At 45.7% G+C, this 243793-nt stretch overlaps 25 protein-coding genes across 25 annotated transcripts; 13 read left to right on the top strand and 12 right to left on the bottom strand.

Annotated features, from left to right (window-relative positions):
- Positions 1-15127: 15127 nt before the first annotated feature.
- Positions 15128-18156, top strand: PtA15_4A764 (uncharacterized protein; the record flags this gene model as incomplete). The annotated part of the gene is made up of 2 exons (XM_053168681.1): positions 15128-15168; positions 17982-18156. 2 exons carry the CDS (start codon positions 15128-15130, stop codon positions 18154-18156), a joined length of 216 nt encoding a protein of 71 aa, XP_053019866.1.
- An 8009-nt stretch (positions 18157-26165) lies between these two features.
- PtA15_4A765 (uncharacterized protein) lies at positions 26166-28212 on the bottom strand (the record flags this gene model as incomplete). Its single annotated transcript, XM_053168682.1, has 13 exons — positions 26166-26324; positions 26408-26521; positions 26600-26905; positions 26983-27035; positions 27124-27201; positions 27267-27297; positions 27365-27422; positions 27538-27589; positions 27683-27748; positions 27830-27865; positions 27955-27995; positions 28072-28131; positions 28205-28212. The coding sequence occupies 13 exons, from the start codon at positions 28210-28212 to the stop codon at positions 26166-26168; spliced, it is 1062 nt and encodes a 353-aa protein (XP_053019867.1).
- A 15718-nt stretch (positions 28213-43930) lies between these two features.
- Positions 43931-48353, bottom strand: PtA15_4A766 (uncharacterized protein; the record flags this gene model as incomplete). The annotated part of the gene is made up of 18 exons (XM_053168683.1): positions 43931-44012; positions 44090-44117; positions 44217-44244; positions 44356-45379; positions 45450-45661; positions 46015-46142; positions 46229-46351; positions 46432-46584; positions 46674-46742; positions 46832-46984; positions 47059-47124; positions 47232-47291; positions 47352-47417; positions 47493-47579; positions 47657-47704; positions 47777-47935; positions 48001-48060; positions 48128-48353. The coding sequence occupies 18 exons, from the start codon at positions 48351-48353 to the stop codon at positions 43931-43933; spliced, it is 2772 nt and encodes a 923-aa protein (XP_053019868.1).
- Positions 48354-50729: 2376 nt separating this feature from the next.
- Positions 50730-50930, bottom strand: PtA15_4A767 (uncharacterized protein; the record flags this gene model as incomplete). The annotated part of the gene is made up of 1 exon (XM_053168684.1): positions 50730-50930. One exon carries the CDS (start codon positions 50928-50930, stop codon positions 50730-50732), a length of 201 nt encoding a protein of 66 aa, XP_053019869.1.
- A 3648-nt stretch (positions 50931-54578) lies between these two features.
- PtA15_4A768 (uncharacterized protein) lies at positions 54579-79751 on the bottom strand (the record flags this gene model as incomplete). Its single annotated transcript, XM_053168685.1, has 7 exons — positions 54579-54706; positions 54812-55072; positions 70240-70450; positions 78531-78877; positions 78971-79009; positions 79093-79473; positions 79595-79751. The coding sequence occupies 7 exons, from the start codon at positions 79749-79751 to the stop codon at positions 54579-54581; spliced, it is 1524 nt and encodes a 507-aa protein (XP_053019870.1).
- Positions 79752-88122: 8371 nt separating this feature from the next.
- Positions 88123-88860, bottom strand: PtA15_4A769 (uncharacterized protein; the record flags this gene model as incomplete). The annotated part of the gene is made up of 1 exon (XM_053168686.1): positions 88123-88860. One exon carries the CDS (start codon positions 88858-88860, stop codon positions 88123-88125), a length of 738 nt encoding a protein of 245 aa, XP_053019871.1.
- A 35496-nt stretch (positions 88861-124356) lies between these two features.
- Positions 124357-125575, top strand: PtA15_4A770 (uncharacterized protein; the record flags this gene model as incomplete). Its single annotated transcript, XM_053168688.1, has 4 exons — positions 124357-124557; positions 124674-124867; positions 124947-125251; positions 125343-125575. The coding sequence occupies 4 exons, from the start codon at positions 124357-124359 to the stop codon at positions 125573-125575; spliced, it is 933 nt and encodes a 310-aa protein (XP_053019872.1).
- A 1212-nt stretch (positions 125576-126787) lies between these two features.
- On the top strand, positions 126788-127313 carry PtA15_4A771 (uncharacterized protein; the record flags this gene model as incomplete). The annotated part of the gene is made up of 3 exons (XM_053168689.1): positions 126788-126883; positions 126972-127202; positions 127272-127313. The coding sequence occupies 3 exons, from the start codon at positions 126788-126790 to the stop codon at positions 127311-127313; spliced, it is 369 nt and encodes a 122-aa protein (XP_053019873.1).
- A 746-nt stretch (positions 127314-128059) lies between these two features.
- On the top strand, positions 128060-129562 carry PtA15_4A772 (uncharacterized protein; the record flags this gene model as incomplete). Its single annotated transcript, XM_053168690.1, has 4 exons — positions 128060-128108; positions 128184-128249; positions 129155-129277; positions 129363-129562. The coding sequence occupies 4 exons, from the start codon at positions 128060-128062 to the stop codon at positions 129560-129562; spliced, it is 438 nt and encodes a 145-aa protein (XP_053019874.1).
- Positions 129563-131128: 1566 nt separating this feature from the next.
- PtA15_4A773 (uncharacterized protein) lies at positions 131129-131582 on the top strand (the record flags this gene model as incomplete). The annotated part of the gene is made up of 3 exons (XM_053168691.1): positions 131129-131230; positions 131315-131493; positions 131570-131582. 3 exons carry the CDS (start codon positions 131129-131131, stop codon positions 131580-131582), a joined length of 294 nt encoding a protein of 97 aa, XP_053019875.1.
- A 39-nt stretch (positions 131583-131621) lies between these two features.
- PtA15_4A774 (uncharacterized protein) lies at positions 131622-132116 on the top strand (the record flags this gene model as incomplete). The annotated part of the gene is made up of 2 exons (XM_053168692.1): positions 131622-131726; positions 131802-132116. 2 exons carry the CDS (start codon positions 131622-131624, stop codon positions 132114-132116), a joined length of 420 nt encoding a protein of 139 aa, XP_053019876.1.
- Positions 132117-154522: 22406 nt separating this feature from the next.
- Positions 154523-154723, top strand: PtA15_4A775 (uncharacterized protein; the record flags this gene model as incomplete). Its single annotated transcript, XM_053168693.1, has 1 exon — positions 154523-154723. One exon carries the CDS (start codon positions 154523-154525, stop codon positions 154721-154723), a length of 201 nt encoding a protein of 66 aa, XP_053019877.1.
- A 2478-nt stretch (positions 154724-157201) lies between these two features.
- On the top strand, positions 157202-159510 carry PtA15_4A776 (uncharacterized protein; the record flags this gene model as incomplete). Its single annotated transcript, XM_053168694.1, has 13 exons — positions 157202-157325; positions 157393-157452; positions 157518-157676; positions 157749-157796; positions 157874-157960; positions 158036-158101; positions 158162-158257; positions 158329-158394; positions 158469-158621; positions 158711-158779; positions 158869-159021; positions 159102-159224; positions 159311-159510. The coding sequence occupies 13 exons, from the start codon at positions 157202-157204 to the stop codon at positions 159508-159510; spliced, it is 1404 nt and encodes a 467-aa protein (XP_053019878.1).
- Positions 159511-159816: 306 nt separating this feature from the next.
- On the top strand, positions 159817-160197 carry PtA15_4A777 (uncharacterized protein; the record flags this gene model as incomplete). The annotated part of the gene is made up of 3 exons (XM_053168695.1): positions 159817-159896; positions 159965-160013; positions 160111-160197. 3 exons carry the CDS (start codon positions 159817-159819, stop codon positions 160195-160197), a joined length of 216 nt encoding a protein of 71 aa, XP_053019879.1.
- A 977-nt stretch (positions 160198-161174) lies between these two features.
- Positions 161175-162998, bottom strand: PtA15_4A778 (uncharacterized protein; the record flags this gene model as incomplete). Its single annotated transcript, XM_053168696.1, has 3 exons — positions 161175-161192; positions 161584-162755; positions 162872-162998. The coding sequence occupies 3 exons, from the start codon at positions 162996-162998 to the stop codon at positions 161175-161177; spliced, it is 1317 nt and encodes a 438-aa protein (XP_053019880.1).
- Positions 162999-164253: 1255 nt separating this feature from the next.
- PtA15_4A779 (uncharacterized protein) lies at positions 164254-164979 on the top strand (the record flags this gene model as incomplete). The annotated part of the gene is made up of 1 exon (XM_053168697.1): positions 164254-164979. One exon carries the CDS (start codon positions 164254-164256, stop codon positions 164977-164979), a length of 726 nt encoding a protein of 241 aa, XP_053019881.1.
- A 2618-nt stretch (positions 164980-167597) lies between these two features.
- PtA15_4A780 (uncharacterized protein) lies at positions 167598-168593 on the bottom strand (the record flags this gene model as incomplete). Its single annotated transcript, XM_053168699.1, has 4 exons — positions 167598-167657; positions 167732-167838; positions 167929-168130; positions 168267-168593. 4 exons carry the CDS (start codon positions 168591-168593, stop codon positions 167598-167600), a joined length of 696 nt encoding a protein of 231 aa, XP_053019882.1.
- A 3253-nt stretch (positions 168594-171846) lies between these two features.
- Positions 171847-172609, bottom strand: PtA15_4A781 (uncharacterized protein; the record flags this gene model as incomplete). The annotated part of the gene is made up of 3 exons (XM_053168700.1): positions 171847-171944; positions 172054-172135; positions 172298-172609. 3 exons carry the CDS (start codon positions 172607-172609, stop codon positions 171847-171849), a joined length of 492 nt encoding a protein of 163 aa, XP_053019883.1.
- Positions 172610-179417: 6808 nt separating this feature from the next.
- On the bottom strand, positions 179418-181414 carry PtA15_4A782 (uncharacterized protein; the record flags this gene model as incomplete). The annotated part of the gene is made up of 8 exons (XM_053168701.1): positions 179418-179671; positions 179768-179895; positions 179977-180209; positions 180308-180429; positions 180519-180619; positions 180707-180924; positions 181007-181071; positions 181150-181414. 8 exons carry the CDS (start codon positions 181412-181414, stop codon positions 179418-179420), a joined length of 1386 nt encoding a protein of 461 aa, XP_053019884.1.
- A 4286-nt stretch (positions 181415-185700) lies between these two features.
- PtA15_4A783 (uncharacterized protein) lies at positions 185701-186439 on the top strand (the record flags this gene model as incomplete). The annotated part of the gene is made up of 4 exons (XM_053168702.1): positions 185701-185718; positions 185799-185899; positions 185974-186132; positions 186274-186439. 4 exons carry the CDS (start codon positions 185701-185703, stop codon positions 186437-186439), a joined length of 444 nt encoding a protein of 147 aa, XP_053019885.1.
- Positions 186440-202514: 16075 nt separating this feature from the next.
- PtA15_4A784 (uncharacterized protein) lies at positions 202515-203456 on the top strand (the record flags this gene model as incomplete). The annotated part of the gene is made up of 2 exons (XM_053168703.1): positions 202515-202980; positions 203086-203456. 2 exons carry the CDS (start codon positions 202515-202517, stop codon positions 203454-203456), a joined length of 837 nt encoding a protein of 278 aa, XP_053019886.1.
- A 1743-nt stretch (positions 203457-205199) lies between these two features.
- Positions 205200-205391, bottom strand: PtA15_4A785 (uncharacterized protein; the record flags this gene model as incomplete). Its single annotated transcript, XM_053168704.1, has 1 exon — positions 205200-205391. One exon carries the CDS (start codon positions 205389-205391, stop codon positions 205200-205202), a length of 192 nt encoding a protein of 63 aa, XP_053019887.1.
- An 8412-nt stretch (positions 205392-213803) lies between these two features.
- Positions 213804-214034, bottom strand: PtA15_4A786 (uncharacterized protein; the record flags this gene model as incomplete). Its single annotated transcript, XM_053168705.1, has 1 exon — positions 213804-214034. One exon carries the CDS (start codon positions 214032-214034, stop codon positions 213804-213806), a length of 231 nt encoding a protein of 76 aa, XP_053019888.1.
- An 8936-nt stretch (positions 214035-222970) lies between these two features.
- On the top strand, positions 222971-226503 carry PtA15_4A787 (uncharacterized protein; the record flags this gene model as incomplete). The annotated part of the gene is made up of 8 exons (XM_053168706.1): positions 222971-223006; positions 223490-223798; positions 223877-224018; positions 224092-224207; positions 225664-225719; positions 225792-226134; positions 226202-226354; positions 226420-226503. 8 exons carry the CDS (start codon positions 222971-222973, stop codon positions 226501-226503), a joined length of 1239 nt encoding a protein of 412 aa, XP_053019889.1.
- Positions 226504-242712: 16209 nt separating this feature from the next.
- Positions 242713-243014, bottom strand: PtA15_4A788 (uncharacterized protein; the record flags this gene model as incomplete). The annotated part of the gene is made up of 2 exons (XM_053168707.1): positions 242713-242921; positions 243005-243014. The coding sequence occupies 2 exons, from the start codon at positions 243012-243014 to the stop codon at positions 242713-242715; spliced, it is 219 nt and encodes a 72-aa protein (XP_053019890.1).
- Between the last annotated feature and the right edge of the window lie 779 nt (positions 243015-243793).

Below are 243793 nucleotides of genomic sequence, written 5' to 3' on the forward strand. Positions count from 1 at the left end.
GCACCACGCAAAACTAACAACTTCGTCTTTTCAATGAGAAATACTTTTGAAAGGATCGGGGAGCAGTTTAATTCCGAGAAGCAGAAGATTTTATGGACTTCTGGATACTTTTGTGGTGGCCCGGGACGACCGGATGGGGAAGTGCCTTCGTATACTTGGTGGCGCGGACTGCTTTCTAAAAACGCCGAGGTTCTTCACTTGCCGACTCTTAGGGCGTCTGCGAAGATGGATTATGTTATAGCTGAGCTGCAAGACATTGACTCTTTCATCAAAGCTATAGAGCGTACCTTTGTTAATCATCACGAATTAGAAGAAGCAGAAGCGGCCTTTTATTCTGCTCGGCAAGGAAATAAGACGATCGAAGAGTTTAACATTCTATTTAACTCTTTGCTTCACCCTTTGAAGCTCGACGATCGCTCTCAGTGCAAGGCTTACGACAAGGTGATCGATGCGAACCTCGTCAGGTTGGCTCTTATCAGAGGACCTTGGACGGATGTGGAAGATTTGTCGATGAAGCAAGAAATCACAGTTTCGGTTTCCAGGAATTTGGCGGGAGTCAGCAGGATATTGGATCCAAAGCCTCAATCTCGTGTCATTAATCATCCTCCGGTTCGACTTCCACAACCACCACCTCAACACCAGCGGGGAAAAGGTCCAGATGATGATGCTATGGATTTGGACGAGGTTTCGGCGGCCATGAAGGATGCCGGCTTTTTGTATGCGGATTTTTGACAGCAGTGTGTGGACCGCAACATCTGCATTTGATGCGGCGGTTCTTTCGATGATGCCCACTACCAGAAGCGAGGTTGTACGCTGGGGAGGGATATGAAGATGGACATGTCTGAAATGTTGGAATTGTGGAAGGAATGGGGCGGTTCTGTTTGGCATAAAAAGGCGGGCGTGAGGCGTAGTGATTCAAAATGGGCTCCTGAAAACTTGTCCTAACAAGGAACGGGGTTTTCTTCTAATCGATCGGTCCCAAAATCTTCGGTCCCTCAATCTCGACGCGACAATAGTGAATCGGTTTCTCCTGCTCCTCGTCCAGACAAGGGGAAGAAGCGTCAGTCTCTCGCCGAAGTCGACGGATTGCCATTCAAGAAGCAGGCGGCGGAGTTTCAAGGCCGGTCCGATGATGCGGGATTATCAGCCGATGCGATAAATATGGAGGATATGTCGGCTGGGGAGGTGTTCTTTAACACGTGTATGGCGGAAAAGATGAATTCTGCCGACTGTAAGCAATCTCATTTCGTTAAGCTTTCTCCTCGGTCAGACGGTCGACCTTTCTTTCGGGGTAGTTTGCTCGCGGGAAACAATCGTAAGACTAACGTCTATGTTTTGGTTGATTCTGGTGCATCCGCCTCATTTATTGATATTGACTTTGCTAAGAAAAATGAACTTCAGATTCTTCCGATGGCGGTCGGCTTGCAGGTGAAATCGTTTGACGGCTCTTGCGCGACTTCGGGTCAAATTGTTTCTTACACAAAAGGGGATGTATTAATTCCCACAAGCTGTAGTTCTTATCTTCGTTCCCACATGAATTTGCATTTAACCAAGTTAGCGTCTGCGGACATTATTTTAGGTAGTTCGTGGTTAAAGGAGTCTGGTTCTTTTGTAGGAGGGAAGAATAGTGATGTACTAATGTATGAATGTATCCAAGAAATATGTCAATTTGATAGTATTGAAACTAAGTCGCTTACAGAAAAGTTTTGCGACGTTTTTGTCACAGATTCTTTAGCTGTTCTTCCTCCTCATCGAGGACAGTTTGATTGTGAGGTTAATTTAAAGTCAGGGGCCGAGCCTCCTTTTGGTAAAATGTATAATTTAAGTAAACCAGAGCGAGACGAATTGAAGGCCTATGTTGACGAGAATCTTTCTAAGGGTTTTATCAGGTTGTCCTCCTCTTCAGCGGCGGCTCCGATTTTTTATGTGAAAGTGGCAGGTAAAGCAAATCGGCCTTGTGTCAATTATCGCATTCTGAATAATATGACAATAAGGGACTCGTACCCTTTGCCGGTTATTGCTCACTTACTAAATAATTTACAGGGGTGCAAGTTTCTTTCCAAGATCGATCTCAAGGCGGCTTTCAATCTTCTGCGGGTTGCAGAAGGCCACGAGTGGAAAACAGCTTTTTGTACGCCATGGGGCTTGTACAAATACCAGGTTATGCCTTTCGGATTGGCGAATGCACCGGCTACCTTTCAGCGGTTTATTCAGCACGTTTTACGGGAGTTTTTGGACGTTTGCTGCTTTGTTTACATTGATGATATTTTAATATATTCTAAAACTCACGATCAACATTTGGCTGATCTTAATTCTATTTTGCAGAAGCTCCGAGAGTATTCTTTAAAAGCTTCTTTGAAAAAGTGTCAATTTTTTTGCTCAAAGGTAACCTTCCTCGGCTTTGACATTACAGACGAGGGTTTGCAGATGAATAGGGACAAGCTGAAGACTATTGGAGATTGGCCTTTCCCGGTTACGGTTCGCGGCCTTCGAAAATTCTTGGGTTTTACAAATTTTTATCAAAGGTTTATTCCGCGTTTCTCTTTGGTAGCGGGCCCGTTGACAACTCAAACTCAGGAGAAGTACAGCGATGCGGCTCTTTTAGATTCTGCTGCAACAAGAGAAGCTTTTGACGCCTTGAAAAGGTTGTTTATTAATGAACCTTTATTATTGCATTTTGATTTCGAAAAGGATAGGATTGTCCATGTCGATAGTTCTGGGTATGCAATAGCGGCAGTTCTGAGCCAGCCAAATTCTAACGGAGACTATTTGCCGGTTAGTTATTTTTCTCGAAAGCTATCGGACCGCGAGCGATCTTGGAAGATTTTCGATTTAGAATTGCTGGCGATTGTCTCGGCTTGCGAAGAGTGGAGGGCGTGGTTGATGGGGACTGCCAACCCGGTAGTTATGTACTCTGATCATTCCAACTTATTATACTTTAAAACAGCTAAGTATCTTTCACCAAAGCAGGCGCGATGGGCGTTGTTTTTAGATGATTTCAACATGATGATTTATCACATTGTAGGTTTGAAGAATCCGGCGGATGGGCCCAGTCGCAGAGATGATTATTTTGATGGAAGAAAGCGGAATACCGATGTAGATCTGATCACCAAGCGAATGGTAAACTGCGAGGCGGGGGAGATCAATGGTAATGAAGATACTTTGCCTTTTTCTACTCATGATCTTTTTTTTCAACGACCAACGAGTGAACTATTGACTTATTTTATGAATCATTATACGGAAGGAGAAAGGTCGTCGAAAGGGGTGGTTTTCACTGATGGCGTTTATTGGCATCATCACAGAGTCCTGGTTCCGGCTGCTTTGCGCGCGAGGATAATCATGATGTATCACGACGCTCCTGCGGCGGGGCATCCGGGTATAGCTCGGACGTTGTCTAGCCTGTCCCGGACCTTTTCGTGGCCGGGGATTAAGGCTTCGGTGATCAAGTATGTGACTAGTTGCGATTCATGCCAGCGGGTAAAGGCTAGGCGCCGTTGTCCTGATGGGAAACTTGTGCCTATTGTCGCGGATCCCAAGCCCTGGAGTGTGATAGGGATGGACATGATAGTTAAGCTCCCGCCCGCGGGGGGATTTGACTCTATTCTGGTGATTATTGACTTGTTGAGTAAGCTAACTCACTTTATTCCTTGTAAGGAAGCTTCCTCGTCGGCTGTCTTGGCGGGTTTGTTCTGCAAACACATTTTCCGGTTACATGGCTTGCCTGATAAAATAGTCTCGGACAGGGGGAGTACTTTTGTTAGCGAGTTTTGGAAAGCCCTTATGAAATCTTTGAGTATCAGGTCGGCCCTCTCGACGGCTTACCATCCGCAGACCGACGGCCAGACGGAGCGAATGAACCAATTCGTGGAAGATTATTTGCGTCACTTTTGCTCCTATTACCAGGACAATTGGGACAAATGTTTGGAGATGGCTGAGTTTTCTATTAACAATTCCGATTCGTCTAGTTTGAAGATTTCTCCGTTTTTCTTTACTTACAGCTTCCACCCGCGGTTTAACGTTTTAACGGAGAATACGGGGCGCAAGAGTTTGGACGAATTTCTGGTTGATTTACAGGTGTCTCAGGAGACCGCGATGGAGTGTCTGCGACAGGCTCGGATAAAGCAAGCATTTTATTACAATAAAGGAAAAAGGTCTAGCCCGGTTTATCATGAAGGCGACGAAGTACTCTTGCTAAGAAAGTTTATTCAGTTTCGAAGGTTGAACTCCAAGCTGGATTACCGGTACATAGGTCCATTCAAAGTGATCAAAATGGTGGGACCAAATGCGGTGATGTTGGATTTGGTTTCGGATTATCCTAAGCTACATCCGGTTTTTAACGTCTCTTTACTGACGCGTTATGTACGCCCTGATTCAATTGAAGAGCGCGGAACTGAATTGGGATTGAAAGAAAAATATTACACGAATGAACAGGTAGTGGATTGGACAAGAATTAAGGCCGTTCTGGATGTGAGGACCGTGAAGAAAGGTTTGTTTGATTACTTAATTTCGTGGTAGAACTCCACTCCGGGTGAGGAGACTTGGGTATCGCAAAACCACATTCCGGTAGGTGCAAGCAAATATTTAGAAGATTTCCGTCGACATGCGGAGGCCCGCAAGAAAAAGGTTAAAAAAGTGGCTATTGTTAAAGGCAACAATATGGTTCCTGGGTAGTAGCCGAGTCTCATTTTGTAACGACTCCTCTGGGTTTCTACTGAAGGTTTACAGATATTTATGAATATTCTTTAAGTCTTTCTTTAGTTCGATCGACGATCGGGGTTCCGGAGCGGTGTCGCTCTTCACCTTTGGTGCATGTAATGGTGATGACGTATTTTCATTGTGACGTCAGCGAGGTTTTTCCGATGATGGTTATCTACTCTCTTTCCTTGTACCTCTTTCCTCCTCTCTTTCTTTCCTTTTCTCATTGAGATATTATTTGTCATTATAGTTGTAACTTTACTCATCATTATCTATCCGAGCAAAATCTTATATCTCGGAAAGCATACAACCAAAAAGCTTATAGATACAAACTTCGACTTGAAATCTTAACTTATTACTTAAGCACACAGCGAACTATCCTCTCGGATAAGTTTCATAGCTACATAGCGAACTAAGTAATAGGCCAGACTTCACACGGATGACTTAGCGTAAGAAACTAATCCGCACTGGACAGACTGCCGTGTGTTTGAGAACCAATCGATCTTTGCAATACGTGTTACATCGCCGTCTGGGCCGGGAGCGGGAAGGTTTCGTCAGCAGGTCTTCTTGAATTTCGGGATCTGAAACATTGTAATTACCAACCTGAAACATCTAGCTTATAACCTGCTGTTAAGCTGAAAGATCTATAAGCCTGTACCGTAGGCCCGATGATTCAGGGCAACGCTGGGCCGGTACGGTACTGTACGGTAACCGGCCATTTTGCGTACTGTACAGGAGTTCCTGCCCGTCTGCTTTACGGTAGCGGTACTAGTACCGCGCTATTCTGGGTCGGGGCCGTACCGTAATGGTTGCTTTTTTTTTATTGCCCTGATTACTGTTATTGTAACGCGTTTCACCTCTGGTTGCCGCGGTACCAGGGGTGAAAAACCCCAATCGGATGAGAAATTTTTTCTAGGAGTATCAGATCATTCCTATCCCCCTTCCCACCTAGCCTAACACAATCCCCTCGTTCCAGGGGCCGGGGGACCGGCGCGCCGGGGGCGCCTCGCGAAGCGAGCCTCTGGAAGAGGAGAGGCTCGCTCCGCGAGAGGCGCCCGGCGGTGTTTCACCCGCCTCCCTCTGAAACGAGGGGCTTGTGTTAAGCTAGCCTTCCCACGCACTCGCAACCCCATCAGAGCCTCTTCAATCCACCACAACCAAAAATGGTCTCGCAAGGGCCACAGGCAAATCCAAACAACCCATCCGGCGCCGATAATAACCCCGGGTATGAAACTGACCAGTCTCTTGGTCAGCCTCCACGACGACGCTCTTCACGAGCATCTTCGATTGTTAACACACCAAACATGGTGCCCACATCAAACGACTCACGCGTTAAATTAACCCGCCCAGCTGCTCAGAAACGGGCCGCAGTCGCAGAGTCCTCAGGCTCAGATCATGGCCGCCCCGATGAGGATGATTCAGAGTCTGCGGAAGGATCAACAGCGCCTCAAGGGAAATCTAAGCCCAAAAAGAAGAAACAACGCCGTCAAAAAAAAAAGAAAGGGAATTCCAGTGTTGGCGCGTCGCTGGTATGTCAATCAAGTGCCTACCCTTGATCTGTAGAGTTTTGATTGGTTTATTCAGCTGACTATTTGGGCTTGGTTTTTTTTTCTATCCTCCAAGGCAACGGGTAAAGACCCTGCCTTGAATTATGATCAGGATTCCGACGAAGGATCGATAGTCATCAAGCCCCGGGGGATGAAGAAACAGAAGAATGATGAGTTTGACAAGATCGAGGAATTCTACCACCCGCCAACCTATAAGCAAGGCGACCCGGAAGGAGTTCTTCTGAACTTCAAATGCAAGTGGTGCAGCATGATCTATTGTCGCTGCCCTGATAGCAATGGAAACCTTGTCAGCCATCGAGACGGCTTTACACAGATGGGAAGAAACGACCGTGGCTGTGTCAACCGCGCTAATGCCATCAAGGCAGGTGCAAAACTTCCTCTTTCTGTCGCCAAACGGAGGAAACTGGATGGCAGTGGCAACGTGAAGCAGACTGGAATAGCTCAATTCCTGAAAGCCCAACCCCAGTTTGTCAATCAAGTCTTGAATCAGATCATCATGATCTGGCAGATTCGCCAAGCCCTGCCCTGGTCGCGCATCGAGGATCCAATCCTTCGCGCTGCTTTTCAGTACGCAAACAGCAAAGCAGTCCTTTATGGGAGGAAATGGTCGGCAAATGAGGCAAGGTATCTGCACTCAATGCTCAAGTCGCAGGTTTTCAAGGATTTGAATGTTCGTAATTTTATTTGTACATGCTTTTTTTGTGTGAAAGTTAATTTCATTTCCACACTCAAAGAATCTGGACACCAAGTTCTCCCTTATCCACGACGTCTGGACAACCAAGGGGAACCGACTTGCGTTCATTGGCGCGGCCGTGGCTTATGTGGATTCTGATTGGAAATATGTAGTCCGTCATTTAACATTGAAGATGATTCCCTGGAGGCACTTGGGACACCTTCTAGCTCGTCCGATTGCTTGCGTTCTTAGAAAAGGCAAGCTGTATCGTAAGATAAGTCTCCGGGTCACTTTTTTTAGTTGTTCCCAAGCCTGTGCTAATCCTTCCGGTCTGTCTTACATGCTGGCTCAGACCACCGACTCCGGATCCAACAATAACACCATGGCAAATGCCATGTACGAGCTCTTTTACAATGACCCCAGAACCCAAGTTACGACTGAATATGGCGAGGATCTTTCCCAGCCCAATTGGGATCCAGAAACAATGCATGTCCGTTGTTTCTGCCACAAGCTTGCCCTGATTGTAAACGCCGGACTCCAGGCGCTGTCCTTGAAGACCCTCCCGCCATCAAAGACAAAGGAATCCGTTCTCGGATTTTTCCCAGTCTTGGGAAGAGTTGTCGAGGAATTGGAACCTGAATCTCCCTCTGAAGAAACAGCAGCACTTGAGAAGACAGCGGCCGCACCAGCGATTGAAGACTACAATGCGGGCTCTGAAAGTGACTATGGTAATGCTGATGAGGAATTGTTGTGCGAGGCGGAGAAGACAAACCCCGCGGGGTCGGAAACCCATGCAAAGTCTACAAAACTGCTCGAACTAACCGAGAAGGTCAGTTATCATTTTTCGGTGTTGAGGATTGGGCTCACATCTGACCCCTCCAATTTTTTCGTAGCTTGATATTGTGATCAAGCAGATCACCCGCTCAGCTGCACAGCGGGCAAATTTTCTGCAAACCGCCGAAGATCTCAAGATAAAAGTTACTCCTTTGATAGCTGGTTATGGTATTTGATGGAATATCAAATACCAAAGTTACCAGAAAGCGATTGATGCCCGCGATGTCATAGACCACATACTCAAGCAGGATCAGGCGCAAAAAGATGGTGGAATATTTTCAGATATCTATTTCTTGCCTCGCGACTGGAAGCAGATTGACAATCTGAATTCGGAGCTTGAGGTTTGCTACTTTCACTGCGGTCTTTGCTTCTGAAGGGTACTGATACACCACCATTGCTTCATTTACAGGTTTTTGTCAAGTTAACATCCGAGATGGAGGGAGATTCGGCGACCAGTGCTCATGTTATCCCGAAATATCTGGAGCTCAAGGAGAGTCTCACAGAAAAGATTGAACTTGCCGCGGAGAGCGACGCTCTGTACCCGATGTACCAAGCTATGTACAAGCGAGTGGAAAAGTATCTAGACAAAGCCATGCAATGCAAGACGCTTATCATTGCTACAATGATGCATCCTTGCTTCAGGATGCACCTCTTCGAGCTTGCCTTTGGCTCCGATAGCCAAGAAGTTACAGATAGCCTCAGTCTAATACAGCGGGAATTCAAGAAAACAAAAGCTCAGCAGGACCAACTTGCCAAAGAAAAGGCACCTATTGATCCCGAGATATCTATCATTGAAAAACCAGTGAAGAAACCGCCGGCTGGAAACTCCTTGATGTCACGTCTCGCCTCACGTATGGCCGTCCAACCAACAGCTCAGGCAAATGAGATTGAATCTTACTTGTCTGCCGAACTATCATTCAAAGAAGGTGCGATAGGAGACAAAAATTATCCGCTGACTTGGTGGAAGGTAAGTTTAGTCCTATACTCTTTTCCAACATGATCTTGGCTGACACACATGTGGTTTGTGACTCGTCAATAGGATCACCACCAAACCTACCCAACCCTTGCGGTAATGGCTCGTGCGTATCTTGGGACCCCGGCTAGCTCTTGCGCAGTTGAGAGGCTTTTCTCTGCGGCCTCTGATGTATGCAGCTCCAATCGCGGTGCTTTGTTGCCATCAACAATGTCGCGATCTGTGAGCAGCCTGATGTGGCTTCGCAAAGATGTCCCCCTGACAGGGGAGTTCAGCGAGGCTGGGAAGGCTTTGAATGTTCTGCTTCCCAAAAGCAAAAAATGAATGTCTTTTCTCCTTCCTCCCATCTGCCAATGGCAAAAGCTTTACTAGTTCCGGTATCACCGGTAACAAGCCGAATCTGCTGTTACCGCTTTTTTAATTTTGATATTCCTCATTCGGGCATACCGTAACGCACCCTCAAAAAAACATGTAAGAAAAAAGCGTACTGTAACAAAACAAACGGTATGAGAATTACAAAAAAAAGTACCGTAAAGTACCAAAAAAATCTACGGTACCTGTACGTTACCCGGTAACCGTAATGTACAGGTCCAGCGTTGTTCAGGGTGACTTCTCAATCCGGATTGAACAGGCACCCGTGCCTTCCGGAATCAATGAGCCATCGTTGTACGTATTGCATCGCCGTCTGGATTGGGATCAGGAAGGTTTTGTCAGCAGGTATCCATAAGCTGAAGCATCTATGTAGCCTTGATACCGTTCGGCCGACGCGAGACATGCACACCCGGGGAGTCCCTGAACGCGTGGGCCCACCCCAAACCACGTGGATCCTGTAAAAACCCCGGGGAAGGAAGAAAAGGTACCACCCGACTACACGATTGTAGCGGGCATCAACTCTCCCCCGGAGAGGTATACACCAGGCCATAACAGATCCCACGGTGAACGGGTGCGCGAGGTCGAACCAGCGGCATTTGGTCCACACCGAACTTAACTCAAGAAGTCCCTCCCTCGCTCCCTGTCGCTTGAGGGAGGGACTTGTGCCTAATGTCCGATATTTGGCCTGAGGCTGCCTATAAAGGCTCGGAAACTGCACGGTACAGTCCGGCGGCGGTCAGCTCTCCACGTGTCGATCCCGGGTGTCCAATCTTGGTGAGGAAAGAGAGAGGATCCCGGGCGTGCAAGAGCTTGACTGTACGTGCCCGGCAGTGACAGGGTTAGGGTTTAGACCTGTCACTGACAGAGGTTAATAGCTATGTGCATAGATAGAGACTAAAGCTTGCATAAGTGTATACCAGCTCTAACTCTGCCCAGCCAAACATCTAAAAATTGCATCTAACCCCCATATCACCGTATACCCATTGGATTTCTTCACAGCCTCTGGCACCATTAGAATCAGCTTTTCTTTCTACATATTCTGATGTGTTTAACACAACACCTATGTACCCCCATCCCTTGAAAAAAAAGTTGTTGTAAAAGTGTGGCTTGCAAGGCCTTGCAAGGCTGAAACCATAAGAAAGTGTCTGAACTTGACCTGCAAATGGCCCAGCGGGTCTGTCATATTTCTCATAAAATGCCCTTACAAGAATGGCTTGTCAGCCTCCGTGATGCCAAGGACTACTCCTTCTAGCTACACGTGGTGCAAAACTAGTATAAAAGAGTATAAAACTCTGGGACAAAATTCAAGGGATAATTCCAATGATGTATTGGTAATTATGGCGTAAGAATATGGGCAAAAATAGAGTAATTATATAAATAAAATTAATATAATTAAATTTAAGAGGGGCCTGATAAATCAGGGGTGTTTAATCCCTCAAAGGCATCATGCAAAAGCAGAGGATTTAGGTACCTGAAACACACTGGGGCCTGTGAACAGGGGTGGTTTAAATCCCAGCAAAGAATGGCGTAGAATCTCAAGAGAAGGGGCTTAAACTTACTAGTAAAAGGGTCTTGAGGTTCTACAGGATAGAAACTGGGCAGTTGGAAGCGCTTGAAGAAGGTGATTCTGAAGGCTGGATGGAAACTGGGCAGTTTCTGGCGAAAAAATGAGGCTAAAAATAACTACTAAGGGTCTTACCAGGCTGGAAACAGGCTATTGAGCACATGTTGAAGGCAGGTAAAATATAATAGTGTAAATAAGCATGTAGAATCCCCTTTTGGGCGGAGAAAGAGCCCTTTTTATAGCCTAGGCAGGCCTCCAGGGGCGCCCAGGGGACATGGGGACACTTGTGGGCGCATTCTGAGGCAATTTGGTTGCGCTAGAAGGCGCTGTTGGTCGTGGAACCTTGGGGCTTGAATAAAAGGGTTGCCAAGGACCATTTACAGAGGTTCTGCGTGTTTTTACACATGCCTTACACGTCATAGGGGCTGGTTTGGGGGTTCTGTGACGCTCATTTCCGTGGAAATGTGCCACAGAAGGTACTAGAACTAGCTTCTGTGCACTTGTACACGTGCAAGCAGTGCTTTATACATGTTCTGGAGGCGCTCATTAAATGCTCCAGTTCATTTGACCCCTTCTACATATTTACTGCAGTTGTAATTTACGTGTAGTGAGGCTTGGGAGAAGCTGGGGCGCTTTCTAGTCTCTCCTGTGCATGCTGCAAGAGTCCTCTTTAGTCTAGAATGTTTTTATATTGAATTACGTGGTAATTACATCTTGTTTGGTGATTAATTACATGTGTACAAGACATATAACACATGTAATATTGCTATTGGGGTGTACTCTGGCCCATTCTCACTTACTGGTAGCCTGAGTGCTTTGGTTGCGGGCTAGTTTATGCATTATGCATATATGTACACCATGCGCGCGGGCTTGAGCTCTAGGCAACAGAGCACGCGGGCTTGGGTGCGCCACGCAACAAATAAAGCCATCTTTTAAACTATACACAACACCTCAGTTACATCACTGAAACTGGGTGTATACATATGTACTTAGATATATATGCATACAAGTGCATTCACGTGGGGCGTGATGCACTTGCTTAAACTTTGAAGTTAGTTTACACAAGGAAGGGATAATAATTAAGGGTATGTGTAAGTGAGGTACCCTGGGTTATTTTACCCGTAGAATCAGAATCTTCTATAATATTTTACTTATTAATCACACAAAGCTAATTAATTAATTATTTATATATGTATTTAAAATTTTTGCGTAGTTTTACATATGTAAGAGTGATAATGTCTCTTTCATATGTAACACTACTTTTTATGTTTTTATTTGTATTATTTTTATGTCACAGTGGCTCTGCCATAGTAGCCAGCTGACATGGCTGCTGAGCCGCCAGTTCTTGATGAATTTACTTGAAAAAACATGTACAAGACAGGTGAGATCAAGGGCTAGACATTGTTAGCTGGGATTTGGATTATGAGGTGATACCAAGTTGTAGGAGAGTTGTAAACACAAAATTACAGATTTTCATTGAAAACCCCTGTCAGCCTCAGGCCAAGTATGGGACATTAGTCCTAAGCCTCTCCTTTGGAGACGCTTTGCGCCTCCTTGGAGAGGCTTAGTTAAGCTCAGTCCACACGCCCTCTGGGCATCACCAGCCCCATCACAAGGGCACAGCTCACAAAAACCACCCAATCTGTGGAATCCCCGTGGCTCCTGGATTCCACCAGGATTAGGTGATCCATCACATCCACCCTTGGGGTGCTGCGGCTTGGGCAGCCTTCTACTGAACGGATTAATTCTGCTGGGTATACATACTGTGTTTTTCAGAATGCTTGGAATTGGATCATTCTCCAAAATTTCTGGTTTCGTTGACTGGGGGCAATCACATACTTTCTATATCTTTTCCGCATGGTGCACCTGACAGATGTCAGATGAGGCCCAAGGCCAAATCCACCCCTGGAGCCAACGCCCTCTGGTATATTGTCATGGAGTTGGGTTAGAGATAAACCAAGTTCATATTCAGAACCGGAGTGCCTTCTTTACCCCACCCTTCACTGCCCATGGTCATTGGCCGCTTCCCTCTGCCCGTACAGAGGCAGGGAGGGGCTGACCAAGCACTGGGTTGTTACAGAAGGATATCCTAGGTGGGAGTCAAGCTGAAGATTGGGTTTAAAGTTAGGTGTGGAATTTTGTCTGCATGTTCTTAAAAAACCTTGAATCCAAGGTTGGCCTCACCAGGAAAAAAAAGTAGTCAGTTGATGACAACTGACATAACACAGCTCTGGTTTCAGCTCCAAAGCTACTCCATCTGCTAGTTCAGGGCTGGCTGGCACACAGCTCAGTGCCCATTTTGGCACAGCTGAAGCCTCTAGCTTGCAATTTTCACAAGCTGCTCCTCAGCTTTGTCCCAGGCAAAGCTGCTGCTCAGCCTTGGCCCAGGCCCAGCTGCCCCTCAGTCTTGGCACAGGACAAGCCACTGCTCAGCCTTTGCCTGAGCAAGAACGGGTGTTGATAGACACACACCCGTCCCCCGGAGGCAAGCCCTCGCCCACGCCCTTTGAAAAGGGCGTGTGGGACCGCACACCCTTGATAAAGGGCGAAAGGGCATGCACACCCCTGTATGGGCGTGCGAGGGCGTGCACGCCCCCACATGGGCGTTCACGGGCGTGCACCATGGCTCGTCGGGAGCTCCTCGGCGGGCAGATGCAAGTATACCTGCTCGCCGAGAGCCCCTCGGCGGGCAGTTACAGATACCACCTCGCCGAGAGCCTCTCGGAGAGCAGGTATACATGCACCTGCTCGCCGAGAGCCTTGCCTGCTCGCCGAGAAGGATAACTCTCGGCGAGCAGGTATACAAACACCTACCCGCCGAGCCTGCTCACCGAGAGCCCCTCGGCGGGCAGGTGCATGTATACCTGCTCGCGCAGAGAAATCCTCGGCGAGCAGGCATACAGATCCCACCTCGCCGAGAGCCTCTCGGCGAGCAGGTATACATACACCTGCCCACCGAGCCTGCTCACCGAGAGCCCCTCGGCGGGCAGGTGCATTTATACCTGCTCGCCGAGAGAAATCCTCGGCGAGCAGGCATACATATCCCACCTCGCCAAGAGCCTCTCGGCGAGCAGGTATACTTGCACCTGCCCGCGGAGAGGCTCTTGGTGAGTAGGCTCGGCGGGCAGGTGCATGTATACCTGCTCGCCGAGAGAAATCCTCGGCGAGCAGGCATACACCTCTCGGCGAGCAGGCATACATATCCCCGCTCGCCGAGAGCCTTGCCTGCTCGCCGAGAAGGATAACTCTCGGCGAGCAGGTATACAAACACCTGCCCGCCGAGCCTGCTCGCCAAGAGCCCCTCGGCGGGCAGGTTCAAGTATACCTTCTCGCCAAGAGCCCCTCGGCGGGCAGGTTCAACTATACCTGCTCGCCGAGAGGCTCTTGGCGAGGTGGGATATGTATGCCTGCTCGCCGAGGATTTCTCTCGGCGAGCAGGTATAAATGCACCTGCCCGCCGAGGGGCTCTTGGTGAGCAGGCTTGGTGGGCAGGTATATGTATACCTGCTCGCCGAGAGGCTCTCGGCGAGGTGGGATCTGTATGCCTGCTCGCCGAGGATTTCTCTCGGCGAGCAGGTATAGATGCACCTGCCCGCCGAGGGGCTCTCCGTGAGCAGGCTCGGCGGGCAGGTGTTTGTATACCTGCTCGCCGAGAGTTATCCTTGTCGGCGAGCAGGGATACATACACCATACCCGCCGAGGGGCTCTCGGCGAGCAGGTATATGTACTTGCGCCTGCCCACCGAGGGGCTCTCGGCGAGCAGGCACGGTGCACGCTTGTGCACGCCTATGTGGGGGCGTGCACGCCCTTGATAAAGGGTGCGCGGTCCCACACGCCCTGTTCGAAGGGCGTGGTCGTGGGCGTGCCCCCGGAGGACAGGTGTGCATTTATCAATGCCCGTTCTTGCTCAGGCAAAGGCTGAGCAGTGGCTTGTCCTGTGCCAAGACTGGAGGCAGCTGTGCCTGGGACAAAGCTGAGGATCAGCTCGTGAAAATTGCACTAGAGGCTGGATAGCCAGCTGGAGCAGGTGTCATGTCAGTTGTCATCTAGTGACTACTGATTTTTCCTGGTGCCTAAGGTTTGGTGTGAAGGTTAATTAAAGTTAAGTGCATAGTAAAACCAGAAAATTTGAGAAAATCTGCAAAACACAGTATCAATAAAGATGACATGTCAGAGCATCTGCATTGGTTGCAGATTAAGGACTGATTAGCATAACAAATCCCCCTTGGCAACCACATAGGGTCCAATTAAGTTGGACTAGACTCCTCCCGGGAGTACAATTTGGAGTAATCGGGAGTAAATTTAATCCTGAATAATACTAGGAGTAAAAAAAATTGAATATTCAAAAGATCACTGGATCAAGCTGAAGAGTAACTCTAGAGCCATCTTGACAGCCGTCATCTTCACCACGGACACAGCCACTTTAGCCTACCATCTATGCATTCCCAATGCAACTGCTCCAAACGCTTCATCCCCACCCCCAGGGCCAGTACCTGCCCCTCCCACCACTCCTGCAGGCACAACTAATCCAAGTTTAACAAAGCCTCTGAATCACAAAACAAAAATTCAAGGGTTTTCCCTACAAATATCCAAAAATTACAAAAGAAAATCAGGGGGTTCCCCTCTACAACTTCCAGAAAAAAAACATGAAGGTTTTTCTCTCTACAAATGCCAAAATCAACAAAAAAACATCATCTTACAGCCAAAAAAAATACAACCATAACCTGCAAGCAGCCACCTAACATCAGCAAGCTGATTGTAAACCCCCCTCCTCCCTTGGGGTTTACAAGGAGTCACAAGTGACTCCCACATGTCACATACTCAGTTATAGCTCAACCCACCTTCCTCCCTGGTTCAATAGAGAACTGACTAGCAGTCTCTCTGAGCCAGGTAAGCCCTTTTCTCTTTCCTCTCTTGTTTTTTCCTTCTTCTCATCCTTCTAGGAGAGAACTGACTAGCAGTCTCTCTGAACCAGCAATCCAAGCCCCCCCCTTTGGTTGGTCCTAGAAACCTCCCCTCGTGCCCCTTTGAGCCTGTTTCCCAGTTCATCTTGTCCTGTCCAGTGAAGGGGATTCCCACCCCTTACACTTTTTGTTTCTTACACCCAACCACCAAAACAACTCTGTTCTGTTCTGTTCTGCTCCGAATCCGTTCCGTCCGATCCAATCCAATTTTCCTGCCCGAATATCCTCCCAATCCGTTCCATTACGTCCAACCCAAATCCAATTGGTTTTCTCAATTCGGTTCTATGAATTATCCAAATCAAACTGGTCCCGCACCATCACCATTGCTGCATCTCCACCATCAACATCGTGATACTCTGAAGATGGGCTCCAAACACCCCTTTTATTGGCCAAATAGTGGATATCCAGAGCGCATCCAACATCTGGAACATCTTGTACAAATCCTACTGGCTAGAACCAAGCCAGCTCAGCCCCTCTATCTCTCCGCGTCTGTACCTCAGCTTGTCTTCTGTGCTCCCCCGACTGGCTCCTTTCAATATTCAATCAAGCGGGGCCTCGAACCTCTGGTATCTGATGCAACAGCACATTCTCTGCAGCTCTCAGTGTACTACTTGTTGGCGTGTCTATCTACATCACCCTCTGCCTCGCCAGCGGTATTCTCTATCTCGCCAAGGTCATCGAGTAAAACACGCAGACCCCCAAGGGCTTCGACAAGCAGTTCAGCCAGATCCTCCTCTCCCAGTACCCTCGCGTCGCTCCTCATCCTTGCCGCCGCCATCCACTCTGTGCCCCTCCTCCGCCTGCCCACCTCACTTGAGCTCATCACACGCCAGATTAGCCATCTGCGCACATACTCCCACTTCTCCGTCCCCGGCACTGCCCTCCTCAACATCCTCATTGGCGCCATCTTCCCCATCTGGATCGCCGCCCCGCTCAGCTTTCTGCTCACCGCCCTTGGCTCCACCGCCACCTACCTCCTTGTCCACACCGCTCGCCCCCTCTTTGTCAGGCTCATTCCCCGCCCCCTCATCCTCATCCAGCGCGCCATTGACCCCTTCAGACTCAAAGGCTCCCCCAAACTCGCCTCCTACCTCCTCATTGCCGGCCCCCTGCCCATCTTCCCCTACGCCGCACTCAACCTTGCATCCGGCGTCCTCAAACACCCCCTCCTGTCCTTCTTCTGGACCATTCTCATTGGATCCCTGCCCTACAACCTACTCACCACCCAACCCGGTGACATCCTCCGCTCCGCCGCCAAATCCACCTCTCCAGAGGACCACTTTCCACCCTGCACCCTCCATTATCCCCAAATCTCCCTACCGTCCCTTATGACCAATCAACGGCAAACAATTGCCATGAGCGGTGTGGTAACCCTGTTCCTGTTCATACTATCACCCTCATATCACTTAAACCCTTACCCTTCATTATTACTTCATATTCATATTCTACACCCCATTTTGCCCCTAGTCACCCACTCATTTCACCTAGGATTTCCAAATGGATCAGCAGTTATTGACATGTATAGTTTTGGCAGGTATTTTCTTCATACATATCCTTAGCATTATTACATACATCATTCATTAGTATCATAGCTACATAGGACTGCAGATTATACATAACTTCATTACTCATTTTTCCCTTCATGTGAATCATCAGTACATTCCTTCATAGCTCTTGTAGCTATTATCAAATTCTCATCTTCATTATGTACATTCTTAGTTCTTCTCATCATTACTTCATATTCTACATAGCTACCTTTCATGTACACTCCTTGGACATTGCACCTTCATCATTACTGCTCATCTTCAGATATTGTTACTATGTGCTCATCATGTATCACCCCCCTGTAGTACTTCTCACATATATAAACACCCCTCTAGATGTTGTATCCTCATCATGCACTTTCACCCACTACAATTTGTATGCACCTCTCCCCCCCATACTCTTTGTAGCACCTTTACACACCACACTTAGATAACATTTCACCCCTCAGATATATATCCCCCAGTATATATCTCATTACACATCTCAGAGTGACTCCCCAAGAGCTTCTGCTTTTCTCCCCATCTCACTTCTCCTCACTCACTCAGTAGGATTGATACACCTCAAACTCATAAAGTGTTAAATTAAAGTCATCTAAGTCAAAGAGAATCATCAGCCACACCCTTTTCTTTTTCTTAGTGTAAACCTCTCTCCATCAGCATTAGTCAAGAGGGCAGCCTCACCAGCACCTGTAGCCTCTTCTACATTATTAGTAGTGTAGTTGACTATTTCCCCTCACAGCTCTTTCCTGATCTTTTAGGAGTTCCACAGCGGCCCCACTGATGACATCTTGCAGGCCACAGACGCCAAGACTCCACCAACGACCCCCTTTGGATCCCCTCTCCTCCTACGACCTCCTATCAACTCAGGAGGCCGCCAGACAACCCCCAAACACGCCATGCCCACACCCTCCGCCCCCAGTACCCTCTCCCCTCAGTCCAGCCCACCCTTCCCTTGCTCCCCGGCCGTGACATCCATCACAAACCCAGCAGACTCCTCCTTTGTTGATGACAAATACCGCATGGCCATGGCTGAAGCTCTTGACGCCTTTAACAACAAACAAGAACAACTATGCAGCTTACGGCGCCCTGACACGCTGGAAGTACAGTGGCAGAGGACGCCCTGGGGATTATCCAAACCCAAGGGCACCTCTTTTTATACATGTTCCAGTTCCCCCAGCAAGCTTGCATTGGCTTCCTTGACTTGGCCCTGCATGCTATGTACATATCCTTGGCAACAATGCCACCGGCACACCACTGATGCATCTTTGACCTGCGCGGCACTGACTTCATATGGATGTAACCTACACACCCGGACAAATCATGCAAAGCTGCGACGCAATGAGGGCGCCGGGGCTGTACAGGCGCCAGCTGGGCGTTGCATGACGCCAGCTTGACCCAGAGTCCAGCTTGGCGTCATGGTGATAGGGGGCGGGGCACCCAAGGCCAGGTGGCATCAGGAAACACATCAGGTTGTTGTAAGCCACGCTGGGCGCCTTCCGGTCGCCTGTCCCGCAGGCTAACCTGTCATGATGGTCGGGCAGGCGCCAATCCCTTGCGCTGCGGTGGCGCTGCCAATATGGTTGGTCCACATCAGGGGGTTGCCCCCAGGCCGCCAACCTGCCCCGGTTGCTGGAGTGGCGACACAGTGAGGCGTCTGGCCCCACAGCGCGGGCAAGCCGGCCGGTCGGCTACCTGATGACGCTGGCCATTGACCTCGCATGCCCGCCGTTTAAGGCCGGCGACCGCTATGTACATGGGACAAAAAATCCAAGGAACAGGTGGCTTGGATCAAAAATGCTTGTCATCTGCGACGCTGAGGAGCATGACATGAGGCCGGCGGCGCTCTCAATGGGGTCCCTATCATGGGCACGCCGGAGGACTTTCTGGCGCTTTGAGCACACAACCAGCAACCAGCACGTTGGCATCGACAAAAAACTCAACGGCAAACCACTCAATGACTCTGTTTGATTCCTTAGCTCAGGATTGCAATTGTCCTTCATGATCCAGCCGCCCAATCCACTCCTCCAACTTTGCTGATCAATTTTTACAGCTATAATTTCATATATCTCTCATTCCAAATTGTTACTACCCATTCAAATGAAGACCTTGTCTTATTCATGATTGATTATTGCTGATTGAACTATACAGCTTATCAATTTAAAAGAAAATCATAAACAGCTTAAAATTTTTGTGACAGGTATTTAGTTCTTCAATGAGATAAATGTCATAGGAGTTTCTGAGCTAGGTACATGATTTTATACAAAGTGATAAAATCATCTTTAATTTGAGCTACATCCTCAAGAACATGGGTACTAAAGTTTTTCAAATTCCAATTGTCAAACCCTGGAAAGACAAATGATGCTTGTCAATTGTGGATAATGCAAGTAATAGTCAAACCTATGAAACCCCATTCTTGTATAAGGGTGTAACTTTCCAAACCCCACACTCATTTGGGTCCACCAAAATTTAATTTTGGTGTGTAGCTAACTCTTGAAACCACATAAACTGCCTAACCACATAGCAAATTCTGTCTACAAAGGGGTTTGGGGTTTCAAGTGTTTGACTTTATTCATGGTTAAGGCATAGTTTTTGGCACCAAAGACAGATCAAACTGGATGAAAAATATCTCAAAACCCTCTGTAAAGTCATAATTCAAAAACATGGACACATGAACTACTGCCACAGAGTAAACAGATGAGCTGGGCACCTGAAGAGGTGCTCCTTGTTGGTCGTGGGCTTGCAGAGTGGCAAGAGGCTGGGCAGCAAGCTGTATGTGAGCCTGAGTCTCTATAGTGACAGCAGGACCCAAGAAAAAAGAGGGGAATATTTGGATTTCTTTGGATAAAGACAATACAAATATAAGAGAGAGAGAGAAAGAGAGAGAGAAACTGAGAAGGATCAAGATAAGCAGATATTCAAGGTTTATTCTGGTGGGAATGCACGTCCACTGGCAATGCTACCTCTTCAGAAGAGTGCTGCCAAGCTGTGCTAGAGATTGCTACAGCCTCCTCTCACCAAAGAAACGTGGAGGGCTTCTGGATTAGACAAGTTTAATCCAGCCACAATTTTTTGGCTTCCTTCTGGATAGTCAAGGTTCTTTAGAGGGAAACCTATGTGGTTTTTTTCTTGCAAAAACCACAGAAAAAGAATGATGTTAAGCAGGGACAGCCCTGTGATCAAGAATGAGGCAAGGGCCAGCAAAGAAGAGCAGATCAAGCAAGACACAGAGTTGTACCTCTGAGATAAGCAATGTTCAGTGAAAGAGGTTACTTACTGTCAATATCCTAGGCGCCTGTGACGGTAGGTATACTGGGAGTGTTGTAAACTCTTTGGTGGTGATCCTGGGGTTATCTGGGGTGTGGTTCTGGTGTGCTGAAGTCTGTAGATCCACCTCAGGCAAGGGGGATCCTGACTACAAAAATTTTCACAGTTTGCTTATGTAATTTACATATGTACATGTGGTTTGGTGCGCCTGGTAGCGCTGACACGTCACAACTGCGCATGCGCGCCACAACTCAATAACTCAGGGAAGGAGTGTAGTTACAAGAAATTGATAAGTTGTAACTAGGGTTGAAATTGCATGAGGAAACAGAATATGAATTCAAAACAATGTTATCTCTAAAGATGAAAAAGATATGAAGTAATTCATATGTAAAAAGTAGAAAAAGGCAGACTTTAGGTCAGCTGAGTTGACTCTAAGGCTGACAGCAATAGGCTTGCCTGAGGCGTTTCAAGAGGGACTCAAGACTGGTGTCTTCCCTTGGACCGCCAGAACTTCGCAACTCTGCCCATGGGCTACACCAGGATGGCACACCCGCACCTGCCCCTCCTTCTGATATGATTTCAGCCTTCCTTGGGCCGCCACACTTTCTTCTCTTTTCCGAAAACATTCATCTATGGTGTTCAAAGTTGGTTTGCATAATTCTATGCAAGCATAAATCATAAAATCATAAAAATATTGTGGTGAGGAAATTTTGTATTACAGAACACTACAAACATTTATTATTTTGCCCAAAAAATAAATAAAAGTCAACATGAAAAAAATAACGGACCTACTTTGCGCAGCAGCGGAAAACTCTTTGCGCACAGAATCAACCGTCCCCCAACGTTGAGCCTGCTGTGCGCACAAGGAGTAGAGTTACAAAGAATTGGCAAGTTGTAACTAGGGTTAAAATTGCATGAGGAAACAGAATATGAAGTCAAAACAATTTTATCTCTAAAGATGAAAAGGATATGAAGTAATTCATATGTAGAAAGTAGAAAAAGGCAGACTTTAGGTCAGCTGAGTTGACTCTAAGGCTGACACCGTATTTGTGGAGGTCAAACTGGGGGTTGTTTGGGTCCAGTGACAATTAGTGCATTGAGTGGGGCAAGGCATGCCACTTGAGGAGCACTAGGATCCTACGCCGGTCCTTGTTGATGTAAGAGCTTGCTGGGAGCTCTTCACTGGGCTGTTGGGCGGAGACTCTTGGGGGGAATGGAGCTCAAAGCTTGGGCGGTTCTAGTACCATGGTTGGGGTTTTGTTGCTAGCCCAGTCAGAGATGGAGGTTGGGGGTCAGATCTCTCATTAGTCTATGTACACAGAGTCTCCCAAGAGGGGATGGAAGGAGACGGAGTCTTGAGCAAAAGAGAGGAAGAATTGGCTTACCTAGCCTGGTCAGAGATGGAGGTTGGGGGTTGGATCTCTGCCGGACTAGGTGGGTGGGGAACGGCTTTTGACTAGAGTCCCCCTCACATCACATGGCCCGTGTGGCCTTGTGAACCCTGTGGGCCGCCCGGGGCTTCACAGGTGATCTCTACCATCTCTAGCCGCAGTGTACTAATGCCAAGTGGTAGATGGTCTTGATCCGGGTGTGGGAAAGGCGGTAGCGGAAGCAAAAGGTAGTTATGTTATGCTGCTTTATCCAGGCAATTTGGGTAACATTTTACCGTTATTAACTGGGGTTCCCTGTTACTTTACTAATAATGGGGTCACATCAAGCCCATTTCAAAATTTCCTTTTTTCACATATGTACACTCACAAATCACTCAATATGGTGACATCACTGGATTCTACGGCCAAAACTACACAGGACACCATGGACAACACACCCTAAACACCTCTGGATCACAAGTTACAACCCCTTCAAGACACCATCATTCAGTTACATACACACAAAACAACATACTCAGGTCATGTAATCTGTTACATGAACCACACTTACCCAGGACATGTAATCCGTTACATGGACCACCCTGACTGCTTGTCTACCCTTTGCATATACTTTACCTCATCAGCCGCACTCATTACATTGTGTTATGCACATGTCATGCAGTGTTATGCAGTGTTATGCACACTTGATGCAGGCTTATGCAGTCTTATGCAGGTCCATGCAGACTAGTGTAATAGGGGCTGAAGTCTGACAGTTGACAGATGACATCATGCAGGTGTCAAGATAGCAAAAACCCCTTATGCAGCTTGCAGATGACATCAGTTGACAGGCCAGGCCAGCTAAAACATCTCACCTCCTATTTCTCACTAGCTAAATTCCCTCATATGACATCATGACCTCATGTGACCTGTCAACCACCAGCCAAAATACCTCATTGTAGTCTTCAGGGCAGCTAAAACCCCTCATTCTCTTGTTCCCCTGGAGCTAAAATGTCACACTCTTTTCTATTTAAGGAGGCTCTCCTCCCCCCAGTTGTAATTTCTCTCAACAAACTACTTGCACTCAGCTTACCCCATAACAGTACAATACTTGCTCACTCTACAGTATTAGCCCCACTCTATATTGTGGTTTTAAACCCTTAAAATTCCAACCTTATTACAACACTTACACATCAGCTACATCACCATAACCCTTAAGCCACCTGCTCAAAGTAGGATATCTTTTGATACACCTCCACTATCACTACATAAACCTTCCAATTGTAGATTGGGGGGCTTGTTTTATTGTCTAGTGACCCAGGAAAGGCAGAGGTAACCTCATTCATCCCTTTCTGTTTTCAGCAAAAGGTTCTCAGGAACACTTTTGAGCTTTACAACGGAAAATCTGCAATCTTGAGGGTTTTTGATGACTCATTGCTGGACATGGCCAACATAGATTACATTGAGAAAACACATCAGGAGACACCTCCAAGATCCCAGGAATATCACCGAGCATCAGAAAAAAATTTGAAAGAAGAAAACTGATCATGATGAGGGTGAATTAAAACCCTGCTTTAATACTACTACAGGCAATCATAATTTGTTGAGACATGCTTCACTGCTTATAATTAAAATTCATTTCCATTTATAAATGTTGTGAGGCCAATGATTGATAATGATGATACACATAGCTGAAATGCAGGAGAATATGAATTAACAAAATTGCTTGTGAAATGGATGATCTGATTAATGGATAAGATGAAAAACAGATTCATAAACTTAATTTTTTGATTGGGTGAGTTTTTCAACAATCTCTTTTGATTCAAATCAATTTGGTTAACAGGCTGGTCTCCACCATACAAAAAAAAGGGGAAAGGAGGCAATGACACATAATAGAATGTCATCTACACTGCAAAAGTGGGATAAAGACACAATCTTTAACATTATCATACATTGAAGACCCAACATTTATGGTGTTCAAAGTTGATTTATGCATGCATAAATCATAAATTCATAAATCATTTTCAGGGGGATTACATAATCAAACCCGCGTGATCCCCTGCAAAGCACAATTTATGAATTTATGATTTATGCATGCATAAATGAACTTTGAAAACCATAATTGTAGAATTTGGAAACCACAGCATGATCCTCTTTAGAGGGCTTATTATGAGCAGAGCTGGCGTGCGCAGCAGAATTCTTAGCAGGCAATAGAAATTCAGTAGCAGTGCCAGTTGCCAAGGAAGTGAGATTACTTGGCAAATATTCATCTACCAAATGGAGGTATTTCAGCAAAAACACCAAGGGCTCAAATCTTTGATTGAAGGGTGGGAGGAATGCTGACAGTGGGCAAAGAACTGCAGAAAAAGCCCCGCCTTTATTAATTGAGACAAAAAACAAAAAAGGACAGGAGATTTGATGCAAAGGCTCACCTGTTGCTTTGATGATCAGTATTGAGTCAATTACAAGTGCCCTGCTGTCAACCTCAAAGCTGCAAATGGTAAAATACCAGCCCGGCAAGGGCAAAAAATGAGCCCAGGAAGACCAACTGACAACAAGGTTGCCCCCCGTTGGGGGCCGTAAGTGAGCAAGGAGAGGAAGAAAAGGGTGGGCAGTGGCCTGGGCGGCATTGCTCAACAGGGGAGGGCCCTTCACAACAGATGAAGCAACTAGAAGTTAAGTCAGTCAGTTGTGAGTTTCAGCAAACGATTGGTGCACTACTATGTACATATCTCAATTTGGAAAACCCTACCTGTAGATATCTCAGAAGGGAACCTGAAACTTGAGGGGCAATACAGAGGCCAAAAGGAACGTACTGATGCCAAAATAGTTTACTTCCCAAAACAATTTTCTCAGGTGAATGGGTAGGGACAAGCGGCGGCAACCTTCACAAAGATATATTGAGTGCCTTGGCCAATCTTTCTCCGTTGACGGCTCAAGCTTCCCTGTTGAAATTGCACAATGTGAGCAGACCTTGTTCAATCTCCCTTGCCATTGCATTTGTGATAGGCCCCATGGGCTATCATATTCATCCTTGGAGTTTGGTTTGGTGCTAGGAGCTTTTTTTGGCATTCAAGGCGTGTACAAATGAACTGATATTTTGGCATGAAACCTGTAACTTGAGGGGATAATACAGAGTCCAAAGCAAATGTACTCATCCCAAAAGAGTTTACTTCCCAAAACAATTTTCTTGAGCCAGTGGGTAAGGACAAGCGGCAGCGACCCTGACAAACATATTTTGGGTGCCTTTGCCAATCCTTTCCCATCAACGGCTCAAGCTCCCCTGTTGCATTTGCACAGTTTGAGCAGACCTTGTCCAATCCCCCTCCGCCATTGCATTTGCAATAAGCCCAAGGGGGCAAACACTTTTACTCCCCTGTTGCATTTGCGCAGGTTGGGCGGCCAGACGTTAACACCCCTCTGTTACTTTGCAATTGCAAGTGGCCCAAGGAAAATTCCTCAATTGCGCGTTCAGCATTTTTTTGCCCCCCTCCTGCCCTTGCAATTGCAACAGGCACAAGAGGGTTGAACCCTGCCCCTTTTCATGCCTGCTTCAGGCATTGGGGGGCAAGTCCAAGGCATTTATGTTTGGGGACTTGAAATTAATTTTCTTGCGGTATTTAGGCATAAAATCATAAAATTCTAAGCTGAAAAAAATATGTTCCACCCAAGCACTCAGAGTAGAGCAATATTTCTAGAATGGTACATATGGAATCATTACTTGAAAGTTTTATGATTGTATGATTTTATGTTTTGAAAATTTTATGATTTCAACTTTGAACACCATAATTAAGTGTGATATGTTGATACCTGAGAAAATTGGAGGTTGGACAGGAGTTCCAATTTTCTATTTGTGGGTGGGGGGCTAATTTGTAGCCCCTTTTCAGAAAAATGCAGGGGAAACCCTTGATCCCAATTTCCACAAAAGTGTGGATTTAATATACTTAGATATGATTTCAACTTTGAACACCCCTAATATGTATTTTGAGTATATCAAGATATAAATCCTTGCAATCCCTCTCCAGATGTTTGGCAGAGACAACTGTATAGATACATGTACATTTCATGTATGCATGATAGATAATAAAAAAAGACAGCTCCTTTCTCAATGGCGAGTTTCATTTTTTGAGTTTCTTTTGGAGTTCTTCCCCAATAAAAGATGAAGAAAGGAAAGAAAGAAAGAAAGGAAAAGGAAAAGTAATGTATCGAATAATACAGGGAAAACAAGAATGAAGTAATTCTCGAGCCCATAAAAAAGAGAAAGGGATGGGGAGGGGGTGTTGCTACAATAAAGAAAGAGGAGAGGAGAAAAAAAAAGAGCAGAAAACGAAGAAAGAGGAAATAGGATTATTTGCGCCACTGTTGTTTGCCGGCGCTAATCTTAGACGGGGACGAGCAGACGGGCAAGTAATGGAGGCCTTTGCCGATCACGTAATCCGAGGACCTATTAGGAGTCAAGGTATGTTGAAAGAACTCGTCAATGATCGGGAATTGCAGCACGTTCATCTACCGATCCAAACCCGGCCCGCACAAGATCAGCTTTTCTCTGAAACAAATGATATCAGGTCGATCGGAAACAATGGACGGACTTTCGGGGTGATGATGATGACCGTTTGGCACGGAATCTCGAGCCAATCGGTTTTTTCAAACGTCAAAGGTTCGGACGCAATCAGCACGATCCTCTCTCTCTTGTCGCACTTTTTCTATAAGGAAAACGACCAGAGCAGAGTAAGAAGAGTGAGAGGAATGCAATGAGATGAGCGAGAGAGAGGGAGACGGACCATTCGGTATTGAGCGGCTTCGAGAGGGCCCTGGCATTCATCGGAGTTGACGCGAGGACTGCCGTCGAGAGCAGTAGCGGCCTCGAAGGAAGTGCCGGTGGAGAAATAGAGGCTTGCGGCTTCGTCGGTCGAGCTGTTGACGTATCGTGTCGCGACCACGCTATGGCCATCGGTGACCGCAAAGTTCAAGAGCGACGGCTCAGTGATCCCCGCTTGGATACAAAGCTCCCGGATCCGCTTGATCGTCTGGAGCATCGTCTCTTTTAGTAATGTGTACGGAAACGAAACCGATTTCGGATCGGCTACCTGCCCATCCATCCAGTCCACAATTCCATCATTTTCTGTGACTTTTAGCTCAGTAGGTCAGCGGAAATATTACTGACCTTGCTCAATTCATTCAAGAATAAAGCAAATGCCCATTCCGAATCGGTGTTGCCTAGACAAACAATTCCCAAGCATTATTAGAATCAAATTGGTGTTGTTTCTTTCAATGAACCGAGATCTGTTCTTGGGGGGTTGCTGACCCTGAGGAAAGTGGAAGAATTCATCGGACAATCCGCTCTGCAGTTCCCGCTTGAAGTTCTTGAAGCTAGCGATATGACCTGGAACATAACAATCACTTTCAATAGAACTCAGCGGAGTCAATTTGGGTTAGCTTGGTACTCACCATTGTGCATCCATAGTAATGAGCCATATATCTGTATAAACAATAAATACCAACAGTTAGCGATAAGGTTGATTGGATTAAATTTCTTGATTGCTTACCCATGGATGACAGTTCTCTTCACTCAGCGCTCCTGAAGTACTAGCTCTGACATGAGCACTTGATGAAACATCGTCCCCATGATAAAAACAGCCCGATGAAACAGAAGTATTTAAATGAATGTGCCTATCAGAAGAAATCAGAGAATCGAAAGATTAGGAATAAATGAGCTTACAAGACCAGGGGAGAACAGATCTTTTCAGCCAAACGATGCAGATTTCGATTCGCTATATAGTGAAGAAGAAGATCGATGAATGTGTGATGAGCATTATACAATAATGAATTGAGAGTCAAGGGGGAGAGAGAGAGAAATGACTGACACCAGGCGGGAGTAATAGCTTGAAAGACGCAAGGGGTTGAGTTTTCGACATCAGGATCGTACCAGCCTAGTAGATAATTGAATTTTGCCAACAGTTTGAGTGCCAATAGATATCCGTGTTACAAGATCATCCCAGAGCTTTGCTTACCTACTCCGAATCCATCGGCATTAACTGGTCTGGCATCTAGGTTTCGGCAAGAAAAATTCAGCGACAAGATGCTTGAGAGCCTATGGTTTCTGTGATGAAGATCCATAAGGATGGTGGATATTGACCTAATCGTAATCTGCTGTCAAAGGCCTGGTTGATGATAGAGCTAGAGTTAAATTTGGCGGAAGAGTTAGTCACTGGATAGGATTTTGATAAATCTGAAGCAGGAGGGTCTGCTCAACTGGGATGGCTTCGTGATCAGATGGGCAAGAACGATAGGCTCGCCCTTGAAGATAAGAAGCCTGATAGACACAACAAATGTCAGCATGGAATGAGTGAGTCAATGAGTGTGGTATGCGGTTGGATGCTGCTGACCTGCACATGAACGAGCCGGAGATAGTTGTCTGGGGATGTTATGTCTTGATATCCTGCGCTTCGAAGTTGTTGATGGTATGATGACCGTGGTTTGTGATTATGTCGTTGATGCTCCGGCTGGCCCGCATAGACTCCGATCACGCCTGCCATCCCCCGGGGGTCACCGGGAGATCGGCTGACATCCGGCTGGGCTGAGTGGGGAGCAGAGAGGACCCTGGAGAGGGGCTTCTTCCTTCTTATTATATGTCACCACCCTATTCTCACTCGTCCAAACACATTATCCTAAAAATTACCCACAACACTCAGCACTCCTCCACCTCCAAACCACTTCCCACCACTCCGTCTGCAATTCAATAGAGCACTAGCCCCGCTCTCCTCCCTTCCCCTTCCATCAACCCACAGCGTTCATCAGTCTCTCCAACCCATGCCAACCCCCCTGCTCCCGCAGGGCGGAGGCCCCACGACTAGCAACGACATGTCCGTTATGGACATGTACGTTGCTGAGGGCTCCCTGCCTGTCGTCGAAAGCCATCTAGAGGAAAAGTTAACAAAACTGGTTGACACGTTGATCCCTAGACTGGAAAGTCTCGAGAAGGCTGTTTCTGGTCAGGTTACCAAACCAGCCGGAGCAGCCCGAGCGGACACCTTCAACACCCTCCTAGTGAGGATCGAAGAGATAGCGGCAAATTTGACCAGATTAGAGAAGAAGGTAGAGACTTTGTCTCTACCTCACTCTCCTAGCGTGATGGCTCATGCAGCTGCTAAGCCGAGCAACTTGCCTCCTAGACCAGCCCCTCTCTACTCGGAGAAGGCGGCCGGGACCTCCGGGCCCGGGGTGGCTAAGACATTACCGCCGGTTCCCCCCTCATCGTACATAAACAGGTTTAAGTTAGGGCAGGTTGTGATCAGGAAGAAATTTGATCAACCCAAACCCTTCGAAGGCCTGACAGCGGCAGTCATATGCCAAAAAATTAATGAAGCGTTGGCTTTTGCTAAAGCGACCGTCGATAATGAAGCTATCAAGGTAAAAGCTGTGGCACAGTTCCCCAATGGGGATGTCAAAATCTTTACTAAAGACCGTCGAGCGGCCAAATGGCTACTAGATAATAAGCACCTATGGACCGAGAAGGCTGATCCGGTTTTTATCACATCCCAAGTAGCTCACCCGGTCCTCCTCCACTCCTGCCCCACCAGCTTTGAAGTTGACAACAAAGCGCACGTCGAGCTACTATGCAAACAAAATGACATTGATCCGAAGGAAATTCAAAAAATTCGCTGGCTCCTCAGCCCCAAAGGAACGGGTAAGGCCTCCAGCACACTCCTGATTTACTTCTTAGACAGACGATTAGCTCTTGAAATCGAAAGAGCAGGGCTATGCTACAATAGTTTGCACCTCAAAGGGCAACACTATCTTCAGGGCCCTAAGCAATGCTATAATTGCCTGGCTGTGGGCCATCTAGCCCACTCCTGTAAGGAGAAGCCGCTCTGCTCGAGATGCGGGGCGGGACACAACTCAGCATCCTGCGAGGAAATGGAAGACTCCTGCAGAAGCTGTCAACGCTGTCTCCGAGTTGACCGTAAATCCTCCTCCACCATTGACTTATCTGACCCTAAATACGATCACTCCCCCTTCAGCAATGCTTGCCCAATCAGAGCTAAAGAAGTTGAGAAATTATCAAAAGATAAAAATTTTAACCCTTGTCAATGATAGGTACAACTCCTGCAACCCCCACCCATGAACTTCCTTCCGAAAACCTCAACACCATACACTCTTTACCTTCCAATTTCACCAGAACCTTTAATCCACACTCTACCGAGCAATCCCCTTTTTCCTTCTCCCTCCTCCAACTCAATTGCCATAATAGAAAAGACACCACGCTTAGTGTCCTACAATGTGAATCTTCCTCCCTTGCTCTCCTACTTCAAGAACCCTGGACTAACCCCATCGACCATCCTCCACCTACTCATCCTAATTGGTACCGCGTTTCACCCATTGATCAGCCCAGCTCCAGAGAAGACAGACCTAGATGCTGCATATACATCAATAAATCTTTACCCAGCCATCATTTCCATAGACTGCCAGACAATTCTAAATTTCTCACGGCGGTATCCATCACTGTCCACACCAATAACCCCCTCCACTCTGAAGATTTCCACATACTCTCACTCTATAATCCCCCATCTACTTTCTGTGCTATTCCCACGCTAAGAGATTGGCTGAACACAAACAATTGCCGCCATACCCCCTCCATTCTTATGATGGACTCAAATCTCCATAACCCTTGTTGGAATCCCCCCAACTACCGTCACACACACTCGACCTCCAAAGATCTAATCAAGCTTTGCGGACAAAAGGGTTTCTTTCTGGCCTCGCCAGCTGGCATACCCACTTTCCTGAGCCCAAAAGGGGCTCAAACCACTATAGATTTATGTTGGATTAACACCCGATGCCGGCAGCGTGTGCAACATTGTAGAGTTGCGCTAGACAATCACGCATCTGATCACCAACCGATCCTCCTCTCTGTCTTGCTAGACGGGAAAATACATCAGCCCCAGGCTAAAAGAGGCATCGAGCCTGAGAAGCTCGACAAAGCACAATTCAGAGCAGATCTGAAAGAAGCTATCCAATCCATCCCCCTCCCACATTCCTCCGATCCTGTCTCATCCATAGACAAAGCGGTGTCCCGTTTGACATCCGGTATCCAGGACTGCCACTTGAAACAGGGTGCATCCCCTTGGAGAGGCCAAGTCAGGGCAAAATCGTGGTGGGTGCCCCACATTCTGGGGCCGCTAGTCGCCAATCGAAACAAAGCTCGCAGGTGGATGATCTTATCCAACTCAGCCGAAGCACGGGAATGCTATTATGCCTGGCAACTCGCCTTCAAACAGAAGGTGGAAGAGTTGAAGCTACTCCACTGGCGAAGATTCCTAGCTAGAACAGGAGATGCCTCGGCGTTTCAGGCATATAAATTCACAAAAGCAAAACAGTCCAGTACGGTTGAACCACTCTACCGAGCCGACAAAACGCTAAGCACTGATGTAGCCGAACAGGCTGAATTACTGTTCAAAGGCACATCGGTCATTGATTCAATCTGCGATCTTGCAGACATTCCTCCAAGGGAATTGGAAACTCCTCTCAGGAGCTTCCCACCAATTACTCTTGCAGAGGTGAACCGCTCCATAGACTCTCTCCCTACAAAGAAAGCGGTGGGCCCGGACACCATCCCTAACGAGCTCCTTCAGATGGGAAAAGACCAGCTTTCCCCTTTTCTCACGCCCCTGTTTAACGCTTGCTTAAGGCAAGGCCACTTCCCCAAGGGATGGAGGTCTGCTGTGACGGCTATCATTCAAAAAGCCGGGAAGTCCGATTACAGCGACCCCAATGCCTATCGCCCCATCGCGCTCTTGTGCACCTTGGGTAAACTCTTTGAAAAGATTCTTAACGAACGCCTAATCCACTGGATTGAAACCAAAGAGGTCCTCCCCCAAGGTCATATGGGCGGAAGGCGGGGCCGTAACCTAATAGATGCTCTGGTGGTTTTCACCTCGTGGGTGAAACACCAATGGCGAAGAGGTAAAATAGTTGCCGGTTTATTCTTAGATGTAAAGTCCGCCTACCCGTCGGTATATGTGACCCGTCTAATAGACCGCCTCCACCAACTCCCTTGCCCTGAATACTTGATACCGGTGATCTCCTCCTTCCTTACTGAAAGATCTACCTCCATTCGGATGGGGGACTATGTATCATCCCCTTTCTCAGTAAGGGAAGGCCTCCCACAAGGCTCCCCTCTATCTGTCACCCTGTACATCTTGTACAATAGTGGATTACTACTCCACAGCAAATGCTCTCTGGAAGAATCCAGGATCTCCATAGGCTATGTAGATGACATTGTCCATCTAGCAGCCGCTGACTCCATGGAAAAAGCGGTGACAATGCTCCAGGAAGACGCCTCTCGCTCCCTGGAATGGGGCAGGAAGTTCGGAGCCATCTTTGATCCCAAAAAAGCTGTACTGATGTTATTCTCTTGTAAGCCGCTTTCGCCCCCATCCTTTGACTTTGATGGCCACACCCACACTTTCCAGAAAACGACCAGATGGTTAGGCATCATTCTTGACCAAAGGCTCACTTTCTCTGAACACCTGAAGAAGGTCAAATCAACAGGCGACCTCACCATCATGCAGCTCAGCCGAGTCATAAAATCAACTTACGGTTTGAACACAGGACTGGCGAGGAGATTGGTTGTGTCAGTGTTGTACTCAAGGATACTTTTTGGCAGTATCATATGGTACAACAAAAAGAACGCCAAGTCGGTGGCTCAAACTCTTGAAGGCCTGTATCACCAGGCTTGCCGACTAATCACAGGCCTGTTCAGACAAACTCCCCTGCCTTTTGTCAGGAAAAGCAGCGGGCTGAAGTCTCCACTCGAAGTCCATCTTCGCAACTCTCACTTCTATATGCTCCGCGCGTTGACATATCCCCCCCCTCATCCTGTACTCCACATCTTACAAAAGGAACTGACAGAAGAGCCACCTTCTTTCCCGAGCCCCGTCCATCTAATCCTGACACCAAACAGTCTTTACAGTTTCCCAGTAAACCAGATGGAAACCATTTGCCCGGTTCCGGTCCCAGCTTGGATTGAACCAATTGCAGTGATCCATAACTTGAGGGATAAACGAGCCGATGTGATACAGCGCATTCCACAGCAGATACGCCAAGAGATGCAAGACGGGGCCCTAGTCATCTTTACGGACGGCTCTTGGATACACGACAAGGGAGCGGGGGTGGCAGCAGTGGCCCACCCTTCCGAGAAAAGCAAGGCGGCCTCTATCGTCCCAGCGGACTTCATTTCTAATTTCGAGGCTGAGCTCATAGGAATCAGACTTGCCGTAAATCTAGCACAAGAAACCCTTGAGGCTGACCATTCGCAGGACATAACGGCGGTAGCCATCTTCTGCGATAACCAGGGAGCCCTAATGCTCTCTGCAGACCCGCGGTCCCAATCACCAGGACAACACCTTTACACTGACAACTTCTTTCGTATGAAGCTTTTAGGACTCCCGGTCAGGCTCTACTGGTGCCCCGGTCACGAGGGCATTGTGGCTAACAAAAAAGCAGATACCCTTGCAAAAGAGGCAGCTACAAGAGTATCCACCTTGCAGGACGATGCTAATTTTTTGGTGTTGGTACCAAAGAGCCTAGCCAAGTTACGACAATACACCCGGACTCAAATACAGCTTTCCGAAGACGGGTTGTTGGACAAATCCCAACGCTTTCCCTACTCTAAAGACTGCACAAAACTAGTACAAGCCTTAGACCAACAGGAAAAGGGATTGGCAGCAACAATCTTTCAGCTCAGGGCGGATCATGCTCCCCTGAATAATTTTCTGTTTAAAATAAAAAACATTTTAGATCCACGATGTACTAACTGCTTTGTCCAAGAGAATGCAGCACACTTCCTTATGTTTTGCAACAGGTATAAGAAAGCCCGAGCGGTTCTCAAACAATCCCTACGGCGATCAAAGTGTGGAGCAAACCTGGACTCTTTCCGGTCAATCATGGACAATCCCAAAGCAATGGTTGCAGTGTCCGAGTATATCTTGGCAACTAATCGGTTCCCAAACATCCGGAAATACATCTTGGCGGCGTAAACCATAGGACCTTTCTCCTCTTTCTCATGTGCTCTGTTACACTCCATATTTCTATTTAAAATATCCCTGATTCTTTTTTCTTTTTCTTTAGCGACCATCTTAAATTCCATTTTTCAACAAGGTTGTATGTGCTAGCGATGGACTAGGGAGCCTATCCCTGACTCCCTGAAGACCGATGGACCTCGGGTTATTGGGGGATAATCCGAGGATCCGCTTTTCAGTAGCAGCGACAGGTTGTGGGGGCCTCGACGCACTCTGAACACTCAATCTTCTGGTGGGATGGGACGATGGGCTGGGCTTTCCGAACTCCAAAGCATCTAAATCCCCTTCCCTTTCTCTTACTATGTTTTTTTGTTGTTTCCCGCTCTCTTCCCACTCAGTTTATTTTATTAAATTTGCAGAGTCTTTAGTTTTATTTCCTCTTCCTTTACTTCCGTTACCTTCACATTCTCTTCTTTTCATCCTTTTTCTATACACAATAGCTTCACACATTATTGGCCGCCTCATCATTTAGTTTCCTGGCGTTCATATGAATACTTTAGAAGATACTATTTGTATATACATAACCCATAGCAGATAAATAGTGCGGCATGTGAAATCAATAGCACTTAAAAAAAAAAAAAAAAAAAAAAAAAGAGGACCCTGGAAACTAGGGATGAAACCGGGTCGGGTTCGGGTCGGAAAACAGTGCCCAAACCCGACCCGGATATAATTGCGGGTCGGGGCGGGTCGGGTTGGATTCAGGTTAGCACTGCCCAAACCCGACCCTGCTTTTGATGAAGTCGGGTCCGGGTTGGGGCAGGTCGGGTCGCGGGTCAGGAATCGGGTCAAGCCATATTTATGGCTGAAAGACATGCCAACAGCTCATGGAAATCATTTAATCAATCTCATTCTTATTTATTCAATCTAATTCTGTATATATAACATGATATCCATATTTTTTCAATGAATGTAAAAGAGTTTGAATAAAAAAACATAAGGACTTATACTATATCAGTCGGAGTCAAGCTCAGATTCTTCAGGCTGTTGGTCAGAGAGGCCCTCCTTGGTTCTAATCCAATCTTGCCCGCAGACAAGGGCTTCGAGTGTTTCGGGATTCAGCCGATTTCTAGACGGGCTGAGCACTCCGCCCCCAGTTGAGAAGGCTGACTCGGATGCTATTGATGTCATTGGTGCTATTAAGAAGTACCTTGCCAGTTTTGAAAGGGTTGGGAATCGGACTGCGTTGGTTTTCCACCAATTGAGGATATCGAACGACGGAGTATTGACGGCAACTGTGCCTTCTTGCAAATAGAGATCAAGTTCTGCTGTAGTCGTGACCATTGGTACAGTCTTTGTCATCTTGCTTGCAAGGTACTCCTTGAAGCAACTTTCCTTGATGTCTTCAAACGTATTTTTAGAATCTAAAGCCGTAGTTGTACTATTGTTGATTGATTGAAAGCCTTGAGAGGCATTCAAAGTGTTTGTTTAGGGTTTTGCGTTGGAGGCGAGCTCGTTGAACAAGTTGTAGAGTCTTTTTGTTATGCCATCAATTTTTTTTGGAACTTCACATTTGTCTGTGTCCGAATCACAGTTTTTGAGGAGCAGAAACTCAATGAGCGAAAGCTTGTATCGCGGGTCAAAGACAAGGAAGATTGCGGCTGACTCTTCAGGGTTTTTCCAATATTTGTTGTACTTTTCTTGCATTGGTTCCACTAGATCACAAATTTCAGTTGGTCCGGATTGAAGAACATCGTTCAGCTTCTTTTTGATTCTAACTATGTTCACGTAAAGCATGTGGGCTGTTGGACAATGAGTCATGCACAGCTTCATTGTTGCTGCGGGTTTGAGAATAAACAATTGAAAATGAGTACATGATTCAAATGGATAGAGTAAATAAAATGAATGTATCTACTAACCAGTGTTGAATATAGAAAGAAAATCTTTCATTGCTGAGATCTCCTCCCACTCTTTGGCAGCAGGACAGTTGTTATAGTTTGCATCTTGCAGGGCTAGATTCTCAAAGGCCTCTTGGTAGGGTATAGACAAATTGAGCATATGAAATGTTGAGTTCCAGCGCGTTGGCACATCAAGTACTGGCTGGGCTAGATTTCCACCTCTTTGAATTGTCGCTTTCAGGAGGGGGTACTTCTGATATATTGGACAGATTCTCAAATCTTGCTGATGGCGGGAGAGAGTTGATGCAAACCATCTTTGACAATCAAGTTGATGATGTGTGCAGCGCATCGCACATGGAAGAAATTCCCTTCCATTATTGGTGGGGATTGACTTTTGTCTTGAAGTAACTGTTTGACTCAAGCCACGGCGACATTGTTTGCAGCGGCGTTATCGACAGTAATGAAAGAGACTTTATCGATAGCTTTCCATTCAAAAATCGCTGAGAAGAGCTGCTCAGCAATTAGCAATCCAGTGTGAGGTGGCGGAAGTTCTTTGAACAAGATGAGTTGCTTTTTAAGAGTCCAGTCGGACGAGAGGAAATGCGCTGAGATCACCATGTAGGGGGTTTGATTTGAAGCCGTCCAGAGGTCAGTTGTTAAGGCAATTTGATTTGCTTCGACAATCTCAAGGGCAATATCTGCTTTGGTTGAGTGATACATCTCCAAGATGTCTTTCTTGACGGTTATTCGACTATAGAGTTTGAACTGAGGTTGTAAGCTTGCCACAAATTCCCTGAACAGCTTACTCTCAACCGACTTGAACAAACATTTGTCAGTAACAACCATCTTTGCAGGAAGATTGCGGGACTTCTGCTGAGAAAACACCCAATTGGCTGGTGTCGAATTCTTTGAGATTTGCAGCATAGTCTGCCTGCTTTGTGATCAATAAGAGGTGCATTGTTCGAGGTGTCGCCAAAGGTGTTTCGTTCTGCACGAGCTTTTGGCAGATAACTTTTGTTGGCAGTACCAACATTGTCCTCTTTTCTCTTCACCTGTTTCAACATTCAAACAAAATAAAAAGAACAAACATTAGACTTCTTTTGATTCAGACAAGATAGAAAGTAACAACCAACCTGCCCCACTGGGTTTGAAGTGGTTCCATATCTCGCTCGTGGTTTTACGCGGTTTTTGGCCTTGAGACAAACTTTTTTCTCCGGTTTGGGAAGCTTTGTCTGTCAAGCGGGGAGCTTTTTCTTGGGATTCACGGGGCTGACTGGGGTCCAGGACCTGGATGTTGTCTTTGGCCTCACTTTCAGTAGTTGCAGGTGGCTGGTGGTCTTGATCAATAGAGCCCTTGGCGTCGTTAGTTGCCCCGGTATCGTCTTTGGTTGAGGAGGGGATGTGCTTCTTGCGCTTGAGGGGGCGTACTTGTTGAGAGCGGGTCCTGGCCATGGTGAAGTCGTGTGGTAACGGGCCGGTAGCTGAGAGCGGCAGCCTGAGTATATGTACATATATTCAGTGCTGATGGGCCACGGCCCCGCAAACTATGATTGGTGGCCCAGTGGGAGCGCCGGCCGCGCAATTGATGTAGCCTGGGAGCGCGGGGCCACGTGTTTTACATGGGTACCTGCCTGCGGCGCGGGTCTGTAAACGTGTCAGCCTTAGAGATACATTAAGTATCCAAAAGACTGCAATAACTTAGTAAATAATAATAATTATTAAATTATTATTGCAGAATCAGATTCCTCATCAGAAATTAAGGGGGGCCACCCACTTAAAGTACCCCCTTATTCCTATTCCTTCATGTAATAATTGTATAAATAAGAATTGGCCCCAGAAAGCGCCCAAAAATAGTATTACATACATAAATTTAGTAAAACAAACAATGTACCTAAAATTAAACTGTTGTACATTAATGAGTAATATTACTTGTGTAAAAATACCCTGTGAAAGTATTATGTAGACTTCTACTGAAGCTCTTTCACATGACAATTGGTTATAAACATGTCATGTGACAGAGTCAGGGAAATTAGTCTATTACAATACAATTAAATTGCCCACAGCCAAGCCCTTTTCACGGCTACACCTCTGGATACTCACATAGGGAGAAAAGGACTCAGTGATTACGCCCACTGAAGTCTCCTCTATAAATAGAGGCCTATTTGGCCCTCAGGAAAAGATCCCCCAGACCATTCACCGCCCATAAACTGTAAGTTTGCCGTGAATATTCTCCCCTGCTACTATTGTAGCCCCTTTTCCCTTTAAAACCATCCCCTGCACGTAAAATCCACTGGATTAAACCTTTAAATATCAAAAATCCCTTATTAGTATATTTACAAGCTTTATCCTTATAAGTAGTTGCCGTAAGACCCCTGCCTCTGACAAGTAGCCAATCAGTTTAAGCGCTTACCACCTACTTTTTACGCCAATTTTATTCCCTTTAATTAATAATTAATAATTATATATTATTAATTACATAATAAATCCTCCTCTTTTTAAAAGGTGTGTTTAAAACCCTTGTAGTGGCCTTATTTACCACGTAACAAGTTTATTAATTTACATTACTAGTGTTTAAATCAGCACAGTTATAGTGCTAGGGCCCAAAACCCTTAATTTTGACGGGTTTTTGCCCTAAGCTTCATAAACAGAGCTGTCAAAACGGGTCGGCGGGTCCACCCAACAGCCAAAATGGCTGCCTGAACCCGACCCAAAAATCTGGCAGGTCTGAGGCGGGTCGGGTCAAAAATGGGTTTTTGTGACAAAGGTCAACCCAAACCCGGCCCCATACCCGACACAGGCCGGGTACCCGCCGGGTTGACCCAACCCACTTTCATCCCTACTGGAAACCCCTTATAAATGTGGGTAATAAAATCCAGAATCTTGGCTAAATTCATACATTTTTGCAGTCCATTCATACACGTTCCATGCCTATGCTCAGAGAATTTCCAAATTTTTCATACATTTTTTATGCCTAACATTTTTTCCCTTGGAAGGCAGAAAGATTTTTTGTGAAGCTAGCCACTTTGGGCCTAAACAGTTTTTCCCTTGGAAGGCAGAAAGTCTAATTTTTTGTGCAACTAGCCACTTTTGATGGATTCAGCGGCACTGGGCCTGGAACTAGCTGTATTGACAGGATGTTTGGGCTCCCCTAGGAGGCTGATTAGAGGCTAAGCCCTTCTAGAACTCAGCCTCTGAACAATGTACAGCTACGGCACGTCCTCCATGGATCATTGGGTAATAAAAAATTCTTCCTCTTTTGGCCCTGGGCAGCATTGAAAAACCCAGTGGGAAAAAGCTTGCCCTCTCACTTTCTTCTCCGCGTCCTCTGATGCCTGGCTGCGACCTCCGGAAACTTCAAGTTGAACTCTGCCAATAGGTCTCTGCTGCTCTTCAGGTTTGCCTCCGGTTCCCATGAATTTGCCGCCGGTGTGGAACTCCTAAAAAATCATGAAAGAGCTGTGAGGGGAAATAGTCAACTACACTACTAATAATGTAGAAGAGGCTACAGGTGCTGGTGAGGCTGCCCTCTTGACTAATGCTGATGGAGAGAGGGTTACACTAAGAAAAGGATTAAAAGGGTGTGGCTGATGATTCTCTTTGACTTAGATGACTTTAACAATTTATGAGTTTGAGGTGTATCAATCCTACTGAGTGAGAGAGGAGAAGTGAGATGGGGGAAAAGGAAGAAGCTCTTTGAGACACTGGGAGATGGGTCAAGGCACTGAGGTAAAAGGTAAAGAGATATATGCAGGGAAATATATTTCTAGAGTGATGGAAGTTTATCTAAGTGTGATGTGAAAAGGTGCTACAGAGGGGATGTAGTAGAAAGTGCATGATGGGGATACAACATCCAGAGGGGTATTTATATATGTGAGAAGTACTAAAGGGGGGGTAATTAGAGATCAGCCATGGGTACCCGGTATCCGTGGGCGGGTACCCGCCTGCGGGTGCCGGGTGCGGGTCCGGGTATGTAAATTTTGGATGGCGGGTACCCGTCCAGGTACCCGCTGCAAAAGGTCTGGAGACAAGCAGTTGCGGACGACCTTTTGCAGCGTGATCATGGCCCCCGCTAACCTAACCCTCTTGGTTTCCAGCACATGCTGGACACCAAGAGGGCATACACCCTTGATTTCCGGCACAGAGCGGACATTGGGAGGGTGTATGTATGCCCTCTTGATGTCCGGTATGTGCTGGACACCAAGAGGGCATACACTCTCAATGTCCGGCCCAGACCGGACATCAAGAATTCACACGCAGACGTACCCTCTTGATATCCGGCCCAGACCGGGCACCAAGAGGGTGAATACACCCTCAATGACGGTCTATGCCAGCTTCAAGGGTGGTGTAAACTCTTGATGACCGGCACAGACCCAAAATTGGGAGGGTATACACACACCCTCTCAATGTCGGGTCTGTGCCGGTCATCAAGACTGTATGCCCTCTTGGTGTCCAGCACATACCAGACATCAAGAGGGCATATATACACCCTCCCAATGTCCGCTCTGCCGGAAATCAAGAGTGTATGCCCCCTCGGTGTCCAGCACATACCGGACATCAAGAGGGCATACATACACCCTCCCAATGTCCGCTCTGTGCCTGAAATCAAGAGTGTATGCCCGCTTGGCGTCCAGCATGTGCTGGACACCAATATGCCCTCTCGGCGTCCAGCATGTGCTGGACACCAATATGCCCTCTCGGTGTCCAGCACAGGCCGGACATCAAGAGGGTATACATACACCCTCTCAATACCCGGCCCAGGTCAGGCATTGAGAGGGTATATACACCCTTGATGACTGGTCTTGTAAGAGCCGAAGCTCTTCACTGAGCTATGGCGTTGGCACAGGGGAGACATCGTTCTCCTAAGTTTCTGATACCAACGTCGGGCTTGATTGCAAATAGGGACTAGCTCAGAGAGACAAACAGTCGGGGGTCGGGTCTCTGCTATGTACAATTGATCTCAAGGGAAAGGAAGAGGAGAATGGAAACAAGAGAAACTTACCTATCTCAGAGAGACAGTCAGTCGGGGGTTGGGTCTCTGCTGAGCTAGGAGGGGTGGTGACAGCAAGACTATAAGAGGCTGTTGTTGTGCTGGTGACATGTTTGTGAACTCCATAGCGTCCGCGGCGCGGGGGGTTTACAGGTCTGTGTTGGTCATCAAGAGGTTACACCACCCTTGAAGCCGGCATAGACTGGCTAGAGGGTTGAATTGTAGGTGGTACCCGTGAGTGATACCCGCCACGGGTACCGCTGGTGCCGGGTCCAAGTCCGGGTATCTAAATATGCCCAAAATGACTGCAGGTACCCACACTCGCCACGGGACCCGGGTCCACTTGGCAATCTCTAGGGGTAATACATGATGAGCACATAGTAACAATATCTGAAGATGAGCAGTAATGATGAAGGTGCAATGACCAAGGAGTTTGTATTAAATGTAACATGTAAAAGATGAAGTAATGATGAGCAGAAGTAAGAGTTTACATAATGAAGATGAGCATTTCGTAATAGCTACAACAACTATGAAGGAATGTACTGCTGATATCATATGAAGGGAAAATGTGTAATGAAGTTATGTAAGATCTGCAGTCCTATGTAGCTATGATATCAATGAATGATGTATGTAATAAAGCTAAGGATATTTATCAACAATGGGAAGTTACGTTATCCAGTTTGCCTAGATGTCATTCAGTTATCCAGTCCTACGTGGTGTAAAATACAACATAAATTGAATCTGTGGGTGTCAAGAGAAAGGTATAATGTTGTTTAACAATATGGGCCCCAATTTATTCCAAGGAAATCCTCTTTTTGATGTTAAAATAATGCTTTTGTGACCAAATATCAGTTATCTGGTCTAAGTTACCCAGATAACTGATTTTTGGTCACAAAAGTGATATTTCAACATCCAAAATAGGGGTATATTCAAAAAAAAGTGGGACCATACTGTTAATCAACATTCAGCCTTTCTTTTGACACCCACACAATTTATGTTGGATTTCACACCCCAGAGGACTGGATAACTAAATCACACCGAGGCGAACTGGATAACATAACTTCCCATTGTTGTATTTATGAAGAAAATACCTGCCAAAACTATGAATGCCAATAACTTCTGATCCATTTGGAAATCCTAGGTGAAATGAGTGGGTGACTAGGGGTAAAATGGGGTGTAGAATCTGAATATGAAATGATGATGAGGTATTTTGGAAGGGTTTATGAGATATGGAAGTGGTGGTATGAACAGGAACAGGGTTACCACACTGGTCCAAATCTGCGCCAGCTGAAGAGGTATTGAGTTGTCCGCCCTCTCTGCCAACTGTCCAGTATGCCGTCAACCTCCCACTCGTCTCCGCCAAGAAAAATCTTGTGCAATGCTCCACACCATAAATTTCAGTGCAATAATCAGGGAAATTATTTTGCAGCAAAAGCAACATTCCATCATTCCAAATGCATGGAGGAGCCACACGCTGGGAAAGGATTGAAGAGCCAAATGCCAAAAGATATGTTGTGGGTAGTGACAGGGGCAAACACTTCCCGAGAAAATCTTTTGAGCAAGATCTTCTGTATCCTTGAATGCAAAGAAATTCTTGAGATGCTCTAGAGAGATCAATTCGTACTGGTAAAGGAACTTGACAATTCCGAACACCAATTGCTGGAGAAAAGGCTTCCACAGTTTTTCTATCATGCGCTCCATAATAGGGGGGTTCACGTTGCAAAAAAAGCAATGCTGATTTTGTCTGCTCATGCACCTGTGAGTAAGGTTTATGCCTTGCAGATTGCTTCCAAAGGGGAGCTGCCCAGCCAAACCTTTTTGCTTTCTCACAATTTTCAAAAGTTGCATCTGCTGGTTTTGGTTGCTGATTTTCAAAATCAGCCTTACGTGAACCCCCCTAATACTGGTACTCGTTGTACACCTCTTCAATCGGCATGATTTCATGCCACAGATCAGTTAACCTTTTGAGCCATCCCCATGTAACCTTATCCATGACCACATCCAGAACATCCCTGTAAGTTTTCCTGGCTCAGGAGCAGTCCTTTTGAGAACTTTTTTCCAAAAACGTGGAAATGTTGAATAAAGAGTGATGCCATGAAATTGAATATTTTGATTCCATGCCGGAGAGATTGCAACTCCCATCTCTGACAGATTTTCATCACAAGCAATCACTCTCTTGCTTTTAAGCACAGGTTACTGCGCGGTGAGACATGTTATGTACTGAAGTTTGTGGGCGCCTGGAAGCGCGGCTGGTGGGGGATCTATAACTTTCGGTACTTTGGACCACATCCACACAAACCTCGAGCGGCATTGCCTTTCGATATCACCTAGAAGAGAAGCTAGGAAAGAAGTGGGTTCCGTATTTCGACACCATCAGTGAATCACATGTTTTGCGTATATCAAATGTATCATGGAAAAGAAGAGGAAACGGAGGAAAATACCTATTTCGCCTTGAAGGCTTGGCTATGTAGTGTGCTACTTGAGAGCAGCACAAAATAATAGAGGCTAGTCGTTGGCGCTTCGAAAGCATGGCGTGCATTGAACGGGAGGCAAAGAAAGCGTTCAGGCAGGTTCAGGCTCAGCGTATTGCCCGGAGCAGCACAAGAGTTAAACAAAGCGGACTCAGCATAAGTCCCATTTGAGGCTCTCTCAAGCCGAAGAGTCAAGCTGTCAAACTTTCTTCTCTCTTGTGGATTTTGTCCAAGATACATTGACAAGAGACTCGACCAGCAAATAAAGCAATACTACCAAACTTTCATACATTTTGAGGTTCTCCCTGGTTCTCCTTTTCCAACGCCCTTGTCCACATGCACAAAATTACAAAAAGCAAATGGAAACTAAGAAGAGTACATAATTACACAACCGTGACAACGCAGAAAAGTGCTGAGAGAGATAAAAAACACTGCGAGTGTGTATATACAACAATAACAACAACACACATATATGCTGATACATCTATTAAGAAAAAAAATGTTTATACGACCTTGAACATTATACAATCCTTCAAAGCAGAAAAATAATGAAGATTTTATGAAAGAAAAGAGTTATATTTAAGAGGAAAGACAAATCCAAATATATCTATTGTGATGATAGAGGAGAGATGTGAATGTCTTCAAAAGTGTTTTGAGGGAAACCTAATGAGAATGATGATTAAATGTTGATCAGGAAACACGGAAGTTGCGACTGAGGATTTTGTGGGATGGTCGTAGTTTCTCAAGTCTTGTAATACAAGTTGCGATTGCGGATCCAATCACAGCCGACCCATTCGTCTTTGGACCCAGAAACAAGTCGTTTACTGATCATTAGAGGCCATGAAATGTCAGTTTAGTACTTACGTTGGTTTTCTACTTGAAAAAAGAGAAAAAAACATACAGGTAAAATAATAGCATGTCTCCGAAAACTACATTGATACAGCCAAAATACACGTGGATGAATGATGTTAAGTAGAGGTCAGCACTACGTTAGCCTGAATAACTGTGGTTGGAAAGAAATACTCAACTGTACTGGGCAGAGCCAATCCCGTAATGCTGAATAATGGTTATTTCCCCCAAATAAGTAAGAAAAAAAAACGAGTTATTTTGATTGTGAAGTAAGAGTGAGTACAAAGTGTGAAGTAAGAGTGAGTACAAAGGACTGACGATGGAAGGGTCATCCAGTTGGCTATCCAAACCGATGGTCATTTTACCCCATTCGATGACTTTGATGTTGAATTCTTTAAGGACGAGTCGGTTAGATTCTTCGAGTTGATGGATTCTTTCGGCAGCAAACGCGTTGGTGAGACTAGCATTACCCAACTGCATTGAGCGATACATAATTTCGATTGGTCGGTCGAGATAGTTTGAGTTTTGGGAAGGACCATAGATTGCTTTTAAGGAGTCAATCAACATCTTCAAGAAGCTTCGAAGTCTGACTCTATGGTAGGCCAACTCGGTCAATGATAACGGATTGCCATCGCCCAAATTGATGATTTTCAAGCCTGTAGGGCCCTCTTTGGCCCTTGGTTGGACATCCGGCAAATTGTATTGGGCCGTCCGAGTTCTAGCTAGATATTCTAGATCCCAAAAGCCAGTGTTGAAGACGATGAGATCGGGCTTGGCGATCAGATTAGCTCGCAGGAGTGGTAGGAAGAAGGTCTCCATTTTGCTCTCAAACTCTTGAGGCAAGTCTTCGCGAGCATGGAAGAACGGGACCTCCTTCTTTACGCCGAGACCCATGAGGAACCAGTTGTAGAGGGTGAAGTTGAGCTCGGGCAGATAGGCCATTCCGATCCTGTGGGACTCGAGTTTAGGGATAGCAATGTGAGCCTGGTCAGGGGCTTCGAAGAACTTGTGGTGGCCTTTCGTGCCGGCCAAGCCCCGCCTACCGAAATGCGTGACAAGGTTCCGGTCAATCGAGTCTCCGATCATGATCACCGATCGGTTCCTCAAGAAGTCTAATTCAAGGAACTTGTGCTCGTGGATCGTCGCGGTTAAAGATGGAACAACCCAGTCCTGATCTGGAGCATCCAGCGCGGGCTGCTTGTGGTCGTTGTAGATGATATATCTCGAATCGTGTAGGTTGTCTGCCGTGAAGAGATGTCCGAGTTCAGCGTATGGGTCACAATCGGGCGGCACTTTGAATCGATTGGTCGGGTTCTGTGCCAACCAGCTCGACACATGCCAGCTGTAGATCCGAAGAGAAGAGAGTTCAGTTCCTCGTACGATATACCCATAGAAACTGGTGTTCACTCAACTCAGATGGAGATTTGCTATCGCCAGTCGACCTTCTCAGCAGGTATACGAGACAGAGCAGCAGTGCCAAAGCTTGCAGGAACCTGACCAGCGGATTCGTCCTCGTCATTGTCGTGTATGTCTGTGCTCGTCCGTGCCGTCGTTCTGGGTTTGCAGGATGGTTGGAGGCTGGCTGTGGCTCCTGTTGACCATCGAAGTCGACTGACGACTGTCCCTGGGATTACATAATCGCCACCGATGAAGGCGCAGCACCCCGCAGCACCCCGCAAGAAATTAGTGACTAACTTTTTGACGCGTTGAGAACAAGCGCGTGGTGACGGGGCCACTTCTGCCATATTGGAGCGTAGTATTAATGTGTTATGTGAATCAAGATCCAATTGTCCTGCTGGTATATTACACTTATGTACATATTACAAGAGGAGATAACGACCAATTACAACTAAAGTGGCATTAAAACACAAGCAGGCCGGAAAAATGGGGGAAAAAAGAACAAGATCAAGAGATTCAGTTGTATGACTGGCTGGAGGGGCCAGGGACCGGATCATGCTGCCCGTGGGAAGCAGGCACCATTTCGCGCTTGCAGGGTGCCTCTAGCACTTGAATCACGTTGTGTTTTTTCTTCAAGTGGTCGATATATGGCTGGCTCTCCAGGCATGCGAAGTCCGTCTTACACTGCTCGAAGTATTTGCATTTTTCTTGAAAATCATCGAATGAAGTAATTTAACAATGATCAGTAAAAAAAGTAAGGAATCCAGAGGGGTTTGGAGTAAGAGGAACATACCCCTCTTCGTTGAAGCCTTCTGCTTTGTCTTCCGTTGCTTTGGTGCTGGCCCGTTGTGTTTTTTCCACATGTGCTTCGCCAGCTCATTGGGATTCTTGTAGTCAGCATTGCAAACTTTACAAACTGGTACAAGTCAAAAACAAAACAAAAATTATGAGTGCTGTTTTTTTTGCCTGCAGAAATGAATGCAAGATAAAACTAACACAAGGGCTTCGGATCGTGTCCGTGCTTTGTCCTAAGGTGATTCCTCAGGTTCCACAAATCTTTCCTCTCATACAGTTTCCCACAGCCTTCTTCCCCACATTGCAATATGTCATTAGGTAACCTGTTCACATATTTGTCAACAATATCTTCGCCTGAATGCAAAACAAGAGTTAGTTCAAGTTTCTCCTATCTAAGTTTGTGATCGCGTTTCTGAGAACTTGGAGCAAAATGGGTGACTCACCTAGTCTGAGGGGTTTCTTTCTGGTTGATTGTTGGGGTGTCTGATCATTAGATTCTAGAGCTTCACCGGCTGAAGGAGAAATCAGGGTTAGTTGTAGTTACTTTTATCTGGTTTTACAATCAAGATTCTGAGAGCATGGCATGAAATGAATAATTCACCTCGTTTCTTGCCTTTCGCCCCCGCCGTCCTCGCTGGGTGGCCAACTTCGGCAGTATTTCGGGAAGGAAGGGTGTCCTGATGGCTCGGCAGGTAGGAGGGACCGGATTGAACGATCCTGGTGCTGCCATTCGCGCGGCTCGGCGGTTGAGACACTAGAGTTGAAAGTTTCGACAGAATTCTTTGAGCAACGATGTACATATTTCTATAGAATGAAGTCAAGAATTACCACGTGAGGGCAGCGATGCGATGGGTCTTTCCACGAGATAATAGGCACTGGCCCTGGGGCTATGATCTGAGGAGGAAAGTAGAGAGACAGTATCAACAGCAATCCAATAGGTGGTCATGAGAAGAATGTGCGCCCACCAATTGGCGGCTGGGCGGGAAACAAAAAATCGTCACGGGCATTTTGCCCCCACGCCATCGGTGCCAGTGATCCAGGTTGGTTCGCTGGTGTTGATGCTGTTGTCACAGAGTTGTATCAGCCATAATACGTAAGTCTTAATAAATGTGAAAGCTCACGGTCTGAAGGTAGTGATGGGGAGAGTCCATAGGAGTCGTGTCCTAGGCTGGGTGTGAAATAATTGGCTGGAGTAAAGATTAGGTCAGTCACTGAAATCTAACAATAACGATGTGGTCATCATGAAAACATGTTCGACTCACCGCCTGATCTTTGCAATGCGTCGAAGTTCGTGAAGTCCTGCGGTCCCATCGCCGCCATGTATCCAACCTCGCTTGCTGGCACCGATGCTAACAAGAAGTGTTTCCACAGAGACTCGAGTATTGTCAGTCATAATGCATACATCTAGATTGATATAAATGCTCACGGTATGGGGCCAGCGACAAGGGCGCGACTTCATCACCCGGAAAGGGGTCTGTAGTAAAGATTATAGCCACATCAATTCGTCAACAAAAATGTGGAAATAGTAGGAACATTGGCGCCTCACCATTTAACAAAGCTTGTGCAAGGATGTTAATCTGCTCGGGTGAAAGCGTTTCCAGAAGCTTTGAAAACTGCTCAGATGAAAGTGGAATCGCGCAGTTGTCTGTCTCTGTAATTGAACATGTCTGGGGCCCCATCGGCGCCATTGCTCTAGGCACGTTTGCTGGTGCCGAGGGTATGAATCGTGTCAGTAATAATGTGTAAAGCTGGACGAATGTAAACGCTCACGATGTGGCGCTATCAAGGAGGGGTGGATTCCATTGACCCCATGAGATGTGAAAGAGGGGGCTGAAGTAAAGATTCGAGTCAGCAAATCAGCAAAGATATGGAAGTCATGATAGCACTAAGGACTTACCATTTTCAGGCGGAATGTCAGAATTATACAAACGAGCATTTGTCCCCGGTGCCATCGGCGGGATCAGTTCAGCTGGGTTTGCCGGTGCTGGTACGGTGAAATACGCAGGGAGTCGCTGGTTTATTGGCTGAGAAGGGCCCTCAAACTGACCGTCCTCTGCGGATATAGATGTGGACCCGTCTGAGGGATTACAGTGGTAGTGTTCAACATAGCCAGAGTGGTTCATTTAGTCTCAGTGATTAAGTGTAGGATTGATTGGATTTATGGGGGTTATATCTGAGGGTAAGGAGGATGTGGCTTTCAGCGACTGTGGAAGAGGTGGGTGGGGAGAATCAGATTGCCAGCGGATCTGTGCCTTTTTTTATAGACGAAGACCAGATATCCATCTCCCCTGAGCCTTTGCTTCTCCCAGTTTCGCAGTAGAGTTGCCTCTTTCTTTGGCCGCGGGGAGATAGATGTTAGGACCTGAGCCTAGAGAAGAACCCTCGGGCGGTGACCATCAGCGCCTTTGTGCCGGAGAGAATCGTCAAATTGTTTTTTTTAGGAGAACAGAAGTCGCCGGCTCTAACTCCAAACAAAATGCTCATTTTTGTTCAGTGAAATACACAAAGAGATAGATACTGGCTGTTGAACATCTACCGACCGCCGTAGGGAAAAAAAGAGGGCAGTGCAATCTTATTCGGTGACTCGCTCTACTTTTTGTGGGTCCGGCCTGAGGGGATCTGCAATACAATACTTGGAGGGCGTCTTGTATGTTCGCTGAATGGTCCATCATTACTCGGGAAAGGCGTGCAAAGATTGTCCCCTGGTTGCGCCTAGTCCTGATGTTGCTGCTGCTGAGGAGAGAAAATTTCCAGCCATTTGGGAAGCTAGCTATCCAGTCATGGGTTATGTGCTTTGACTCCCCTTAGCTGGTGTAGAGCTCAGCGTCAAATGAGGGCTGCAATAGGCTTCAATAAACCTGGCGGAGGGAGCTGAGGAGGAAGGTTTTGGCCGTGCCATGTAAGCAGTATGTTTTGGGAAGCGATACTTTCTGGCCACTGTTTGTTGAATTTCCATCAAAACAGTACAGGCCTAAACTTTATTTAACATCAGAAATACATACCAACTCAGCCGCTGGCTAGCCAACATCTAACCACCACCAATACAGAGAACCAAGGAGGCAGGGTACTCGGATCATGTTACTATGGATGTTTATTTTTGGTCGCGGGAAGCACTGCACTGCATGCTTTTTTTGTGTTTGTTTGTATTCTTTACGAGGTGAGTTCAGCGGCTGCAGCCGGTACGAAAGAAGAAATTTTGTTGGATATCGTATTGGGCATGTTTACAAACTTTCTAGGTGAAGTATTTACAAAGAGTCAGTGATGCAAAAAAATTGATTGAAAGTACAAAGGGCTTGATGAAAAGTTAACTCCCTGCACAAGTCCATGCAATATGCTGTCCGATTGTGGATCATGATTTTAATGATAACAGTTTACATGTGGTGTTGTGTCCTTGCGCATTTGATACAGTGTGTTGTGGAGCAGCGCTGGTCATGATGCGCGCGTTAAGTAGGCCCGGTGAAGCAGTCACTTCCCATTCACCTAAATTTGCGGTCTGGGGGTCAAGAATCTGTTGAGGTGTAGAAAGCCAGCAGTTAGTCCGAAATGTGGCTTGGGACGTGGTGAAGCCACATTGACGCACGATCACAGACATGAACCATCCGAGTGTGCCGCAATGCACAAGTCTTGCATTTTCATTCAGACATTGATTGTTCATTGGCCTGATGCTGGTGTTTTCGCACCTGCGATACGAACGTCCTAACCCTTTCATGTAAAAGCTGAGGGCTTGAAGTGATCTAGCGGGTTGTAGGAAGTCAGTCCATGGCGCGGTTAACATACATTCTTATAAGATCACATACGTGCGCGAACCGAGGTTCCACCACGACCAACTTCCACAACCACAGTCATTTTCATTCCCCTTTGCCCGGTAGGAATCTTCCTGCGCCTGCGCATCCATCCAGCCAACGGTTTCATTGATGCTGGTGATTCCTTCGCTAGCCAAGCTCTCACGAAGGTACAGAAAGACACTTACTGATGTGTGACTGGCTCAGCGGCCGGTCATTCATCGACACTGGAAGTCAAGAACGAACAAGATTACTCGACTGTTCCTATCTTCTTCAACGCGGCTTTGCTGAAAATCAAGATTTCTCAGCTGCTGGCTTGATGTTTGACGCACTGTTCCTCGGGCGCTAGTCTGAAATCACATGTCCTTTGGCTGTGACCTTCCGTGATCCGAAAACGCAAAGTATCGATTTCTATATCGAATGGCCGGATTAGTTTAACATTGAGGTCCTGATTTACAACCCACTTGTTCTAGATGTTCTGGGCTTGATTGTCATATCGCAGGTTCGATTCTTGATTGGCCGGACTGGTGGCAGTGATTATCGTACCTTCAAGCCTTTCTTTCAACCCAAGGAGACCAAGCTTGGAGTCGGAGGCTTCAAACCTCTTCGTGTCTTACCTCGAGCACGGCAGGGATCCCTTACTGCGATTCGGAAATCAAATCAAAAGCAAGAACACTGAGCTTACTGTTTTGGTTTCTCCGCGCTAGGTTTGACATCTCAGAATCTGTTTTCGGGCGGTAGAGTGACGTTGTAGGCATCTTCATAACATCCGGTCATTCGAGAACGCCAATTATCCAGCGTTTCCTTCAACTCCCGGATCATATCGACATTGGGGTGATGTATCACTGCCTCGTTCTTGTCGGCACATCGTAATGCTGAGGTGAAATGATTGGCTTCGGGAAGACCACGCACCTTCATGTTTCCCAACGCGATTTTGATTATCTACTGAGTTTGTAGAACAGGCAGGCTTGATTTGAGTGATTTGAGACCCACCGACAAGAGGAAGACAAGGCTCGTGTCTCTATGCTCCGGACCTTCACGTCAGGCAGACTTTCTCACAACAGATCCAAATTGAAAGAAAGCATACTGAACTTCAACGAAGTACACTCCGAAGGGAAATCAAATCAACTTGCGAAAGATCCTTAGACGCGAAACATTAAAATCTCTTACTAAGTGGCCGAATTGAATGAAAACATACCAATCTTCAATAACACTCTATGGGGAGATTGGGTCCACTCCCGACAGGTCCTTGGACGCAAAACATTGAGGCAGTTAATTCTTATAATGTTTTTTCATTGCCATGATTTCATTTGAGATTTTTTCACACCCTACATGATGAGAGCTGAAATTATTTATCCTCTTTTTCGCGACTCCATTGATCCTTTGCTGACACTCCTGCATAGCACTCCAGGGACGAGTGTGGCATGCGATAATAACCCAGGGCCTATAAATTTCCCCAATTTCTGGCATTCGTGACCCGTAGTATAATCAACATCCATGCAAGATACGCAAGCTCGAGAGCGTGTTTACAGAATCAACAATCACTTTTTGGCCGTCTGAGTGAATTGACGTGGACGTGTGGGCAGACTTTTATCTAGAAAACAAACAAAAAAAAACCAGGTTAGTGACCAGTTTCCTAATGCACTTTTTGAGGTCCCTATATGATCAACTGAGGCAGTTCGACTTTGCGGGGTTGTACCAACATTTTTCCCGTCAACCGCTTGAAGGAAGAAAACAACTCCACGGAGGTCAAGCGACATTTCACTCGCCTCGAAGGACGCGCCAGCCCGGCAGACTAGTCATAGATTTAGCGGCAGAGAGACCATGGGCGCTTATCCGATGAGCGGCCGATTGGTGAACCTGATAGACAACAGGAAAAGCAAAGTATGTCAGAATCCATAAGAAAAACTCTACAGGGTGGCATAACTTGGCATATGCGCTATCAAGCTGGCTGAACTGGGCAATCATAAAAGGTGGGCACAGGGTCGTCAACCACACCCTTAGCCGTGTATTTTTCCTCGATTGGATTTCAACTGTGAGTTTTGACAAATCTGCAGGAGCGTACCAAATCTCAGGACACCGTGCTCCGTGTACCACATGACTCCGCTGGCCGGTGGGGGTCGAACGGGGGTATCGGTACTACAAAATGGCGAAGAAACACAGGATGATCAGTTCAGGACCTTTTGAGCTGGGGAATGCAGCACGCAGGAAGATCTTGGCTGAAGAATCCCAAGGTACTTGCGTTGGGACATACCCTGACTTATTCATAAGTGCATACATACAAGGGTCCATCCCCTCAATTTTTCCACCTCCTCCCTGCCAGCAGAGGTTTTTTTGTGCATCGCCCAAATTACACTACTCCCCGGTTCAGTGCTTCGAGTACCCGAGGCAGAGGCTGGGCCCCGCGAGGTACTCAGTTAACCCAAGTCCTCTGGTGGGCGCTGTGGCTGGTGGCGAAGACGCCCCTCCCGCAGAGAGGGACTTACCGAGCTTAACTAGGCCTCAGCGGGAGCGGGAGCGAGGAGCTGTCCACGCCAGTGGAGCAGGCAACTCCCGCGTGATGAGTTTTCCGATTTGGCCTGAAAACCCTCTTTTTTTGCTTTATCCTCCTGTAGCCACTTCCCTTTTCACTCCCACCCAATTTCATTCTCAGAAAATGAAGGCCTGCTTCTTGTCTTTCTTTTGGTGTTATGTATCCTGTTGTACTGGTCCTCACTGATTTTATAATTATTTTTGAAAACTGTCTGTTTTCATCTCGAGTTACCGTTTCTACATTAGCTGGCCCCGCATTAGCCCGGTTCACGTTGGTGACTTTGAATCTATTTTTATCTGATTTTATCATAAAATTTCAACAAATTTTTCAATCATCAGGAAAAGTGGTTTCAGAAGAATCTGACCAACTTGAAAAAAATGATAAATTATAATGATAAAATGGATAAAAATGGCCTGAAAAATCCAATGTGAACCGGGCTATTGTACCTCTTTGATTTTTGATTAATAAGCCAATAAAAAAATCATATATAGGGTATTATAGCGTATAACATGATGGCTTGCCTTTGAAAACCTAAATGAGGTCATTGGAGAGTCCTCTTGAATCATATCCTTCCCTTTGAACTATAGAAATGGCCCCAGAGCCTGAGGAATCAAGCTTGGTATAGAGCATCCACCCTTGTCTCTGTAAACCCGTAGCTTAACAAAGTCACCCAAACAGAGGTCTGGGGGACCCGCGCGGAGCGCTCTCCATAGGAGAGGCTTACTCACTATCCCACATGTTTGGCGGGAGCAGAAGTGATATTCAGTGCAAAAAATACAAAAACAGCCCTATAGAGTGTAATAAAAATAACAACAGAAAAATGAATAGACAGTCTTGTAGCCTTGATAAATGCGCAAATGGTGACACCAGTTCCAGCCTCTCAATCCAAAGACTGAAATCCCTAGTGGAAAAAGCGTCCAGGAACCTAGGTTGGGGTTGCAAAACAAAATTCCAAACCATCTCTTGAGTTTGGAAGATCCATGTGTGGATCCACATTTGGCCAGAGGGAAGCACGGTGGTGATCTTAGCTTATGTATATACAATGTGTCAAGAATTTACATACAACCTAGAAAGCATGCAGATTTGTTTGTCCACAGGATCTAAAAGCAATACAGCCTCATGAATCCTTGTGCAGATCCATTTCTCGAGAAGTCACTTTTGAAAATTTATGAAAAATACATTGATGGTGATACAAAAATTCTGAGGACACAGAATTGTAGAAAAGATGTCAAAGGGTCAGAAAGCTGTGGCTCAGACCTTTGGAGGTGCTGGGGGTGCAGCTATTAAAAAGCTAAAATACCTTACAGCCATTTGGTACTTTCTGCTCCCCTATGAAATTGGGGGATAACTAGAGATCAAGGCGGCTACGCCGCTGCATTTTCATGGGCATACATATACCTCATACCACTTAAACACAGCTGCCCTGGTCTATCCAGTTGAAACTTGATGGTTTTGTCCAGAGGAAAATTGCAATTCATTATATCCTCACAATCAGCCCAAGGGACAATTTTCCATCAGTGTGGCACCAAGTGTAAGTGTAAGATAAAATTAGAAGGGAACCCACTAAACTGTGAAATGTCAGCAGATGCCATCACTACACTAACAGTTACTAATTTTCCAAAAATATTTGAGGACACATTTGGCAGAAATTTACTCTAGATTCTTGTGAAATCTGATATTTTTGGTGGACCTCATCAGATGTTAAGCAATTAGCATCATCAATAAGCTATATCCGCATCAGTCACTAAGTTACCTGGATTAGGGCACTTGTTTCAACCCTACAACCACATCAGATCATGTTTTGTGGGGATTCACTTCACCCAGAGCTCCATTTGGAGCTCGTGGGCTCTAAATCTTGCCTCCACTAATCCTGAGACTAATATCAAAATTGATATGCATCATGCACAAATGCATGAATTTCATGCATTTAGTTCACTCAACACACCCAAACCCAAACCATACTATGATACAGCTCATTCAGCCAAACCATACTATGATACACCTCATTCAGCCAAACCATACTATGATACACCTCATTTGATGATTTTCATGCCATATACCTGGTTGGCATGGCTGTTGCCCATAGCCCTGTGGTAGCAGACTATGATCACCTCCCCGGTGCATTGCCTTCCAAGCACGCGCATGCTGCTGAAGTTGTTGACTGTCATGTTTTGCCGTTAGCGTTGCGGGACGGGGCTTTTTTTACCTGGGGGCAATGTGGGATAGATGGAAGAGAGGGGGGGGGGGATGGGAATGACAGTGGGACCTTTGGCAAGGTTTTGAGGGATGACAATAGCCCAGGCTGAGGCCGGTGGATTGTTGAGCAACACGGATGCGGGGGCGAGCATGGGGGGCGCGGAGGCATTGAATGGGTGGGAAACTTTGTGCAGGACGGCCTCCTCATTGTTGTTGCCAAAGGTGCCGGTGAGCTTGTTGATGGCCTCGGCTTCTGCCACGCTCAGACCGAGTTCCTCCCCCAACAACTTGCGGGTTTGGATGCTGGAGAACGCCTCAGCGGGGTGGGCTCCTGCAGCGGCATCGCAAGAGAGAGTCCGCCACAGCGGGCTCGGGAGGGATGGCCGTCTATGTAAGGACTCCAGTTGGGAGTCCTTCACTGTCCGTCGAGTAGGGCACAGAGGGGGGAGACCTCAAGACAAGATCTAGTTCACGGGGCTGTGAATTGCAGATGGGGGACAATCTAGCCGGGAGAGATGGAGGAAGGCGGATCTCTCAGTATGTACAACTAGGGTTTTTTACAAGAGAAGAAGGAAAAGGAAGGAGGAAAAGGGAGAGGCTTACCTAGCCGGGAGAGATGGAGGAAGGCGGATCTCTGCCGGCTAGGACGTGGAAGGAAGTGCATACTACATATCTATCTGTGACATGTCTTTCGTGACAGGTTTTGTAAGGACCCTGAGAGGGGGCTTACAGTCTATAGGGCGGTGGTGTGCATGGATACATAGTATTGGCGGTTTTGTAGGCCGAGCTTGGAGAGATGCGGGGCTCGTGGGGCGACACCCAATCAGCCGGGGTAGCCGTGAGCTGAGAATTGTTGGAGAGGAGCGGGCAGACGTTGGGACGTGAGTTTTGCGTCTCGTTGGTGTAACTGGGGGAGGTGGAGGAAGCACCACCAGGGGCTGGTCAGAGGTGAGCACCCCGGGCAAATTGGGGTCATGAGAAGCATACAGGTTACGTGGTCCTGTACGCCTGTCAGGTCATGGAAGTCCTGTCAAGTCATGGAAGTCCTGTCAGGTGTACATGACAAGCTGTCCGGATCCTGACGTGCAGTTTACACTTTCAACATGTCACATGCACAGTGACTGTGCAGAGGGTTTCACAGACCTGTCCACCTCACCTTACATAAATGAAAGCCAGTCATGTAAATGGTGTGTGAAAAAGGGTGCGGGAATTTTTTATGTAACATGCAGGACCATGCAACCTGTATGGCTGTCATGACCCCAATTTGCCGGGGGTGGAGGGGGTGGCCGGGCTCAATGGTGTGTCTGGCAACAGAGTTTGCCCAATATGCAGCGCTGTTGAAGTGGGGATGGACAAGCGAGCTGCTGAGGGAACATATGCCAGCTCCATCATCCCATTTCCCGGTCCAATCAGCACATGTGGTGGCTGTCGTGGGATACATAAGCCGAGCGTGTCTAGGGGCCACATTGCCTGTTGTCGCCACCTCAAAAAACAGCCACCTGTGAAGTCTGAGGCGCAGCAAGGTCAGCTCTGGGTATTATGTGGATGGATGAGAGTGTGAAAGACCTTGGCATATCTTGGCCAGCATGAGCGCTTGGCCGGGGACACAATCCTCTTACTCAGGAACCGACCCGTCTGGGGCAAGTTTATGAGTGGCGTTATTCCAGTCAGCCAAGACGTGGTGCTGAGTTTAAGTGAGTTGACCGCAAGTGAGAGTTGAGGATGGTGTTGCTGAGTCTGTGTTTGATTTTTTGCTTGGCGGCTGTTGCGAGTTGAGGTGTATTTTGCAGGCCACCATAAGATATTACTGAAATATATCCATACATAGCAACATTGGCGTCAAAGGGACATGGCGGTGGCGCCGCAATGCTCCCGACAGGGCAAATTCTAAGGTCAATTTCAGCTTCCAGTAGCGCACATTGGATTTCAACCAGAATGGCCATAAGATCCAAGCCGTAGCTAATGCCTTGTGGGTGAAAAATACATACATAGGTGGCATGCCCCGTGGCAGTGGCGTTGCCGTGAACATGCAAGTGGAGTCCAGGCTAGTCCAGGGCAAGGTTTGAGGAGAGCTTGCTGGTCCATGGCGTATAAAAGGGGGGAGGATCTTGTGTAAGGCTGTAACCCGGGGTTCGGGTCGGGGCATGAGGCTCAGCCCGCACCCTGAACCCCGAATTTCCCAAAGTATGCCCCGAGCCCCGAGGCATACCAGTCCGGGCCACTTTCTGCAGAACCGCCGCCGATTTCGAGAAGAACCTTCCATCTTCAACTCCCCCGGGTCCCGAACCTATGCCGTTGACCTCAACAAAGAAGAAAAGCTTTTTTGGTGCATCACTATGCGACAGAACCAGCCCGTTAAATGGAATTCAAGCCGAGATATCTCGCTATTTGAATGAAGATCCTGAACCCAAAGGAATCAAGAATCAAGATACTCGACTACTGGCGTACACGACAAAAAACTTACCCCCAGTTGGCGTTGATGGCGCAACACTTCCTCGCTATTCCTGCGACAAGCTGCTCCTCCGAGCGCGTGTTTTCAAAAGGCCGACACGTTGTTTCTTGGCAGCAATCTGCCTTGGCACCAAGCAGCATCAAGCAGCTTTTGTGCATCAAGGACTGGTATCAGGCCTTTGGTGGGCCTTTATAGCCACTTTTATCGCTCATCTTGTCTCCTTTTCACTTATATAAACACAAACTACATTGTATATAGACACCCGATGGCCAATACTCTGCATACACGACTACAAGCAGCCCAATAAAAACTTAAAAACCACAATCATGTGTCATTTCCACATGCTCCCCCCCCCCCCCCCCTCCAGCATATTCATCATGCCCCGGGGTTTGGGGCATGGCCAGAGTCCATCCCGAACCCTGGACCCCGGGGCATGGGTTCGGGTTACAGCCTTAATCTTCTGTTTGGCTAATCCCCCAGGGCGTCCTCTACTGCTGTACTTCCAGCGTGCGGTTCGTCCTCACCCCCTCCGCTGTTGCACTTGCGCAGTTTGAGGGGCTAAACTGGTTGGCCCCCCTTTGCATAATGCCTTCAATTCGGCGCGCTGGGGGTCATCCTCTCACTGTTTTTTAACCCTGCTAGACAGGGATGGACAGTGGGCCATGGTGCATCAGCTTGCTCATGTTAGGTGGCTGGTTGCAGGTTGTTTTCAAATTGTGCTTTTTTGTTAATTTTGGCATTTGTAGAGGGAAAACCCTTAATTTTTTTCTGGAAGTTGTAGAGGGGAAACCCTTGATTTTTTTGTGATTTTTGGAGATTTTTAGGGGAAATGCTTGAAGTTTTTTTTTGTGATTCAGAGAATTTAATAAACTTGGATAAAAAAAAAAAAAGAATTGAAGTGGCTGCTTTTCAATTACAAGCAGCCCCAAAGACAAGAATCACTTTGCCCCAAAGTATCCTGAAGCTCAACCATGAAGACCTCAAAGAGAATATTTAAGTGGAGTCCAGAAAACTCTACAGAGATGAGCCCAAGGATGAATAAGTCAAAGCCGTAGCCACCTTAGTCCATGACCAGCACACATTTGCTCTTGCGGGCATTGGTTTTGGAAAGACTTGCATAGCAGAGATGTATCATAATCTATTCCAGCCCTATCAAAAGTAAATTGTGCTCAACGGTGGGCCAGCTACGCTAACCGTAGCGTAGCGGAATTCTGCTAAATTTTAGCGTAGCGTTAGCGGAATTGCGCCTTCTCTGCGCTAACGCTACGCGCAAAGGGTGCGCAGCTTATTTAGTTGTTAGCGTAGCGTTAGCGCAGATGCGCGCAATTGCGCTAACGCTACACACGCAGGGCGCAAAAGAGCGCGCGCTACGGTGCGCCACAGTGCTTTTAGCTGAAAAAAGGCCTTTTTTTCCGCTAAAAGCGCTGTAGCGCAGCGTAGCGTAGTGACTGTAGCGGCGCGCTAACACTAACAAAAAATTGGCGCGCTGTTAGCGCCGCTGAAATGTAGCTCAGCGTAGCGGCGCTAACAGCGCGCTAACGCTACTCAAAATGGGCAGGCGCTTTTTGCCGCTACGCTAACGCTAAGTGGCCCTGTAGCGTAGTTTAGCGTAGCGGCCCACCGTTTTTGTGCTGTTCTTGAATCCTTTGGATTCACTTGGAGACAATAAGATTTGTATTTCTTACAAATTCAGCATCATTAATTCATAGCACTATTTTTACATTGTTTTCTTTGTTCATCATCTGGCCAGGTTGAAGAAAAAAAAACAGTCAGAGTTGACGGTATATAGACATATCACAGAGGTCAAATTGACAAGGAACCAAAAGTGGCTCAGCTACGCTAACCATAGCTGTTAGCGTAGCGTAGCACAGCGCAAATAATTCCCCTGGTGGGCGCTGTGGCTGGCGGCAAAGCCTCCCCTCCCCCAGGGAGGGACTTGCATATTATTGCAAATTTTACGCAGGAGCAGAAAGTCCATTTGGCTGGGAGGTTTTGAAATTTTTTATAGCTCCTCCCCCAGCTGCATCTCCATAGGTTTGCGCTGTTTGTACATTATACTAAATTACTGTGCCTCCAATTTGGCATTCTCAGACTTTCTCAATAACTATCCGTTAGACTTGAATGATCTTTTGGAAAGTTGAAGAATGTGCAAGTTTTGAAAATGAGGGTCCGCTGGTTAGGGGACTCCAGGAAACAGTTTTCTGCCTAAAAGAAAGCTGAGTGGCTCAAATCCTTCCCAAGGACAGAACTTACAATTCTGTCTATTCATCTTCTTGCCTTAAAATTCCCCAAAAACAACAGAAGGATTATTTAACCAATGTGCAACAGTAATTGAAACCATTATCTTCCTAGAACAGCTTTTAATGACCTACAATTCACAGTGAATTTTCTTGATCACTATAAATTTTAAAACAGTTCAAAACTTTGTGGCTGCTAGGAACTTGGAACGCTCAGCACAAAGTCAAACTCTCAAATACCCACAAAAACAAGTTTTTTTGACCAACACCCCCATGGCTAAAAAACGGCTGAACCTAACAAACAGACCTCAAAATCTCAACCCTCTGTTCAGGGATCACTTAATAACACTACAACTTAACCCTTCACACCACAAAAAACACTCCCCTAACATAACAAAGACACACCACCTGTGTTGATCCAATTCTTCGGCTTTAAACCAAAGATAAATTCGCTATTATCTTTGGTTTGGAACTGATGGGAGGGCGGAGCTGGATAGAGCTGGCCTGGGTAATATATTCTCCCAAACAGCCCTATGCAGAACTTTTTCATAGCCTAGAGGTTTGCAGCTCTGCTGCAAACCAGGTAATAGGCAGTTTGCTGGTTCGATCCCCCCTGTCCCCATCCCCCATTTGGGGGATAGGGGGCAGGTAGGCAGCAGGTAGGGGGCAGGTTTTAGGGGTTAGGGGTTCGGGGTTATGGGTTAGGGGTTAGGGATTAGGGGGGATATGAAAAAAAAACTTGAGCAATACTGGTCAGAAGCGTGTGGTAACCTTTTTTTCCACGGTTCTGACACAGCTCCTCCCAGCTCCATCCAGCTCCGCCCTCCCATTGGTTCCAAACCAAAGATAATAGCCAATTTATCTTTGGTTTAGAAGCGATGGATTGAATAGCCATGTCTCAGACACACAGGCTTCACCATTGTCACCCCTCCCATCACCCGCCCTCAACTACTGCCGCCATCTTCCTAACTATTGCAGCAACCCCTTCATGGCAGACAGGCCCCTCTTGCAATGCTCCAATCCAATTTTTACCCACACTTGTGTTACCGCGCCACCCCCCCTTCCCCCCCTCCCACCCCCACATCCTCAACTATCTTTGTCACAAAATTTACTAATTGAACCGGTAACATCCGCGGGTTTGGCACTAGGCCTGATAGGGATAGGGAAATTGTGAGCCTGTTTCTCTTATGTGACAGCAGGAAACAAGAAAAGAGGGGGGAAATAGTTTGGATTTCTTGGGATAAAGAAATACAAACTGAGAGAGAGGAGGAGAAAGAGAGAGAAAAGAGAAGATCAGGCCTAGACTTGAAGTCTTTATTAATTGATCTGGGCTATTCTCAACCTGGAAAAGTTGGATGCCAGCTGTGCCAGGCCAAAAAGAGTGCAACAGCCTCCACTCACAACAAGGAAATGTTGGTGGGATTCAGAAGTAGGGTTACTACTCTGCTCTGGTTTTATAGGTCTTAAGCAGAGATAACCTTTTGATCTTTTTTGATTGAAAGAGTTGAGGAAATGAAGAAACAATCAAGAGCAACATAGTTTCACTCTGGATAAACAAGGTTCAGTGAAAGAGTTTACTTACTGTCAATATCCTAGGCGCCTGTGACGGTTGGTATACTGGGAGCGTGGTAATCTCTTTGGTGGTGATCCTGGGTTATCTGGGGTGTGGTTCTGGTGTGCTGAAGTCTGTAGATCCTCCTCAGGCAAGGGGGATCCTGACTACGAAAATTTTCACAGTTTGCTTATGTAATTACATATGTGCATGTGGTTTGGCGCGCCTGGTAGCACTGACACGTCACAACTGCGCATGCGCGCCACAACTCAAGAACTCAGGGAAGGAGTATAGTTATAAAGAATTGGTAAGTTGTAAATAGGGTTAAAATTGCACGAGGAAACAGAATATGAAGTCAAAACAATGATATCTCTTAAGATGAAAAAGATATGAAGTAATTTCATATATAATAAGTAGAGAAGAGGCAGACTTTAGGTCAGCTGTGTTGACTCTAAGGCTGACAGAAATGGGTCTGAAACCCTTGCCAAAACACGCCTTGTTGTGCTGCTCCGAAGAGGAGGGTCCCTCTGACCTCTCTCCTCCTCCTCCACCTTTACACCTTGTCCCCAAACCGCTTTCCATGTTGACACCAGTGAGGGTTCCTTGAATCCTGACACTGTGAGGCCTGAAAAAAGGACCATTGAAGAAATTCTTAGGCTGTGTTTGGCAGAATCATATTATGCAGTGTATTGTTTAAACCATGTGTAAGGGGTGAGAATCCCCTTCACTGGACGGGACAAGATGAACCGGGAAACGGGCTTGAAGGGGCACGAGGGGATGTTTCTAGGACCAACCAAAAGGGGGGGGCTTGGATTGCTGGTTCAGAGAGACTGCTAGTCAGTTTTCTCCTAGAAGGATGAGAAGATAGAAAACACAAGAGAAGAAAGAAAGAGGCTTACCTGGTTCAGAGAGACTGCTAGTCAGTTCTCTGCTGAACCTGGGAAGGAAGTGAACCGGTGTAGGACTCCAGGGATGGATGGGTAATCGAAGTTCCTTTGAGGGGGAAATAAATTGTATGATAGGTTGAAAGGCTATTACAATCTACGGGTGATTTGAAAGACCTGCCCCTCTAATAGTACTATGCAAATAACCAAGAGTCTTGTAATCAATATTTAAGAAAATGTGGCAGATTCCAAGATAGCTCTTACTTTTATATAGTAATCTCTATCAGAACTAAATTTCTAATTCAATGTCTTTTTTAGACCGGTTATAACTATGGATAACGTGGTTTGTTATGGTGAAGTTCCTCTAATGTTGTTGATGTTATAATTTGTGCTACTACTTCTACTTCTACTACTACTACTAATATGCTAATAAGGAGAATGGGTGGTTGGTTGTTGGTTGGTTGTTGGTTTGTTGTTGGTTTGTTGTTTGTTGGTTTGTTGTTGGTTGGTTGGTTGTTTGTTGATTGTGGGTTCTACTACTGCACTAACACTCTACTGACTGACTGACTCTACACTACTCAAGACTACTACTGCTAAACTACCATATGTGACCAGACCTCTATAGGTTGATGGTGAAAAAGAGAAATTATGGGGGGGAGAAGAGCTTCTTTTATATTGAAGAGTGAGGGATTTTAGCTCCAGGGGGATGTGTTTGAGGGAATTTAGCTGCAGTGGATCTCAGTTGCACAGCATATGTACACCTGTACTGCACAGCCACACAAACAATGAGGGAATTATGCTGCAGTGACACTATTTTTACACCTTATCTGCCTGCATATATTGCACTGCCTGATGTCATGCGTTGCTATGTACCCAAGCCACCTTCCATATCCTTCAGAATGTGTTGCTATGTAACCAAGCCACCTTCCATGCACTCTGAACCCAACTAGAATACTCCTCCTTTCCAGGATTTGGGGGTCAAAGCCTCTCTCTGGTCCTCCTTCCTTCCTCCTCCCTTGTCCTTGTATCTACGTTGTGTATTCTTCTGTCCAATCCGCCGTGGCTACCAAAGGGTGTATGTGTGTAAATGTTGTAACTGTTGTGTAATATTATCTCCTCCTCTTGTAATGGGTTCCACCTGTATGTAACTGTACTATCATAATACCTTTTCATATTTCCTTTTGGCATTGCAACAGGCACAGCACACCACACCGGGCTATATCTGACTATGTGAAATGTGGGAGTCATCTGTGACTCCTTGTGAACCCCAAGGGAGGAGGGGGGTTTACAACATACTACACTTAAATATCTTAAAACACATGTTTTAGGATAATCTTTTCTAATTAGGGTGTTCAAAATTGATTTTTGAATATAATTTTACTAAGATTAATCAAAGTTTTGAGAGGTGCTTGAAATGAAGAGAACCCTCAACTTCCACCCCATCAAAAGTTTGGACATGTAGATCTTATGATTTTATGCAGAAAGCGGTTTGAAAATCAATTTTGAACACCACAAATAAAGCTTGAAAGTTCACTCCCAAATTATCCGGCCAAAAATTGTGTTTTACATAATGTAGAGAGGCATGCGGTGATTATTTATTTCTTAATAATCACATTGCCAAACAAGGCCTTACTGTCCAAAAAAGGTTTTACCTATGATACCTAAAACTCAAAGTCAAAGAATGCAGTTAGACTCATTGGCTTTCATCACTGGTCAGGCTCCCCAAAATCTGCAATAGAATTATTAAGCAAACAATTAAAAGCATGTTCATCCAAAATGAGGGAATGAGTGTTGAGCTTATAAATTATTGGGGTTCTGGATCTGATCATTTTGCTTGCAGGAAGTTTGATTATACAGGATTTTTTTATTTAGGTGGTGGAGATGGAATTCAACATGGGGCTCATGCAGAAGGGTTTAATAATTTCGGGATTGCTTGTTGATATCTGCAAGGTAACTGGGAGTGTGAGCTTCTTTGTTGCATCTTGGGGAATGTTGAATTTTGAGGAGGCTGAGGTAGTGTGAAAAACATTGAACTGGTCAAAGATTAGAAAGGAATGTGATGGATGTGGATGATGAGGTGGAATACATATGAATTAAAAAAACAGAAGAAGGATGTTGGACAAGTTGCACTATGAAAAAAACTCAAGAAACCGCTGCCAGTTGACATGCGGCATACTTGAGTCAATACTCAATTAGAACCAGGTTCATACAAATGAATCCCAGGCTGGAACAGCCTGGAATATTTGGAATTTGCTGAACATCATTCTAGTGCAGTGCACTAGACAGGACTGAGCTCTGAGGCAATTGCTCAGCTGGGATCCATGGTCTCTGAGGCAAATGCTCAGGAGATCCATGGTTTGCCAACCTGGGCTTGTCAGCCAGCATCAGCCCCTCCTGCCTGGCAAACAAGACCGCACCCTTGTTGACCGGGTGGAATGCCTCACATCACCAACGGGAAACCATTTACACAACAACATACAACAGATGGCCCGGGGCAGTACCTCTGGGCCAACAACATCCACCTGTCAACCAGGAGGAATCCCTACCGGTCGACATCACCATCCAGCCATCGAGTGGTTACGTACACAACCCTCTTGATGCCCGGAACACACAGTCCTGTCATCCAGTGGGTACACAACCCTCTTGATGCCTGCACACACCGGTCATTGAGAGGGTAAACAACCCACTCAATCACCGGCACATGCACAACCCACTCGATGACTGGCACATGCTGGTTGTTGAGTGGGAACCCCTCAATGACCGGCACAATCATTGAGTGGGTTGTGTACCCTCTCAATGGCCGGTGTGTGCCGGCATTGAGAGGGTTGTGTACCCACTCAACAACCGGCATGTGCCGGTCATCAAGTGGACTGAGACCCAATGACTGGTGTGCCAGTCATTGGGTCCACAACCCCTCAATGACCGGCACAATTATTGAGTGGGTTGTGTACCCTCTCAATGGCCGGTGTGTGCTGGCATTGAGAGGGTTGTGTACCAACGCTGCAACCAATACTATACTATACATGTATTGGCCAATACCAGGTATAGTATTGGCTCTTCAATACAAAGTATCAGAGATACATGTATTGGTTTGGTTTTCCAATACAATACCAATGTATTTTATTGGCAATCCAATCTCAAGTATCTGAATACTGATACATTGCAGATACTGTATGAGAGGGATCTGTTTGGGATTAATAAAGTGGAATTCTGTGGACCAAAATCCCCCTGGAATCAAACCCACAACCTCAGCATGACTAGCAAAATGAGGTAGACATTACCAACACACCGCCAGCAAACGGGTGAAGTAAACTGGATTTTGTCGCGCTGACGAAATCCAAACTCAATTTTAATTTCGCGCCCCGGGTGTGTCGTCACCTGTTGTGGATTTTGTCACCTGCCACTCTCAGTGGCAGGTGCAAGAGAGCACAAATCCCTCGATGGCTGGTGCTAACCGGTCATTGAGGGGACATACACACCTAGCTCCCTTGATGGCCCGTCTGTACCGGCCATCAAGAGGAACACCCTACACCCTCTCGATGGCCGGTCAGTACCGGCCAGCAAGAGTAAAGCACCATTTATACTCTTGATGGCCGCTACTGACCGGCCATCAAGAGGTGATACACATACCCCTTGATGGCCTGTCAGTACACCGGCCACCAAGACAAAAACACTAAACCCTTGATGGCCTGTACTGGCCGGTCATCAAGAGCAAAACTCTCTGGGTGATGTGTATACACATCACCCTTGATGACCAGTCAGTACCAGCCATCAAGAGGAACATAATACACTCTTGATGGCCTGGAGTGATTGGCCATTGAGAGGACATACACACCCCACTTGATGGCCCGTCAGTACCGGCCATCAAGAGGAATATACTACACTCTTGATGGCCTGCGCTGACTGGCCATCAAGAGTGAAGCGCTTTGCTCTCAATGACCAGTTGGGTCACTGTGCAAGATGCGCATGTCCTCTCAATGGCCAATCATTCCAGGCCATCAAGAGTGTATTATGTTCCTCTCAATGGCCGGTACTGACGGGCCATTGAGGGTGATGTGTATACACATCGAGAAAAGAGTTTTGCTCTCAATGGCCGGCCAGTACGGGCCATCAAGAGTTTAGTGTTTTTGTCTCGATGGCCGGTGTACTGACAGGCCACCGAGGGGTATATGTGTCACCTTTCAATGGCCGGTCAGTAGCGGCCATCGAGAGTGCAAACAGTGCCTTACTCTCGCTGGCCAGTACTGACCGGCCAAAAATATAATGTTGTGTGTTCCTCTTGATGGCCGTTCCAGACGGGCCATCAAGGGAGGTGTGTGGGTCCCCTCGATGACCGGTTAGCACCGGCCATCAAGGGAATCGTGATTTCCTCTTGCACCTGCCACTGAGAATGGCAGGTGACAAAATCCACAACAGGTGACGACACACCTGGGGCGTGGGTTTGAATTGGAATCTGGATTACGTCAGCGCGACGAATTCCGGATTACGTCACCTGTTTGCTGGCAGTGACAAAGCCAATGCAAATCCTGCTTGGCTGCTTTCTCCGCCCTACACAGCGACATCATCAGCGCCGGGTCTCCATCCTGCCGGGCGGGCTACTCAACTGTGCTTGTGCCTGGTTGGGCGGGAGAGGAGGCTCAGTTTTGTCTGGGTGGGAGGGACATACCTTGGCGTGTCCTCTAGCGCTGGAACCCGTACCCGGAGGCTTTGGATTGTCTTGCGCAGTTCTTGATTGGGTTTGGGATGGAGTCAAAATCAATGAGGCATTAATACTAGAAGCACTTTGATCATACACTTTTGCCTTAAGTTTGAAAATTTTCAACACAGACTTGGGTGTTATCATAGAGATGGAATGCTTGGCAAAGAACAACCGATTCTTTTCGAAGTAGCTCAGCTTGATGCGAGGATCGAGGATCATGGCACAGATTGCAGCAGGCTTGTTCAAGGCAAGAGTGAGATATTTTGACAATTTTTTGACCATCTCGTCGGCAGCTGGAATTAGTCAAGACGAGTCGTACATTGCTCGGACATCGTGTATACTCTTGATAAGGGATATGTATATTGGGATTGAGAGAGTTAATGTTGGATACTTGGACCAACATAGAATTTTGGTGACATCGTTGAGTGGCTCCAAGAACTTGGCCATCTGTTTGACTTTTTGCCACACAACCTCGCTGAGTGAATATTTAGAAGCCTCGGCGTTGGTATTGCAGTATGTTACACACACTGCCTTAAGCTTAAGAGCTCGCTTGAGCATTAGGAATGTTGAGTTCCAACAAGTGCAAACATCCCTTTTCAAGGTAATATCTTTGATGGGACGACGGTTGGGAAATTGACTGTTGACAAAATTAATGGCAACTTGAAATCCTTTGCGGCGCTGAGGCGAGTATTGAGCATAAGTGGCAAGTGCGTGAATACAAGAGATGACCGATTCAAGATTGACATCTGCTCCATCAGGTCGATTGATAATACTGTTAATATCCACCTGGTTCAGAGTGACCTCCTTCTCTGTATCATCGTTGTGGCAGTCTCCAAATACCTTGAGGCCATCGTGCGCGGCGAGGTTGATGATGTGGGCCATACAGCCCAACAGTTGAGTGTCCGCATCGAAAATTCCACCCAACTTCTGTTCAACTTTTGTTGCAAGGGTTGAGTTGTTTGAGGCGTTGTCCGCAGTGATACAGCAAAGAGCATTCGTAATCTGAAGATTTTCTAGACTGTCCACAAAGAGTTCGCCAAAATTGGCACCCGTATGACGTCCTCACTGCTTGCATAATTAGCTGGGCTGAGGTTATCCCAGTTAAACTTGGATGCACTCAACCAATTTAAATTTGGTTGATCTCAACTGATGAAATACAAATCCAAGGGACCCCCCTTGTTTTTATATTTCATTGGTTAAGATCAACCCATTTAAGATTGGTTGAGTGCATCCCAGTTAAACTAGGATGACTTCATCCTAGCCAAATATGCTGGCAGTGCCTAGATAGATGTCAAGGCAATATACATATTAGATCATTAAAAATCAAGTGGTGTTGAATGTTTGTCAATAGGTGCTACTAACCATTAACCGTTGGCATCCCAACAACAGTGTCCAACATTCTCCAATCAGAGGTGATCCCATGCACAGTGATGGCCATGAAAGCCTTTGCATTTGGGGAGGTCCACGCATCAACAGTGTAAGAAAGATGCTTCATGCCCTTGAGTGTATTCTGGAGATCGTTCCTGTAAGCAAGAAATAGAAGTTCGACCTCTTTTGCAATAGTCCGCCTTCCAAACTCCATGTTCAGCATTGCCGGATTCAGAAGCTCAAGTAAATATTTGAAGGATTTCCGCTCTACAATTGAGTAGGGTAAGTCCGCGTCCGCAACTAGGTATGCAATGGCCTGTTTGAGGAGGTCTGCAGTAAGAAAAGGCTGAATCAAGGGAAGAGCTGTAAGCAAAAAGGAACGCTGTCTGTTGGGAATTAAAAACTCATACCCGCTGTTCAACGCGCTGTTGTTTCAATAGATTGGGAGACAGGTTTGTCTCAATTTGACTTGGCTGGACAAGTCCATGGAGCCTCCTGAGGTGTTCAATCATTGATTTAGTGCTACCGGTGGGGTCTTGTTTGATTGTTTTTTCGCAGGTAGCTCCGTTTTTCTTCTTGCTTGCCACTTGACACTGGACTTGATGCTGGTTCAGAACTTTGAAATGCGTCCAGACCCAGCTCTTCTGGGTCTTATTTGAATCGGGGGGGGTCAGGTTGGGTTGAGGCGTCTTCCATTTCGACATCCATTTCTTGAATCTTCTATCTTCTTCTGGTTGGGCAGTGGTGGTGAGGTGTTACGGGTATACCCGCGGGACAGCAGGGTATACCCTTGTCCCGCATGATCCCGTGGGGCATACCCGATACCCGCGGATATTTCTCGAGCAGCGGATATTCCCACAGGGATGCCTATGGGCGGGGTAAAAATGGCCCCATACCCCGCGGGTTCCAGCGCTGTCCTCGGACCATCTCTTTGGTGCTTGGGCGATGTGGTGGCGGGAAGGGGGCCTAGCTTAACACAAGTCCCCTCCGAGGAGGCGCGAAGCGCCTCCGAAGGAGGGGCTTGAATATTATGTCCCAAATTTTGCGTGAGGGCAACCAGCCATTTGGCTGAGGAACACATTACAACCCCCAAATCACCCACAAGCACTCTGATTCTGGTCACGCCTCTCAGACCATTGAAAAGCTTGTGAATTTTTGGTATATGTACGGCCCTCAAAGCTCAAGGTTTCCATAGCATTAGGAAGCTAGGGGAATGGATAAGTATTGGAAATTGGAGCAATCCGCCCAATGCAGGCCCAGATAAGTTCTCGGATAGATCTGGTCCTTATTGCATACACGGCATAAGGTATACAAGCTGGAGAGTAATTTCAACTTTTCTATTAAAATTGTAAATTGATACTTTAAAAACCGTGAGACTTTCCGTGATCCAAGAAAAACAGAATCCAAAGGGTCATCAAACTTTGCTTTACCAAACCTGTAAGTGCCCTTGCCAAAAAAGCTGCTGAGCAGCTTATTTATGGCCAAATTTTCCCAAATAAAAAGCAGGAGATGCCCAAGATGGGCAGCTACAACTGCCCCTCAAGGCATTTGAGAAGGACTCGTGGTTTATTTTTAATGGGGATATAGAATTTTACAAAGTGCCTTTTACAGGGTACAAGGCCCTGTAAAGTCAGTACTGCGTAAAAATGTGCTTTGCCGGGGGTTATGTGTAAATTTACAAATTGTGGGCCAAATCTAGCCCATTGCAAACTCACCCCTTGTGAAAAACACTGGGTAAAATTAAGCCCCCAGTTCTCAAAATGTAAATTTGCAGGGCCATCATTATACGGGGTTGCACTTTGTAAGAGGACTGGCTTGTAAATTTCAATTTGTGCCTCTGCAGCCCCAAATTCACAAGCTCCATACCACACTTTGTCACATGCACGTTGTAAAATTATATCCAAAAGAATGAGAAACATAATTTTGCAAGGTGCATTTCCTATTTACACTTAGGGAACCAAAAGGAAAAAACCGTATAAACGGAAACAAAACAGATCAACATGAAGTTTAATTCTTTGCGACCCTCTGGCTCCTTCTGCGGCCTGAAAGGCCTTCAGTGTTTGATGGGACTGGCTTAGTTGCCTTTGCAACTCGAGCTGGATCATCGACTCGGTCCTCTGACGAAACCTCGGGAACGACCTGCGAGAGCTTAAGTTTCAATGTGATTGGTTGTTTGGCTGGGGGTTCGATTGGATTTGGGCGAGCTGAGATGTCCGCCGTGGAAACTGGGACCTTAATGTTTGGGATTGAAGCAGTTCTGACTGCCTTCGCTTCCTCAGAATCAGACTCAGGAGATGAGCCTGCACTTGAGTCCGACAAATCTTCTTCGCCATCGCTGGAATCCGATTCGCCTGCGCTATCCTTTCGATCCTGAGCCTCTTCAGAAGCATCATCGACATCGCTTGAGTCCGAAATGTCGAATTCATCAACAACATACCCTTCGCGAACGATCAACGGCTTGATTGGCTTATCCTCAAGGGGATCCAAGGAGGGAATGGCGGTGTGAAGAGAGTTTTGCTGATTTGGATTGATCATGCCAGCCAAGTGAACAAATGGGATGTCACCTTCGGCATTGGGGTTCGCGTTGGAGATCTTAGCAATTGCAGATTTGACATGCTCCTCCTCCTCGGATGTCCATACACGGGTGTAGAAAAGCCAACTCGTGAAAGGGTGGCGGCCTCCAATTGATGACATGTCAGTATTCACAAGTCGAGCGTTGCCATCGTTCTGCCGATCATCGTGCAACCAGACACCTCGGGTACTGCCTCGTCCACTTCGTACAAACTTACACCAGTAGTGGCATCCGTTCCAGTATCCGCGAGAGAAAAGAGTGAATTTCACGCCAGAAATTGTGATCTGGTATGGCCAGTCCATAGCGCCCATGTATTGCTCTCGTTCAATGGGATCGCTGGGCTGAGTGACTTCCATGAAGAAGTACAGATGTTGCGGAGGAAGGTCGTCTTTGAATCCAAGCCGAGATGTCTCCCTAACGTACTCAGCAGTTGAATTTACATCTTCAGGTCGTTGGGACTTTACCGATATCGCGGGGGATAGGTCTTTGACCTTCTTGGGTCGGCCTCTGGGCTTGGGCTTCTGCTCGGATGATGCCTTGATTGAATCGCATCGACAGACTAGCCCAGGAGTTTTTGAAAGACCGGTGGTTGTCCACAGGAGGATCAGGCCCGAGACATCAGATGGGTTCAATCCGTTCTCAAGGAAATTCTTCAATTCGATCTTGATGGGTGTTAACGATCGAATTTGAGGGACCAGGCATGGTTCAGCTGATCTGCAAGCGAAGTCTCGATGCTCAACAACTTCGAACAATCCTGTGAGAGCCTTGGTTGGATTAAGCTTCGGATCCAAGAGGAGCTCGATGAAAAAATCGCACGAAGCAAAGGCACCAGGCTGAAACCTTGCTTGGTGCCTCTCATTGCACATGTTGAAAAGCTTGGTCTGGGCGTTGGTCAAGACTGTTCGGATCCTTCCAATTTTGGTTAAGTTGAAAGTGGTTCGGGAGCCGAAATGCATGGCAAGATGGTAAAAAAGGGTTGCCCCTTTCCCTTTGCTGTCCCGAAGCCATAGGGGGTTGTACAGCGCAAAAAGAGATTCCAAAGCGGCAGACATCCAGCATCGATTCTTCAGATGGGGCTCAACTGAAGCGGTGTATGATTGGTAAGTGGACCACGGACTTCGGTCAACGTTGAGTGAGTTCTTGGGACGCCCGGCGTTCTTTTTCTTGATCGAAGGTTCGGGGCCATCAAGAAGACCAGCTGTGGTGTCAGGTGGACGGCCGTCGTTGATGAATTTCCGCTTCTTTGGCTTGGCCCAGCCCATTGAATGTGAAATGTTGACCTGCATCTTGGTCTGAGATCCATACTCGACCGATACCCCGCACATGACTGCATTGTACTCCTCTTCCAGCACACTGATGAACCCCAAAAGCTCCACCATGCCGACAATCAGACATTTCTTGCCTGAACTTCAGACGAAAAAGAAAAAGATCTTGATTAGCTCTGAGCACGAAAAGCAGAAAAAGCTGGTGTTCCCGCCCTCACCTGATCATGTAGTAGACACGATGCATGCTTTCGATGGCGTTGGTTGTATCGGGGAGTCCGTCTTCGCCATCAGGATGATCATCCAACATTGGTCGACGAGAAGGAAAAAGCATTGATTGGATGTCTGACATCGTCCACCAGTCGAGCCAACGCTTTGTCTTGGGAAAAAGGCGGCGCAACTCGTCCAGTTTTTCTTCATGGGTAAGACCACCCTCCTCGATTGGATCCAGTAGAGCCATACACTTTTTCTGAAAGTCGGCCTAAGCAAAACTGGTCAGGTTGGAGGACGGAAGACTCAAGCAAGAAACCAAAAACTTACATCTTGATCTGCCGAGAGGATTGAGCGATTGCGCCTAACCCTTGTCACCTGAGCCCGAAAATGCTGGTGACATCCCTTAATCATTTTCGCCGCTCTCATTGGGTCGGTACATGCAAAAACGTCCATGTACGCAGCCTTGAACCCTTCGGTTTGTGCAAGAGAAAAATCGACCACTTGTCGAACCATTAGATCGCGCTCCGACGGGGTGATGTCGGGCCGGACAAACTGCCTCAAGAGGGCTGAGAAGTGAAGCTTGTAGTAGTTGACGCTGAGTCCTCGAATCCACGAAATCTGGGCTGGTATCCACCTAGCTGTTTGCTCACAGAACATTGATGTTGTGAGCAAATAGCCATTCTTGAAGAACCGATATGTGACATCGGAGATGAGGCCACCCTGGTACACCTCGTTGTTTTCATCTCGTGCCAATAGCCGCTCGGCCATCCACTTGGTCTGGAAAGTGAAGTGTTCGCACTCCGTCTGAAAGCCTGAGGAGATTATAAGTAGTCCGCGCCTAACAAAACAGACACTTCAGCTAATGGAACCCAATAAATCCAAGAAAAAGAGACGCACGCATTCCATTGGAATAAGTCCATCATGAACTTATCTCCAACACCCGCGCCTAACTTGTCAGGGACAATGTTCAGCTCTCGGAGCATAAGCCGGCGGTAGTATCTCAAACAATCAGCGTTGATAAATGAGCCGTGAATTTCTGTTACGCTTGTGATTGGATCGTCAAGCGTACTTGGTTGACCCATCTGAAAAGTCGAAAGGAAGAAATGGGATTAACCAATTTTGCAAGTCACAAGGGGATGAACAGGTGAGACCTACCTTTAATTTGAAAGCACCGGCTGATGGGTTCTTCACAATCTCAGCTTTGAGATCAGCCCGGGCGAGTGGGTCTGGCTTTTTGGATTCGGGCCAGGGGTGGTCGTGTAAGCCTCGGTGTCGGAGCAGAGCCCAGCCGGATGGAATGTGAAAATCAAATCGGAGAGCTGTTCCATTGCAAGCTTCCCAAGTAACTTTGCCCGGACATCGGCCAGCAGCTCCTGGACATTTAGGCTCACTGAAATGATTCAAAGGGTTTTATGAATTGTCAGTAACATCTTTGGAGTGGAAATAAATGAACAAAGCTCTTTGAAACTCGCCGTTCAAGGTATTCCTGAATACCTCCCCTTGCTGTTGGGGGGGAGCCAACCCACTGGCAGGTATCGATATTGCAAACCAGGACACCAAGACAGTATGTCCGCTGAATTTTCCAAGTTCCTTTACCACGCTTCTCAACTCCCGTGGTTTTAGTAAATCCTACAGATCCAAAGTTGACCACAACCTGGTCGGCCCCCTTGACGAAAATGGTTGCGCCATTAGGATAAATTGGATAGCCCTCACGGTCCAGGGTGCATCCGTGGTCAATGAAAGTATGGAATAAATCAAAGTCAACAGGCAACTCCCACTTCACAGTCATATCGGGTGGGTCGGGTGCTGGGGGGTTCAACGACGGTGAAGACATTGGGATGTTTGTTCAAAAAAAGGGAGGAGCGGACAGCAATGCAGATTGTGCAGAAACGGTGTTTGGGGTGGGGGGGAATGATGCTCTGGCAGATGCGCTCAAGTACGCCAAAGTTGTTCGAAGTTCGAACATCCTGAGAGGTATTCACGTCTCCTCAATACGCATGGTGAGGCATGGTGTCATGCCAAACGTGATGAACTGTGAGATTGTGTGTACTACGTAAATTGGGCAAATACATGCTTGTATTTCCGTATTATACAAGCTGACACTGTACTATTACAAGCCCTGTAATCACAAAAGTGGTTGTAAAATAGTAAAAATCAACACAGCCCATCCCAATCCGGAAAATTAAGTGGTACAGCGGCCAGCGCCGTAAACACGGCGGTGCAAATGTGTATCTGGCCGCTTGAGGGTGGTTTAATACACCCCACATTTTGCAGGGCCTGTCTTTGCAAGGGGGCAAATTTGGCCCACACTTTGTAAAACTACACATAACCCCTATTTATGTATAGTTTTGCACAGCACCTGTTTTACAGGGCCCTGTACCCCGTAAAATATACTTTGTAAAATTCATCTGCCCCATTTTTAATTGGGTGTTGAGTTTATTTTTTAGCATTTCCCTGCCAAAATTTGGATGTCCTCAGCCCGGGGGTCCGACTTTAGAGCAACTCCACCGGGAGAGGTAAACCGGGGATGTAAACCAAGTTTACCTCCCCGCACCAAAAATCAGCACCCCATCCGGGGGGCTACATGAGGAGGCAAATTTAGCGCGGATGTAAAAATCCTCAATCAGGAGGCAGTTCTACATCCCCTCTAGCTTCCGCCTACCTCCGGTGAAAGTCCCAGTCTCTGTGAAATACACCACTCATCAAAAACCCTCCACCCCCAATACCATACTCCATCACCACCCATTTTTTCGCTATACACCAGGTCTACTTGCTCATCTTCGAATCTATCAACCAAAATGCCACCAAAAACCCTTGCCAATCAACCTGCTTTATTGCCACCCACTCCTCAAGCCAAAAAAAACACAACCAGTTTGTTGCCTCATTCCTTTAAATTTTCCACTTGCCCATCATAGCTGATAATTATACAATCTTTTTGTTTCTTCAGGAGTGCAAGCACTTGAATTCAATGACATAGATGGTACACCTCAGCCAACCAAGAAAACCGTGCAGCCGGCAAAGAAAACCCCGAAGCCCAAGAAAGCTAAACGTGGTCCAGAAAGCGCCATGATGCGGGTCTGTCAATAAGCCCTCCCCAAAAGTGTGGCCCCATGTTTTTTTACTCAGGTTGACACATTTTTGCTTCTTAGCTGAGCATATGCTTTCTTAACCAAGGCTACTCTTTCAATGGGCCCAGTGGGCTTTGTGGGGGCCATGTGGGCCTCATTCAGGCCCATCCAAAAAATCTCCCCAAAAATGTACCCCCATTTTTTTTATTCAGTTTGACCCATTTCACATTTTAGCAGAGCATCGGAATTCCAAACAAATACTACTTTTTCAATGGGCCCAACGGGCCTGTTAGGGGCCCATGCGGGCCTTGTGCAGGCCCGTCCAAAAAATTACCCCAAAAATGTGCCCCATTGTTTTTTACTCAGTCTGACACATTTTTATTTTTTTGGCTGAGCATGCTCAGTTTGCATTTTTTTTCAGCACAGAGTGATTTTTTTTCAATGATTTTCCCAACCTAAAACTTTGAGTATTTTTTTTGGGAAATTTAATTATCCTTGAAGTGTAGGTGAAGTGGTTGCGGGATGATCTGTAACTCAATTCCAACACATGGAAATATCTTAGTTGAAATTTTCTGTTTGGTTCATATCAAACAAAATCCAGGATGTGAGCTTCAATTCACAACATGTTTTGCCAAGAATGTAACTATCCTGATGCGCAAAGATATCCTTGACCAAATGAGAAGGAAGATTTTTCAGGGCTGATCTTTTTCAATCAAAACCCACATAAAATCACATAATGAAAGATAGCTGTAAATTATAGCAACCGCAAAGACTCAGCTAACTGGTAGATTAATCCTTGTGGGATATTTCTGCCATGCCTTTTCCCTTCATCAATTGGGAGGAAAGTTATGTAAAATTAAATTTCTCTTTTTTGAGTATCACACAGTGTCAAAGCTGGGAAAACCTCTGTAACCTGTTTTCCCTCCCTGTAATATGAAATGCGAACAATCAAAGAGGCCTTTTCACCAACCATGTTTACCAAGTGATGGTCCACTTATGCAGGCTAAATTTTGCCATGCGGTCAGCTGTTCATTTGGGTCCATGCACCTTTTGTATGTGAATACACATTGCACAATTTTCCTTCACTTGACCTCCATCTGACTGAAAAATGCAGCAGCTAGAGGTTAAAATTATTAAGCTTCACAGAGGGAAGGGGGCAGATGGGTGGATATCAATAGATGCATCAATATTTTGATGATCCCGGAACCAGCAGGAGAAAGATTTCAATAGCTGGTCTGAACTCTGAGGTGAAAAGTCAACTCTGAAATGTCCACACACATCTCAGCATGCAGGCTCATACCGTTTGTCTTGTAGATTGATCATCTTCACACCTTTTGCCTGACTGTTTTGGGCAATTTTTTCTTTCAGGTAGCATACCTTCATCACACCTACCATTATGTCCGTGGCCATTGTGCAACAAAATGGTGTTGATTGCTCTTATCACATGGTAATTATTAGCACCAGGTGTAAGATAAGAATGATGCTCTTTTGACCTGCTGTATCCAGAAAAATCAAAATCATCATCATTTTGTAGTGGCAAAAATGGTGTTCATATGTGTTGCAAATCACCAAAAAAGCTTGTGTTCCAGGAGTTTCAATCTGGGCACAAGTCAACTACGGTGGCAGCGGGGCAACAGGGATCAGCTCTGTATCCCCGGGTGTCCCCGGGGAGTGTTTTTTTTTTTGTTGCTATGTCCACCGTCATGTTCGGCCAAACATCAGGGTGGACATTGGCAAGTTGCTTGTTTACACGGGCTCGATGACCTTTGTTTGCTGGTCATTGAGCTGGGAAAGCCCCAACTCAATGAACAGTACACTAAATACTGTTCATTCAGCTTGGCTTTTCCGAGTTTGGTGGACAGTACAGACTGCTCACCAAGCTCAGACAGGCCCAGAACAATGACCAATAGGTGCTGGTCATTGGACCAGGGCTTCTCCAACTGGATGGCCAACACAAACTGGCCATTGAGTTCAGAGAGGCCGCGCTCAACAGGCATCATGCCCTGGTCATTGATCTGCAGCCTCTCCGAGCTCAAATCCAATGACCAGTAGATACTGGTCATCCAGCGAGAAGCCCTGGCCCAATGACCAGCAAATGCTGGTCATCTAGTCAGCCTTTCCGAGCGCGGTAGCACTGTCAGCATGTTTGACTGGGATGAAGTCAACCCAGTTTAACTGGGATGCACTCAACCAATTTAAAATGAGTTGATCTCATCCGATGAAATATAAAACCAAGGGGGGTACCTTGGATTTATATTTCATTAGTTGAGATCAACCAAGTTTAAATTGGTTGAGTGCATCCCACTTTAACTGGGATAACCTCAACCCAGCCAATTATGCTGGTAGTGTAGGCAGCCTACACTGGCCACTCAGCTTGGAAAATTGCAGCAGGATGGACAGTATATACTGTCCATCAAGCCGGGACTTTCCCCGCGCTGAGTACAGTACATACAGTCCTTAAAGCTGGGAGAGGCCCGGCTCAATGACCAACATGCAGTACTGGTCACTGCTCTGGGATTTTCCCAGCCTAGTGAACTGTGATCAAGTGGAGGGTGTCTCCACTCAATGGCCAGTAGAACCAGTCACCAAGTAAGGAACCCCCCCACTCAACAGCCAGTATACACACCAGTCCTCGAGTGGAGAATCCCTCCACTCAATGACATTAAAAACCAGTCATTGAGTGGAGGATGTCTCTACTTGGTGGCTGGTAATTTAGATATGGTCATTGAGTGGACACAACCTCCAATCAATGGTTGTCCAACAGTCATCAAGTGGAGGGAATCTCCACTCAATGACTTTACAACCCATTCATTGAGTGGAGGGGGTCTCAAATTGATTCCTGAAACACACCACTAAGTGTAGAATACCAGGGTGTACCAGGCATCAAGTGGGGGTACCCTCAACTCAATTACCAACATGTTCACCATGGAGTGGATCAAAGATCAGCCTGAGTTGAACATGAGGTCAACATATTTGAAGCCTAAATCCCACATGCTCACACATTTGACATCAGACAGTCTTCCCAAAGGAACATATGGTCTGGCACTCTCCAGGGAGTGCCACACTTCCCCCCTGGTGAGACCGCGTGACTGCGCAAGTAGGCACAGTCACTGAGGCGGCGACCCCAAATGCAACATCAGGTGACGCTGCGGGCTGCAATAACAGCTATTTGCCTGTAGTGTCAATGGTTAGAGCATCACTCATGAATGCTGAGTATTTGAGTTTGAATCTCACAGTACACGAGATTGTGGGTTCAATACCTACTTCACTCGGACCTCTCTTTTCACTTGTTCAATAGGCAAGCCCAGCTGGTATACACCAACATTTTTTGGGGGATTGGAGTCTCCGGTCCCGTACGCCTGCAGACTTGGTGTATGGGAGTTCTCACACCATTCTTTTTGGCGTAGTTGAGCCACACGCCAACTCATTGGACAAGAGAAGATGTAGGGGATTCTGCTATTTTGTCATTTTTACTTCTCAACTATTGAGCCTTCACGTGCCTCATGGTCAACCAAAATCCAGTTTAGTAGATCAAGTTCATGCTTGAATAAGAAAAATCGTTGGTCTGAAAGGTTTATGAGTAACCTGCCGAGTTCAAAAGGTAGCCCGTCAAGTCTCCAATCCCTGTCCACGAGTAGCAAATGGAAGAGTAAAGCCAACGAGGCTACTCGAGTCTGAGCAGAGATGTTTTTTGGAGGTGGAAGCCAGAATATTTCGTAAAAGACTCTGGCCAGGTTTTTGATGACATAATTCCGCTCAAATTGGCTCATCGCCGCTGCTAGATCTTTCAACCTTGGTTCACAGAACCATTTTTCTTCTCCCCATGAGCCTGAGGAATAACCAGGGTTGTGCAGATTGCGAAACATGGTCAGACGTGAAATTTCTACTTGGTTTTCTGATGTGTATATATTAGATGACTAACAAAAATTGATGGATAGTCCCTCATAGGGGCGGTGCAGCTCTGAAAAATGTTTTTTTTTGCAAAAAAAAATCAGTAAGCAAATGAGACCCACATAAAAAGTGACTTGATTAAAGAAAACACACCCTGGGCCCATATAGACATGTAGATCGGCTGTTCTAACTTCGGCACCGTGTCCTTCATCATTTGCCTGATTTCCTGTGTGAGTTGCTTATCCTCGTATTTTTGTAGCCAAAGTGTGTGAAAAGCATAGAGAATTTCAACATGAATGTAATGCGATGCGCAATGGTTCGCCATTGTTTGAGTGAGGACCTTGCACCATTCCCTCAGATGTTCGCGAGAGATGGATTCTTGGCGCAGAAGATGATCGACCGCTTGATTCACAAGGTTAAGTCGCTGTTCGCGACGATTGCCAACATTATATTCATCTATTTTGCCCATTTTTTTTTTGAAATAGGAAATTGCTGCTTCCTCCGGATGCATAGATAGAAGCGGGGGCTTGAGGACTAGAAGGAAGACCAAGTAAGCATTGAAGGCGGTCACATGAGAGTCCAACATTAAGCAAGTGGTGGTCAGGATGCGGTCAAGACTTGGATCCCTGGATGCTGGAGCGAGGTGAGAACGTACAGCGCTTGCTCCAAAATTTATTCACATCCTGCGAGAAGTTCCCCTCGATTTTATTTGGAAGCCGAAGGAGTGATATGGAGTCACCGATGGTCGCGTAGATGTCGATGGTGAGCTGGCTTAGCAAGACGAGAAGGATTGAATGATATGGAAGCCACATCGTTGGTTAGAGGAGTGCGTGTCGGCTAGTGAAGCTGGTATCGCATCTGATGCTATCTGATGCTATACATAGAAGATACACATTTATAGAACTCATCCTGATACACAGCCGGGTCCAAAGATCAGGAGCCAAACAGTTTGCGAAGGTAAGTTCAACCTCGTTTGATCTTAACCTGAAACTCGATGATTATGTATCATGAAACCCCCAAACAAAAGGTGTATCATGAAACCCCCAAACAAATGGAAGGTCTATGTAGAAAGAATGGAAGGCGGCTTCGCATCACCGGCATCATCGTGAGTGACTTCTTTAACCCACAAAATAAGGAGTCCTTCTTGTCTCTTGTTGACTGCCTGATCCTACAAATTGATCATGCCGCGATTTTCCCAGCTTCTTCTTTTCGACAAGCTCCAGTATCACACTTCTTTTTGACACTTCAAGCTCGAACTCCCTGGTCGTGAACAGCATGGAGGCAAACTTCACCACGTAACGTTCTCCTTTTGCTCAGGATGCAAGTGGGTCGGGTCGACCCGACAGAGGCCCGAGACCCGACGGGTCTCGGGTCGGGTTCGGGTAGCCTAATAGTCATAAACTCAATTTCCGACCCGACCCGGCAAGACCCGATTGTTAATCGGGTTCGGGTTTGGGCGGGCAAATTCCTTTCCGGGTCGGCCCGATGACCCGACCCTGACCCGATTAAGTCCGATGTAATCAGGATATCAGATATCCCCTCACCCATCCAACATTGGCATCCACCAGCCCAGCCCCATCCGACGGTCCGACTCCTACCCCAACAATGCAACGGTCCAAGAGAAAACAACCTGCGGCCGTGATTCCCAGTTCATCTGACAAAGCAGAAGATTCTTTGGCCTCCATCGTGGTTTCTCAAGTCACCAGTACAGCAGCTACCACCCAGGGTCCCGGTCAGACGTCTCAGCCCAATGCAAAAAAAAAAAAAACGGAACATGAAGTATCCAGCGCGCAAGAATCTCAATTGACCAATCAAGCTTCAAAAAAACAAAAGACAACCAGCAACATCTGGGAGCACTTCACCAAGAAAGTAACCGGCAAGTCTACTTTTTTTTTCTTTGAAGTCATGCATTCATAACTTCATTCTGTTAACTGCCAATCATAACCTTTTCTTTGTTTTAATTTTTTAGGTGAAGGCACAAAGGCTCATTGTCATTACTGTTGAGTACAACTTGAAGGTAAGAGCAGCAATGGGACCAAGCATTTATGGTGTCACCTCGAACAATGCAGCTCCTTCCTCACCTCCAGCAAGCAAACAATGTTGAATCTGTCAGCCAGCGCAGAAGGATCAAACACTTCCAATTGGATATTCTCTCAGACCGCCTCACGCAAGATTCTAACAAAAATGATTATTGCACACGAACTTCCCTTTGTCTTGGTTCAACAACCTTTATTCCGGGCCTTTGTTGCCTCATTACAACCCAAGTTCAAGTTCTTCACTTGTACAACCCTCAAGACTGATATCATGACAATGTACAATACGATGAAAGAATTGCTAGCGGTCAAGATTTCTGGGGTTGATCGAATCGCCTTAACTGCTGATCTCTGGACATCGTCTAACCAAACACCGTATATGGTTGTTTCGGCTCATTTTATTACATCCGACTGGCATCTGAATAATTGCATCATCTCGTTCAAAGAGCTTCCGACTCCCCACACTGGCGTGGCTATTGCTGACCAACTTGTAAGCACCATGGTTGAATGGAAAATTTTGGAAAAGGTTGCATCAATCACCGTTGACAACGCCGCAAGCAACGACTCTGCGATCACTCGAGTGATATCCGTCATTTCAGCTCGGAGCACTGTTCCCCTTGATATGAATGGAAAGTATTTCCATGTTTGGTGCCTTGCACATGTTATCAATTTGGTCGTGAAGGACGGCCTGAAGATCTTCTCTGAAGCTATCAATAAGATCCGGGAAAGCGTTTGTTACACCAAGAGCACCCCTTTGCGCAAGCAGTCCTTCAAGGAGGCAATTGATATCATCGGAATGGACCAGCAAGCCCTTCCATCTGTGGATGTTCCGACCCGCTGGAACTCCACTTTTCTCATGATCAACTCGGCCCTCCCATATAAGGAAGCATTCAACCAGCTCGCAATTCAAGATGCTAACTACTCTCACTGTTCCACCTCAACCGAGTGGGTGGAGATTGCTACTATGAAGGAATTCTTGTCTGTTTTCCACTCCGGTCAGTCTTTTCTTATTTTCTGCATTGAATGATCATACATCAAATAGCTGACATCAAATTTGATGATTATTCAATCTAGCTACTTTAAAACTTGGAATGACACAATACCCTACTGCACAAATTGCCTACAAAACAATGAAGAAGATCAACAAGGAGCTCAAAGTCTCTCAAAAAAGCAGATCGCCTCACATACTCGAAATGATCCAGCCAATGCAGGAGAAATTCGACAAATACTGGCTTCCAATGGAAGATATCACAGCAATCAACCAAGTCTTTGATCCTCGTTGCAAGTTCCAGTGGATCAAATTCATTCTCTCCAAAGAACTTGGCAAGAATGATGCTATAATCACAATCAACAGATTAAAAAACATTATCTCCACCTGGTTTGATGAAGTGATTTGCAACAAAAACAAATCACTCGCATCAAACAATCGCTCAAGCCCCGATCCGCATGAAAATAAGTCGGTTGTTGCAAGACACACTGCAACTATTGATGAAGATGATGTGCGATTCAAGCAATATCTCAAGAAGAAGAAGGTTGCCCAATCGGTCTCTACAACGGCCAAGCTAGAACTCTATCTCCAGGAACCTCCGATTGTTGTTGAAACACAACAGTCATTTTCTGTTCTCTCCTGGTGGAGCACCCACATTGATCGGTTCCCAACGCTTGCAATACTTGCAAGATTGGTTCTTATGACTCCGATGACATCAATCGCATCAGAGTTGGTGTTCTCCACAGGCGGAAGAGTACTCGGCAGTAATCAAACACGATTACAACTGACCACTCTTGAAGCCCTCGTATGCGCGCAGAACTGGATCCGAGCTGAAGAGGGGCTGATAGTATGTGATGATGAAGACTTGGATTTGGTATCCCTTGCACCTTCTGGCTCAAAATAGTCTTTATTCTCTTTATTTCACTTGATCTCCTGTTGTATATACATGAAAGCTCCAGGACTCAAAATCAATCTCAAATTTTTTCTCCTTATTCTCCTTCTTTCATTTTTTTTTCTCCTATCTTGTAAAAGGTCGGGTCGACCCGAGACCCGCCCCGGACCCAACCTGACCCGCATCATGCCTAATTGGGTGCGGGTTCAGTCAGTGTATTTGAGTATTTGACCCGACCCAACCCAACCCGGCATTTATGTCGGGTCGGGTTTGGGCACAGTTTTCCGACCCGAACCCAACCCGTTTACATCCTGACCTTTTGCTGGTGTGTAGAGCTTGTTTTGTTATCACTGATATTTCAAACACTAAATTGACAATCAACTATCGGATGCTCTCTAGGACTTCGCCTCATTGGTCCGTTTTCAATTCAGTAGACCATTTGATCTTGACGAAACCTCTCACAGCGAAAGTTTTCCAAAATTCAGTCAGCCAAATCAATTCTAGAGTATCTAAACCAATTTCTTTCTTGTTTTCGAATTCCTGCTCTCTTGGTCCAGCCAACAATAAAATCTAAGCAAAAACAAAAAATCTGAAGAGTGTATAATAATTGAGTGCTTTTAATAGATATATGTTGTTGATTTGGTCGTCCGCGGAAATTCTACCAGGAACTAGACAACAACAGGACCGCTAAACAAGCACGATCTATTGCCTTGATTATTTTTGTTGATTGGGCAGTTTTGAGGGTGGAACAGTAGACTAGTAATCCAAAGAACAATGTTCCTAGTACATGCAATGATCAATATCCGGAAACATGGACAGAATGGACGTGCGCTTTGAATCTTGTGTTGAATCCATCTTGAGGATCAAACATACAGCTTAAAGGATCTTGAAGAGGAAACAACTGCCCCATTGACATTACTTTCACGATTAAAGAGAGTTCAATCATCCATGTCATCTGAATGGATTTCGCGATTATATTGAACAAGAGAATGATGATTCTGTTTGACTGCCTAGATTCAGGTTGGAATTTGTTTTCAACAGGGAATCTGAACCAACCATCTACCTGGAGAGACTCCAATCCAAAATCCAATTGACCAAGCATCAAAATAGACAGAAATTAAAAGAAAAGCCAGTGTTACGCAGGGCAACTCGGTGTTTTTTTATATTTCTTCAATTTTCTCCTGGCCTAAAATTGAATTGAAATCATCTTGCAAGAGAGCCTAGCCACATTGTTTGTAGTATCTGGTTTTGTGACTCTCACAATCTTTGTCCTGTTGCCTTTTCTTTTCCGTGCATTTTACGCTGAAAGATTCTTGTGAGTTGGCTGAAAAAGTAATGGTGGGTATTTAATCTAACTTGGCTAATTTCTTCCTTGGGGGAGTGAGGAGAAATCCGGAGGAGGGACTTGCGGGCTAGTTTGCGCGGTAGTAGAGAATTAGGCCTTTTGGTGAGGACTTTTCTTTTCAAACCAATCTCTTGCATAAGTTTCTGCACTTTTTTTGCTTTAATTTTCATTGCTGGGATGGCCCAAGCTGTGCCCATCTTTCTAATATTTTTTCTCATCCTCAACTACTCTGTTTGAGCTGCAATATCAAAAGTAGTGTGCATTGGACGTGTGTGTGAGGTGAATGCATGTGACTACTGATAGGGGACTAGTAATTTGAGCTCTGGCAAAAAGAGGATGTGAAAGGATAATACAGGAAAGGACAGGACTGAACTGGTAGTTGACTAGACCAAGAGAAAAGATAGGACAGGGGAGGATGTAGTGGATTTGAGACTGGCATCCAACAAGGAATAGCGACCATTATTCTGATGTTTTTTGCCTCTTAGCTTTTGGAAGGTAATGATCATCCAGCAGCTTTTCAAATAGTGCAAGTTCATAATCAAACAAGAAGTAACACTGTTGGTTTGAACTTGATATGAGTGACTCTGTGAGCTTAATGGGTAGCTCATCATACTCTGAGTTCCTTCTCAGCAAATGAAAGAGTAGGGTGATCGTGAGTACTCTTGTCTGCGCCAATACGTTTTTCAGAGGTCGACGCGAGAAGATTTCATCCAACAATTCTTCCAGATGGTATCTAACATGATTGTGGTATTTGATGTCTATCATCCAAACAAAATGTTTCAACCTTGGTTCATCGTTCAACACGTTGCCTTCCCATATGCCTGAGCAATAACCAAAGTTGTGTAGATCGTGAAACATGGTCAGAAATGAAGTTTCTACTTTGTTTTCTGATGCGTATTTCGGAGGACTAACGAAAATCTTCACACAGACCCTCATTGGGGCAGAGGAGCTCTGTTTTTTTTTTTTTTTTTTTTGAAATCAAATTTTATCAAGTCAATTTGATGCAGATAAAAATGACTAGAATTGTGAAAACAAACCTGAGGCCCAGGGCCATTGTCAACCCTTGAGACTTTTGAGAAGTCCAAAAGGGTTACAAAAGTAAATTAACTAAAAGACAATAATTAATTGATTGAGAGACGCGCGGGCGCGGAACTCAAGATAACATGAATAATGAATAAGAAATGAATAATACTAAGAAACCACAAGCGCTATAAAAGATATTCATGAAAGTACAAATAAAGAACAAACTCCTAAAGAAAAACTTAGAACTGCAAGATGAGGAAAGCACAGTCGGAGTCGCAGAGAGAGAGAACTATTATCCCGTTGAGGGACGAGAGAGAGAACCTCTGCCAGAGAGAATCAGAAATCAATCCATTTACTCAACATCTCAATCCAATATCAAAACCAAGGTAAAGACTGCTACTCAAGTAGACTCTATATTTCAGTAGTACTATTAGTATCCAGAAATATTAGACTCTACTCGACTAGCCCTTAATCCTTAGACTCATTCAAATGAGATCAGAATTAAATATTGACTTCAGAATATCTCCGAACATTCACATTATAGAATTCTCATAGGAACGGCTCCCCAACTCGTACTTGTTAGAGAATAGCGCCAAGGGTATCAATTCCGTAAGCTCTCACACTCCTACCTAAATAGCTACATATAGTGATCTCATTGTCACTCCGTTATCCCTATCCTTCTTATCTCGTTCAAACTTAACTCTTAAACAAAAAATCTAAATATCCTTATAAACATAAACGCTTGGGTTTTTTGGTAATAACCCATCTGTGCTAATATAGCCAGGAAGAAACCATAAGATCACATACTTATCTGTGATCTAACCTCCGATAGACTCCTATCCGGAGAGGCCAGTTTCTACGGCTCAACCAGTCCACAAGGACTAGAAAATAATACGCTTAAAGTAAACTCACAAACAATTCTTATTCCTTTTCTTTCCCTTTCTTCCGTTTCTTCTTTCTCAGTTGTATCTAGAATAGCAATAAATATATGTATATTTATTGCACCTTTGTCCAGCTAGCTTTCTACGCGAGAGCTCCCGCTGACAGCCATGGGAGCAATGTGTCCGGCAGGATTAACTTTGGCTTAATGTACTTGATCATTTTTTTGATTTCCTCTGTGAATCGCTCATCCTTGTAATTTTGCAGGTGGAGAGTGTAAAAAGCATAGAGGATTTCAACATTCATGTCAAGGAATTCGCAATTGTTCTCCATTATTTTGGTGAGTGCTGTGCACCATTCCTTCAGATGGTCCCAAGACATAGATTCGGGGCGCAGAATATGGTCAACTGCTTGATTGACAAGATCAAGTCACTGTTCGGCACGATTTGAATAACTGCGTATTTTTCCCAGAGATTCAAATTGGCTTTTGAAGTGAGAAATTTCTGCTTTCTGCGGATGGAAATAGTAAATTTCCGCTTTCTCCGAATTGAAACCAGAAATTTCTGCTTCCTCCGGATTGAAATGGTAAAATTCTGCTTTCTCCGGATCAAAATGGAAAATTTCTGCTTCCTCCGCATTTATAGGAACTCGGACTTAAGGAACATTATAAGTCAGACAAAGTCAGGATTGGCGGGGTCACATGAGAGTCCAATAAGCAAGTGGTAGACATGAGGCAGACGCCTGGAGCAAGGCAAGAACATACCACAGTCAGCAGGTGATGAGTCCTGGTATTTCTTCACATCCAACGATGCATCTATTACGCTACGGTTAGCGTGTAATACCCTAATTTAGCGGTTTTTTTAAATTGTAGCGGGCGGACTATTACAATTACAGCTAACTCAGATTGGGCAAAAAGGTGCAATTTTCGCTACAAATTACAGCTAATTTAGCGTAGCGAGCCGCTAATTAGCTGTAATTTAGCTGTAATTTAGCGTTAGCGGTTTTTAGCGGGTTGGTATTACGCTAAAAATTACAGCCCCAGATTATTAGCAACAAGCGCTACGATTTAGTTTTAGCGGTGCTAATTACATTTAGCGTAATAGATGCATCGTAGTCACATCCTCCAAGAAGTTACCCTCAAATTTATTTGGAAGCCAAAAGAGTGGTACTTGGTTGCAGTCGGATTCGATGGTTGCGTAGGCGTCGATTGTGAGCTGGCTTATCAAGACAAAAACAAGTAAATGATAGGAAAGCAACATGGTTGGTCAGAGGATTGCTTGGCTTGGTGTCTAGTGATCATACGCAACTCAAGCGATCAAGCTTGTGTGCGAGGAGTCGCCTGAAACACATCCTGATTGATAGCCGGGTCCAGGGGAAGCCAAACAGTTTGCAAACGCGAGCTGAAACTTGCTTAATGATCTTACACCACGGGCGCACCAGAGCGTCATCTGGAGGTACACCCGGGGAGTCCCTCCACATGGGGCCCACCGCGAATCCACGTGGATCCCACGGTGAAGGGGTGCGCGAGGTCGGACCAGCGGCATTTGGTCCACATGCCCTTGTGGGCATCACCAACCGCATCACAAGGGCACCTCGTGATGCCCCCAAGGATTCCACGAGTGCTTTCAGCTCTCCGTGGGCCCCCCGAGGACTCCTCGTGATATTGACGGAAAGGTTGGGCCCACGTGTACTTGATGCGTGGGCTCCCCGAGGAATCACCGTGATCCCGACCGAAGCGTTGGGCCCATGAATGGAAACACCGTCTGAACCCATAGATTCCACGTGGCACATCGGTGGGCTCCACCGGTTCAGGTGGTCCGTTGTGGGTGGCATGGCTCGGGTCGCCAGTACGGAACGGATTGAATCTGCCGGATCAAGATATAGGGCACCACACATTGCATTGCATTGTTGGTGGAGAGACAAGGAAGGATAACATAATGAAAAAATAAACATTGAAAAAAGGGAGAAAAGAAAAAAAGAAAACATTGGAAAAAGGGAAAATAAAAAAAAAAACATTTAAGATTCATTGGTAATAAGGGATGTCAACGTTGCCAGGCTGCTGGTTGAAGGGCAAGTATAGACGGGAGATAAAGGCAACGGTGTCTTGGGTGGTTGAAGGGCAAGTATAGACGGGAGATAAAGGCAACGGTGTCTTGGGTGGTTGAGAAGCCCTTGCAGTCGGGAAGAAGTCTATGTGTTCAAAGACCGAACTCGCAGTGTCCCCGGCCTTCACTGGGCTTGGTGGCGATGGTAACGTTGCTGACGATGGGAGTGATGGGTGGACAAGAGAGGGGGAGCTAAGGGGAAAGTGATGGGCGGTTGGAAGGGCGTCCTTTCGTAATACTTGAGGAGAGAGACAAAAATCAAGGGCAAATGAAAGCCCCGGCGCAAGCGCGCCCATCTGGTAATCGCCTTCGTTGTCTACAGGAAATGATTGACTTCTTGGTGGACGGGTGGCCGTACTGTGAGCAGCCGGTAAAGCGCTGCCACTCACAATCCCTGCACTCTCATCAAACAGGCAAGGGTCAATGTGAACCTTTGGCAGGCCGCTAGCAGGGCTGTCGACAGACTCTGGCGTCGTTGATGATCGACCCTTGCGCGGATCCAATACGCACAACCCAGGCTCCAGCTTGGCCAGCGCACAGTACTTCTTTGAGCACTTGAGTTCCCTTGCACAAGCATTACAGAACTGTGAATATATCCCAGAGCATTTCAGCAAACTATTCCAAGCCATGTTGGGGGAAGAGACAGACGCACCCATCTGTTCACTTGAGTAGCCGATAGACCCAGAACCACTCCCACCAGCTCCTTCTTGGTTGAAGAGAGCTGATCATTGTAGCTGAGTATGGAGAGCGAAGATCTGGATTGCCAGGGAGTGAAAGGGCTAGGCTTATGACAAACGGCAGATCGTGATGTTGGTTTCTGGGAATTTCTAGGCGGGGTGGCGCCGGTGTCAGAGGAAGAGGATGGCGAGGGGGAAGACTTGTCAGAGGAACTGGTCTAGGAGCTTCTCTTTGCCGGAAGTTGGTGTAGGAGGGATTCAAATAGAGAGGACTCTGGATGAAAAGATTGGTTTGAGATTTTTTGAAGTCCGCGAACTCCCTTTGCCCTTGCAAGGGGCCGATTGCGTGGGACTTGTTGAATTCTGGAGGTTGGGGAACCTAACTGGGTGAGCAGTGATGAGACTGACAAACTGCAATCAACAGCCGGTTTGACTTGCAACCCGCTCATCTGTTTTTCCAGGGAAATGACGTGGGGATATCATCAATTTGTGTTCTTGTCGGCTCCACCAGGAGCTCAGGGATGGCCGTGGAATCCTCATCTGTGGGAACGACAAGGATATCCTGTTGAACAAAAATAGAGGTTCCCGTCGGCTCCACCGGGAGCCCAAGGGCAGCCGTGGAATTCGTGTTGGTGGGAACGACGTGGGAATCATGTCAAACACATTTTGTGGTTTTGTCGGCTCCACCGTGAGTTTATCACGAGGAGACCCCGGGAGGGTGGAGACGACTGGGTATCCCATTGTCTCCACCCATTTTTGACGGGTTGGTGATACCGATGGCGGGCACAGTGAAATTCACGTGGGTTTCACAAAGCTGGTGTCGCCCGTCGCATCCACAAACTCGCTTGCCAGGAAGTACCCCCGACGTGTATGCGCTGCCATTGCTCTGACGGTTCGTCTGCCCGCAGCAACAACCGTTGGAGATTGGTACACATGTATGTTTGGGTAAACGTTGGGCCAACCAAGCCCTTGGCTGGGTGTTGGAGGTAATCCCCGGAGCGGGTGCAAAATGTACCTGGGCCACCCTGTCACCGCTGGAGGCCTGGTGGCCCGGGCCGCGACCACCACCTGCTGGGGGCCCGATCGGCAGGCACCCGTACGCATGTTCCGGCCAGTGGCTCGGCTGCAAGCAGTGCCGATTGTTAAGAATCAAACTGAAGTAAATTGCAGAAAATTAGACAATGAAAAAGAAGTACAAAAAAGGAAAGAACAAAAAGAAATACCTGAAGGCAAACACAACAAAGAAGAGCACAACAAAAAGATGAGATGATTTAATGATGAGGAAGAAAGAGCAGACTAAAGAAAAATAACTGTCAACAAAGGCACATGATTGAAGATAAAAGAGAATGCAACATACGACCGAAGAAAGAGTCAAGTGAGGGAGTCTTGAGGCTTTGAAGGATTTGAAGACTGATTGGAGATGTGGTCTTCTGGAGGAACGGATAGTCAGGAAGTTTGAAGATGTTTTGAGACTATCAATGATATTGTCGAGAGATGAGTCGAGCAAGTTCCCCGGAGGAAAGGGAGAAGGAGTGAGAGGTGTCGAGTATTTAAGAGAGTCAAATTTGTTGGATTTGGCGATGAGAAATTCAGTGTGAGAAATCTTCCAGTCGAGTTCAATGAGCGCGGACTTGAGTTGGAAACAAGGATGAGCGAGACAGATGACCGAGATATTAGCCAGAAGAAAATTTGAGAGTCTAGAGGAAAACCGAGAGGCAAAGCGTGTCCAGTGATATTCGCATGACATGTTTGTTTTGAGTGACAGGAGCTCAAGTCAAGGAGCGAACTTGACTCTCAACACCAATGCCACTGGACGAGTGTAGTGAGCTTGGCAAGCTTCCTTGCTCCAGGGCTACATGTACTGGGGGTAGCCAACCCCAGTTTAAGCCTTGGTTCTGGCAAAAGCAAATTTGCCAACAGCCGTTGGTAATTCACGGCTCAATCCGTTTGGTCTTTGGTTTCAAACCAACCGGTTGACCAACGGTCTGACCACTGTGGAGCCACCGACCCGGGTTTCTCACCAGTTTGCCAACGCCTGAGGGGTTGGCAAGACGGTCGAAGAGCTTGGCCGCGGGACCAACGGTCCCAATTCGAGAAAGTGCGCCCGTGGTGTACACCACGGGAGCATCAGAACGTCATCTGGAGGTATGTGCTGCCGTTGTTCTGACAGTTTGTCTGCCCGCGGCGGCAACCGTTGCGGATAGGGACAGGTAAACGTTGGGCCAACCAAGCCGTTGGCTGGGCGTTGGAGGTAATCCCCGGAGCGGGTGCAAAATGAACCCGGGTCAACCCGTCACCGCCGGAGGCCTGGTGGCCCGGGCCGCCACCACCACCTGCTGGGGGCCCCCAATACCAATGTTCCTGCCAGTGGCTTGGCTGCAACTAACTTAACTAAGTCCCTCCTGAGGGCTCTGGGAGGGACTTATGCCTTACAGGTGATTTTGGCCTGAGAGTTATGCCCCAAATCCTTACCTTTTTGTGCTAAGTTCCCTGTACGGTGGTGTGTTTTTGTGATCACCCCGTTGTGGAGTTCTAGCGCGCACTCAGGATCAAGACCGTCGACAGCCTTAAGAATCTCAGTTTACCCCCCCCGCCTCTCTCTGGATCTTTTCCTTCTTCCTCCTTTTTGTTATGTCCCTTTTCTTTTATGCCATCCTCTCCATTCCTCATGTTTTGTTTTCCCCTTTCTTGTTTTGTTTCCTCTTCTTTAATGTTTCTTCCATTTTCCTTTCTTTGTTTTCTTTATTCCCCCTGGTGGTTCCTTTTTCTGTTTTCCCAGACCTTTTCTTTCGGGCATCTTAGGGTGGGTTGGCTTTTGTTTGAGTTGTTGTTTCTTTTGTTTGTTGGTTTTTGTTTCCTTGCTCCCGTCTCTCTTCTCTTGGTTGTACGAGCGCGCGCGGCGGGCACGAGGGCCTGTCGCGCGGCCTGTCGCAGTCTGTCACGGATCTGGAACTCAAGTTCAGCCGAACTTGGAGGAAGGATCCGCATGGTACTCTCTTCCCCCCAGAAAGATATCATCACAGTTTTGAGAGTTTATTGATCCCGGATCGTGTCGATCCATCTCCGTATCCTTTTTTTGAGTTTTGAGTACCCGAGCTTCCTGAGTTTATTTCTTTTGAGCACTATCCGAGTTTCCAACGACCGCGCCGGCTTCCCTCTGAGTTTCTTTTCTGAGTTTTTCCATCCAACCAAACCGCCGAGGGTATTCCATCCCCTCGTTCCCTCTCAAACAAATCCCCCCCCCCCCCAACCGCTATCACTTCTGTTCGACTATTCCCGATATTTTCGCAGGACCACCGATGAGGGCAGCACTCAGCACCATCCCCTCAACCAACTGCCACGGCTCAGACCCGACAGGAGTCCATACCGTACATTTTCACTAAGACTCATCAGAAGCGTGGCTATCTCCAGCCACCTTCTGGTGTATTTTTCTCCTTGCCAAACTTGAGATACAGGGGATGTGAACACAAAAAAACTTGTCCTGGCTAGAACAGATGATTGATCACTGTTTTTCCAACTGGCTCCCTCAGGATTTGGAGTAAATGGCCAAAAATGCATGTTCCCACACGCATCCTGCAGCTTTGTGACATTCTCAGCGCTGTCAGAGCAGTGAGTCCTGGATACCTCTGTCATTTTTTTTCCTCAAGGCAAGTGTATGGATTTGCACTAAAAATGCTGTTTTAACAGTCTCCGGGTTGGCTTTTGCCATCCACCATCTTTGATGGATCATTGTGAGTGAGGCAGGAGGACTCATGATGATATTGATGCATCAAAAATTAGACATGATGTTGATATTTCATCTGATCCAAAAACATTGTTGGGATCCTTGGAGGTGAAGGAGCTATGGGAACCTTTTTCAAAATCAGTGTTTTTGGCCTTTGCTCTCAGTCCTAAATCACCAATACTGCATAAGTCCCTCCTGTGGAGGCGCTTTGCGCCCCCACCTTCGGACTTGGTTAAGTTTGCGGCCGCAAGTAGTGCCAATGCCATTGGATGACACCACCCGCAAGCAGGTGTGGTTTTCTCTGCAGCGACACCCAGTGGTTTTCCAGTGGAACTCGCGCGGCTCCCGGAAAACTCGTGTGGCCCCCGGAAAGCATCATTTGGGGTGATGATACAAATAAATTGTAGGGCTGGTCATCTGGCTGGTCAAATGACGACCAGCCAAGTTGTGCAGCTTGATGATTGGCAAGCCGCGGGTCATCAGGACACACCAATGACCGGACAGCTGGCCGGTCATCAAGGTATACATGCCTTGATGACTGGTCAGATGGCTGGTCATCAAGGCAGACAGCTTGATGACCGGAGCCGGCCGGTCATCAAGAAGGTAGACACTTGATGACCGGCCATCTAACCGGTCATCAAGGCATAGATACAACTCAATCACCGGCCAGCTGGCTGGTCATTGAGGTGTCCTTGATGACCGGCTGGCTCCGTTCATTGAGGTACATGTATACCTCAATGACCAGCCATCTGAGTAGTCATCAAGGTATACACCTCAATGAACGGCCAACTGGCTGGCCATCAACATATGTACCTCAATTACCGGTGTGGAACTCCTAAAAGATCAGGAAAGAGCTGTGAGGGGAAATAGTCAACTACACTACTAATAATGTAGGAGAGGCTACAGGTGCTGGTGAGGCTGCCCTCTAGACTAACGTTGATGGAGAGAGGGTTACACTAAGAAAAAGAAAAGGGTGTGGCTGATGATTCTCTTTGACTTAGATGGCTTTAACACTTTATGAGTCTGAGGTGTATCAATCCTACTGAGTGAGAGAGGAGAAGTGAGAAGGGGAAAAGCAGAAGCTCTTGGGAGTCACTCTGAGATGGGTAATGAGATATATGCTGGGGGATATATTTCTATGGTGATGAAAGTGTATCTAAGTGTGATGTGTAAAGGTGCTACAGAGGGGATGTAGTAGAAAGTGCATATAAGGGTGATGTTTAAAAGGTGCTACAGAGGGGATGTAGTAGAAAGTGCATATAAGGGTTATAAGGGTGATGTTTAAAAGGTGCTACAGAGGGGATGTAGTAGAAAGTGCATGATGGGGATACAACATCTAGAGGGGTGTTTATATATGTGAGAAGTACTACAGGGGGGTGATACATGATGAGCACATAGTAACAATATCTGAAGATGAGCAGTAATGATGAAGGCGCAATGACCAAAGAGTGTACATGAAAGGTAACTATGTAGAAGATGAAATAATGATGAGCATTTGATAATAACTACAAGAGCTATGAAGGAATGTACTGCTGATATCATATGAAGAGAAAAATGAGTAATGAAGTTATGTAAGATCTGCAGTCCTATGTAGCTATGATACTAGTGAATGATGTATGTAATAATGCTAAGGATATGTATGAAGAAAATACCTGCCAAAACTATACATGCCAATAACTGCTGATCCATTTGGAAATCCTAGGTGAAATGAGTGGGTGACTAGGGGTAAAATGGGGTGTAGAATCTGAATATGAAGTAATAATGAGGTATTTATGAAGGGTTTAGGTGATATGAGGGTGATAGTATGAACAGGAACAGGGTTACCACAAGCTCCCCCAACTTATTGTCTGTCCCCAGACACTGAGAGGAAAAGAAAAGAGATGAAGAAGAGAAATTTGGGAAAAAAAAAAAAAAAAAAAAAAAGAAATAAGGAAAAGGAGTTAGTCCAATCCAAGGAGGGAAGTAGTTATCCAACCAAAGAGGCCAAGTCCAAGAGGTCCAAATCCAAGGAGGGAAGTAGTTATCCAACCAAAGAGGCCAATTCCTGAGAGAGGTCCAACCAAAGAGGGAAGTAGTTATCCAACCAAGGAAGTCCAAAATCCAGTGTCCAAAAAGAAGTCCTGAGAGTACAATCCAAGGGTCCAATTTCCACAAAGAAGTCCATAGAGTCCATAAAAGAAGTCCAAAAGTCCAAGTCCAGAAGAAGATAATTCTAAAACTAATCAACTATATAAAACTGAATATCTCAAACACTATGAAAAACTAGAAGATCCACTATATAAGATAATACTAGAACTAAACTACTGAAAATCTAAGCTTATGAAGAAGAGAATTGAGATAGGGGGAGTGGACGATGTACTAACTATGTGCAGTACACCAATTATGAAGACTAAAATCTAATGGCATATCCATAGACTAGTAAAAAAAGAAGACTAAAATCTAATGGCATATCCATAGACTAGTAAGACTAAAATCCAGTGGGTATCACTGAACTAGTAAGGGGGGAGTGAGGGATGGAAGCTTAGACCAGAGGATAGGCAAGTATGAAGATATATGATGAAGCTAATGATAATTCAGAATGAAGAGTTGAGGTATTTATATATTTAACCTGAAAGAATATCTACTGTTGTCCAAAGAAGTCCAGAAATCCAATGTGGCCATGTGACTTGAAGAGGGTTGAATACTTGAGAAGAAAGTCCAGAATTCCTAGAAGAAGAGGATTTTAAATGGGGTCCAGAGTCCAAAGGTCCAGAGTTCAAAAAGAAGAAAAGAAGGTTTTTAAAGCAAAGGAAGGGTGACCAGATTTTATATGTATGAAGTGGGTTTTATATGTAGGAATGGTTGGAGTATCTGAAGTAAGAAGGAGTCCCAAAGTGGCAAAAAAAGGAAAAAAAGTAGACCAAAGTGGCAAGTAGAAGTAGTCCAATGTGGCCATAAAGGTGAAGTATATGTTTGAAAGATTTTTATGAATGAAGAATAATCCTAGTGGCATAAAGAGGAGTGAGGAATTTTTATCTGAGGTAGTGCTCATGAAGAGAAGGGAAAAAAATCTGAAGAAGGATTGGGGAAGGAGTGTAATTTCCAGATGATAATAACAGAAAAAATCTTGAAGGGATATGAAGGAGAGTAATTTTTAGATTAATAGAAATAAAGGGTCTGAAGGGAGTTGAAGGGGAGTAATATTCAGATTTAATAGGAATAAAGGGTCTGAAGGGAGTTGAAGGAGAGTAATATTCAGAAAAGAAAAGAGGGGAGTAAGTTCCATCCATGATTATTTTATTTTCCTTGATCCATAATCCCTTATCAGGTTCCCCCCCATTATGAGGTGACTAGAGGTCCTTATTTATACTAATTTTATTCCTGAGGATGTTGTTGATGCTCCATAACAACGCTGATCCAGTTTTACTTGATTGGGCGCGGCTGCGGCGAGTCTGTTCCTAGGCGCAACGAGTAGATATCGCCAATCTTTGTTTTAGTCGTCCAAAACTCATGGGGTAAGGGAATAAAGAAAAGAAAAAAAAAAAAAAAAAAAAAAAAGAAAGGAAAAGGAAAAGAAAGGGAAAAGAACTCAAAAGGAAAGAAAAATTAAACCGGGTCGTGCACCGGCGTCGAAAAGAGAGTGAGAAAACAACTAATCCGGGTCGCGCACCGGCGTCAAAAATGAAAGTCGAGCTTTGACCGCTCATAAAATCGAAACCGTCCGATGGAATTCGATAAAAATTTGATAGAATGAAAGGCCAGAGGGCAAGAAAAACCTGGCGCTAGAAATCAGCCCGAGTTGTCGTGTGCCGGTAACGTTCGAAAAGGAGAAGTCCGTAGGTCCGCGGGGCTAAGAAAATTCGATCCACGCCTTTTGAACGCTTGTATCTTTCGAACCGCTCGATGGAAATCCAAAGGTCCACCGCCAAATGAAAGGCAAGACCCCAGGAAAAAGTTTGAGCCATACGGCGGCTTTGGGAAATGAGCGCCGATACCTTTTCTAAAAGGATTAATGAAAATCCGGCCCGAGCGCGGCCGGAAGTAGAAAACCAAAGGAGAACCCGCCTGGATCGTGCACCAGAGTCGAAAAGAGTGTTAATAATAAAGAGTGTAGGGTCTGGGTCGTACACCAGCGTCGTCCATAGTTTCTTGAGCCCGTAGTCCTCGCAGAAATCGCCGAACTGCCCATTATTTTTCCCTAACTCGAAAACCAAAGGGATGTCTTATCTTAATCCTATTATAATTTAGGATAGCACTATTGAAGAAGAGCTGTTTCGTCCCCCAACTCCCAATTCCGAAGAAGACGCCGCCGGTATTCCAGTAGATAATTCTGATAACAGTGTTGATAATGCCGAAGACCCAGCCGAGTATTCCGACGACGAAGTTGATTATAATGGAGTACATACTCCTCGAATCCATCCCACCATGCCTGCTCAAGCCGCGTTTCCGGCCGAGAACATTCCTCTGCGTGGGGCACAGAACTTTTACCATGCCATGGAGCTTGAGTTCGTCGAATTCGCCACCGCTACTCATAGAGACGAGGACGCCGTTCGAGCCGCCAAGGAACACTTCTTTGCTCAGTTCGAGGAGCACTACAACCGAGTAAGTTCTTTTATTTATTTTTAGAAGTAATTTTTAATACTAAAACGAGTTAATTTCTTTTTCTTTCTTTTTTTTTTTTATTTATTTCTTATGTGTAGATGATTGATTTATCCAACCTGCGTCCTGGTGACCGGGACGCCATTGCGAGATCCAACTTTGAGCGCCAAGTGCGCCGAGCTGATAATTTGCGCCTGCGCCGCCAAAGGAACCGCGCTAGCCGCCGCCTACGTCGTGAGAGGGAAAGAGAAGAGGCTGCTAGGAATAGGAGAGAGATGAATAGGGAAAGAGATGAAGAGGAAAGAAATAGGAGAGACAGAGAAAGAGCCAGAGAGAGGATTGATGATTGTGAATGATACTAATGAAATTTTATGTTGTGATTATATACTAATTTTTACTTATTTATCTTTTTTTTTTTTTTCTTTTGCAATTAGCCTGGGATCCTGTAGAGTGGGCCAGATTTAGAAGGGAGGAAGGGAGATTTATCTAGGGATTGATATATATATATATATATATTTTATGGTATGTTTTCAGAGAAAGAAGTCCTAGAATGATACTTTTTGACATGTGTTGATGCATATCTTCTGGCCAATTCAGTTCCATCCAGTTCTTCCAAGGTGTAAGAGCCTCCAGGATTTTGAGTTTTTATTCTGTAAGGTCCATTCCATTTATTTTCAAAGAGTTTCCCAAATTGGGAGTCCAGAGATTTATTGTATACTAATACCAGTTCTCCAGTTTGTAGTGGTTTTCTTGCTGTCTTTTTGTTGTTCCAGTAATCCAAAGAGCTTTTCCTGGTGTCCATAAGGTGCAAATGTGCCTGCTGAAGAATGGTGTCCCTGTTTTCCAATTGTTGAGTCCTGGCCAAAAGAAGGTCCTGAGTTTATTCCACTGTGGTCCAGTCTATTCCAAAGAAAGTTTCCAGTTCCAAGTCTATGGGTAAGATGGGTGATTGTCCAAGAACCAATTCATAGGGAGAGTAGCCAGTTGATCTTTTGGTGGATATTCTGTCTGCAAACAATACTAAAGGTAAATAAGACCTCCATTTCTTGCCTTCAGTTCCACACAGTTTGACCAAAGTGTCCTTGATTGCCTGATGTCCTCTTTCTACCATTCCATTAGCTTCAGGATAATAGGGTGTTGTGACTTTTACTTTGATACCTGCTTCTAGAAGTGAGTTTTGAAATTGTTGTCCAAATTCTGAGCCTCCATCCACCGTTACTGACCAAGGGGCTCCATATCTGTAGATCCAATTTTCCAAGAACCAGTGGGAGATTTTCTTTGCCTATATTTTCTCCAGTCCAACAGCTTCTATCCATCCAGAAAGGTCATCTCTAGCAATTACCAAGTATTTCCATTTACCTGCCTTGATGTGTACTGTGTCCAAACTAACTCTTCCAAAGATTGTTGATGATCCAGTGGGCTTCTTTGGTTCCATGGGTAGTACTGAGTTCCTCTTTTGGCAAGCTTCACAAGATTGGACCCACTTGGTAACTTCTCTTTTAAGTCCTGGCCACCAAAATCTGAGTTTAGTTCTTCTGTAGGTTTCTGAAATTCCTCTGTGACCTAGGGTTTCATGGAGAGAGCTGAGGATGGATTTCTGTGCTAAAGGGGAAGTGACCACTATTTGGGAGAAAGGTTTGTTGATCCTGTGTAATACTCCATTTGAGAGAAAGTAGTTGGCTGATTTGTGCAAAATTTGTCTGAATTCCAGGGTGCTGCATCCAGGAGGTTTGTTCATGGTGGCCAGGTAGTATTCCAAATGTTTCCAAATTCCTTGTTGAAGAGACCTTACCTCCTCCCCCAACTCAGCTGATGTCCCCAGCAGCAAACCAGGACAAGAAAGAATTCCAAAAGAAGATTGCTTGAGTCCAAATCCAGGGTGAGGTTTGATCCATTCTTCATCCTCATCAAAGCTAGGGCAGTCCTCCTCATCTGGGTCTGGAGGCCTCCTGGAAAGTCCATCTGGTAAGGTGAAAGTTTTTCCTGGGGTGTGGACCAAGTCAAAAGAGAAGAGCTGAATAAAGGCAATCCATCTGTTCATAGGGGCATTAGGTAGAGAAGGGTTGTTGATCATTCCAATAAGGCACTTGGCATCCACCCTGAGTTGAAAGTGTTGGCCCCAGAGCTTGATTTGAAGTTTCTTGAGGATTTTAGAGACCCCACAGAGTTCCAGTTTTGATTGTGAGTATTCTGATTCCCTTTTTGAAAAGACCACTGACTCATATAAAACTGGCCTGTCCAAATTAGCAGAATCCTCCTGGGTAAGAACAGCTCCAGCAGCAATATAACTAGAATCCACAGAGAGTTTGATTTGTCCAGCTTCAGGTCCAAATTCCAGTTTCTTGAGGGTGATATCCTTTCCAATAATCCTTTTAAGGTCCTCAAAAGCTTCCTGGCAGTCCTCTGTCCAATCCCAAGTAGAGTCCTTCCTGGTGAGTTGTCTGAGAGGTGCAGTGATGGTGGAGTAATTTTGGATAAACATTCTGACATAGACACAGATACCTAGGAATCCTCTGACTTCAGTTGGGGTGATTGGGGTTGGCCAAGTTTCTATTTTGTTGAGTTTCTTAGCTGAGATTTTCCTTCCTTCCTTGCAGACAACATGGCCTACTAGATCCAGGGCAGGGACACAACAGGCAAACTTTTTACCAGAGATAGTGAGTCCAGCTTCTTCAATCCTAAAGAGTATCCTTTCCAGAGTGATGGCATATTCAAAGATAAATTTTCTGATTTGGGGGTTGGCATCCAGGGTTTGTCCATTGTAGTCTGAGGTTGGTCCTTTGATTCCTCCATCATCAATAAAGATTCCCATGTGGTGAGGTAATTCATCCTGGAGGATCCACATCATCTGGGCCTGATAAACTGCAACTGAATTGGTGGCTCCTTGGGGTAACCTGGTGAGTTGGAATCTTCCTAGAGGAGTTTCAAAGGTGGTGAGGGGCCTAGATTCTGGTGCTAACTCCCTTTCATCATATCCTCCCATAATGTCTCCAAGTCCATAGCAAGCCCTTCCAGTGAATGAGTCAATGAGTTCCTCTGGTGATGGTGGTAAGCCTGCATCCTTGATAGTGACTTTGTTGAGTTTCTGGAGATCATGGACTATCCTTAATTTGCCATCTTGCTTTTTGACACAGAAAATGGGGCTGGAGTAGCTGGAAAAAGATTGTTCATAGAGGCCAGTCCTGAGTCTTTCCCTTACTAATTCTATGACTTGGTCCTTGATGGGTCCAGGGATTGGGATAGGTTTCTGTTGCCAAGGTTCATGGGGAATAACTGGGATGGTGTAAGGTTGTCCATAGGTATGTTTGAGTAGTCCTCTTTCATCTTCCTTGAAGGCCAGGGCTCCTTGTCTGATGGTGATGACCCAAACTAATAATAAATATTCTTGTTCTGAAAGCCATCCAGGGGGTCCAAAGTTGATAAGGTCCAGCCTGTCTTGAGTAATTTTGGAGGTAGGAGTAAAAGGAGGTGGAAATGGAGTTAAAGGAGTTGCATAGGGATCCCTGGAGAGTGGTGGTCTGGCCAGAGGAGGATTAAGAGAAAGGGGCATAGGTTGGTTGACTGGTTTTATCTTTTTTAAGGTTGATTTATATTTTGAGGCATAGGTGGCATAGGTTGGTGATGTTGCTTTAGACAGGGTTCCAGATCCTATTGGGAGAAGCTGAAATCCTGTCCTTGGCCTAAAAAATCCCTGGTGACTAGATTGATTGGAAGGCTGGTTTCCCATTTGTGATGATTAGGCAGGAGGATTGGTACCAAGTAAGTTTGTCCTTTGTCCACCACAGACAGTGATTCCTCCCTGTTTCCATTGTATTTGATAGTGGCTGATGCATCCATTAAGAAGGGTTTTCCTACAATTAGCTGAACTCCTCCTTTAGCTACCCAGAAATGAACAGTCTTGGTGATTTTTCCTAGAAGAACCTCCACTCCTTCAGCAATTCCAGTGATTCCAGTATGGTGGCCTCCAATTCCTTTGAGCTTCATGGGTTTTTCAGTGATAACCAGTCCTATAGATTGGGCCATCTCCTCAGGGATAATGTTGACCATAGATCCAGTGTCCAAGAGTGCTTCAAAAGATTTTCCTCCCATGGTGAGTCTGACATAGGCAAGGGGGCAGGAGTAGTGAGTTTGTCCAGGAGTTTCCTCTTCTTCTTCCATAGCTGCAGAGTTGGCTGATTTGGTTGAATCCACAGAGACCCTCCTGTTGGAAATTTTCTTTTTGAAGGCTTCAGAGGCAGAAGGAGAAGAGGCTAGAAGTTCCCCAATGGTAAGTTCCACAGTAGTTTTGTTGAGCACCCTGTTGACTATAGAATCTTCAATCCCTGGGTATTCCTTTGCTAGTGGCTTTTCCAAGTGGGTTTTCCTAGATGGCTTGTCTGTACTGGGCTGGCCTTGGTCCTGGTTGTCCTGGAATTTAACTTTTGGGCCTGGTTTGGAAGGTTGGGCTGGACTGGGTTTAGGAGGAGTTTTGGAAGGTGAGGTTGCAAATTTGATTAAGTCATCCTGGTCCATATCCATTAGAGATTCCTTTTCATTCCTGGTCCTTTTTCCACTAGTAGGAAGTTCATCCTCTGGGTCCTGGCTAGATCTGGTCCTTTTTCCAATATCCACATCATATACAGTTGGAGAGTCCTGGGCTAGTTCCTCAAGTTGGCCAAAGGAAGAGATGGTGGTTGGCCTGGCAGAATCCTTGGAGAATTGGTCCACTATAGTTTTGATAGGTCTACTGGTATCCCAAGGAATAGGTGTGTTGTCTGGAAATTTGTATCTGTTTCCATCCCTGATGACTAATCCAGAATCCACATCATAGTTTAGAAGAGAGCAAGACCTGGTTCCATGGTTGTTCTGAAAGCAGTAGAAGCATTTGAAATCTGGTTTATTCCTAGGAGAAGGGGTGTACTGTTGGCCAGGGGCAGCTCCAATAAGGTGAGGTGGGGCTGATTTTCCTGCAGTAAGAGCTGCTAATTGCTGTGTGATCTCCTCTAGTTTCTGCTCTGTGGTTTTAGGTGCCTGGGAAGTGGTAATCTGAGGTGGAGGCCTGGAAGGAGGAGCCATGGGTTGAGAGGTGGAAGGAGGGGCCTTGGTTACTGGAAGAGTTGAGTCCTTTTGATCCTGGGGAAGAGCCATTTTGAAGAGTTTTCTCCTTTCCATGACTGATGCTGAATGGACTTCTCTGATTATGAAGGAGCAGATGGTTGAAGTTGGGGGTAGAATCATTCCTCCATCCTCTGAGGCCAGCATTTCATTGCACTTGATGAGTTCCTTGGTGACAGCTGATTCCAGTTCTGGGCTAAGGGCATCCAATAGAAATTCTCTGAATTCCTCCAGGTGGGAGCACTGTTTCATTCTTAAAAGATAATTAGTAATGACTGAATATTTATTGTTGAACAACCTGAATTCTTCTGAAGTTTTGATTCCTCCAGCCTGGATTGAGTTGTTTATCAATTGAGTGAGGTCCCTCCTAGTATATCTGACCAAAGGGAGTGGGGATCCATATCTGTCCAGTAGCTGCTTCTTGAGGTCCTCCCAGTTCTGGTTCCTGTAAGCCTCCATTTGTTCCACTTCTTCCTTGATGGCCTCCCCTTTGAGAAAAGAAACAACCTGCCTGACCAAATCTATAGAAGAAGCTCAATCAGTTGATCCTACATTTTCATACCTGTTAATAAAGTTTTCAATGGTGAGGTTGGTTCCATCAAAGCAGAGTTCCTTGTCCAAGGGCTTGATTTTGACTCCTTTGATTGGTCCTTTGTAGGCTGGCATCCTGGTTTCCTTCTCCAAAAAGTAGACCACAGAGTGTTTGGAAGATACAGATGGGGCTGGAGGTGTGATTCTTTGTCTGAGTCCTAGGTGAGAGCTTTCTGAAGGATCAGGTATGTTGTCCCTGTACTGGTTGAAGACATTGGGGTGTTGAAACTGAGGATTGTTGGGGCCAGTGCTGCCTCTGTACTGATTGAAGTTGTTGGTAGGTTGAGGTAAAGGGTTGGTTTGAGCTGGATCTTCAGGAAAGGGATTGGCTGGTCCAGCAGGGTGAGTGTTATTATCTTCTGGAGCAGTTTGGAAGGGGTTGTTGAAGAGAGTTCCTGGGTTGTTACTGGCAGTCTCTCCTAGGTTGTTGTTGATAGGATGAGCAGCATCTTGAGAGTGGATGGACATCTTGAAAGTTAACTGGCTGGGGAAGAAAAGAGTTCTGAAGAGGAGGGAAAAGAAGAGGGAGAAATAAAACTGAAGAAATTTGTTTTTATGGGTTTGTGGTTTTGGGATCTGATGCACTGAAGAGGAATGGAGTGGAAAGGGTTTGTGTAGGTGATAGAACTATGAACTGGTAGTGAAGAAGGTAACTAGGACTAAAATCTAAAGGTAATCAGGCCACTGTTGGGACACCAATTGTGGAACTCCTAAAAGATCAGGAAAGAGCTGTGAGGGGAAATAGTCAACTACACTACTAATAATGTAGGAGAGGCTACAGGTGCTGGTGAGGCTGCCCTCTAGACTAACGCTGATGGAGAGAGGGTTACACTAAGAAAAAGAAAAGGGTGTGGCTGATGATTCTCTTTGACTTAGATGGCTTTAACACTTTATGAGTCTGAGGTGTATCAATCTTACTGAGTGAGAGAGGAGAAGTGAGAAGGGGAAAAGCAGAAGCTCTTGGGAGTCACTCTGAGATGGGTAATGAGATATATGCTGGGGGATATATTTCTATGGTGATGAAAGTGTATCTAAGTGTGATGTGTAAAGGTGCTACAGAGGGGATGTAGTAGAAAGTGCATATAAGGGTGATGTTTAAAAGGTGCTACAGAGGGGATGTAGTAGAAAGTGCATATAAGGGTTATAAGGGTGATGTTTAAAAGGTGCTACAGAGGGGATGTAGTAGAAAGTGCATGATGGGGATACAACATCTAGAGGGGTGTTTATATATGTGAGAAGTACTACAGGGGGGTGATACATGATGAGCACATAGTAACAATATCTGAAGATGAGCAGTAATGATGAAGGCGCAATGACCAAAGAGTGTACATGAAAGGTAACTATGTAGAAGATGAAATAATGATGAGCATTTGATAATAACTACAAGAGCTATGAAGGAATGTACTGCTGATATCATATGAAGAAAAAAATGAGTAATGAAGTTATGTAAGATCTGCAGTCCTATGTAGCTATGATACTAGTGAATGATGTATGTAATAATGCTAAGGATATGTATGAAGAAAATACCTGCCAAAACTATACATGCCAATAACTGCTGATCCATTTGGAAATCCTAGGTGAAATGAGTGGGTGACTAGGGGTAAAATGGGGTGTAGAATCTGAATATGAAGTAATAATGAGGTATTTATGAAGGGTTTAGGTGATATGAGGGTGATAGTATGAACAGGAACAGGGTTACCACACCGGCCAGCCGGCTGGTCTTTGAGGTATGAATGTACCTTCATGACCCAACCTGAGCCAGCCAATCATCAAGGTGTATGCCATGATGGCCGGTTGGCTCCGGTCATTGATGATCAAGGCCTTGATGACCGGCCGGCTCCGGTTATCTATGATCAAGGCCTTGATGACAGGGATGATCAAGGTGTCAGCCTTAGAGATACATCAAGTATCCAAAAGACTGCAATAACTTAGTAAATAATAATAATTAGTGAATTATTATTGCAGAATCAGATTCCTCATCATAAAATAAGGGCCGGGGTCACCCACTCAAAGTAACCCCATATTCCTATTCCTTCATGTACTAATTGTATAATTAAGAATTGGCCCCACAAAGCGCCCAAAAAAGGTCTTACATACAAAAAATTAGTAAAATAAACAAAGTACATAAAATTAAACTATTGCACAGTAAAGAGTAATATTACTAGTGTAAAAATACCCCGTGAAAGCATTATGTAGACTTCTACTGAAGCTCTTTCACATGAAAATTGGCTATAAATATGTCATGTGACAGAGTCAGGGAAATTAGTCTATTATAATACAATTAAATTGCCCACAGCCAAGCCTTGCTCACGTCTACCCCCCAGGATACTCCCATAGGGAGAAAAGGACTTAGTGATTGCGCTTACTAAAGTCCCCTCTATAAATAGAGGCCTATTTGTCCCTCAGGAAAAGATCCCCCAGACTATTCACCGCCCATAAACCATAAGTTTGCCATGAATATTCTCCTCTGCTACTACTGTAGCCCCTTTTACTTTTAGAACCATCCCCAGCACGCAAAATCCACTGGATTAAACCCTTTAAATTATCAAAAATCCCCTATTAGCATATTTAAAGCTTTATCCTTATAAGTAGTTGTTGTAAGACCTCCACCTCTGTCAAGCAGCCAATCAGTTTAAGCGCTTACCACCTACTTTTTACGCCAAAGTTATTCCCTGTGATTAATAATTATATTTTCTTAATTGAATAGCCCAGATCAATTAATAAAAACTTAAAGTCTAGGCCTGATCCTCTCTTTTCTCTCCCTTTCTCTTCCTCTCTCTCAGTTTGTATTTCTTTATCCCAAGAAATCCAAACTATTCCCCCCTCTTTCCCTTGTGTCCTGCTGTCACATGAGATACACAGGCTCATAATATTATTGAGGAGAGAGCCATCCAAGAGGTCCAAAGTTGATAAGGTCCAGCCTGTCTTGAGTAATCTTGGAGGTAGGAATGAATGGTGGAGGAAAATGGTTCAAAGGAGTGAGGTAAGGATCCCTGGAGAGTGGTGGCCTTGATAATGGAGGGGTTGTTTTACTGGTTTTATCTTTTTTAGAGTTGATTTATATTTTGCTGAATGAATGACTAAAGTTTGTTGCTTTTGGTTATTTTCCAGGGTTGCAGTTGTAAGAGAGGGGAACTGGAAACCTGGTCTCAATCTAAAAAATTTAACAGTCCAGAATTGGAAGGTATGCTGGTTTCCCACTTCTGATTACTAGGGAGAATGATTGGAACCAAGAAAGTCTGACCAGCTGAATCCATGATTGAAAGTGCTTCTCCTCTGGCTCCATTGTAGTTGATGTTGACTGAGACATCCATCAAGAAAGGCTTTCCAATGATCATCTGAACTGGTCCTTTGGCTACACATAAATGAACAGTCCTGACTACCTTCCCAATGGTTACTTCAACATCTTCAGCAATCCCAGGAATATCAGTAAGATGGCCTCCAATCCCTTTGAGCTTCATAGATTTAGCAGTGAGTACCAGTCCAAGTTTATGGGCAAGAACTTCAGGAATAATTTTGACCATGGATCCAGTATCCAAGAGTGCTTGATGTTTCTCTCCTCCAATAGTGATGGTGATGTATCCAAGGGGGCAAGAATAGTGAGTAGTGGGTGGCTTCTGTGCTGGTTCTTCTTCATCCTCCATGTCTGTAAAGTTTGCTGATTTGACACCATCCAATGGGACCCTTCTGTTGGTGATTTTCTTCCTGATACATTCAGTAACTCCTGGAGATATAGCAAAGATTTCCCCAAAGGACAACTCCATTTTTCCTGCAGTCAACATCCTGCTGGCCACTTCCTCTTCAATTCCTGGGTATTCCTTGGCCAAAGTCTTTTCCAAGTAGGTCTTCTTAACTGGTTTATCCTTAGGTGCAGTGGTTGAATCTTTCTTGTCCTTATCCTGGAATCTGACTTGAGGGGAGCCTTTAGAAGTAGGAGGTTTGGAAGTACTAGGAGTAGGGGGCTGGGCCATTTGGAGTAAGTCCTCTGCATCCATGTCCATGAGGTCCTGTTTTTCCTTTCTGATCCTTTTGTTTGACTGGGCTGGTTTCTGTTCATCCTGATCCTTAGAGTTGCTTCTGGTCCTCTTTCCAAGGTCTGCCTCATAACTGTGGGATTGATAATAGGTTGGGTACTCCTCTAGTTGGCCAAAACAAGATTTGAGCTTAGTGACAGTCTTAGAGTACTCCTCCCCTGGGGTTCTGATTGGTCTGCTTGGAATCCATGGGATAACTGATTTGTCTGGAAGTTTGTAGTCCTTTCCATCCCTGGTAACAGCACCACTAGAAATATCCTGGGCCAGTTGAGAGCAGCTGTTGGTTCCATGGGTTTCCTGGTGATAATAATAACATTTGAAAGGCCAGGTCCTGGTAGCAGATTTGTCGATGTGTGGAGGTAGTCCTTTTCCAGCAGTGAGGGATGCAAACTGTTTGGTAAGGAGTTCCACTTGCTTGTCCAAAGAAATAGAAGCAGTAAGAGCAGTTCCTTGAGTAGCAGGTGTGGGCTTGGAGGTCCTAGGTGAGTTGTCCAAAGTGAATTTTTCTTCTGCCCTTCATTCAGTCCTTCTGTTGACCACTGATCTTGAGTAAACCTCCTGGTGAATGTAAGTAAGCAGGGTTTTAGTTTCTGGCAAAATATCTCCTCCATCCTTTGAAGCTAGCATTTGGTTGTCCTTCATCAGGCTCCTAGTAACCTGTTGGTCCAAATCCTTGTGGATAGTTTCCAAGAGAAGATGTCTGAATTCCTCCAGGCTGGTACTATACCCTATTCTTACCAAATAGTGAGTGATGGTTTCAAACTTGTTTCTGAATGTGTTGAAGGTTTCCAAGGTTCTGATTCCTCCATCCTGAGCATATTTGTAGACTATTTACCTGAGATCCTCCCTGGTGTATCTGACCAATGGCTGAGAAGTTCCAAACCTGGTGAGTAGCTGCTTCTTCAAGGTTTCCCAATCCAAGTTTTCGTGGCCTGAAATGTCTTCAACTTCATCCTTGAGGTCCAATCCTTTGATAAAATCAATGATTTGTCAAGCCAGTTCCCTAGAGTTAGCACCATAATCTCTTCCAGCACTTTCATACCTTCTAATGAATTTCTCCACAGGCATGTTGGTCCCATCAAAGAAGAGCTCCTTGTCCATGGGTTTAATCTTTACTCCTCTGCTGACAGGATCCTGGTACCTTGGCATGGCTGGTTCGCTGTTTAAGAAGTGAGTGTTGGACCTGGTGGAGTGTGTTGAGTGGTCCCTTTGGCGCTGATATCTGGGAAAGTGGGGTGGATCACCTAGATCCTCTGAATCATCTGATGGCTGATTGTTGTACCTGTATCCAGTAAATCTAGGAGCACTAGAATAAGACTGAGGTCTTGGAGGAGCAGTAGAAGAAGCCTGGGGTCTGAAAGAAGTGGAGGTGGCCTGAGGACCTGGAACAGAAGAAGAAGCCTGAGGACCTGGAGCAGTGGAAGAAGCCTGAGGACCTGGACCAGTGGAAGAAGCCTGAGTCTGGCCAACATTGGAAGGGATGGGGTCCTGGTTTGCAGCATCACTGGAAGGATCCACTGGAGGGTAAAGACTGGGGGCAATATTGATACTGGGGTTTCCTTGGGCAGACATAGTTGAAATAGGTGTGTTGAATTTAAAGATGAATGTGTTGAAGGTTGATAATGGATGTGCTGATAGTTTTACTGATGGCTGTAATGAATTCTAAGAACAGGAAGTTGGTTTATAAGGAAGAGGTAGGAGGGGTGTAGGTAGAGTAGTTTGAGAAGCTGATGGTATAGTTGTTACTAGGAGTGAAGATATCTGAGGTATAGAAAGGCCACTGTTGGGACACCACTTGTGGAACTACTGAAAGGGGAGAATAGAGCTTGGAAGGGAAATGGATAGCAACACTAGTACTAATGTAAGCTATGCAAGGGTGCTGATGAGGCTGCCTTCCTGACTAATGCTGAGGGGATGAGAGTAACACTAAGAAAAAGAAGAAAAGGTGTGGCTGATTTCTACTTGATCTTAGGAGCTAGTACTATGAGCTTGACTACTGACTACTGATGGCGAGAGGGTTGGAGCAGTGATGGGAGAGGGGAAAGCAATGGCAATTATTCAATGGCAATGGGTTCCGGGGCAAAAGCAATGATATCAATGAGCAATAGGTGATGAGTGCTTTCTACTATAATTTCTGTATATAATCTCTGCATAAATCTTCCCTTAGCTGGCTAGGGTACAAGTGAGGGGGGAAAGACAGTTCTTATATGAAGGAAGTATGAGCACAGACAATGAGGAATTCTGGCTATGGGAATGAAGGTTGTACAAATGGGGAAGGGTGATGTGAACATAGTAACAGCTTGTAATGATGAGCACTACTGAAAGGGGTAAGCATGGATCCAATGATGTAATGTGTACAATAGACATAGTACATAATGATTAATGTATGTAAAGAGTTTAGGCCCCGTTTGGCACCGATATAATTATAGGTGATATAATCGCTGATTAATTCAATAAAAAATACAAAATTGAACATAAAGCCTCTAAATTTTTTTTGTAGGCAACCTACAGTGCTGGTCTCTTCAACTGTGAGCCCAGAATCAACTTATCCAGCCATCTTCAGCACCAAAATACCAATATATCACTTCATATTGGTCAAAAGTGATATAATGTTATTATGGTGCTGAAGATGGCTGAATCAGTTGAATCTGATTTCACAGTTGAAGAGACCAGCACTGTAGGTTGCCTAAAAAAAAAATTCGGAGGCTTTATGTTGAATTTTCTATTTTTTATTGAATTAATCAGCGATTATATCACCTATAATTATATCGGTGCCAACGGGGTAGTATGTGAGAATATATCTGTGAAAAGAATGTGATTTAATGATCCAAGTAAGCTACTAATGAAATGAGTATTGCAACTAATGAAGACTGTAGGTTTTCTGTAAGTCTTATATCCTCTATAACTATTGAACCATTGAAGATAGGGGTGTACTATGCATGAGTGACTATAGGTGAAATGAGGCGTAAAATCTGAATCCAAGTTTATTAAAGACACAGTTTTTCCACAATTGAAAAAAAAAGATCAAGGGTTCCCCCTATAAATACATCAAATCACAAAAAAAAAAATCATGGGTTTCCCCAAGATACAAAAATGAAAAAGAAAAATACTGCAACTTAGCCTATCAACAAACATACAAAGAAAAACACAAAAATTTAACCACACTCAACCTAGCCTTCCAACAGCTGCAAAGCCGTGCCCCCAGGCTCAACACCCAGCCCGCATCAAGCGCACGGGTCAAAAGTGATGGATGTGAAGGCCCCCGGCCCGCAGCAAAGGCTGCAGACCCGTGGGGGGCCCACTCTTTGCCCCTCAGACTGCGCATGTGCAACAGCAGAGGGATTGAGGACAATGGATAGCTGGAAGTGCAGCATCTCCAATTGCCTGGGGATTAATTGCAACAGCAGGCCCCCCTCTTTATAAGCTCTCAACCTCGCCAGGCCAGGACACTCGCTCACGTCTACGCAGACGCCACACCGCGGCCCTCATTAACGTAATCAATTCCAAGGCGACCGTGCCAGCCACTACAATTGGATGCAAGACCGTTGTGTACCCTTGCACCAAAAGCCACACCGTGGCCATTGTCCCTTTCCTGCACGTTGACTGGTCCAGTTGCTATGTCCAGCGTTGACCAGCAACCCTCACCCAACCATATTTTGAACTTGACCTTCTCACCCTTTACCAATTGCGACCATGAAAGGATCCCAAACTTGCCCCGCACGCCGATGATGTGAGAGGCTGAGTTGAAGCTTGGAGAAAGTCAGTCAACCAGTCCTGATCACCATGTACAAAAAGTGGCTGTTCAATCGCCGGGTGGACGGGCTCATGGCCCATGACCTCAGCTTTGCCATCAACGAGCTCGTTAGCTTCCTGGTCCACACCCTGCTTGCCCTTCAACTTCCTCGCGACTTTCTGCAGAGCGCGTTTGAGGATGGGCAGTAGGAAAAGGTGTTGTTGCCCACCTCAATACCATCCCCCACTCCTTTGTCGGCCGCTCCAACACACAGATCCTTGGCTTCTCTAAACAGAAATGGGCCTGAGAATCCACACATACGTCTCCTTCTCCCTCTTCGCCCCCTCCAAAAAAAACTGGAGACTCAAGAGAAGCAATGGGTGAGCAAGCAGCCTCTGATGCACATATTTCAAACGGACCACAATCTCTTTCCATGGCTCCGTTCAGCTCCCAATACTACCTGAATTATCTGGTCGGATCACTGATCAGCAGGTCCGACGAGTCCTCGGACCGGCCTTTCCAAGGAGCTCTCGCACATGGCCGTCCGACAAGTTGTTGAACAGGCTTGTCCGAGCAGGCAGAAGGCGGGTCTATTTGCTTGGGCAAGCAAGTCCTCATGTCGGATCGACATGTCCAAAAACTGCTCGGAGAAGCCGGTCAGTGGAGTTGTCGGACCTGCCCGTCCAAGCATTTAATCGTTGCAGTGAAACAGACCTAGCCCACCACTCCTCCACGCTGGAGACGATTGTCCTGGACGCCGAGCCTCCCCACGTCGTCCTCAGGCTCGCGCCCACCCTCCCCGCGTCGTCCTCAGGCTCGCGCCCACCCTCTTTGAATTCTTTGCCCCCAAGGCTTCGCTCGCTTCCTCGCGGTCTTTGCGGCGCCGTGGCCACTAAACTCAGCCTGTTGAGCGTTGACGATCTCTCAGCTCTGTCTCCCTCCAAAGAGTATATATTTTTTTGGAAAGCCACCATCTCCCCATGGATTCCTCTACTTGCCCTCATTTCAAAACTCTGAAAGATAATCTCTGTTTTTGTCTATCCACTAATAAACACATATATATTAATCAACAACCTGTCATTTTAACTTAATCCATCTCAACTCCCTTCTTAATTCCAAACATGCTTTCCAATTTCTTCTTGTTAGCTTGTTGATTGTTTCAATCCTGGTGCCTCCCCCCAAAGCTGATTAATGGAATGGAAGGTAGTAGCAGTATGTAGAAGAAAGTCAGAGTTGATGATAGATTACATGATAGTTATTAATATTCATATCAAGTGCATCCATTCTCATTGTGATTTGGAGCACGTCTCACATCTCATTACACAAACTTATTTTTAGACAACTGAATTCACATCAAGGCACATCAAATAATCATATTAGGATATTACAGGTAAACAAAACAGCTACATGTGACCTCATTTTCCACATATATTGGAGTTACCACTCTCAAATGATAAGATATAAATGGGTAGGCTGGTTTCAAGTGAGACTTGAGTGGAGGTAATATTTTGCAATAAGTTAATCACAATATGAAAGTTGATGTTAAAAATACTGGAGCTGGATATTTACAAATTCAGGGCTGCAGAGAGAACCCTCAATCTTCAATAAAAAGCTTTGATATGAGATGCCCTGTTTGGATGAACCCATGTGCACTATAAAGGGGCAAATTTATAACATGTGCCCCAAATTTTGACCCCCATCCCACCAAATTTTAGAATCCCTGTGTCAGCTGACGTACCCGCGTAGGGAACTAGCTAGACAAGGTATTAGTAATTATATATGTATAATTACTAAAGAGGTCTAAATACAACGGTAGATAGGAAGAGAAAAGAATAAAAGATAAAAGATAAGAGATTTATATTTATGTTTATCGCGCGTATAGCGGTCTAGTCTTTGTAGACTGGTTAAGCTGCTTATAGCTAGCCTCTCCTATAGAAATCTATAGGAGGTTAGATCTAAGATATTTATAAGATCTTTTTGGTTTCTTTCCGGCTAAGATAGCACGGTAGGGTTAGTACCAAAAAACCCAGAGGTAAAGTTTTGTAGTGTAGTTGGTTTAGGGATATTTAGTAAGAGTAAGGAAATGGGAAGTAGTTCAGGAGAAATATATAATTATCAGAGAGTAGTATAATATAACTCTTGATGAGAATAAGGAATTTAAACTTACAGAGTAAGTTCCTGGTAGCGCTATCTCTATTAAGTATGATTGCTTAACGAGTTCTACGGATCTGAGTAAGGTCACGAGAATTTCATATCAATAATTATCCGATTCCACTTGTTAACGTATGTTGAGCAAAATACTAGATAAAGGAGTCTTATACTAGAGTACTGTAATACAGTAGTCTAGCGTAGAGTCGTTCTAAGTAGTAATTAATTACCTTTAGTTTACGAATTCTGGTCGGAAGTCGAGTAAAAATTAGATCTGTTCATCTCTGGGGCAAGGAGAGATTCTCTCTGACTCTTTCGAAGAGATAAATGTTCTCTCTTCCGTGTCTTTGGTTGTGATTGTATCATCGTACATGTCAAAGTTTTTCCTCATTACTTGTTTTTCTATGTTTGTTAATTCTTGATGAGTATTTCTACTATTTGTGGTTGTTCTTACTTTAAGCATATATGCATTACTCTTACTTGCAGTTCCCGCGCTCCATAGCGCGGCTATAGCACATAACATATCATTACATATTCATTATCTCTGCGCTCAGCGCTCTCACTTCTCTGCGCCCGCGCTTTTTATAAAATTGTATACTACATCAATGATAATAATAATTATAAAATTGTATACTACATTAATGATAATAATAATTATAAAATTGTATACTACATTAATGATAATAATAATTGTATTTGCAACCCTCTTGGACATTCTAAATGTCTCAAGGGTTGACACCCTGGGTGTCACATATCATCAATATGCCCATTAAACAATTGTTAATACAGGTGTAGCATGTTAACATCAAGTGGTTGATCTTTTCTTGAACCCTGTTAAAGCAATCTCACTGAGAGTGTGAAATTGAAATTTGATGATCTAGGCAGCTTGCACAAGAAAACAAGTCTGGCTAGCCTGCCAATGGGGGATAATACATTTTGGGTTTGCAGCAGCGGAGCCGCTTTGGTCTCTAGTATGCAATAATAATGCGGTATTTGTGAAAGGATGTGGGGTAATAGGCAATGTAATGATGAATATATGTAAAAGAAGACAGTAAAATACTACTTATGGTTTGGAATGGAGCACCACACCAGGAGTGTCCGATGGACACTTTTCACGCAAATGTGCGCTCCAACAATTGGACACTCCAGCTGGAGTATCCAATGGACACCAAACAAGTTGCCCAGCGGACACTCTTGGTTGAGAGTGTCCATTGAACACAAGAAACACTGTGCATCAGACGCCCTTGATTCATGAGGGTGTCCAATGGACACCAAAAATAAAACCCCTTGGACACCCTTGATCAACAGTGTCCAATAGACTGTTGGATGGCGAAGGGGTGTTGTTGGTTGCAGTCTTTCTTTGATGAAGGTGGGCATGTTTGCAGGTGTTGTTGTTGTGGCGTAGTTGGGAGAGCAAGAGCCTCTGGGCTAGTTATATGCAACAGCTTGCATGTTTGACCCCGTCTACAAGCAGCAACATACGCGGGGGGCTGTGATGACTTATTTTTTTATGCCTGCTGCAGTTTGGAGCCATCTAGCGGATGGTCCTTCAATCATCCACTGAACGTTCCCTGGTCTGTCCAAACCATCCAACACAAGGGAAGTACAATGTCTGTCCAAAGGATGGACCCCCCCCCACGCAAGAGTCGGACAGCCAAAGGTGCGACCATTGATCCAACCAATGGATGTCCTGGATGGCCTGTGGTGTGCAACCTAGAAAGCATGCAGATGTGTTGGTCCACAGGATCTACAAGCAATACAGCCTTGTGAACCCTTGTGCAGATCCATTTCTTGATAAGTCACTTTTCAAAAATTAAAAATCATTAATTACGTCAACAAGTAATTTTTTTCGCGCAGCACTTCCCCTTATAGGGTTGCGGAAAAAGTACTTGTTGGTGTAATCAATGATTTTTAATATAAAGGAACGACCTGGGAGGACGACTATTATGGCAAAGCCAGTCAATACCTCTCAGGGCCCTGTGACTCAAATGGTTGATAGCAGATATAAGTAAATAGTTGTGTTGTCTTTTGCCGGCCCTGTGACTCAAATGATTAAATCAAAGGCAGTGGCGACGCACCTATTTATAGCCGCGCGGGTTGACGGCATTTTGATCCACAGCACACAAATCTTTTGTTTTATTCTCCGCAGGTCCTTGACACTCCGTTGCAGAGCACGCGGTTCTTTTGTTCCATTTCAAAGGCATTCAATTCCGGCTGCCGAAATACAACAAACAAATGTCACAACCCCCCTGATCAGATCACCCTCAACTCTGGCACTGCAAAAATAACTTGGTCAACTGCTTGCAGTTGACATGCAGGATACTCAAGCCAAGCTGCCATTGTAACTCCACATGAATGCAGAAGTGCCTTTCTTGGCACAGTCACTGTGCAAGGTGCACAGTGACTGTGCATTGAAGCTTGGGTTGAGTTAAACCTTGAGTAAGGCTGGTGTAACACCACAAGCTTCCTCAGAGTTGCCGCATGTCAACTGCTCACAGTTGACACAGTTTTTTTTGCAGTGTGGGTTTCTATAAACGAAATGCTTCTCTCCATAACCGGTTCCAAACTCCGTTGTGCTTTTCTAAAACAGACAAGCCAACAACCCAAATGCACAATTCCTGACGCCAGACGACGAAATTGGCCTAACTCTTCGTCGCAAAAGTAGTAGTTTTCCAATCCATTCACATCACAACTCACCCATTTCCATATTTGGGCAACCACTTCCAAAGCCCAATGTCCAATGCCCGCCCCTCATGAAATAGAACCTAATAGTACTGAACTATTTGCTTTCCTGGGACTTTCAGAAAATTCCAAAACCGATGACCATTGTGCATGCCAACCAGTAAGAACAACACTATTCAAGTTGACACATTCAGGCTAACTTCCATATCCAGATCATGCATGGCCCAATGCATTCGCCACTGACAAAATCAATGTGCAATTCCTCCGACAAGACACTTAGCAATCAACTGAAAAGGATACAAACTTGCCGCACACTGCCATATTGTAGGCCGCAGCGCCTTGCGTTATGAAACGACCGCGATCACCGACATGGCCAAACAGCATTTTGCTGATCATTCAAAGTTGCCTAAGGCGGGTCCTCTGATCACCGTAAGTTGAAAAACATGGGCAATACCACATCCACAATTTTTCCGTAACCGTCCTCCCTGCTTTTCCGCAATGATTTACATACCTCATTAGGAATGCTTCTAGATGATATGCTGAACAGAGTTTTTTTGGAGGCAGTTCCCACCACTTTCCGCTTTTGGCCTTGCTGCTCCGGCCCATTACCAATGTGATTTCACTTACGTGGAGATCAGATGTCTCCGAGGTTGCAGTCTTGATCATGGTGGTCATGCACAATTCTATGGGGAACGGGCAATTTTGATACCATTGAATGCAAATTTAGCGCTCCTGAACTCAACTAGCAGAACTCGGCCGCTTCTGATGTTGCAAATGGAACTTCCTGGACACAATGTTCACTCCATGATTGGTTCATAGTTGAATTACCTGTCATCCGCATGTATTTGACCAAAAATGAACTTCAATCCACAACTGTTCACTATAGTAGTGATTGTTATACCTAATTTTGGATCTGTTCTTGCTACAGGACAATCTTGGTATTCCAGAGGTGAAAAGAAAAGCTATCAACTATACTTTCACCTAGATTTATTATAGATTCATTCAACAACTGTGTTGGTTTGATAATTTCAGCAAACAAGACCACTTCCCGTTCCACTCATGGTTTTTGCCAAATCCCTCACATACAGTTTGCAAATTATGAAATATGGATGTTTAGACCATCCAGCACGACAAACGCTTTATTCTCAATCGCCAGATCCGGTTCCAAACGCGATACACAATTTTGAATTTTGTGTATTCCTTGAATGGAATTGGACTCCAGATCAACATCACAACTGACTCCTGCAAAGCTAGGTCCATAATATGCACTGTCCATGCAAGTCAATCACTGCCAGAATATTTGGCTGAGTTGAAGTCATCCCAGTTTAACTGGGATGCACTCAACCAATTTAAACTTGGTTGATCTCAACCAATTTAATATAAACCCAAGGGGGGTACCTTGGATTTATATTTCATCAGTTGAGATTGCCCAAGTTTAAATTGGTTGAGTGTATCCCAGTTTAACTGGGATAACCTCAACCCAGCCAATTATGCTGGCAGTGAATTGTGTTGATCAGTGCCATGATTGCTGAGTCCGAGTAAACATGATGGTGCCTGAGAGACATTCACTGGCACCAGTTGCCATAATGTGGGTTGATTGTGTTGATCGGGGTCCTCATTGCCAATTCCGGGGAAGCATGACCAGAAATGAGTCTCACTCCCTAGCATCAGGTATCATACAAATACCACTGTCATGGCCAAGTAATTTCATTTCCACCCATCCATTATTTGCTTTGCCACCTGTTTGTAGCTCTACTATCTCTACCGGAAAATAAACCTCCCACAGCATATTGAAAGTCACAATGACTTTCCTGGAATTTGACCAACATCTAATAATGTTTTGGGGGAATGAAATACCTAACCATCTTGGTGACTGCAAAGATGTGTGTCTTAGATGTGGTGCGCTCCACTGGACAATGGTGGGAAATATTGCCTGATCTCCAGACCCAAGTGCTTGATTCCCAAGCTGTTGCCAGATGGGTAGCACAGTCATCCCGGTCAATTATATGTACTATCTCCTATCCCAACCACCAAAACCAGCTGCTTGTCAATACAAATTCAGGTACACAGTACAATTTACTTCTGGACCTCTTCCTGATACTCATCCAGTATTATTGAATTGTGCAAAACTTTCAGAAATAAATCTGTGGGTACAATAACACATTATCCTTTGGGCCATTGGGAGCAGAAGTAGACTGTTTAACACAAGTTTGCAAGTCAAGGGAACTCTTTACATGATACACATACATAGTGCCATTTGTAAACTTCCATTTTGGTTCAGTTCACGCGGCGCAGCCGCAATTTCCCTAGTTTATTAAAAATACATTGATGTTGATACAAAAAATTCTGAGGAGACAGAATTGTAGAGGAGATGCCAAAGGGTCAGACAGATGTGGCTCAGACCTTTGGAGGTGCTGGGGGCAGAGCTATTAAAAAGTTAAAAAACACTTTCTGCTCCCCTATGAAATTGGGGATAATATACAAGTCCTTCCCTGCGGGAGGTGCCGCTTCGCAGCCAGCCACAGCGAGCCTTCCACCAGGGGTGAAGTGACTGAAACGTAGATGATGACAATGCAAGTAATAGAACAAGCTCTACAGCTTGTTCCCGGGCTCAAATGTGGTCTCGTGGGAGGGCGAGTGTCACAGAGCTGTAACCTAACAGTCAGGTTACAACAGCCACCCCCTCGCCCAGACGCGAGACCCTACATACAAAAATGTAAGAAAAAGAAAAAGAAAAAAAAAACTGAAGAAAGGAGAAATCAAGAGAGAAGAAGAAAAAAAACATGATATGATGCAGAGAGACAAGAAGAAAAAATATGACAAAATAACCGTTAACCGGGACTCAAGAGAAAACTTCGCATCTTCCTAAACTGTTCTGGGGGAAGACTCTTAGTGAACACATCAGCTTGTTGCTCGGAAGTCGGAATCCAAGAAAGCATTATCAGCTTCCGATACAGTGCCTCATTCGTGATGTAAAAGTCTCTGTCCGTATGACGGGTACGCTTGTTTGACGCGTCATCCGTACCTACCCGCACAGCCAATTGGTTGTCGCAGTGAAGATGACCTACAAAATCGGTTTTCAGGATGTCTTTCAGAAGGTGTCGTATCCATAGTGTATGCCTCGTCGCTGCGCCGAGGGCCATGTATTCAGCATGGCACGTGGAGGCCGCGACAGTTGTCTGCCGGCGCGCCACCCACAGGATCGGGCAACCTAGAAAATGGATCAGTACCCCATAGGAAGATCTAGAAAACTCGCCACCCCAGGAGGCATCACAGTAAGTAGTTAGCGCTTTTGGATCTTTGTCGGTAAAAAGACAAAGTCGCTGGTCAGTGCTCCCAGCAATGTAATTAACTAGATGTCTCACTCCTTTCCAATGAAGGACACTTGGTTTTGCCGAGAAACGGGCCAGATAATTCACAGAGAATGATATATCAGGTCTCGTTCCCACCGCTAAGTAACTGAGAATACCTAAAACGTGCAGATAGTTAGATGATGTGGTCGGGTCGCCTTCCTCTGTTGAAGCGTTGAAGTTGGGCGGGAGTGGAGTTTTCGCCATTAGAACTCCGTCCCATTCTTCTTCCAAAAGTGACCTGATAAGTTTGGGCTGAGATAGGATGAAACCTTCCAGAACTTGCTGAATGCTTAGCCCGACAATAGAGTCGAGTTGTTCAGACCATTTGATTTTTAGAATGTCCTTTAGATCCGTTTCCAGGCGTTTCAACAACGCAGTGCTGGAGGCAGTTACGACACCATCGTCAACATGAATCCAAATAACACCAGTTGTAGATTCGTGTCGCAGGATGTAGAGACTATTGTCATATTTAGATGGCGAGTATCCTAGTTTATCAAGGATAGCCCTCAAATGGAGCCACCAGCATCGCGCCGCTTGGCGTGTCCCGTAAAGTGCTTTCTTCAAAAGAAAAGCATGGCCTTTTGGTAAGTCAACTCCTTCAGGTGGCGCGACCCACACCTCTTCATCAATTGGTCAATTGAGGTAGGCGGCACAAAATCAAAACTGTGTACCGGCCAGTTGAAACGTGCAGCAATCGTCAGTAACAAACGCAGGGAGACGAACGTGGCTGTAGGTGCAAAAGTCTTGTTGAAGTCTTTTCCAGCTATTTGACGAAATCCCTTGGCTACATATCGAGCTTTGTAGCGCTTGGTGGTTCCATCATCACCAGACTTTTTGGCAAAAACCCACCGACCGTCAAGAGGCTTCACTCCTGCAGGCATGGGTTTGGAAACCCAGACGTCCATCTGAAGCAGGTTCAAGAGTTCTTCTGATATAGCATTTGCCCAGGCTGCTTTGTCTTCGGCGCGCATTGCCTGTTTGTAGGTCTTAGGTATATTGACGCCATAGAAAGCGCAACTTTGCAGAACAGCGTCAACTAGGAATTCTTGATTGTCAAACTCCACCTCGTTGATGAAATTGCCCAAACTGATTTGTCTGGCAATGAACTCCAAAGACATTGCATTTGCCGAAGACAAAGGGTTGGGTGGTGGTGTTCTAACCACTTTAGGCAGAGAGACTTGCGGGATGCTATCCACGAAACGGACCATTGCAGACGACACAAATTTGTTCGTGGCAGGGAGGTAGAACAACCATCCTTTGCTGGATTCCAAGTGCGCCACAACCTATGCTTCCATTGCTCTATCGTCGAGTTTGTTGCGCTTTTCCACCGGTACATGGATAAACGCTTTAGAGCCAAATATTCGAAAGGTGTCAAAATTTGGAGGACGGTCAAACATCGCCTCATATGGTGTTTTTCCTTTGCTTGACTTATTGGGCACCCGGTTCAAGACATGGTTCGCCCAGAGGAAAGCATAACTCCAAAAATGCCTGGGCAGTTGGCTATCACTTAGGACCGTACGCCCCATATCGGCAACTGTGCAATTGAATCGTTCGACCACACCGTTCTGATAGTGGTGGTACGGCAGTGAACTTTCTGCGATGATCCCTTTTTCTTTGGGGAAATTATTGAAAGTCTTGTTTGCAAACTCACCCCCATTGTCGCTACGGAGGATTTTTACAGAGTTGCCTGTCTGCTTTTCAAGTTTCCTTATGATGTCAATCAGAACATCGTTCGCCTCTGATTTGGCTTTCAAACTCTTGACATATGAATAGCCAGTGGTGACGTCTCGGAGTGTCAAAAGATATTTGGATCCGTCAATAGCCTCTTCGGGAAAGGGTCCCATGAGGTCTGTGCATAATATCTCCAACCTGGCTGGTTTCCTCATTGTACTTGTCAGCGGATTTAGACTTGTACTTTTGGTGATTGCACAGATTGGGCAATGTATCTTTCCGGGTGGCAAGTCCGAGGGGAGGCCAAAACCTAGTCGTTGTTTTATCAGTGACCTGATTTTCCTGAGACTAACGTGCCCGAAGATACGGTGCCAAAAGAGCAGAACCTTTTCTGAGTCTGTAAGCGACTCTGGCTTCCAGGAGGACGGATAAACCCGCTCGAATGGAGTAATAAACGGGTCATTTGGCGCTGTCACCAAAACTGTACTCTCATTAGTTGATGATTGACTTGGGAATTCATTCCTTGATTTGCCGGGCAAAAGAACAGAAAAAGGAGACTTAGGACGATTGTTTGATGACGTGACAGGAGAGGTTATTGATGTTGGAGAAGAAGAGACAGGAGCAGCAGAAACAGAGACTGGAACGACACTAGCTGTAACAGAGCAGAGAGAGTGAATTGGAAGAGAAGTTGGGGCCAGATCGACTCGACGTTTGACCATCGGATAAGGGATGCACCAGCGGTTGCGATCGCGATCAAACGGGCATTGGAAAACAAGACAATTGACTTTGTTAAAAATGTCAAACGAATCTGCTGTTCGGTTATATATAAAAGACCAATCAGCCTTCCGGAGGGCCGCGAGCGAGATGAGAGTAGAGGACGCTTGCTCACAGAACAATACTCCATTTATGGTGATTGTTGATCCGTCCGGCCCTTGGAAATGAAGCGATCCTGCGCCTGATATATAGGCTCCAGACCCCGCAGTTGCTACATTGAGAGCAATGGGTCGTTTGAGCACTCGGAAATCATGTAGGAGACTCTTGTCCCCGGTGAGATTGTGGGTCGCCCCAGAGTCGACAATAGCTGCAGTACTTACGTCAATTTCAGCCGTCATGGCCCCAAAATCCACATCAGCGATGCCATTGGGAAGTCCCTCCACTTCCGCTTCCTTAGCCAAAGGCCCACCCCCCCGTTGATTCTCGGATTTGAACCGATTGGCTGGTGGCAGTTGTTGTTGAGTCTGACTCGGTTGAGGCCGGTAAGAATCAGCCGGCCGGTAAGTCGATGGCTGTTGAGGATGTTGCATCGACTGTTGGTGGAATTGAACGGGGGGGTATGGTTGAGCATTTGGTTGGTAGAATTGCTGGGGAAAAGACGGTTGTCGATGTTGGAAGTTGGTGGGAGAGTTGGCGTAAGGCAAAACCGGTGGCGGGTACACGGCACTGATCATTGGCAGGAAAGGCGGTTGCTGATATGTCGCGCAAGGAACGATTTGGGGTCGGTATGATAGAGCACCGGGTCCTCTTTGTCGTCGATTCACTGGCTGGGATCTGGCTCTAGTCGGGCAGTCACAAAGATAATGGGCACTATCACCGCAACTCCAGCACCTGTTGGCTGTGACGTGAAAAAAATGAAGAGCATCAGGCCACTCAGACTCCGGGATGTCTGCTAGGAATGCTGCCTGATCGAAAGGCGGCAGATTGCTGTCGGTGTTCAATAGTGCTGGGGACGTTCCACTAGACATAACTTGTCGAGACAAAGGTCGAGTATGATCGTCTTGCAATTTGCAGGCCAACAGGATTTGCACAAGTCTGTCGAAGGTTGGTGTGACACTTTCTTTGGACGCTTGAAGCTCCAATTTGATTCTTCTGTCGAAATCTTGGCCGATGGAGGTATCTCTGCCGATACTGCTTTGCAATATAAAACCCATAAAAACGTCCGCAGTCAGTTCAACCTTTAGGTTCTTCCACTCGGTCGCAAGATCCTTCAGTCGTGCTGCCACCCCAGCCGAGGTAGGATTGTCGGAATTTTTGAACTCGATAAAACGGTAAAAGACGTCCAGTTGTGCGGCTCGACTGACTGTCTTGAACTTCTTGAACATGAGCTGATACATGTCGTAGCAGGTACCGGAATCATGAACATCTGACTTAAGCGACTCGTGAATCATCGCGAGAAAAATTGCTCGGCCGATCTTTTCGAGAACCGAGTTTCCATTCTTCTCAACAAAGAAATCTTTGTTGTTCAGGTGGATACCACCTTTCTCGCCTAGCTCCCGATGCCAGAGTTCGAAGTTGGAACCATCAGCTGAAAGGACGGCGTGATTGGGAATCTTGGTTGTAGCTGCTTGAATAGCTTGGCCGACGATCTTCGATTCTTCAAGTTGAATTTTTGCCTCGGCTAGATCGGCTGCACGTCTGGATGCTGACAGGTGAGGCGGTTGGTCCATGGCGAAAGAGACCGGGGGTGTGTGATTAGGGGAAGGGGGGGAAGGTGGAACGTCAATGTTGTAGGAAGACTCAGCCTCTTGCGACGGCACCGGCGATGCAAACGAGGGAGGGGGAGGAGGAGGCGGCGGAGGAGCTGGTGGGGGAAAGATCGGTTGTCGAAAAGTTGATCGGGGAAGAGGTACGTAGTGGCGCTCCGTCAAAGCAACTTCTGCGTCGGACGGTAAGAGGTTGGGAAGCGCGGGAAGTTGGGGGTAATATCGATTTCTGGGCGTGGCTGGCCGAGCTTGTTGCCAAGCACCTGGGATCCGTTGATCGATGACTGTGGTTTCTCCCGGCAAGGGAGCTGACTTGGTCGTAGGCTGGTTGCTGGGTCCGGGGACTTGACCAAAAATTTGTTCCAGACGGTGGGGGGTGTCACGAATCGATGCTGTGACGGCATCGACGAGGTCTTGACCACTGAGCTCTGCGATTGAGCGACCGGACCAAGCGGAGGAGGTGGATGTGCAGCGAAGTGATCCAGAAGGGGGAGGTGGTTGGTTGGGATTGGACATAAAACAGAGAAAGACAAGAAGGCGGGGAGGTAAACCAAAGAGTCACCCGAAGCAAGCGAGCAGTCTGAGACTACTTGCTTGATCGTCTGAGTTCTTCAGAAAAGGAAAAAGAGAGGGAGTAGACTTTGGATCCACAAGATTGTGTCTAAGCCCTACCCCGTGCCAGGGAGTAGATTTCACGGTTTTGGCGTACCGCTTCGCTTTATCGCAATGTGCTTGTTTTTCCTCCGTCAGAGAAAGTTTAAGGGAATGCGAGGAAGAACTCAGAAAATCAAGCAAATAGTTGCAGGTACTCGAATACCTCGGAAGATCCTATGGACCACTGGGTGCCGGAGAAGAAAGACGATGATGGAAAGAAAAAAATAGTCGGTGACGATTTAGGGATGAAGAGAGGGAAAGAAAAAAAATTTCTCCGGGGCGATTACTCCCTGCGCTGGGATACCCGTGCCGAAAAGGATGATAAAGTTAGATTCAGGACGATTACGCTTGATTCAAAGCTACCTAATTGAAGTAGAGATAGGGATAGATAAAAGTATGGCGAGATTTACAGGCTCATAACCTGAAGTGACTGAAACGTAGATGATGACAATGCAAGTAATAGAACAAGCTCTACAGCTTGTTCCCGGGCTCAAATGTGGTCTCGTGGGAGGGCGAGTGTCACAGAGCTGTAACCTAACAGTCAGGTTACAACAAGGGGGACTTGTGTTAAGTTAGGGTGTGACGCACGCCGCACTCGCGGAGTCTCGGTCTCCGGCCAACACGAGTCGGAGTCATGCTGGCGCGCGGGCGGGCCGCGCCCGCCCGATTGTCATGCCCAGCCGTTAAGGCCAGCCGGTTGCTGTTTGGCGGTGATAAACCACAGCTCGCAGTAATGACACCTCCCTCAACCGATCAGAAGTCGTCGTCGCCCAAGAACGAGGATGGGGTGGAGAAATCGAAGGCGACCACTGGATCGCAATACACGATCGCAGAAGCCGACCGCCATCCAGATCCTATCTTGTGTCGGTTACTGTTGAATGATCAGTTCGGCAAACCAATCAAGAATCCCAAGCTATTTTTTAGAGATTGTAAAGTACGGAGCTCGAACCATGATCTGGCTTAGCGTGTCCCCCAACCAAAGCAAAAGTGACTGATGGTCATCTGCACGAACAACCATTCCGATCGATGTGCAATTCTGCAAACCAACAGGTGGTCGGCTTCTTCTTCTCAGCTATATGGAAATACGACCGAGATTCGTTCCAACAGAATGTCATGGACCTGTGTCACCGAAACCCGCACCGATTCAAATGCATCTACATCAGCATCGATTCAAGCAAACAGGATTTTGATAAGTCGACCAAAGAGAAACCATGGGTGAACATGATTTGGGAGGACGGCAGCAAGTTGCGTGGCGATTGGCTTATCCTTTCAGGCACACCCCAGGTTGACATTGATATTTTTTTTTTTTTGAAAAAAAAAAAGTATGGAAGAAGAGAAGCCGGCCAAGCTAGATAAAATGGATTTCATAACGCCGCTCGAGCAAGAACTAGTAAAGAAGATCCTGGCAGGGAAGGTAGACCTGCTGCAAGACCCGCGCCCGCTGTCCCGGGTGGGGTTATGTTCGGGGCTGGACGTACTCTTTGCGCCGACGCTGATGGTCTACCATCTGGAGTCGAAGACCTGGCTGGACTCGAACGTCTCGCATGCGGCGATTGGCTCGAGGGAGAAACGGGAAGTGGCCTTGGAGACATGGGAGAAGGGGGAGCGGTTGACGCTGACATTGATGGGCAAGCTATCGAGCCTCTCCTCCTGAAGAAGCCTCTTGCTGACTCAAGCTCTCTTGCTCTGCGGGCGGCTCGGTGACCACACCACAAACAGATGTCTTGGTCGGCTTGAGATGGGCGATCCTCATCGGTACCCTAGGGATCATCTACGTCTTCCTAGTCCGGGCCGACGACGCTTATAACATCGTCCATCTCGTCGAATACTTCATGGCCGGGGCCGCCGAAAACTCGGCTACCAACGCCCCCAGCACAAGTCCCGGCCCATCGTCTCCGCCAATGTCTCATCATCTCCCTCCCAAAAACTCACACGAATACGTCGAATTCTAACTTCGGATACAACTCTTCGGATGTCATACTCTGTGTACACTTCCTATGAACCCATAAGCATTATCTTCCCTTCTTCTGCTCTATCCGCTTGTACACTCTAACCTGCAACAATTAACTTTCAAAGGACTATTCAATGCAAACAATATGACCCAGGAATGTTCAATTGAAGAACACACTTTCAATACATATCTCATGATGTGTGCAGCAGTTCTCTCATCGTACATACATCTACCATGATGGGGCGCATTGGGAGAATATTCAGCAGAATTGATCTTGTTGTCAAAAACACTTTGATCTATTGCTGCATAGAGTAGTACTCATGTGTGATCAATGGCTGTGAATACTACCTGGGAAGTGATTTTCACGATGGGTTGCACTGCGATGGGTAGTATTAGAACAACCTGAGGCTGTCTGTCGCATGAAAACGCCCACCAATCCTAAAAGTCAAACCCTTGCACTGCTAACAACAATCTTCCGACCAAACCTGTTAGATACACTGTCCTAACCCAAATAATAAGCAACGCTGTTCCGATTCCACCGTGCTGTCTCCCAACCAACGTGGTTGGAACAAACGCTAACCTCATCGACGCGAAATTGCAGCTATCCCGCTTGGTCAGACTCGCAGGGCATTCCAACGCATTCTAAGTTGCTTTGGCCCTGGCCCAGTCCACCCGGATTCAAATGCGAAACCCAAGCCAAGCCACTCATTGGTTTGTGCAAGCCCCCAACAAGGTCCTTTGCAAAATTGACTTCAAACCGAGTTGGTGTGGGTTTGGGCTAGGGCAGTCCAGTCTCGCCATAGTAAACTGGCGGTATGACTATGACTTTGGCTGGTCCACAGCTGCACACCGAAGAATATCTATACTAATAGCTGTCAGTTGATGCAGAGCACGGGCAATGCGTGAAGCTCAGGTTGGTCCAACTGCTGGTCGGTTTTTGAGCAGCTTGATGAGGCCAATTTTTTAGCTCTCTTCACCCGAAGCCACAGCCAGAAAAACAGATATAAAAGGCACACCTTGGGTAGGCATTTGTTGATTCTCCATCCATTCATTCCCATAGCTTGCCTGCCTCACCCATCCGACCTCTCCGGATCCACAGATACTCCTATCGCCTAGACACCAGAACCTTCCTTCACTATCAGAAAATAAGATCCAGCACCAGCATTCCAAACCCCGCCCACATATTTACGCCAAGCCCTTCGACATCGCAACTATGAAGTTCACTTTCGGATTAGTCTCAATTGTGGCGACCATCCTCAGCGCCCCAGCGGTCACAGCCGTTCCGACCTTCGGCTTTGGAAACGGAGGTGTAAGTCTCTCAATAGAGTTTCTTGGGCTGTGATTTATTGTTGGCCATTCACCCAAAAACTGACGACTAAATATCTATCATTGAACAGGTTTATGGGGGAGGTGGAGGCTATGGTTACGGAGCTGGATATGGCCGCTACGGAGCGGGCTATCGTCGTGGATATGGCGGATTCGGAGCACGTGGATATGGCGGATTCGGAGCAGGGTGCTGTGGATACAACGGCGGTTATGGTCGAGGTTACGGAGCAGGGTACGGCCAAGCTTATGGCGGTGCGTATGGTGCAGGGTACGGCGCAGGAGGTGGTGGGCTCGGCTTAGGCGTACGTCTTTTGAAAGATCCCTTTCCCGGTTTGTCTAGAATGTTTGCTGATTATATTTTGGTGTCTCAGTTTGGCCTCGGATTAGGTGGCGGCATCGGCATCGGCATTTGATCCGTCTCATGATAGTCGGTATCCGAGCAAGGATGACTCTAAACCTCGCAAAGAAGTATCCTTCATGCCGCCCTATCTATGCTAAGGCACCCATCTTCATCCGGATCAATTAGTGTTTATATTCGCGTTTTCATTGGGTTTATTGCTTTCAACTTTGTAGTATATTTGTAAATCGGGTGTATGATGATAATTTTTGCCAGAGAAACAACAACGGACTTCCAAACACATTTGTAAATCGGGTGTATGATGATAATTTTTGTCAAAGAAACAACAACGGACTTTCAAACACATAAATATGAGTGAGAACATTTGCATGCGGCATTCACTGAAGAATTCAGATGGCTATGGCCACTGCCAACGGACAAGCATTGAAAGACGCGTCCAATCGATTGCCGCATCTATCAGCTCACTACATAATCTATGTGTTGGAGGTTGCGCTGAGTAAAATATAAGCTTCTGGAAAAGCTTTCACCCGAGCAGACTGACATCCTTGCACAAGCTTTGTTAAATCGTGAGGCGCCAATGTTCCTACTATTTCCACATTTTTGTTGACGAATTGATGTGGCTATAATCTTTACTACGGACCCCTTTCCGGGTGATGAAGTCGCGCCCTTGTCGCAGGCCCCATACCGTGAGCATTTATATCAATCTAGATGTATGCATTATGACTGACAATACTCGAGTCTCTGTGGAAACACTTCTCGTTAGCATCGGTGCCAGCAAGCGAGGCTGGATACAGGGCGGCGATGGGACCGCAGGACTTCACGAACTTCGACGCATTGCAAAGATCAGGCGGTGAGTCAAACATGTTTTCATGATGACCACATTGTTATTGTTAGATTTCAGTGACTGACCTAATCTTTACTCCAGCCGATTATTTCACAACCAGCCTAGGTCACGACTCCTATGGACCCTCCCCGTCACTACCTTCAGAGCGTGAGCTTTCACATGTATGAAGACTTGCGTATTATGGCTGATACAACTCTGTGACAACAGCATCAACACCCAACAATCAACCAGAAAGAAACCCCTCAGACTAGGTGACTCATCCATTTCGCTCCAAGTTCTCAGAAACGCGATCACAAACTTAGATAGAAGAAACTTGAACTAACTCTTGTTTTGCATTCAGGCGAAGATATTGTTGACGAATATGTGAACAGGTTACCTAATGACATATTGCAATGTGGGGAAAAAGGCTGTGGCAACACTGGGTCGCTACGCTAACCATAGCGGTTAGCGTAGCGTAGGGCAGCGCGAATGCGCTATTTTTTAGCGTAGCGTTAGCGCAATTGCACGCATATGCGCTAACGCTACGCGCACGCGGTGCGCAGCTATTTCAGCTGATAGCGTAGCGTTAGCGCAGATGCGCGCAATTGCGCCAACGCTACGCATGCAGGGCACAAAAGAGCGCGCGCTACGCTGCGCTACAGCGCCTCTAGCGGGAAAAAAGGGCTTTTTTTCCGCTAAAAGCGCTGTAGCGCAGCGCAGCGTAGCGTAGCGACTGTAGCGGCGCGCTAACGCTAACAAAGAATTGGCGCGCTGGTAGCGCCGCTGAAAATTAGCGCAGCGTAGCGGCGCTAACAGCGCGCTAACGCTATGCAAAATAGATGGGCGCTTTTTGCCGCTACGCTAACGCGTAGCGCTGAAATAGCGTAGCGTAGCGACCCAGTGTTGGCTGTGGGAAACTGTATGAGAGGCAAGATTTGTGGAACCTGAGGAATCACCTTAGGACGAAGCACGGACACGATCCGAAGCCCTTGTGTTAGTTTTATCTTGCATTCATTTCTGCAGGCAAAAAAAACAGCACTCATAATTTTTGTTTTGTTTTTGACTTGTACCAGTTTGTAAAGTTTGCAATGCGGACTACAAGAATCCCAATGAGCTGGCGAAGCACATGTGGAAAAAACACAACGGGCCAGCACCAAAGCAACGGAAGACAAAGCAGAAGGCTTCAACGAAGAGAGGTATGTTCCTCTTACTCCAAACCCCTCTGGATTCCTTACTTTTTTACTGATCATTGTTTAATTGCTTCATTCGATGATTTTCAAGAAAAATGCAAATACTTCGAGCAGTGTAAGACGGACTTCGCATGCCTGGAGAGCCAGCCATATATCGACCACTTGAAGAAAAAACACAACGTGATTCAAGTGCTAGAGGCACCCTGCAAGCGCGAAATGGTGCCTGCTTCCCACGGGCAGCATGATCCGGTCCCTGGCCCCTCCAGCCAGTCATACGACCGAATCTCTTGATCTTGTTCTTTTTTCCCCCATTTTTCCAGCCTGCTTGTGTTTTAATGCCACTTTAGTTGGAATTGGTCGTTATCTCCTCTTGTAATATGTACATAAGTGTAGTATACCAGTAGGACAATTGGATCTTGATTCACATACATAACACATTACTACGCTCCAATATATTGGGAGAAGTGGCCCCGCCTGAGAGACTGCCAACCAGGCGTGTGTTTATTCAAACGAGCATTTGCCCCCGGTGCAATCGGCGGAAACAGTCCAGCTGGGTTTGCCGGTGCTGGTACGGTGAAATACGCAGGGAGTCGCTGGTTTATTGGCTGCGAAGGGCCCCAAAACTGACCGTCCTCTGCGGATATAGATGTGTACCCGTCTGAGGGATTACAGTGGTAGTGTTCAACATAGCCAGAGTAGTCCATTCAGTCTCAGTGATTAAGGGTAGGATTGATTGGATTTATTGGGGTTATATCTGAGTGTAAGGAGGATGTGGTTTTCAGCGACTGTGGAAGAGGTGGGTGGGGAGAATCAGATTGCCAGCGGATCTGTGCCCTTTTTTATAGACGAAGACCAGATATCCATCTCCCCTGAGCCTTTGCTTCTCCCAGTTTCGCAGTACAGTTGCCCCTTTCTTTGGCCGCGGGGAGATAGATGTTAGGCCCTGAGCCTAGAGAAGCTGGTGCGGCTAATTTGGATCGCAGCTAAAATTGGGAATTAGCTTAGCTAATTTAGCGCGGCCGTTTCAACAACACCGGTTTCAGCTAAACCATCGAGCTATACTAGCAAGCTCGACCAATCACACTCAACCGCACCAGTAATCTATCTTTGAACAGGCTTATGCGGGAGGTGGAGGCTATGGTTACGGAGCTGGATATGGGCGCTACGGAGCGGGCTATCGTCGTGGATATGGCGGATTCGGAGCAGGGTGCTTTGGATACAACGGCGGTTATGGTCGAGGTTATGGAGCAGGGTACGGCCAAGCTTATGGCGGTGCGTATGGTGCAGGGTACGGCGGAGGAGGTGGCGGGCTCGGCTTAGGCGTACATCTTTTGAAAGATCCCTTTTTCCGGTTTGTCTAGAATGTTTGCTATATTTTGGCCGTGTCTCAGTTTGGCCTCGGATTAGGTGGCGGCATCGGCATCGGCATTTGATCTGTCTCATGATAGTCGGTATCCGAGCAAGGATGACTCTAAACCTCGCAAAGAAGTCTCCTTCATTCCGCCCTATCTATGCTAAGGCACACATGTCTTCATCCGGCTCAATTAGTGTTTATATTCGCGTTTACATTTGGTTTATTGCTTTCAACTTTGTAGTATATTTTTAAGTCGGGTGTATGATGTTAATTTTTGCCAGAGAAACAACAACGGACTTCCAAACAGTGAGAACATTTGCATGTGGCATTCACTGAAGAATTCAGAGGGCTATGGCCACTGCCAACGGACAAGCATTGAAAGACGCGTCCAATAGATTGCCGCACCCATCAGCTCACTGCATAATCTACGGCGTTTGTCGGAGGTTGCGCTGAATAAAAGGATGCAGAACTGTTGAAACCCGAAAACAAACAGTACTCTCTGAATGAAGCAATCAAGGGTTGGGTTATCCTACCGAGCAAGGTTATCGGTACGCCCGTTTCTTGCTCCCGCCGAATTTGCGGGGACCCCCGTACCCTCCGTTCGAGTGCGATCCGCCCGAGAGGACCCGAACTTCGATGAACTAAATTTTTAATCCACCATGTCCTGACTTTTCCTTTGGACTAACCAGCCTGTTGAATATGACATTTACCCCAGAACTTCAACAGACCTGGTCTCGGTGGCGACACAGATATCAACTGTCATTCAGAAGGCCTTTGAAACGACCGATCCTGCTGGATTGTCCCTCAGTAATCCTTTTGACCCGGCCATCATCGTCACCTGCTCCTTGGCTCTTCCAGCTACATCGTCGTAAGTTTACTTTTGATTGATTCATGGTTGAAACCATACCCGGCATAGTGTTAACGTTCTCTTAATCTGCCCGCAGATTCCCAACATGAACCCATCACCAGAGGACCTGACGAGCCCACAAGGTCGAAATGTTCCATCGGACCGAGCCATCGTTCAACGTCGATATGAAGAACTACATCCACTTGACCAGGACGCTTAAAACTCGGTCTCAAGATTGCTCAATGCAACTTCACGTACGTATGTTGAATTGCATTTGTCATCGCGCTCCGCACGCATCAGCTCACTTTTTCGGACTTGAAGTGTCCCAGGTCAACCAATATCCTGATGACCTTGCTAAAGCTTTTGACCGAGTACCTCCCCAAACGGTCATCGGAGTTTGCAGATCAATGTGGCATTTTGCTCTTTCCCCTATCTTGCTTGAATCTGCTTGGTTAATAGATCACGAGTTGAATGTGGAATTCCTCCGGCTTGTGCTCTTTCATCGATATCCGAAACTGGCTGCCGCAGAACCCCCGATCTCTACGCCAAAAACGCTTGAGGCACTCGCAGCCCCGTCCCGTGAGGCGGGAGAGAAACTTCTAAATCCTGCGCAACCAGAACTAACCGACCTCCAGCATATCTAACCCGTGAAGGATGGTTACAAACATCCATACTTGAGGAACGATCAAATTGTGAAACCGATCCTCGAATGTCTCAGCGAATGAAAAATTGGGAGCCCGAGAAATATCTCGCCCCATATACCGCCTTGATTGGGCCGAGTATGAGTGGAAAGACTCGCTTACTCATGCAACTTTCGCAAACTATGTGTGTTATTTACCTTTGCCTTCGCCCCCATAATTCGACTAGAATTCCCCCGAGGTCTGCGCGGGCCGACGAAATGCAATCCACCCGAGACGTGGGACGAATTACTATCACTGCGAAGACTTTTCAGTTACGGGACCCCGTTTTTTCGGATTTACGTCGAGACGGTCGAAAAGCCGCCACAATCCCTCAAAACTGATGTGATTGCAGAAAATGCCAGAAAAATGGCCATCGAAAACCTACTTTGCCTCCCACGTAGTTCTGACACCCCAATTAGAAGCTCAAATTTTTGCTTTGCTAGGCTGTACAATTCAGCCACAGAATTCTGAGTTGGGTTTGAGTCATATGGCTCATTGCTTGTATATGTCACCTACGCGCGAACAAATGATCAGCGAGTACCCATCACAATACACTTTGTCTATGGCCGCCACGCAGCCAACGATTCCAGACTCATTTCCTGCATCAAGGCTCTGACTTCGTTCATGCAACAAGGACTGATCTCAGACAATTCAGGCGAACTGGTTTTGAGAATCATCTTGTTGCGGGCAATGCAGAAAGCCATGTTGACCTCACCTATCCGCACCAACCAAACAAATATTGCGTATGGGTGCTCAGTTTGATTAGCAGATTTCTTGAAGGCCTCAACGGGAAAAGACAAACCAACTGAGAAAGAAAAAACAGCTGAAAACAGAAAACAGACTAGAAAATCAACTACAAAAACTGAATGAGCTGGAAAGGATGAATCCACAGAAACAGAAGAATCAGTCTTCCAGTTGGACATGGACAATGCTTACCAAGCTCCGCTCTTGAAAGACGGTTGGATTTTCTGGAACCACTTCATCCAGATTACTTATACATTACAACCGGCTGATTTTTTGAAATGTTTGTACTAGGGGTGTAAATGGGTCGGGTCGACCCGCAAAGACCCGAGACCCGATGGGTTTTGGGTCGGGTTTGGGCAGCCTTCTGGCCTCCCTTTGAGAAACCGACCCGACCCGCTGAGACCCGATTGTATAATTGGGTCGGGTTTGGGCAGGGCTTTTTGCATTCGGGTCGGCCCGTGAACCCGACAAAGACCCGATTAGGAAAGGTCCCTGACTCCTGAGGAGGCTGTTGCTCTGCGATCCAGAGTCCCCGCTTTGAGAGTCTCACCGCCACACCTCCAATTACTCAATCACGAATGGCGCGATCCACCAAGCAAGCGAATAAGAATGTCATTCCCTCATCATCCGACGAATCCGACGACATTCAAGTTCATGTTCCGGAATCCGATTCTGCCTTGACTCAGAACAACCTAGCGACTCCAGGAACATCCCAGACTCCAAAGAACCCAAGAGATAGCGAGCCTACCGATCAAAATGCGGAATCTGATCCGGCCGTAAGGAAGCGCAAGGCCACCAGTGATATCTGGACGCATTTTAAGAAAAAGGCACATGGTATGTTTTTTTTTTTCAAATTTGAAAAAAGGAAATTTATTGATTTATACTCGGCTGCGCCCCAGGAAAACACGTGAAGGCAAAATGTGCCTATTGTCTATCTGAGTTGGATGGGAAAAGCACAAACGGTACGAAGCACCTTTGGCGCCACCTAGGACAATGTAGCTCCTATGCTACAAAGAGCAAACAGTCTCTGCTGAAGCTTGCGGACGGATTGGTGTCTTCTTCGTCAACGTGGAATTTTTCTCAAGAGAAATCTCGTGATCTACTTATCAAGTTGATAATTGCACACGAACATCCGTTCACTCTAGTCAAGCAGCCGCTATTCCGAGCGTTTGTGAACTCCTTGCAACCGCGATTCACACTCTTCAGCCGTGGCACCGCGACAACCAAGGCCCTCAAATTATATCAGTCGATGAAAGCCCAGCTTGTGAAAGATATTAGCAAAGTCAACCGGATTTCCCTGACAACCAACGTCTGGACCTCATCAAACCAGACACCCTACATGGTAATAACTTGCCATTTCATCGATTCCGATTGGAACCTCCGCAAACAAATCCTTAGTTTTAAGGAGTTTACAACTCCTCATACTGGTATAGCAATCGCTGAACAGTTACTTACGACTATTGCGGAATGGAAGATTTACAACAAGGTCGGCTTTATAACGGTGGACAATGCACTAGCAAACGATACAGGCCTAGCTCAAGTGTGCTCAGTTCTGAAAGATTGAAGCACCGATCCGCCAGATATGAATGGAAAGTTTTTCCATGTTCGTTGTGCTGCTCACGTCATTAATCTTATCGTTAAGGATGGCCTCAAGCATGTCTCCTATGCCATCAACAAGATCCGGGATGGTGTCCAATATACTAGAAGCACTCCCTCTTGCAAACAGCTCTTCAAGGAGGCCATCAACCTAGCTAACATGAAAGAAGGACAAGCGCTCCCCTCACTCAACGTTCCGACTCGCTGGAACTCGACATATCTGATGTTGAAATCGGCAATTCCGTACAAGGAAGCATTCAATAACTTGGCCTTGCAAGATGCCAACTTCACTAACTGCCCGACCAACGCCGAGTGGCACGAGATATCTGCTATGAAGGAATTTTTGGCCATTTTTGATGTGGGTGAGTGTTTTTTCTTTTGTTTCACTGAATGTTCATATCATTATATGAGCAGTTTATCTCTTTTACTGCCTGCTAGCTACAAACAAACTGGCCATGACACACTATCCAACAGCGCATGTCATCTACAAATACATGAAAACTATCGACACACAACTCAAAGCGCGCGCAAACAACCTCAAGGATGGCCAAGCAGACCTGAGCGACTTAATTACACCGATGCAAGAGAAATTTGACAAGTACTGGGAGAAGATGAAGGACTTTGCGGCGATCAACCTCATCTTTGATCCTTGCTGCAAACTGGCGATGATAGAATTTCTTCTTGCTGACAATCTCGGTACGGACGAAGCAGCAATTAGTGTCACTGCTATAAAAAAAACGCTCTCTACCTGGTTTAACGAGCTGTTGTCAAAGCAAACTAACTCGCATGTGGATCAAGAATCCACAGCTAGTCAACCACCTCAACAAAAATCAACTCAAGACGACAATGATGTTGACATGCGCTTCAAGAAATACATCACAGAGATCCACTCCACCCAAGCTGTATCAACCACTGCCGAGCTCGATCTGTACCTCCAAGAACCACCTGTCGTGTCTGAATCTCGGAAATTTTCAGTTCTTGCCTGGTGGAGCACCCACCAGGGAGGATTTCCAAACCTCTCAAAGCTGGCAAAAACTTTGCTGATGGTTTGGATGACCTCGATTGCTTCGGAATCTGCCTTCTCAACCGGTGGGAGAGTGCTCAGTGACTACCAAACAAGGATGAAGCCCGAAACACTCGAGGCCCTCGTATGTGCGCAAGACTGGATCCGCGGCCATGAAGGCCTATACCCGGACTCTCTGGAAACAGAAGAACTCACAGATGACTAAGGCCCCGTTTGGCAGCAGTGATGTTATGTAATAACCACTGCTTTTCCATAACCGGGCCTCACCGAGGCCCATATCGTATCACTCGCATGTTTGGCAGATTTGAGGAGTTATGAGGGTCATCACGAGTTTCCTCATTACTCCTCATCATCCCCGCCATTTCCGATATAGTACCCCTGGGGGTGTATTTGGGGTGATATTGGCACCCTTACACAACACACCCCCAACTCCACCTCTGTTACTCACCTTGATGGCCGGTACAGACTTTGTACCGGTCACCAAGCGGAGTACACACTCCAATCGATGGAAACGGTCATCGAGATTGATGACCAATCCAACACAATCGGCCATCAATGACCATTGGTCATCGAAGGGACTATGTATTCTCCCCAATGACCATCGGTCATCGAAGGGACTGTGTACATATTCTCCTTGATGACCATTGGTCATCCAAGGGACCATGTATTCCCATTGATGACCGATGGTCATTGATGGGACTATGTGTTCCCCAAAAGGGACTCTGTAGGACTCTGTATTCCCTTTGATGACCGTGTACCGGCCATCGTTGAGAGGAGTTAAACACTCGATTGGCCTTGCCGGTATGTACGCTCGATGGCCGGTATTTACCGGCCATGGAGCTTGTTATGTAGGCAAGCTGTATGACGCAAGTGGCAGCCAAACACTTGTGTTATCTTGAAATATATGAAATTCAAGAGTGATGTGCATCACATTAGGTAAGTGCACAACATCACATAGCATGATTGCTGCCAAACGGGGCCTAAACATTTCATTGTTTTTATATCTTGTCATCTATTCTACAGCAATACACAGGATTTTTCCTTTATTTCTTTTGCTTACAAACTGTGCACTCATTTCTGAGATTTGCTCAGCATAAAATGTCGGGTTGACCCGAGACCCGACCTGGACCCGACCCCGACCCGACTCCTTGTAACGTGGGTCGGGTTTGGGCAGTCAATTTTCACTTTTGTCCCGACCCGACCCAACCCGGGGTTCACGTCGGGTCGGGTTTGGGCACCATTTTTTGACCCAAACCCGACCTGTTTACACCCCTAGTTTGTACCAAGGCCTGGCAGTCCAGTGCAAGCCAAATCAAAGGGGATTCAACCAGATGTTCAATGTCTACCTTGCTCCCAAGGATGCTGAGTCTACTCTCACTGAAGATCACATCTCATTCTGCAGAGTCCAGGCCAAGAACAGCTCTTTTTCATTCAAAGAGGAAAGTTGCCAGTGGAATTCCAACTTTGCGGAAGTCAAACTCAACTTCAAAATTCTGTACCTAATCATTCTCTTCAGTTTTAAAACTCAAAGTACTACATACAAGCTACCAAAGATTCCTCAACGTGGCTCTCTAATCTTCCATGGGTTGGACAACAATGCCTGTCTCACACCTGTAATTTCAATTGCACTGAAAGAACTATTAAGTGTCAATCCAGATGTTAGGCAATTCCACAAAGACAACAAGCACATCAGAAGATTTCTTGAGACAACTCACCCTTGTGTCTACCAATTTGATAACCCTGAAATGGATTTGTTTAATGCGGACCAAGGAGTAGCCATTGATTGAGCTTCAAACTATCAAACTTTGTAAAACCTTGGATCATCCTACTTTCTATTTCCCATTCATCATGTCATTACACCTATCAATACTCTGTTTCTTGTCCTGTTACACTACCAGCCTCCGTAAACTTTGAGATTGCCATTGCTTGCCACTCCACAGCTGCTACGTCTTGGTGTTATCTTGCTATCACATATTTATTCTTGATCAGTCTGTATTGTTGTAAATGCATCAAGAAAAATGAAAACATACTGCTCCCCAATCTCCCAAGTCATTAGCTTACCCTGTTGTTTTCATATCTTCCATGTCCAAATCCCATTAATGATCAATATTAAATTGCTGTGCTTGCTTGTCTGAATGCAAGCTTTCAGAATGAAAAAAACCTAGACATACTGCTGTACTCATCTGTATGGTAAATCTGGACCAAGGCATCATGTTGAGAAGCAGAGTTTGAGGCTGGATATAATGAGGGATGACTAAAAAAGACTCCAGAGAAACCCAGGGGCTGAAAACAACGAAGAGGCCCTCAAAGAGGGCTAGGCTGCTAGCTTGCATGGTGGAAAAGCACTCATGCTACAAGGGGTTGTATCCTGTGGAGACCCCAGGGACCAGGTGCAGAAGATAAATACTAAATTTCTATCTAAGCTGAGGATATTCAAGCTATTAAAAAAAGAGGGGCCAGGTTGTGGAACAGGATGCAAATGGAATGAAAGGAATGAGTGACAGGTGAGGGAAAGGGAAAGAAAGAGAGTGAGAGACATGAAATTCCAACACCCCATTTTTTAGTGTGGTAAACGTAGGGTTGTGCTAAATGCCCACCAACATTTCACTACATGCACACCATGTTTTTGGCATGCAGGGGTGGTTACGCCAAGAAATTGGCGTAAATGGCCCGGTCAAGCCAATTAATTGGCATGTTGGGCTGTGTACACCAATATTTATGGCGTACACCGCCTGACACACCAAGTTGGCGGGAAAAATTGGTGTTCTGGCCTGAGGACGGCAAAAATTTGGGGGTACAGAGAATTGGCACACCAACCCACTGGGTGTGCAGATTTGTTGCCTGCCCGATAAAATGGTGTGCTTGTGCCAGCTCACCCCCCATCTTTCTCCCAGAAAGGTAGCACAAATCCAGCTTTCCAAGAGTGTTCTTCCTGGAGATCTGGTTGAATTCCAGCACGCCAGGAACACATATCTTAGCGCTGGCTTGCCGGGAGAAATATGCACCTCCCGGAGAGCTAGACCTTTGACCAGCTCACCAAGAGTGTTTTTCCCAGAGAACTGGTCAAAGTACATTTTGCCAAGAGGGTTGTATCCCTCTCCGCAAGTAAGATTTGGACCAGCTTGCTGGGAGGTATGTATTTTTCTCAGAAAGCTGGATTTGTACCTGTCCGCCGGGAGCTATGTATTTCTTTGGCAATCTGGATTTGAACCAGATTTCCAAGAATAATAATTACCTCTCTTCAAGCTGAAATATGACAAGCTTGCCAGGAAAACCAACCATGGTGAGCTGGTCAAAGGATTGGTGTGCTTCCTCCAGGAGAGGAACACATAACTCCCCAGCTCGTCAAGAGCTTTCAGAGAGCTAGATTTGCACCAGCGCGCCAGTGATGGTGTGCAAGGCTTGGGCACGCAAAAAATATTGGTGTGCCTAGCGGGTATACGCCAACAATTCTGGGGTAATCAGCGTCTCTGGTCCCATACGCCTGCGGTCTTGGCCTACAGGACTGAGAACACTGGGTTTCTTGGGGTATACGCCCCTGTGCGCCAAAAAAGCATGGTGTACACGCCCGTGCACGCATTTCTTGGTGTGCATGTAGTAAAACTTTGGCGTGCATTTATCACAACCCTGAATGTAGTGTAATATTAAAAACACACTACATTCACAATATATAAAGAGTCTTGATTAATCAAACACCTAAATTATGATTTCTGACTACCAAACAGTGCATATGTTGGGAGGACCGCTCCTTGACATTGCGCTGTGGTAGAAGAAAGGTGGCCTCCAGTATGAAATGACCGGAGCAGACCATTTTTCTATGCCAGATAATTCCAAGTAGTTGAGGGAACTCCAAACTCAGTGTTGTATAAGCACATAATAGAGCTCCACAGAAAGGTATAGGTACGCAATGTAATAATAATAATAGTAATCCGCCATAAAGTAAACATAAACAATGTAAAACACCGCAAAAGAGCTGCAAAGACCGCAAGTAATAGCCATAAGACAATGACAGCTGCAGTATAAACCATAATCAAGACCCTCCACAATCACAACCACATAGATGAGTAAATTAAACTGTAAAATAAATCAAAGTCCGTAGAAGATAGCATAATGAGATCCCCTGAAGGAAGGAACACCCCCCCTGTATATAGACAAATCTCCATCACTCTGCTGTATATAATAAACCAAGAGAAAGCTCCGCCACATGTCATAACCCCAATAGAAATAGAAATCCTACTCCCATCCCGCACAAGCTGCATGCCTCCGCTCCCACATTGTCATCTGCACCTCTGCTGCTTGCCGTAGACAGTGGCCAAACTTCTGATCATCCACCATCCACACCCCTGTCTAGCCTCTGGTGTTGGGATCCCACATGCCACATCTGCCCCAGCTATGCCCGCTGACATAGCCCACTTCAGCTGTCATGGCGTCCTCAATCACCGCACCACTCTAGATAGTCCGCGCTGGGCTGCCTTTACTCAGAAAGTCCGCTCTTCTTCGCACACCACAGCTCTCCCCCTTCAACCACACGCTCCGCGCCTAACATAGAAAATGCCAAAAGGTAGTCAGAAATATAATTTTCCAAACAAAGACATAAATACTTGAAAATTTATTACTCCCCATTGGGGGGCCCAAAGCCAAAATTTTACAGTCGCCAGAAAACAATCTGAAAAGCCAATGGTTAGCTGCATGGCATTATCCAGCCTCAAAATTGCCATGTGCAACTGTGGGTCCATTATGGCGGATTTCCTACTAATGAAAACCACCAAAACCTTAGGCACGGTGTTCCAAAGGGTCCCAAGATTTTACAGTGCACCAGATTCAGCTCTGAAAGCAATATGATAATCTGCATGGCATTAACACACTCCTTTTCTGGGGTGTGCTACTGCGCACCCATTTTGGAAGGTATCCTACTGATGAACACCACCAAAACCTTAGCCATGGTGCCCCAAAGGGTCCCAAAATTTTACAGTCACAGATTGAGCTCTGAAAACAATATGATGAGCTAAATAGCATTGACACACACCAGGAATGGGGTGTGCTAGCTTCCATTTTGGCAGGTATCCTGCTAATAAAGGAAGAAAAGAAGGAAGCGTGACATAAAACAAGAAGAAGGAAAAAGTCCTAAAACTTTGTGAGCCTTGCGCATGCGCTGTGCTTATTTGTCCTGAGGGAGTCTGGATCCTTGATCCACTGCGCCTGAAACTGAAAAATAACTGAGATTTGAATGTGAGACGGCCAACACAAGTTATAGATGGAAATCAGGACCCGGGTACCGCCCATGGGTACGGGTACTTTTGAAACTTGCAGTCAACTCAACTCGCGTGGCGCCTTCCACATTTTTTGTTTTTTGTTCTCTACGCACTGCATGCTTGCGCAAATCCAATCACATCTTCTTTAACCTAATCATTGTGACTTGTGTTGGCACTCCGGTACTCTCTATCAATCCACTGGATCACCAGCCAATTCCTTGAATCCTCTCCGGCCAGCGCTCCACATACTGACATCAAGATCAAGATTTAATCATAAATCTCAAGGCTCACTTCTTCTCACACACCCTATTGTTGACAAGTCCCCAATGAACAAATTCCACTGCCAGCATATTTGGCTGGGTTGAGGTTATCCCAGTTAAACTGGGATGCACTCAACCAATTTAAACTTGGTTGATCTCAACTGATGGAATATAAATCCAAGGTACCCCCCTTGGTTTTATGTTTCATTGGCTGGGATCAACCTGTTTTAAATTGTTTGAGTGCATCCCAGTTAAACTGGGATGACTTCATCCCAGCCAAATATACTGGCAGTGTTCAGATAACTAAATAGGGGGGTTCACAATATGATTTTAATAAAACTTTAGAGCCAATTTTAAGGACTTTGTGAACCAATTTTCAGAAAACGTGGAAGTTGCTCTGATTTCCAAGGAACACCCAAATGTGAACAGCTTAAAAAAATTCCAAAACATTCACCAGGGAAAAATTGAGGTCACCTGAGGGCAGGTGATGTGAAGAAGACTCTTGTTCAGTCTCCAATCACACTCCAAAACCCATTGAGTGGGACTCCCCAATGACCACAAAGGGGCCACTGTTTTGATAGTGGAGTCTTGCCACAGTAGCTCAGGTGTCTGAACATGTCTTACTCAATGTCACCTGCCACCAGCTGTCATCACATTTTCCCTGGTGATTGTTCATAAAGGCCTTAAAATGAGCTTTAAAATTTTATTAAAATCCTATTGTGAACCCCCCTAATGTGTTATTTCTGATAAGTATCTTTCTTTTATCTAAAATTTATGATAAGATAAGAAATAAGTTTTATACCTAAAGGCAGATAAAAAATTGTGAGCTTTCTTGATAAAGTAATGTGTTGATAAATGAAGTAAAAATAATATTCTTTGTCCTGGTTTTTATTGAGATGATAATTCTGTTTCAAAGAATAGAAATTGTGATAATTAGTTTAGGGGGTTAATAAATATACCCAGTTTTTCCGCGTCTGTACCTGGTTTTTGCTGTCAGCCTACGTGATGCCAAGGGTATTATCCTTCTAGCTACACGTGGAGCAAAGCAAGAGATTAGAGTTGTAAATCTCTAAGACAAAGGTATAAGGGATAATTCCAACGTAAATGTTGGGAATTATGGCGTAAAAATAGGGCAATTTGGGCCAATTAGACGTAAGAAAATTGATATAATTAATTTTAAGAGGGGCCTGATAAATCAGGGGTGTTTAATCCCTCTAGAGTAAAGAAATGGGGCCTGTAAACAGGGGTGTTTCAAATCCCAGAAAGAAATGGCGGAGAATCTCAAGAGAAGGGGCTTAAACTTACTAGTATAAGACCCTAGAGTCACTTGAGGTTCTTCAGGCGTGAAGTTGGGCAGTTGGAGGCTCTCAGAGGAGGTAATCTTGAGGGCAGGGTGGTTACTGGACAGCTTCAAGGCGGAAATTAGAGCTAAAAAATCACGAAAGTAGGTATTTTACCTGGCAAATCACAGGCTATTGAGGCTGTTGAAGGCGGGTAAAATTCTAATATGTAATTTAAAGCTGGGGAATCTCTTTTTGGGCGGAGAAAGGGCCCTTTTTATAGCCTAGGCAGGCCTCCAGGGGCGCCCAGGGGACAGGGGGACACTTGTGGGCGCATTCTGAGGCAATTTGTTTGCGCTAGAAGGCGCTGTTGGTCGTGGAACCTTGGGGCTTGGATATAAGGGTTGCCAAGGACCATTTACAGAGGTTCTACGTGTTTTTACACATGCTTTACACATCATAGGGGCTGGTTTGGGGGTTCTGTGACGCTTGTTTCCGTGGAAATGTGCCACAGAAGGTACTAGAACTAGCTTCTGTGCACTTGTACACGTGCAAGCAGTGCTTTATACATGTTCTGGAGGCTCTTATTAAATGCTCTAGTTCATTTGACCCCTTCTACATATTTACTACAGTTGTAATTTACGTGTAGTGAGGCTTGGGAGAAGCTGGGGCGCTTTCTAGTCTCTCCTGAGCACGCTGCAACAGTTCTTTTCAGTCTAAAATGTTTTTATACTGAATGACGTGGTAATTACATCTTGTTTGGTGATTAATTACATATGTACAAGACATATAACACATGTAATATTGCTATTGGGGCGTATTCTGGCCCATTCTCACTTACTGGTAGCCTGAGCGCTTTGGTTGCGGGCTGATTTATGCAATATGCATGTATGTACAACATGCGCGCAGGCTTGAGCTCTAGGCAACAGAGCACGCGGGCTTGGGTGCGCCACACAACAAATAAAGCCATCGTCTAAACTATACACAACACCTCAGTTACGTCACTGAAACTGGGTGTATGCATATGTACTTAGATATATAAGCATACAAGTGCATTCACACGGGGCGTGATGCACTTGCTTAAACTTTGAAGTTAGTTTACACAAGGAAGGGATAATAATTAAGGGTACGTGTAAGTGAGGTACCCTAGGTTATTTTACCCTTAGAATCAGAATCTTCTATAATATTTTACTTATTAATTACACAAAGTTAAGTAATTAATTATTTATATATGTATTCAATGTTTTTGCGTAGTTTTACATATGTAAGAGTAATAATGTCTATTTCATATGTAAAACTACTTTTTATATTTTATTTGTATATTGTCACGGTGGCTCTGCCATAGTAGCCAGCTGACATTTGCGTACCCCCTTTTCCGCCCATGTACCCGGTTTTTTTCTACTCATTTCTACGCAACGCAAATAATATCAAAATTCATCTAAAATGATGAACATAATTATCATGCAATCAGAATTTCAAAAAAACTATTTTTTAATTAATTAATTAATTTTCTCATACCCCCTTTTCTGGGGTACATAATAAGGAATAAATTTTTTGTCTGTTCTTGGGTACTGTACAGATCAGAAAGGTCCTCCAACAACACATGGGAATGTTTCATATTGATCTGCAAGATGCAAATTCCAGATTGGACAAGTTTGGCTTGGACAAATTCCACCATGTTCTTGGTGAGCTTGAGTGATTCAAGGATCTGTTTGATTTCAATAGGGCAACAGGTGGCAGACATCATAAGTAACAGAGTTCCATTGGTTTCCAGCAGGCTGCCACCTAGTCCACTGTATCCTGGTTGAAAGAATCCACACTCCATGTGTTTTATATGGGGCGGAAGCCCTTTTGATTTGCCACTGGCAACAAGGCCCCACACATACATCATGTGTGCTTCATTCACAACAACCAAGCACAGGCAACTTTGAAACTTCAAATTGAAATATATGTTGCAGAAGATTTTGCTGTTGAGGAAGGCTTCTGGGCTCTGTTGCCCAAGAATTCATCAGTGGTCAGTTTGTATTCCACACTATTTTTAGCCCTAAAGTTTAGTGTAGCGTCAAAAAGCGCCAGCATTTTTTGAATAGCATTGGCGCGCTGTTTGCGCCGCTACGTTGCGCCAATTTTCAGCGGCGCTAACAGCACACCAATTTTTGTTTAGCGTTAGCGCTCCACTAAATTGCGCTAAGGCACTTTAGTGGGAAAAATGATTTTTTGGGGGGCATGCTAAATGCACCCCAAGTTTTTACTTCATGTACACCAACAAAAAGGGGTACACTACTGGGTACACCAACAAAATTGGGGTATTCTTGATTACACCCCAATCTTCAAGGGGTACCCACCTGGCCACCCCCAAAAAATTGGGGTGCTTGCATCAAAACTCCAAAAGAGCTTAGATATTGGGGTGCAATCCAATTTACCCCAAAAGAGATGGTGTACATGAGGGGCGCACCCCAAACACACTTCTGGAGGCGGTCATTGAGGGCAGGTGGACTCCGATCAATGCCCGGCACAGACTGACCGTTAGGGAGTTGCTACTCCCACCTCCCCTTGGTGACCGGCACATACTGGGCATTGAGAGGAGGTGGACTCTCCTTGGTCGCCGGTACCTGACCGACCCAGACCGGTCATTGAGGGGAGTAGCAACTCCTCTCAATGGCCAACCCAGACCAGTCAGCGAGGGGAGTTGCTACTCCCTTCAAACCGGTCATCAGGGGAAGTAGCAACTCCCCTCAATGACCAACGCTAACCAATCATCAAGGGGAGTTGATACTCCCCTCAATGACTGGTCTCATTGAGGGGAGTTGATGCTCCCCTCAATTACTGGTCTCATCGAGGAGAGTTGATACTCCCCTGGTCTCATCAAGGTGAGTAGCAACTCCTCTCAATAACCAACCCAGACGGATCATGAAGGGGAGTCGCTACTCCATTTGATGACTGACAGAGACCGGACATCAAGGGGAGTTTCAAATCCCCTTGTTGATCAATTGGTGTTGGTCATCAAGGGGAGTAGCAGTCATTGAGGCAAGTTGCTACTCCCCTCAATGATCGGCTGGTGCTGGTCATCAAGGGGAGTTGCTACTCCCCTCAATGTGCGGTCTGTCCCGGCGATTGAGGGAGTCCACCTCCTCTTGATACCCGGTTTGTGCCAGTCACCGAGAGGAGGTGGTACTCCTTTCAATGACCGGTCTGTGCCGGGGATCAATGGGATGAGCAACTCCCCTTGCTGACCGGTCTTTGCGCCCGGGCATTGAGGGGGGTTATTCTCCTTGATGACCGGCACACCAGTGGTTGAGGGGAGTGCACATACCGGTCTTCCCTCTTGGTGGCGCCCGGTGCGACAAGTCGGGCTGGGTGCCGGATATGTACAGTACATCTGGGGTGTGAAGGGGCTCACCCCTATCACAGGGTATCAGATTGGAGTGCAGGGGGTTTGCAACCCATTATGATGGGGTTTCATGGTCATGTACACCATAGATTTCACTTGTTTTTGGGCACCCTGTGGCTCATCCCAACCTCCATGCGGTATGAGGTGCTGTACCCCATCTTCACAGGGGTGTGTAGGTGTACACCACGGGTTGTGCTGAATGTACATGGGACATACCTTTTGACATGTCCCTGAACATCCAGCTCTTGCAGGGCACAAAACATCCGGAGGATATTACTCTTCATGATGGATGCAGATGTATCGTTAATTAAGTATCCTCCGGATGTTCTCTGAGCATCCGCTCAATGGTATGTAAATGTCCATCGGACATCGGCAACTGTCCTTGCTTTGCCAAAAATCTTAGCCCAGCTGGCACAGCAGGGCTTCAGAGGTCGCAGGGTTCTCACAAGGGCAGGCTGTGGAGCGACCAGTGAGCAGGCAAGGAGCAGGGCAGAGAGATGAGGCGAAGTGATTGATTGGAAGTGGGAAGACCATGGGTTGAACCCACGTCCTCAAGGGGCGCAGGCAACCGGGGAACAAGGTGCTTGCCAGATGTGCCATGACATCAATACTATGGACCCCACACACTATACTAAACTACTAGAATTGGGACCAAACATCTTTTGGATACTCTGGCTGGAGTATCCAAGGGATGCTTGAATTTTTGGACTGGCAAGATGTCCATTGGACATTCTAAATTGGGAGTGTCCAATGGACAGAAATTTGAAATGTCCAATGGATGGTTTTGAATGCCAAGCATCACTTGGACGCTTCTGGAAATGTCCAAGTGATGCTCAGTGCATGTTACGTCCGCTGGATGCTTCCCGGGCATCCTCTGGATTCTTCTCAATCAGAAACATCCACGGGATATAGCACATTTGCAGAAAGCTGGGCACAAAGTGGCCCCTCCTGCAGGGAGGAACTTGCATATTATCCCCCAATTTCATAGGGGAGCAGAAGATAAAAATTGGCTGTAAGGTATTTTAACTTTTTGATAGCTACACCTCCCAAGGTCTGAGCCGCAGCTTTCTGACCCTTTGACATCTTGTCTACAATTCTGTTTCCTCAGAATTTTTGTATCACCATCAATGTATTTTTAATAAATTTTTGAAAAGTGACTTCTCAAGAAATGGATCTGCACAAGGATTCATGAGGGCCAGGCTGTATTGCTTGTAGATCCTGTGGACCAAAAAATCTGCATGCTTTCTAGGTTGTATTTAAATTCTTGACACATTGTATGTACATAAGCTGAGATCACCACCGTGCTTCCCTCTGGCCAAATGCAAATTCACACATGGATCTTCCAAACTGAAGACATGGTTTGGAATCTGGTTTTGCAGCCTCAACCTAGATTCCTCGACACTTTTTTCACTAGGGATTGCAGTCTTTGGATTGAGAGGCTGGAACTGGTGTCAACATTTGTGCATTTATCAAGGCTACAAGACTGTCTATTCATTTTTCTGTTATTGTTTTTATTACACTTCATAGGGCTGTTTTTGTATTTTTTGCACTGAATATCACTTCTGATCCCGCCAAAATTGTGGGATAGCAAGTAAGCCTCTCCTATGGAGAGCGCTTGGCGCGGGTCCCCCGGACCTCCGTTTGAGTGGCTTTGTTAAGCTACGGGTTTACGGAGACAAGGGTGGATGCTCTATAAGACTATACCAAGCTTGATTCCTAAGGCTCCGGGTCCATTTTTATGGTTCAAAGGGAAGGTTATGATTCAAGAGGACTCTCCAATGACCCGTTATCAAAGGCAAGCCATCATGTTATGTTCATATACGCTATAATACCCTATATATGCCAACCAGAGATTTCCCATTTTCTGGAAAAAAAAATTGCAGCATTTCCCCGCCTGAAGGCCTCCATAATGAGCCTGAAACTCCGGAGCCTTGCCGTTCTTTTGCTCTCAAAGCCCATCTATTTATATTCTTTTCCTCTTGCCTTGAGTGCATGTTACATTACCTTTTTCTCCACTCAAATCATCATTTCCTCTTTGTTCAATGCAATCTATTGTTTCCTCACCTCCAACTCTTGACATTGCTTTTTGTTTTCCTTCTCACAAAAACACCTCCTCCTTTACGTTTTGTTTAGCCGATGTGGAACTACTCTTGGGATGAATAGAGCTGGAGAGGGAATGGTGCTTTAATGGGCTGCCTCTCTGGGAACAAGAAAAAGATATAAGAGTGTGGACTCTTATGGAAAGGTGTGGCTATAGAGGATTCTTGAGGTATGTCTTGAGGGTTACTTTTCTACTAATCTAATATTTTGTACACAGATAACAAGCTTGTCCAATCTGATTTATTGGCATAAGCAAGGCTAATGATAGGTGACCAGTGATCTGAATTACTTTGACAGGATCTGATGGGGAACAAATGAAGAGGAAAACAACCCAGTTTATATACACAAGAAAGAGGAGCCATGAGGAAACAAGGATAACCTGAAGGGAAGCATAGAACATTCTACTTCTATAGGATGAAACAGCCATGTGGTCAGAGTAGTGGGTCAAGGAGTCACATGATGGTGTAACAGTGGGTGGGGATGATGCCATCTTCTGGGGGCTATGGTGCAATCTTCCTAGTTGGAGGAGGGGATATGTGAGACATAACAGGGGTAGAATATTCTATGATCTAAGATAGGAGGAGTTAGGTGTTTCAGGAAGTGTTTCAGGAAGTAATAATGTAGGGATCCAAGATAGGAGGAGTCAGGCGTTTCAGGAATTGTTTCAGGAAGTAATAATGTAGGTGAGGTTTGGGGCTATGTCTAGTATAATGTGTACCATGTTGGGTTTGGAGGGTGAAGGGTTTCAAGGGTGCTTATACATCTTTGAGCACATGGTTCTAAGGAAACACTAGAAGAAGAGGGTAACATGTGATCTGGGTAGATGTTTGAGACTAGGGAGAGGGTTTATCCAAGAGAGGGGAAGTGTGGGAAGAGGGAACACTATTATCCAGGGTATGACCATTGAGTGGGGATGTTGAGGGCCTTGGGCTTTGCTGACAAGGGGGCCAGAGGTATGGGATTTAGTCTTGAGGTGTGACAGCCTTGTGATTGATGGTTGCTGGTTTTCTGGTTAGATCAGGATTGGCTTACCACACTGATTCAAGCAATTTCCCTGCTCTATACTCCTACCATTTCAAGCATTTTCCCTGCCCTAATCTCCTACCCTTTCCTTTCCCGACCCGGAACCGCGCACCAAATTGCTCTACTCACGACCTACATCAGGTCACATTACCTTATCCTCCCCAACCAGGATGACCTCCGCACGTTATCTCACCTTTGTTATCTGATTTCCTCAAAATTTGACCCCATATGTATCCATGTTTGTTTTTTGGGACTGTTGCCAATTCAATTCTTTCACATTCCCATCCTCCACTCTCTCGAATTCACCCCGCCATCTGATTAAAACTTACAAATCTATTTCACAAACATTTCAGAAGGAGAACAATACTACACCACGGATGCAAAACTCCAAAGGTTGTTCAAAGGTGCTTTGAATGAAGTTCAAAGGAAAATCAATTCAGTTGGGACGTCACCAACTGGGTCAAAATCAAAAATCTCGCATATTGTCCAAACAATACTTGAGTTTTTTTCAAATGCTTGTTTAAAAAGATGGATTAATTCCCATTCAAAGTTTCTTCAAACTGAAATCTTAAAAGTGCGTCCGTGGTGTATTTGAGACTCCTGCTCATACAGTGCCCCCCATGACTTCTCAACTACCCCTACAGGGGGGTTCCAAATTTTGGAGATTTTTTTTCCAAAAATTATTTTAAAAGTGGGCTGATGCTGGGCTCTTTTTGGCCCATTTTTTGATGCAAATGTCACATTTCACCAACCAGACCTGGTAACATGCATGATAATAGTCCAAATTCATTGAAATTTCACTGGACTTGCTGCCAACAGAGCAATGAAGAAATATTCTTCACATTGCCACATTCCAAAGAGCTCACTGATGGATATGGCAATCATCAATAACTAAGGAGGTGCATATTTACATAAATACCTACACTTGTAGTATGTACGTACATAGATAATTTAGTCTCTAAATACATAATAAATATTACATAAGTCCACAGTACATGTCTGTAGCCACATACTACGGTCTTAAAACCAGCTGTTCCAAATTTTGCATCTGAAAAAAATGAGACTTTTTTTTGAGGCATTGCACAGACTTCAAAGTTATATTTTTGAGTTCTCCTACGTCTGTCGGGCTCAAAAATGTATAGTTTACATGTGATACATGTTTGGTGACTTTGAACACATTGTTCAAAGTTCAAATTTTTTTTGCAGGTGCGGGGTAGTTGAGAAGTTGTGGGGGGCACTGTACATGTCCGAGGTCCTAAGAGTTCTGAAAATCTCCAAACTGTTGCCGCAGTACAACATTCAACGTTCCGCGCAGCTGCTGAACACCTAGGACTACTTGCATCAGATGAGCACTATGCTACCTGTCTTCAGGAGGCTTCTCTGTGGATGTTAGGCGCTGGTTTAAGAGCTCTATTTTGCATCATGCTGGTCCACAGCCCCCCAGCAAACCCTCAACGGCTCCTCAATCAGTTCATAGACATATTAGGCGACGATTCAAAGTAGAGCCTCAGATATAGTCCTGGAGGCATCGAGCCCACTGCCGAGAACTGCATTTCTCTAACTAAATACCAAATTGAGGCCCAGTTAAAAAAAAAATTGAAGTCACTTGAAGAGGTTGGCTTTCTGGGCACTAACCATTCTTTATGGCCTCAACTTGGGCGCATTTTTTCGTCCAAGAAGCTTTCAAATTATAATCCAGCTGAGGGGTATGAGGAGAAATACTCAAAACTTACACCTGAGCAACACGATCTGTAGACCACATCATCAAACAAACCAACAGGAAGGAACCCTGGACAGTCTATATTGATGGCCCTGGAGGAACCGGCAAAACTTTTGTCCACAACACTCTGATTGATTATTTCAAACTGTAGAGGTCTCAGGGTGGCCGCTGTTGCTTCTTCTGGAATTGCATTGTTGGTCCTGCACAATGCTACCACTGCCCATGCTTGATTCAAGATACCTCTCAAAATCAATTCGACCTCTATTTGCATATGGGAGTTGCAATTGGCACTTTGCCAAGAATTATCTGAAGTTCAGATTATATTATGGGACAAAATATCAATGCAGAACCGGCTTTCCGTCGAAGCTGTTGACAGATCTTTTCAAGACTTGAAGAAAATGGACATTCGTTTTGGCGGAATAAGGGTCATCTTTGGAGGTGATTTTTGTCAGACTCTGCCTGTTGTGAAAATGGGTGATATGCTGTCACAAGGGAAACTATGCATGCTAAACTCTCCCCTATGGAAAAACGTCAAAAAATTCCACTTGAGGCGCAACATCCAATTGTTGGGCTCAGGTGACCAGCCCCTTGAACGAGGCACTGTTCAGTTCAATTAATGGCAGCTGAACATAGGAGAAGGTACTACACAGAGGACTTGGTTGATTGAAGTCCATTGCCCTTTGGCACTCTGTTCAGAAACCACTCAATCCCAGCTCTATCATCCCACATCATTAGATTCATTTACGGGGACTTGATGGTCCATAAACACCCATTTTTGGAACAATTCTTGACAGGATATTACAAAAGCAGTTCCATAATCACACCCCTCAATAAATATGTGAAAACAATCAACAAGCAGTACCCAAAACTCCTTTCTACCAATTGTTTCATATCCGTTTCAATAGATCAAATGACCGATTTGACTGAGAAGGCTCTGCCAGAAGAATATTTGAACAAAATCAATGTACCAAAATTTCCTGAAAACAAACTAGAATTGAAAGTTGGACAGCCCTTAGTACTACTCCGGAAATTGTGCTTGGATGATGGTTTGGCAAATGGAACTAAATTGTTGCTCCTCAATATTGAATGGATGGTGCTAAGAGTCAAGGTCCTTACAGGCACGGAAACTGGGAAGATTACAGCTTTACCTCAAATTAAGCTCAAATACAAACCTGACATGGAATTTTCCTGTTCCTTCACGCGATTTCAATTTCCTGTGGTCAGCGTATTTGCTATGACTATCAAAAAGTGCCAAGGACAGTCCTTGGACCATGTCAGGGTCTTTGCACACGGTCAATTGTATGTGGCATTATCAAGAGCCACCTCCGTCAGTGGATTGGGTGTGGCTTATGTACCAGAGGAAGATAATGAGTTCATCACCAATGTTGTAAACATCGGCCTTCTTTCCTCCCACTTAAGTCCTTGAACCATAATAAATTCACATTTCTCCTCTTACTATTCAATGCATTCTGCCCACATATCTTCAGCCTGTAGCATGAACATTGTTCAACTCTTTTCAACTTTAAGATGATTATTGGGTTTTTGCCAAGGTCTGTTATCATTGATGTTGCTGTGCTGAGATTCACATTTGTCTTAATTCAGTAGTAAATAACACTAACCCAGAAGACATTCTGTCAACTTTTTGACACACATAGAGTAACCAGTGTTGATATGAATTTTTGGAAGAATGGCCGGTTCAGGGCAGAAATCCTATACAAGTGCTTCAACATTGGTATATACAAGTGCTTCAACATTGGTATATACAAGTGCTTCAACATTGGTATAAGTCTGTCATAGCTTGGCATGGTCTATACCAGCATTAATGGGCCTGACTTTTTCACAAGGAAAATTGTTCAGGACATAGAAATTCTACAACATGATTCCTGAGATAATATCATGCCTGTGCACTTAAGATGTGCACAATTTCCTTTTTTGATTGAGGCGCTCAGGTTTTAAGCCTTTGTTTATTTATAAGTTTTCATTTAGAAGCTCAAACCATTTCCTGTTTCTTGGATCATCTTTGTGTTCTGCGGCGCAGCCGCGATTTCCCTAGTCAATTGTCCGAGCTTAACTAGGCCTCAGCGGGAGCGGGAGCGAGGAGCTGTCCACGCCAGTGGAGCAGGCAACTCCCGCGTGATGAGTTTTCCGATTTGGCCTGAAAACCCTCTTTTTTTGCTTTATCCTCCTGTAGCCACTTCCCTTTTCACTCCCACCCAATTTCCTTCTCTGACAATGAAGGCCTTCTTCTTGTCTTTCTTTTGATGTTATGTATCCTGTTGTACTGGTCCTCACTGATTTTATAATGATTTTTGAAAACTGTCTGTTTTCATCTCGAGTTACCGGTTCTGCATTAGCTGGTCCCGCATTGTACCTCTTTGATTTTTGATTCATAAGCCAATAAGAGCAACCGCATCGGTGCGGGGCGGGAGGGGCGTCTTCGCCACCAGCCACAGCGCCCACCAGAGGACTTGGGTTAACTGAGTACCTCGCGGGGCCCAGCCTCTGCCTCGGGTACTCGAAGCACTGAACCGGGGAGTAGTGTAATTTGGGCGATACACAGCAAAAAAACCTCAGCTGGCAGGGAGGAGGTGGAAAAATTGAGGGGATGGACCCTTGTATGTATGCACTTATGAATAAGTCAGGGTATGTCCCAACGCAAGTACCTTGGGATTCTTCAGCCCAGATCTTCCTGGGTGCTGCATTCCCCAGCTCAAGAAGTCCTGAACTGATCATCCTGTGTTTCTTCGCCATTTTGTAGTACCGATACCCCCGTTCGACCCCCACCGGCCAGCGGAGTCATGTGGTACACGGAGCACGGTGTCCTGAGATTTGGTACGCTCCTGCAGATTTGTCAAAACTCACAGTTGAAATCCAATCGAGGAAAAATACACGGCTAAGGGTGTGGTTGACGACCCTGTGCCCACCTTTTATGATTGCCCAGTTCAGCCAGCTTGATAGCGCATATGCCAAGTTATGCCACCCTGTAGAGTTTTTCTTATGGATTCTGACATACTTTGCTTTTCCTGTTGTCTATCAGGTTCACCAATCGGCCGCTCATCGGATAAGCGCCCATGGTCTCTCTGCCGCTAAATCTATGACTAGTCTGCCGGGCTGGCGCGTCCTTCGAGGCGAGTGAAATGTCGCTTGACCTCCGTGGAGTTGTTTTCTTCCTTCAAGCGGTTGACGGGAAAAATGTTGGTACAACCCCGCAAAGTCGAACTGCCTCAGTTGATCATATAGGGACCTCAAAAAGTGCATTAGGAAACTGGTCACTAACCTGGTTTTTTTTTGTTTGTTTTCTAGATAAAAGTCTGCCCACACGTCCACGTCAATTCACTCAGACGGCCAAAAAGTGATTGTTGATTCTGTAAACACGCTCTCGAGCTTGCGTATCTTGCATGGATGTTGATTATACCACGGGTCACGAATGCCAGAAATTGGGGAAATTTATAGGCCCTGGGTTATTATCGCATGCCACACTCGTCCCTGGAGTGCTATGCAGGAGTGTCAGCAAAGGATCAATTGGAGTCGCGAAAAAGAGGATAAATAATTTCAGCTCTCATCATGTAGGGTGTGAAAAAATCTCAAATGAAATCATTGCAATGAAAAAACATTATAAGAATTAACTGCCTCAATGTTTTGCGTCCAAGGACCTGTCGGGAGTGGACCCAATCTCCCCGCAGAGTGTCAATGAAGATTGGTATGTTTTCATTCAATTCGGCCACTTAGTAAGAGATTTTAATGTTTCGCGTCTAAGGATCTTTCGCAAGTCGATTTGATTTCCCTACGGAGTGTACTTCGTTGAAGTTCAGTATGCTTCCTTTCAATTTGGCCCTGTTGTGAGAAAGTCTGCCTGACGTGAAGGTCCGGAGCATAGAGACACGAGCCTTGTCTTCCTCTTGTCGGTGGGTCTCAAATCACTCAAATCAAGCCTGCCTGTTCTACAAACTCAGCAGATAATCAAAATCGCGTTGGGAAACATGAAGGTGCGTGGTCTTCCCGAAGCCAATCCTTTCACCTCAGCATTACGATGTGCCGACAAGAACAAGGCAGTGATACATCACCCCAATGTTGATATGATCCGGGAGTTGAAGGAAACACTGGATAATTGGCGTTCTCGAATGACCGGATTTTATGAAGATGCCTACAACGTCACTCTACCGCCCGAAAACAGATTCTGAGATGTCAAACCTAGTGCGGAGAAACCAAAACAGTAAGCTCAGTGTTCTTGCTTTCGATTTGCTTTCCGAATCGCAGTAAGGGATCCCTGCCGTGCTCGAGGTAAGACACGAAGAGGTTTGAAGCCTCCGACTCCAAGCTTGGTCTCCTTGGGTTGAAAGAAAGGCTTGAAGGTACGATAATCACTGCCACCAGTCCGGCCAATTAAGAATCGAACCTGCGATATGACAATCAAGCCAAGAAGATCTAGAGCAAGTGGGTTGTAAATCAGGACCTCAATGTTAAACTAATCCGGCCATTCAAGATAGAAATCGATACTTTGCGTTCTCGGATCACGGAAGGTCACAGCCAAAGGACATGTGATTTCAGACTAGCGCCCGAGGAACAGTGCGTCAAACATCAAGCCAGCAGCTGAGAAATCTTGATTTTCAGCAAAGCCGCGTTGAAGAAGATAGGAACAGTCGAGTAATCTTGTTTGTTCTTGACTTCCAGTGTCGATGAATGACCGGCCGCTGAGCCAGTCACACATCAGTAAGTGTCTTTCTGTACCTTCGTGAGAGCTTGGCTAGCGAAGGAATCACCAGCATCAATGAAACCGTTGGCTGGATGGATGCGCAGGCGCAGGAAGATTCCTACCGGGCAAAGGGGAATAAAAATGACTGTGGTTGTGGAAGTTGGTCGTGGTGGAACCTCGGTTCGCGCACGTATGTGATCTTATAAGAATGTATGTTAACCGCGCCATGGACTGACTTCCTACAACCCGCTAGATCACTTCAAGCCCTCAGCTTTTACATGAAAGGGTTAGGACGTTCGTATCGCAGGTGCGAAAACACCAGCATCAGGCCAATGAACAATCAATGTCTGAATGCAAATGCAAGACTTGTGCATTGCGGCACACTCGGATGGTTCATGTCTGTGATCGTGCGTCAATGTGGCTTCACCACGTCCCAAGCCACATTTCGGACTAACTGCTGGCTTTCTACACCTCAACAGATCCTTGACCCCCAGACCGCAAATTTAGGTGAATGGGAAGTGACTGCTTCACCGGGCCTACTTAACGCGCGCATCATGACCAGCGCTGCTCCACAACACACTGTATCAAATGCGCAAGGACACAACACCACATGTAAACTGTTATCATTAAAATCATGATCCACAATCGGACAGCATATTGCATGGACTTGTGCAGGGAGTTAACTTTTCATCAAGCCCTTTGTACTTTCAATCAATTTTTTTGCATCACTGACTCTTTGTAAATACTTCACCTAGAAAGTTTGTAAACATGCCCAATACGATATCCAACAAAATTTCTTCTTTCGTGCCGGCTGCAGCCGCTGAACTCACCTCGTAAAGAATACAAACAAACACAAAAAAACAATGCAGTGCAGTGCTTCCCGCGACCAAAAATAAACATCCATAGTAACATGATCCGAGTACCCTGCCTCCTTGGTTCTCTGTATTGGTGGTGGTTAGATGTTGGCTAGCCAGCGGCTGAGTTGGTATGTATTTCTGATGTTAAATAAAGTTTAGGCCTGTGCTATTTTGATGGAAATTCAACAAACAGTGGCCGGAAAGTATCGCTTCCCAAAACATACTGCTTACATGGCACGGCCAAAACCTTCCTCCTTAGCTCCCTCCGCCAGGTTTATTGAAGCCTATTGCAGCCCTCATTTGACGCAGAGCTCTACACCAGCTAAGGGAATTCAAAGCACATAACCCATGACTGGATAGCTAGCTTCCCAAATGGCTGGAAATTTCCTCTCCTCAGCAGCAGCAACATCAGGACTAGGCGCAACCAGGGGACAATCTTTGCACGCCTTCCCCGAGTAATGATGGACCATTCAGCGAACATACAGGACGCCCTCCAAGTATTGTATTGCAGATCCCCTCAGGCCGGACACATACACAGTAGAGCGAGTCACCGAATAAGATTGCACTGCCCTCTTTTTTTTCCCTACGGCGATCGGTAGATGTTCAACAGCCAGTATCTATCTCTTTGTGTATTTCACTGAACAAAAATGAGCATTTTGTTTGGAGTTAGAGCCGGCGACTTCTGTTCTCCTAAAAAAACAATTTGACGATTCTCTCCGGCACAAAGGCGCTGATGGTCACCGCCCGAGGGTTCTTCTCTAGGCTCAGGTCCTAACATCTATCTCCCCGCGGCCAAAGAAAGAGGTAACTCTACTGCGAAACTGGGAGAAGCAAAGGCTCAGGGGAGATGGATATCTGGTCTTCGTCTATAAAAAAAGGCACAGATCCGCTGGCAATCTGATTCTCCCCACCCACCTCTTCCACAGTCGCTGAAAGCCACATCCTCCTTACCCTCAGATATAACCCCCATAAATCCAATCAATCCTACCCTTAATCACTGAGACTAAATGAACCACTCTGGCTATGTTGAACACTACCACTGTAATCCCTCAGACGGGTCCACATCTATATCCGCAGAGGACGGTCAGTTTGAGGGCCCTTCTCAGCCAATGAACCAGCGACTCCCTGCGTATTTCACCGTACCAGCACCGGCAAACCCAGCTGAACTGATCCCGCCGATGGCACCGGGGACAAATGCTCGTTTGTATAATTCTGACATTCCGCCTGAAAATGGTAAGTCCTTAGTGCTATCATGACTTCCATATCTTTGCTGATTTGCTGACTCGAATCTTTACTTCAGCCCCCTCTTTCACATATCATGGGGTCAATGGAATCTACCCCTCCTTGATAGCGCCACATCGTGAGCGTTTACATTCGTCCAGCTTTACACATTATTACTGACACGATTCATACCCTCGGCAACAGCAAACGTGCCTAGAGCAATGGCGCCGATGGGGCCCCAGACATGTTCAATTCCAGAGACAGACAACTGCGCGATTCCACTTTCATCTGAGCAGTTTTCAAAGCTTCTGGAAACGCTTTCACCCGAGCAGATTAACATCCTTGCACAAGCTTTGTTAAATGGTGAGGCGCCAATGTTCCTACTATTTCCACATTTTTGTTGACGAATTGATGTGGCTATAATCTTTACTACAGACCCCTTTCCGGGTGATGAAGTCGCGCCCTTGTCGCTGGCCCCATACCGTGAGCATTTATATCAATCTAGATGTATGCATTATGACTGACAATACTCGAGTCTCTGTGGAAACACTTCTTGTTAGCATCGGTGCCAGCAAGCGAGGCTGGATACATGGCGGCGATGGGACCGCAGGACTTCACGAACTTCGACGCATTGCAAAGATCAGGCGGTGAGTCGAACATGTTTTCATGATGACCACATCGTTATTGTTAGATTTCAGTGACTGACCTAATCTTTACTCCAGCCAATTATTTCACACCCAGCCTAGGCCACGACTCCTATGGACCCTCCCCATCACTACCTTCAGACCGTGAGCTTTCACATTTATCAAGACTTACGTATCATGGCTGATACAACTCTGTGACAACAGCATCAACACCAGCGAACCAACCTGGATCACTGGCACCGATGGCGTGGGGGCAAAATGCCCGTGACGATTTTTTGTTTCCCGCCCAGCCGCCAATTGGTGGGCGCACATTCTTCTCATGACCACCTATTGGATTGCTGTTGATACTGTCTCTCTACTTTCCTCCTCAGATCATAGCCCCAGGGCCAGTGCCTATTATCTCGTGGAAAGACCCATCGCATCGCTGCCCTCACGTGGTAATTCTTGACTTCATTCTATAGAAATATGTACATCGTTACTGAAAGAATTCTGTCGAAACTTTCAACTCTAGTGTCTCAACCGCCAAGCCGCGCGAATGGCAGCACCAGGATCGTTCAATCCGGTCCCTCCTACCTGCCGAGCCATCAGGACGCCCTTCCTTCCCGAAATACTGCCGAAGTTGGCCAGCCAGCGAGGACGGCGGGGGCCAAAGGCAAGAAACGAGGTGAATTATTCATTTCATGCCATGCTCTCAGAATCTTGATTGTAAAACCAGATAAAAGTAACTACAACTAACCCTGATTTCTCCTTCAGCCGGTGAAGCTCTAGAATCTAATGATCAGACACCCCAACAATCAACCAGAAAGAAACCCCTCAGACTAGGTGAGTCACCCATTTTGCTCCAAGTTCTCAGAAACGCGATCACAAACTTAGATAGGAGAAACTTGAACTAACTCTTGTTTTGCATTCAGGCGAAGATATTGTTGACAAATATGTGAACAGGTTACCTAATGACATATTGCAATGTGGGGAAGAAGGCTGTGGGAAACTGTATGAGAGGAAAGATTTGTGGAACCTGAGGAATCACCTTAGGACAAAGCACGGACACGATCCGAAGCCCTTGTGTTAGTTTTATCTTGCATTCATTTCTGCAGGCAAAAAAAACAGCACTCATAATTTTTGTTTTGTTTTTGACTTGTACCAGTTTGTAAAGTTTGCAATGCTGACTACAAGAATCCCAATGAGCTGGCGAAGCACATGTGGAAAAAACACAACGGGCCAGCACCAAAGCAACGGAAGACAAAGCAGAAGGCTTCAACGAAGAGGGGTATGTTCCTCTTACTCCAAACCCCTCTGGATTCCTTACTTTTTTTGCTGATCATTGTTTAATTACTTCATTCGATGATTTTCAAGAAAAATGCAAATACTTCGAGCAGTGTAAGACGGACTTCGCATGCCTGGAGAGCCAGCCATATATCGACCACTTGAAGAAAAAACACAACGTGATTCAAGTGCTAGAGGCACCCTGCAAGCGCGAAATGGTGCCTGCTTCCCACGGGCAGCATGATCCGGTCCCTGGCCCCTCCAGCCAGTCATACGACCGAATCTCTTGATCTTGTTCTTTTTTCCCCCATTTTTCCAGCCTGCTTGTGTTTTAATGCCACTTTAGTTGGAATTGGTCGTTATCTCCTCTTGTAATATGTACATAAGTGTAATATACCAGCAGGACAATTGGATCTTGATTCACATAACACATTAATACTACGCTCCAATATGGGAGAAGTGGCCCCGTCTGAGAGACTGCCAACCAGGCGTGTGTTCTCAACGCGAGTCACTAATTTCTTGCGGGGTGCTGCGGGGTGCTGCGCCTTCATCGGTGGCGATTATGTAATCCCAGGGACAGTCGTCAGTCGACTTCGATGGTCAACAGGAGCCACAGCCAGCCTCCAACCATCCTGCAAACCCAGAACGACGGCACTGACGACGATGCGCTGGGAGGGTTGGCCAGCGATAGCAAGTCTTCATCTGAGCTTACTGATCTCCACTTTCTATCTATGAATCGTACAGGCACCGAATTCTCTTCTTTTTGAATCTTAAGTTGGAATGTGTCGAGCTCGTTGGCACATAACCCTACCAATCGATTCAAACTTCCGCCAGATTAAGACCCTTCCGATCACGCTCAACTTGGAAATATCTTCGCGGCAGGCAACAAGCACGATACGGGAGGCAGCATCTACAACGGCGCCAAACAGCCCGTGTTCGATGCAATGATTAACGGCGATGATCCCGACGATCTATGAGCACTATGTAGTTACTTGAGTTGCACTTCTTGAAGAGCCGATCGATGATCATGATTGGAGACTCGTTCGACCGAAACATTGTTTCTCTGACTAGACTCATATCGCTACCGCATCCGCCCGAGCTAAACTTCCCCGTGTCCAACTGGTTCCTCACGGGTCTCGCCGTCAAGAAGGACGTCCCGTTCCTCCTGAGTCGCAAACCCATGACTCACGTTTTCACAGCAAGATGAAGACCTTATGTCTGGCCCTCCGGTGAGCCAATCTGATCGCCAAGCCCGATCTCATCATCCCCAACGCCGGCTGGGATCCAGAATATCTAGCCAGCACTCGGACGGCTCAATATTGGTAGCTGAATGTCGATCCTAGAGCTAACAAGAGCCCGGCAGGCTTGAAGAGAATCAATCTCAGCGTTGGCAATCCGTTATCATTAACCGACCCGCCTTCAAGGCAAGCACCGCCAGGCTTCTTTCCCACCGGAGGCCGGCGCGATCTCTTTCGAAGCCCAGATCTGGGGGGTGCACGGCTCGCTTCGATCCCGGGGTATTTTACAAGGGTCTCCAATTGGGGCAAAAACTGTTCGAACCGGAAGTGGAGCTCAATTCTTGCCTCTCTTAGTTGGATGTTGATAAATCTTGAGGGAGAGGTTGAGCTCAAGTGCACTATCCATGCAGGGTTGGGGAGCTTGTTTTGACTACTAGTAATTTTTCACTTTTATTGCATTGCAGGGCGAAACAATGCCAGTTTCTGGTTCCGAGGCAAACCCTTCTTCTTTTTGCACTCTGAGGCTCTGTCTCGAGTTTTATTCTTCTGTGAAACTGTAATTTTAAGATAGCTGATGCAATACTACTTTTTCATTCTCTGGAAAAATTCCAGACAGAAGAGGTACATTGTAACCAAAAAAAGTGCTTCAAAGAAAAGATGTTCAAGTGTGTAGACCAAGAGAAATACAATTATCATATTTTAGCTGAGAGAGCATGTTATGCCCATATCAACAGCTAACATATATAGCTCAGATTAGTGGCACTTCCTCAATTACTTTTCGGTAGATCCTCATGCCAGGTATCATGAGCGGGAAATGCAAAATAGTGATGTTTTTATAAGATCCTGTTGTGGGGAACATAAATACAAGGCGAACACTTGTTCTGTGGAGCAGATCTCGGAGATTTCTCCAGCAGAGATTGTAAACCAATGTTTCTCGATATGAGCTCGTCTGTGGTCTCTGCAGCCTCGACGGTTGATCAATTAGTCTTCATCCTCGTCTTCATCATCCTCGTCTTCATCATCCTCGTCTTCATCAAACTCGTCCTCGTCAAACTCGTCTTCATCAAACTCGTCCTCGTCTTCATCATCCTCGTCGTCGGAGATGCCAAAAGATCCAAAAAATACATGGGACTCGTAATCGTCATCGAGGTGTTCGAGGCCTTCTGCCTCTTCCTGCACAGCTCCAGCGGCTTTATAGAATGCATCGGTCCACTCTTCGTCCCATCTCTGAGCGTCCTGGATCTTCTGCTGCTCATCTGGTGTACGATGATCAGGGCTTGACAAAAGTGATTCCCAGTACTTGATCAAGACCCCCGAGGACTCGACAAAGCCGCCCACCAGATTCAGAAACACGTTTTTTATCTGGCGTTCACTGGATGGCCATCCTGTCATCGTATGGACAAAGTCGTCTATGAAATCGCCAGTATCCTTGGTATCGCTGAGCAACTCCCTCAACTGAGCCACCTCGATCTGCATCGATCCGCCGATGAAAATCAGTGGCGTACTACTCCTGAGTCGCGAGAACTTGTTGAAGTATATCCGACATAGCTTGACGACCGGGATCGTGAGTTGACAGAACTTCTCCCCCGTGGGACTCAAGCTGCCGATCAGATCCCGCTCGAGGACCCGAAGCAGGTAGTCTAACAAATCGTCGATCGCTACGATCAACTCTTCCCATTCTTCCTTGGCCATTTCGATCAAAGGCTTCCCAAGCCATTCTACGATCCCGTCAATCTCGCCGAGTATCCCCGCAGCGGCTTGATAAACTTCGCGCCATTTCTCGATCATCGAGCGGTCTTGGCCCTTCGACGAAGTTGCAAATCTGAACTCAATGAAAAACGATTTGGATGCGTGTAAGAACAATCTGAGTTCGGCGTTGAGGAGGTGTTTAACCATGTGTTTGATCTTGTTGGTACTGAACGGGGTCAACTCTTGTATACGTGGGTTATCCTCTGCTGGCCCTCTGAGGCTGAGAAATTCATGTTCGCCGGCATAAATGGCGCCTATCACCAGATCGATTTGCTCTAAAATGTTATCAATCTCTACCAAATGCTCCAGAATTTGATCATACCACGCTCGAAAATCGCCCTGAGTGGCCATCCTGGGGTCCATCGCGAGCGTTAACGACCACATCCGCTCCTTCAACCGGGGTAATAAGTTCTGGCGCAGATGGTACGAAGTTTCGTTTCGCGAACGGCCAACATTATCGTCCCTGCTTCGCATCCCTGTAAACGCGGTCCGGGCACCATGATCCATCAGTCGTTTGAGAAGGTGTTGTATGATCCTTTTTATGAGCTCTAAAAGTTTTCATGAGACAAGAAGCATTCCGTTTCAGTCATCATCATCTATTTTACGATTTGTACGACTGCTAGAGATATTTAGGATCGGAAAGAGGTAGGTAGTCAACACTCACCCTGGTATTCGTCTTCCGACTTTCCTCCAGCATTCTTCGCCCGAAAATCACGGACCATTTGCGCCGCAGGATTGATCGTCTCCGGTTCAGCCATCGCGCGTCTCCGTTTCGGCGCTCGGTTGACCATTGTAATTTCTTTTGTTGAATTCGTGGTATTTGGTAGGCATCCGTCGGCCCGAGCTCCGACGATGTCTCGGATAAGGCACCCGGCTGGTGTCACGGGGTCTCTTCCCGGGGTGCCACCACCCGGAGTATGTACGCCTCGGGACGGCTTGCAAACCCCGAAGCCCCGTGGCTTGGGAAGAGGGGAGATGATGTCAAGACTCAAGAGTTGATTCTTTTTCTTTTGCACTAAGGTTTTTACATTCAACGATTGAGGTCGAATCCCGCCGGCACTCACCTCTGCGCTACCTTTGGGCTGGCTGGGCTTTTGGTGCCATTTCTGATTAAGGAAGCACAGTGGCGCTCTCAGCGCAGTAAGCGCAGTAGCGACAAAAATTCCTCAAGATGCCAAAAACCAAAGGTGTTTTTACCAGAGATTTGGATTGAGTGATCCTGATTAACTAACTAAGTCCTTGTGCAGTTATGCGTGATAGGAGGAAAAACTTGTTCAGGGGTAGTAAAGCACGTATAGGGCGTTACCGCGCGTTATGGTCATCGATGATCCTCATTGTCTTCAGAGGTGAGGTCTCTTCCAAGACTTGGACAATCTACAACATAAGCTGACCGGGAGCGATGCCCAGCCGCCGAGGTTGTCCCTCCCGATCGCCAAAATCAAACGACGCCCGAGTATGAGCGCTGGGAAAATAATGTCGCCTTGGGTGAGAGAGATGAGCGGGCCGTAGGCATGGCTTCATCAGTGCTTGATGAGCACTATCAAGATGAGCTTGGCCACTCTAATGGTGCAGATCCAGTGTGTCTTCGAGACACCTTTGCCATTGGTACTACAGCTATAAAATGGATGGCTCTTTGCTTGTCATTTCATTGAACAACATCCTTCGTACATACATTTCTTCAAGATCTCTGCAGTCAATTACTGTTTTCCCTATCCGTTGTTTACCTTTGCAATACCTTGTTTTTTTGTTTGTTTGCTAGCCATCAACTTGTTCCTTTTTTGTCCCTTTTTTCGAGCGTGAAGAGATCTTTCAGAAATACGCTCGGCAAACTCTTCAATCTCACTGACTTCGACAGTCTCTGGTGATATAATCAGACCCGCCTACTCGAAGCTCCCCATTAGCAAGGGCGCTACTACATCATCCGCACTCACTTGTTCGCCATTCCTAACTTTTCTCTTTCTTTTGTTCCCAGCCTATCGGTTTTTCTGGTACTCCAAGCTGACAAATCATGGTAACCGCATATAACGTAACAGTTACTCGACCACAATGTTGAAGATGAACCTCAGCTTTATGGTTCTAGTTACCGTTCTCGTCCTCAGCAACAGCATTTCCACCTCGCCACTAAGCCTAGAAATTCGGGCGCCGAATGAAGATCTCCATTTGACAAGCAAGGCACGCCGGTCCTTTGGCAAGGAGATTCACAGACGCGACGACGAAGGTTACGGGGGGAACAAGGATTCCGGACCCGACTCTGAAGATACCCCTGCAGGACCGGATGATCTACCCCCTCAGGGTACTGTTCAAGACGCAACAAGCCAACAGCCAAAACGCGAAGGCTACTCGTCTGGTCCGCCCAATGGCACAGTCCAAGACCCAACCAGCCGTACTTCGGGAGATCAGAGCTACCCCCCTGGAAGCAACCCCACCCCTCCAGCTCCTGACCAGCCCGATGACACTGACCAAGACCCGACAGACGGCGCTCCAGACAAACAAGGCTACTCATCCGGAACCGACGACCAATCTCAACCCGGGGATGACGCTCCTAATGGTACCGTCCAAGATCCAACAAGCCGTTCTCGGGAAAAGGAAGGTTACTCATCCGGGAACGGAGCCGCCGCCGCCGCCGGAGCCGAGGCCAATAGTGACGTCCCTTTAGATGCCGCCCCAACCCCCGCTGATGGTTTTGCTAAGCCTTCCCTCGACGCCAGCGCCGCCGCTAAGGCTCATGCCGCCGCCGGGGTCAATGGCCAAGCAAACGCCCCTTCGCCTTAGGTCTCCCTAAACATAGCAGATCTTTTCATCTGATTGTGATGTATACATTTTATATAAACTGCTGGCAACTTTTGGCTTGGGCCCGCGTTTCTCGCCTGATGTACAAATGCTGCATATAACAATAAACATGTACCTTCCGTGAAACGTGTTATTACAATCCCGATTTGCTTATTAGATTGCTTCATTTTTCGGTAGAGAGGCTCAGTGGTTTGTCTGTCTAGACTCTAAGTGAATATCGGTCAATATCTTTTAATTTGAAACTATGCCAATATTGGATATTATTGGTGTTTTGCGTTCCTACACAGAGGGCTGCCTTGATCAAGCTCCTTGAAAGGTTAACTCGGAACTTGACTACGTCCCTCCTGGGCCCGAACTTAACCCAAGTCCAGGAGGGAATTGACTCTCATGTGGCATGCCTGGCCCTAAAGACTTGAGCCAAATGCCAGGGAACATGCAAGCCACCCCTATTTCCCCATATACCTCCCTGTAACTCTGCTGCCCCTCCCATTTCCACCTCATTCCGCCCATTGACGTCATCAGGCGCATGTGATGAGGCCATTCCACCCACATATCATTGGTTTGATATGATTCCTGGGATCCTTTTTTCACTAAAACTGGATCCGTAGGAACTAGCGTTGGCTATTTGGCTATGGGTGTGCAGTTTGGATATTGGACTGCTGGGATTTTCAGCATTAGCTTTGTGTAAATCTAACTTCAATTTAATTGTGCATTAACTCTAATATAAGCTGGGTGTAGCTGGGTGAAGAAAATCCTCATTGAATTTTCAGGAATTCCCATCAATCTGGGAACTCAGATTTTTCCAGATTTTGCAGGGGAATCTGGGCTCAATCGTCCCAAGTGTTAGATCTGCCTAGATTTCCCAGCAAAATCTGAGAAAACTGGGTTTCCAGATAAACAGGAATTCCTCCATTTTGAAAATCCAAGACCCCCCTGCACTGAAAGAAAAATTCATGCAACTGCAAGCAGTTGACATGCAAGCGCGCTGCCCGGCCGCTGGGGAAGGTTGTGGTGCTACTCAAGCCTTTTTCAAGGCTTGTGTTTACAAAGCTTCAATGCAAAGTCACTGTGCAAGACTGTTGAGTGCTTAGGTGGAGCTAGAACAAATGCTACACAGAAGTACATATCTTGCATGTAAACTGCTGTCAGTTGCACGAGTTTCTCTTGTAGTGCTGCCATCCTTTTTTGAAACTCCTTGTTTGATTTCTCAAAAAAGAATTCCAAAAAAACAACATTCTTTCTTTGCTGTTTGCAAAGTAATTTCTGGCTTGCACACACAGGGTTCAGGAATTCAAGAGAAGGTATCCTCTATTTGGTGACCAAAGTGTGTTTTCCGCTGTGCAAAGTAGTTCCTTAAGATTAATCAGGGAGTCTTGGATTGTTGACTTGTCAGCCCTCAGCGTCTCAGAAACCCGTGCAAGGGTCTTAAACAAAACATAAACCCCCTTTGAGTTCCACTTCAAGGAGAGTCATCTCTCCCCAAGTCTAAAAAGACCAGAACTTCTGCTTAAGGTTAGACTCAAGATATTCCTATTGATGGTAATTATGCAGAATTACCTCTACCAAGAAGATTACCCAGGAAGAGAATATTTAGCTCTTGCCTTCAAGAGGACTCCCTTCCTCTATTCTCTTTTACTCATTTTTATTGATACCACTACCAAGCCCAAATACTTTTGTTGTAATCTTTACCATAGACCTCCAATGATTCATTTCTCTTACATCTCCGACTTTGACTCTTTCTGTTTAACCATCTCATCTCTATTCTTTTATCTCTCATCATCCGCCTACCCCTCTAACTCCCTCACCTGGTAAGATTCCTTTTCTGTTATTTATCTTTGCTTTTAGTTAGCCCATCTCCAGAGACCTTCCAGGTCAAAGTGGCATCTGCTCTACCAGCCCCCCATGCCACATGGTATGGTTTTTAGTGCCTTTTAATAATGTTGTTTCCTCTGTTCCTGAAGTACCAATTCTTACTTTGCTATTTTAGAGGTCACCACAGAAGAGGCATCCACCAACACAACTCCCAAAATGTTCTGGAAAACTCCCAAAAGGTCAGCCAAAAAATAATAAAAATAATTTGGTAAATTTGGGGGGCCACCTTGTCAAGTTCCGCTGGTTTTGGCTGACAACTCCCAAAAAACCTGTGAACCAAAAAGGTTCTGTTGGACGTTGACACCTGGTCAAGAGATGGTCCCCCCCAAGTAAACCTACATTTGGGAGTTGTTGGCAAATTTTTGGAAGTTGTTTTTCCCAGCCTCCTGATGTTATGGAATGGGGAGCAAGCAAATGTTGGCTTGATGAATGCATAGACCTTGTTGGGCAATTATAGGCATTGTATTTAAAAATGAAAGAAACAGTTGATTTTGAAAAAGAAGTTGATCATGAACATTCAAAAACAGTTGAGTTTTTATCCAGATGATGGATGGTTACCAAGAACCGCGGAAAGAGACTGATTTAAGGACACCAGGAGGAAGTACTTTTCTAATACAAAATGGCACGTTAGAAGAAGGGCAAGTTGGACTCGGAGGAAGAAAGCAACTCCAGAATGAAAAAAAAATGAATGTGCTGGGTTTTATCGCAGTGATGTTGTAGCTGCTTGCTCATTTGCCGTAGTGGTCTATTCTTCTTTTGGACAGACACCATAGCCCAATGAAGTAGTACTATAATTTTTGCACAAATGCCGAGTCAGATTTGCAATTCTCAAGGGCGGCTTGGGATATCAAGATTCACTTACCTCCGGAATGTCTGATCGCATGACAATTTCATATGTGACAACGTTTTGAACACCTTTCAAATCAGCAGATTTCATCTGGGTTTTGTCTACCTGTGCGATGTCGCCGACTATATCATGTCGCAGCAGAGAAGTTTGATGTGAGGAATTGAGGTCCGACATGAATTGGTAATATTCATGGAGTGAAGCGAGAAACATACATGTGAAGGCAGCTAATTTATCGCCACGCAAGTAGACATTTCCAGTGTTTCTTGCACGACCGCGGTGATATGCCAAAGTTATAGGGGGTTCCCCTATGCGCATAAACCAGCGATCGGCAGCACCCCCTTTCGGATGGATCTCGTAGCGCAGTGTTTTTACGGATGTGTTGTATACGTGCTCGAAACCGATTATTGCTTTTTTCTGTGCGGGTTTTTCGAAGGGTTGCATAACAGACAAACGGGCAAAAATTATGGAGGAAGGTTGGTGGTAGGGTCAGCTCCCAATTTGTGAAATCAAGTTGCAACACATATCATCACTGAGAAATGAGGTATCCTACATCGAGTGTGAATCGCAGGAGTTGTTTACCGTTTCCGTCGGAAATTATCGTGCTGAAAGCGTCATCCTTGGCTTGGCTGATAAGGTAGAGGACATGGCCAGTCTCAACGCTCAAAACTTTAACTTTTTTGCCGTGATCAATAGGGAGATCCCGGTCCCAGACCAGATGTATCGTCTGGACTGGGAAAATCTCAGGGCCATGCCCCCACTGCCCCTGAGGCTCATGGGGGATTATGCCATGGTGGCCGTCAGGATTGGGTAGACTAAAAATGAGCTGAAGATGAATGGCAAATAGTGACAGAAGTGCTAGCAGTGAGGAGACAGACATAATGCAAAGGCGAAAGTACAGATATGGACAAGGTGTATAATGTCGAAAAGATGGAGATTATGTAACCGTGTAGTCTCCAAAAGAATGACGGATGGATTTGTCTATGAACAGTCTCCGGTGTTGATTGGAGGGCGTGTGTAAGGAATTTTAGGAAAGCTATGGACAGTTCTTGATAAGACTTCTATGGACAGGATGGGTGATTATGGCTAGGTGGTGGCTGGACCACCCCCATTTTATATCATCAGGCCTGTTGACTGATTTGCTCCATCCGAGCCTGCTGAGATGCCGAGACATGCCCTCCGAAGCCCCAGTTGCAAGTCGCACACAGGGGAGCGGTCGCCCATAGTTTCTTCCGTATTGGGCTGCGAAGTTGCTATTGGGACAACGTTTCGAAGGGTGTGGAACTTTCTCCTTCTCTGGGACGCCGAGTGAGACGCGCAATGTTTGCCGGAAGATGTCTCAAGCTCTTTCAACGAGCATCGCCTGGTCACCCTGACCGATTTCAGTACCCATTGTCAAGACTGCACTTTTCCATTTTGCACCTTTCGATTTTCGGGTCGTAACTACTAGTTGGAACTCTTCAAGGGTGGAGAGGACCCAAGTCAGGAGCTATTGCATAACTGAGAATGAAGACAGCAATTCCACTTCACAGCGGTCGATGGTTTCAAAATGTGCAAATTAGCCTCGCAAGGCTCCACGGAAGTATTTCGTAAGACTGTTGAGTTTTTTTATCTACGTACTATCAGCTAGAGATAAAAGCACATTTATCCACTCCCAACCCTGAAACAAGTGTGCTTCCCGCTGCACCTGCGATAAATCAGCGTGCTAAAAAGCTCCTTCGCCGCAAAAGCTGAAGCAACAGCGGGCCAGCCGCTACGCTGCAGAGAAGCATAGCGCGCCCAACATCTGCGCTGCGCTTACTCTTGTGAAGCTATTGCAACGTTTGCACTGTTGACCCCTATGCCAGACTATGACCCTTCACAGCCCAAGTGAGACTGGTGGAATCCACTGAAGGCTTGTGCGTCAAACCACGTTCCGAGGGGCGCTTGAAGTCGAAAATGACAAGCAGGTATGTTTCACTCAGGTCTTTGCTCCATTTTATCGAGTCATACAATTCCATAATCTTCAACTTGACAGTGGCAGTAACAGCGGAAGGCACATACGGCATATCAGTAGAATTCAAACAACTGCCTTTTCTATATGCAAAACTAGATTCGCAGATCATCTTAGTTCTCTGTGGAGAAATTGCCAATTGAAGTGTTGGAAAAAATCATACTTGAATGAAATGCTGAGGGAATCTTGGTTGATCAGAGATAAATTGGTGATATTGGAGTGTATATAAAAGAAATACTATCTTCATTTGATAGCTGCTTTGTTATCCCCACATCAACAGCAATCCTGTATACCTCAGATGAATTTAAGTAGCAGTTCATCAATTATTTGTCGGTGGATCTTACAGTTGTGACTGGAAGGAGTGGGGACTTCTATAGAAGCTGTGATTTTATTATATTGGGACATACGAGTAAACATATGGCGATGACTTATGCGGTGAACGGATTTCGGAGATTTCCCCAGCAGAGGTCGCAAACCAAGTTTTCTTGAGATGAGCTCGTTTGCGATCTCTGTAGCCTCGACGTTTGACCATTGTTGTAACAGCCTCCTCCATGCAATCGTCAATATCCCTGGTGTGGCTGAGCAAGTCTCTCAACCGAGTCGACTCGAGCTGCATCGATCCTTCGATGAAAAATATTGGCGTACCAGACGTGAATCGCGAGAGTTTGTTGGAGTGTATCCGGCACAGCTTGATGACTGGGACCGTATTCTCCCGATCGAGGACGATGTGTAGGTACTTAATTCATCGATCGCTACGATCAGCTCTTCCCATTCTTCCTTTGCCGCTTCGACCAAAGGCTTCTCAAGCCATTTGATGATCCCACTAATCTCGCCAATTGATACCAGAGCGAGTTCCTGAACTTCGCGTCATTTCTCGACCATCGAGAGATCCTTATCCATGGACGAGGTTGCAAATCTGAACCCAATGAAAAACGATTCGGATGCGCGGAAAAACGAGCAGAGTTTAGCGCTAAGGAGGTTTGCAACCATGCCTTTTGCCTTGTCAGTCCTGAACGGAGTCAAGTCTTGGATGCGTGGGTTATTCTCTTCTGGTGCTCTGCGGATGAGGTGTTGATATTTGCCGGTTTAGATGGCGCATATCGCCAGATCGATTTGTTCCAAAATTTGGTCGGTATCTACCAAATGCCGCAGAATCCGCTCATACCACGCTCGAAAATTGTCCTGGGTGTCCGTCCTGCCACTGGGGTCCATCGTGCGCAATAATGACCCCATGGTCTCCTTCAATCGGGGCAATAAGTTCTGGCGCAATTGGTACCGGATATGTATCGTTTCGCGAACGGCCAGGTACATGTTTCTCCCCGATTGGCACCTCTGCAAACGCGGCCCGGGCACGATGATTCATCAGTCGTTTGAGAAGCTGTTGCATTGCCTTTCTTAAGGGTTTCCGTGGTACAATAAACATTCCAGGTCAGTTATCATCAACTAGATTAGTGCTTGTAGGACTGCTAGAGATATGTAGGATCGGAAAGTATTAGGGAGTCAACACTCACCTTGGTATTCATCTTCCGACTTTCCTCCATCATCCCAAAATCACGGACCATTTTCGCAACAGAATTGGGCGTCTCTTGTCTAGCCATCGCACGTCTTCGTCTAGTCGCTCGGTTGACCATCGTTATTTTTTTTTTGGTTGACTCCGAAAAAACCCTCACCAAGAACCGGATGAGTGCTTGAAAATAACCATCGGCAGCATTGACCATTACACCGCAGCCTTGTTGCCTTCATCGTTTCTTAAAGACATCACCTCTCCGATGTGAGATGGTTTTGTACATTTTTTATAGCTTCTTTCATTATTTTTTTTGTCCAAATCTCATCACAACAATTTTCAGTCAATCTACTTGCTGAAAAACTCAGATAAATCGATTGCCGCTGCGTGAAAATAAAACCTTCGTTGAAGCTCATGTGTCCAATCCAATCATCCTCATTCATCCCTTTTCTTCTCAGTTAAATGATAATAAAACAATGGCAGAGATGGAAAAATCAGAATAATGATTATGATTGTTCTTTTATCAATTTTTTGAAACTTGGGAGACTGAACTTTGAGATCAACAGTATGTGCAATACTAGAAAAGAAGGGGTAACTGCCCAGGTATATATTGCGATTATGGGCTTCCAAAAAAATCTACTTAAGAGGCGAGCAAGTGATCTTGATCCTTGGTGCTGCCACTTGAAACGAAATATGAACCCCCTTGTGAAACTGATGTTCCCTTATGACCAGGTCTATGGAGTACCAATTGAATGTTTTAAAAGAAGTGGGAGGAACGGGTTCATCAGACACAAAAAGTATGAACTCGAATGATTTATAGAACAAGATCAACTAGGGCTCAACTATAACTTCCGCAAGCCCATCTGGTGCTAAAATGGACCTCAATCAAAGTGTTGTTTCTCCCGGATGTCAAACCGTTTCCGAGCTGTGATTAACAAATAAAGAAGCCCATGATGTTGTTCCCGGCGGGACAAAAACAGTGCCACGGAATCGAACGGTTAGGAAGAGACGGCCTCAGCAATCATTTTCTATTTTTGGACAGAAGACGATTTTGTGGAGAAGGAAACTGAGGAGGATGAATAACGACCAAGTAAGTTGTCCGGTTCTCATCATTATCGATTGGCCGGAGATTGATATCGATTGCAAGTGTCTGGCCATCGTCCCCGACGTATTTCTCGAATTTGACGACCAGCGTGCCCAGTCCGCCGACGCTTCGAATGAGCTTGCCTGCCTTCGGTGCAATCAAGTGTCCGTGGGGCCCCGCTTTGGCTGCAGCACCCTCCGATTCTCCTTTCGTTGCCGCTAGGTCTGCTTGGTGTGTTACCTTCGTGCCCATAATCGCTTGGAACATCATAAAGACGCCCAGAAGATATCTTAATTTCCAACACGGAAACCTCATCTTGATTCTTTTAGATGGGCTTTGTTTGGGCGGATAAATCTGAGCTGCAAGTCAAACAAAGCAAGAAGGGATGTCGGATTAATGGTAAATTTTTAGCCAATTCGAGCCCGCTGTGATCAATCAAATCAGGACAGATGACTTGTTTGCTTACGAAATTTGACCCTCTTGAGTTGAAGCTTCTCCGCCTAAAATATGTTCTATTTTTTGAGAGGAAATATTAATATGGCTGACTAAACGATTCAAGCAGCTCAGATAATGCAGGCTTGTGCGACTGCTACTGCCACAGATGATTAGGAACCGAAGGAAAAAACACTCGCCTTGGTATTCATTTTCCGACTTTCCTCCAGCATTCGTCGCCCGAAAATAGCAGACCATGTGCGCAACAGAATTGACCGTCTCCTGTGCATCCATCGCGTATCTCGCCACTCGGGTGACCATCCTGATAAGGGGCCGTCCGGACGCGCGGGTGAATCCCGAGTGAATCTCGCGAGCCCCCGCACAAGTTGAGAATCGAGAAAGGGGTGTAGGTGGGTCGGGTCGACCCGATGGGCTCTGGTCGGGTTTGGGCTTTAAAGAATCAGCCCGACCCGCTGGGACCCGTCGGGTTTGCGCAGGGTTTTTTCCATTCGGGTCGGCCCCTGACAGTGCCACCACCACCACCAACCCCTAACTTAACAAGTCCCTCTATTTGAGGGGGGACAGTGTCCCGCCGGGACCCTCCGAAGGAGGGACTTACACCCAATGTCCAAGTTTGGGCTGACAGAATCAGAACTATGTCTTTTTTCAAACGTTTCTGGCTTCACCCTTTCCCATTGGGCAGCAAAGGTTTGGGGGAACAAAAGATTCCCAAGATCAAGGAGAATCTCTCCAAATTTTTCTGAATTTTTCGAGGCCTTCAGAACCCCTCAGATCCATTTTTTGTGACTGTCTGTGGTCCGCTTTATCCTATATTACAAAGTTCACACTGTACAGAATCCAAAACTCATGATGTTACAAGGGACATTGCAGATCAAGAAGACAGGTTGGGGATAGGTGGGTATAGTACATGGATAAAGAAGACTTTGGTCATCATGGAAATCCAAACAATAATGAAATTGGACAGGAAATGGATGGGTGAGAGCAGTTTTAAAAAAGTCCCCACCAAAAAACCAAATGCTGTCAGCCTGTAAGTCCGTTTAGCGTGTAAGTCCCTCCCTCCGGTCGGCGCAATGCGACCAGTGTTTTACCACTCCACCTGTAGGAGGGTGGGACTTAGTTAAGTTAGCACCAACCCGCGACCCAACCCGGACCCAACTTACTTGTAAATGATATTTGCACTTTTTCCCTGACCCTTTGGGCACCATGTTTTGAACCAAACACAACCCGTTTACACCCCTGATCAAGATTCTCATAAGATCCAGAATCTCAAGGTCTGAAATTCAACCCAGATCATTGAGACACATTCAGCTGGCAAAAAATCTCAGAAAAATCTGAGATCAAGCTGAGATTCACCTATTTTGGTGAATCTCACATGAGATTCAGAATCTTGCTTGGCTCAGACCTGCCCAAGGACCTATGAACACTAGTCCCCACAAGACTACATAATTATATTTACACCTGCTCTTGATGACCGGGTCAGCTGGTCATTCAAAGGAGCATAAACCATCTCAATAACCAGTTGAGCTGGTCATTGAGAGAGGACTCACCTTCAACAGCCAACCAAACCAGTCATTGAGAGGAATACACACCCTTTCAATGGCCTGTTGAACCGGTTATCAAGAGCCACACCCTCTTGATGACTGATCAAATCAGCCATCAAGAGGGATACATATCCTCCTGAAAATTGGTCAAACCAGTCATTGAGAGGGATAAAGGCCCCTTGATGACTGCTTGAACCAGCCATCAAGAGGGATACATATCCTCTTGACAACCTGTCAAACCAATCATCAAGAGGGATACGGACCAGCCATCTAGAGGAATAACATCCTCTTGATGACCAATTTGACCGGTCATCAAGAGGATATGTATTCCTCTTGATGGCTGGTTTAACTGGTCATCAAGAGGACATGTATCCCTCTCAATGACTGGTTTGACCAGTCATGAAGAGGATGTGTATTCCTCTTGATGACCAGTTTGACTGGTCATCCAGAAGAGTTGACTTGACCAGTAATTGAGTTGGACCTGTTGGAGAGGTCATCCGGAGGACACAGGACTCCTTTGAGATGACCAATCTGATTGGTTTTTTTTAACAATGGGTCCAGTTGGTCATTGATGAGATGCATAGTACACCAGCAATGGGGCTTGGCTTGGTTATGAGCGGTGGAGGTCTCAGATTTCTGGCAGTGGCAGCAAAATGGTCCATATCCCTCATTGGGATTTGGATCTCGGTCTTGGGTCCAGATCCCTTGACATGTTTGGCTGCCAGGGTACCTTGGGCTGAGATCTAAATCTTCCCATGTGAATATCATGTGAATCTGAGATTCAGGCCCCTGTGTGTCCAAACAGGCCCCAAAAGGAATCTCCTACAGAGATTTCCAGAATGCAGCATTTCCCCCACTCAATGCTACCATGAATTTAATGAGTCTGAAACTTGGCCACCTTGGAACCCCTCTTCTCTCCCATTTTCTCTATCTATACTCTTCCCCTCACCCCAAAAGCTCATCTTTCCTGGTGCCTCCGCCTTTTTTCTCTCCTGTTCTCTTTGTCTCCCAGACTTCCTTTGTCTTCCGTGCACATGAAGGCATGTAATATCTCTTCCCACTGTTCTTTGTTCAAATCAAACTGTATTGCTTCTATCCCTCCTCCTTCCTATTCCAATGCTCATTTGTCTGCTTCTCTATGAAAAATCCAAACCATTCTGCCACTTGATCCTATCCTCAATCCAAAAAAACAATCTTTCCTACTTTGGCAATCTCCATCATGCCTTTTTCTGTTCCCTATCCCAAGACATCCACTGTATACATACCCACATTCAATGTCCAAAACATATCTATTTACGGTGTACTTGGTGCGCCAAAAATGAGCCATCAAATGCAAAAACAAAAAACCAAAATTTCAGCCTGTATTGCAGGCAACCCACTCATGTATAAGCTGGCCAGATCAAGAATTTTGAAACCAAAAGAACAAACTAATTGCTGGATTGGATGTATAAGACAACCAATCCAGGCAATTGCCAAGGTCTTCCCGGCAATTTTGCACAAGCTGGTGCCGGCTTGGAGACCGTTCCTGGCAATTTGGTACATATCCCTCAAGCTTCACCGGGTGCTTTGCTGGAGAAAAGAATGACAATTGTACGGGCTTGCCAAGCAGGAAATGCCTCTGTTGAGCTGGAGTATCCCCCAAGGTTTACCTGTCCTGTCGGCGGGGTGAAAAGCGTGACACTTGTACCTGCTTGTGGGGGTTTTCTGCACCAACTTGGCAACAAATGCGCACAATCCATTTGTGAATGATTTCATTTGGCTGGGCATTTACTGGGTGCCAATTTGGCGCCAACTACTCAACTTGCTTGCCAAGCAGGTGACCTCCGCGGCCAGTTGGGGTACCCAAAGCTTCATTGGGCCCGGCACCCCTCAGGGCCATTTCTCCAGTCTTCAAGATGGCATTGTTCACCTCTCCGTCTTTAAACATCTCTCCTTCTCTATAATCACCAATACTTGGCTCATACAATTGTTCCCTTAATTCAGGTAACCCACATATTTGCCTGTACTTTTGTCGTTACATATTTTTTGAGATCAATCATTCAAATACTACACACCAAATACTTGGTTCTTTTACAGGTGCACCAATTGTTCCTCTACAAGTCAACTCCTCAGTAAATAGCTTTTGCCAAAGAATCCACTCAGCCTCTATCCTGACACATTACCTCCCCAATATTACACCGAACCTGTCTTCTTAATTTGACTTTTTCATTTCTAAATTTTTTACCAGAGCTGACGTGAGCAGCCACTCATCTCAATCAGTCCCAAGTATACCAAACACGGGAAAAGTTTAGGGTACATTTGATGTTCAATCACTAATAATAAAGCTAAATGCTAAAATTTGCCACAAAACATAGCTATTAGGGGGGTTCACAATTGAAATTTATAAAACTTTGGGACACATTTTAAGGTGTCTATGAACATTTTCTTAAAAACTTGACAAGTTGCAGGTATTGATTGGTATCACCTGCTGCTGTGCATTTTCCCAAAACTTCAAAGTTTTTTTCATAAAGGCCTTAAATTTGGCTCCAAAGTTGAGTAAAATTCAATTGTGAGCCCCCCTATTAACATATGATATAACTCTAAATTGGACTATTTGTTTTCATCTATTTTCCATTTCTCTTCCCGATGGCAACTAGTCTTAATGTATTAAATTTTGATTGGGCTCACCAAAACACCTGCAAGGTTCTCGATATTTGACAGCTTACCTCTGTCAGAGTTTTTCTTCTTTCTTTTCTCTACCAATAACCTGGTTCGGATCTACATCAAGTATGGCACGGCAAGCTAGTTGAATTGAAAATTCCACGTCTCAATTGCTTCGTCGGGAGGCCAGACTCCCTACTGGGTGTGTCCTGAAGTGTGATTAATTGGCAAGCATGCCCAACGTACAGCTTGCCATTAAATCCGCGTAAAACGCGTTATCGGAAAGTGATGCAATCGTTGGAAACACTGGTGTGACAGATGAATGTGGTCACAGGGACGCTGCAGGCCCGTTCTCAGAAGGTGATGCAAGAATTGGAAACACTAGCGCCATGATGAATGTGGTCACAAGGACGCAGGCCCGCCAAGAAGTCCGATGTGGACCTTCTCACTCATTTATAATCAGCACTTTGTAATGGGTACGAATCGAGTCAGTTAACTACCCCGCCCATTGGTTGGCGAGAGTGTTGGTTCTGATGTGACCGACCTTAGCAAAGCCTCTCTGGAGGTGGGCCCCACAGGGTCTCTGTCTCACATAGGCATGCCTGGCCATTCTTGGCGTGAATACTTCCCGCGAGAGAAGGAAAGGGATGGTCAAGTTCATGGTGTGACTAGTTTGAGGAACATATTTGGAGAAGTCACATTGATTCAAACATCTGATATGTAACACAAGAAAATGGTATCTTTTTCATTATCTGGAAAGTTTTCCCGTGACGACCTTTCGAGAAGACCGACTCCTGTTCTTGAAGGTCGTGGTGCAAGTTACCAGACGACTATATCAATCGGTGGATTATCAGCTTTTGTCTTATTTCAATGTATCACCAACCGTCATCTGATCTTTCACCCCGTTGAATTTGGTCAGATGCAACGTGAAGCCCTATGAATAGAAAAACTTGAGGTACATGGCCATGTACTGAGACCTAGTAATGTGAGCGTGCCGTTCTAAGTCCAGACACGTTTGTGCCGGTGTTGAGTTTCGGTTGAATATATAGGCTTTGTCTTTTCTCTTCCTGGCGATAACCAGAACGACTTCTCCATTTAAATTTGAATAAAATAGTTGCTTTTGATCTTTGCAGACAGGTATTCCTACACTTTCCAACGAGACTCAAATTCCCGGAAGACTTTGTTGATTCAAGCGTTGCTATGTATTGCCTTGAGCTTCCTGCCTTGTAAGGACAACATTTTTTTCTTCAACCGCTTCAGCCGCTTGTCCTTGTCCACCCCTTCTACGTCGAGAAATTTCGAGACACTTTTCGAGTCATCTTCACGGTTAATTTATTTTTGGCAGACAAGGTACGGAATCCATTGCCTGAAGCTGTGGTGATTTGCCAGAGGTTATGAGGGATACCTCTTCCTGACTTGGGATCATTATTTTTTGATTTCCTCCCAGAAATCCAATCAAACGATGCAGATTTTCAGAGGCGCTTTCATGCTCTTTTGTGTGATCATCAAGCAGCTAGAGGCCTGTAGGTGTAACATCGATTGCCCGGGAAGATGTATCTACTTTTCAACCGAAGGGCCCTGGCAAAACTGTCCTGTTGAAGGATGTCCTCGAGAAGTTCGGCCAATCTGGTGGGAAAACTGTTCCCTCTGCGGCCAGCGGAACCGCATAGAAGACGTCAGATGCGTCGATCATGGTCAGCCGGCGCTGGTTTCTCAAGATCAAGAGCCGGCGCTCCCGGGCCGCCCAGTAAGTCTTCCAGATCTAATTCTTCCTTATCTTCAGGTTTATAAGCTGAGAAAGGTGGTAACTGAAAGTGTCTCTTGGGCTTGTCCAAATCATCTTCCTCGGTAGGGAGAGCAAAGCACCAATCGTTGGACCAGGTGGACAGATGCCTTAAATGCTGGAAGAGCGAGGCGCACCGCAGCCGTACACCCCTGGAGGCCCGCTTAGTAGGTATCAAAGCGCCGCATACATACCAGCAACATCTTTGGCCATCATGAAGGACCCGCCTAAATGGCAGAACTTATCCAGCCTCGGTCCGTGTCTTGGAGCTGAGGTGGTACATACCCGGAAAAACGCGTCAACTGCTGTCTGGATACGTTGTCACCCCTAACAGGAGATTTCCATCTACTTTTAAACATACATAGTACGAATTCAATCTCAAAAATTCCGTAATTCATAAAAATCTGGCATTGTTCATCTTAGTAACACTGGATGTTTAGTGGTGTATATAGCCTGAATAGTTCTTTTTACATGGCGTCTATGGTCCCCCAGTGATCGAATTTGAACCCACAAGCATATACATACGTCATATAGCCCCTCAATTTTGTCCCTGCTCATAAAGAATAGTGATATTTGTCCTACGGTTTTGCCCGAATACACAGTAGCATTTTGAGAGCCATGTTAACCAACAATTACAAAAGCCAAATGCAACATTTAATGGCGTCATCTGGGAGCAACAAGACTTTGGGATGGAGAGAAAGGGTGATCAGATTTGAACGATAACTTCATTAGATTCGTCGATATCCTTGGCGCCCAACTCGACGATTCGGAAGCTTCTTTTGAGCATAGCCGAAATGGCATCGATCCAGACGAGCCCATTGGCGATTGCCCAAACGAGTGTAGAAGCATAGTAGAAATTCGCATTTCCTGAGCCCAGGTTCATCCATAGATGATGGAAGGCAGGTAAGAGGCAGAGCCCGTAAAAGTAGAGGGATATTGTCAGCAGCGGATGTCGGAAATCTGTTGTTGTTAATAATCAAGGGCAGGGTGCTATTAATATCCATTCTCATAATCTCAGCGAGTGTGAGAGGCTTCAACGCATATATATTTACTCACAAGCAATCAATTCCGGATAGAGTAGCAATAGCAATGTGTTGGAAAAACAGGTATCCCCAATCGATGGATAGGACTTGAAAGTCGATATTACTCCACTCATCACTACAAACCCAAAAACCTTTTCCGTCCTACATTCCGAGTGTGAAAGGTCAGTTAAGCCAGCTTACTGAGGGTAGACAGCCGATGAGAACATATGAACGGTCGCGTACTTGAACTTGATAATCAGTGGTAAGATGTAAATCAAAAGGTGGATCTGAAAGACCACATTGAAAAACAGTCTGAAATGATCAAACATTTCGATTGAGAAATACCAATGTAATCCTACGTTGGGTCGTAAATATTTGTTGACATCAAGCTGAGAGAACAGCACACTGAGCGGCGTGAATAGACCAATTGACATAAAGTGCCCAATGAAAAAACCCAATGATTTTGCTATTGTGGACTGGAAGAGAGGGTGATCGAAACCAGAAATTGGATTGGTGTGTATAAGTATACAATACCCCAGGGTTGGCTAAATAACATATCACGGGGGGTACCTACTGTTGTAGATTTTGAGGCTCTTTGGTCAAGAATAATCCCGATACAGCTGGGGACCAAAAGTGCAGGATATACACTCAGATGGGTACCGATTGACAGAGAGAACATCGAAAACGCCATCTGGTCTGGATAGATTGCCGTGCGAAAACAGTTGCAGCGCAAAAATTAGCACTTGAATAAGGAGATGGCGGGGAGGAAAAATGGGCAGGCGCACTTTGAAGCGCGCCATCGAGCGCAAGTAGGACTGCCAGATTGTTGAACACGACTGTTGATTTCGACAAACTGGTCAGGATATTTAGGGGTGAGAATAGGTAGCTGATCGGGTCACAGAAATAAAACAGATGTCTAGTTAGTAAAAAGGGTTGAGTGGATGCCTTGGATCCCCAAATGGTACCTACTGACAATAGGATTAGATGCCAATCTTCGATCTGATAAGTCGGACTGAGCATCCACTGGTCGTCTTTGAGCTTTATAGACTTGACAGGCCCAGTGAGTTTGGGCCATTTCGATCGAAACAGACGGAGCAAGATCCACGCAGAATAGCAGTCGACTAAGCCGTAGACCAAGGTGACGAGAAATGGCGAATGGACGAAGGAGAAGAGGTGAAGCAACAGAGGCGACTAATCATCAATCAGCCACACCAACAGCTAATCAATCACCGACTCCAATCCTGAGATCCATAAAAACAGAGCCAGCCTCAACTTGATGGAATACCCCGCTGTCATACGGATCGAGGCCTTCTTCGAATAAGTAAATCCCTTCCTTGACTGTTCTTTCCAACCAACCAACTCAGACTCAGCAGTGAGCAAGCATGATCATGTATCAAGAAAAACGTTTGGACGTACGTTGCTTCCAGCCGCTAACCGGTGTCGCCAACTCGGGCCGATGAGATATCCAGTCCATGACCTCCGGGGCAAGGCCTGATTCGATCGCGATCCTTGTAGCCATCCAGGCGGCCATGACGCTCGAAGTTGCTAGCATTCTGTCCAAAGGAATCGTCCGTTCTTCAACTGGGACAATCAGATGGTCTGCTTGGCAGTTTCCTTCTTCGAGTGGACCGGGGGGCACTTCCAATCCAGGGTCGGGGCTGGGGTCGGGCCCCGTGAACATTTCGGACCCTCCGCGGCATTGAACGTACCGCTCGGCGCCGAAGCTACCGCCGGTCCCCGGCCGGCCGTGGTGCCGGGTGCGGGACCGGGTGCCTGTTTTAGGCCAAAAATTGGCCTGGTGGTGTCGACTGGTACCCGGGTTCCACGGGGCCATCTCTACTTGCACTGCAAGAGGCCTTCAGCCAACTTCATTCCTGACATTAACGCACTGTAAAACTGCCTCCCTGGTGCACAAGTTGTATGCAGCTTTCCAGGAAAAAGCTGTCTCTTAAAAATTAACTTTATTGGGAGAGGATATTTCCAAAGTTTTTGCTTTGGAAAATGCAGTGGCATATCAGAACAAAAATTACTCTAGAATGTGTAGCATTAAAATCAGTGCAGAGCCATGGAAATATGTGTGTGGAAAATAGAACTAAAAGGATTGAGTAGAGAAATTTGTTTTTGCAGTTAAAAGATTTGATGGAATACAATGAAACAAGAAAAATCATTCTGCACCAAAAAGTGATGTGGAATTGTTTTCCTATACATGTATCTGAAAAGGAAAGTTTCAGGCCCCATTTGGATGTTGCATTGTATGTGATAAATCATCAGATTCATTACACACAACCCCCAGGAGTTTTAGAAATCTGGTAGGGATGGGGTGTGAATTTGGGTTTGCACATTATAATAAATCTGATGATTTATCTCATATAACCTGGCACAGGGCTTCAAGAATTCTTAGGGATTATTTCAAGCAATCCCTTCAAACTTGCAACGGAATTTGAACCAACCTTGCGAGTAACTTGAGGCATATTTTCATCAAGTTTTTCTTTCCATGGGAAATTTTTGTACTCTTCAAACCTTATAGCTAATTTTCTATACTTGCGGTTTGTGTGATAGTATAAACGCGAGCTTCTGCTGAGAAGGAAATTCAGAAACCATTTATCTTTTTCAAAAATATGCATATACTTCTCATAGCTTTGGTTCTTGTAGTAATAACCAAGCAAAGTCCCTACAACCTCGCCCAAGATCAAATCATCCTTTCTTAGAATTCCCTTTTGTTTTTTGTGTTTCATTGTGGGTTTAACTTTGAAAACTTCTTCATTTTGATCTAAAGTGAATAAATCCAGTGCCAATTGCACAATTTTATTTTTCATCTTTTGATCAGAGAATTGCATATCTTCATTCCCAGATAGGTGAATATCTTTTGATGTTTCTCCCTTGTGTTCAGAAAAACAAGAAAAAAATAAAAATTGAACTGCTTTTTGCTCATTGATGTAATCTTCCCCAAGAAGTTCACAGCCAAAGAACTTGAGTACCTGTTCATTCACTCCCCAAAGAATATTAAACAGTGCATCAAGTTTATCTAATATCTTCTCTCTAGACAATTCTTGAACTATAATTCTCTTTTCTGAAGGCAAAAATTCCCTACAGCCATCTTTAAGGTAGGATTTTACTTCATCTATTATTGTGTCTGATGTTGGTTGAAATAATTTGAGATATAGATGTTTTTGATTAAGCCTCACCCTTGATATCCATGCCCATGCTTCTTTAAACCCATGAGTTGAATCATAATCTTTGGCAATCAACAATTTCTGCATCTCTCCTATACTTGCTTCATGGAATACTGGATCTTCCCATGCAACTTGTTTTTGACTCAAATATTTTGGAATTGATCTCATCAATTCTATTTCAGAGAAAGCTTTCCACAGTATCAGAGACTGAATTGTTCTGCTTGTATTTTCATCCATCAGTTCTCTAGTTGGTCTATCCATGAAACTTTTTTGAAAGCTAAAAAACTCAAGAAGGGATGTTCTATCAACTCCAAAAAGAAATTCCCACTTTTCCCTTTTCATTGTTTTGTAATAATGATCCAGAAGCTGAAAAACAGCCTCATTCATCTGGATTACTGATACTGGAACTAAGATAGGTTTTTCAGTCACTCCTTCTTGGTACACTTGGTAGGCAGTCATTTCTGCCTTTGCCTCTATTGCTCTTTTGATTTTTTTGAGAATCTTAAGTTCATCAATTCTATCACCATTTAATTCTTTATTTTGGGTCCCTTTGATCTTCAGGATCTTCTGGTAATTCTTGCACATTGACATGAAACCCAGAACCCAATTCTGTAGTCCTCTTTGTTCAGAGATATAATCTGATCTTGATCTAAAATTTCCCAAATTATTCAGTATTTGGTGATTTGCATTCCACAAAAGCCCCATAAACTCCAACAATCTTAATTTTGATAGAGAATAGTCACAGGATTCTTCCACTGATTTTTTCCCTTTTATGGTTTTTCTGGTGAAGTAAGAATACAGTATTCTCTCAATTGATATATTTGCATTGGTTTCATATTCATTGCCTATGGAACGACCCAAATGTTTCAAAATGACTGACATCCTGGCCCAATATTTTGTGTTAAATCCATGTGATGAAGCTTCTCTGAAATCCACATTGGGCTGAGATGTAAATTTAATGAAAACATTTTCATAATTGTTTAATCCACCTTTTTTATTTTTTTCAAATCCCACCTGATCCATTGGAGAATAAATATCTTCAATTTTTCTCTTGAAACTTTTGCCTGCATTATACAGAGTGTTCTTATCAGTGTTGCAATCTTCTAAACTAATTCCTGTAAATTGGTATCTGGCTTCAAGTTTTATCAATCTGTCTTTTCTGAAAGAGGCTTCACTTTTTTCTTTGTGAGTTCCTTTCAACGGAAAACTGAAATCAAAAGGAACTGGCTGATTAGAGTGATTTGATCCTGTGCAAAAACCTCAAAAAAATCAGGCTCCCTATACACTTCTACACATTTCTTCAGCATCAATATAAAATGAATGCTATCAAAATTTGATTCAAATTGACATACCAATTTGATGTGCTCTGGAGAAATTTGGACTTGGTGAAGCTAGTATAATAGCTGGAGTGTGGCCCAGAGAGGGGAAAATTGATGAATTAATATTTAACTTTGGTTGCTTTGAAGCTGGGTTACAAGCTTCATCATCTTTGATCTGGCAGAAAGGTTGCACAAGGGTTGATGATTTATTTTTGGATTGAACACCCTCTTTGAGGCCTCCATTATCTACAAGATCTAATTGAGATAGAGAAATTTCAGCTGCCATCTTACCAATATTTCTGAAGGCGGATTGAGAGGTCCACTTTTTCAACTAACCAACTGTTATTGGTCTTTTTGATGGTATCTTTGAAGCTGATCCTACCACTGAAAATGAAATTGCATTGTATCCTACAAAGATTGGAGGTTAGGAAGATTTCCACAACTAGTGAGAGGCAAGTATAAACCAGATTACCTTCTTCAGCCTCCAAGCTCAAAGCCAAATCTGCAAGGTGATGCAGACTCCCTCTAACAACTGATAAGGGGGAGTGGAAGTGGAGTGAGGCTAGCAGCCCGCACCAAAATATTTGAATCATGAAGGGTATTATAGTTGACAAAAGCCAGTAAGTCCTCCAACAACCTGACCCTTTTATGTCAAAAATAATGCAACCATTATTGCATTGAAACTAGACCCTTTCACCTGTATCAAAATCCTGAGGGGAAATTATAGATGTGAAACAATTTCATGAACTCAAAAACAGTTTTAGATACATCTGATTCATAGTCATCCATGAAAAAAAGTCTCCCCTGTTCTTTATATTTGGTGTTATCTACATCAGCTTGATGAAACCCTCCAGCTTCTCCTTCTTTCTACATAGCTAAAGCTGAACAGAACAGGTAATAGAGTTGTACATCAATCAAAGTTCAGGTCTCTTAGCTGACTGCAAAGAGAATGGTTTTGGGTTTCACAGGTTGTATACTTTCACACAATTTCCTGTGAAACTTGTACTGTACAATTTGTAAGCCTTAGAGATACTCCAGATTATACTAAAGAATTCCTTTATTGTCAAGGGTTTTGCTAATTTCTAAATGCACACCAATATTTTACTATTTGCACAGCATGTTTTTAATTGGCGTGAAGGGATGGGGACCCCAAGGAATTTGTGTAAATGGATGTCATGGGGTAACTGTATCACCAACTACATTCATTCATGGGGTAACTGTATCATGTCATGGTTAATTCTGTCCTGTTTTGACTCTTTCATGGGTTAACTATTGGGACTTGGCCAAGTGTTCATTTTGGGACTCAATCACTGCTGGAGCCTGGAGCTAATGTTTCCCCTGTAAAAACCCCGGGGAAGGAAGAAAAGGTACCACCCGACTACACGATCGTAGCGGGCATCAACTCTCCCCCGGAGAGGTATACACCAGGCCATAACATCCCCTTCAGGCAGGTGAAAGATATTTGAGCACAAACCATGTGCTGGCTCCTCAACGTACTGCGTCCGTACATCTGATCTCTCTATCTTCTTGCGCATCCGTCCTATCCTTGCTGACCGCTCCGGACCATCCACAGTCTCAGATCATCTTGCCCAAACCCGTCCAAGCCGGCATTGCAACGGCTGCCGGCCTGGCCAGCGTCCTACTGAGTGTACACCGACCGACGCGGCCACTGCGGTTAGTAGCCTAGACCAGATCCTGTGACAGATTCTGAAGAGAAGCTGAACGAGATGGTGTGTTTTCTTGCCTAGACAGGTGGCCTGCTCCCTTACCGTGCTCTTCAATATGCCGGGATCAGGACCTTCTCCACCCGAGACCGCCCTCACCACGCCCATTGGCCCTGAAATGCTCATGAGTTCCCCAACTCGTGGTCCAACCTCCCCTTCTCCATCCTCCTCATCGCCCTCTCTGTCATCATCAGACCCTCGTCGATCCTCTTCTGGCCATCGCTAGGTTACACTCGCCTCAAAAAGTCCACCAGCGAAGATCAAATGGATATCATGGCCCTAGTGGCGGTCATAAGTCTGAGTGCCTTTTTCACTGTTGGGCAGGGATGGGATGGGAATGTCGGCGACCAGCGGCTCCCAACTCTGGGACCTTGGCTTCATCACCCAGGCTCTCGTCGGGGTCGGGCTGGCGAGCCCTCAGCCCAGGACTCGGTTGTCAGAGCCCTCCAGTGGATCAACAAGTGATCTTGAAGAACCTCAAGCCAAGTAATTGCTCTGATATACCATCTTTCTATCTCAAGCGTGGTAGATTCCACTGGCTTTCTGTCTCTCAGCACTTCAAGTCAGGCTATCATCTGTTAGATTATGAATCTGGCAACTCAGGCTTTGTAGCTTGGTGGTAAAGCAGGCACCTAGAGTTAGCCCAACCCGGGTTTGAGTCCTGGTGGAGCCATTTCTTTTCTGACAGATTTACAGTCTTGAGCTCAAAGAGCCAAGCGTACCTGTAGAGGAGAGAGCACACCAGCGGGTCTAGGAGAGCCTTAGAGCATCCAGATTTTGGGAGGATGTTAGATTATGAATCTGGCAACTCAGGCTTTGTAGCTTGGTGGTAAAGCAGGCACCTAGAGTTAGCCCAACCCGGGTTTGAGTCCTGGTGGAGCCATTTCTTTTCTGACATCATCATCAAATCAAAGGCGCTTGGCCGTTCAGCACCAAAAGCCAAGGTTATACTGTCAGCAACGGATATCTTTTCTGCCTCATTTTCACTACTTTGCAGGTTCATTGATCCAGAATGGACAACAACTTGCTTGACGGCAATGAGATTATTCAGTCGGGACTATCCCGAGTACACAAATCAGTTCCATCCTTGCGCCCGCTTTCTGGATCTTGACTCCCACCCTCTTGGTATTAAGGTGACTGACCTTAAAATTGGGCGCGCCAAGCAGCTACCCAGTTCACCCACTTCGCCCAACATGACAATGGCTCATGGTACCTCAACATTGCTCTAGTCGGGCCCGCCAAGCAGCTACCCAATTGATCATACACTTCGCCCAGCGTGACAATGGCTTGTGGTACTGGTACGGCGCATGGGGAGTATGGTGAGCTCACTCGGCCGTCGCATCTACCCTTCCAATCACTGAGCAAATAGGGGTTTGGACTTATATTAATAGTCTTTCTGGTAAGAAGGCCTGTTGTTTCTTGCTGCATCAACAAATGGATCACAGCAACTCAGGCGGAAGCTTCAAGGTAAGAACTCTGCCCATATTTGGCTTGCTTTGTGACTAGCGGTGTGATATTCGCTTGTTTTGGGAGGTGAGGGCGATACCAGCCAACATGAATGACAAAAAAAACCTCATTTTGTCAGCAAAAAAGCTGTTTTTGCATAATTTCTCAGAATCCTCAGCATACAAGTTTCCCCTACGTAAAAAAGATTCCCAAATCACTTCATTATGAGCCATTTTTGCGGATGCCTTGGGTAGCTTAATTCCATTTGGGATAAAATTTAAATGCTGCTGGGCAGCTGATCTGGGTGAGCAGTCACCTGCCTTGTCAAGAGCAAGGGGGATCAGTTTCCTGCAGGGGGAGAAGCCAATGGGTGCAGGGCCGGTGGCCCTGGGCCTTGACACTTGCAATTGAGAAGGTGATGGTTGCCAAGGCTGGGTGGGAGGAGCAGAGCTCAGGCTTGGCGGCGGGATGGAGGGTGTAAGACAGGGTAATGAAGATAGCGCGTTCCAAAGCAGTGCCGGCAGCAATAATATTGAAGCCCTGACAAGCAGTAATCCAGGCGACGCCTGTATAGGATGAAGGATGAGAGGTGAGCAGTAGTCCACGGCATTTGATTTGGTTGTAGTGCTTGATGAAATGAATATTCAATATGAAACAAGAGTTAAGAGTTAGACCACAAAGAGGGATATCACAAAAAGAAAAGTGAAATTAGGGGGGTTCACAATTGAAATTTACAAAGCTTTAGGACACATTTTAAGGTGTTTATGAACGTTTTTCAAAAAAATCGATAAGTTGCACTGATTGATCTGTATCACTGTCAGCCTTAGAGTCATCACAGCTGACCTAAAAGCTGCCTGTTCTACCTTTGTTACATATAAATTACTTTATATCTTTTTCATCTTAAGAGATATCCCTGTTTTGACTTCATATTCTGTTTCCTCATGCAATTTTAACCCTAGTTACAACTTACCAATTCATTGTAACTATACTCCTTCCCTGAGTTACTGAGTTGTAGCGCCCTTGCGCAGTTGTGACGTGTCAGCGCTACTAGGCGCGCCAAACCACATGTACATATGTAAATTACATAAGCAAACTGTGAAAATTTTCGTAGTCAGGATCCCCCTTGCCTGAGGCGGATCCACAGACTTCAGCACACCAGAACCACCACCCAGATAACTCCAGGATCACCACCAAAGAGCCTACTATACTCCCAGTATACCTACCGTCACAGGCGCCTAGGATATTGACAGTAAGTAACCTCTTTCACTGAACCTTGTTTATCTCAGAGGTACAACTCTGTGTCTTGCTGGATCTGCCTTTTCTTCTTGCTTTGCTTTCTCCTTGATCACAGGGCTGTCCCTCCATATCTATAGGCCTTTGCCTCCATCTTGATCACAGGGCTGTCCCTTCTTATCATCAGGCCTTTGCCTCAAAATCTAGGTTCAGGGCTGTCCCTCAGGTTTCCCATTAAGAACCTTGACTGTCCAGAGAGAAGTCTAAAAAACTGTGGCTGGATTAAGACTTATCTAATCCAGATACCCTCCTGAGAGGAAGCTGTAGCACTTCTTGCACAGATTAGCAGCACTCTTCTGAAGAGTAGCATTGCCAGTGGACGTGCATTCCCACTAGGATAACCTAGTACTTCTCTTCCTTCTTATCCTGCTTGGTTTCTCTCTCTCTTTCTCTTTTTCTATTATAGTTGTAATTTCTTTATCCCAAGAAATCCGACTATTGCCCCCCCATTTCTTGTGTCCTGCTGTCACTATAGAGACTCAGGCTCACAATTGGGGGCCTCATCGGGAAATATACTCACCTTTTCATAATTCTAGACTGCTATAAAGCCAAAAGACTGATCCTCCTGACTAAATCAAACAAAAAAAAACTCTAAAAATTCGAAAAATCACCTTAAAAAATTTTTCTACATATCTTACTAACGCTGAAATTCTTCTAAAATCATCCAAAATTGCTTTTACATTGATAAATTTCCTAACTGAACCCTTGAAAATTTTTTTTTACGTCCTGTGTACTCGTGAAAGTGCAGAACTGCGACTCCTCCGCGCCGCTATTTATCCCTTCGTCGGACTTATCCTCCCCAGAACCCTCTATATCTTCGGATCAAGAAGAGATAGAGAAAAACGGAGTACGCTCAAAAGATTCTCCTGCTTCTTAACTATAATTGCCGCAATTGACCGTAAAAAAATTCGTAACGGCGCAGACTAGCGCAGAAGACGAAAATTGCGACGACAACCGCGTAACTGATCCGAAAGAAGGAAACTGGATCAATAGTTCCTCTTGGACCCCTATTGCTACTACTAAATACCCAAAAGTCCGTCGCCGCAAGGTCACCGCCGCTGTTAATATCTCTGATTGGACCTCAAAATCCGCCGCGAAACCCAGCGCAAAGGAAACTAAGAAAAAAACCTCTACTACGACGCGTAAAAGTAAAAGGTTATCTTCTAAACCTAAGTCCCAAGGTATTTTAACCTTGAATTAATTCTTAAAAACTTTCTCTTTCCGCTTAAATTAACCTCTCTTACTCCTTATCACGATGCCTCCTCACCTTAGAAATGGCCGAGACCTCTCCGAAGAGCTCCGCCACCGGTACCGCCTTAGCCCAGCCGCCAAAGAACGGCTTCGAAGGGCTAGAAGCAGCCTTGCCACCTCTACAGGAGGATTTCCTCAAGCTCCCGGAAGAGGAGCCGCTCCCCCCAGATACCGGGATCCCTCCGGCTCTATACCAGCCGAGAGAAACGTCCATAGCTCTAGCGTCGAGCAGATCCACGCCGGTTCCACGGCCTGTCGACAGGGAACAAATAGATTTGACGGTGAACCCTCCTCAGACGAGTCAGCCGCCCTCCCAGCCTATCAACCCAGAGGGCATGAGACCCACGGCGCTGTCCAATCTAGCCCTCCTTCCGTACACTCAGAGCCCTCGACGGGAAGCGTCCTCAGGACCCATGGACCTTATCCCGGAAGAGGAGGAGTTATCCAGCCTCATCAGTATGTTCAACGAACAATTCGACCTTTTTGTCCGCGCCAGGGAAGCGCAGAACATATTAACTATGAGGTGTCTCCTCTCCCAAGCCTCAATGACCCAAGAAATGATCATAGATCTGGTTGGGAGGAACGACGGGATACGCCTGTGTCAGGATTGGATCCCCAGAGAGGAACTCAACAATCTAGAAATATCTCTGACGCGCCAGAACAACGGCAACGGGCCGCCGAACTCGACCGCGCTACAAATCCGAGCTCCTTCGCAGCTAGCAATGATACCGCACGCCAGCCAACAGCCTTTACTAGTCACGCCGACTCCAGAGCCTATGGGTTTTCAGCACCGAGCCTTGGCGCAGGAGTTCCAGGCTCCTATCCTTCCCAATCTTCCAGAATCCCGTCCACAGACGCAGCCTCAAATGCGCCCAGAGAATCAGAACTACCAAGGAACTCCCTTGCCGCCGCCACAACCGCCGCAGACGCTCCAAGCGAGGCAGCCACCAGCTTCTATACCGCGAGAGGTGGTTCAATTATTCCGCCCCAGCCCGCATCTGCAAACTGGCGGCTACAATCCACCCCATTATCCGCAAATGCCGCAAGAATTCGCAGGCCACAACCCCCCTCCTCCTCAAAACAACTGGAGAGGATCAGGGAGGAACTGGAGACGCCCTCAGGACGACACTCAGAGAGTTCTAGAAATAGGAGAATACTTGATGAGAGCCACACGAGGAGTGAGGAGAGGCTATGGACGAGGGAGAGCCAGAGGGAGAGGCCCTTATTAGATGAATCTTTACCTAAAAGTTCCTTAAGTAGTGATTCACCACTAGGCCTCAGTTTAGATATTGATAATCTCTCTGATCCTTCAAATAGAGAATTTTTTCTCAATAATCTTAACTCTGAAATGTCTAGAAATGGCCCCTTGTTTCTAGAAGAAAAATTACAAGTATTGTTCTCCAAATTTCTCTCTGAATTATCTGGTACTGTTGAAACCATTCCTGGTACTCTTCTTGAATCTTGTGTCAGCAATTTTAAAGATGTCCTGAATCATTCCATTCTTGATCTATTTAAAAATGAATTCATTCCCCTTTTGCTTGATCAAATCCTGAACAACATAGGAGAAAGTGCCAGAGAGAAATCCACAGTGAATAACAATGTGTTAGAACAACTGAAGAAACACATAGATGATAAGTTTGAGACAGTTCAAGATTTGATTCTGGTAAATGAATCACAATGTCATTCTAACATGGATACAATTGGCCAAAATCTGAAAGATTTTGAAGAGAAAGTGAGCAACAATCTTACTTCCATTGATAATCAGATCAATGACCTTCATGCCAATGAGCACAACAGGTTTGAACAATCTAAGAGAAGATTCAGTGACATATCTTCTGTAGTAAACACCGTGAGCTCAAAGCTGGATTCCGTGTTAATACCAGATGACAGAGACCAACCCCCTCATCTCTTGTACAATAATCCCTTCCAGAATGTCCACCATGAGCAACAACAGGAACACAGACCAACTCCTCCTGTTCCTACTCCTGAACCACAGAGACCACCAAGAGATCACTTTCCTAAGCCTGCTAGCAATACTCCTGATACTAAGACCCAAGAGGAATTCCCCTACATTGATCATGGAGCTATAGACTTTGAAATGAGGAAAGAACTGTGGAAAGGTATCCCCAAAAATGGAGACTGGGAGAAATTCTCTGGAGAATTGCCTTACAATCATGAACTTTGGATTAAAAATACTGATATCCTGGTTAGAGACTACTTGATGCTGGATAACATGATAATCAGTAGATTAACAATCTTGTTAACTGACACTGCAAGGAATTGGTACCTAGGCATCAGAGATGAGTATGGAAACAAATCTTGGGCTTGGTGGAAGAATGCCATCAGAAATAAGTTTGGCACTGAGAACTGGAAATGGAAAATGCAACAAGAGTTTGAGAATGATCACTTTGCCTATGACGGGAGGAAAATCCATAAATGGTTTGGTAATCAGAGAGAAAGACTGAAAGCTTATCAACCTGAACTCAGTCAGTACCTTATTTGTGAGAAGATCTTAAAGCAGTGCCCTCCAAACCTTGAGCATGCTATTAAAAGCAGATACAAAAGAGATGCCACTGAAATGAGTTTTGAGGATATGGTTATAATTGCTGAAGAGGTCATAGACAGAGTCATGAAAAAGAACAAGCCTGTGACAAATAATTATAACACTCCAAACAGATCCCAATGGAGAAGCAATCCTGCCCCTGAGAAAACTGATAAGCCAACTGACTCCTCTGCCAAAAAGAATCCTGTCTCTGCCCCTGAGAAAGACAAACTTATATGCCATTTCTGTAAACAAACTGGTCACTTCTCCAGGGAATGCCCTAAGAAGAAGAACAGAATCAATAATGTAGGAATGGATGATGATGATGATCCCAAGAGTGACAATGGAGAAGACCAAGGTGAACCACACAAGTCTGAATCAGAACTAGATGAAGAAGAAGAGAATCATAGAACCAATCACATGATTCTTGCCATGGACAATGGAAATGGTGCCAATTATGATCCCTTAGTTGATTTTGACTTTGGAACACATGCTGTAGAGTGTGAGATAAACCAAGACTTCTCCATTGCTGAAATTCAAGCTGAAACTCATCAACCTCAGACCTGGGACAAATCCTGCCAGTCTTCCCACATAGAAGATGCTAGACTAATGAAATGCAAGCCTGATAGAGGAAAAGCTCATCTTACTGGAAAAGCAAATCTTACTACTGTCCTCATTGAATCCAGAGAACAATCATGTCTTCTTGATAGTGGAGCTTCTTGCTCAATCATCAGCAACAAATTGCTAGATTCTATATTACCAGAATGGGAAAACAAGCTCATGCCAATTAACCATGCTAAATTCCACAGCTGTAGTGACCAATTACAGCCAATGGGCATAATAGAAATGGCTTTGATTTTTCCTCACACTAAAGGTTCTATTAGAATTCTAACAGAATTTGTAGTCATGAAAAATGCAAGAATTAACTATCTTATCCTTGGAAATGATTACATGTCTCTTTATGGCTTTGACATCACAAACAGCAAAGAGAGATTCTTTACCATTGGAAATGAGAACAAGAGGAAGAAATTCAGCTTTAAGTCTCATCATCTGGAGAAAATGAGCCCTTCTAATGAAATTTCTGCTGTAAAGAAGTCCCATCCTCAACTGCAGAAATTTATTACAGAAGAACTCTGTGAAGCCAAATTCAGTGATAAGTTGACTATTGAGCAAAAGGAGAAACTGTTTGAGGTCCTCTACAATAACAACCTTGCCTTCTCCAACACCAATCAGCCCCTTGGTGCCATTAAGGGTCATGAAGTTCATATCAAGTTGACAACTGAGAGACCTTACCCTCCTCTCCTCAGAAGACCTCCTTATCCTGCCAGCCCCAAAAGCAGAGAAGCTCTTGAGCAACACATTGAAGAGCTAGTAAAACTGAATGTTCTAAGGAAAGTTGGTCATAATGAAGTAGTTGAGATCACTACTCCTGTGATCATTGCCTGGCACAATGGAAAGTCCAGAATGGTAGGAGACTTCAGAGCTTTGAATTCCTACACTGCTTCAGACAGGTATCCCATTCCTAAGATCAGTGAGACTCTGAACAATCTGGCTAAAGCTAAGTACCTGACTAGCATGGATGTACTCAAAGGTTTTCACCAGAATGTCATTGCAGAAGATTCCAGACATCTACTCAGGATTATTATGCACAAAGGAATCTATGAGTACCTGAGAATGCCCTTTGGGATCAAGAATGCCCCCTCTCATTTCCAGAGAATGATGGACATTGAATTCAGAAAGGAAATTGATGAGAAGTGGGCCATTATCTACATTGATGATATCATCATTATGTCCAACACTTGGGAGGAACACCTCAATAGGATAGACAGGATCCTGAAAGTTGTTATTAACATGAACATGAAAATCTCCTTGAAGAAGTGTAACTTTGGATTCGATCAGATCAAAGCTCTAGGTCATCTTGTGTCTGGTATTGCCATAGGAATAGACCAGAATAAAGTAGCTGCTGTTCTCCAAAAGCCTGTGCCTAGTAATAGGAAAGAAATGCAATCATTTCTTGGTTTTGCTGGCTACTACCGACAACACATTGAGAAGTTTGCAGAGATAGCAAAACCTCTGACTGAACTGACAAGGATTGATGTCATATATGAGATGACTCATCATAGAATAGTAGCCTACAACTTGTTAAAAGAGAAACTGACCACAGCTCCATTGCTACTGTTTCCTGACTGGGCCCATCCCTTCACACTATATGTAGATGCTAGCATGACTGGTCTAGGTGCTGCTTTACATCAAGTCCAAGTCATTGATGGAGTGAGAAAAGAAGGACCCATTGTTTTCATATCCAGACAACTGAAGGACAGTGAAACAAGATATGGTGCTAGTCAACTTGAATGCTTATGTCTGGTCTGGGCCCTGGAAAAACTCCATTACTACTTAGATGGCAGTGTCTTTCATGTTGTAACAGACTGCACAGCTTTGAGATCACTGCTGAACATGAAGACTCCCAATAGACATATGCTCAGGTGGCAGATTGCTATTCAGGAATACAGAGGCAATATGACCATAATCCACAGAGATGGGAATATTCACAAGAATGCTGATGGACTGAGCAGATGGGCTTTGCCAAATGATCCTAGTAACCCTGCTTATGACCCAGAAGACAAGGATGATGATAGATTCCCCATCATGGGCATACATGTTTCCACTTTCAAGAATGAGTTCTTTGACTCAGTGAGAGAAGGCTACAAGCAAGACAAGAACACTACCATATTATCTGAACTTTTGTTGAAAGATGCTAAAGATGCCCAGCTGAAAAATTCCTTACAAGATCCTTGGAGAAAGCTATATGATGAAGGAAGGTTCTCTATATTTGATGGCCTCATCTACTTCAGAGAGAAACACAACTCTGTCCTAGTCCTAGCTGACAAAGAAAGTATCAACACCATCTTGCATGAATGCCATGACAGTGTCTACTCAGGTCATTTTTCTGAAGACAGGACTTTAGAAAAAGTAGCTGATACTGCTTGGTGGGCTAACTGGAAACAAGACACTGGTGAATACTGCTCTTCCTGTGATAGATGCCAGAAAGCAAATAAAGCCACAGGCAAAAGATTTGGACTGCTCATGAAAATTGAAGAACCTTGAAAACCATGGGATGTTATTAACATGGATTGGGTAACTTCTTTGTCCCCTGGAGGAGCAGCTAGTTTCAATGCTTGTCTGGTAATAGTGGACAGATACTCTAAGACCCCTATATTTGTACCCTGCTTCAAGGATGACTCTGCTATGGACACTGCCATACTGTTTTGGAACAGAGTAATGCCTAGGACTGGCATCCCCAGAATCATCATCTCTGATAGAGACCCTAAGTTCACATCTGAATTCTGGACTGGTTTACATAGTATGCTGGGAACAAAACTCTCCTTCTCCACTGCTTACCACCCTCAGACTGATGGATTAGCTGAGAGGATGATTCAAACACTTGAAGATATGATCAGGAGGTTTTGTGCATATGGTCTAGAATTCAAAGACAATGATGGTTACACTCATGATTGGGTTTCACTTCTACCAATCCTTGAGTTAGCTTACTGCACCAGCATACATTCAACCACTGGAAAACCTCCTGCCATCCTGGAAAAAGGCTGGATCCCAAACCTTCCCAGAAATTTCTTGAAGCAAGACTCTGTAGACATTCATCCTACTGCTCTTGCTTATGGAAAGATCTTTGAGAAAGCCAGAAAACATGCTGAGCAATGCATAACAGAAGCTACATCCTACAACAAAGAAAGATGGGACAAGAGTCACAAAGAACCATCTTTTAAAGTTGGTGATAAAGTCCTAATATCCACAGCAAACTTCAACAACCTGTCTGGCCCTAAGAAGATGAGAGACTCCTTCACTGGACCATTCCTTGTGAAAGCTTTACATGGGAAGAATGCTGTAGAAGTGATACTGACTGAAGAGTTTAGCAGGAAACATCCCACATTTCCTGTCAGCTTGGTGAAACCATACAAGGACCCCAATCCAGACAAGTTCCCTTTGAGACAAAAAGTCAAAGTTGTCATTCCCCCTATGGATAAAACCCCTCAGAGTAAAGTCATACAAAAGATTCTCAGAGACAAGAGATTGAGAGTGGAAAACAGAGATGTTATGATGTACTTAGCTAGATACAAAGGTATGAGTGCTGATCATGATGAATGGCTCCTTGAGAAAGACATCCCAGACTCTGCTATCCTTCTCAGGAAATTCAGAAGTGACAAGAGGTCTAACCCTGTGGTTTAATTTCTTACAGAAATCCAACCCTTTTGGTGGTAGGGAATGTCAGCCTTAGAGTCATCACAGCTGACCTAAAAGCTGCCTGTTCTACCTTTGTTACATATAAATTACTTTATATCTTTTTCATCTTAAGAGATATCCCTGTTTTGACTTCATATTCTGTTTCCTCATGCAATTTTAACCCTAGTTACAACTTACCAATTCATTGTAACTATACTCCTTCCCTGAGTTACTGAGTTGTAGCGCCCTTGCGCAGTTGTGACGTGTCAGCGCTACTAGGCGCGCCAAACCACATGTACATATGTAAATTACATAAGCAAACTGTGAAAATTTTCGTAGTCAGGATCCCCCTTGCCTGAGGCGGATCCACAGACTTCAGCACACCAGAACCACCACCCAGATAACTCCAGGATCACCACCAAAGAGCCTACTATACTCCCAGTATACCTACCGTCACAGGCGCCTAGGATATTGACAGTAAGTAACCTCTTTCACTGAACCTTGTTTATCTCAGAGGTACAACTCTGTGTCTTGCTGGATCTGCCTTTTCTTCTTGCTTTGCTTTCTCCTTGATCACAGGGCTGTCCCTCCATATCTATAGGCCTTTGCCTCCATCTTGATCACAGGGCTGTCCCTTCTTATCATCAGGCCTTTGCCTCAAAATCTAGGTTCAGGGCTGTCCCTCAGGTTTCCCATTAAGAACCTTGACTGTCCAGAGAGAAGTCTAAAAAACTGTGGCTGGATTAAGACTTATCTAATCCAGATACCCTCCTGAGAGGAAGCTGTAGCACTTCTTGCACAGATTAGCAGCACTCTTCTGAAGAGTAGCATTGCCAGTGGACGTGCATTCCCACTAGGATAACCTAGTACTTCTCTTCCTTCTTATCCTGCTTGGTTTCTCTCTCTCTTTCTCTTTTTCTATTATAGTTGTAATTTCTTTATCCCAAGAAATCCAACTATTGCCCCCCCATTTCTTGTGTCCTGCTGTCACTATAGAGACTCAGGCTCACAATCACCTGCTACTGTGCATTTTCCCAAAATTATAAAATTTTGTTCATAAACGCTTTAAATTTGCCTCCAAAGTTTAGTAAAATTCAATTGCAAACCCCCCTATTAGGGAGTTGAAACATCAGGGATTTCCTGTTTCATTGACTACAAGATATGTGATCAGTAATACATAAATAGGTGTGGGTACAAACTTGTGGGAGAAAAAGTAAGTAGTTAGGGTGTTCAAAGTTGTCTTGCATAAAATCATAAAATTCTAAGCTGAAAAAAATATGTTGCACCCAAGCACTCAAATTGGAGCAATGGAGGACTTCCCTTTGATTTACACGGCCGTGTAAAGTCAGATCTGGCACTTGTAAAGCCAGATCTGACTCACCTTGTAATATTTAGCTTTAGAAGCTTTTCCGCAGGCTTGAGATGCCAGAATACCTGCCAGATTTACACCCCCAGGTATTCCGGCAACTCGGCCTCATCCGCAACACCCATCAAATCAACTACTACCTCGACATCAGGACCACCTCATCCATCATGGAATTGGAATTCCAATTCAAGCACGCTCGCAGGCACCAGCAAGATGATGACGACGCAGCTCTGGCAATAATCTTATCATTGGGCCTCTCAGGGAAACGATTCAGCATCCGGACACTGCAAACCTACCTTACAAGAGCTGACCTTTCTGGTCACCCTTGATTCAACAGCGCGTGGGCCCACATGCGAGCTGTAGGGAACAATCGCGCGTACATGACGACAATGGGTGTTGATCTTCAAACATTTGAATCACTGCTGGTCCCCTTTTCTGAGGCTTGGTCTTTCTCAACAATCACAAGATCAGATGTCAATGCAAACAGATTTCCTAGACCTGACAGGCGTTCCCTTGATGCCGCCGGTGGTCTGGGTCTGCTTCTACATTGGATCACCTCAACAATGCTGTGCTACAACCTTCAGAAGATCTTTTCAATGTTGCCCGCTGTTTGCACTCACGACCTACAGCACGCATGCCACTGCCTACTTTCAGTTCTCAGAGGCCTCCAAATAGCTTGAATTACTTGGCCTTCCAAGGTAGAAACGTGTTGCACATACAGTTCAATGATTGAAAAAAAAACATCCTCGCCTCAAGAACTGTTTTGGCTTCATTGATGGCTTGAATATCCTGGTGGATGTAGCTGATGATGAAGAGTAAGTTACACCCTTTGTGACATCTTATCTGCCTGTTACTAGACATCTGATCTGGTTCTTTCTTTGCTATCATAATAGCCTTCAGAACGCATATTACAATGGCTGGACTTGCTTGCATTACTGCAGCAATATCCTAACCTTTGCACCGGACGGTACAATTATTCATGCAATCCTAAACGCTCCGGGCTTGTGGCACGACTCAAACATTGCTCAGAGACTGTACAAGAAGCTCATGGATGACACACCAGCTGGTTTCCGCATTATCAGTGATACCGCGTTCCCACGACGCACCAACCGCCTCCAATACCGCATCTTGGCTCCGATGAAAAAGGGTGAACAACTACCAACTTCTACTAGTTCATTTGCTCAACTAAAGCTCCTCAATGAAGAAGTGGTCTCTGCGCGTCAAGCAGTAGAATGGGGAATGTGATCTGTTCAATCATCATTTGCTTGCTTGAAGCTACCTTTACCAGCATCTGAAGCTGGTGGTTTGTTTACACCAGGTCAAGTGCCAATCTGTTGGGATAAATCAAACTCGGACGGTCTACAACAGTGCCCCTAGCGAGTTAGAGCAAATTGGTCGCCGATTTAACAATATGTTGTTTCCTGAGCAGTGACAAAGTGCTCACATTAGTCGTTATTACAATGGCTGGTTATGAGATGTTTTTCTAAGTGTTATTAAGTGTTATACTATATAAAAAAGCGTTTTTGGAGCTCTTCAGCAGCGACTTGCTCACAGCAACAGTGGGCCGCTATGCTACGCCAAAGAATGAGCTAACAGCAAATTACGCGGCCCTTTCCGCAGCATTGAACCACTTAAACTGGTGAGAATATTCTAGGAGCCTCCCTGATCAAAATGGTCCAGCAAGACTGTTGCATCAGGGAGTCAGGACATCCTGGTTACCAGATGCAGAGCCAAAATTCCATTTTGAGGACAGTTCAGCTAACATGTTCTGTTTTGCAGCATTCAACTGCTTTCCTTGCGTGAATGGAACTATAAGTCTCCAAGAGGGATCAGTCAATTAGGACTGCACAATTCAGGAATTTTGGAAAATCCTGATGCCAGCTGTGCCACTGTAATTTTCAGTTAGCTGATTTCTAGTGCAGTGTAGCGGCCCACCGTTGCTCACAGTAGCAAAGGTTATGATTGTTTCATTCAAAAGCGTACTATGAACAAACATATGATGAGATCTGTAAGCTCGGGTGGCAATGACTTCAACCCTTGAGTTCTCCGATGAACAGGACAACAAGATAAAACTGGACCACTCTGATTTGAATTGCAAAACAAATGATTGGTCCAATATGAAGAGCAAGATCCCTAGGAGCGAACCAAAAAACAATCAGATTTGAATGAAAACTGTCAGCAAAAACCTTGGATCAAATTTGAACCAGTCAGTCTGATTGGAGAATGCAAGATGAGGGTACGCACCTCTCTAGTATTGATTGTTGACTCCATGAGAGGCAGATCGGGAAGAGCCATTGCCCGCAAGGTTGCTGGCGCGTCCAAATGGCTCCGCAGCTCCAGTAGCGCTGCCAGCTTGTCCAAAAGAGTCCGCTGATCCGCCGGTGAAGTCATGACAAGGGAAATCGTGCCCACAATTTGCTCCAGTAGCGCTGTCAGCTTGTCCAAAAGAGTCCGCTGGTCCGCCGGTGAAGTCATGAGAAGGGAAATCGTGCCCATAATTTTCATTCAAAGATCCATTGCAAGTGAGGATCCCGGCTTTTCCAAAAGAGTTCATAGCTCCACCAGCGCTGTGGAACTACTCAAAGGGGAGAATAGAGCTTGGAAGGGAAATGGATAGCAACACTAGTACTAATGTAAGCTATGCAAGGGTGCTGATGAGGCTGCCTTCCTGACTAATGCTGAGGGGATGAGAGTAACACTAAGAAAAAAGAAGAAAAGGTGTGGCTGATTTCTGCTTTATCTTAGGAGCTAGTACTATGAGCTTAACTACTGACTACTGAGGGTAAGAGAGTTGGAGCAATGGTTGAAAAAGGGGGGGGGGAAAGCAATGGGGAATGGTTCAATGGCAATGGGTTGATGAGAATGGGCACTTATAATTTCTGTATCTAAAATTATCTATAAATTCTGCATGGGGTACAAGTAAGGGGAGGGTGAAGACAGTTCTTATAGTAAGGAGGGATGAGCACAGACAATGAGGAGTTCTGGCTATGGGAAGGAAGGTTTGTACAAATAAGGAAGAGTGATGTGAACATAGTAACAGTATGTAATGATGAACAATGCTGAAAGGGGAATGCTGGTTATGGGAATAAAAGAATGTACTAATGGGGAAGAGTGATGAGAACATAGTAACTACTTGTAATGATGAGCACTACTGAAAGAGGTAAGCACAGATCCAATGATGTAAGGTGTACAATAGGCATAGTACATAATGAGAAATGTATGTAAAGAGTTTAGTATGTGAGAATAAATATGTAAAAGGAATTTACTGTAATGATTCAAGTAGGTTACTAATGAAATGAGTATTGTAACTAATGAAGAATGTAGGTTGTCTGTAAGTCTTATATCCTTTATAACTACTGGACCATTGAAGATAAGGGGGTACTATGTATGAGTGACTATAGGTAAAATTTGGCGTAGAATCTGAATATGCAATAATAATGAGGTATTTGTGAAGGGTTATGGGGAAATGGGCAATGTACTGATGAATCCAAGTTTATTAAAGACACAGTTTTATCTGAATTGTAAAAAAAAAGATCAAGGGTTCCCCCTATAAAATAACAAAAGAGAGAAAAAAAAAATCAAGGGTTTCCCCTTATGTAAAACTTCCAAAAAATGACCGCACTAATCTCCACACAATAATGATTCAAAAAATAAAATCTCGACCTAGCCCCCCAACAACAGCAGAGCTGTGTACTCAGGCTCACCCCCCAGCCCGCGTCTAGCGCGCGGGTCAAAAGGGATGGACATGAAGGCCCCCGGCCAGCAGCTAAGGCTACGGACCCGTGGGGGGCCCACTCTTTGCCCCTCAGACTGCGCATGTGCAACAGCGGAGGGGTTGAGGGCGATGGATAGCTGGAAGTGCAGCATCTCCAATCGCCCTGGGGAATCGATAATCTGGAACGATGCCTCTCTTTTAAGCATTTTGTCCTTTGCTGTGTTGCTAGACCCGCCGCCGCTGTTCTCTCAACTCGCGCTGAATAAAATCCACCGTTACCTTTGCCACAACATTGTACATATCCACCGTCGCTATCTGCAACCCACCGCCACACCACCCTATCATTGCTGTGCACGAACAAACCACCGTGGCGCAACCTGAATCAGACTTGTACATCACATCTGCTGTTCCTTTGCCCCACATTCCTTTTCCCTGTCAATGCTTCTCCATTTTTCCGCTTCACTAACCTTTTCCAACCTTTGCAGAAAATCTCGGATGCACTCACGCCGTCCCGACCTGCAGCGCCACAGCCATGCTTTCAGCTACAAACCCGAGCGGGCACTCATCCGGCCACCATCAGTATCAGATCAACCAGTCGCCCCAGCTCTCCTCGCTCACATTCACCATCTCCATCCCTGAATCTGCAGGTCGCTCAAAGACATTATCAGGTAAGCGCTTTCTCAGCTGATTAGCTTGATAATTTGTGAGGCTGACCAATGAATCTTGCTTCTGCAAACATAATTTTGGTGGCTGTTACTGATACCGGCCAGGGCATCCCCGAAGCTCAACTTGAGAACATCTTCCGTGCGTTTGAACAAGTCGGCTCTGGCAAATCACATGATGAAGCGATGTGTGAGTCGATTGGTCTCGGGCTTGCCGTCGTCGGCCGAGTTGTGCACAACATGGGTGGCCAGTTGCGGGTAGATTCAACTGTGGGCCAGGGCTCAAAGTTTAGTATCACCTTGCCTTTTGTGGTCTCGAAGAACAACAACTCGCGTGGCGCGACTTCTGATGATTCCAGCAACGTGAAGTCAATCGGCTCGGGCTCGCTGCTAAGCAAACACACCACCAAGATGTCATCCAGTCGAGGGAGTACCGGAAGCAACCACGGCTCTGGCTCAATGGGCACATCAAGCAGCGGGATCGATGAGATCGTGGACGCGATAACTGGCGAAAGCAGCGGTTGAAATTCCTCTGAAGCTCCATATTCGCCCCGCTTGACCAGCTCCTTCCAAAACCAAAACCGAAGCGGGCCGCGCAAGTCAATCAGCTTTGGCTCAACCGAAGGGTCCAAGGGTAGCGGAAGTTCGCATTCCCTTGGTAGTAACATGAGTGGCGAGATGGCTCGTCGTCGGATCAGCTCGCCATCAAATCAGAGCCTCTCTAGCAGAGGGCTGCACGAGACACAGATGAGGCTGTCTCAAGCTACCCCCTCTTCGCCGAGGCAGATGACGACGGATCGGACGATCAAACCGCCTAAATTGCCGGCCCAAGAGGGCACTTCGAATATGGAGTCCGCAAAGTCTGAACCCCTCAAGCCCTCTCACCCGGCCTCCCAGACATCTCCTCCAAAGCCACCAAAGGAGAAAAAGAAGTCCTCCCCAAAGACCGAACGGCTCTCCATCAACACCCTCACCGACCCCGGCGAATCCGGCTGAACTACGCTCACTCCCGCCCGTGTCAATCATCTACTTCCTCCCGACCGTACTCGGCCTGTCAGTCCTGGCCCCGTCCAACATATCGGCGATTATCAGAAAAGTGTTTTCAAATGTGTGAAATTATATGACTTTCTATTCCTAAGATGATCTCAAGCATTTTCGAGTTGATCATTTAGATGAAGGGATCTTGTCCTAATAATAAGTTATCAATAGCTCGACTTTTTGGTGCAATCAACACAACAGCACAAGAATAAATGTGCTGACCAATATGGGTTGACTGCAAGCAAAACTTGTGCAACTGATGCCAGTCAACATGCAAGATACCCCGGTGTAACCGCTGTTGTAGCGTTGACCAAAGACTTGACCATTTCTTTTTGCACAGTCACTGCACAGCATGCACAGTGACTGTGTGTTGAATCTTGATGAACAGAAGCCTTGAACAAAGGCTTGCATAGCACCAGTACAAGGTTCTTCAGAGCTCTCGCATATTGACTGGCATCAGTGGACCAAGTTTTTCTTGTAGTGGTTGGAGGCTTCAACTCAATTGCAGCTGTGACTCAAATCTATAAGTCAAGAAATCAAGCCTTGTTGGGGAAGGATTTGAATTTAAAGTTTCCCAAATTGTTTGACATGAATAAAGCAACAGCAGAAAAATGATCATACAGCAAGCAGAGAAGGCAACTTAGGGATTAGAAGATTTGGCAGAAGTAAATTGACTGTGGAGGGGGAGGACTCAAGGAGGGTTAATATCTGATATTACAACCAGTGTGACAAACTCCACCTGTTAGCTGTACTGGGCAGAATGAAGTCAAGTTTGAAAAGAAAATATGGGATAATTGATGAACCAATCATAATGCATTTATTGTGCCATAACAAGTTTGAGTCTAACAGCACATTTGATCTATGTTGATCAAGAGATAGGATGATCCACCTGTAGTAAAATACATGAAAGCTATGAGGATAAAGAGGCCTGATTGAAATTAGATCTTCAGCCAAATATTTTATGCTTTGTTTGCTTTAATTTGCAAACATGATCATCAATAATGTAAAATTATAGATAACAAGGCATGCCAAAAGTTTGGTGATGCTAAAATGAGTTTTTTGTTTTAATTATATGTATGGTTTTAAACTTGTGGCCCATAATGAAACACTTTTATAAGTTTGACAGGGAATACCTGGTGAGTTCCATATTGATCAGTCATGTGCATTGGAAGATGGGGAAGAAATCATCCTAGATATATTCTTGCTGGACCCCTGACATTGCAGCGGCGAAGCCGCCTTGGCCTCTAGTATATGTAAAGAAAAGCAATAAAATACTACTTATGGTTTGGAATGGAGCACCACAGCGCTCGTTTGTCCAAAAGAATCAGCTGCCGCTTGGGGGGTGTAGTTGTGCCTGCAAGTGGCATTCCAATAGCCTTCAGCAGAGAGGTTGGCCGAACGTCCAACAGGCTGAAAATGAAAGAGGTATGGGCCATTGGACATCATCTTCCACATGTCAAGCTTGTTCTGCAAGGCTTGAATCTGAAATTGCTGCTCGGAAATTGTATCCTTGAGCTTGGCAACTTGGCTTTGATCACCCATACGTAACACCACATTTTCTTGACGTAGTTTCTCAATAGTCATGGTTGCCTTGCAAAGCTGTATGGAATAGAACTGAGTCATCGCCGTCTCTGTTTCCTTTTTCTTGCGGGCCACGGGATCATAATACGCAGCGAGGGAAGCCTCAAGGGTAGACCACGCTCAAGATGTGGAAGTGCTACTACAAGAGGCTTTTGACAGACTGGACAACATCACTGGGGATTGAATCCCTCCACCGGCGTTTTTCTTCATGTGGGACCTGTGGGGGCCGCTCTGGGAAGGGATTGAGGCATCTGGAGACAAGGGGTCACCAGGGAAGCGTAAAGGGGGAGGCAAGGTGGCCAATGAATCCATGGAAGTGTCCGGATCATTGTTTTCATCGTTATGTTCTTCATTCTCATCGTCATCATAACCATCGGAATCTTTTGGTGACAACTGGCTGTTCTCCAACTGGTGATTGACTGGCAAAGCTGGTATTCACTACCAACATGGATGAATGTGTGATGTTGTATATTGATCAGTATAGCGTATATTGATCAAATTATATTGATCATTTTTTTTTATTCCTCTTGATACCTTTGTCTGTGTTCCATGTTGCCTTAATACTTTTCTATAATCTCTCAACTTCACCCTGTGTTAGCTTCAAGCCACAGGAATCTTTTCCTTTTTTTCCCTGATAAAATTCATGAATTTCTACATACACCATTCTGTTCTTCCTGAAAAAAAGACATTGCAAGTTTTAGGATTAATCCAGGGTGGCTCAGGGGTCTCAGAAATTTTGAATAGTTTTTTTTTTACTTCAACCATTGATGTTATCAGAAGTCTCCAAATCTACTTTTTGTCAAAAAAGGGAAACATTGACCCCTCACCTCTCTCAACATACCTTCCTTCCTGGGTTGTTAATTTTGTGTGACCTTAAATTTACTGAAGAGTTGGCATATCATCCTTGGTATGCTACATGCATATAAGGCATTTTGAAATTAGTTTAACATGGTTGAGCATATTTTTGTCAGGGTCTTGCCAGCAAGAAACTACCAAATTAGTGATATCTGGCAACCAATCACATTGTAGCTGCTACATTTGGGGGTGTTGCGATCATTCAAGGTACACAATGAATCTTTGAGGGCATTTTATCATTTTGGTACCAATATCATGGAAGAAATACAACGCTGCGCTGAGACATAGTGGCAGAAAGGCCAAGAAATGACCAAATTAGTGATATTTGGCAACTGATCACATTGTGGCTGCTACGTTTGGGGGTTTTGTGGTCATTGAAGGTACAAGATGAATATTTGAGGGCATGTGATGATTTTGGTACCAATATCATGGAAGAAGTCCCACGCTGCGCTGAGATAAAGTGGCAGAAACACAAGAAACTCCCAAATTAGTGATATTTCGCAACTGATCAGATTGTGGCTGCTACATTTGGGGGTTTTGTGGTCATTCAAGGTACACCTTGAATCTTTGAGGGCATTTGATCATTGCAGTACCAATATCATGGAAGAAATCCCAGCCTGGGCTGAGATACAGTGGCAGGAACACCAAGAAACTACCAAATTAGCGCCATTTGGCAACTGATCACATTGTGGATGCTACATTTGGGGGTTTTGTGGTCATCCAAGGTACACAAAGAATTTTTCGGGGAATATGATCACATTGGTACCAATATCATGGAAGAACTCCCACACTGTGCTAAGATATAGTGGCAGAAACACCAAGAAACTACCAAATTAGTCACATTTGGCAACTGATCAGATTGTGTCTGCTACATTTGGGGGTTTTGTGGTCATTCAAGGTACACAATGAATTCTTGAGGGAATGTGATCATCTTGGTACCAATATCATGGAAGAACTCCCACGCTGGGCTAAGATATAGTGGCAGAAACACCAAGAAACTACCAAATTAGTGATATTTGGCAACTGATCACATCGTGGCTGCTACATTTGGGGGTTTTGTGGTCATTCAAGGTACACAATGAATCTTTGGGGGCATGTGATCCTTTTGGTACCAATATCATGGAAGAACTCCCATGCTGCGCTGAGATATAGTGGAAGAAAGGCCAAGAAACAACCAAATTAGTGATAATTGGCAACTGATCACATTGTGGCTGCTACATTTGAGGATTTTGTGGTCATTCAAGGTACACAATGAATTTTTCAGGGCATTTGATCATTTTGGTACAAATATCATGGAAGACCTCCCATGCTGCGCTGAGATATAGTGGCAGAAACACCAAGAAACTGCCAAATTAGTGACATTTGGCGTCTGATCAGATTGTGGCTGCTGCATTTGGTGGTTTTGTGGCCATTCAAGGTACACAATGAATCTTTGAGGGAATTGGATGTTTGGTACCAATATCATGGAAGAACATTACAATATCAATTTTCAGGGCATGTGATCACTTTGGTACCAATATCATGGAAGAAATCCCATGCTGCCCCAGGATATAGAGGCAGAAACCCCAAGAAATTACCAAATTAGTGATAATTGGCAACTGATCACATTGTGGCTGCTACATTTGGGGGTTTTGTGGTCATTCAAGGTACAGAATGAATCTTTGAGGGCATGTGATCATTTTGTTACCAATATCATGGAAGAACTCCCACGCTGCGCTAAGAGTACCTTGAATGACCACAAAACCCCGTAAATGTAGCAGCCACAATGTGATCAGTTGCCAAATATCACTAATTTGGTAGTTTCTCGGTCTTTCTGCCACTATATCCCAACACAGTGTTGGAGTCCTTCCATGATATTGGTACCCAAATGATCAAATTCCCTCTGAGGCTTACTGTGTACCTTGAATGACCACATAACCCCCAAGTGTAGCAGCCACAATGTGATCAGTTGCCAAATATCACTAATTTGGGAGTTTCTTGGTGTTTCTGCCACTATATTTCAGCGCAGTGTGGGAGTCCTTCCATGATATTGGTACCAAGAAGATCAAATGCCCTCAGAGATTCATTAGGTACCTTGAATGACCACAAGACCCCAAAATGTAGGAGCTACAATGTGATCATGTGCCAAATATCACTAATTTGGTAGTTTCTTGGTGTTTATGCCACTATATCTCAGCCCAGGATGGGAGTTCTTCCATGATATCGATAACAAAATGATCACATGCCCTCGAACATTCATTCTGTACGTTGAATGACCAAAGAAACCCCAAATGTAGCAGCCACAATCTGATCAGTTGGCAATTATCACTAATTTGGTGGTCCCTTGGCATTCCTGCCGCTATATCCAACACTGGGTCGCTACGCTAACCATAGCGGTTAGCGTAGCGTAGCGCAGCGCGAATGCGCTATTTTTTAGCGTAGCGTTAGCGCAATTGCACGCATATGCGCTAACTCTACGCGCACGCGGTGCGCAGCTATTTTAGCGGATAGGGTAGCGTTAGCGCAGATGCGCGCAATTGCGCTAACGCTACGCATGCAGGGCGCAAAAGAGCGCGCGCTACGCTGCGCTACAGCGCCTTTAGCAGGAAAAAAGGGCTTTTTTCCGCTAAAAGCGCTGTAGCGCAGCGCAGCGTAGCGTAGCGACTGTAGCGGCGCGCTAACGCTAACAAAGAATTGGCGCGCTGTTAGCGCCGCTGAAAATTAGCGCAGCGTAGCGGCGCTAACAGCGTGCTAACGCTATGCAAAATAGATGGGCGCTTTTTGCCGCTACGCTAACGCGTAGCGCTGAAATAGCGTAGCGTAGCGTAGCGACCCAGTGTTGCTATATCTCAGCGCAGTGTGGGAGTTCTTCCATGATATTTGTGCCAAAATGATTAGATGCCCCCAAAGCTTCATTATGTACCTTGAATGGCCACAAAACCCCCAAATCTAGCAGCCACAATCTGATCAGTTGCCAAATTTTTCTAATTTGGAAATTTCTTGGTGTTTCTGCCACTATAGCTTAGCGCAGTGTGGGGGTTCTTCCCTGATATTTGTACCAAAATGATCAAATGCCCTCAAAGATTCATTTTCTACCTTGAATGACCACGAGACCCCAAAATGCAGCAGCTACAATGTGATCAGGTGCCAAATATGACTAATTTGGTAGTTTCCTGGTGTTTCTGCCACTATATCTCAGCGCAGCGTGGGAGGTCTTCCATGATATTGGTACCAAAAAGATCCAATGCCCTCAAAGATCCATCAGGTACCTTGAATGACCACAAAACCCCCAAATGTAGCAGCCACAATGTGATCAGTTGCCAAATGTCACTAATTTGGTAGTTTCTTGGTGTTTCTGCCACTATATCTCAGCGCAGTGTGGGAGTTCTTCCATGATATTGGTACCAAAATGATCACATGCACTAGAAAATTCATTGTGTACCTTGAATGACCACAAAACCCCCAAATGTAGCAGCCACAATGTGATCAGTTGCCAAATGTCACTAATTTGGTAGTTTCTTGGTGTTTCTGCCACTATTTCCTAGCACAGCGTGGGAGTTCTTACATGATATTGGTACCAAAATTATCAAATGCCCTCAAAGATTCATTGTGTACCTTGACTGACCACAAAAATCCCAAATGTAGCAGCCACAATGTGATCAGTTGCCAAATATTACTAATTTGGTAGTTTCTTGGTGTTTCTGCCACTTTATCTCAGCGCAGCATGGGAGTTCTTCCATGATATTGGTACAAAAATGATCAAATGGCCTCAAGGGATCATGGTTTACCTTGAATGTCCTCAAAACGTCCAAATGTAGCAGCCACAATATGATCAGTTGCCAAGTATGACTAATTTGGTAGTTTCTTGGTGTTTCTGCCACTATATCTTGGCACAGCAAGGGAGTTCTTCAATGATATTTGTACCAAAATGATCAAATGCCCTGCAAGATTCATTGTGTACCTTGAATGACCACAAGACCCCAAAATGCAGCAGCTACAATGTGATCAGGTGCCAAATATCACTAATTTGGTAGTTTCTTGGTGTTTTTGCCACTATATCTCAGCGCAGCGTGGGAGTTCGTCCATGATATTGGTACCAAAATGATCAAATGCACTCGAAAATTCATTGTGTACCTTGAATGACCACAAAACCCCCAAATGTAGCAGCCATGATGTGATCAGTTGCCAAATGTCACTAATTTGGTAGTTTCTTGGTGTTTCTGCCACTATTTCCTGGCACAGCGTGGGAGTTCTTCCATGATATTGGTACCAAAATGATCAGATGCCCTCAAAGATTCATTGTGTACCTTGACTGACCACAAAACTCCCAAATGTAGCAGCCACAATGTGATCAGTTGCCAAATATCACTAATTTGGTAGTTTCTTGGTGTTTCTGCCACTTTATCTCAGCGCAGCATGGGAGTTCTTCCATGATATTGGTACAAAAATGATCAAATGGCCTCAAGGGATCATGGTTTACCTTGAATGTCCTCAAAACGTCCAAATGTAGCAGCCACAATATGATCGGTTGCCAAGTATGACTAATTTGGTAGTTTCTTGGTGTTTCTGCCACTATATCTTGGCACAGCAAGGGAGTTCTTCCATGATAATGGTAAAAAAGCAATCAAATGCCCTCAAGGATTTATCGTGTACCTTGAATGACCACAAAACCCCCAAATGCAGCAGCCAAAATCTGATCTGTTGCCAAATGTCACTAATTTGGAAATTTCTTGGTGTTTCTGACACTATATCTTGAGAGATTTTCAGTCAGAGAAAGGGGTTTGATGTGGTGAGAGTTTCAATCTTGAGGGTTCTTGAGATTGGACCAAGGAGCAAAGGTTGGTCTGAGTAGTTTGGGCTCTGACTTGATGCTTTATTTCAAATCATAGGGGCAGAATATATGTAGTCACAACCAGAGAGCCCCCTTGCAAGATACAAAGGGGTCCTAGGAAAGTAGAACAAACAAAACAATAAAAGTGTACACTACAAAGATTAGTAGCATACCCAGTGAACAGGATAAATGAAACTAGCAGAATGCTAGAGTGACAACAGGATAATAAAACTAGCAGACTACTAGAGTGAAGATAAAACTACCAAGACAGTAGAATGAAAGAAAAAAACATAAGTTGAGTGATCAATAAACATTAAAACTACTTAAAATAAGCAGAGTGATAATGATTGAAGATATTGAGACTTGTGAGCGGAAGTAGAGCCTAGAATTCTGACGTATCTTAGCGCAGTGTAGGAGTTCTTCCATGATATTGGTACCAAAATGATGACATGCCCTCAAAGATTCATTGTGTACCTTGAATGACCACAAAACACCCAAATGCAGCAGCCACAATCTGATCAGTTGCCAAATGTCACTAATTTGGTAGTTTCTTGGTGTTTCTGCCACTATATCTTTGCGCAGCGTGGGATTTCTTCCATGATATTGGTACCAAAATGATCAAACGCGCTGAAAGATTAATTGTGTACCTTGAATGACCACAAAACCCCCAAATGTAGCAGCCACAAAGTGATCAGTTGCCAAGTATCACTAATTTGGTAGTTTCTTGGTGTTTCTGCGACTATATCTCAGCGCAGGCTGGGAGTTCTTCCATGATATTGGTACCACAATGATCAAATCCCCTCAAAGATTCAGTGTGTACCTTGAATGACCGCAAAAGCCACAATGTGATCAGTTGCCAAATGTCACTAATTTGGTAGTTTCTTGGTGTCAAGACCCTGACAAAAATATGCTCAACCATGTTAAACTAATTTCAACATGCCTTATATGCATGTAGCATACCAAGGATGATATGCCAAATCTTCAAGAAATTTAAGGTCACACCAAATTAACAACCCAGGAAGGATGGTATTTTGAGAGAGGTGAAGGGTCAATGTTTCCCTTTTTTGACAAAAAGTAGATTTGGAGACTTCTGATAACATCAATGGTTGAAGTAAAAAAAACAATTCAAAATTTCTGAGACCCCTGAGCCACCCTGGATTAATCCTAAAACTTGCAATGTCTTTTTTTCAGGAAGAACAGAATGGTGTATGTAGAAATTCATGAATTTTATCAGGGAAAAAAAAAGATTCCTGTGGCTTGAAGCTAACACAGGGGGAAATTGAGATATTATAGAAGATTATTAAGGCAACACGGGACACAGACAAAGGTATCAAGAGGAATAAAAACAATTGATCAATATACGCTTTACCAACGGTGGGTAGTTACGGTACGGTTATTGGTAACGTACCGATATCGTAACGTTTTTTCTCTTGTTACCCTTACCGTTAACCATAAAGGAAGTGCGTTACAATATCGCACACCCAGGATGTATGCCATTTAACATCTGTTACAATATCTGCCCGCATGGAGGGGCAGATATCGGACTGAATATGATCCAGAGGGGGCCATTTGCCCCTCTTTATCTTGTTAACCGGTGGTTAACGCGTTACGCTACTAGTAACGCAAGTAACGCACCAGAAAAATCAGGCCCGTTACAATACGGGCCCGGGGTTACAACTAGTCGTTACTAGTAGCGCTAACGCCTGAGCGCAGTAACGGCAAGTGTTACGCTACGCAGATAACGGCGGTTATTGTAGCGTATCGTAACTACCCACCGCTGGCTTTACTGATCAATATACAACATCACAAATTCATCCATGTTGGTAGTGATTGGTGCACCAACACCATTCCTATATTGATAACAGGAAAGTTGTCAATCTCAGCCTCCAATATCAGATATCTTGGGAAAACAAAACACTCACTCCTTGGAGTCACTCTTGTCTTCCAAGGCCTCTAACAAAGCACGGCTATCAATGAGCCTTTGGACAGCTTTAGCCTCACGGACATGAGCTGGACATTCCAAAGAGCCTGTTGGTTTAGAGTGGTTGACCAACGCACGGAACTTGTATTTGAGTGGTTTGATCTTGCGGGTACACCATGGGGCGCATTCCTGGAAATGCCCTGCATCCCGCGAACATTTCTCACTGAAAAATCTCCAGAGGATGTCCAGAGGGCATCCAGCGGACTTGAGGGGCACTGAGCATCACTTGGACGCTTCTGGAGGACTCGAGGGGCACTGAGCATTACTTGGACGCTTCTTGAAGCGTCCAAGTGATTCTTGGCACTTGGAAATGTCCACTGAACATCAAAAAACACCATCCAGCGGACACTCCCAAGTGAGAGTGTCCGATGGACATCTTGATGTTCCACAAAGCTCAGCATCCATTGGACACTCCAGCCAGAGTGTCCGATGGACACCAAAACCACTGTCCATCAGACACTCGATCAAGAGTGTCTGATGGACACCATAACTCACTATCCATTGGACACCCAAGCTGGAGTGACCAAAGGAATTTATCAATTCAACCATTGGAAAAAGTCTCCAATGGCTGCATCTTGTACTGTCTAGATTTTGACAGTTCAGGATGTTCAGCTGCCTGTTGGGTGGCAAGAGGGTCTGCCGTTGCAAACTTGACCCTATATGGACTCCGTTTAGAGACCTTGCACCAAAGGCATGATGTCGCAGTTGGTTGTGGACACCGCTTACCTCATACTGCAACCTGCAAGCGCGAACCCCAGGCAAGCATGTTGGTGTTTGAGCCCCACTTAGGCCATGCCCTCCCCCCCGCACCTGTTCCCACCTCCCCACCCATCTCCATGGCCCCCCGTGATGAGCGCGATTGAGTGTACATACCAGATCACTGTTGGATCTCCTACAATTTTTTCCAACCTGGTGATAGTGGCTGATATCCGGTGGACGTTTGCATTCTGGCGGGATGTCCGCCATTGCGCAATGCAAGTGGCATCCAGCGGATGTTTCCTGCAGCGCCAGAGCTGGACATCCGCAAACATGTCCATATACATGTCCGATCAACATCCATGACAGCCTGTGATGTAGGTCAGTTGTTTTCAATGGCATATTCGTTGTATTTCTCCAAGACGGAAACCCAATCGTTGGCCCCCAGGGGAAGTACGGATTTAACACATTTGACTAGTTTGGTGGAGTCTTCAGCGGTGTATCCTTTGGAGCCTTTGGCACGGCCAGCACGCTTTGAACAAGGTTTGGAAGGAGCTTGTTGAGTGCTGCAAGCTTGGGAGTTCTTCTGAGTGCTAGATGGTTGGGTTGGCATTTTCAAGGGATTGATTTTGGGGGATTTCAAGTGGTTGAAGGAGTTTGGTGGTTGGTGTTGTGACACCACTAGAGTACTCAACTACGACACCTGTCACAGACTCATGTAGATAGACTATTTAGTTCTTTCTCTCTCTACTTGATGTAAGTACTGAATCTGTCAAGCTATCCGCACAACAGGTTATGAGCCTCTCAACAGAGTAGCTCGCAGAGATCAAATCAAAAATCACACGTAACCGGCACCAGGACGAGCATCTTTTTACCCAGTAGTTCCTCAAGAACAAGCACCGTAGTCAACTCTGACGAGCAATCGTAGTCCGCCGGCGAGCCGCAAAAGTTAAAATAAAAATAAAATCAAAACGTCACCGTTTCCTCTCCATCTCGACGCTTGGTTCCTTCTTTTACCTTACAATCACCCAGTCCCAACAAAACCTCAAAACATACATATCTCAATAAATATATAAAAAAAAAAAAAAAAAAAAAAAAAAAAAAAATTCTTTTCTCTTCTTCCTGATTGATTATCCGACCGAACTCGGCCTCGGGAGTTTTGGTCCCATCGTAATCCCTAGTCTTGTGTGGTAACGCTCACGGGTAAATTCTTAGTTTACTACTCTCTAAGCGAGCCCGTGGTGAATATCCTGCAGATATTTACGTTGGACTGATCACCCATAGCCACGGTGCCACTGAAAGAGCAGTAAACTGAGTTTAAACTTTGTGGGTAGCCCAGCAAGTCGGGTTGTGGTTCTACTCGACCTTGGAACGCCTACACCGACCGTGGACAACTTCCCCTTTCTTTCTTTCCTCCTCATTCATCTGTCTATCCTTCCGCCACATCTCATTGCATCCTCAACAACCCATTCCAAGATGTCCGATAACAAACTGCCTTCCGGACGTTTGTACCCGAAACCTCGTCTAGGAGCCATACCCGGCCTACGAACAATCAATCGCACGACGCCCAAAAACCCGACAATGCAAAGCGTCCTGGGACCCCAGCTCTCGTCGAATGACTTCTTCACGAGAAAACTCGGTCGCATCCCCCCCAACAACTCCCATGATGAGGGACCGTCATCACAAGCTACCAACAAAGGCAAGGATTGTGAACTCTCGGACGACATGCCGGAAGAAACAACCTTCAGACCCAGGTTAACCGGTCGGGTCCTTGGATCATCGTCGACAAACTGGCGCCGCACTGAGCCACCCCCTCACCTTGAAGAGCCTAAGGCAGACAATCCGGTCCCGACTGCACCGGAACCTGTACAGGCAGACTTCGCCAGCCTGGTAGCAGAAATGCGCTTTCAACGCGAACTCGAACTAGCTCGTCTGCAGGAAGACCGGGCTCAACGAGAAGAAGACCGAGCCCGTCGAGAAGCCAATGAACATTGCGCCAAAAGACGCAGAGAGTTGGACGAGGATGCCAAAATCTCAACGATTATCAATGCGGCCGTCAATAAACTGGACACTGAAGACATTCTCAAACCAGACGGATCAAACCTACGCCGCTGGGAAGATGCCCTTCGCTTAACCGCCTTCGAACGTTTCCATGATCAACTTTTCTTTACCCCATCCGAAGACACCGTAGTCGACCCTTACCACGAGAAAATTGCCCGCGGATTCATCCACTCCTTGGTACACGCCGATCTGTCTTACGATCTGGTCGATTTCACAAGCTCTGAAGAGGTCTACAAACACCTCCTCTCAAAGTTTCGGATTGTTAACCGAGCAAAACAACTCCATACCTGGGAGGCACTGAAGAAGATTTCTCTGGCCGACTATACGAGCTCCGCTGAAGCAATCGCGGCAGTTGATCGATGTGCGAGGACGTTTTGTGAACAAGGTGTTGATTTAACGTGGGACACGATTTTCAGCTTTGTATTTCAAGGCAATCTCCGCGACCACCTCGGTCCTGTGGTCGATTGTAAAGTTGATCTATTCATGGAGACCCATGAATACGAGTCACCAACCTCAGGTGACATTCTCAGATTCTGGGAATCGGCGCGTACAGAACATCGTTTGGCGGCCGAAACAGGACGCTCGGACCCGTCAGCTTTATCCGTTACACTAGCTAGCGAACAGAAACCTAGCGCGGCAGGACTCGTTTCAGGATCCGTTTCAGGAATCGTTTCAGGATCGCCCGCCATTGAAGAGATCTCCGCAATGGCGTTGACCAAACCCCCCAGCTGTTACATCTGTAAGCAAGTTGGACATATCTCCCCCAACTGCCCAACCAGTCGAAAGAATACTGCCAATCCAAAGCCTATGACTCAGCGTCCTGAGTCGCGACAGAACTTCCCCCCATGCTCTGTCACTTATAACTTCGACCGCGTACCTTACATCAAACCCATCCAACCCGAAACCAGAACCTCTTCCCGCCCCCCTGTGTCAGGACAACTCCCTGCCCCTCCTCGTCGAACTACCCCTTCCTCCGGCAGACCACCTTCTTCCACGACTCAAAGCCGAAGCGTCGAAACGCGACAGATCAACCCCAATCTGTTTGCTGAAGAGGAAGGAGATGAGGCCGAGTACATCTTTGAAAACAAAGATCTGTCTGCGGAACCCTCCGGGCTCCGTTTCAACCTGCGGGAAATGACAATCGAACGCGGAGGGCAAGAAGCCCTGTGGGACTTGGGAGCCTCGGATAATGTCACCGGTGACAGGTACGCGCTCCACGACTTCACATTGCTGGACCAGCCGATAGCGGTGAAAGTAGCAACTGATTCAGCGTGTGATTACATCACAGGCATGGGTACCTTGCGATTTGTTGGGACAAACAAGGCGATCATCGTAGTTAAGAAAGTCTACTACTGTGAGCGCGCTCGTTCTACGCTTTTATCTCTAGCGGCATTCAAGAAAGCTAATGCTAGTTTCAGGGTCACCGGCAACTTTGACTCCATCGATCTAGTTTCTCCAAGTGGACGCCTACTCCTTAGCAGTGTTTTTGATCCTCGAAGTAACAGTTGGCCTCTCCCTTTTCCTATTCGAGCTCCTGTCCTGCCGGCTTCCATCGACTCAAAGAATGATGCATGTAATACCCTGTCTACTGCTATTGAAATTAAATCCATGTTCAAGTCCCCAAATCTCGTTGAACATAGTCAGTTCACGTGGCACCCAGAAGAGCTGACAGCTGATGAGAAGACCCTTCTCTTTTGGCACCGCCTTTTTGGGCACGCAAGTTTAAGGAAAATAAGAAGATTGGTAAAGCTACAACTAGGATATGGTCTCCCAACGAAAATGCCCACAGGCTCCATCAAATGTCCAGTGTGTTCAATCTGCAAGGCAACAAGAACGTCGGCACTGGGGCCAACAAAACGATGTGTTGACAAACTTTCAGTGGTATGTGTCGACCTGATGGGTCCTTTTGACACACCTACTATGACAGGCGGGAAGTACGCACTTACTGTCAGGGATGTCTTCACCTCCTACAGCGAAGTTTGGATCTTGAAGGCGAAAAGCGAAGCAGCAGAGATGCTGATGCAGACAATCAACCAATGGGAAACTCAGCTCAGCTCCAAAGTGAAAATCCTGCGCTCCGACAACGGCAGAGAATTTGACTCCAAAGCTTTCGGCAAGTATCTCACCGACAAGGGAATCATTGCTGAAAGATCTCTTCCGTACCATCACTTCCAAAATGGAGCAGCCGAGAGGTACAACCGAACCGTCGCGGACATGGGCCGTAGCATCCTGTGCGATAGTGAACTAGGAAGGGAGTTCTGGGGATATGCCTTCATGTGGGCAGCCTGGACTCTGAACCGCATACCAAACCGTATCACCAAAGAAAAAACTCCCTACAAAGTTTTCTTTGGAGATAAGCCCCAACTCGATCGTACACGCGTATTTGGATCACGGGCGTTTGTGCTAGTGGCACCGGAAAAACGCAAGAAACTTGACAACAGGGCGGTCGAGGGTCTAGTTGTAGGCCATCTGCCAGAATCCAAGGGATGGACGTTCTGGATCCCGAAGAACAAGGCACTCATATCTTCAGCGTGGGCAGACTTCGGCCGCAATACACTACCATCTACACCAGAGCCGCCCGGGAAAGGAGTTAGCCCTGAAGCGAAGCCACCTCCAGTTCCTGAGCCGCGCGCAAAACAGCTGATACTCAACGACTTCAAGGACGAGAAGTTGGTCGAGGAGCAGGAACGACTAGTCGACACATGCCAGGAAACATGTGCGGACAACTCCGGCGATGTCCCTCTTAACTTCAAAGCTGCCATGCGATCGACGGAAGCGGCAGAATGGAAGAAGGCGATTAATGTTGAACTAGAGAACATGAAACGGAAACACGTATGGATTGTTCGCCGCCTCCCAACCAACCGCCACAAGCTCGGCGCGCGTTGGGTATTTGCAAAGAAGATGAACGAGGACGGGTCAGTTAGATACAAGGCCAGATATGTCGCCAAGGGTTACAATCAGAAGGAGGGCACGGATTTTGCCCACACCTTTGCTCCTACGGCGACCTTCACGTCAATGCGAATTCTGTTATCCATCGCCGCGCGCAACAACTGGCCGATATACAACTTTGATTTTGTCGCGGCTTATCTTAACGCGCCAATCGATGAAGAGGTGTGGGTCCAGGCCCCAGAGGGACTGGATGTAGGAGCAGATGAAGCCTGCCTATTACAACGAGCGCTCTACGGCACGAAACAGGCGGCTAGGTGCTGGTGGAAGCATCTCAGTGGGACACTAGCAGATCTAGGCTACGTGTCCAGTTACTATGACTCTAGCGTATACACTCTTAGCAGCAAGAAAGACAAATCCATCATCTGGGTACACGTAGACGACGGCATAGTAACGGGATCATCCGACGAGGCACTTAAGTTAATTGAGACACAACTGAAAGGGAGCCTTGAGATAAAATGGAATGAAGGCCTAACTAGTATGGTAGGAGTAAAAATCAAGAGGACAGAAGATGGGTTTGAGCTCACGCAACCAAATCTGATCAATAAAATTCTCAGAGACCATTGGGATGGTACAACTGTTCATTCCTCCCCGCTGCCCAAGGGGTACTCCGCGAATACAGACCCGGAAGATCATGGGTCTAACGGCAGTACCTTCCTATCAATCATTGGAGGACTGAGCTATGTTGCTGTGGGCACACGTCCAGATATTGCCTACAGCGTGAATTATCTAGCACGTTTCTCTGGTCGACCAACAACCATCCACTGGAAAGGTATCCGCCATCTCCTTGGCTATGTTGCAGAGACTAAGTCAACCCCTCTCCGGATCCACCCATCCAAAGACCAAGTACACCCGGTAGAATGCTACGTGGAAGCGAACTGGGGCGGTCCTAACTCCAGGTCTACTTATGGTGTTCTCATCAAACTGTATGGTGCACCGATTATGTGGGTATCGCGCAGGCTTGTGACGGTGGCCAGCTCAACGTGCCAAGCCGAGTATATGGCGCTTGGACACGCGACAAGACATGCGCTGTGGATACGCAATCTTCTCTTCGACATTATTGGGGCGCACTTCCCAGTAAAAATATATTGCGACAACCAGTCGGCAGTCAAGATTGGGTGTGAAGATGCATCCAACAAACGGACGCATCACATTGAGCGAGAATTCTACATTACAAACCAAGCACTATACGAAAAGAAGACTTCTCTCACATGGATCCCGGGAACAGATCAAATCACAGATGTACTCACTAAAGCGCTAGGGAAGTCGGCGCACGCAAAATGTGGCGCCATTATTCAAGGTTTTTTGTCTTAATGTGTTTTCTTTTCTGTTTGTCTCTACCGTACCTACATTACTTATAAGTTTTGTTTCTAGCTGGTTTCATGATTCTATACAAATTTCTTTTTTTCTCTTTTCTTTCCTTCTTGTTTTAGATGCAGGTTTCTTGTCGAGGGGGGGGATGTTGTGACACCACTAGAGTACTCGACTACAACACCTGTCACAGACTCATGTAGATAGACTATTTAGTTCTTTCTCTCTCTACTTGATGTAAGTACTGAATCTGTCGAGCTATCCGCACAACAGTTGGGGCTATGTGCCGTTGGGAGGGAGTTTGATCTAGCTGCTAAAAATCTAGCCGCTGAAAAGTGCGTGTAAAAATCTGGCTTGACAAGTGCCAAATCTGACTTTACATGGCTGTGTAAATTGAAGGGAAGTCCTCCAATATTTCTAGAATGGTACATACAAAATCATCACTTGAAAGTTTTATGATTTTATGATATTATGTATTGAAAATTTTATGATTTCAATTTTAAACACCATAGTATATGGTTTTTCTAGGGATGAGTAAGGCAAAGGAAACAGAGCTTCAACAACCACTGTGTTCAAAACCACCATTCTGGCCCTTCATGATCATCACAAGTTGAGATGAATACTGTAAGGCAGGGTTCTTTTTTGGCTGGGCCTTATAGCTGGTGCAAAACAAAGGGCCAAGCCCGCTTGCTACCTGTTGTGCATATTGAAAATGAGGAGAAGTGTGATGGAGCATCACCATAAGACCAGGCGTAAAATCATGTGGGAGATAAATTTGGAAGAGACAATGTTTTTAGGAAAGACTAGAGGCCAAAGCAGCTTTGCTGCTGCAGATCCCAATTTAATCATTCTAAACTCGTTTTATAATTCCCCCTCCAAAAAATGTATTTGGGTCTATACTTCACACCACTCTACAAAAATAAATAGTCACATCATAAATGAAATCAAACATGACATCCTCACATCAACACTTCCACACCTTGCAAAGGTCAATTTCCTGTGGTATTTTTGTATTTTTTCTGAAGTCAAAATGATCCTCAGACTTTAAACTTGGTCAAGGATCATTTCAATCAATAACACAGCAAAAGTGACAAACCTAAAGAGGATAATTTTGATAAATTATCTTTCAAAGCAGAAGGCCCATATATTAATACACACAAAGCATAAGCAAGGTCAAAGTAAATGACCAAAGTAGTAGGATCTATGAATGAATGTGTCAAGGAGGTTACACAGATTCTGATGATGAAATGACAAAATTATGATGATCAAAAGCAAATTAAAAATAGATTCCTTTATAATTAATAAAATCTGCAACTTCTGGGCCCACGACCTCACCCCCAAAGCCTGCACTGCGCCTGCAAATACAATCCATCCACCAAACACCTAAACTCAATCATCAGGAAAGGCCTTGATGTGTCATCACAGCCAATATCCCTGGAAATATGAGAATGAATGAATTTTTGTACTTCTTGCATGTCTGATTCATAAACATTACACATGAAGTGCCCCAGCCACCAAAACCTTTTCCATGCAGCAAACTCTGATTCAATTGAATTGAACCTACAAACCTGACTGGTTTCAGACAAGACACACATATGAGATCAATTTAGTCTAATAATGCACTATTTGTTTCAAATAAAATCTTGCTATTCATTATCCCGGTTCACATTGGGCCAGGACCAGCAAAATTCTAATTAAAATTAACTTCATTTTATTTCAGTTCTTGCTGAAAGTTGGACTCTCACCACCTTTTTTTGGCTTTTTAAGATCCCAATTTTATCAAACAGCAAGATCAATTTTAGCTGGGGACTTGAAATGCCCCAACATGAACTCACCTATTGTTTCTCCATTGAAAAACTAAAACACAAACAAATAGCATTTTTTCAACCACATCACAATACTTCTATCTATCAATTCAAGATATTAACATTTTGATATCTATTCATGCATGTATTTTATTTTTCTTGTTTAAAGAGAGTGTATGCCTTTTCTTTTACTGAGAGAAAGAGAAAGAAACAAAGAGAAAATAAACTAAACAGAATAAATAAGTGTGTTTAAGCCATCTTATAGATCAACAAAAGAGACAATAATACTGGCACAAAAACCAAGCACCAAACAAAAAAAAGAGGGCCACAGAAAGTAATGCCCAAATTGGAAGTACCATTTATTCGCGGGGTCTTCCAGGACCTCGGCGGGAATCCTTTTGAGGGACATAGTAAAGCAGGAGCTTGGGGACAGTGCGGATGTGGGATTGGTATAAAGGGCATGGAAAATCAGGAGCTTGAGGCTGGTGTGCCTAGCGCGGCCGGAGTATTGGATGAGATGTTTAATAAGGGCAACGAGATTGGCTGGCCACTTGGGAAATAAGCTCTCAGGCCGAGTGGGTCTCATCAGAGGAGTATTTTTGGGGGAGCCGGAGGATATTCTGGGGTGGATGGGGGAAAAGGCGATGGGCTGGTTGAGGCGGAAAAAGGTGTGTGCTGCAAGACTATCAAGGCTTTTGAAGAGGAGCGCCAGGTACTCATGGCTGGCCCGGAATCTGTGGAGGATGAGGCGGAGTAGCTGAGCATGGTTGAGAGGTCGGTGTATGGCTGGTTCAAGTCTTTGCATATTCCCGGGTGTTGTATAGCTTGGTGAAGGGAGTCAAAAAACAAGCCCCAGGAAGAGACTGAGGCAAATCAGCTGTTCTGGAAGGTGTACCTTTACTCTTGTACTGCTGCTTGCGAGTTTCAGCACGCATGGACAAAACAGCGAGCAGGTGAGATCCTCCATTAGCAGTAACTGCTCCCGACGCACACGGCGGCTGAGCATTGGCCCCAGCCGCCGCAGTAGCAGCTGCAGCCAGCAAGATCAATCTGTGTGCCAAAGGATATGGATAAATGGTGCACAGGCGGACTGGTCAAGCGGCTGCCTCGAGACTGGCATGGATGAGGCAATCGAGGTGATTTGTAGGGCGTCGACGAGCTCTGAAGGCACTTCTTGGGTGGTTTGGGACCCGTCACCAAACCCCATCTTTTACCCGGCCTGGATAGCTGAATTTCTTGGCCCCTGATACTTGTCCTCATCCTTATGGTGCTCATCAGTATCAACAGCGTGTGATACGGTGGAGGGGCCCTTGTGGCCGAAGAAGCGCTCGCGATTGACCTGCCTGTTGCTCTTCGTCCGGCGGACTTCGCGGCGACTCAGCTGGTCCTGATTGGGTCAGGAGGGCGAATAAGAGGGCGGGGAGATATGGTTGAGGATATGGTAGCTACGGCGCCGGAGACGGTCTGATGGGCTGCGGGTGGAGTGGATGCTGTCCTTTGTGATGAGTTTTCAGGTTTGTACTGACTTTCATTCAAGCAGTGCGGACTGAATCAGGTGAAGAGGCTCACCTGTATGGTGTTGAGCTTGGCGGTGTGGTAGACGGAAAAGTGGAAAAATAAAAAAGTTTTTTCTATGCCACATAATTACTCATACTAGGCCTCAAGATACCATCAAATGGACCCCAGAAATGGATTCTACGGCTAATTTCACTCCTAGTCACCACTGGAAGTACCCCTGGACCCCCTCTAGTGTGGAAGTTACCCCTCATGGACACCTATCACACGGCCAGCCCCAGTAACCCAGCTGTCACCGGCCTCAACCCAAGTTCCACAGTAGTACACTTATACACATCACAGAATACAAACATACATCTCCCTGTCAGGCTACACTCATTACATATTAACTACACTAGAGCACAAGGCGGCTACGCCGCCGCACTCGAAGCGCCCACCCGCCATCCCTTCCAGCCACGCACAACACCCCCCCCCCCAGGCACCCCGCACGCCCCCGCAACCGCACCCAGCATCCACAACATTTCCTGTCCTGCGCAGAGGGGGAGTGGCTAGGCTCCCCGGCAACGCGTTACCCCAGAGATCCCCTTCCCCCCCACGGCAGCCAGCCCCCGTCGACCCCCCGCCCGGCCTCGCGAGCCGTCAAACGCTGCGTTTGGTCCCTCCCAATCCCGAGCCCGCGGGCCACCCAATGACACACCACAACGCGAGAATGACGTGCCACCAAGACACAAAACAGGCCGTTACAAAACCGATGAAAATCTTCAACACGCTAGGAAACAAATTGCAGGCCGACACGCCAACAACCCCCAAACCATAGGAGAACCGTCGCGTAGCCACCAGATCCCAGACATTGTCGCCAGCGCCCCGCCGCCCAAACCCCCCCGGACTAATCTACCAACGGGACGACATCACGCCTTGGGCCGTTGGAATACCCCGCGATCGGGCCTACCTCGCCCGAAGTTACCTAACCCACAAACTGGTCAGCATCGTCAACCACAAAAAGCTGAAGCCGACTCACTTTGACAACCAAAGTCGCCGTCCGCACCGAAAAACCCCGCAAGCAATCCCTTCAATCGGACCTGAACTCCCGGAGCAAATGCCACGCCCTCACCTACGGCGCAACTGTCGACTTCTACGAGATACTTAACGTAGAACCTCGCGCTTATCATACACTGAAACTCCGGCCCGACATCAGTTTCAATGCTATTTCCACTTGACTACAGCACCCCGACCCACATTTGCACCGTGGGCAACGATCAGCTCAACCCTTGCTATTGATTTTACCCCGCCGTCCCGTCTCTTGTTGTCGACCACCTTCACATGGAAAATCGTCCCGCACCCGGTCATTTTGACTGGATTGGGGATCGCTGCCGATCTCGTGTAACGTCTACGCTGGAACCCCGACGTGTAGTAATGGAAGTTCTGGTTTCCCAGCTCGTCGCCGACCAACACCTCGCCCTCAAGCTCGTAGAACTCCCCACTTTCAAGCTCCAACCAATCCGAAGCATATTGAGTCAAGGTCACAGCAATCTGAGGAAAAGTACTGCTCGAGTTGCTTGCCAAAACTGCATATGAATTGGTAACATTACGCTCCAACCCGGAAGACTCGAACAATGATTCCTTCCCCCCAACAGTCAGCTCCCACTACCATAAGCAAGAAAACAGTTGGATTAACCGACTTACAGATGACCCTGCCTTGAATTTTCCCTGAAACACCAAATTTTCGCGAAGACAAGAATTAACCAACCAAGGTGCGCCAGTGATGCAGTTCATGACTTGTCGATTGGGCCGGGGTATTAAAATCGAGCTTTATGTCTGTATAACTTGTACTTAGTGGAGCGTCTTTTGAAAGGTTAAGAGTGATGACAACGGAAGATTGAAAGCAAATCACGAACTGCTACGATCATCCACCACCTATTCTGAGGTACGACTAACGCTTTAAATGGAGCAACTGTCGACACTGTGAGCATAATCCCTTCTATCTCCTTCAGCAACAATGTGGGCAACAAAGCCACTCGAGCTGTTACAGGCAACTGAACTCCCAATCCCTGGTGATTGTGTATCTTTCTGCCATAGGTTTACCACCCGACGCCCAAACTAATAACCTGAAATCCCAAACCCTTAAAGGTTAATAATTGCTTAATTTCTCGAGTCCCTTTTTGTCAAGCCCCAAATTCTCATCACACGGCCATTTGGACCCCATCGCAACAGTTGCGCAGACCCTATATTCTCCCCGCCAACCATTAAAACCACTTTACCTGGCACTCCCCCCCGCGCTGTAAACAGCTCAGTATCACGCCATGCTGACTGCAAGGAGGCGTCCGACCCCATTTGTCGTCTTCCCCGTCAACGGTCGCCTTCAAGAATGCAGTCCCTGAAATCCAATCCACCACGAACATATTTTTCTGGCTTGGTCTTCCCTCAAGTAACCTGTTTACATAAGGTTACCTGAGATTGACCGCCCAACCTGAATTAAAACTTATCCAACTCTCCGACGCACTCGATAGATTCCCCGACCTCAACCCCAAGTCAATCACAGCTTGAACAACCAAGACCATACAATGCTTCCAAAAACTGAACTAAAATTTTTCCCCGACTCCCCAGTGTTCGAAGGCGAAGACCGTTTACGTTTTCTTGGAAAATTTGTACCCATCAGTAAGGTCAGCCTCTCCCGTCTCACTCAACAGTTTACCTGTCCTTACAACACAAAAACAGGTCCGACAATATTTTAGACTTCCCAACGGTCAAACTCCACATTACAGCAAAAGTTACGCCAGCTCATCTGGCGTTTGGAGCCAGGGAAAGAAAATTTTCCCGGTCAACTTGAGCGCAAACAATAACTCCGACACACCCCTCACCAAAGGCCAACTCTACATAATCAAAGGCGAAATCCGCGGTATTAACTTCATGCGCGTCCCGAAGTTGACCTGGACAGTTGGCGACAAAAGACGTTCAAATGTCGACAAACATCCCTCCGAATGGCAACGAGTCTGCGTTTCCGGCCTTGGTACAATCATTAAAGTTCGAGCCAAAGCTGCCTGGCCGGAAAGCAACAGCACCGTTATTAGTCTCACCGTTGAGCACTTGGGCGAGGTATGAACTTCACCCCTCTCAGTTTGAACCTGACTAACAGTCTCTATAGCTAGATCACGGTGGGGTTTTCCGAGTCCGCTGTGTCTTAGGCTTAACCAACAAGGAGTTCCCTCGCGGAATGAGTGTATTTCCTGGAAGTAAGATTCATTACAAAGGTCTCCTCGACGGTTTTGGCAGAACATCCCGACAGATGATTGTTGAGGTCAACTCCCTTTTAACTCCAACATTATTGAAGTCAATACTCATTATCTCAACATCAATTTCTAGGTAACACACGCCACCATCTCATCCGAAGACATCCTCTTCACCGACTCCGACAAAACCGCCAGCTCACTCAACAATGACTTCTAGCTCCCAACCCTTGACTTGACTGCAGCGCTTATTTTTTTTCCGCTCTTTGTCTTTTTCTTTTTCCTCGCACCACATAATTCCACTCCTACTTTTCCTCTTTCCCTACCCACATCGACGATTCTCTCTCTCATTTGAATACTTGCCTTCAAGCCCTCACGTACATGTAAAAATGAAAAGACCAACAAAATCCAGATTTTATAGCAGCAACGCCTCGACCCAACCGATGCGCAATCAAAAATCCTATGCAATAAGACCAACAGATGTCCTCGTCCCTTCATTGAGAGTCACCCATCTCCAATTATCCATTGGACTGCAGTCTCATGCGTGAACCACGAGCATTGAGTTTCAAAAGCTTCGAAGAAATGAACTACTGTTAAATCCTAACTACCGCTGATTTCTGCCAAATCCCAGACGAGCAAGTCTCTAGTTCAATTCTCAAGAACAAGAATGACTAATCTTCTCCACTTGGGTGAGAACAAAAACAGGTAATTTCATGACCATCACCTGCCAAAGTGATTATTTATAACCAGCAATTGCCAACCGCTGAACATATTGCGACCCCCCCAGTTGACGTTACTGGCTCCCCCACAACCTCCTGCTCCAAGGAAGCGCAAGTCTACCTTTGGGCAACAGTTAATCGACATCGAAGTTGGCCAACGGAGTCAGCCAATGCTTTGTCCTGAGTTCCTCTCGCTTAATGTCTGCATTAAAAGAAAGAGGTTAGCGCCGTTTCGTACGCTATGACAAAAACTTCTTACTTTTTCGTCTGCTTGATTTGAAAATAACTTTATGCACAACATTAATCAACCCCTCCCTGAACCTTGGCTTTGCAACCAACAGGTTTGCAACGTCTGACACCCTTGAAAGTGCAACATACAGCTGACCATGAGCAAAAATATCAGTTTGCAGGAATACCCCTACGCGTGCCAACGTTTGGCCTTGGCTCTTGTTGATTGACATCGCATAGGCCGCTTTCACGGGGAACTGCAATCGGAAGAAGGACTGGCCACTTCCTTTGCCTGCTTTGCTTTGCAACTTTATCTGTGGTAAAGTCACTTCTTCTTCCTCAAAAGGCCCACCCATTATAATCCCCAAAAGAAAAGTCTGCTTGACCCTTGTTAGAAGGACCCTTGTCCCATTACAAATCCCGTTTCCAATCCGCAAGTTTCTGGTTACAACAACGGGCATTCCAACCTTGAGTTTCAATTCGTGGTCCGGAAGTCCAGATGGTGTCAGCTTGTTGAGTGCTTCTTCTGGTAGACATTCAAACTCGTCGGGGTCTGCAGTATCAACGGACCGTAGACTGATCGATTTTCCAGGCAATTTTTCCATGATAACTTTGTTCATCCTCTTCACGTCTCTATTCAATGGTGCAAGTATACATCGTTCCTTGAGATAAGCAAGTCTTTCGCTCCTATCCCGCGCGTTGACCGCCGCGATATCCCCGTATACAAAATCAACCAGTGCGTGACTGCTTGTCGCTTCACTGTCGAAATCAACAATGTTTATGTTCCGTAGATTTATAATTTCGAAGTCGGTTTTCTGATTCACGCCTTCGCCAAGTGCCAGTAAGGATGCGGCAAACTTTATGTTCTTGTCACTACAATCCGATGCGAGGGCCTTTGCGAGACGCATATTTTCAGTAAGTCTCAGCTTGATTATTGACTCCCATAGAATCGAAGACTTCAGTGTTGCGTTGTAAGATCTGGGGTATTCATTGTGTTTGACTACCGGTAGGATCTGCCTGAAGTCCCCAGCAAAGACTACCGTCTTCCCACCAAATGGGTCGTCAGACTTGCAGATTCTTCTCAAAGATAAATTGACAGCCTCAATAGCAAACCTATGGATTGTTACGATCTCATCCCAAATGATGAGTCTGGCCAATTGGATGCGTTGAGCCAAAATTGTATCCGGTTCTAGTCCACATTCGGCGCCTTTTTGCGTATCAAGGGGAATCTTGAACGCCGAATGAGCAGTCTGCCCGCCTCTCAATAACAATGCCGCGACCCCAGAAGAAGCAACAACGATGCTCTCTTTCCTACGGACTTCCGAGGCGTCTATTAGTGAATTTAAAAGGAACGTTTTACCCGTGCCCCCCGGTCCATCGAGGTAAAACAGTTTCCCCTTTTCGCCGCTGAGTGAGTTCGCCACTTTGTTGAACACAGCTTTCTGCCCAGAATTGAATCGCGACTTCATCTCCTTCAGTCTCGCCTCAACGGCAAGTGGATCATGATGGGGTCTCCTTTCACTGCGAACCCATGCGAGCATTTCCCCTTCTTCTTTTGAAATCTTTATCTTGCAAGTTTCAAGCGTCCCACCCATGCTTTCCATCATGCTTTCGAGGCGAAATAGATGTAAGGGTTCAATCCCTTCACTAGAGCCGACGACAGAGGAGCGGGGACATGGTGCGCGGAGAGAGACTTCTAGGACCAAACTCGGGGTTTTGATTGCAACTGATCCAGAGAGAAGTCAGTTCTCTCTTGTGAGGGACAAAGAGAGGACAAGAAGAGAGAATGACAAGTCAAGGGAGTGAGCTTACCTGATCCAGAGAGAAGTCAGTTCTCTACCGAATCAGGGAAGGGGAAGAGCTCAGACTAAGTACAAGCTTGTGACAGGGCTTGATAACCTCTTGTGAACCCCAAGGGAGGAGGGGGGTTTACAGTCTCCCCTCCTATAAAAGAGAAGAAAGAGTAAGGGAGAAAGGAATAAGGCAAGGGAATGGGGGCATAGGGGACAAAAGAGTTAGGTGGGGCACTCCAGAAGTTGGTAGTAGGGGGGGGTGGGAGGAACTGAGGCGGGATTGGCAAGCCGGGAGGTAACCGACGAGGGGGGAGACGAGACTTGGGGCCCCTGTGTGGGACTTCAGAAGCTGGCAATGAGGTCCGCCACTTCGTCTGGGTTGAAGGACGGCCCCTCAAACTCATCTACAGCCTCAATTGAGTGTTGGTAGGCGTCCAGTGTTGGGGTTTACACAACAAATCTTGTACTTAGGCACGGCGTTGTAGGGGGGTTCGACCCCCGGGGGAATTGAGAATCTAAGCTCTTTACCACTATCTCGCACTACAGGTTATGAGCCCAGCGCTTTAGGCAGCTGCGTACCTGGGATGAGCCTCTGGGAGGATTAGTGGGCTCTGTCACCGGTGTAGGTGTACAGGGGGTGTGTAGAGGTAGTATATGTTGGTACACCTCACACCTGTGGATATAGCTCAACGGTAGAGCAACCCAGCATGCATCGGGGAGATGCGGGTTCGATTCCCCCTGTCCGCACTATTCCTTTTACTCGCTCTACATCCAGGTCTTCATAGTCTTCCACCGATGAAACGTGGAGGTCTGGGGGATAGATGCCGTCCGCGAGGCCGTCCAGCGCGTCCTCCGCAATAGCTTCGTCTACCAAGGTCATCGCGGCGGCGTTGGCTGTGTCGTATTCTTGGATCGCCGCTACAGTGGCTGCTCGGGTTGGTGGTCGGCCCGCCGGCGGGTTGATAGGTCTGCCGGGGGCTGGTTGGGCGGGTCCGTGCGCCTTGGGAGCAATGTAATTAGCCGGTCTTGGGGGTGTGATGAAATCGGCCGGGACGTCAACGTAGCGTTTGTCGACTGGTCCTGGGCAGGATCCCGGAATGTTGCCACAAGCCTTCTTGCAGAAGTGGCATCGTCCTTGCGAGTCGAGGTACGAGTGAATTCGCCAAATGAAGTCCTCACGCGCTGATTGCGCATTGGTTGAAGGTACCTGCCGGCCAGGATTGGGTTGGAGTGTGGATTGGCCCAGGGCTAGTGCCGATGCATTCACTGCCTGCTCAAACGCCCCGTAGACGAACGGAGTGGCATCCAGAAGTTGGCGTTCGGCAACTCGGTGTTGCAATGCCTCGGGGAGTCCATAGACGACGAACTGAGCTAAATCAGCATCCGATAGAGCGGTGACTTCCGTGGCGTCGAAGTTGAACAAGCTCTGGAGCGTACGAGCCCTGGTACTGTAGGTCTGGAACGACTCGGCCGGCCCCATGTCAATTTGCCTGATTTGTTTCTTCAGCTCCGCTCGCCAGTTGAGCGGAAGCGCAAACTCAAACATCCGAGCTTTGAATTCAGACCAAGACTTGGTCAGATAACGGGAGGCTTCATTCCTGTAGAACGATTTCAAGTTGGTTTCGGCGATGAGGTTGCCAACGATTCGAACCTTGTCCGAGGAAACGGTGACGGCTTTGGTCTCGAAAAATATCTCAACCCCGTGGATCCAGGTGAGGAACGGCTCGGCAACAAGAAACGGGCCAACAAACGAGGGCCCATCTGAAGTCCGGAATCGTTGTAGATCTACACCCTCAGTTGCTGGTCGGCCCGGGTGGTTGGAGGGCTCGGCTTTTGCGTGCATACCAACAATTATCTCCTCGAGTCGGTCGGTTTTCGCATGCATGCCAACTATGATCTCCTCGAGCCGGTTGGTGCGGGCCGCGTTGGCCTTGATAGCGGCTTGGAACGCTTGTAGATCAGCTCGTCGGTCAGCAGCGGCTCGGCGGCGATCCTCGTTAGCCTGCTCGACTGAGGCGTGCTGAAGCTTCAGTACTCGCTTGAACCAATCTTTCGCAGTGGTTAGATCAGCGGTCTCGGTTGTTTGGGTCGACTCGGTGGAATGCTCTGGGCCCCCAGCGGCAGGGGTCGTATCCGACATCTCTATTGGTTGTTGGGGGTTTGGGCGGCTGGAAGATGTGGTGAGGAGCTGGGCCAACCGTCTTCGCTCGGCGTTACCAGATCGGAGGATGGCTTCAGGATCCGAGAGAGGAAGGAGATTCTCGACGTTGGAATTCCGACGAGTTGACATCCACGGGCCCCTTTGAGGGTCGAAGATGCTTAGATGAAAGAGAAAAAAAATTGGATTCGGGCGGGGCGGGCGGTGGGCGGGCGAAACGGGCTAAAAAAATTGAAGCAGGCGGTGATCAAGGCAGAGCAGGCGCTTTCGGGCGGGCGGGCGTATGAGCGATTTCGGGCGGGCGGAAGATTTCTCAGGCAGTCGGAAAAGGGAAAAGGAGTTTGGGAGGTAGAAAAAAAAAGTGTAAGGGTTCAATCCCTTCACTAGAGCCAACGACAGAGGAGCGGGGACATGGTGCGCGGAGAGAGGCTTCTAGGACCAAACTCGGGGTTTTGATTGCAACTGATCCAGAGAGAAGTCAGTTCTCTCTTGTGAGGGACAAAGAGAGGACAAGAAGAGAGAATGACAAGTCAAGGGAGTGAGCTTACCTGATCCAGAGAGAAGTCAGTTCTCTACCGAATCAGGGAAGGGGAAGAGCTCAGACTAAGTACAAGCTTGTGACAGGGCTTGATAACCTCTTGTGAACCCCAAGGGAGGAGGGGGGTTTACAATAGACCCATCACGCGACGTTCTGCGGGGTTCAAGGAGCGGCTATTCCTATCTGACATGTCAACTCGGATGAAGTCGTCCGTCATAGCCTTGAAATGAGACTCAAAAAGACTCTTTGGGTCCGTCGGCGCCGAGTGTACGCATATGATAGCATTATACATTTGAGTCAGCTGATAACCCGAGCCGACCAACCCCGCTTCCCGCAAAGCCAAATCGTAAAGAGTATCATTCGCAAGCAGCCCTCTCCGATTGCACGCCTCCTGGTAACTACCAAAGACTTCCCCCTCGAACGACCGGAGATCTTCGAACGACTGAGGTCCCCGAACGTGAAGGAGCAGAACCCTCAAGTAAAATTTCTCGCCTGCTAGGTAAGAAACCGCGTAGATCCGCCCAACCGATTCCGCTTTTGTTTTTCGCGGTTTCCACTCCTTTTCTCCCTTGTCCCACCAAAAGAAACAAGGGATATCACTATAAAGAAGTGACCTCGCCGTGCGCCCTTCCGCGCCAACCGCATTTGACCGGTTTAGCTCTAGAAACCCCGTTAGGGTTGTTCGCGCCGCCTTCCCGCTCTTGAGCTGACCTTCTGCACCAACGTTTTCTTTAAAATAAACTACCTGCTCATCTTCTTCGTGCACAGTGAGTCTTGTTACAGCTGGTGATCTATCAGACAATGGAAATTTGAATAATCTCCAAGCAGCTTCAAAGTCAAGATTTCAGCTCGTGCAAGTCAACACTTATTAATAGACTTGTCACTTACCTTCCGGGGGGCTTATGTATCTTGCATCAACATAAGCTTTCGTTTCATCTTCGACTTCTATTGCCATATAACTTCTGTCATGCCCTTTTGTAATATACTTGTATAAATATTTGATTGCTGTGCTGTTCACGGGGATTTCAACATTGATGTGGCACTGAAACATAAATGTTAAAAACCGATTGAACGGGACAACAGAACCGTTATCAAACCGAGTCGTGTGCTTTGTAATTGACCGCCCATTGTCGCGCCTGAGATAAACCGGATAAGCTCCATCAACAGTTACTGTCTGCGGAGAAAATGGCTTAGGAAAGCCGAGTTTGCATGTACCGTTCCGCCAGCAAGCCCGGCCCTTGCATGGTCCATGCAACATGAAGCGCGAGACAAGTCGATGGAGATTTGGTTCTTCAATTTCGTCAGGAATTTCGGCAGAGACCAAGAGATCAATCTTTTCCGGCGTTGTTGGTTTGTCTTTTTCATCAAGTGTTACCATTATATGAGCGTGCGGGAGACCGCGCTTTTGAAATTCAATCGTGTAAACATATGCTACAGCTTTCCCTAGCCTGTCCATCTTCACCAGTTCGTGGATAAGTGCCTTTATTTTTAACCGGAAAACACGTGCTACAATCGTTGGGTGGTCAAAAGCCTGTTCCCCTTCTGGAATCAAGGCTTTGATCGCCATCCAATCAGGATTCGCGGTCATTGTAATAAATAACAAAGGTGGCCCATATTTGTTGCAAATTGCCATTGAGTCGTAATAGAGCTGAGACATTCCACGAGGACTCCCAATGAATGTAGCTGGTAGAATAACTCGACGCGCCGAAATCGGTTTTTGATTCTCCAGACCCCTTAAAAGGGAGCGATATTGTCCCGCTTTCATTGTTTCTTGATTTTCCCTGATGAACTGCAAACGTTGTCGCTCGACGCAAACATACATGTCGACAACGAGTTCCTGCAGTAATGACCGGCCCCTTAGTATAGGCGAGAAGCGCCCCGGACGATCAAAGAGTAGGGCCGCGTACCATTCGAGTGATCCTACTTTACGGTTTTTGACTATGAAGATGAGTCAGCGCGTGATGTATTCCCCACAAGAGAAAATGTTAACATACCCCTTTCTGTCCAACATCTATACGACAGATGCCATTGCTGTTCTCCTCTTGGGAAAAATAGAGGGTACCGTAATGCAAGATAAGCCGAATGTGTATCAGAAATTGAAATTAATTTGTCGTCTTTGCGGTGAAGTAAAATTTCTCTCTCTTGGATTATGTTTCCGTCGCCTTCGACTATTGCAGCGACTTCATTGATTGTTGGTTCGTTGTACCTCTTTGGATCTTCTCCCAGGCGGCAAATTCCTTTCAACTTCAGTGTTTTTGCGTTTCGCTCCTCAAGAACTTGCTTGGCTGACTTGAATAACTTGGCGTAAGGGTTATGATTGTACATATAACTCATTATTGTTGATACAGTTGAAGGCAAGAGGCCAGAAACTTTTCCTTTACTCAAACCAATCCCTTTGGCTTTCCTTACTCGCAACTCGGCTTCATTTGTCCCGTGGTCGCCGACAACAAAGATCTGCGCGAATCCCGGATCGGATCCTTCTGCTGGCTCTATGCTCGAGATTAAGTGAGTTAAACCTCCACTCATCCTAAAAACGTTTACGCCAAATGGTCCTTGGACGGAGTAATCCACTTTCGTCCGGAGCGACGTGAAGGATACAGCATTGTTATACATGCGTGTATACTTCTGGAAGTTCGAGGCAACTTTTCAGTTCAATCAAGTAGTCAGTGTATCCAAATCATTATCAAAAAGGGGGATTAATCTTACTTGAAGTGGAACCACTGAATAAGTTCTGCAGGATTGATGGGTAGGGTTTTGCATTATCATGGAAGTTAGGCAACTTGACTTTATTTTTATTGCAACACATGGTAAACTCGATTGCAGCTTTCTGCCGGTCGGCCAGCGACGATTCTCCAATCCAGTGAAGCGCACCACAAGCAACGCATCCCGTACTGCAGCTTCCAATGTTGTGCGGTATGTTTACAAAATCTGCGCCAAGAATCTTCTTTTTGTTGTTTCTATCCGGATGGTCGACAATTCGGCCTTTTGATTCAACCATGAGGTATGTTTTCTTTGTTGATCTTGTAAACCGTTGTGCCTTCCGCTATTGAGTGATTCTTGAAATTGTCCGGAAATGTCAACCCTTTAAGGTATCTCCCATTTTATTCTTGTATGGTTATTTTTACTCAGCACTGACCACTTCCAACCAACCAGAACGGTTAACGTCGTAAAAAGGCGCCTTGTCAAACTGTTGGAATGTTTGGGCTGCGATTAAAAGTCCCGGTCCAATTTGAAAGCAGGCGGTCCGTAACAGCCCGATATTATTGAGTAGCCAAATTTTAATGGGCTAGTCCGGTCAGTCATTTCGAATTCCATTTACTAAAAGGTTGCAATTGAGTACCAATACCAACTCAAGCTAGTCCGGTCAGTGATCTACAATTCCATTATGAACAAGTTGCAATGGAGCACCAATACCAACTCCAACGGTTGACGTTGGAAGACGGAATTTTGTCGACCTCTTAGTGTGCCCGGCCTGCGATTGAAGCTTTCCGTTCAATGCCCAAGGACGCGGTCAAAAACACCCCCATCTCATTATGAAGCCGATTTTCAAGATTAATCATTTCATGTTTTAACCCAGCGCAATTAATTACCAATAGGATTTCCCTAAGCGTGAAACTTTCTGTTACCACGGCGACAAGCCAAATGACACTACTTCGTATTGTGAAGCAGTCAGACTTTTAGTAGCATCAGATTTAGCCGAAGTAACATCTTTGAGTATGGTTAAGTGGGCTTTTTGAAGACCCACCAACGGTTGCATCGAGTAGCCCGACGCCCAAAACACACCATAGTAAGCTGGAGGCAGCAAATTTTTCGCATCACCAAGCTCCTCCAGCATACCAACTTGAGGCCGAGCTGCGTCACTCCACTGCCGCCGATTTGACACCCTTGCTCTGCAAATCAATACTTTCTTGAAAGCTCACTTCGCGCAAATCAGCGAAGGGTTTTTTGTCCCATTGCTCTAATTGAAACTTCATATTGACGTTCAATGAATTACGCAAATCTCAGTTACCAAAGAAAAAAAAATGAATGTGTGAGAATTATTGGAAATGAAATTCCGTAACAACTGGTTACGCTTGCGAGAAGCTGCAATGGAAAAGATATCAAGGACGCATTCGGAAAGTGTAGCACTCGAAAAGAAGAACCAACGTATGTTAAGCTGACGGACTCCAGTTGAGAGCAAGTAGTGTCGAAGACCAGAAAAGACCTAGATTAACACCCCAAAACCAACTGGCTAATCACAACAACGCAATCAGTTAGTATCAAATTACAACTGATGCCAAATAACCGTCATCGGAATCTCACTTTTACCGGCGGTGGGAGTCATCAGAGCTTTTTTAATCTCTTGGCAGCGTCTTTGAGAATGGCCTTACGGGGTTGCCCACGAGTTGGTTTTTCCTTAGGCTCCTCTTCCTCGTCTTCGTCTTCCCCTCCTCCGTTCTCATAGCTCTCTTCGTTGTCAGTTTCCATAGGTTCCGTTGCCTTTCTCTTCCCATTGCGGTCCGACGCGCAATATGACGACGCCGGAGTGTCAAACATCTTCTTTGCCGGCGAACCTGACGGCGTACTGGTCGATGGTATATTCTCATCGGAGTTCAACTTCATCCTAAAAAAAACTCAACAGCTGAAGTTGAGCACTATTACCAACGTCGTTCGGCGTTGAGGGCATTAAGTTTACTCACAAGTTTCTTCCTTTCCCGTGAGGGTTGGATTTTACTGGCGAGCCGCTTGACTTTGCGCGGCCAATCTGGTGGCCACTGGTGATACTGCAATCGTTTACCTAGAGGCATTTTATTGTTAGGTCACTCAAATCATTAGTTGGACTTCTGGAAAACCCACAAGTACAACAGCCATTTTTGCGTTGATGTCGAAATCGACCAGCAAGCCAACGATTTCCAACTCTTGGCCAACGACGTAGAGCAAATGAGTTTTAATGAAATTCTTTGACCCTGGTACCACGTACTTAACGTTGAAGGTCTTGTGGCGCCGCTCCTTAATCAAGGGTCAGTATTGCTAATGTCTGGCTTTCAAAGACTTTCTCAATCTTACCTGAGAATCCCAGTCAGTATGCTCAACGATGACTTCAAGGCGCGTTTCCAGGTTGACAACAACCTCCTCGCGTTTGATGACGATTCCCAGTCCCTCAACGCTTGCCTTGTTGACAAAGTCAAACCCTTCATCGGGCGCCTGCATCACCCGGGCGACTGAATGCTGGTTGTAAGTTAACGTCGGCGTCTTGCCGTCGTTGGTAGCGATTAGCTTCCCCGCCATGTAGTAAACAAAGCCGGCCTCGAGGACGTTTGTAAGCGCCGTATTCGTGGTCAATGAGACCTCGAAGTCGCGTTGGTCGGAGCCGTCGACGCCCGAACACTGTAAGAAAGAATCAGTGGTGACATTTCCATATTGATTTGCTCGTACGTTCTCTGGCACAGACTGTCGAGATAGGTTAGTCCCATGCAGCAAAACAACAGACTCGAAAAGCTTACGTCTGCCAACGGCTCGACAAGTGTGGTCATATGGACAGGGTGATTCGGCGTTCGGTTACCAGACATAACGATTAGAGCTGCTTGATTGGAGTAGGGCAAAGTGGAGCAAAGTTTTGACGGTGTATTGATTGATTAGTAGACAACTGTTGAATGGTAAAACCTAAGTAAACGATGGCTGTTGATAAAAATGGAAGGAAGACTGACCCTTTTATAAAGGGGCCGTGTGCGATTTTGCCGAGAGGTGATCAACCCGCGGCATCGTTGCACTGCAAGACAAAAACCGCCATGAAACCCTTCAAACAATCCCATAACTACTGACCCTGAAAATAAAATTGTTACCTTGGCTTGGTCAACCCCTCGAGCAACGGTTGGCAGTAAATGATTGAAAGTGGAAGGCTTTGTGTCTCACTTCCGCGAAGAGATTGGGCAACATTCCGCGGATCAGGGAGTAACAGGGAGAGGCCCCTTTTGTTGGGCAGTTTCACCCTTTTTGGAAGCTAGCTTGGAACAGTTCGTACCTTTACCCACAGGCGTCACCTCCTGACAACGTGTCGCGGCCGGCGTAGATGTAGTTTCCTAAAGGACGAGTTCCAATTAGAATCGGTCAGTCGAACTGCGGCTTGTTGACGGTGCCATCAAAAACGCCTCAATAAGGGACCGATAATGTACAAAGTTACTTTACATAACTAATTCGCACAAGTTCGGAGTGGGGCGTCCACGATTCCGCAACACCTAAAGACAATGGGTTGGCAGAAGTCGTCAGACGGGATATTCATCCGTGCACCCATAGTACGACTTGAGGAGAGGTCTGGGAAACGGTACTTGCCCCAACTCGCTGGAATGAAACTTGTCCGGTAGTTCGCTTATTTGAGGCTTGATTCCTAACTGGAACGATGGGTGATTCTGCGGGGCGGGAGGTTATAAAAGGAGGAGCTTGCTGCATCACACTTTCCCCCGCGGCCGCCCTCTCCCTGTTGCATTTGCACTGGCTGGAGGTCGCGCCAGCCATTAGCCCCCCTCCGTCCCCTCCCACTTGGGCCAGGCCGGAGGGGGTTAAACCCGGCCCCTTTTTCCCCGCGCTTGCCGCGGGCTGGGGGGTCAGTCCGAGGCATTCATGTTCGGGGGCTATTCTCTCTAAAATTCTTCTCATACCATTAAAGACAATTTATAATCAATAGTGTAAAATGGGGTAAATATAGCTTTAATAGTGTTTAAAAGATGTGAAATAGCGTTTGTTTTTGTGTGTATACGGTCACCATTTCTTTGGGGAAACTGTTGATTTTTTTTTTTACTCACCAATCTGTATTTGGAGTTTTTGAAAAATGTACAGGGGAAACCCTTGATCTAAATTTCTGTGAAAGTGTGGATTTACTATACTTAGATACACTCCTTTATATACATAGTATGACATCATTTACACTGTTTCTGCAGCCTCAGACTTTGGGTATACACTAATTCCCCCTGTATGACAGCTCATGCAGTCTACTGAGGACCCAGGAAGCCCCCTGTAAATGACCGTAATGAAAATGTATGAATTTTTTGGCAAAAACCCAAAATGGTAGGCACAAAAATGGTGTGAATGGGCTTTTTTGGCCTCAATGGTAAGCACTTCAAGTGTATGAAATTTTTCTTGGGTACAAGAGGGTAGTAACTAAGATGTATGAAATTCCTGAGAGTGCACCAGAAAAACCCGTAGCCCTCCCCCCCTCAGCAGCACAGCTTGGCTTATTTTTGTTACCCCAGTGCCCCACCTTGGCAGCACACCCCAGGTTGTTTTTTTTTTTTGCACCCCCCCCCCCCCTCAGCAGGAATGGTAGGCATGGAAAATGTATGAAAATTTGGGAAATCCTCAAAGCGTACGCACAAAACGTGTATGAATGAGGTCAAAAAATGTATGAATTTTGTCAAAATTCTGGATTTTAGGTTATGGTCATTTATAAGGGGTTAACTGGGTCCTGTCTACTGTCACCTCATGCATGCGTTAGAATGTTCTTTTGTATATTCTGACATCATGTATGCACCCCTGGCATGTTTAGAATGTTCTGTTGTATATTCTGACACCATTCATGCACCCCTGAGGGGTTATGACATCATTTGTATCTACTCCCACCAGCTAAAATCCCTCACCCTGTTGTCTAGATTAGCTGAAACCCTAACCCACAAGCCCCTTTGGGGCTCCACTTTTGTCTATAAAAGGAGCTCTCTCCACCCCCAGTGGTCTGCTCCCCAGTTCCTCACCCAGAACTCACAAGTCACCCAACACTCATCCACACTCAAATCCTAAAACCCTTATAACAACAAATCAACCCTTATAACAAAGTAATTCAACCCTTATAACAATTAAAACACTTACACGCTGCCAGTCAAACAGATTTCATCTGGAACAGACCAGACCTATCACTTAATAAAACTTGCCAAGCTGAGCTTGGTGGGTCTTGTTGACTGATAACAGAAGGGCAGAGCTTGCAACTCCATCATACCCTTCACCATTCAGCAAAAGGGTTTCATTACCACTTTTGAGTCTTACAGCGGTAGTTCCAGTTGCAACGGTAATGTTGATACGATGATGGCACCAGGAGCAAGGCAGCATGTAATACAATGCGATGGTAGTTACAAACAAGGTGATTCAAGGTATGGGTTGCCGGGATACAGCGTGGAAGGCGAGTTGTAAAGGGAGTCGTGGCAACGGTTATTTGTATCAGAAATTGAAGGAGCGGGCACGGAGTTGGGGCCTATAAGTACTCCATTTAGACTCTGCTGCTGTCTCCTCAGGCGACTCCTACTGCTGTAATTCCAGCCAGGAGTTGCCTCATCCCCCTCCGCTGTTGCACTTGCGCAGTTTGAGGGGGCATCAAACCATTGTGCTGCATTTCCAGCCACTGGTTTGTACTCAACCCCCTCCGCTGTTGCACTTGCACGGTTTGAGGGGTTAAGTTTGGTGACCCCCCTTTGCATAATGCCCTTGCGGCGCGCTGGGGGTCATCTGCCCACCATTTTTGACCCTGCTAGCCAGGGAAGGATGGTGGGCTGGCTGTGTTGTGTTTTTCCCGGTCTTGCTATGTTGTATTTTTTTGTATTTTGATAAGTTGTAGGGGGAACCCTTGATCTTGATTTCTGTGATTGGCTGTCTTTAATAAACTTGGATTCAAGCAGAGAAAATAAACATTGAGTTTGAAAGTTAGGACAAGTAATACAAAATATTTTCAAGTTTACATGCAAACTTTCCCAACTACCACCAGTTGACATGCAGACTCCACTGGCATAATGCAATTTTAACTCCAAATGTTTATCTATTAGACTTTAGTCACTTTACAATGTGCACTGTGCCTTGGAGTTGAATTTTGGTTGAAAGGATCATTCAGAAAGTGTTGAGTAACAACATAAGCTTCCTCAGATTTTCAACAGTTTGATTGGTAGCAGTTCAACAAGATTTTTTTATCTTCATATATTCTAGCAGGAATATTTCAGGAATCCTTTGGAATGATTTCAAGTAAAATCTTCAGATCTGCACTAGTATTTGAACCAAGCTTACGAGGAAATAGAGGCATTTTTTCATCAAGTTTATCTTTCCATGGGAAAAATTTGTAATTCTCAAACCTTGGAGGTAATTGATAATTCAGGGGCTTTGAGCAGTAGTATAACTGTGAGCTTTTGCTGAGTAGGAATTGATAAAACCATGTATCTCTCTCAAAAATATGGAGATATTTCTCATGATTCTGGTTCTTGTAGTAATAACCAAGTAAAATCCCTAAAATATTGCCTGAAATCAAATCATCTTGTTTTAGAATTCCTGAGTTGTGTTTGTGTTTTGATGTGGGTTTACATTTGAAAATTTCTTCATTTTTATCTAATGTGAATAAATCCAGTGTCAACTTGACAATTTTATTTCTCATATGTTCAAATAATTTTGTATCTTCATGAGCAGATACTAGATGATATCCTGATTCTTCTTTTCTTCCAGAAAAACAAGATATAAATAAAACCTGCACTTCTTTTTGCTCATTGGTGTAAGCATCACCAAGAATTTCACATCTGAAGTACTTCAGGAACTGTTCATTCAATCCCCAAAGAATATCAAAAAGTGCATCCAGTTTTTCAAATATTTGCTTCTCAGAATTTTCATGAAGTATTTTTATCTTTTCTGGAGGTAAATATTTACTAGCTTCATTAGAGAGGTAGGATTTCATATCATTGATTATTGTGTTTGATGTTGGTTGGAACAATTTGTTAAATTTAAATTTTTTATTCAATCTCACCCTTGATATCCATGCCCATTCTATATTTGATCCATTCCTTGGATTATAATCCCTTCTAATTTCTATCTTCTGCATTTCTCCTATACTTCCTCCATTAAATATTGGTTTCACATGATTATCCAATTCAAATACTTTCTGAATTAAATATGATGGGATTGATTTCATCAACTCTGTTTCAGAAAAAGCTTTCCATGGAATCAGAGATTGAATGTTTCTGCTTGAACCTCCATCCATCAGTCCTCCTGTCAATCTATCCATCAAGTTTTTTCCAAAGATAGCCAAATCAAGTAAAAAGTTTCTATCAACTCCAAAAAGACCTTCCCATTTTTCCCATCTCATTGTTTTGTAATAATGATCAAGAAGGTGAAAAACAGTTTCGTTCATCAGAATTAAGTATTTTGGTACTAAAAGAGGGTCTTCACTCAGGCCTCCTTGGTACACTTGGTAGGCAGTCATTTCGGCCTTTGCATCTAATGCATTGGTGATTTTTTTATATAGATTCAATCTTTCGCCTTGAATGCCATTGGGTTTAAATACAGTTCCTTGATTTGGAAGGATTCTTTGGAATTTTTTGAAAATTGAGATGAAACTCAGAAACCAATTCTGTAGTTCTCTCTGCTCCAAAAGATAGTTTAAGTTTGTGTCAACAGATCCTAAATGCTGGAGGATTTGGTGATTTGCAGTCCATAAAAGCTCGGTAAATTCCCCAAATCTGATTCTTGAATTTCGATAGTCACAATCTTCTGCTTCTGATTTTTTCATTCTCCTGAATCCTCGAGGATAGTATGCAGTCATGGCTCTTTCTGTCATCTTCCCCCCATGATTTTCAAATTCATTTCCCATTGATCCTCCCAAATGTTTCAAAATGATTGATATCCAAGCCCAATATTTGCCGTTCATCTGCAAGTTGGAAACTCTATGCGAGGGATTTTCTCTGCCTGAGCTGGGATTAGTCGCAATGATAGCATTGTTGAAATCCCTTGGACTATCTTGTGTCCTTGCATTTAATCCCATGGGACCATTTGGACAATACACATAATTTGTTCTCGGCTCAACGCTGTTAACGTCCGTAGGATGGATAGTGTTACAATCTCCGGCCCTAATTCCAGCTATTGCTTTGTAATTTGATTTGGGTGCCATCAAGTTTGTCTTTCTGAAAGAGTTTTGCCTGTTTACTAATTTGCTAGTTCCTTCATACAACATATTGAAATCATAAGGAACGAGGTGAATTGACTGGTGCTCGCAAGAGTTGATTCAGCTGGACGCACCAATGTTATGCACCATCGAGAGCTGTGCGCTCGAAGAACCCGGGATGTTCGCTGCATCTGATTCTTGACCCAGGGAGAGACACAATGATAAGTTCACACCGAATTTGGGTCGCTTTGAAGCAGGTTGACAAGCCGTATCTTTGACCTCGCGGTCAGGTCTCACTTGGTCGCCACTTTCTTCGAGGCCTCCATTATCTGCAAGTATTCAAATATAGATCTGTCAGCTATCGCGTTGATGTTGCTGAAGGCGGATCGAGAGAACCACTGTGTAGACCGACCAAAGAGCATTAATGTTTTTGGTGGTCTCTGTGAGTCTGATCCTATCGTTGAGAGCGAAAGCCCGGGGTGCCCTGTACGAACTGGTGGTTAGGAAGCTTTCAAGTATGTAGGTTGATGTGGGCGGAAGTGCGAAACGATGTTACCTTGTTCACCATCCAGGCTCAAAGCTACATCTGCGGGGTGATGAAGACTTCCTCTCACCACTATTGTTGAGAGGAAATGCAAGTGGAGTGAGGCAAGCAGCCCGGATTTCCAGAAATACTGCATCCTTTCAAGTTCTATAAGAGCCGGCAACAACTGCACCAACCTGGCTCTCTTATGCCCAAATCATACCGCTGCTGCTGCGCGCAAACTTTAACATCATACATGGCATACAAATATCTATCTCCTTGCTACAGGCAATTACAGATAGGAGATTTCCTGAACTCAAGCGCAAGTTTCGTACTTCACAGCTGACATCTGCCCTGCGAGCAGTCGCCCATCGAAAAATCTTGCCAGCTGCGCAGTTCTGCACCCTTTTGCTAGGTGTCATCGGCTCCATAAAACGATACAACGAGTACGTGAACAGATTTGTCTAAGCAGTTGGGGCTCGAGGGGCTATGGTGACGAACCCATCTTGAAGTATTCTGCGAAGGCAGGGAAACTAAAATAAAATTCATGTTCCATCATGCTGGCTACATCTTTGATTCTGAAAAGCATACACAAGTAATTGAAGAAATCAGATGTTCAAGTCCAGAAAACAAGTGGTCAGAAAGGGCAAGACATGTGTGATTGACCACAAATTGTTT

This window comes from Puccinia triticina, chromosome 4A (assembly GCF_026914185.1).
Source record: "Puccinia triticina chromosome 4A, complete sequence".
Taxonomy (NCBI): Eukaryota; Fungi; Basidiomycota; class Pucciniomycetes; order Pucciniales; family Pucciniaceae; genus Puccinia; species Puccinia triticina.